This window comes from Podarcis vaucheri (genome assembly GCF_965113315.1).
Source record: "Podarcis vaucheri genome assembly, chromosome: 10".
Classification (NCBI taxonomy): domain Eukaryota; kingdom Metazoa; phylum Chordata; class Lepidosauria; order Squamata; family Lacertidae; genus Podarcis; species Podarcis vaucheri.
In genome coordinates, this window is record NC_138748.1 from 38,251,194 (window position 1) to 38,490,719 (window position 239,526).

General features: G+C 42.4%; 7 protein-coding genes and 5 long non-coding RNA genes across 26 annotated transcripts; 7 read left to right on the plus strand and 5 right to left on the minus strand.

Moving 5' to 3' along the window:
• Nucleotides 1-3,625: 3,625 nt before the first annotated feature.
• Nucleotides 3,626-9,494, minus strand: LOC309542284 (opsin-VA-like). 2 transcript variants are annotated; one of them, XM_082241033.1, is made up of 5 exons: nt 8,721-9,494; nt 7,634-7,962; nt 6,494-6,739; nt 4,709-4,814; nt 3,626-3,951 (listed from the first exon to the last, which is right to left on the minus strand). In XM_082241033.1, the coding sequence occupies exons 1-5, from the start codon at nt 9,040-9,042 to the stop codon at nt 3,935-3,937; spliced, it is 1,020 nt and encodes a 339-aa protein (XP_082097159.1). In that variant the 5' UTR covers nt 9,043-9,494; the 3' UTR covers nt 3,626-3,934. The 2 variants fall into 2 exon arrangements, with proteins under 2 accessions (XP_082097159.1, XP_082097158.1); XM_082241032.1 differs by lacking the exon at nt 3,626-3,951 and having other exon boundaries at nt 4,016-4,814.
• A 699-nt stretch (nt 9,495-10,193) lies between these two features.
• On the plus strand, nt 10,194-30,942 carry PLEKHG7 (pleckstrin homology and RhoGEF domain containing G7). Its single transcript, XM_082240979.1, has 20 exons — nt 10,194-10,316; nt 10,506-10,556; nt 10,934-11,337; nt 12,201-12,264; nt 12,863-13,553; nt 14,997-15,022; nt 17,399-17,535; nt 17,671-17,711; nt 19,000-19,101; nt 20,003-20,152; nt 22,009-22,104; nt 22,527-22,622; nt 23,989-24,102; nt 24,884-25,055; nt 25,706-25,821; nt 26,540-26,633; nt 27,993-28,072; nt 29,025-29,184; nt 30,164-30,261; nt 30,511-30,942. Exons 5-20 carry the CDS (start codon nt 12,897-12,899, stop codon nt 30,616-30,618), a joined length of 2,247 nt encoding a protein of 748 aa, XP_082097105.1. The 5' UTR covers nt 10,194-10,316; nt 10,506-10,556; nt 10,934-11,337; nt 12,201-12,264; nt 12,863-12,896; the 3' UTR covers nt 30,619-30,942.
• A 736-nt stretch (nt 30,943-31,678) lies between these two features.
• Nucleotides 31,679-86,257, minus strand: EEA1 (early endosome antigen 1). Of its 2 annotated transcripts, XM_082240936.1 has the most exons (30): nt 86,087-86,257; nt 74,535-74,627; nt 74,084-74,206; nt 69,334-69,461; nt 68,421-68,475; nt 68,242-68,307; nt 66,958-66,997; nt 66,037-66,150; nt 65,827-65,948; nt 64,893-65,048; nt 61,414-61,530; nt 60,353-60,691; nt 56,331-56,480; nt 55,130-55,249; nt 54,121-54,324; nt 51,992-52,192; nt 50,663-50,776; nt 49,764-49,919; nt 48,551-48,690; nt 46,588-46,918; nt 44,824-44,925; nt 44,202-44,396; nt 43,761-43,943; nt 41,982-42,167; nt 41,536-41,667; nt 40,420-40,605; nt 39,103-39,341; nt 37,604-37,724; nt 37,213-37,311; nt 31,679-36,147 (listed from the first exon to the last, which is right to left on the minus strand). In XM_082240936.1, the coding sequence occupies exons 1-30, from the start codon at nt 86,108-86,110 to the stop codon at nt 36,025-36,027; spliced, it is 4,359 nt and encodes a 1,452-aa protein (XP_082097062.1). In that variant the 5' UTR covers nt 86,111-86,257; the 3' UTR covers nt 31,679-36,024. The 2 variants fall into 2 exon arrangements, with proteins under 2 accessions (XP_082097062.1, XP_082097063.1); XM_082240937.1 differs by lacking the exon at nt 74,084-74,206.
• On the plus strand, nt 48,877-53,157 carry LOC309542314. The gene is made up of 3 exons (XR_014224191.1): nt 48,877-48,967; nt 50,918-51,016; nt 52,667-53,157. It is a non-coding gene; the product is annotated as an uncharacterized lncRNA (long non-coding RNA).
• Nucleotides 58,521-61,412, plus strand: LOC309542304. The gene is made up of 2 exons (XR_014224169.1): nt 58,521-59,331; nt 61,223-61,412. It is a non-coding gene; the product is annotated as an uncharacterized lncRNA (long non-coding RNA).
• Nucleotides 86,258-86,395: 138 nt separating the features above from the next.
• LOC309542305 lies at nt 86,396-161,985 on the plus strand. 4 transcript variants are annotated; one of them, XR_014224172.1, is made up of 4 exons: nt 86,396-86,751; nt 89,721-89,914; nt 117,270-117,594; nt 117,639-117,716. It is a non-coding gene; the product is annotated as an uncharacterized lncRNA (long non-coding RNA). The 4 variants fall into 4 exon arrangements; XR_014224170.1 differs by lacking the exons at nt 117,270-117,594; nt 117,639-117,716 and adding an exon at nt 160,526-161,985; XR_014224171.1 differs by having other exon boundaries at nt 117,270-117,716.
• A 12,899-nt stretch (nt 161,986-174,884) lies between these two features.
• NUDT4 (nudix hydrolase 4) lies at nt 174,885-190,533 on the plus strand. 2 transcript variants are annotated; one of them, XM_082241054.1, is made up of 5 exons: nt 174,885-175,505; nt 183,424-183,534; nt 184,846-184,890; nt 186,627-186,714; nt 187,529-190,533. In XM_082241054.1, exons 1-5 carry the CDS (start codon nt 175,407-175,409, stop codon nt 187,729-187,731), a joined length of 546 nt encoding a protein of 181 aa, XP_082097180.1. In that variant the 5' UTR covers nt 174,885-175,406; the 3' UTR covers nt 187,732-190,533. The 2 variants fall into 2 exon arrangements, with proteins under 2 accessions (XP_082097180.1, XP_082097181.1); XM_082241055.1 differs by having other exon boundaries at nt 174,888-175,505; nt 186,630-186,714.
• A 5,344-nt stretch (nt 190,534-195,877) lies between these two features.
• UBE2N (ubiquitin conjugating enzyme E2 N) lies at nt 195,878-207,521 on the minus strand. Its single transcript, XM_082241059.1, has 4 exons — nt 207,363-207,521; nt 197,738-197,984; nt 197,432-197,572; nt 195,878-196,576 (listed from the first exon to the last, which is right to left on the minus strand). Exons 1-4 carry the CDS (start codon nt 207,390-207,392, stop codon nt 196,536-196,538), a joined length of 459 nt encoding a protein of 152 aa, XP_082097185.1. The 5' UTR covers nt 207,393-207,521; the 3' UTR covers nt 195,878-196,535.
• Nucleotides 207,522-211,449: 3,928 nt separating this feature from the next.
• Nucleotides 211,450-214,105, minus strand: LOC309542302. The gene is made up of 2 exons (XR_014224162.1): nt 214,017-214,105; nt 211,450-211,656 (listed from the first exon to the last, which is right to left on the minus strand). It is a non-coding gene; the product is annotated as an uncharacterized lncRNA (long non-coding RNA).
• MRPL42 (mitochondrial ribosomal protein L42) lies at nt 214,004-219,598 on the plus strand. The gene is made up of 5 exons (XM_082241058.1): nt 214,004-214,132; nt 215,495-215,558; nt 216,535-216,619; nt 217,408-217,571; nt 219,435-219,598. Exons 1-5 carry the CDS (start codon nt 214,024-214,026, stop codon nt 219,478-219,480), a joined length of 468 nt encoding a protein of 155 aa, XP_082097184.1. The 5' UTR covers nt 214,004-214,023; the 3' UTR covers nt 219,481-219,598.
• A 131-nt stretch (nt 219,599-219,729) lies between these two features.
• On the minus strand, nt 219,730-235,885 carry LOC309542306. Of its 6 annotated transcripts, none has more exons than XR_014224174.1 (5): nt 235,102-235,885; nt 227,014-227,074; nt 223,075-223,638; nt 222,388-222,559; nt 219,730-222,352 (listed from the first exon to the last, which is right to left on the minus strand). It is a non-coding gene; the product is annotated as an uncharacterized lncRNA (long non-coding RNA). The 6 variants fall into 6 exon arrangements; XR_014224175.1 differs by having other exon boundaries at nt 223,075-223,643; XR_014224176.1 differs by having other exon boundaries at nt 234,925-235,885.
• Nucleotides 235,886-236,092: 207 nt separating this feature from the next.
• On the plus strand, nt 236,093-239,198 carry SOCS2 (suppressor of cytokine signaling 2). Of its 4 annotated transcripts, none has more exons than XM_082241053.1 (3): nt 236,093-236,196; nt 236,897-237,152; nt 238,733-239,198. In XM_082241053.1, exons 2-3 carry the CDS (start codon nt 237,026-237,028, stop codon nt 239,188-239,190), a joined length of 585 nt encoding a protein of 194 aa, XP_082097179.1. In that variant the 5' UTR covers nt 236,093-236,196; nt 236,897-237,025; the 3' UTR covers nt 239,191-239,198. The 4 variants fall into 4 exon arrangements, 3 of the variants coding, with proteins under 3 accessions (XP_082097179.1, XP_082097177.1, XP_082097178.1); XM_082241051.1 differs by lacking the exon at nt 236,093-236,196 and adding an exon at nt 236,389-236,514; XM_082241052.1 differs by lacking the exon at nt 236,093-236,196 and having other exon boundaries at nt 236,542-237,152.
• The last annotated feature ends 328 nt before the right edge of the window (nt 239,199-239,526 follow it).

The following is a 239,526-nucleotide window of genomic DNA, read 5'->3' on the forward strand; positions in this document are numbered from 1 at the left end:
CAAGGAGTCAAATACAGCAAGGAAGGGAACGTGTTGGTGTAGCAAAGAGCCAAAGGGAAATGCTGACCTTATATCCCTTCCCTGCTCTTGCCACCAGGTGCAGCGAGTTACCAATCAGCCTCACCTGTGCGGCCACGCCTTGCCTCTTCAGAACAAACTTAGGAAGGCCCCAGTCCTGCAAAGTCCTATTGGTCACAGGGCCTGGCTCCTGCACGCACACCTGACACAACCTCTGTTTGCCGAGTCACACTTGACTCAAATTTTAGTTTTGGTTTTTGGCAGAATTTAGGCCACAACTTTATTGATTACAGAAGGTGAGTGGATGCATATGCTCTGGTTCAACTAGCTCCATGCACCCTTGCAGACAGCGTTGACCCAGGGCACCAGCATAGGTCAGCCAAGGGTGAACCCCTGGGAAGGCGAATAGCTGGGAATAGACTATGTTCACCACCCAGATGCCCCCGTAGACTCAGGCACGGGCACAACCGCCTCTCAGGGTTTGACCAAACCAGTTGAGTCCCTGGATTCCTTTAATGGAATACCCTTCACATAGGGATGGCGAGACCATTCTCCCATCCCTATCACCTGAACCAGTGCCTATCCGCAACCTTACAAGCTGTGACGATTTGCTACGTGGCAGGCAAAACCCAAATGGCAGCAGCCAATCAGCCAAGTGGGGAAAATTCCTGCTGTACCCCTGTCCCAACAACAGAGGACACACAACAGCATAGCAAGGTCAAGTGCACAAGCCCTAAAAGTAGGGAGAGGTGGGCGGGTGTTCCAAATGCATGAGCCAAAAGAGGAAGCTCTCAGCACATGCATGGGTATATATAGGTCCCTCGATCCATTTGGACTGCGCCCCATTGGCCAGATTGAACCCAACATCAAGGGACCTACCAATTGGATGTTGTGGCTGTTCAATCTCACCCACCCACAATACAGGAGTTCGGTCTCCAGGTCTCATCTAACACGTGCCCTCTTTTAGGGAGGACACAATTTGTCATGTTAATAACTCTATCCCAGGTGAGGACCTGGGTTGGAAAGGAAGCTTGGCCTATCCTTTTCCACCAGCCTGCAATCTTCCCTTCAATACTCCAAGTAACCAAAATCCTACCATTTATTTTCTAGATACAGTGGTGCCTCGGGTTAAGTACTTAATTCGTTCCGGAGGTCCGTTCTTAACCTGAAACTGTTCTATACTGAAGCACCACTTTAGCTAATGGGGCCTCCTGCTGCTGCCACGCCGCCAGAGCACGATTTCTGTTCTCATCCTGAAGCAAAGTTCTTAACCCAAGGTACTATTTCTGGGTTAGCGGAGTCTGTAACCTTAAGCGTATGTAACTTGAAGCATATGTAACCCGAGGTACCACTGTAAACCTGTTCTGCTCTGTCTGATAGCACTCACCATTTTTTTGTCAAGGTGGAAGGATTGGAAATCTTCATGAAGCTTCATATTTGAAACCCTGTTGCACATGATCTTTGACATTTTGCTTTAAAAAGCAATACCGTTCCCAGATTAGGAAATACAAATCTTCTCCCAGATTTCTGTTTAAGTTGAAAACTCTCAGCTGTAAAGGGCAGGGGGATGCTGAAGAGCAACAATGTTTTGAATGATGGCAGTGTTTTTGAATTTCCGCTTTCTCCCATTGCCACTTAAATAATTTGGTAATTCAGCATTATTATTTTTATTTGCTAGCATGCCAAACTGGATGATGCTTAAAAAAATCAGGTATGCTCATCTGTGCAGGAAGACTGCTTCTGGGTCTGTGGTGAGTCAGACCACCACCTACCAAACAAACAAACAAGGACATAAGCATGCAATACGGATACTCTTTACTTCAGCTCAGATAAGGCTGCTGAACCATTTTCTTTGCTTCTCAGTTCGTGTCTGCAACAGTTCAGATCCAATCTGGTATTCAGCTGTGATGGCTGGTGCTCATTAGGTATGTCAGAAAGTCAAGAGACCAACAGCAGGTGGTGCCAGAACCAATGACAGGTACAGCCAACTAATCTTGCTTTGTCCCCATCCTCTTCCCTTCTGAATTCTACAAAGGCAACAGAGATTCTGAGGAGGAGGATGCGGACAAAACAAGCTCTAGTCAAAGACCCCTCTATTTTTCTCTGGTCCTTTAGTCATAATTTCCCCATCAATTTTATCTGGCATTTAAGATCTTCACGCCATTTAGGTCTTGTGTTTTTTTACAATCATTCGGGTTTGTTTACGGTTTGTTTTCTTATCCATTTTCTTATTATGTCAACTGTGCTCTTAGAATTTTTATTAACAGACAAAATAACAACAGCTACAATAAGTAAAGAAAACATTTAAAATTCTGGTCTCCTGTTGTCACTGACATTTATGACATCTGCGCACTCTCAGCTGAAGATTTTGGAGAGCTGGCTAGGCCTTTGCTTTTTCCAGAACCTTCCTGGGAGTTTTGTTTTGTTTTTGCCTATCATCCAGTTGCCTAATCGTCACCCCCTTCCCCCCCCCCCGGCCCGGCTTCATGCTTCCTGCATTTCTCAGTAATCAGAGCCAAGAATATAATCTAATGCTCGGCTCAGACTTGTGCCATTTTAATGTCAGGTGAATTTAATGTCAGATGTATGCATGGAATACGATGGCTAGGGCCCAAAGCTGTTTAGCATAAAATAAAATCGCGTTTGTGACTGCAAAGCTCCTGCCACATGAATGGAAGGCTCTTCTGTACCTTTGCAGGTGGGTCAGTATCAGCTATTTCTCTGCTCCAATCTCTTGTCCCTGGTGCCACACGAAAAGTTGCTGTGGAGAATCTCCTCATCATCTGGAGCCCATTTTGGGCAAGCAGAGAGAGGCAACTGTCAACATATATTCTGTGTGTTCCTCCCTCTTACACAGTAGGTTTTGGATCCAATACTCTGCGGTTAATTGTTTTTTTTTATAAAATGTTGCTGCCTGGTTCTGTTCATACACTGAGCTTCAACCAGTTGCAGGAACATTTTTTATAACATCTTTGTCGGCTGCATTAAAGAACAGATTATCAGACTCCACAGCTGATGTTTAACTTAGGGATCACGTCCTACTTGCATAAGCAAACCAATTATACAAGCTCACTGGGCAGAGAAGCTTTCCTGTCAAGTATCTCCTGTGGACGGATACAAAATAATGTGAAAGCAACAGATTAGAGATATTGGGAACACTCTCTAAATTTAAGCTCTTTCCCCGGATATATCTTTATGCCAGATCAGCCCAGTTCAATTTACCTTTCAGTGTCCTGTTCCAACTTGCAGAAATCGCAGAAGAGTAAAGAACGTCAGTATATTTTTTATAAAATGTAAATGTAGAAAAGGAAGCTCTGGTTACAGCTTTTAATAGCATACAGCCATTCACCTCTTCTGCTCCAAAGAAGGACTGATACAGATAGTATGTGCAAGGGGTTGCATTTTTATGAAAGCTGACCAAACCTTTCAAGTTGCTCTGACTTTTGGGCCAGGAATCAGACCCGAATATTAAATTGCCAGATGGAAGCTCTTGATTTAACTACACATCCATGCATGGTTTAAAGAGGGTTGCAGAAGCATCAAAACTTCCTTTGGGGGGGGGGAATCCTTAATGGGAACGATGCAAAATAATTGCCCAGGGGTTGGTCTTGGCATGCTCAGTTGCTCTGGAGTGCTAACCAACTGCTTGGGGGGCAGGAACAGGAAAGAGGTGGAGAGTTTCATGAAGTGGGTAGAATTCTGAGCAGAACATACCATGCTGCAACATTTTGTTGTAGGTGCCATTTGGTGCCAAATATTGCATGTTTCATAGCTGATGGTTTCATAATTTAGTAATAATGTGTATCGAGACCAACCTTCCAGTATCAAACTTGGCACAAGGCTAGTCTGCACGAGATAATGCCATGAAGACCATCACTTTTATAGGTTTGACTCTCCTCCCATCTGTTGCTTTCCTTCAAACATCATGGAATACTACCGGGGGGGGGGGGGGGGGAACATGACCATATTTTTTAAAAGCAGCACAAAGGGGCAATGACAGAAAGCAAACCACAATCACTGGGGCATTTATTCAGGTTTCCGTTCTCCAGTTGTCTACAATATGCCTGCCACAAGTGCACAAGATGAATGGGACATTTGCTCCAGTTGCCAGCTCACTTAGGAGTTGTCAGCTGTTGGTTTCCAGCTGCCTTCTGGATGCTAGACAATAGCGGTTGGTTGCCCTGCATACCTTCACATTGCCTAACTACTATAACATGCTTTCTGCTTCCTGAACCTGACAGTAAAGGTGGCTGGATGGAGGGGGAGAGCACACTTGGAACAGGAGAACAAAACTGAGTGGCAGAAAACTTTGGATGAAAGGTTCGTAGGCAAGGATAGTTCCTTTGCATAATCATTTAATCAACAATGGAGGAAAAGTTCATTGTTCACAATTTAGATACCCAGCCCTTTTCTCATGTGTATCAAGTAAACTCATTGTTGTTATATATATATATATATACAGAGAATATTTGGTGTAAGCAAGACTTTTCTGACATTAGCAAGTGAAAACTGTGTGAAGCCATTCATCATAAGGAGCCCTATGGACATTTATTATCTTCGGGCATGGATCATTTACTAACAAGACACTGAAGAGGAGCTTCATTATGTTTCCTGGAGAAAAAGTGCACAAAATGTTGTAAAATGCAGCCAACAGAACTACATCAGACTGGAGTCACTTGGTTGGTCTTACAAGGAGTTTTGGATTCAGCTGGAGCTGCGGATGTCGAAATCTCTTCATCTGGTTTTGCCAGAACAACTTGGCCACAGGTTATAAATTCAACTGCACACTCACGAAACTGCAAAAAGAAAACAGAGGAAAATCAATATGCTTGTGCTTTTGTGCTGTCACAGTGAGACAGCATTCCTTTTGGGTAGAACCCTAAATTAGATTATATTCCGCTAACTGGAAACAGTGTACATGTCATCCTGTGGTCTTTCAGCAAGGTCTTCCTATCCATTTTTTGTTCACCACAGTACAATGCATATGGGCTTCTTTCAGAATTATTGAAAGGCCCTTTCTATTTGGGCTGACCAGGGTTAATTGTTTGACTCTGGGTGGAGTTCAAACAACTTCCCCTCATGCAATGGAACTTCTCTTTCTGCTCAACTCGTGTACCCCCCATAACCTTCCCAAATCTACCTTGGGGGTTCCCCCACCCCAGAGCAGGGAATGCAGGAGGGAGGAGAAGGAGAAGTTCTATTGCGTGAGCGGAAGTCACTCTGCTCATGCAATGACTTCACTGGAGTCATCCCAGAGTCAACCCAGCAGTGGCAATGCCAACCATCTGGGGCAGGGGTCTGCAACCCGCGGCTCCGGAGCCGCATGTGGCTCTTTTACACCTTTGCCACGGCTCCGGGGTGGATACTAGCGAGGGGAGGAGGCGCATTGTGCGCCCCGACACTCCCCACTGTGGCGGGCGCTGTACTGGCTGTGACGTCGCATGGGGGCGGTGCGTGTGTTAGTCACGCACCATCCCAACGTCACGTTCCCACCCGCCCGCCCGTTACATTGTAAGGGGCATGTACGCTGGTCACTGCATTGAAAGGGGGCAAGTACGCTGGTCACTGTTTTGAAGGGGAGTGAAGAATACACACACAAAAAAAGGTAACTTGTTAACTTAACGTTTATTTCTATGAGGAGGAGTAATTCTGAGGGGTCAAACAAAGAAATACGGTAATAAAAAAGTGAGAAAAAGGTTATTTTTATAATGACCAGTTTTGCGGCTCCCAGGTTTTTTTTTCCTTTGGAAACGGGTCCAAGTGGCTTTTTTTGTCTTAAAGGTTGCAGACTCCTGATCTGGGGAAATGGTCCAGCCATGGGGGAAACAACACACACACATGAGTCCTGTCAATGTTTGTAAAAAGCAAAAAAAAAGGAGGAAAAGGTTCTGACCACCCTTTGTCTCCTCAGCCTGGTCCTCGGACCCTTGTCGGCACAAAAGAGTCCACGAGAATATCCTTGCAGAGTTTTATTCTTAAAAGTCTTTGTACAAAACACGACTGAATAACTATACACACCAGCACTAACCAACCAACCAACCCAAACACCAGCCTCAGCACAAACTAACATTTCTCACTTTATATATACAACTTTGTGCAGGCTGCTGAGTCATGCTGACCCAGCTTTATTCGCATTAAAGAAACAGCGGCCATTTTGGCCGTGACAAGTCCTGCTACTGGATTCAGAAATCCTGATGCGTGAGCAGACCCAAAAGAGGATTCTGCATGTGAAAGTGTACAAAGTGCCTTTTGCCCAGTCAGTATGCTTGTGTACATGTACTGTATATAAGGTCTCGCCTAGATAAATAATTTCAAAAATCCTGTTGAGGGACAGGTAGGGGAGAATAGGGTTGCCCAAACAAAGGTTCTACAACAATTAGTAGATTTGAAGTTGGAAGCCTGCAATTGAATCTACAAAATGAAATTCACTAGAAAAGTAACTAGCCCACAAAATATACAAAAGACAGTGCAATACCTGTTTGTTCAAGAAAATGTAGATGATTGGGTTGTATACTGGGCTTGTTTTGGAGAGATATGTTGGGATGGTTGCAGCCAGAGGGGAAATATTCAGGGCTGGGTCAATAACCACAGTAAGAGCAAAGACTGTGTACGGCAGCCAGCAGATCAAAAAAGCCACCACCATCACAAGCACCATAATTACGGCTCGAAACTCTTCTTCCGGATTACCTTTTCCTCCCATTTCTTCAACTTTCTTATTTAGCTGTTAAATCAAATCAATAGCATTAGCCATTCAATAGAGGCATTTATTCAGCTAAGTTTGGACTCATGCAAATCCTATGTCTACATTAAAGCCTGCATGTTGTACATCTACAAGGTGCATGAATGAAAGCTAATATCTTCCAAATCACCATTGCTCTTACTGCAGTCTGGGCTTCTCTTCTGTTAACCTACATGTATGTCCTTGAATTTTTTGTGTTTTGTTCTTATTACGATTTCATCATTGAGCTTTTAAATGCTGCTGTTATTTTGATTCCGTGCTGTAAATTACTTGGAGCAACCCTAGAAAGCAGAAAAGTTTGAAATAAACACCAGCAGCACATACTAAGCTACTAGGCTTCAGAATTGGCTTTAGTATAAAAGGACATGATCTTCACATCATTTAACACTTGCTTTGAGTGACAGTTTCTAGACAGGGTACCATTTTGAAGCCCCAGACTTGTGTATCTTTTTAAAAAAGAGTTATACTCTTGAGTTGTATATGTGCATGCACATGATTTTGATTTTTAACATCAAATGCAAAGATAATGTGGCCATAATTGCCTAAACTGCTTTGGTCAAGTCACTCTATAGTGTCTTCAGATGGGAACTCAAACATAAAAGGAATTTTCTGGTATTTAAAAAATCTGGCCATTGCTTATATAGCTGTATGCAAGTTTTTTAAAGTCTGCATTGTTTTACATGATGACACTGACATTGACCTGATACAAATATGAAAAGAGCCAGGAATCCTATGGGCTTTCATTTAGGCTGCAAACTTGTGCATGCATTAACACCAAGAACAAATTGGCTTGGTGACAATAAAGTATGGAGGTGGCATTGGTCAGCAAACGGGGACAGAGGTGGAATGGGGTGGAGGAAACAGTTGACTACTTACCCCATGCAGTGACCTAATGACATTGCCATATGAAAACCCAATGATCAGGACAGGGATAAAGAAGCAGGACAAGAAGTATACAATCAGAAAGCTATAGTTGTTCCAAGATCTATCTTCCCAGCCAATGGAGCATGATGTCTGGACTCCTTCGGGTCCATAAGAACTCCAGCCAAAGAGTGGGACCACAGCCCAGAAGAGACAGAAAACCCAGATGAAACCAAGGAGCTGGTATCCTCTCTTCTTGCTCATCTGGAGAGTTCCCAGAGGCTGGCAGACCACATTGTATCTTTCGTAAGCTAAAATGGTCAGGGACCAAAGAGAAACAATTCCTGGAAGATAATAAGAAAGGCAAAAAAATGCTAGGAATCATCAAACCACTATATTCCACATTTCAGTACTGTTACTCATACAGTATTTCATAGGAAATTCCAAAAAAATGCAAAATCAATGGGATGTACTTTTGCAACCCTATGCACACATATCCGGGAGTAAATCCCACGGGAGTCAATGAGACATACTTCCGAGTAGAAAAGTATAGGATAGCACAATATAGTATAGGATAGCACAATAAGTGAGCTTAAAATTTCGGCTGTGCTACCCAATCCTATCTATGTTTACTCAAATGTCTGTCATACTTATTTCAGTGGGACTTACTCTGAAAAAGGTCTGTGTGCTTATACACACTTTGAGCAGTGGTTTAGAAATAACAACAAAATTAGTCATTTGAATTCCAAGCTAGGATTGGGCCAGGATGTTCCAGAATTTTTTTAAAAACTTACCTTTATTTTTTTTTTAACTACAAAGCACCTTCGTGACCTTCTTTCATTTAGCATAATAAAACCCAAAGATCTCACATCAGTTGTCATTCAAGAGGGAACTAAATGTTTGGCTGTTTATTCTAGTTTTGTAGTTTTGATATTGTTGTCGACTTGTCTGTTTAAAGGTATTTTAACTGTAAATTGTACTGTTATTTATCTGTGCAACCCCCCTTAAGGGGTTTTTCCATGCAAGGCAGGATATAAATGTATTTTAATTATAATAGCAATAAGCAGAAGCAACAACGACAATATCTAGCTATTTTGCTTACCAAAATAATTGACAGCAAATCCCTGGAAAGTGCAGAAGCTCTTTCCCAGGAAGAAATATCCACGGTAGTTTGTAGCTATAACAATGGTGGTTCCACAGAGGGACATCATAAGATCTGAAAAGGAGACGTTAAGAATGAATATGTTGATGGGGTTACGGAGCTGAGGATTCTTCAGCGTTACAGCAATAACCAAAAAATTATTAAATATTGAAAATAAAGCATTAATAAACATCAGGAAAGCCAAGACTCCATATCCAGCTCTTGGGAAAATGGTAGGATGCACGGTAATCTCCACAGTTGCAAGAGAACTATCATTCCCCATGGTGGCTAGACACACAGAGAACTACATGTTTTATTATAACACCTAATGCAAACTATGACTCATTTTCTAAATGGATTGGGAATCCTCTAATCGCATACACGCAATTTGTTTTTTAAAAAACATTTGATGAAGTTAAAGCCTAGGATGAAAGCAACAGCTGTCTTTTTTTCTTTCTACCGCCGTGAAAGAGTGGTGAAGAGTAACAAAGAAGAGTAACAAACAATTAAGTATTGTAATAAGATTACGCACAGAACAATAGCCGTCTCCAGTTGACAAAATACACCACAGTTTAGTTTAGAGGCAACCTTCCTTACACTAATTTTCAAAATGCAATAGAGTATTACTAACAAAGGAAGTGTGGGCAGAGACATCTTCACTGGTGGCTTTTGACCCCCGGGTGTGGCATGGGGGGCAGCAAAGGGGATCACCAGATACAGGACCAATTTGTTCTGGTTTTCAAACATACTGTGGATTTTTAAACAATGCTGTGGTACAATTACTTAGCATCTAACTGAACTCAACCCTGTGGAATACGTTGGGCTGGAAGACTCTGTTTTGACAACCCACCAGCTTTGTAATGTTATGCTTGGCAGCAAAAAACGGATAACACTGCTTCTCAACATGTTGTTGTTGTTGTTGTTGTTGTTGCAGGGGAGAGCTGAATTACCGGTCACATTAAAAAGAAAAATAGCTTCCTGCCAATCTCCACAAGTGTAAAATGTATGTATTTTAAGATAGTAAAGAATAAACCCTGTATTCGGGGTGTAGCTAATACACTAGCTTTCCAGCAGGTGGGTCAGTGTTGCTTGCTCTGAAAGACAGGGGTGAGGTGGGAGAGTGGTTGGTGCAGTGCAAGTGTACCAGCAGGGCAGGGCCAACAGACCCATGAGGCAGTGTGAGCAAGCTGCCTCAGGTGGCAGAAGCCCAAGAGACAGCGCACACACCCTGTGTGTGCCCCACCCCGCCGCCACCTGCCACCACCACCAGAGAAGCAATACCAGCATCAGCACAAGCTTCTAGCAAGGTCTCGTGAGATTTCACTAAAACCTCACAAGATCTCGTGGGATTTCAGCAAGATCTCGCCGGAACCCACCATCGTCACTGCTTTGCCAGCACTTGCAATGCAACCCACGTAAAGGAGGGTTTCAGTGGTGGGGCAGTGTGGTGGCAGAATGGCAAGTTCTTGTTCACCTCAGTGGGTAAAACAGGATGTTGTGCCCCCGTGACAGGGGCACCAGATCAGTTCCTTCACAAGTTCCTTGAGTTCACTGAGAGTTAGTAATTTGTATATATTTTATTTCTATATTTATATTCTGATATAGAATTATATAAAATTCATTTTAGGAAAAGTTCAGAGGGACTCCAACATCTATTATTAAAAATATATATATATTTTAAACCCCACAATTTATACTTGGTGTTTTACTGGAAATGTCAACAACAATCAAACCTTTCTGCTCCAGGTACCTGCCAAGGATGTTTTAAAGCTCAGGGCCAGTCCAGACACATCTGAAGTAGGTATAACATTTATACAGTATTTATAGAAGCCAGTCACTAAGCAAACAAGCCAGGGGGTTCTGCAGTGGGCAGGCCGCCTTCATAAATTTAACTAGGCTGAGGAGTTACACCATGCACCATACTACACCCAAGTCAAATTCCTGATTTCAAGTGGCTGCGTCTTAAGAGTAGAGGTAGAAGATCCAGAATTAAATGTATGTATCCTATTTTTACGATACCATTAATATATAGGGACTGTCATTTTAAATATTTACATTTTCATTTGACAAGTTGTTAGATTGTTTTGTGAATGGTTCTTCCTGTCATGATTTTGACATGTTGTTCATGAAAAGTTATTCAGTTTGCCAACTATAAATATTTTTATTAATTGCAGATTTCACTAATGAAGGACCAAAGTAGTTGAAAATGCATTGGACAAAAAAAAAACCTGTTCTGTTTTTCCTACCCTGTGCTTTTTGCTCCTTGTTGCAGTTGTTTAGAGCTTCCCCCTTTTTTGTTGGCATAAGGAGTTGTAGCATACCGACCATTTTATTGGGGACAATCCCAATTTTTTTATACCTATCTCTGGTAAATCACCAGCCCTATTTTGTCCATATTTTGTTTGGTGCTGTTTTGCCATGTTACATTTTGCAGTTGTTCAGGTTTCACTGGGCCACATAAATCGAAGCTGAGGTGAGATTTGAAATTACTGGCTCCCTGGTAATCCTCATTGCCACCACAGAATTGGTCTTCAACTGGTGAGTCCGGAACCTCTATGGGCTCATGAACTGATCTCTGGTAGGTCACAACAGCAGCACTACCACCATACACGTATATGCTAGAAAGAGGGAGAGATTGGGAGCGGGAGATCCCCCAAAGCATTTGTGAGTGGAAGGTTGAAAAACATTGCTACACTATGTCATATCTAGTAGTGTATATATAACAGCTACCATAATGGCCTAGGTGATCTAGCTAAAAAATATACTATTGTCACAACCACCAAACATTCTACCAGTATTATGTCAACATCTATGCTATTATCAGCAGGGGCGGGAATATTTTGTGCATTCACATGATATTGAAGGGAGATTTTGATAAGAAGTTTAAGGGGGGATTTTTAAAAGGGCTTCATTATTAAGGGCACAGGAAGGTTCTTTGTGTGAAGGGACAGCAAAGGGAACATCACAAAGGAAAGGTCGAGCTGTACGCTTATTCACAAAGGACAGGCACAGGGGCTGACAAATCTCCCCTGTTGACATGTTTCTTGATCCTCTTTCATCCATTGTTCTCCCCTGAGTGAAGCGAATGTGTCAAAATGTTGAACTCAGAAGCTGGGGGTGGGGGGTGGAATTAAGAATTGGGAAGAAAAGGAGAATTCAACAAACATGCCCAAAGAGCAAAGAAAATCAGTTATGCGTTGCGGCAGATCATGTTACCTTCTGTAAACTCGCTTGCTGCCACTTCCCTTTGCACTGTTGAGATAAAGAAATCCTTGGAAACATACAAAGAGGAAAAACAAGTTCCCTATTCCTGCATTCAGAAAGGAGGCTGGGAAAGTGAAAAGAGGAATTTCCACCCTTCAGTCTAAAACGGCAGAAAAACTACCCGTGGCTTTAGCCATTGTGTTAAACAACTTCCCTGTTACACATTTTCTCGTGCAGGATCATGTTTACCCCCAAGGAAGCTGGCTGTATCAGTGATCCCTGTGCACCTGCTGTTGAAACAGTAAGTACTGAGCTGGAGCGTTATCAGATTCATGTGTTATGGTATCGTGCTTCTGTTTATAGAATACTGCTAATTAACTCCCCTTGGGTGCTTTTCAGTTTTGTGTTATAACCTTTCAAAATCCTGTGAAATCAAGCTACTTTAAAATGATGGGCAGCACAACTTTAGCCTGATTTACTCTCGTAAATAAGCCCCATGCTGTCCAGTGGTGCATCCGATTGCCCCTAACATTTCACCAACATGAACAGGTCTGTGCTGATTAAGCATCAAAGTCAGGGATTGGCCAGTATAAATTTATAATTGAATCCACGGCCACAGAACAAAGTGCCTTGGTTGATTTCTGCTTCTTCATGGAAAGCTTTTGGAGCCTCTCCTTCTGACAGCAGAACCCATTCCAATCTATTATGCTGCCCCCTAAAACCTGGCATCAAAAACACCCTTCCTCCAGTGAATCACAATCGGAAAGGGTGTTGGTATGCAAGTCTTTCATTGTCAAAGGGGGTTCCTTGGATTGTAGCAGCACAAGGGTGTTTTTAAATATAAAATGCTGGCTTTGAGAATGAAATCCTTCCTTTCATCTCTGTTCTAATGGCTGTAGATCTTTCTGCTGTGACTAAAGGATTCCTAAAAAAATGGAGTGCAAATCTTTTGAAGTGGATGAAGCAGTCTACTTGGAGGATCAATGTCATATTCTTGAGGTGACCGAACCACAAGAAGACAATTTGGATTTGGCAGGAAAGAGTGACTTGGGAAATATTGTCTTTTCATCCTGCGAAACCCCAGCCCCATCCAGCCCTGAGATCAAATTGTACCCTACTAATATCACCAAGAGGAAGGCCTTTAGTGACAGCCCAAATCTACTCCAAGTTCCACCTGTGGAGGATGGAGATGGTGACTTCACACCTTACCAATTTAACAGGCATGCTCCAGGAAGGATTTCTACTTCTCCGACTCTTAGGAGGCTAAGAAACAGTACCCCATCACTCTCTCAGGTCTTCTCGCTACAAGGGGAGAGTGCAAGGGGGCACAACCAGGTGCCACAAACTGAATCAACTCTTCTTGCTTATCAGAGGTGTACTCTGCATTCTCAGCAATGCTCTTTGACCTCCAACTCTGGCATGCACACTGATTCACTGACACTGAAAGAAAACTCCACATTGGCTGACACGCTATCAGTTCCACCACATCCTAAAGATGATTTTGTTGATGATAACACATTGCAGAACACGAGGGAGATCAGCCCTTCTTCCCTAACTAAGGGGAAACAGAATTCTCAGGAATGTCTTCAGGTAAGTAATGCATTTCCTCGTTCCTTGGTTTGGTATGTTTTGCTGATTGCTCAGACGGAACTAAAGTCTGGTACTATAAATCAAGCCATTGCTGCTCTTAGGGTTGTAATCAACTAACTTTTGCTCAGAGCAGGCCCATAGAAATTTCATAGCCATGACTAAATTAGGTCCATTAATTCCAATGTGCCGACCTTGAGTAAAACTTGGTTGGCTACAGCCATTAGATTTAAGGAGAATGTGACAGTCTAATCAATATTTAGCTAGGCCAGTTTACATGTGATGCCTCTCTTTGAGAGCAGGATTAAACATGCACATAATAGATAAACATCTGCACATTAGGGGGCTATAAAGTGAGGCATATTTTGTTTGCTTTTACCTTGGGTTACATACGCTTCAGGTTACGGACTCCGCTAACCCAGAAATAGTACCTCGGGTTAAGAACTTTGCTTCAGGATGAGAACAGAAATCATGCTCCAGCGGCGTGGTGGCAGCAGGAGGCCCCATTAGCTAAAGTGGTGCTTCAGGTTAAGAACAGTTTCAGGTTAAGAACGGACCTCCAGAACAACGTAAGTACTTAACCTGAGGTACCACTGTACTTTTTAAACTAAACTCAGTAGGGGGTATGGTAATGAAACCTGTCTCCTGCCCTATTTCCTTTTTTCTCTGCTTTCCACTGAAGCCTTTTCTCCCCAGACTGCCTCCAATACCTGAAGTTAGCAGGGGAATTATTCCAAAGAGCAGACTGTGTGCAAGTAAGGAGGTGGAGCGGGGAGGTGATGCCCATGTCAGAGGTGGTTTTAGGGTAGCGGTTTGGCTGCATCGGGCAACGACACCACAGGGAGTGCTGCAGCAATGTTGTGGAAAGGAGAGTGAGAGGTGGGTTGTGTGTGCCGAATATTAGCATCACATAGGGCGCCACTGAAATTTGGGAGCTCAAAATCTACCACTGTCCATGCCTGACCCACCGCCATATTCTGTCTGGTCTGAAAACAAAGCTCCCCCTGCCTCACTTTATAGCCAAACCAGCACACATCTAGTTGCCCATTCCTTATTTGTATCATTGAATATTTTTTTCAGAAATGCAGTAGCAGCCGCAATGAGAGTTTCCCTTCAAAAGTAAATAGGAGCTTAAGGAGGAGGGAAAGGAGGAAACTTTCTTTGGGATCGAAGGGGAACGAGAAGGGTTAAACTCGCCTTCCCCAAAGTTCCAGTCCTAACTAAAATGAGATGCACTTATCACCACTATTATGCAGGTTCGTTTTTTTGCTTAGGGGTTGGGAACAGGTGAGTTTTGATTCTGTTCTGAAACAATTGTTTCACTAAAATGATTAAGAATTAAATTTCACTTTGTAATTCCTTTCTTCAGCAAGAACATGCAAGGTTAAAAGTGCCATTCTCGTGCCTTTTATAAAGACTAACATAGAATGCTTTATTCTTTTTCAGGAATTACATTTGCATAAACCTAACAGGTACGTATTTCTTTTAAAAGAAAATGGCAAAAAAGAAGCACTCCCTCGTTCGTTTTTATACTTTTGTTGACTCTTAATGAGCGATTAAAAGTAAAGAGTGACATATTTACTGTAGCTAGCAAGATCTGTTCTATATAAATTTAGGGGACTGGCACTGTAACTTTCTGCCACTTGCACACCTTAATGAGAGTTGCTTTGTAGGCTAAAAATTGACTCTCAGGCATGCCCCAGCTATTGTTTATTGAGAAGTCTCATAAACATCTCTTTTATTGTTGTGTTATTGTTGTGTTATTTGTTATTAATTTTTGTAGCTTTTCTAAATACATAAAGGTCACAGCCCAGAACACTGAAATCAATGGGTACGAGGCACGTGCCTGGTTGACATCAAGACCACATTAATACTACCTGTGGGCCACAAATCAAATCTGATCCATCCAGCAATCAACAGAATGCATTGTTTCTAGCAAATCTTGGAGGGGATAGCTCAGTTGGTTAGAGTGTGGTGCTGATAATGCCAAGGTTGTGGGTTTGATCCCTGTATGGGACAGCTTCATATTCTTTCATTGCGGGGGTTGGACTAGATGATCCTCAGGATCCTTTCTATGTTTCTCTGTCACTTAGGTTCCACAGTTTTAGAATTTATGATACTCTGTATGTGACCTGAACACACCATAGAACAGAGGGTGTGAGATTTCACTTTGCCGTTAAGGTTGACTGACCACAGCACATATTTGCCTTTTTCCAAACCCGAAACATTATTGACCGTTCACAAATCTACAATGCTAATACACCATTACAACAAAAATAATTCAGAAAAATCAGAGCTGTCTCATGGAAAGTCAACCAAACAGCATCTTCTTGTTCAATATTATTTTTGCGGTCTTACGCTTATTTCAGTTTCATTACAAATTTTTGAACATTCATCCATCTGTAAATCTAAGGAACACAACTCGCAAGAAAAGTCAGCAGAATAATCTTGTCATATTAGATTTTGGGGACGACTTAGTTTGCAAAACTGACAACAGGACTATCAAGGCCACAAGGCCACCCTATAGCCCCACTGTGGCCTGACATGATTCAGGTCAATTCTGGACCTGACTTGACTTGCTGTGCTTAGCAAAGCCAAACCACAAAATCCACTGACAATTGCACAAACACAAACAGAATGTTCTTAGGTCACAAATGTCATTTAAAATTGGACTTTAGCTGTGATATGTGCAATGTATCTTGCTAGCTACCTGCCATGCCAACACTACAAGGCTATCTTAGGGAAGGACAGCAGGTTCACTTGTATAAATTCTTGACTACCTTGTGTGAATGTCTTTATCTTTAAAAAAAAATCTATATGAAAATTAATATTCAGATATTACTTAAATCTTAGACATTTTTGCAGTAAGCAGTAAGTAAATGTAATAAATAATTAAATGTGCATATGGGTACATTTTTAAGCTGTATCATAAAATTTGTAGAATTGTAAAATCTGAAGGATAATTTGGATAAACTTTGGTCGCTACTTAAAAATGTGAACCAAACAAAATCCTCTCCCTTCCCTACCTAATGGTCATGTATTTGAATGTCATTTCTATTAAAAGGGTATAATGAATCTTCATTCCGTCATCTCACAGCTCTTTGGGATGGTGCACATGAAATGGCTGCTGTGTGGAAACCATTCTTAAGTTAGCACTACAGCATCCATTGCCTTACCATGCCAATTAGGCTGTTTTCTTCATGCCATAGTATTTTACTTTTTAAGTCTGTGATGGCAAAGCAACTGCCAAAGCCACTTCTTGGAGATTGTAACATTAAAGATCATGCACTATTTTCGCATGGAGACATTTTCAATCAACCAGCTTCTTCACACACACACACAAGTTGAAATGGCACACCCAGGCGACACAATTCTCCAGTTCGCTTCAGCAGCTCCATTGAGTTTAATTCTCTATAATATAAATTGGTGGTTTTAATATTCAGTTGTTTATCAATACTGGGGGGTCTTTAAATGGAAGATAAAGTAAAGCTTCATGAGTTTCAGGGTTTTTTTGACCATGACTGACTCTCCTCAAACCTGAGTATCATTTCTTAGGAGGACCAAAGGCGTACGTAAGGGTTGGCGAAACCAGCAGAGGTGCAGGCCCAGGGGGAGCGCAAAAAACACCTATCAGACTATGGGATGTATGACGTATGTGTGAGGGGTGACATGACACCACTGTTGCGGTGAGATGAAACACAGGAGAAGCTTCCTGTCCTTCTTGCACCACAGTAAAGTGGGTTTTTTGGAGGGGAGCATTGATACGGCTCCTTGCCAAGAGCACAAGGAACCCTAGGTGTGCCTCTGAGTATTAGTAGCAGCACACAATGTTTGTGTTTGCCTTGCAGTCTATACAACTCAGCTGAACGAAGGCACAGCTCAGTGGTGGTGAGCTTGCCTGGATTCGAGATGTTCCCAGGAGACCTGCTGATATCAGACAGTGCAGCAGAATTCCTTTACCATTCAGCATCGCTGCACAGCTCAGGTGAATACAGATGCCAATGGAAGAGATGGCCCTGTTTTTTATTCCCACCCCCCTCTCCCCATGAAGTCAAATTTACCATGAAATACCTACTTTATCATTTCTATAGCTAACAATGTCCTTGTTTCTGTTCATTAGAATCCAAAAAGCCCTGGTGGCCATTTGCTAAAAAAGGAACTGTGAGTATTTTGCAAATCCCTCTTTCTCTCCCTGCCCCAGTATTTCTATATATATGGGTTTGTCTCCACCAGCAGTAACCAGAGCACATCTTTATTGCAGGACAGGTTTGGGAATGTTGTTTTGAATAAAATGTAAAGAGAGCAGATTTTAAAAAGTTGCAGACATGCATCCAAACACACTTCAGGTGTTGCTGGGACATGCAGATATTTATAAAAAAAGGAACAGGGAAACATCTCTAAGTGATTGTGAAAGAGAGTGAGAGAGAAAGGTAACTGCTTACCTTTTCAACCTTTGGGAATGCAGCAGCTCCTGGAATCAGATGCAGAGGCCTTGAGTTTTGTGCAACATTACAGCTGAGCCAGCACCTCAGCAGCCACCTGTTTTTAAGCAAATTTAGGCTATATGGACACAGAAGCCTTCGTTCCAACTTTTCCACTCTGGCACTTTTAATAGAAAGAGATTGGTGCACCACTATGTTTATGGAGGATGAAGAGGACATGCCCAGTGTAATTAAGGTTCCAGATCTGTAATTCTGCTGAATACAATAAATTAAGGAAATATATCTACCTAACAATGAGGGACACGGGTGGCACTGTGGTCTAAACCACAGAGCCTAGGTCTTGCCGATCAGAAGGTCGGCGGTTCGAATCCCCGCAGCGGGGTGAGCTCTTGTTGCTCAGTCCCTGTTCCTGCCAACCTAGCAGTTCGAAAGCATGTCAAAGTGCAAGTAGATAAATAGCTACCGCTCCAGCGGGAAGGTAAATGGTGTTTCCATGCGCTGCTCTGGTTCGCCAGAAGTGGCTTAGTCATGCTGGCCACATGAACCAGAAGCTGTCTGAGGACAAACGCCAGCTCCCTCGGCCTATAGAGCGAGATGAGCGCGCAATCCCAGAGTCGTCTGCAACTGGACCTAACAGTCAGGGGTACGTTTACCTTTTATCTACCTAACAATAGATATATTGGGGAAATATATCTACCTAACAAATATTGGTATGATCATCTTTCACAACAGTGGTGTGCATATAGTCAATACTGACTAAGCCATTATTTTAAAATAGACTAATCATTTATGGATCTATATTCTGTAGCAGTTAGTAATCACATTACAATAAATTCAAAATTTGGTGCATTTTCAAAATTCAGTTTGGAGAAAGCTGTCCGCTTGCATATATCACAATTTGAGGAAGAATCTGCAACATCCTCTATGTGCAACATCTTCCCCATGGCTATGGATTTCACAGATTTACTGCTGCGTTTTTTTTCTTTTGTTTTTTTGTCTTTGAACAGGGTAAAGACAAACACAAACAAATATCAGATCTGGAAAACTGTCTGTCCACAGTAACCCTCAACATACCAGATTGTAGTGATTATGAATTTCAAAGTGTTAAGGTACAAAAATGCTTCATATACCATAATGATACAATTTGTGTGTTGGTCCTCATTTTTATTCTTCTGTTCTTCTGTTTGGTTTTCCTTAACTCTGCAATCCTATACCCACTTATTTATATATGACCATAGACAGATGCATGCGTGCGCGCGCACACACACACACACACACAGTGCTTCCAGACTGTCATTATTTTGAAGGAGGATTTCAAGTGCATACCAAAACTTTAGGTTTGTGCAACTGAAGTAGATAAAGGCACTCTGGGTTCTTTCACACTTCCACATGTGCTGTGCCTAGAAAGCACAGGTCTTAACAGTTTTACGCTTGACCCACTCCTTTCCAAGGGAAAACCCACTCTTTAGTGTTCAATTGAAACAAACGGCAATCTGGGGGAAACCCAACTTGACATTTGCTCTGACTTGGCATTAAAGAACAGTTTTCCCCAGGGGAAAGCAGCAGGAGAAGCGGAAACACAGATAAGCCCTTTGTCACCTTTGTGACAGCACCACAAATCCACTTTAATAAAAACTCTTCCTTCTTACAGTTAGGAAAGAGACATAACTGAAAAATGTGGGGTGGGTGAATGGGAACGTGTATAAACACTCCATAAACAAATTGGCATAAATGCTCAGTAAACTGGTCATCTGGAAGTAAATATACACGTATGCATGAATGTATGAACTTCTCAGGAGACACGGATTATACTTCTTTTCGGTGAAAATTGTCGAGTGCTTCTAAGTATACTTTAAGAGTCTTTTACAGTGTAACACTGAAGCAGAAGCAGAAACCAATGGCAACCCAAACAAGGGTATTTAGCACCAACAACAGCTTCAGTGATTGAACGGAAGGGCTGTTTGTATGGAAATGTGCATAAATATTTGTGTTTGTGCTCTCAACTGATAGGGTAAAACTTGGCAGGAAATCATGACTATGCATCAGCTTGAGCCAAAAGCCAGCGGGGATCAGTTAGATACTAAGAAGGAAGAAGCCTTGTGGGAGCTTTTCACAACGGAATGCACGTACCTTCTGGATCACCTCCAGGTTCTCAAAACGGTAGGTTTGGATTTTGCAACCCTTTCCTTCCCATTGTGGGGTGTTCGCTATGTCACTTGCTATCAATCTAAATGGGAAGTACCTTCGCACAGCCGTTTGTTCCTGCAGGAGGCAGCCTTTTGCAATTAGCTCATAGCAGTACTTATACATGGATCTGTTAGGATATTTCCGTTCCACCTTAAAAGGGAGCAGGCTTTGTGAATCACAGAGTCTGCGCATTTCCTGTTCACAGGATGTTTATGTTTCCTATTGCTTTCGTTTTCTCTCTGTGTCTGGAGACACTGATGCAGGCAGTCATGTTTTTCTTTGTTCTGACCAACGCTGAATAAACTTGTAAATAATGCTCTCCTGAGTGCGACTTCTGCTGTGAATTATCTGCTGATAGAGTGTGCATGAGCTCTGGAATGTGGCAAGCTATTTCTGGAAACGCGTGTCGCTAATCGCTGATACTGTATCTACGGGAGATCGATGGATCGTCCAGCAGCCAGCTTGGGGGCCATGATGGACTTTGTCTCCCTGGCAGTATCCCAACAGGATCTCTGTCTTGCAGCTCACTGGAGCATATTCTGACAAGCGTTAAAAACAGGCTACAGATTAGAAAGTGCATTGAGCCGTCCAGCTACAGAGCCATCACTTGTTAGAAAATTGGGTCACAGACTTCGAAGGGCATCTAACCTCCAACTGATGCAGGAGATTCACTGCTCCAACTTTCCCAATAGGTGACCATCCAACTTCTGCTTTTAAAAAAAATCTAACAAAAGAGAGCCCACTATTCTCTGAGGCTGCCTGTTCTACTGCTGAATATCTGATGCCTTCAGGAAGTTCTTTCTAATCCCTTTTTCTTGTAAATTGATCCCCATTAATTTGGCTTCTAGCCTTTGGATCCCAGCAGAAATCAGGCATGGCTCTGTTTTTCCGCTGCCCAGTCTGCAGCTTCACACTTTTGGCTTGCACACACAACTCTGGAATTTGTCTTTCTAACTACCAGTATGTTGAGGGAGGGGGCCCCACCCATTTTCTGTCTGGCACAGAGCCACTTCCTTTGTTACCTTAATGGCCCATACTCAGAAGGTCATTACCTCGCCAGGGAGCTAACCTGGCTATTCCAGGAACTGAATCTGTGCTGGATCCAGGAATTAGAAGGGGGCTCTGGCATACAACCTCTGACCCATCTACCCCAAAATTCATAACAGCATTTAAATTCCTGAGCTATGTATCATCACTTGTTTTGAATTATAATTAGAACCAGGTTATTTTCACCATATCAGCAGTTGGGTCTTTCAAAGAGAATGTTTTCAGAGACCAGCAAAGTATTCCATGGAAAGTCCTGTTATGATGAAGATGCCTCATCCTCAAGAATATTATATGTCACTTGAATAGCTTGGCTATACCTGTTTACTAGATGTAAGGCTCACTTAGTTCAGTGAGACTTATTCCTTGGTTAATGTATAAGGATTGCAGCCTAAATGCTTTAGAATCTAAGCCATCAGGATAGCTTGATTCAAATTAATTGAGTGGCCATTTTACTGAAACAAGTAAATTGCTCTTTTCAGCTTGTCAGCAATACAGAATCTGCAATGTTTCCTAGAATGTGACTGCTTATGTGTTTAGCGCATGCACGAAGGGTCTGTGGGGAAAGATTTCAAGTTTCAGGGCAAGGGGGAATGAATGTTTGTTGAGTGCTAGAGGCAGGTGTATAGCAGCAAGACAACAAATGAAGCCCATTTGTTATGTTTACTAGAGCTATAATGAACTTGGGTAAGGAATGTTTTCCGGAAAAGGAAATCTGTAGCAACCCTGGGGTTCAGGGATTTGGAGAAGAAATAACTAACTAGGCATTGATGTGTTTTCTGAAGATATTTATGGATACATTAAGGTACCTGCAATGCAAGGAGTTTCTCTCGGATGTGGACTCTGGATTACTGTTTGCCAACCTAGAGGAGTTAAATCAGGTGAGAAAACACTCTAATTTGTAGATTGACACTAAACAACATGTATCAGCACTGTGGCTTTTCATTCTATGGCTTTAATACAATAGTTAAATCAAAACTATATTAACAAGCTCAAAGCAGTGTGGGTCCTTCTATTTAAATACTCCCTTTGGGGAAATTAGACATATAAGACCTGTGGAATTACATCTTCTAGTCCATTTGTCTTAAAGCAACGATGGCTCACTTATAGTCTATGTAGCAAATGTTGCATTCAAATACACAACAAATCATCCCTGGGTATTTGTTTGGAGTAGTGAAGCTGAATGTGCTCACTATGCTTTACATTTTTCTTCCACTGAATTATAAAAGCTCAGAGCTCATTTAGTGCCTTGCAGTCGAATTTTTCATCCAAAGGACATCTTAAATAAGATTCTCTTACTTAGGTGAGCCTCAGTTTTGTGACCAGTTTCTTCAGTGTTATAAAGGATCACCTTGTCCAGCCTATGCCTTCCATAGATTTCATCCCTGTGCTCACAAAGGTAAGAGTAACAACGTGTTAAGCTTAGCTGATGCATCAGTAAATGGTTAAAGAGCAGGTAGAAGAGACTAGGTGTGAATGGACAGTTTTCACTGTCGAGAAATGAAACAGGGATCTGTATCGGAACTGCTGTTTTTTAACTTGTTCAGAAATGACCTAGAGTTTACACCCTGACCCTGATCCATCCACAGTTAAGTTGTGTGTGTGTGTGTGTGTGTGTGTGTGTGTGTACACATGCTTAAGGTTGTAGCCCCCATGAAACTACAATTCCAACTGCAATTGAGTTTGACTGACAGAGGGAAGCAAGGGCAAGAGGGAAGGAAACCATTATTTCTTGGCCTAACTTTGTTTTTAAAGTATTTTCCTCTTCTCTCTGTACCTAGGGTATATAAACACCCACTTAGATAACCACTTCATAACTCCAATGAAGTAGGCTCTGGCCCATGAGAGCATAAATCACAGTACATTTCTTACAGTGCAGCCCCATGCAAGTTTAGTTGTGCTCATGGTGCATTCTTGCTCGTGTCTACTCAGAGTAAATCCCATTGACTTCAGTGAGGCTTATTCTCAGGTAAGTGAGCACAGGAGTGCAGCTTTACAGCCGGGTAAATGGGTATAACGTTACAGCTTTAACATTTAAGATGCCAGCATGAATTTGTTGGCTGCATGACTACCCCTCTGGAATTCATCTTATTCTTGATTATGCGGAGGGGTTGATGAGTTTTAAGAGTCAGTACCACTAAGCAAAGACCCGAGAATGACCTGAATCAGCCAGCAAGAATATGGAGTTAAAATTCTCCAAAAGTCCATGTCTTTTTGTAAACAAAAAATACAGTTCAGCGAAAGGTATTTTAAAATTCATTTATTTCAGTGGGGATTTTCTGTAGTATAGTGCTATGTATATTTAGGCAAAAGTGAATCCCAGTGACATCAGTGGAACTTATAAAGGTAAATGTGGCTTGGGCTACTATCTTAAGCACACACTGGAAAAAAAGGCTTAACTGTGGATGGATCATGCACTAGGAGTGGTGATCCATCCTTACTATGAAGTAACAAGGAATTATTTGCCATCTCAGATATCTCTGATCACAGAGGGTTGTGGACAAGTACCAAAAAAAATTATGTGCAATAAATGTATAGGCTCCTTCTGGAGGAAAGGCAAGGTATAAATCTAATAAATGAATATTTGGTCCTCACAATGCCAAGAGGGATATGCAACATTAGTCATACTGCAAGTGGACTCATTAAAATCATAGAAGTATAGAGTTGTAGAGTTGTAAGGGATCCCAAGGGCTTGCAATGAGCTTGAGTCTATTCTAACTTAGTTTTTGATATTGCCCTCAATGACTTACATTTTTGTCTTGCAGTATTTCCAAGGGAACCTGTGTCAGAGTCACCAGATGTACTGCCTGAATTATACCTCTGCTATCTTTTACTTGGAAAAACTGAAGAAAAGAGAAGATTTTGGGATCTATTTGAAAGTAAAGCAATTGTTTTGCTGTTATCCTTGTCCAACATTTAGTTGTGATATTACAGCAGCAGTTTTTTCAAAGTCAATTGCTATCATAGTTCACTGATATGATTAAGGGTGAACTAAAGTATATATTTAATGAACTAATAATAAACATCAATACCCATCCTTGTTCATCAGAAATCACCATCTCTACTATCCCCCCTCCACTTCATGTGGCTTATACAGCAAGAAATGTGTCATTCTAAAGTAAAATATGCTATTGGAGGGACTTATTGGGGATGATTTTCTTATGTCAGCCTGAACTGGGGACACCTGAGAGTGTCTGTAGGGAAGGAATGGATTTTTCTGGTATTTGGAGCCTATGTTGTTTAGGGTTTTAAGCATTAGTGCAAGCTCTTTGAATTGGGCCTAGAAATATGTGGAAATCTAGTTTCTGTGGTAAAGTGGGTGTGCTCTGCAACCTTTTCCACCACCACCGTGAGGCCTGTACACACAAAAGACTTATCTGCATGATATTTCCCTTCCTTTTTTTTTTTATTTAGGTGGATGATTCATCCCAATTATTACCACATTAAGTGTGAGGTATGAGAGAAGGGGGTGCATTTATTCCTCTGCTATTGGGAACTGGGTTGCCATTCTGAAAGCAATGAAAATGTAGGGTTCTCATGAAATTTATTTTACTTAAGAAATGTGTGTCACACTGCTGGTTGGCAGTATGAAGCATTATTCTGCTTACTGTCAAGAGTGCACTTGTTAATCCTTATACAAAATTTATCTGTATTTGATAGTGGTGTGAACAGAACGAGCGGTGCAAACGTCTCCATCTCGCAGAACTGCTGGTTGCCCCTTTGCACAAACTGACCCGCTATCCCCTTCTCCTGAAGAATATATGGAAAAATACAGAGGCAGCCGAGAAATCTGTCATTGGTACAATTAAAGAAAAGGTGGAAAAATCTATAAGTGAGTTGGAGAAGGTCTGAAACTGCATTCTTGGTTCAGAAGTTGTTCCGAGTTGTTTTCGCAGAGCCAATCCTACCAATAGGCAGAGTGGTGTGGCTGCCTCAGGCAGCAGGTTTTATGTGGCATTGTATGTGCTTGTATTTTTATACCAGGGATGGGGAGAATTGCTTGTGGGATTTCATGCCTCAGGTGCCAAAACAACTTGGCTGATGTTGTGTGCTTTGCACTTGACTTGGGTTTTGGTGGGGAGGGCCTGAGTACCATTTGCTCCTCAGCCTCATCCAACAAAAATACCTTGGGCCAACCTTTATTGCTCAGCATTTAGGCATGCATGAAGACTGTATGGCAAAAACTATTCCCCTAGGAACTGAAACATGAAAATACCTTCACTAGCTACAAACAAAAGTAATATTATGTAAACCATCACATTCCAAAGAACACTATAAGCCTGATAACTCATATTTGGTATGAAACATGAACATTGATGCTCATACTCTTAACATCCACAGGGATGACAACATTGACTAGACTATATCAATACAGAAGGCGCTCAGCTCTCCATATAGAGAATGCTAAGGCCCATATTAATGAAGGACAGAGATTTCATTTTCATTAAGCCAACCTTGCTGCTCCGTGGTGTATCTTTTCAGGAGATTTGGAAGGGAAAGTGAAATGGCTAGATAACTTCCAGAAATTTAAACAGCTACAGGAAATTATAGTTTGGCCTTCACTTTGGGATCAAGAAAAAAGATTTTTTGTTCCTGAGGTAAGCAATTTTTATTCATCCGTCTTAAAAATATGCCCTTAGCAGGGTCTTCTTAAATCTGCACAAAACTGTTAAAAATAACATGGACAAATATTAATGGCTTAACATCAGAATATGTAACTAGCTCTAGAATTTTCTAAATACGCTCTGGAGAGGTGCCTGCACATAGACCACGCAGATCTTAGACCAGCTCCCATACAAGTGAGCACTGAAAAAGTAATAAGCAAATATAGAGGGAGGAAGAAGAGGGAGAGCTCTTCATGATGAGAAAATAGAGTGAATAATTTGGAGGACAATAAAATAATATGGGGGCTGAAGGTGGGAATGTAAATAGATTTATTTGGAAATGATTCCTGAGGAAATCAATGGGGAGGAAGCAAAAATAGAAGGGGAAAAGAAAAGAGGTACGGTAGTTCTTTGTAATGACACAGCATTTATAAATGGAGGCAGAAGGCAAGGAATTAATTTGACATTGGCCATGCCCATTTTGACATGCAGCCCTCAAAGGGGTGGGCATGAGCCAAGGTGCCCAGACTGAAAAAGGTTAGTCACTGCTCCTGTATAGGATTGGCTGTCAAGGTGGTATTTGTCTAACACATGTAGCCAGTCATCCAATTAAATAGTCCATTATATTATTTCTGTTACTCAGAATTTTAATTGCACTGTTACCACTTTTTATTCAAAAGTTCCACAATTATCTCTCTTTCTCCATCACCAGTGTCTCAAGAACGTATTAAGAGAAAACCCAAATGACAACATCTTGTCACCAACAAAGAGATTTCTTGTTCATGAGGGGAGATTAACCCTAGCAGGTAAAGAGTGCTTTGTGTATCATAGTTATGTTACACAGTGAACAGAAATATATACCTAACTCAAACTAATCTGCAAACCTAAAGAGAGGATATGAATAAAAGTTGGACAAGTGCTGTATTAAGGTGTTATGAACCTCCATGTTCAACATGGGAGCATAGAGTGGGGTGCATCACCTAACCTTCCCCTGGTGTCATGTCTACACCTGACATTTGCTCATACAATATGAACATCTGTAGAGAGGGGGCTTCCCTGCATAGAGCTATACATGCAAAGGCATGCCCAGAATATGGAACCTCAGTCATTCAGTGTTCCAGATTCTGATGAAGGCTTTGCCTATACAACTATATGAGCAAAGGCCCCTTGCTACAGAGGTTTGTGCTCTATGTACAGACATCACAGAAGAGGTGTGTGCTGTTAGTGGGGTTACTCAGTTCAACACCACTCCTTGCTTCCATGTTGTTGAATGTGAGTGCTCATGACACTAAAATAAGGCTGCAGTCCAACAAGGTCAAAGAATAAAAATATATTCAGAAGGAATAAAATCAGTGTGAGTGATGTCTCAGTACCACTCTTCTAGAGGGGGGAAAACAAGATGTGTAAAAGTAGGTCTTTTAAATAAATGTGCTTTTCCAAAAGAGAAATATGTTAAACTTCAGTGTTTTCTGTTCATAATTAGCAGTCAAATTTGAACTAGATTGCTAAGAGTGAAGCATACAAAAGATTATTTTTTTAATCTGCTGTCTGCTTTTGAAATGAACTGGCAGGCGGTGATATACTTAAGACAGATAAAAATGTAACAGCTGATAGGCTATGGAATGTTACAAATAATTTGACAATATATATCCCTGGTTATATTTGCTCTATAATCTGTTTGATAATCTTTTACTCGTGGGAGATTCAGTCATTTCCCTAGCTCTGCTAAAAACTATTAAAATATTATGTGAGTTATGCAAGCAATAGTGATCCGCCATTCTTCCAGACTACTTTGGCTGCTCGTGTATTGCAAATGTTAAACAACCCAAACAACAAAGCTGAATATTTATCACATCCAGACTTTTTAATACTAAGCAGGTGGTATATGGGGCAGCTGTTGGCTTCCTACTTCCTTTAAAATTAATCCCTGGAGCTTGAGCCACAAAACTTGAAAGTTCAGTTCTATTCATTAAAACAAACTTCCTAGAATTCTGGAACTAGAAAAACTATGCTTGAATCTCCTAGCAAGTAATTTTCCAAATTCTTTCAGTCAAAATAAATCCAAAAGCAAAATGTAGTGATGAATTTAAGGCAGAAAATGTGAAGTTTTGTTACAAAAAAAAATAAAATAAGAACCAGTGTTTACTTTTGCGTTTATTCCTCAGAACATATGAGACTTGTTGATGTCTACCTATTTCTGTTTGATGATTTGCTGTTGATTACAAAGCCTAACCGGCACAAAAAGGTAAGAAGAAAGGAAAAGAAAGATCAGCTACAGCTGTTGTGTTCATGCACATTTTGATCTGTAGGTGCAGTAAACATTTACGTAATATTTTAAAATCATTAAAGTAAAAATGTTGAGGGAAGAGTTGTGAATTGCTGACATATCAAAGAAATGAAGAACAGACCCCGACAATTATATGATACTTAGGGGCAGTGTCTCACAGTGGGCACATTTTGGTAACCCCTTGGGGGTACAGGTCCATATTTTGATTTCATGCAAGTAGTCACTTTGCAATATGCACTTATATTTTAAGGAAGCTGCAGTCCCAAGCCTGGCTCCTTTTAACCCACCACCTCCTATTACCTTGTTGAGTTAGATGTAAAAAGCAGACATCTGAAAGTAAAGGTAAAGGGACCCCTGACCATTAGGTCCACTCGTGACTGACTCTGGGGTTATGGCACTCATCTTGCTTTACTGTCCGAGGGCCAGCATGACCAAGCTGCTTCTGGCGAACCAGAGCAACGCACGGAAACGCCATTTACCTTCCCGATGGAGTGGTACCTATTTATCTACTTGCACTTTGAGGTGCTTTTGAACTGCTAGGTGGGCAGGACATCTGGAAGCTGATGTTCTTTAAATGTACGGTGTTGATGTGACTAAGGTTTCATGTGCTTTCAGATACATTGAGGCACCATAGTTTCTTTGTATTTTAAAGAACTGCAGCATAGCAGTCCAACTGAATGCCTGCTTGTTACATTTAACAAAAATTATTAGAGCTTGAAATGTGTTTATGATACAAAGCTAGTGCCATGGAACAGAAAAATAAGCATTTTAATCTTGTGGCAATTTTGACTTAAGTTCCAAGAGCTGCCATTCACAAATTTAAGTCAAGTACTGCATGTCAGAAATGCCACAACTACAATCCAGAATATAGAATGCTTAGGTAACGTATTGGCTTTCCTTTCTGTTTCAGAAATCTGTAGTTTCTGACCTGAGTTTAACACCTGTTGGCCCCTTTTTCACTCCCGAATTGCAATCTTTGCTTGAAAGTGGTGGCTATTGCACTGTGCTTGACCAGCCTATCCCATTAGACAGAATGGTAGTAAGAAATATTGAGTCCTTCCACATAACAGGTATGTTAAATACGTTTTACATATGGCTTCGTTACATTCTTCAAATATTGAGTAGATGCACGGCATATATGTAGGGACAGCTATTTTCTGTGCCCATCTTAAATAGCTCTTTCTTAAAATATTTGGAACACAATACAAATAAGCCAGTTGCTACCCCTCAAGCAAAATATATTCATTTCAGTCATCCCACCTCAATTTTTCTTCAGTCTCTGGGATGTATATAGGTCCAACAGCTTAGAATGGTAGTGAAGAGAATTTACATGGTAAATCAGAGACGGTGTGCTGAAGGAAATCAATTTTGATCAGACAGACCTGCCTCACTTCAGGATTAAAGATGTACCACCACTGTCTGTGCTAAACCAACCAATGTTCAAAAGAAATTTAATTTTTTTGGAACACTTCTCATTTTGCCCACTATTCTAAATTGATCAGCTGAACTATCTTCACTCCTTTTCCTCTCCATGGATTCAGACTTGCTCCTGTTTCTGTATAAAATTAGAATCCAAGTGAAGACCTAGCTTTTGCATTTCCCATCAATGTGGTTTTATGAGACCCCTTGTGATCACTGGTTTAATATCCATCTAAATCATGTCCTTACTTCTGAGTCTTTATGATATGTAACTATGTCAAATTGTCAAAAAAAAAAAAAAGGGACAGAAGTGCCAGCTTTGCAGGTGGCAGCTCATTATATAATTGTTGTTGTTTGGAAAATAGTTACACCACATAAGATGTTGTTTTATTTTCCCTAAAGCCAGAAGATTGCAGCTCACTCTCAATCCCTTATCCCTGGTTACTTGTATATCCAAGCTTAAGTATCATTGATATTTCGTGCAGTCTAAAAGTCAATCAATGGATGTATACAAGTTCCATTGAAGTAGTTCATGTGCCCTGTTTCAAAGGTGACAGATATTTGCTTCTTATAGAGGTCTGAAGTGAAAGCTGTGGAAGATGTCTTACCATGTGTCAATTGTTTTCTTAGTTTTTGGACTACGAAATGCTTTTCTAATACAGCATAGAAATCGGTTTCAGCAGTGCATAGCAGCCTTTTTACTACAAGCACAGACTGAGTCTCTCAAAGTAAGTATTTTATTTTACAAACATTAAAAAAAATAAACACAAGCAATTCACCTAAGATAATGCTAACACCTTTCCTCAAATGATTTGAGCTAGTTTATTTGTCTGTCCTGGGTACTGTCCCTACCCCACTAGAGTGAGATACCCCTTTCAAAAAGATGAATAGATGCTATTGACTAGTTAGCTATATGGAAAGTATGTATCCCTAAGTTACTTTTGTTATTAAATTAAAACTTCTTTTTCACCTTACAGAAAACATGGATGTCACAGATGGAAACAGCAATATCAAATTGCACAAAGAGAGAAAATAAACCTAAAACTTCATTTTTTAGTTTACCTGCTGAATCATCTCAAATTTAGTTGTGGTTCGTTGGGAACCACTAGGCAATGTAACAGATTTACTTTAAAAAAAAAAAAAACAAGGCATGCAAAATGTCTGTGAACATTTTTTGGAGCCTGGAAAGGTGAAACTCTGGAAACAATCTTGCTAGAACAGAATTCAGAGAAGGAAAGGAGCAACTTGGATGGTCATTATTCAAACTGCAGTGCTATACTTATGGCCTTTGGTTCCTCACAGGGTGGCTTGTTTTGATTTGGCATACCATGATAAAAACTAGAAAATATATGTGATATGATATGGGGAAGAGAAAGGAAACTAGTGCCATTAAACCAACATCTTTAAAACTGCCTTTACAAGTTCTTCTGCAGTCAAACTGGGGTACCAGTAATCATGAGACGTGCTTAAATCAGAGTATTTTGTTTTTTGATCAAATACTACCGGGTTATGAAAGAAAGAAAATCTGCACAATTTTTTCCTACCTCAGAAACCACCAAAATGTCAAACAAAGTAACAGTCTAACACTGATCTTCACAAAAACACCTCTCACATTAGATTATAGAATCACACAACTCATTTTTAAGCAGTGTGGTCACCTTGAGATTACCTTCCCCACCTCATCAGTGCTTTGAAGAAATTTCATCAACATTATGCTACAAAGAGAGATACCTGCACAACTTGGAATGGGGTTAAACTAAGAACTGAGAAATTGTAATTTCTGGCTGTAGCGTTCCAGAAAAAAATTACCCCAACCCCCAATTAAAGCCGCGGGGTAAAATCAGTTCATACTGACTATACAACACCAAACGGGGTTGCACATACTTTTGAGGTATACACTTTTTTGTAAAATTCTGGTTAAGAACCACACGGCTTCAGTAGTTATTAGTTCAAAGAACTGTAGAATGAAGCAGAATGGCACCAATCAGAAGAGCCATTTTTATCACCTTTACCACAATTATGTTCATGATGTAACACCAAAAGGATACTACTCAACTTTGCCTAACCACTATCTGAATTTGCAAATGAATAAAAGTGGCTACAGCGACACCAAAAGCACAGCAAATTAAGTCACTGCAAATGGTCTATTAGAAATGTCTAATTTTATTTCAGCCCAATAACAGATTAGAATACAAAAGTAACATTTCCACTCACGTTATTTCATACAGAATTAGCTGATGTAGGGTGTCACTCCTCAGCTTTCATTACTTTCCAAATGCAGAGTTTAGGGATTACAGTGCGTACTGAACTAAACTCTTTCACAATGTAAGGCACAACTACATGACCACAAGTCATAAACACACCCACTGAGAGGAGGACTTGAGAGAATCCAACTGATAAAAATGGTCATGCAAGACTATCTACAGATAATGTGAGTTTAAGGGTCCAGTTGAAAAAGAAGTGCAGTGTTGTGTAGGTAAGGCTACCTTAAAACATCTGTAAATATAAGGTAAGCACAGAATTTTTCCAATTCTAATTTATACAATTATACATAAAAATCAGTAAATATTATGCACAATATTCACATCTGCGACCATAATAAACCAATCATTAAAAAGAGGCCAACAGGACAGTACACTTTGTGGCAAACATCCATTATAAGCTTACTAGCATTTGTCAACTTCTTGTCTAGACTGTTGCAAACAAGAGGCTAATTTAATGGCATGTTCATGTTTAAACCAGTATCCAGTTTGCCAATATTACATACAGGTGACAAAGTCCAACAGACTTATGACCAGGACAGCTTGAATTGATTGTTTCATTCCTGTCCAACAGCTACAAGTTTGTAGAACTAAACTACATAGGTCAAAAGAGCACAAGTGAGCCTAGAATAATTGGAAACTACATTAGCATACATACCCAAATATTACATTTTTGGTGAGACAAAACACTTGGAAAATTTGGCAGTTACCACAAATCATACCTAACATTATAGTGAAGGAATCCTATCAAAATGCACTAAAGTTGAATTTCATATCAAGAGGTAGTTTAAATGAAATCTTACATAGTGGCATCAAGTGTCAGAATGAAAGGGGGGGTTATGTGTTTATTTTAAAGGGGTTTTTTAATAATAATTTTATTACAAAAGTGACAAATCCTATACAAGCAGCATTTTGGACAGATTTCTATTATAAAAGGTTTCAGTGTTTGCTAACCCAACATGACATTCTTTCTCATCCCTTTGGTGACGAGAGTTGGGATTTAACCACATGGTAGAATGTACATTGTATACGCACCAACACTAGGAAATCTGGATCTGCCACACCAGTCTGTTTATATATCAACAATGAACAATGTATTTAGATACTTTAAAACTCAAACCAGTAGTAAAACTTTTCCATATTGGGGTGTAAGGAGGGAACGATGACTAAGAAAGAAGTCTTCACTGAATTTAGTGGCTCTTTAATTGGCACACAAGAGAAAACAGATTAGTTTCCTACCATCAGATATGTTCTACTGAATTGGGTGAAAACCTTTCCATTTGCCTGCTGTACAATGACTGCATAGAATATTGCATCACTCCATTAACCAAGACAGAATAGTCAATGCTGACCAATTGCAGCATTGTAAAATTGTAACTATTTTATAAATGCATACTACTCTTAAGTAGTATACTGGTTTTAAGATTTCTAGCAGTTCAAAACAGAATGTGAACACAAACATGTCTGCTCTTAGGTATAGGGATTTTTGTATGCACTTATTGCTATGGCCTGGAAAACAGACCATCCATGTAAATTCCAGAGAAACTCAATACTAAGAAAACAAAAGCATGAACATGAACTATGGAAACCAGTCAACTAATACTACAAATGTGCAAAATTGCTATGTCCACATTTTTCGATTCTTAAGTCAAACAATGCTTGTTAAAACCATGTAAATTCCTTTGCTATATATACACGTGTCCTCTAGAGCACTTAAGAATTAAGGATGCAATATTCCTAACAAAAATGAAGTTACTAGGAATTTCAATGAACACTCGTCTGAGAATACATAGCTTTGTGGACCAATTACTACAACAATTCTTGCAAAACAGCTGTTTCATTTCTTGCATATTATGTTGGTTACACGAGAAAGAAAGTGCATAGTGCAAGTGACAATGCTATTATCTTCCCCTTCCTGAGGTTCTTAGGGGGCGTTTCCACTGAAGTAGCTCAAATTTCTGAACTACGGATCCAACCTTATGCTCTTTCTCTGAACAAAATGGATTTTCCCTTGCCTCCATGTATACGCTTGCAACTTCTAGGGCTGCGATGTGTTGTCAATTAACAAATCAAACCATTTCAATATATTTTCATCTGTTTGAATGAGGGAGCAGATGGTTTTCAGATATTCTTTTGAATGCAAGTACTTACAAAAACTATGACTGGCAAAGGCCTCTCCCCATTCTGTTGCACAGAACAAAGGACGGCTTTTCTAAGATGGTGCCTGCTGCAACACATGCGAGCATCATCTAAAACCAAAATACTCTTTTCCTTCAAAACTTTAATTTATTCATAAGCATGTTTAATTGAATAAAACTGGTGTGATTAATCAACTAAGATTTATTTAATCAAGTAAAATCCCTAATAATTCCCAATTACCTTAGTAGATGCTCCGGATATTACTTTACCGTTTAGTCCTAAAAAAAACACACCAAGTAAATGGGGGAAATGTCTACACATGTAGCCGCTGAATGATTAGATGTAAATTTTTCATATGGAGCATGCATATCCAACTCAAAAAAAAATTAATGTTTCATACATCCTATTTGTACTTGTTCATCTGGACATTTTTGAACAGATAATGCAGCTTTATACTAAATCAGGCCACTGGATCAAATGTTGTCTGCTCCCGTTGTCAGCAGCCTCTCAAAAGTTCCAGGCAAAAAAATGGTATTTGCTGGACCTGGAAAGTATGAAACATTTTTTATCTTGAGGCATAAGGGATTGAACTTGGGACCTTCTGAGTGCAAAGGTCATGCTAGCCATGACTCCTCTACAAATATATTTGTGTTAAGCTGTTTGCTTCTCCATTTCTTCCTAGTGCTGTACTTCCATTTCTCAGCCTACAACATTCTTCCTTGCTGGCATCACTTCCTTCATAGCATTTTAAATAGACCACATATCCAAAAGGTGTTAATTTTAAATGTCATGCTGTATTTTAGTCACTCTAAATTTTACAAAGTACATTATTTTGTGTGATTACAATGTGCATAGAAGTATGTATATTATCCTCGCCTCTCAAATCAAAAGAGAAGAAAAGATGGGGCTGAAAGATGACATTTCCTGCCTAAGTCCAATCTTTAAAAGATTGGATTTTAAAAGGGCAATTTCAGTACCTTCTCATTTGGACGAAACATGACACCGTTGTACTATAAAACCTACGACTGAGATGTACCTCATTAAAGCAAGAGAAAGGCTCTTGGTGGTGGAATCTCAGTTACTTTAAAGCCATTAGCAGAACCTGGAATTTCACTTCCATTTGGCAGGGAGGTATGGCAAATCTCTAGCAAGAACTAAGAAACTGGAGACAAAAATTTACACTGAGAAAGATAGAATTCCAAGGTGACTACTTTCTTTCGTAATGTTGTATTTTTTAATTCCCACACTTCACAGTATTTTTTCCTGGGAACTTCCATGCAGTGTTTCCTGTGAAGGGAATTGAACAACAACAAAGATTTTATAATAATAATAATAAAATTAACTAAGCAGAAGACCTCTGAAAAGGTATGCAGCAAAAACATGGCCCAACCTCAAAAAGTTTCAGAGTAAGACCTTGCATATTAAGGATGATGTAGTCCACTTAAGTACCTTTGATATGACGAACAGTATTCTTAGAGATGTCAAGCATACATTACACACTTGACACTTGCTTTCATTTTCAGTGAAGTATATAGTGACGCTGTAGTGAAACATCCTGAAAAGTTTAAAACCTTCAAGACAGTTTCCCACTATCTAGGCATTCACTGTAAGTGGAATCCCCAGAGTGTGAGAAAATAAAAGAAATAAGCAAAAAAGCTGCTTGTTTGGGCCTGCTACGTATCTTTCACACTTCAATGAAGCTATTAAACTGTAACCATCCCGTTAGAGCAGCAGCATTTGATACACAAAATCCCTGCAAATGTGTTTACTTTAAAATGTGTTACTTTTAAACAAGGAAATTAGGATTAAAAAAATACATTGTTACTCCTCTGTTTAAACTTTATTTACAAGTTACTGGGGACTTATAAACTAGACACAGAAGCTCTTGTAGGATCAAAACCAAACAAGCCATAGATAATTTCAGCCTCACAAGAAGTACAATTGTTTGACTTTTTTATATGTATATTTTCAACAATACTATAATTTTGCCCATTGTTACAATCATCACCCAAACCAAAGAGTAGTCTGAGTGTTGTACGAAGTGCATAACAGAAACTTTATTCTAGCATAACATTTAAGAGCTGTGAGTAATTATCCTTGCAAGTCGTTGAAACAAGTATCACAGACACGAACGGGTTTCTTAGAAGAAGGAGTTAAGGCATTCTTAGCTGAGCACTCGGCACAGAAGATATTTCCACACTGTCTGCAGTGATGCTGTGAAACAGGAAAAACAAAACAATTATATACAGGGAAAGATATAATTGCCAAGCCACGGCTTGGTCTTCATGAACATGCTCTCCACTCCTATGTGCTCCAAACCAACTTGTTATTGTGAACCTCACTTTCACACTGCTCTCCTCATAATCCTGTAACTGTTTGCACCTGCAAGTATCCGTTCAAATGACAAGGGAGGAAGATGCCCATTGCCAGGCTGAGCAGACTGAATCAAGTTGTACAAAAATATACAAGGCCTGAACACAGCTTGTACTGACAAGTCTCTCACTGCATTGCTTACAAAAGAAAGAATGAGGCTTATACAAATATTTCCCTTATATAAATCTGCCAGACATCACCAAAAAGTTCATTTTAAACAATCACCTTTTAAAAATGCTTCCTTAACACACATTGGCTGTGATGGCACATCATGCTAAACCATGGTACCATATTTTTTGATGTATAAGACTAGGTTTTTTTCCTTTAAAATAATGTCAAAAATTAGGGGGCATCTTATACACAGTGTCTCCCCCCATTTTCTTAAATCTGAGTTCCCAAAAATAGGGGGCGTCATACATGGAGGCATCTTATAGATGGAAAAACACGATATATCACAGTGATCCTTGAACCCAATGTGCTCCCACCTTCCCCTCTCCTCCACAGGGGGCAGTTTCAAAATTTTGCTTCCACTTTTTTGTTAACTGTAGCTTCCTGTGTTTTCAGAATGATGAACGTGATCCACAGCCAACTTCAACAAGTCAGCTTCAAAGGCCAGAGACTGGTGTTTGTTTCTTTGAAATTAACCAGTTAATATTAAATCACTTTGTTGCACCAAACAATACAAATACTGTAGTTAAAAGAAAGCAGCAACTTCTCAACCTCTCTTCCTGACTGCATGGAAAATGGAGATTGGTATGTGAACCTGTGGTTTGTTCCAGCTCATTCACAGTACGCTAAACCATATATTTTTTTGGAAATACAGCCACTGCTTCACTGCTGCTTTCACAAAAAGAATTCTCTACACACACACACACTTCTCCAGAAGATATTCCCAGACATACATACCTTTCTTACTGTTACGGAAAAACCTTTCCCACAGGCCATGCAATTCTGAACCTCATTATCTTCAGCCCATTTCCGATTCAGGGCTTGTGAATGTTTGATCTATAAAATGTAAGAGCAGAGATTTTTATGAACATTAAATCGAAAACCCAAATCACGTCAAAGCTATTTCATGGAAATTCAACAGCAAGTGTTCTACACACCCACACACAGTACTCCCAACCCAGAATTGTTACATATAATTTTACACATAACCACATCATTCTTACCACATTTGGTTCCTCTCCTCTATCCATCTACTTGACTCACCTGAACAACTTAGCAAAGAGCACTGTTTACTTTAATAAATTTAAAGGTAGCGCAGAGTCTGTCTTTAGGCACCAAAATGAAATACCTGCAGTGACTGGTTCTCTCTGCCTAGCTCTTGCATGGCTGCAGTAGTGTCATCCAGTTTTCTTCGTGCATCCATCAATTTGCTCTGAAGTTTTTCAATTTCTCCTTCACTTTTAAGGCACCTAAGGAAGAAATCACAATGCTATTACAATGCTGTAAACTGAGGAAAAATAAAACCATCATTCATCATCAACCTTTTATTCGACCGTCAGTCAGAAAAAAGTACAATTGTCAATACACAGTTAAAACATCCAAGAAGATTTTAGAGCTTAGCCAACACTAAAATGGGCTAAACAGATAGCCCCATATCAATACAGTCAATTATAGTCTTGCGGCGCTTAAAAGCTAAAAAAAGAAATTTGGCCACCAAGGAAGGTGTAGCTCTAGCGACATTATTCAGCAAGTGTAAAACCTGGTTTTCTCCAGGTAAGGAGCTAAATTGACATAGAAGTGGGTCTATAAAATTTTGTCTAAGCTCTGCATAAGAAGGGCAAGTCAAGAGAATGTGTTCAGTGGACTCAACCACACCCATGGCACAATGACAGGTTCTCTGGGCGTATGGTACTCCCCTGTACCTTCCCCACAATATCGCAGAGTCAAGGACATTTAATCTAGCCGCTGTAAAAAGTCTGCGGTATTCCACATAGTGGATTTCTGCAAGGTAGGGGGCTGGTATGGTCCGATAGATCTGGTCCCCTAGGAACATCCCTGGTTTTACCTGGGCTATGTCCTCTTGTCTAGCAATGTCACTCAGTCTCCGGGAGATCACAGCTCTAGCTTGATCGTACGTCATAGACTCAAAGTAAAGATGAGACAATCCGCAGGATTGAACCTCGTTAGTGACCTCCCTTTCCCATGATGATTGGAAATCGTCCCTCAATATCAAGGGGGCAATACCCACTGGTTTAAAACAAAGCTTGAGCCAGAGCCAGAGCTTCGTCTTCAAGGCCACATACCGTAGAGCTTGCCAGCCAACCTCTAATCTCATAACTGCACCCGCTACCGAGGGGGGAAATTGATCCTTTTGGTTTCCTTTATATTAGTGAGAAAACTATTCCACTCCAACACTTTCTGAGTTGAAGCTACATTTCAAACTGTGTGAATCCCTATTCCAACATGGTTTCAACCATACTAGTAAGGTAACCTCCCTTGTTGTAGAAACAAATAAGGCCATTAAAAAGTCTACATTGAACAAGAACTGAGTTGGCTTCCTGTGTCAAGTGGCTAGTTATGTTCCAGGAGTAAGTCACCAAATGCAGTACATGCACAGGGCAGTCTAAATTTCACATAAAAGGGGGGGGGGTCAGTGTTAGAATTTTTAGCTTCTCTGTCAATTTGGGTGATTTATTCTGACTGCATAAGCTTATTTATTTCCATTATAATTTGTTTTTAGCACAAAATTACACAATAGGAAGTTTTCCTCATTCTATTATAAAAAACAGAAGTCACCACATACACACACCAAAACCATATTATTCTGCCTCTAATTCACTGACTTACCTTTCCAGCAGCACTCTCCTCTCATCTTGGTTATTTTGCACTGTGGCTTCCAGAACTGCAATCTCTCCACGTAAATCATCTGTTTGTTTTTCTAATTCACTAACTCTTCTTTGGCTGCTTTGCCACTCTTTCTTCACCGTACCCAGATTTTCATTTAAAGCTGTGATCTGCATGTTGAGTTTACCCTCAGCCTCCTCATGATTTTTATATTGCTCATCTTTTTCCTTTTTCTCAGCTTGCTAAGTCAATAAAAACATTTTTAAAATGTAAGTATTTTCCTTATTCCAACAACAACAACAACAAAAGGTCTGTTCAGATGATATTTTACCCCTGGGATTGTAGCCAAAGAGGGAGCCACCCCATTCTGCATATCTAACTCTTCTTGCTATGGAAAAAATAATGAGATCCTGGCTAGGATCCCAAACTAGGTATAGGTAAAGGTAAAGGGACCCCTGGCCGTTAGATCCAGTCGTGGCCGACTCTGGGGTTGCGGCGCTCATCTCGCTTTATTGGCCGAGGGAGCCGGCGTACAGCTTCCGGGTCATATGGCCAGCATGACTAAGCCGCTTCTGGCGAACCAGAGCAGCGCATGGAAATGCCGTTTACCTTCCCGCCGGAGTGGTACCTATTTATCTACTTGCACTTTGACATGCTTTCGAACTGCTAGGTGGGCAGGAGCAGGGACCGAGCAACGGGAGCTCACCCCGTCACGGGGATTCGAACCACCAACGTTCTGATCAGCAAGTCCTAGGCTCTGGTTTAACCCACAGCGCCACCCGCGTCCCTATAGGATCCCAAATTGCTTCCCTTCATAAAAGTGACTCGAATCCAATGGCAGAAGATGGGAGTAAGTAATTTCCACCTCAGCCTTCTACAACACTGTCCCTCCAACCACCAGAGCAGATTTTTGAAATAAACAGGGGAAGCCAGTGAGAAAGGAGAAAGGAGAAATCAGTGAAAAAAACTTTCTCTTCATTCCACCAGCAATGGTATCTCATGAGTGGAGTTCTGCTCATGGGAAATTAGGATAGAAGCCTGTGTGTTTTGTCTTACTTAATATGGAATTCTCCCTGATACATAGTAAGTTAAATTGAGCAGGTTAAATATCTTGAATTAAAAGATTCTGATAATAGATAAGAGACCATCTTGGCTGTGAGTCCTGAAAGACCTCCCTCTACCTTGCTGGACTTTTCCACCTGACCTGGGAGGGCGGCACCCTGAATGACTCCAGCTACAAAAGCTGAAACTGCTGAACGGATGCTTAAACATATTTAAGCATGGATACATATTAAGTACTCTCATAATAGATATACCAACCAGTTTTGCCTCAATCTCAGCACATTTCTTCTTCATTTCTTCTTCTCTCTTTTTCAACTGATCTTTGATAACTTCTTGGTTCTTTTTCTCCTGCTCAAGAGCCGAATTAATGTTATCAACTTTTCCCTGCAATTCCAGTTTCTGCTTGATCAGTAGTTGTTTGGCATCCTTTAAATTTGTTATCTCCTGTTAAAAACATACAGTATTTACAATGACAAAAATAATACTTGGGTGAGAGCTAATCTGAAATCATACTATTTCCCATGAAAAAGTATAATTCTCAGCACAGAACAAGACAAAAATTCAAGTGAGTTATTTTCTATATTTTAACAGGTTAAGTTTAAAAACCAGATGAATGTGTCTTTTTGCCTCATTCCTAACCATTTGTCGAACTGCTTACAATATTTTGGGGAGCTCAATTTCACATCTCAAGGGGTCTTGGGGGGGGGGGAAGGTTAGGAGACGTTCTGCTGGCAGGCAGGTAGGAGAAGCTGAGTGAATGAATGAATGAATGAATGAATGAATCGATTTATTTCGGTCACTGACCAGAGTGCAACATATGCAGCGTCAGAGAGCATACAAACATAAATGGACACAGTCAGCAATTGACTGGGGTGGGGGAGGAATACATCTTATGTTACAAACGCTTTCCAAAAAAACATGCTTAAACTGGCTGTTTTCATTTGAAGAAAAAGCAGCCAGGGGCCCAGAGCAAGGACATGCTTCTGATTAGGCCCCATCATAATTTAATGCTGGAAATCCATTCTCCCCACCCACCACCTCAGCCCATTGCTATCTGATCCCAAAGAAGATATAGCTGCTTTTTTCTCCAAGGTATAAATGTTGGCAGTTTAATCTGTAATTTGGACCTGAAAAAAGGCACCTGTAGGAAGGATTAAACTCGGGAGGTAAAGTAAAAAGTAGCACTCACAGCTTTAAGAAGGGAACATGAATTAAAAACCAACACAAGGTCTACAGATACGGAAGGGTAAATGAAGTTGGCCAGAAAGGTGAGAAAGTTCACCAGAGTAAGCAGGCAGGGAACTTTTGAGTGGAATGATAATACGCTGAACAAAAGAAGAGACCCAGCATAAATGGAGTAGCATCTCAACATACTTTTTCCAATTCCTGTTTGCAGGTTCTGGCTTCTTCTCTTAGTTTGGAATTTTCTTTTTCCAGTTTGGTGCTTATGTTCTGAAGCTCAGTTGTTTTAGATCTTTCGTTAGCCAGATCCATTTCTTTTCCAGCCTTGAAGCAGAGGAAATGGACAGGTATTTTTAAGAGACCACTTTTAATTGATTTAGAGAGCAATGATCATTTTCTGGCGGTAAAGAGCTGCCTCTTTAAAATTCTGTTCTAATGTATTTCTACTCTACATACATATTCTAACAGTATCGATTTTGACATGGCAGAAAAACATCACCTTCTAACCAAATGATGACAAATTAGTCTAGCAGTGAAAACATGCACGTTTCCTCATAAATAAGCTTCAATGAAACTTAACAATTGCATATAGAACCATAGCCACATGGCATATCACCATTAAATAAAAAATAAATTACCTTGTCTTTCTGTATTTCCTGTAGCAGTTTATTCTGCTCTTTCAGTTGTTGTTCTTTATTGGACACATCCTGCTCTAATGTAGATCTTGCAGTCTTAAGTTCTTTGATCAACTGATTATGATTACTAATTTGATTTCTGTTTGAAACCAATTCTTCTTGGGCCAAAGCAAGCTTCTCCTCTGTGGACTGAATTTGTGAAAAACACAGCTGAAGTTGCAGCCAGTCAGTCACAGTAGCAGCTATGATTATGCATTAATGTGAAGAAACAGGAGTTGATTTTAATAGTAAAAAAAACCTGTTAGCAATATGCAACAAAGTCCTTTCCAATTCAGCTCCGAATACAAACATGAAGAAATAATATTAATAAATGCTGATACAAAATTTAGAGTGCAAATAAAAGGATTATTTTGCACTGATGCCATCGTCCCACTTCCCCTGACACACGTCATCTGAGTCTTCGAGGGCCCTCACTTCTGATTTGGGTCTCTGCACAAGCTGCCATACAAACCACGCAAACAGCTGCAGTCGTAGCTACTCTCCTATAGCCATTTCAAAATCTCTAGACATTGGACGGAAGTTGGGCCATTCCATCTCCCTAGTGCCAGATAAGTTGTGATGTGTTTGTTCCTTAGTTCTAATAAGCACAGCTGAACAGCAGATTGTGCCATAAACTATCTATTATTTTATTCATTCAATTTTGCAGAGGAAACTTCAGGTATGTGTTTTCCTGTACACCTTCTCCCAGACAATGAAAGAAGTAGTAGCTAAAATAATGTGAGGATGAAGAGAAAGGAAATCATTTGGGTGGGAGTGGGGAGTGAATGGAGGATGCCAAACGATATTAGCGGGGGTGGGGGAGAAGAACCTGAGGTCGTCTTCTTCCCTTTGCCCCAACTTCTAATAGATCCCTAGATCACATAATATTAATGTATCATAAAGGGCCTGAAGCACTTTTGCCCCCAACTCCATGCCTCTTGCATCTGCTGCCGGGAGACATAAACTATGACTGACAGAAGCCATAGATCAGGTGAAGGACTCCAACATTGTAAGTCAGTCTTATAATTTGAATAGATTGAAATCCGCTTTGAGAACTTCAGTTAGAAGATTAGGTATATATATTTCTAATAAATAAATGTGGCCAACACTGCACCTGCATTGAAATGAGCATTTACTGCTTTAATGATCAAAGCGGGCTAACTCTCAATGAATGCAAAACAAAAGCCATATATGTCCAGCATAATACCAAAAAACTTTAAATATGTAATATTGTTAGAGGATGATACTTCTGCTGCTGTTGGTTATAATTATTTCCATTAGTTGTGTTCAGGATTACATATACGGTGGCTAGAGGACTTAAGTATAAAGCAAGTTTAATTTAAAAATGTCTTAAATCCTGCTATAGCTTTAGTTATAAGGAAAATGAAAAAAACACAAATCAGAAGTATTTCTCCCAAATATTCCAGCAGAGGGTGCCATTATCATAGTTCAGACAACTCTGTATTTATAGTTTTTTTACCCTCAAAGTTAGCACTATAACAGGCACTTTATCAAGGTCTTTCTTGTTTCCTTACAAATGCTTTGCAGTGTATACACCTTAGACACTAACATTTTTTTTCCAAAAAAGAGAAATTGGAAGAGAGAACAGGAGCATTCCACACTGCAGTATTTTGCTGCCGATTCCACTTGTATCCTCTAATTGCCAATTTAAAAGGCACAGGAACAATACACTGCACACAGTGGGAAAAGATGCCCTATAGCCTTAAAAGTGATGTAATGTACCTGAAGATCTTGTCGTGTAGCCAAGAGCTCAGATTCTTTGCCATAAAAATCCAACTGAAGTTTTTCCATGTTCTCTTGGGTCTTTTTATGTGTCTTCTGTAGCTCTGCTATCTTTTCCCTCTCCGCCGTAAGCTCTTGTGCTGACAATGTTATCTGCTGCTGCAGTTTATTCTCCAGTTCTGCCTAACACACACACACACGAGAAGAGTTTTCTTTATACATAATAAAAGAGTAACATGGAAACATACAAGTATGAACATTTTCTACTTGCGTTATTGCTAATATCTTCGCTGTTCAGTTTACAGAGTACTTTACAATACTTGTCCCGATGAAATAAATACCTATGGTTTATTTAATTTTGTGAAATTTATTCAGAAGACAGCAATGTTCAGATCAATCCAAACTGGTAGCAAACCCTCTTTGTATGCTGTGGGCTCTTACCTTTTCTAAGAGAGCTGATTTCAATTCAGCTTGCTGTGTTTCATTTTGCTTTTTCTTCTGGTCAAAAGATTCCTTCAGTTCTTTCACCTTCAACTGCAACTGCTGTTCGTTCTTCTCTTTTTCTTTCAGGACACTTTGAATCTGCAGGACTTGCGCACGTGCTGAATCAAGCTCTGTTGCCAGCTGCTTGGAGATCTACATAGAGAAGAAAAGCAGAACAGTACTGTGTATTATCTTTACCATATGTAGTATTATTTTCGTGCTGCTGCTTTTAACATTATGTCTTGGAGGGGACACTGCTATGTCATTATCCATCATCTGAGCGAAACTGAGCATTTTTTTAAAACCCACTTTATGAATTGGGTTGTAGAAATAGAATATTGCAACATTCCTAGGTCCGTGCTCATACTTTTCTGAGTTAACACATGAACATGAACATGAACACAACAGCTATTTAATCTTGGAGCGACCGTCCACAGTTTTATTAAGTGAAATCTGTTTTGGGTATAGTCTTGTGGAAAGTTAGAATCTGTCTTTCTCTTTCTGGGTGTAATTCTAGCAAAAACTATTTGATAAAGCAATTGCTGATTTCACATGCTTGTGGTCAAAAAGTCAACATTACCCCTTCTTGCTTTTCCAGGGAGTTTTTCAGTTCATTCTGCTCTTTAGCTATAGATTCCGACTGAAGCTGGAGTTGATGTCTAGCTTCTTGACAAGATTTCTCCTGTGTGAAAAGGAACGACTGGTGAGCTCATAAAATTTCCAAAATATAGACCTTTCTCTTTTTTGGGGAAAAAAATTTGGGAAGTTTCAGCAACGAATTCTAACAGCTTTTAAAATCCCATTCAGTAGAAAACAGTGAACAGTTTCAAAGAAACTGAGTATAATAAATAAATAGTGAAGACAGATAGATAGATGATAGATGATAGATACATAGAGATACTGTGTAGATCAGAACCTGGCACCACAAGGTTGGTTATGAAAGTAACAAAGGGAATAATCTACAGCACTAATAATGAGAACTTTTCTCTTTTCACAATGGACCATTTTCATTAAACACTGTTCATCATAAAGGTCAGTAACAAAACCAGTTATGTTAAAAGCCAAAGCTGCCATCTTGTATCTACTCATGTGTTTGCCCCATTAAACTCAATGGAAGTTACTTGTGAGTAGAAATGTACAGACTTGTACTGTAAGCCTTTTCATACTTTTACATTTAACTGATGAGTGAAAATTAAGTTTTTGGAAACAAACTTTAACAAACTTTAAAAATAACTTTAAAAATAAGAACTCAACTAATTTCAAGGATTCTTTTATTGTTAAAACCAAAGCACTGAATCATATAATTTTTAGGGTAAAAAAACATCCTAATACAGCACCTCTGCATAGATTTGAAATCTTTGCAGCATTAAATAAAAGTTTTGTGTATAACTGGTATAAAATAAGGAAAAATATTTAATTTACATATATTAAATGTTTTAGAATGCATCACACTAAGAGAATATATATTGTCATCATAAAAAAAGAAAATGAAATTCTGAGGGAAAAGCTTCTATATGCTTTCAAAAACAGAAATTTCATCAAATGTATATTAGTATTGTACTCTAATGCTGGCCTACATAGAAATCAGATAAGAGAGGAAATACATGGATAATATCATCTTTCAAAATAGATGTGGTTTTATTTTTTAAGGCATGGGTCATACTGCCCTACACCAGGTGATATCATATTGTTTATAATTTCTTCTAGCTGATATTACTTTCCCCCCTCAAAACCAGCAATTTCAGTCGTCATATTCATAACAACAATTTTCCTGCCGCTCATCTCCAACAGGATACTAGGGTCACTTGCCTTTCTAAAAGGCCTCAAAACGCCCACAAAAGAGTGACAATTGTTACTGTAGTATCTGTTTATATGTAATACAACATAAGGAATTCTATATCATGTTCAGGAAAACATATGGGCATCTTTTTAAAGTTATGAAAGTGTTCCTTAATTAACTGGGTTCTCCCCATTGCCAAAAACACACACACAGATATTTCATGCACTTTTAGTTGCATTTCTTCCACAAACCACATCAAACAAACCTGTTTCATTACCTCTCCCAATTCTTTCCAATTCCATTCAAAAATTAATCACAGCAGATGGACATCTAATTCAGCCAGTGCCCAAAAGAACCACACACGTGCAGGCCAAGATAATACACTTAATTAGTGAAAAGCTCAATTTAGTATACTTGAGAGTATTAATTTCCCATTGTCGGTTTCACCAGTCCTGGCATACTGCCCTAAAATCTCACAGCAAGTAGCAAAGCACAGCTAGTATTCATAGATGCACAAATCAGTCGCACAGGAAATCTCTATTTGTTTAAAAATTCATGACTCACTATTTCTGCCACTGCTGCCTTTCCTTTCTGTTTCTCTTTTTCCAATTCATCTTTTGCTTCTTTCAAAGATTCAGTGCTTTTCGACAGTTTGTCTTTGATAACTTCAAGTTCCTTTAATAGAGTATCTTTTTCCAACTTCATCTTCTGCAAATCCTCTGTCACCGCTTGCAGCCTTCCATCCAGTTCCTTGTGACGTCTGTCTGAATCTTGATGTAATTTCTCAATATCCAATTTCAGTCTTCCATTTTCTTCTTCTTGCTTCAATATCTGCTTGTTCGCTTCTTCCAGGCTATCACATTTCTTTTGTAGATCTAATTTGGTACTAGATATTCTGTAGAGAAGGGGGGAGGATAAAACTCAAAAATAGTTCAATACTAAACTGCAGCATAAGCCAACATTCACACATAAAATATAACAAGTGGGTCACATGTGTTATCCCCTTAAATAACTAATGTTTTAAGCTTTCTTTTCATCTCCTGATAGCTAAATGATATGCTGGCAGCACCAATAAACTATATATTGTGAGTTGAAATGCAAATTCTAGAATGAAGAGCCATTTAGATTCAACTCTTTTCCATTTAGAAATACGTAAACTCTTCCATAACACTGCCCCCGTATTTTGTGGAACAGTCGTCCTGATGAGATATTATCGAGGCTCGCTATCTGAACTTTTCATAAACAATTCAAGACATTTTTGTTTCAATAAGCTTTTCCAGTTGGATTAAAAAAAAAAATCTCCCTTATGTGCCCATTTTTTATTGTCTTTAAGGTGAAGTTGCTTTTTGAACTGCTTTTAAAACTATTTTTAGCTGTTTTGTGGTATATTGAGAAACATGTAAAAGGAAATTCATAAATAGATAAGTAATAAAATGCAGGTCTGCTTGGTCAGTTGTGTGAATTTCAACTAATCTTATTTGTATTCTTGTTGCTTATTCAAAATAATTTATTCATAAAACTTGGTACAAATAGTGAAAGCAGTTTATCACTGACATATCAATAGATCTGAATGGTCTGATGAAGACAAACCAATAACAAATCCCTGCACTGCACTTGTGGAGAGGACAGCTCAGGAGCAGAGCATGTGTTTTGCACATATACTGAATTTTTCGCTCCATAGGGCGCACCGGACCATAGGGTGAACCTAGTTTTTTTGGGGGGAAATAAAGAAAAAAAATATTATTTCCCCCCCCCCCCCAGCCCCAAAGAGCTTGCAGATAGCTGCCTGAAGCCCGGGGAGCGCAGCACCAACTCAGAGCACTCCGAAGGCTTGCGGATAGCTTCCTGAAGCCTGGAGAGTGAAAGGGGTTGGTGTGCACCAACCCCTCTTGCTCTCCAGGCTTCAGCGAAAGCCTGCATTCGCCCCATAGGACGCACACACATTTCCCCTTCATTTTTGGAGGGGGGAAAGTGCGTCCTATAGAGCGAAAAATACGGTAAATGCCTAGGATCAATTCATGGCATCTTATAAAATGATTTTTGGTAGAAGCGCTGACAAAGACATGTCTGAGGCCTTGGAGAGTCTCTGCCAATCAGAATAGGCAAAACGGAACTCGGTAGGCCAATGGTATGGTTCACTGGACCATCACTGACCATCACTGGAAGGACATGTGCTACTGTGATGAGTCTAAGTAACCGTGGCATAAGGAAAACAATGGCTCAAGTATGAAAATCAGAGACACCATAATGCATCTTGATCAGATGAGCAAAGCATAGAGTTAGGTGTACAGGCAGCTGGCAGCAGAAGGAGGGAGAAATATTCCCTCCTAAAATGAAGGGCATGTAAGTTAAGGGAGCAAAAATGTGTGCCATTTCTAGCTTTCTGCAGTTAAATTTCCAACCCTGCTATAATCCCAAGGTGGGGGTGAGGGAAGAGAAGAAGCATTCTGCAACAAAAATGCTTGGGGTACCCATAACACTTCAATCCAGAGTTGGAACATAGCATGTTTTAAGATATTTAGCATACATTTCTCTTTCTCTGTCTAGTTGTTTGGTCAGTTCTGCAGCCTTCAGACTTAAGTCTGTGCATTGTTGCCTTTGCTCCTGTAGCTCCTGATTTGCCTTTTCCTTACTTCCCATGACTTCAAGAATGTCAGATTCAAGTTTCTGAAATGGAAGATTTCAGAAGGTTAACAATTTTCACAAAATAAACTGCCACAATTTTAAGAAGTTTTTTTAAAAATAAAATGAATTCCCATTCTTCTAAGTAAGCAGAGGGCAAGACTTGTTATCTTGTATAGAATATATATATGATAGTTTAACAGCATGGTTTCTTTTCTTTAATTCCCCCAGTAACGGATAGAAACAAATTCAAAACCTTTCCCCACATTTATGAAGAAGACCACAAATATTCAAAGAAATGGCCACTTTTGAGATTACTTGGGTAAGATCCTTACATACAATCCAAATATTTATCCTTAAGCAACATATCCTGCTTAAACCTGAACTTGACTTTGATCAACACCTCAGTCTCACCCACTAAAACACACTGCAGAGCAGGATATCATCTCTGCTATGTGATGTTTAGGAATCAAATATGCCTCACCCACACTGACAGTCCAGCTGTGGAACTCAATGAATAATAATAATAATAATAATAATAATAATAATAATAATAATAATGAAGTTACACCCAAAATGCTACTTCTGAAAAATATTCCCCCTCCCCCTTCTGTCCATTTGCTCTGAAAAGAGATCGTGTTTTTATTTTGACAGATGTTGTTCCACACACCCATATTTCAGCGAAGCTTACACAAATTTTGTGATTAAATATGAACTGGCAATTGCTATTAAAAGTGCTGTTTTTAAAACTTCGCTTTCAAAGAGGCAGTCAAACGTCAAATAACCTCCAAACACTATTTCTTTACTGTTGTAAAGGCAAGTACATTACTGAAGCAGTGCTTCTCACTGGCTTCTGTGCCATAGCATTTTTAGGAAACCTTCATTTTCCCCCCACATCCCTTACAATTTGGAGACCTTTTCTTTTCTTTTTCTCCTTCCTTTTCTTTTTCTTTGTTCTACATTTGGTGGCCACTGAATCAGGTGAACAAAAAGTTGATCCTACCTTCAGAGCAATTCTCCACTGATACCATCCTCACTTTGCCAATGTTGATAATGCACGTATCATATATGCAGTATATGAACAAATAATAATAATAATAAGGTTCCTAGATGCTAACCTTATGCTGACCTTCCAGTTCTTCATTTTTCTGCTCTAAATGAAGATGCTTTTCTTTGTACTCTTTAAGATTGGCTTCCAGCTGAGTACAGAATTCTTGTTTGTCATGCAGCTTAGCAGTAACCTGATCCAACTGTGTACTGACCTTATTTAGCTCCTTTTAATAAACATTGAAAAGGGTAATTTTTAGAGAATCCCCGTAACTGTCACACATGTTTAACAGCAAAAAAAAATTACTTTGCAGCTGAAAGGCCTTAGCTAATTCATTTTTAAAGTATTAATTATTATTATTAAAATTTCCATACTGCCCTTCATCCAAAAATCACAGAGCAGTTTACAATATAAAAACACAAAAATGCATACAAAAAGAATACCCCTCCTTCAAGTTTAAGAGGCCATAAATTGTTTCATTATGCCAATATGCATCAAGGAAAATTCATTCCCAGCTGAAAAATATGGGCTAGGACCCAAAGAACTGCTTAATTTTCTTCATGAGCCACCCAGAGAACTCCATTATGGGATAGATATATAAATACAACAAATAAATAAAAAAGAAGTATTAATTTCTGAATTTTACACCCACCAACTCATTCATTAGCTGATTGACATTCCCACAGTGGCTTCAGACAATCCTAAAAAGTTGTGTGAAACGAGTCAAATCTGACCCATTTTCTTCCACTACAGTTCATTCACAATTGTAGTAAGTCATGTATGCATCTCCCTTCATACTTCATTAAAAAAAATAGCTTAACAATATTGTTTTAACAATTTCAACCATAGAGGTCATCACAGAGTTATATTATTATATATAAGATTTCCCCAAGTGATCTGGTTTTAAGCATATCAGATTATCATTGTTATTCATGAAGGCATTTTACATGACCTTGTTGTTTCTCTCACCTGCTGTTTATCTTGTAATGCATTCTGGGCAGTGTCCAAGTGATTCTGGAGATCTGCTCTTTGAGCAGCTTTTGCTGCTTCTGCTGATAGAAGCAATTCAGTCTTTGCTTTTACCTGACAGAGAATTAAGCAAGTGCTTCAGTGTCAATCACTATATTACAACAACTGCAGTTTCTTTAAACTACTTTTATTTTCCTGAGGTAAGCAGTTTACTAAGTATTCTGATACCAATTAAATCAATTATTCTTCCAAAAGACGCCACTGAAACAGAATTCATCACAGCAATTCAACTGTTCATCAATTCAGGGAAAAGCCACAATTCATCAGTTCAATTCCAAAAATGGGTTGCCAGTTGTGAGTATTTTTGAAGAGCTTTCCAAACGTACCTTAGTTTTTCTGAGTCTTAAACTGACTTTTACCATAGAAATGATTTACAATTTCATATATTCTTTTCTAAGCCTATTTTCAATTCAAAACAGAGCTAAACCAACATTCCTCCACTATAGCATTTTTACAGTTCCAGGGGCTGGTGCAAAAAAGAAGCCCATAGAACTAACCAAACTCTAGGGAGCTTCTAACCCACAAAGCTAATAACATAAAGCAAAGTCTTTTATTACTCTGGTTCTATGTTTTCTAACCCTCTTTAGCATATAGCAAGACAATAAAGAGACAATAATAATACTTCCTCCAACCTGCCTTGATGTTCAAATGCAAATGTAATTTGCAGGTAAATTACATGGTTCAGCAATATCGCCAGATTCAAGTCAACTACGCTTGCTGTTCATGCAAATCTTTGCTTCGTTAACTATAGCAGAACTGATAGCCCCAAGCTAGCTCCTGTCATCCATAAACGTGAAAATATTTGCTTTGAGAGATCTTTTAAACGAAAAGAGCTTCCAAAACAAACGTTGCAGCAAGGTGCAAACCCAAAGGTGGGCAGTGGCAATGCACAGGTGAGGAAAGAGGAAAAGGTAGGAACAGCTGGATGAGCAAATCAGAGCTCAAAAGCTATTTGAATTAAATTCTGATTAGCACTAAGGTCACATCCATGCCATATATTTAAAGCACATAGCATCTCTCAAAGAATCGTGCCAACTGTAGTTTAACTGATGAAGAGCAAACAACTGCAGCATGCAAGTTACACAGTTACAAACTTTAAAAAAAATAAATAGTGATGTTTGCATGGATACTGGTTTAATTTCAGGGAATTATAGAAGCAAATTTCTGAAGGTGATCAAGATAGATTGCTGTCACCAGGCTTACTGAAATTAAACTAGTATCCCTGCCCCTCATATATTTTGATTCGCACGCAGCATAAAATTAAATTACCTGCAAATCAAGTTGTATTACTTTTTCTTTGCTTTCACTTAGCTGAGTATTCAGTTCACTTATAGTTGCCTCTAAGGAGAGAACGCGGTCTTGAGAGGCTCTTAGGTGCGCTTTCTGCTCCTGCACTTGCTCATGCAAATTCTCTAGGGCCTGTTTATGACTTTCTGACTGGTTTTTCAGTTTTTCCGTCAGCTGAGTAACCTATAAAGAAAACAAAAGGATAATCAGAACAGGGAAACTTACAAAAATATATTGTCTACTCTATAATATGAAGACCAACACTGACCGTTGGCCTTTCTTTTATAATTTTAGTAGGATAAGCACTACTATAGACTTCACACGTTTACCCTGCTATTACTAGAATCAAATGCAAATTAAAGTTGTGCTGCAAAACCAACTTATAAAATTTAAGCATCAAAAGGGTAAGGGGAAAGGAAGTTGACTCAGAAGGGTCTATCTGATTATAGCCCTCCTAGTAAGCTCTTTTTGAGCTCTTGGTGGAAGCTCAACTTTCAGTTGATTCCTACAAAGAAAGTCATTTTATATACACACCATACATTGGCTCTTCTCCCTAAAGGTCTGCCACACTTTGGCTCTCCATGGAGTTCTTGAGTTAACAAGAATATGAAACTGGTCGACTGCTACAGCAAGAATAATCTTCCTTCTCCCTCTCAGTGCTCCCTGACAAAATATTTGTGGATTATGGACTACCATCCACTGTTTGCGCTGCTGAGGGTTTCAAGCCTTTGCCTACAGAGACACCTGAAGCTCCTGATGGCATATATCAATTGCCACCTTTCTACACGTACCGTGGGGATCTGTACTAAAGAAGGTGTTGGCATCTCTTCCTGTTTTGCACTATGCCTTCAGGGATGTGAACCAAGGTGGGTGATATAATGGTATTGTTAAATGGTGTCATTTAGCTTTCACCAGACTTTGACTGATGCCTTCCATGCATAACTAATCTGGGGGCATCTTCAGGAAGCACAATCAGGGCAGTGTTATTGCATGAATGCTATAAGGAGTGGCCTTCAGTGTTGCTAGGTTCTCTCTTATTTCTACTGACATTATTTTGCTTTCTACTTTGCTGCTACGGGAGCACAGGACTCTGACAACGTTATGCTAATTTGGCTAGGGTATACTGGTGTAGCAGTATGGGAACAGAGTGTATCCACAAACAACATACTCAAGTATTTATCTTATATATACACTAGAGGGGTAAAGCAACATCTAACTCTGAATCAGATTATCACATCCAATGGGAAAATAATATGTTTAAACTACAAAATATCAGCAAGATGGGTATAGGCACTCTATAGTATGGGTAGGGCTAATAACATATCATTGTATGTACTGAACAATTTTTCAGATATTCAAGAGTATTAAAATAACAAATTTACAAGGAAAAAAAAAGGGTCTGATCTTTTAAATACCTAAACAGTATTCTTTCTATTTACCGTATTTTTCGCCCTATAGGACGCACTTTTTCCCCTCCAAAAATGAAGGGGAAATCTGTGTGCGTCCTATGGGGCGAATGCAGGCTTTCGCTGAAGCTTGGAGAGCGAGAGGGGTCGGTGCACACCGACCCCTTTCGCTCTCCAGGCTTCAGGAAGCTATCAGCAAGCCTGGGGAGCCTGCGGGAGTTCCCGCAGGGCTCCCTAGGCTGTGGATAGCAGCCTGCTGCACGGAGCGTGGGGAGCGCTGAAGCAGAGCGCCCCGCGCTTCAGGCAGACATCGGGCAGCCCCACAAGCTCGGGGGACAGCGGGGAGGCGCAGCGCCGCCATCCCGCTGTTCCTCGACCTGGTTTGGAGGCTGGCGCTGGGGAGAAGCGCGCTTCTCCCCAACGCCAGCCCCACAAGCTCGGGGGACAGCAGGGAGGCGCAGCGCCGCCATCCCACTGTTCCCCAACCTGGTTTGGATTCCCCGACCTGGTTTGGGGGGGGAATAAAGGGGGGGGAATTCCTTTATTTCCCCCAAAAAAACCTAGGTGCGTCCTATGGGCCGGTGCATCCTATAGGACGAAAAATATGGTATTTTTACTATTTCAGTCATGACACACTTTGTGAATCGAACAGAAAACCAACAGCTCTTTTTAAACGAACCCAGAATTCTACCTTAGAAATCTTACCTGTTCTTGCAAAGTGTGGTTCTTTTCTTGTAGCTGGTTAAGAACAGCGGTTTCTCCTTCACCGGCTTGAATTTTGGCATACAAATCCTCCCTTTCCTTTTCCAACAGGGTGATATTCTCCTTACTCTTTTGCAACAGGGCTTCAAGATTTTGGATTTTTTGATCCTTATCCCCAATCTGACGTAGAACTTGCTCCAAATCATTCTTGCAGGTGGCAGGAGAATAAAAGAGTTCAATTAAGTATAACACATTTCTATCTATTTATTTTCTGTATTTTGATATTGCCTTTTAACCATAATGGCTCCTGGCACAGTTTACAGTAAGAACATATTAAAATGATTAAAGTCTAAAAAAAAAATGTAACAGGCAACAAACCTAACCAGGGAGCAACAATAGAAGGACAATCAAAACAGTTTCAAAATGAGCAAAACACAAAACAGAATTTACTGAATCTAATACCTGACCACCACCACCACCCCAAAAAGGGACAAGTTTTCAGTCCCTGCGCTCAAAAACTGTCAAAGCTACAAAGAGGTGAAGTTCAAAAAAGCAGCCCTTCCCTGAAAACGTCTGCTAGCTAAGGACAACCAGATGTCCACAACTGATGACACCTCGAACAGGGCCTCACGGGAAGATCTGCTACTCCCTGAGATACACAGGACCCACGTCATTTATGGATTTAAAAGTTAAGACCCAGAGCTTGGATTGGGCCAAAAAATCTAGCAGCCAATGAAGATAACTTCAGCACAGATTTTATATGGTTGACATACCATTATACCATGAGCAGATCAACATCAAAACTCTGAACCAGTTGAGGTTTTCAGTCCATCAGCTGTAATGCTTTTTTAAACTGGGGTGTCATTAATCCAATGTAAAAGTCACTGAAGCAGGAATAAATGACAGGAGTCAAATCCTTGTTTTTGTGTAGTGGGCTCACCTGGTGCATATTGCCACCTCTTGTACCTACTGCCCACGTGATCTTTTTTTCTAGTAGCATGAGCTCTCTTACCTGGGCTTCTCGCAGCTTTGCTGTCGTGCTTTGCTGAAGATTCTGTTGCTCCTGGTGCTGCTGTTTCATTTTATCTAACTGATGCTGCAATTCAGTTGCATTTGCTGCTTTCTCCTTTAGCTTAGAAAAATAGTCACAGACTGTTGACTGAAAACTGATAAGCACAATTCAGTAGTTTAATAGCTTTTATCATTTTGTCTAATACTGAAGCAGTTTACAATAGATACCTTTTAAATTAGTTTAGAAGACATGTATTAGGTTTGTACTAGACAAAATGAAGTATCAGTATTTCGCCAGGGAATAATTTTTCTATACCAACAGGTGCCAAAGTACAATAAAAGTGTGTAACTTGTCATGGTGCTTTACATCTGGAAAGTTGCATGTGAAAAAAAGAGAATGGCTTCTGTTTCATTAATAAGAATTTTGACATAATTAGAATTTTGCATGCTGTGCCTTAGATAACAGTAACAATAATCTTCATAGGTTTAGTTAAAGCCAGATAGCGACCACTGCCTTAACCCCAGGATAAATCTTGAGGGGGAAGTAAATAATAAAGACCTCTTGTTTAATCAAGGCGGACCAATACTTTGATCCATTAAAAATATATCACCTTACCTACTTTGTATGTCTTCAGATTGGAGTGAGAGGAGAGGGAACAGAATAAGGGATTTTAGAAGGCACAGTTCTTTAGCTAAGACTGAAACCATTCGGATCCCCACCCCCACCCCAGTGTAGCTACAACTGAAGCACACAGGATATCCCAAAGAAGTACTGGAAGGGGAGCGGAGGGAAGAGACTGTTGGCAGCATGCAGGATGGGCTACTGATCTCAGTTCAAGAGAATGTTGAGCCACAGCTTGTTCCACAAATTCCAGAGAGAGATCATCTCACAGAGTCCTGTGAAGACGATCAGTGCCTGTTCACCCTCTTTGCAGTGGCCAGTTCAATTCTGACTTCCCGTCCTCCTTTATTTTAGTACTGATTAATAATTTGTGTTCTTACTATTTTTTTGCAAACTGTAAGTGGTCAAGAGACTTCAGAGTCTTCTCTGGATCAATTTGTCAAAGCAACTTGCACATTTATAGAGTACTGGCTTCTACTTTATTAAAGTTCCAACAATATGATAAAGGATATTCCAGATACCTACTATGGAACCTAATTTAAAAGCTAAGCAAGAATTGCATGTTGCTTATAATTCCTACCTGCTCCTCAGCCCGTGAATGTTTTAGCTGAAGGTCAGCCACCTGCTGTTCCTTGTCCATCAGCTTTTCACTTGACAGTTGTCTCTGCTCTTTTAGCCGGCCATGTGCTTCCCCAAGCTGATGCTCTGTCTCCAGAAGTTTATTGTGCAACTGGAGGGAGAAACTGGTCTCATTATTCTCAAAGAAAATGTTTGGCAGACACTTGGCACTTTATCTTTTAATCTGCTATACTTGCACGCAAACTCTATCAACACATCATGCAGTGGGTAACATGTATATGGTTCACATCACTGGATTGGGAACTGCACTTAAAAAGGCACTGCTTTGGCAATATTTGTTAGGTGGGAAGGACTCAAATAATTTCCTTTCAAGGATACCTCACCTAAAGGATGGGGTCAGTTCCATGGCATGTTTTTATTTACTTGTTCATTTTGTATATTCTGCATATATAAGCAGCAATTGATTAGATTTTGATAACTGTTTTATCTGTGCTGGGTTAAAGTACACAAAGTAAAGGTGGGTAACACCTATGGACTACTTCTCAAACTTTATCTAAAAAAGAGAAAGGGAATCAGAAAAAATGGGAACCAACATACCACAAAGAGCTTGGAAATGGATTGGGCACAGAATGAACAAAGTATAATAGCAATTAATTTAAAATAAAATCACTATAACTTTGTATTGGTGGTATTTTACACCTTGCAAATAATTTTATATTTGTATTGAACACTAGGCATATTGCCCACGTATCTTTGGCGAGTGTTGTAAAACTAAGAATTTCTGGAATCATGTCTTGGATAACATCAAATAATTAACTGTATATGAGATTCTAAAGAACCCACTGAATATAAACTTACATTAATTAGAGGACTGTGTTGTTAAGGTAGACAGTGAAATGGTCACTATTCTGTTAGCAGCAGTTGGAATGTCAATTTCAACTTAAGGATACCCTCCTTTGTCAGAGTGGATTTTTTGGGATTTGAGACTTAACTTACAAGCTCCAACTTTACTTATTGTGTCAAAGCAAGAGAAAATAATTTATACAAAAATAAGTTAGTTGAAATATGGATAACCTTCCTATTTTGGAATGAAAAAGTAGGGGATCATAAGGCCATATTCGATCTTTGCCTTGGTTTTGCGAATTCACCTTTTTCATGCATTTTCTTTTTCTGTAATAAATATTTGTAATGATAATAAATGGCAAATATTTTAAAGAGACACATACGAAGGCTATGTTTTTATTCAGACGTACAGTTTGTATGTGCACATATGAACTGCGTAAGTACATTGCAGGAGGTTGGACTAGATGACCCTTGGCGTCCCTTGCAAGCGTACAATTCTGTGATTCTATAAAAGGGATGTCTACAATAAAGAAGCACATACCATACGACAAGGGAAGCCAACATAGTGCCCTTCAAATGTTGTTGGACTGCAACCCCGATTATCTCTGCCCATTGACCCTGCTGGCTGTGGCTGATGGAAGATGAGAGTCCAATAACATCTGGAGGGCACCACAGTGGCTACCCCTGCTTTCAAACTCTTTCAAGTTTGAGGCAAGTTCAAAATCCCGGGGACCAAACATCCTTTCTATCTCTCTTCCATTAGAAACAGCTGGAAGAGCACACTTGTCAGTGATTAGGCCTTGCCAACCACACACAATCTATCATGTGCTAAGCATTCTCAGATTAAAGAATCAAGGCTTGCAAAATCTAACCTTATTTGAGATTGTCTGATTCTTTTAATTAAATGCCATTTTATCAGGACTATGTTCCTATGAACAGGGGCCACACATTACACCTGTGCTTTAGAACGTATACTGGCTATCATACATCTTTAAACAGCCTTGTATTTAAGCACTAGACGGCAGCCGTGAACAATGAAAATCTGCCTGCAGGCAATTGAATTGGCTGGCAGATATGGGATAGTGTGTTCTATCCATCCCCTGAGCCCAGCATTGAAACAAAAGGGATGTCCAAGGAGGAATGTCTCCTCCTCCAGGCCCAACAGAGGCCTCTGCCCCTCTTCTGTCTTTCCCCAGCAAGCTAGATGTTTTTGTGGGATTATTTACAGGGTCGTCTTTTAACATGCTGGCTTTATGGACGAATTTTCTGGGAGCAATAAATGAGCTAAGAATTATAAAGCACTTTACAAAGAAGGGTTAAACATAAGAAATATATTTACAGCCTTACAGATTTGTCCCAAGAACATCCTCTCCCATCACACTGCTTCCTCTCCCATCACACTTCTGAAATTGACCTGCAGTATCACCTTGACTATATTGTCAACAGTTTGATAAACAACTAGAAAGAGGTCTTCGCAGAGGACATTCCCTTTGGAACCTTCCTGAAACACTGTGAAGCCTTTATATTTAGTTCCGCCTTTTGAAATCAGAATTACAAAAGGTACTGGGGATTCCAGACTGGTATGATATTATTTTTTAAGTATGTTGGAATGTTTTGTGGTCTACAGGGATAATATTAAGATTCTCCATTATGAAACCTCAAGTCTGGGTGGAATGCATCTCTTTGTGATGCTATCACAGAAGAATTTCAGTGAGCTACACTTCTTTTTCTTGAAATTTATTATTCAGTCCAGTATTTCGCCTACAGAAAATCATCTTATTCAAATCCTATTAATTTACAGCACACTCTGTGATGATGAAATGAATTTCCAGCTGAACTCATCAGTTAAAGATGCTGTTGCTTTTACTCTTGGTTGCTACAGAGACAACTGCAAGTTCTCCAATCTAAATTCCAAACAGGATGTCAGAATCTTCAGTTCTGGCACATCACCAAAGAACATTATCAACCAATAGACTTCAATCATGCCACAAGAGGTATGTTGCACTAAAAACAGGCACAGCATGAGCACAGGTCTACTACAGGCAATTGGTTAGAAAACCAAAACAGATTCTTATTGAAAACAGCAAACAAGCTTTTCTCCCTGGTGGGTTAGAGGTTGTTTTTTCCTCCCTAAGAAGAACTCGCACACCACCAAAAAGGTACAGATTTGTATAAAATGCCTATATGCTACTTTATATTTATGGATGCAAATTTGGAGCCAGCTACTCTAGACAGAAATGCAATAGACCTGGTTTGGGCATGGAAACTGCCTTGGTTGCAGGGAGTGTCTGATCCTGTTAATTCTCCTTGATCTCTCAGCAACTTTCGATATCCATGACCATAGTTTCATCCTGGAGTGGCACTGCTTTGTGCTATTTCCAGTCCTATCTGAGAGCCAGAGAGCAGTGACTGGGGACTGGCCCCATAGAGCCTTCAATGTGGGCTTCCACAAGAGTTTGTTTATCCCCCATGCTGTTCAACATCTATATGAAACTACCAACTGGAATCATCCAGACATTATGAGAGTATTGTCATCAATATACTGATGACACACAGCTCTATTTCTTCTCACATCTGCAAATAAGCAGTGGATATGCTGGATCGGAGTCTACTGAGGAAATGTAGGGTCCTTACAGAGTGTGGCATTTTGGCTGAAGTGACCCAAACCGTTCACTACACTTAAAAATTAACTGCTGTTAAACTTTGAACAGTATTTGCCTGGCAAAGCAGCAGCAGTGCAGGCCATCTTCAAGGCTACCTTGCCCGGACATTCTGACGTGGGCAAAATGTGGTGCAGGAGTGTTGCTGACCATTCTGCTGCAATGGCAAAGCAGAAGTGGTGCTCCTGGAGTCCTAAACGGAAACGGGTGGGTAGGTGAGTGGCCAGGTGAGAACATTCAAGTCTGCTCCCTCCCCTCTTCCCATAGCACTGTCTAAGGCAAAAGTCTCAGTATGGCTAACAGGAAGGCTTGTCCTGCTCTTACACCACAGAACAAGCAGCCCCCACAACTTGCTTCCACTATAAGCCCCCCTTTCCTCCAATGTGGGTTACCTCAGCTGTGAATTTATGCTTTATTTTGTAATCCACATATGAAAATCAATATATATATATATATATATATATATATATATATATATATATATATAAATTTTCTTCTGTGTGAAAAACATTCATCTTACCTGATTTAGTTCATTTTGAAGTTGTAGGCCATGCTGTTCTTTTTCTTCCCTTTGTTGTTGTAGCTGTTTGAACTCGGCCTTGAGGTGCTGGTACTTGGTCTCAGCTTCTGACAACTCTTCCTTAAGTTTCTGACTTGCTTCTCTCCTTTCACCCAATTCTTTCTGTAACCTCTGTAATGAGTCCTCAGATGCAGACAGCCTTGCCTGAAGTTGTTGACAGTCCAAGTCCTTTTGATTAAGGGTTGCTTGCAGATTTTTTTTGCCGAGCAATTCTTCATTTAGACTTTCTTCTAATTGAGTATAACCCAACTCTCTTTTTTTCAACTTTTCTGCCAGACTCTACAGTATTAGATTAATTTAAAATTAAAGTATAGGTTACTCCATTATGCTGTGAAGTTATTCTTAAGAAGCATTGACTGGTATCATGGTACCGTTCTTTTACGAGGAGATAAAAAACAATGTATGTAACAAGTAAGAGGGCCAACTAATTCAGTCTAAAACACATGCATCTCACAGCTGATTAATACTCACGTGAAGCTGCTGCTGCAAAAAGGGCCACATCCACATCACAGATGAACATTTTATATGGTTGTGGCGGCCCAATAAAGGTCTGCCACCAAGGCACAAATTACAGTAGCTGCACACACAGCTCCCACATGAGCAAACAGTTTTTCACTATCTCTATACCTGTCTGTAAACATCACAGCAATGCCATGTATTTCCAAATCTTGGGAGTATGGGAAAGCTGACATGGGTATGAACTCTTAATTTCTATCTTTTATCTCTCCCCAAAATCAAATGCATTCCCCTTTAAATACCAAGGGACAGTATCATGGTCTCTGTTTTCTTGTTGTGTTCTTTTAATAACAGAAAAAAAGAAAAAAAGTCAAGGGGCACCTGTACCACTGAATTATTTTACTTCTGCCAGCTTCATCAACTGAGTTCTACACCTCTGAAATTCCAAGGATGCAACGTTGAGAATTTCAGCCAACCACTTAAAAATGCTAGGTTTGGTGTCAATTGACATTCTCAAATAAAGTTAATAGCTCTAGGATTCTTACCTGGTTTTTCTGTGTTAATTCATTAACAGAAGTTTGAAGCTTCTGAAGGTCCCGTACATATACTGCAACCTCCTGTGGTCCTTTGGCAAGTTCAGCTCTTAACTGATTTATGGTAGTCTTAAAAAGAAGAAGAAAAAGAAAAAGGTAGAAGAACAATTCACATATTTGGTTCAGTGTGTGTGTGTGTTCCATGAGGGTATTCTAGTGAAACTGAGTTTTTATTAGTTTAGATCACCACCAAGAAACTGAGCATATTTAATTATATCTAGAATCTCTGGAAGAGGATGCTTTGCTCCTGTAGCACTTCTTTCAATTTCTTCAGGATAAGAAGGAAACTTTTCTCCCCGTTTTATTGGGGTTACCATAAACAACTTTTCAAAAAGGAGACGCAGTGTGCATTTTTTTTCACAATTATCTGATATAGATGGATACAGGGCAATATGATGGTATAAAGCTCAAAAGGTTTTACTAACTGATTACTAAATCAGCGTTGAACTTTTACGTATGAAATGCAGGTCCCTTACTCTTTTACCACAATAAGTTATTATTTTTAAAAATGAAAGTTAAAAATATTGAGTGTCCCGGGGGTGGGGTGGGGAAACATGTTTACTATCAACACGAGATAGAGAATTTGGTGACAGAGCTCAGATCCCTGAAAGGTGTGTGTGCATGTATGAACCTATTTTGCACGTGTGTGCACTCACATGTACTAAGGCTACGAAACAGCTACCAGGATGTAGCTTGCAATGAAACTACTGGCTTTCCATAACATAAAAGTATAAGCATTCGCTACAGACAGGGTTACTTTTGGACAACTGGTCCCTTTCCATGGTCCTTTTTTGTGGTTTTATGAAGAAAGTACATCTACAGACTGAAGGTGTTTAGACTGGTTGTGATAGATGGAATTGGTTTGTCTACATTTTAACACAAGCTTTGCGAGTGGTCAGGTACCCCACCTTGTCTTTGGACAAGCAGTAGTGATTGTAGAGTGCTTCCTAGCTACTACGCTTTTCGCATAAGCTCTAGCCCTTTTATTTCTATAACTATTTCTATAACTTAACACCCCATTCTTCAACCCAATGAGGTTCCCAATAAATTCAAATAAAGCTACACTTCCTGGCCATGAGAGACCTTGCCACGCTAATCCAAGCTGTCATAATGTATAGGATTAGCTGCTATAATGTGATTTATTATGCCATTTTTGTATTTTCCAGCTGTGTGTTTTATGCTCCACTCGTAGGCTGAACTCAGCAGGATACAGCAACTGTACTGCTGTTCTGCTCTCCCCCTTCAGACATAATTAGGAGTATAGGACTCCTGTTCCACTGATGTTATATCAAATGAGGTTCTATGTCAAATTTCCAAGTCACTTTTTAAAACTTAGGAGGACATGTTTATTTTATTTAAGTAAAAAAGGTGAGTTAAGCAGGGGTGGTTATGAGGTACCGAAGGGGGAAAACTATGCCACATCCCCCAACGCTTCGACAGATGTGACATAATAACCACAGCCTTTAGTTTTTCTTCCTCTGTAATCACACTCTGTGGCATTGTTCATCTACTTACCCAAACATTTTGCTGAATTGTTAAAATATTTGCAAAAGGTTTACTGAAATGTCTTTGATTTGCACACATACACAGTAAGTTCCCACATGATGTAACAAGATATTGAAATGATCTTTAGATAGGTTGGGATTTTTGTTTTTTGTTTTTTTTTTAAAGTATTACCTCAAGTTCCAAGACCTCCATGAGAAAGCAGCAAAAAAAAATAAAACAGATGGGTGAATGGTGAAAGAACGCAGTGATAAATGCTAGTACCACGTTAAACACAAATTTCATGAATTTCATGGATGTACTTTTAGCAGAGCTAGGCTGCAATTCTGGGGTTAAATACCATGAATTCAATGGGGCTTACTTCTGAGCAGAAACACAGAAAGCTGCACTATCGGGCTGCAACACCTATGCACACTTACCATTGGACATATTAGGACATACTTCCAAGTAAACATATATAAGATTAAGTTGCAAGTATTTAGATAACTCTTTGTGGGCAGCACCTTTTTAATTCAGGGACCCAGTCCCACTACAGTTTACATTCTTTGAGTAAAGAGTATTTGTTTTGCTTTCTCATACTGGCTTATGCCCATTATATATCAACAGCTGTCCTCTTTGGGTAAGGAACCTGTTACCCTCCAGATACTGTTGGCAGCCTGACCAATGCTAAGAGACAATGAGAGTTTGAGTCCAACAGCATCTGACAAGCCACAGGTTTCCCACCCATACTCTCTATCAGTGGTTCCCAACTGGTGGTCTGCAGACCCCAGGGGTCCACATAACCCACCCAGGGGGTCTGTGACACCATTCACATAACTAAAACTACCATAAGAGATATTAAAATTTTCAAAAGTAGGGGGTGCATGGCTTAGCTTCTGAAAAACAGGGGGGGCAATACTTCGCTAATTGGGAACCATTGCTCTATATAATCAAGCCATAAAAGCATTTTTAGTATCTAGAATCCAAGAGGAAGATGAGCACAGATGACTAAAAAGAACATGTCACAAACACTGAATAATAATATGATCAATGCAAAACTAACAATCTAGACAGACAACTTGTTTATAGATTTTCATATAGCTGATCACCACAATCTTAAGCACTTTTTTTGGTTAAAAAATGAGGTGCTAGTACTCATATACAGTGGTACCTCGGGTTACATATGCTTCAGGTTACACACTCCACTAAGCCAGAAATAGTGCTTCAGGTTAAGAACTTTGCTTCAGGATAAGAACAGAAATCGGGCTCCGGCGGTGTGGCAGCAGCAGGAGGCCCCATTAGCTAAAGATGTTCTTCAGGTTAAGAACAGTTTCAGGTTAAGAACGGACCTCCGTAACAAATTAAGTACTTAACCCGAGGTACCAGTGGTCCGTACTTAACCTGAAACTGTTCTTAACCTGAAGCACCACTTTAGCTAATGGGCCTCCTGCTGCTGCCACGCCGCTGGAGTCTGATTTCTGTTCTTATCCTGAAGCAAAGTTCTTAACCTGAAGCACTATTTCTGGCTTAGTGGAGTGTGTAACCTGAAGCATATGTAACCCAAGGTACCACTGTACTTATTAAAGTGCCATGGGTGCCAGCAGAAAATGGCTCCAAGGGGAGGGAGAAAGAAGGGGGGGAGAGAGAGAGAGAGAGAGAGAGAGAGAGAGAGAGATGCTAGTACGCTGTACCAGTGGGTACTGTCACAAAAAAGCCCTGCCTAGAGATATCACCATATAATAATGAGAATAAAAATGATATTGTGAAATGGGAATTGACTTGGAAGTAGCAATGCACACAGGCTTCCAAAGATGATATGAATTGATAATGATAACAGATTCTACTAAAGGTTTTTTTTAAAAAAAATTACAGTAAAGAAAGAACTCAAGAAAGAGTCCTAGATTAATATTTATTTTTACATGAGAAATATTTTTTGCTAGATACTCTACCTCTGAGGTTGAACATTCTGCTCGCAAATGATTGCACTCATCTTTCAGTTTCTCAGATTCTTTCTCACGCTCCAAAGTCATCTTGTCCATCAGCATTTGAACTTGAACTAATTCCTTCTTTAAAACAGCAACATCTTCCACCCCGGGCCTCTGAAGCTTTAGAAAAATGAAAGAATGGAAAATACATCTTATGGAAATCAGACTGGCAGCATATTTTCAATATGGTTTGCCAGAAATTTGCTGACTTGACACCTGCGATCGGGGATATTAACAGCACACAAAAAATATTCTATACTGCACTGGCCAGATTTAGATCTGCTTAAAACCAACATGGTGGCTGCATCATGTGCAATATTTCTGTATTTGAACAGTTCTAGAACAGCAAATCCAGCCTTCATTTCTTAGGTCCAGACAGTTGGTTTTAACTTCATGGGATGTCTTTACACTCAACTCCTGTTGCTACAGTACTGTGCAACTACATCTACTGGAGCTGCTCAGAGAAATTCAAAGTCATATGAAGGTTAGAACTTGCAACAGCTGTGGGTTATAACTTGTATCTAGTTACTTTTTGTACTCAGGAATAGTTTCCTGGGTAGAAAATGCACTGTGCAGTTGATTAATTGTGCATACGTACATAAATTTGAATGTGGCAAAAAAGCCATGATAAATTTAGTAAACAGGGGAAAAAATAAGTACAAAATTCTTACTTCCTAACAACAATTTCTCTTTCCCTCTTTCATTAGTTTTTTTTAGTTTAGGGCAAGACAACAGATTCTTACATCAGGGCCTTGTTTTGTAACATTAAAAATCACTGTCAAAGATGAACAATAACAGCTTGTTTAAAAAATGCAGTTAAAATGATCAATAGCTGGAACCGTCCCCTTCCAATTTGGACAAAGCACAAGTAAAACATGATCACATGATAATAAGTTACCAGCTCTGTTTTCAAATCTTCGCATACACCTCTCTCTTTTTGTAGCTCTTGTGTCAAACTGGCCACTTTCTGTTCTGCAGCTTGTCGAAGGCTTGTTTCTTCATCATATTTGGCTTTAAGATCTCGTTAAGAGAAAGGTCACACAAAAGGTCATTCATTTAATTTAAACTGAAACAAGCATCGTGTTGCATAACAATTATGGACACTTACCCACAATTTCAGTGGCCAACTGTGCTGCTTTCTGTTCAAATAAGTCTTTCATCTGCTTAATATTAAAGTTTTCTACATGACTCTCTTCTAGCTGCTGTTCTAATGATTCTAATTCTAAAAAGAAAGCATGTTTATTGAATATCTCAGAAGTAGAATAATGTTTTACAGACACCTATACTGATAAAAATAACATTTTTTCACATTAAATAGAATCTTGTCATGTGAATAAAAAATGATGCTTAACATAATCAAATCCTAAAGAAATCAGTACATTTTCTAGGAACCCCAGTTATATTGCAAAACAACTATGCAGACATGCTGCATTTTACAGGCATATTTCACATTTACTCGCAGCAATCTTGAGCACTATTATTTAAATTTATTTTCCCACATTACTCACTTAGATTATAAGGATTTCCTGCTTATTTTAACATAAATGCTAAAGTGGAGGACTACAAGTAATTTCCAGAGCAAATAGATCATCAAATTAATCAAATTAACTGTGTGTTAATTGTGGTTTCCCAATTATTTAACATGGTAGCAATTGTGGTTTATTAAATCATTAACTATAACAAGCTGCAGCAAAAAGGAATTGTTCTAAAAGGGAAGAAGCTACAGGAACATGTACACTTTTACAAGAAAATTAATCTCCTTTCCTCTAATTAAAACATAGAACCAGCATGACTTTCTAGAGGTACAGAAATGGCTCTAGACAAAAGCAGAGAACAAAATTTTAGAATATTTGTCAGCTGCACTTCAAACTGAAATATTTGCACTACAGCTGATTGAGTTACCTTCTTGAAGCAGACATTATCGGGGGGGGGGGAATGCTTCAAGAGATATGTGAATCATGCAATAACATTTTCTTTACAATCACATTTCTTTAACCACCACAAAACTGTGTTTTAAAAAGTATGTTACCTGTAGATGCAGCAGTTTCCAGTCCATCAGGTTTAGACTCCTTAAAATGAAAAAAAGAAAATTTTCAGAGGTATTTAAAAATATTGCCATTTAGATGCACACACACTTAAGTTGCAAAAGTTAAGAACTGATTAAATTCAGCACATTTCATTGATCAAATTCAACAGTTACCTCAAGAGAAACGAATGCCAAGTTGTTGTGACTAAGAATAATCCTGCACTTGAGTAAGTTACCAAGACAAATTATTTAGCACATACAAGTGCTTCTATGAGTCCACATACTACACTAAGGGCACAATAAATAATGCTATGCTTTTATGCTATCTCCATTCACTTTGACAGGACTCCACGGAAATGAATAAAGATTGTAAAGTAGTTGCATTTGTTGGGTTACTATGCATTCATTCTGCTACAATCAAAGGACAGAGCTGCAGAATGAAGCCCCCACGGTCTTATCCCACCTGGCACTCAAACTGCCAGAGAGAGAGGCAAAGCGACCAGAGAAATGAAGACAGATGCAGATAGGATCAGTAGGCGATATCAAATACTCATACTCAAGAGTAGGCTGATTGAAATCAATAAACGTAAGTAACTAAGTCCACTGATTTCTATGGTCCTAATGCCAAGTATGACATAGCTGGATATCACCCAGTAAAACTAGGGGGGGCTATTAATTTTGATCAGTACATGCATATCTGGTTTTCACATGTTTTAAGAGAGCATTTTTTAAAAAAAAGCACACTTTAAGCAATTCTTCCTTAACTGGCACTGCATTAAAGAGGGGTAGAAGGAGAAGACCAGCAGAGAAAAGACAATAGAAAAGAAAAGGGTGGTAGGAGGAAAAGGAAGCCATGGGGAGGAAAGAGAACAAGATGGGAGGGGAAGGGACAGAAGTCTTAAGAGAGGGAGGAAAAATAGGTCCAGAATATGAATATGAAAGCTCTGTAGCTGGTCATACTGTTGACACTACTAGTTCAGGGGTGGGGAACCAGTGAACTTACAGATGCTGCTGGACTTTTAACTCCCCATCAGGGGCATTTAAGTTCAACAGTGTCCGGAGTGCCACAGGTTCCCCACTATTGATATCGGTTAAATAAATCTATTGAATAAATCTATTAAATGACACACACACACATGCAATATTCTTAAACTACTTCAGTAAATGAGTTATGGAACTAACTGAATCAGGCCACGTGCCTTACAAAAAAGGTTTTAATCTTCCATTTCAAGGATGATAACAAACTGCTTGTGGTAAACCTGCTTCAAGTATTTTTAAAGCAATTACTTGCTGCCTCTGCCCTTGAACTTTCTCTAATTCTTTCTTCAGCTCTTCAGAGTACCATCGCTCCTCCTGAGCAAAGGGAAGTTAAAAGCATTTTATGAGCTTATAGGTTTGGCAATCTTCTAATGCACTTTTTAATTTTAAACAAAGAACTGCATTCACAAGTAATGCACACTTCCAACCTTAAGTGAAGCTTGCAAGTCTTGAACTTCTTGCCGTAGTAGTGTTACATCATCTCTGAAAACATCCCATGTTAAAGAGGAAACAAATAATGTTTGAACTTGTGTTAAAATAAATTTTTGCATATAAATTAAATAACATTTATTTCTCTGAGAAATATTCAAACAAACTACTTTCAGTTAGTCTTCTAAATTCCAGATACAAGTTAAGCATATATCCATTAGCTCCCCCTCATATTAACAATCATATTTAGAAATGCTACACTTATTAACATAAGTACCTTAAGATGCAGTCCAAACTTAAACATTGGCTTTAGCTGGACTTACTTCCTAGTTAAATAAACTTAGTACTGCAATCCAGTTTTGAAATGCATATGCAGTCATTTCTCTACATGAAGCATTAGGAAAACATCTTTTAAGGAAAAAAATGTATATTAAGAAAAAAAACATCTTTTAAGAAAAAAAAGGGGAACCAGAACAGTCAATAATTACTACAACAATGATATATTACAGAGAGAAAAGCATCTTTGCGACTGCAGCAACTTATTTTATTTATGTGTTACTTTCCAGAAAAGTCTTGAAGCAACAACAATAAACATAATAAAAATAAATCAATATTAAAAATTGTACACTAAAAGTTCATTCACAGAAAAATCGTAAGAAGTGACGAACAATTCAAAGGCCTAGCAAGTTTTTACAAACGGTACACAAGAAAATCCCATTGTACCTTGTCTGCTACAATGAATAGCATGCAAGATGTTGAAGATTCTATCACTGGTAGCCTTCATCCTTTCATTTAACTGAACCATTTATCTACTGCAGATTAACATGCTTCAATATATTATTCAATGCTCAGATTACTACATGCTTAACATGCCGTTATGATAAGTTATTACTGCTTAGTATTGCTTAGTACCTGTTTGGAGACATGTTAGTTTCTCTTCCTTGGCTTGTATCAATACCAGATTCATGAACTGCTTCATAGTGCTTAAAAAGTTCTTCAGCTGATCCATGAGACTTCATACAAAGAGGACAAATAAATCCCTGTAACATAAAGGGGAGGATTAATAGTATTCCCTTTTTTATACTACTTTTAATTCATCATTCTATCTAAATAGAGAATATTCTGTAACGAAACAAGAAAACTGCATTTCAACAATACAGTTCTCAAACCACTCATAAATATGTGTCAAACGAAAACTATAAATTGAGATGGATGTGTCTGCAATAGTTGCTGTAGTAAACAATAATTGTAATTTTGAATATGATAAGCAAATAATTGCTAATTCAATGCCAGACATGCCATACTTATCCACTTTGACTTTTGGAACACTTTTAACTTACATTTTAAACCTATATCACTTCTGTCATTGGGTTTGTCTACACTTCGTCTTAACACATGTATGATACTGATCCATAGGATTTTTCTGCAGAATTCAGATTCCAGACTCCAATTCAGACACTGTGCCAAAACACAGCTAAGGAAACTTACCTCTAGGCCGCATTTGTATGTAATGCTGAACTATATGAGCATTCACCTTCCCTTCCACATTGCCAGGAGGAACACCTCTGGAACATTTAGTTTCCATTTTATAGATGCTTGGCTTATCCTTACATATTAAGCAGAGACAGTGATTTAAACTGCTTAGCTAAATAAGCCAGCTTCATAACTCCTGGATTGAAGCAGAGGCAGGTTTAGGGAAGCACAACGGGTTCAGTCACACTGAGAGCGAGGCCTTGGAGTCGCCACATGGGGTGCAGCAACTATTATGCAGAATGGAAGGCAAGATGTGTGGGGTGCCAAATTTTGGAGTTGCACGGGACACTGCTAAAGTATGAGACCCGAAGATCCACAAATGACTTTTAAACCATGACCTCTAATGCATACATTAGTAAGATGAACATGTTTATTTTAAATCACGATTATGGTTCATACATAATGCTACACCAGCAATCTGCAGAAACTAAATGCTGCAAAAGTTCTTGTCCTGGCAGCACGGATGGAAGAGATGGAAGAGGGACCATTGTCCAAAGTATAAGGCAGCTCCCTATTGGCAACTGCCACACATGACTCTCTTTGCAAGCTTCATGCTTTTCCCCCCACTTCTAAACAGGAAACACAATGTTGGAAACTTATGAAATAGGCCAATGAGCACAGACTGCTGACTCAATCTTTGAAACATGCCAATGAGTGGATTTCCCATTCTCCTTGATGAAATGTTCCCTCTGAATACTGGGGTTTCTAATTCACATGTAGAGCATTACAGTGGTACCTCGGGTTAAGAACTTAATTTGTTCCAGAGGTCTGTACTTAATCTGAAACTGTTCTTAACCTGAAGCACCACTTTAGCTAATGGGGCCTCCTGCTGCCACTGCCGGAGCACGATTTCTGTTCTCATCCTGAAGCAAAGTTCTTAACCCAAGGTAATATTTCTGGGTTCATGGAGTCTGTAACCTGAAGCATATGTAACCCAAGGTACCACTGTACAATGCTACAGAAGAGAGCAAGAAGCACCTACATTGAATTCTGCCAGCACACCAAAGCTGCTAGATTGAATAGATCATATCAGCACAACCCAACAAGGTAAGTCTACTGTAAATACACATTTGGTATAAAATGTCATTAGACTAATAATGAGGAAGGAGCTCAACAATTCCCTTTAACCTATTAAATTCTTATTACTACCTGCACCACCGTTAACTGCCAACCTCCTTTATGCTGGACATTAAGAATAGGTAGGTAGTATCCTTCCTATGACTTCCACTTTAAAACAAATTGTATATTCACTGTAGAGCTTACCTTACTCTTTATAATTGTTTTATATGTAATTTTAAAAATTGTTTCTATATATATGCAATGTTTATGTAATATATTGTAAATGTATCATAAATAACTTCAAGATGCCTCCGAGAAAACAATTAACAAAGGAAATAAATAATAGCTGTTGGGTGCGAACTATTATAACATTGTTGAAAACAGACATGTTGAAAAACATGTTTTTAAAAGTATTTACAGAAAAAAATTGCATCATGATCAAAAAGCTGTTAAAGATGCTTGTATACGTGGCATTCTTCATCACTAAGAGCTGCTTCTAACAGTACATTTTCCTTATATGCATGTAGAATCAGGAAGTATGGGGACCTAAAATGCAGATATAGCATTCAAATGGAAGCGTGCTCCATTTTATTTGCAAACCGATCACTCAACGTTCAACCAGGCAACCATTAGCAACTAAAATGCACAGCTAAGGCTGCCGTGTTTTATACACTTAGGGCTGGATCAAACGCTCCAGCTCTCTCACGCAAAAGACCAGGATTTAACATAATAGTAAACACATTTAACATAAAAATAATGCACCATAATCTACTTAAACTATAGGAAGACTATAAATTTAAAAAATTGTACACATTTTAATACTGTCAACTAGCAATTTTATTCATGTGCTAAAATTCAAGAGATCACGTCGTAGTTGCTATGGTGATCCCACAAGTGATAGGCAACGATTATGTTGTTATCTAGGGCAGAGTTAACTAAACTTTTATGTTAAATATTTTTTGCAAACAATATTTAATATTTAAAAACACTATATTTAGTTAGGATTTACATGGCAACATTTGGTCAAAAAGAGATGGCAACAAAAAGAAATCTCACTCGGGAGGTAAAAATGGCACTCCCAACAAGCGGTCAAACTTAGCAGAAGGAGAATGAGCACAAACTACAACATGTTTTCATAAAGGGCTATCAGCTCATAGCACACAGGCTTGGTTTACAGCACAATCCTACGCACGTCCACCCATAACTAATTCCAAATGTGTCCAATAAAGCCTACTCCCTATTAAGTGTGTTTAAGATTGCAACCTTAGACATTTATAGGATGAATCCATCAGCCCCAAACAAAGCAAAAGGATGGTACAGTGTTTTTAATGCTTTCTTCCAAACATTTCAGCAAAGGCATGCCTTAAAAAAGGAGAAGCTAAAATGGACTCACATGTAAGATTTAGCACTTTGATCAAGCCACTCACATTTACTGTTGTTGGCATCCATCTGTCTCAATAGACAGTGGAGTGAACCTCCAGGGGTGAAGTCAAACTGTTGCGTTAGCAGCACTAAAGTGACCTCCCCTGAGCGCAAGCCTGGGCAGTGTGTATGGAGGTCCTGGGCTGCCCAGACAACAAGACCCGCCCACCCAGCTTCACTGATGTGGTCCAAAGGAAAGCAGAGCAATACATTTGGCACCAGCTGGGTGTACAAGGACTCTTAGGATTTGTGTTGGGTTTACTCCTTAGCCTTTTCTTCTCCTGAAGATATTCTGCAAGGCAGCAAAGGTTTAGGATCAGAGTTCTCCTTCTCCTAGATGGACTACCTTCCCAGGTTAACAAGTCCCATCTGCTCCGCACTTTCTTCTACAACACCTGAAGACTGCCTTCTTGACCATTGGCCCCACTATTAGTCTTGTCTGCTCAATCCGCCAAAGCCTGTCTTTTCATGCAAGGGAAGTCCTTAACTCAATGAGAGTTTAAGACCCATCAGCTATCCTCACCTGGTTTAGCTGGCCTGTCAAAGCCTTTTCCCAAAGTGTGGCTGCTGTCACATGCTGACAGCTTCTAGGAGCCACAGGTGAGGACCAAAGGTGGACAAACTACGCCATTTACTGTGCATCTTTAAAAAAAAAAAAATCTGCATACTAGTATGAATGAAGCTACAGGAGAGAAGGTAAACTTCCTACATATCTGCCAATGCTAGTATGTAGAGTTACACTGCAACATTCTAATTGTTGATTGTACGTTTTTAAAACGCACAGTGAGAAAGCTACTCAAGCTCATTCCCAGATTCTCCTGACAGTGCCTGAGTGCAATTGTTTTACTATTGATTGGTGTTTTATTAAAAAGACGAAAAAAATCACAGCCCTTTACCATAAGAGGTAACATTTTCTAAGAGAGGTTTCACTACATACACTACAAAAAATTTAAAAAAACAATCCTGACTTTTCTTCAAGTAGTCATGCCTTCCTAGTATGCCTATGAACTCTCAATAGAAAACCGCAAACAAAACTACAGCTGCCTATGTATGAGCCATGTTGAAGGTGGTGAATTCTTCACCACTCCAGTCTTCTACAGGTTTGAAATGCTCTGGCAAAAATCTCCATCTTGGTCACAGACCAAGCTGCCCAATATAGCTCTATATCCAGAAACCTAGAAGCAGAACTTCTAGTGAACAAGTCTGTCAACCCTCAAACACTTAAATGGGAAAATGATTTTATATACTGTTCTGTCAGTTCACAATGAAATATGCAGGAGAAAATTCAAGTAATGTACAAGTTGTTCAAATAACTACATGAGGAACAAAAACATGCGAAGCTGTTTTCAATATGTAAATGCCAATCTTTGATACCACAGCCATTTCACAAAAGGCAGCTGCAAATCAGAAAGAAGGAACCACAAGCCACCCTCAGGACATACAATATCTGGCACTGGCCTTCTGTTATGGATATAACACCACCACCACTAAAAAACCCAACAACCACCAATACACCTTGTATCTTCCTAGAGTAGGAAGTATCCAGAAAAGCTGAAGGGGCCCACACCAGAGCAACCAGGAAGGAAAAGCACTTATTTTCCCAAGCATCCCAGAACCAAGCTCCTGAAGCCAAATAAACAAGACCCACAGTGGCAGTAGGCAGTTCACGAAGCTCCAATCTTCTTGTTTCTATCCCAACGTGCTCTTGGTAATGTTCAGACAGATCAGTGGCAGTAACACACATTTTCATGCACATTGGACAGATGAAGCCCTGTGAAACAGTTGCTTTTAGGCATGTATATATTTTAAAACATTGGAAGCAAACTGAATGTCAAAAAAGGCAGCACAATGCTCAAATATGCAGCAATGCATAATGCAGCAAATATATAGAAAATATGAGATTCACCAAATGGGGACCCAAACACAACGCAAAACAACATTTTATACAATATTGCAAGATATTCAATGCAACTAAACACTGAACATTGAAATAGGTAGGGGGAGTAAGCTTCCTAGGCATTTTCCCCAAAGAGTTCAGATCCAAGCTTTAGAACAAATCTAAGTTCAATCTAAGGTACTGTATTATTATAATACAGTACCTCTGAAGAGCTCTCATTGTTGACATCCACCACATTTCCTGGGACTGCAGATGAATCGGAGTCAGAACTCTGAGATCCAACTCTGCCCGGAGTCTGAAAACAAAAAGGCAGATGTAATATATTATATTTCCCTACTGTATTGCAATAAATAAATAGATATTAAATCAGTCACACTTTATAAAATCTTTCGCAACAGATGCACATGTGAATTGTTTAAATTCTCTGTTCTAGAGTAACAGGAAATTACACTAGTGCCTCCAACTATATTCAAATGTACAAACTGAGCAGGAGTGTTAGAGCTATAGCAACGAGCATACAGGTTTGCACTATCACAAAATAAGAACCTTTATCTTATTAGTAGAATGTGTAATAAAAACTATCAATCGTCCAATAATTCTCTAGGTTCCATGGATGTTTAAAGACACATGTATGTTCCCGTGGCTTCATGCATTTCCCATAAGCAACTCAGTGAAGTACTGTAGAACAAGCTATGTTTTTAAAGCATAGATCTCGCCTTACTTACTTATTTCTTAACACAGGCATTTTGTGCATATGCTAGACACTTAATATGTTCAGTGGCATTTAAAAAAAAAACTTTTGCGGAACAGCTGAACATTTTTAAGGCCTAGTGAATGCATGGATCTTCCACCTGTCCTTCTCTGGACTGAAGCTACCATGGCAGATATATTTTTTCAAATATGGTAGCCATTCTACATTTTAACAGACACAGTAGTGCCATATTGTAAAGAAAATCTGATCGACACCAATGTACACAGTACTTATTTGATCTTTTTAAAGAAATCACATATAGAAAACTTTTCACTTGTAAATGAAGGGAAAGTATAGTAATCTTCATCACCATCATCATCAACAAGAGGGCAACTGGGCCATCTCAGAGTTGGGACAATTAACCTTTTCGGCCCAAGGACCACATTCAAGATTCAGCATGTGCACAACAGTGGTCACGGCCAAAGTGGTTGTGCCTATGCAGAGATGCATGGGGCCTTCTACCTACCCTTTGGAACTCCCTCCCATTATATATCAGACATGTGCTCTCTTTATTTGATTTCAGTGCTTACTAAAGATATTCCACTTTCATCAATCCTTCTATATGGGGTTATTTATTCCATTTGATAGTTGCACAGAGTTTGAATTGCTTTTATATATTGCTGTTGTTTTAATCATAATGTTTTATATATGCAACTGTTTCACAAGTTTTTATTATATTGTAAATTGTCTTATAACCGGACGCGGGTGGCGCTGTGGGTAAAAGCCTCAGCGCCTAGGGCTTGCCGATCGAAAGGTCGGCGGTTCGAATCCCCGCGGCGGGGTGCGCTCCCGTTGTTCGGTCCCAGCGCCTGCCAACCTAGCAGTTCGAAAGCACCCTCGGGTGCAAGTAGATAAATAGGGACCGCTTACTAGCGGGAAGGTAAACGGCGTTTCCGTGTGCGGCTCTGGCTCGCCAGAGCAGCGATGTCACGCTGGCCACGTGACCCGGAAGTGTCTCCGGACAGCGCTGGCCCCCGGCCTCTTGAGTGAGATGGGCGCACAACCCCAGAGTCTGTCAAGACTGGCCCGTACGGGCAGGGGTACCTTTACCTTTACCTTTACCTAAATTGTCTTATAGGAAGCAATTTTTAAATGAAATACCTAGTAATAGATGATGATAATAATAATAATAATAATAATAATAATAATAATAATAATAATAATATGCACACTCACCACATATCACACAGATGCATAGTGCGCACACACAGGCACACTTCACTCACACATACACATACACTTCTCTCACACATACATGCAAGCAACCCTGCTGTCAGGGAACTGACATCAGAGGGAAAGGAGGTGATAGGGCTCCCAGAGACGGGGAGAGACTCAACAGCCAAAGCAGGGACCAGCAGGGGGAGCGCGGGGTCTCTGGAGGAGGATCTCAGTAATACTGAGAGAGACGCAGCAACGCAGGCAGGAAGCAGGGGAGAGAAAGGGGTGAGAGACACGTCCAGCGAAAATAGTGGGGAGGTGTCAGAAGCAACTGCAGGGAGACCCATGCTTCGTCGGAAGCTGTCACGTCGTGAGTCCAGGAGACGTGTTTCCGTTAAGGAACTTCTTTGTTGGAGGCGTTTCCGCAAACAGCCACTGTCGGACTCTAATAGTGACTAGAGCAGACATGTCTGAGGAGCTCTGTTACACACAGAGGTTTGTGGGGCCGCACAAACTCTGAAGGGGCACCATTTTAAGCACAAGCAGCTAATCATCCCCTGATAGCAGTCCGACAGTCTCTGTACGCTGCCTGTGCAGGAGAAAGCATCATGAGCGACCCAGCCGGAGCCGGAGTAGCAGGGGGAGGAGCTGATCCAAGCTGGGAAGAAAGATGCCGAGCATTGGAGGTCCAACTGGCGCTGCAGACGGCGAGGCTCGAGGAGAGGAGGGCTCAAGATGCAGACAAGAAGGGGAGAACCACTCAGTTCCCCAGAAAGGTACCAGGATTGGTGCAGAAGTTTGGGGGGGACCCCAAGGATTACCATGCCTTTAGGACTGAAATGCAATATGCCCTGAATGTCCAGTTTGATGAGTTCCCTGATGAGGAATCTCGAGTTGCTTTTGTAATTGGGCATCTTGAGAAGGGCGCGCGAGACTGGGTTCGACCCCTGATGGCAACGCACAACGATATCCTAAAGGACACTATGAAATTCTTTCGTGCAATGGATATCATGTTTTCCAGCGACATTGAGGAAGGGGCGGTGCGCAGACAGTTAATGGCTTGCAAGCAGGGAAGCAGATCTGTCCGTGAGTACTGGACTGAATTTACCATGCTGATTCACAGATTGGGGTGGGATTTATCGGCAGCACCCATTCAGATGCTATTTGAAGAAGGTCTTTCTTCAGCTGTGAAAGACGAGCTGGCCAGGAGCCCCAGGGCGGTGTCTATGGATCAGCTGACCAAATCTGCGCTGACCATTGGAGCGCGCCAGGAGGCAAGAGCCTTGGAGAGGCGGGAAGGGAGAGGGGAACGTTGGAAGGAGTTACGCATTCCAGACATTCCTGAGCCAGCTTTCCCGCCGGCAGAGCCGATGGAAATCGGAACAGCCCGCGCGCGCGCAGTTTCAAAGCCCAGTGAGGGGGCGAAGAAGGAGGGAAAGGGAGCCCGGAAATGCTATCTCTGCCAACAGCCAGGCCACTTTGCCAGAGTCTGCCCCCAGAGGAAGGAATGGCAAGGAATGGTGGGAGCTGTTGAGGGGGAAGAGCAGGGAGAAACGGAGCAGGTAAAAGCCAACGCCTGGTTGCCATCAGGGCACTGCAGCCAGGTCAAAGAGCAGTGAAAGTGCCCCTTCCCCAAGTGCCAGTGCCAGAAGCTCCTCGACCTGCTCTAGTGATTGAAGTGTCGCTAGAGCTGCAAAATGGACACCCCCTAAAAATAAAGGCACTGTTGGACTCAGGCAGCTCCTGCAATTTTATGAGCAAGGAGTTTGCTGCTGAACACCAGATACAGACTATCCCTTTAAGCAACCCCCTGCAGGTGACCACGATCGATGGCAGGGAACTGTTGGGAGGAGGAGTCAGCTTGCAGACCATCCCAATGATAATGAGGGTGGCAAGGCACACAGAACTGATAGCGTTTAATGTGGCCACCTTGGGAGGTGCTCCCATTATTTTGGGAATGAGCTGGCTAGCCCTACATGATCCGCTGGTGGGCTGGCATCAAAGAGTGGTTTCCTTCGGTTCCGCACATTGCTTAGAACACTGCAGGGGGGAAAAGGGGTCAGCAGGGGCCCAAGCCACCCTGGCAGGGACTGAAGTAATGGAGAAGGGGAAGGTGCCACCACAGTATGCTGATCTCAGCGACGTGTTCAGCGAGAAGGAAGCTGACCAACTACCTCCGCATAGACCCTTTGATTGCCAGATCAATTTACTCCCCGGAGCACAGCTTCCTGTAGGCAAGTTGTATGCCATGTCAGACAGGGAAATGCAGGAGTTGCGAGCGTTCATTGACAAGAACCTGAAGAGAGGCTTCATCAGAGAGTCCAAGGCAGCGGGGGGTAGCCCAGTGTTTTTTGTGGACAAAAAACACACGGACAAGCCGAGGCTGGTATGTGACTTTCGGGCCTTAAATGCAGTGACCGAGCCGGCGGCTTTTCCTATGCCCAGGATTGATGATATTTTGACCAGGGTGCGGAAGGGAAAGATTTTTACAAAGCTGGACCTAAGGGGGGCGTACAACCTGATACGTATAAGGAAAGGGGATGAATGGAAGACCACCATGTTCACCCCTTTGGGGGCATTTGAATACTTAGTTATGCCTTACAAACAGGCTCCGCGTGTTTTCAAGCTTTCATGAACCACGTACTGGGGCCTTTGCTCTACAAGAATTGCGTGGCCTTCTTAGATGACGTGTTGGTGTATTCGGAGAATGAGGAGCAACATGTGAGAGACGTCAGAGAAGTGTTGAGCAGGCTGCAAGCCAACAGACTGTGGGTGAAACTGGAGAAGTGTCAGTTTCATACCAAGGAGGTGGAATTCCTGGGGTACCGCTTGTCAGATAAGGGGTTGGCCATGGACCCCGGCAAGGTTCAAGCGGTGCTGGAATGGAAAACACCCAAGACCAAGAAGGATGTGCAGAGGTTCCTAGGGTTTGGAAACTTTTATCGTAAGTTCATCCGAAACTTCGCCCACCTGACGGCGCCCATCACGGACTGTCTCAGCAGCAAAAAGAAGTTTGTTTGGACGGGGGAGGCGGAGCGAGCGTTTGAGGAACTGAAAAGGGCCTTCGCCTCTGACGAACAACTTCTACATGTGGATTTACAAAAAAAGCTGAGGGTCGAAACAGACGCGTCGGACAGAGCCATAGGGGCGGTGCTTCTTCTGCAGCCGGGGAAGGAGGGGTCAGAGTGGCGACCGTGTGCCTTCTTTTCGCGAAAGCTGAACAAGTCTGAGAGGAACTACACGGTGTACGACCGGGAACTTCTTGCAATTTATGAGGCCTTCCGGAGATGGAGGCACCTACTAATTGGTGCACAACAGAAGGTGCAAGTGTGCACGGACCATAAGAATCTAGAGTATTGGAGAACTGCGCGAGTGCTCAACCAACGGCAGTTGAGATGGGCCCAGGAGTTCTCCAAATTTAACTTTGAGATTTGTTACGTACCAGGCCCGGAGAACGTTAGGGCGGACGCTCTCTCACGCAAACCTGAATATTTGGAGGGAGAGGGTGCACCCGAAGAGACCCATGTCATTCCCGAGGACCGCTGGGTGTGTGGGGCGGCATTGGTGGGGCAAAGGGAACTGGTAGAGGGAACGGGGCAGGATGAATACGCCCAGGACAAACTCAGGAGTCTTAGGAGGGAGGGAGACAAACCCGGGGGTTTTGAGGAGAGAAATGGGGCGTTGTACTACAAGGGAGCGTTATACATACCTGAAGGGGAATTGAGGGAAAAGGTACTCAAGCAACTGCACGATAACCCCACAGCAGGGCATTTTGGGCAACACAAAACCATGTGGCTGGTTACCAGGGAATTCTGGTGGCCCAAGGTTAGGGAAGATGTACGGGAGTATGTGAGAGGGTGTGACCGATGCCAACGAGCCAAGGGGGAGAGGCGGGCGCCGGCAGGTTTATTAGAACCACTACCCACGCCGGAAAGACCGTGGGAGGCAGTGGCAATAGATTTCATGACTGATCTGCCCAGGTCCAAAGGGAAAACAGCCATTATGGTGGTGGTAGATCTGTTAACCAAGATGGCCCACTTTATAGCCTGCTCACATGCGGTCACAGCAGAAGAAACCGCCAAATTGTTTGTGGAAAATGTGTTTAGGTTGCATGGCGCCCCCTTGAGGGTGGTTTCGGACCGAGGGAAACAATTTACTTCCAGGTTCTGGAGGAAGCTCATGAGCTTACTGCATGTAGAGGTTAATTTCTCTACTGCCCGTCATCCAGAAACCAACGGGCAGGCGGAAAGAGCTAATGGTGTCCTCCAGCAATATTTGAGGTGTTATGTTAATGACAGAGAGAATGATTGGGTGGAGAAGCTGGCGTTGGCAGAATTTGCTTACAACAATGCAGAGAACGTGTCCACGGGGATGAGCCCTTTTTTGGCCAATCACGGGTGTCATCCCCGAGCCTTCCCAGGGGGGGAGGGGGAGAACTGGAGCGTTCCAGCAGCAGAACAGTTCGTTGAAGAAATGGAAGCGATCCATCGCCAACTCCAACTTAATTTAAACCGGGCGAAGGAGGAATATAAGAGGCAGGCAGACAAAACCAGAAGGGAAGGGGAAAGCATTAGGGTGGGAGACCAGGTGTGGCTGTCCACCCAAGGGTTACCATTTAAAGGAGGTTGTAAGAAGTTAAGACCCAAAAGACTGGGCCCATTTGAAGTCACGCAACAGGTCAACCCAGTGGCTTTCAGACTCCGGTTACCGAACCACATGAAGTTGCACCCAGTGTTCCACAGATCGTTGCTGTCACCGTATATAGGGGACAGAGAGGGGAGGGTCAATAGGGGACCAGCGATGGAGGAAAAAGAACACAGCTACCATGTAGCGGAGATTCTAGATTCCAGGTGGAAGGGAGAGCAAGTAGAGTATTTGGTAATGTGGGAAGGGGAACCGGAGTCGGAAAACACCTGGGTCAGGGCAGAGGATGTAGATGACGAGGTTCTAATTGAAACTTTTCATCAGAGATTCCCTCGTAAACCCCAGCCAGTGGCGAGGTTCCGGAGGGAATACTTCGCCACCACCGACGAAGAAGAGGAGTTGGAGGGGTTCTCTGATTCCGAGGTGGAGGAGGATTCAGCGAGTCGGAACGAAGACCGATGGAGGGAAATGTTCGAGACGTCTGAAGATGAAGAGGATTCGTTTCGGGGTTTCAGCTCCTCACCGCCCAGAGGAGAGGGAGGGGGCGGGGGGGAAGGGGGCCCTGGAGGGGAGGTGGATGTCAGGGAACTGACATCAGAGGGAAAGGAGGTGATAGGGCTCCCAGAGACGGGGAGAGACTCAACAGCCAAAGCAGGGACCAGCAGGGGGAGCGCGGGGTCTCTGGAGGAGGATCTCAGTAATACTGAGAGAGACGCAGCAACGCAGGCAGGAAGCAGGGGAGAGAAAGGGGTGAGAGACACGTCCAGCGAAAATAGTGGGGAGGTGTCAGAAGCAACTGCAGGGAGACCCATGCTTCGTCGGAAGCTGTCACGTCGTGAGTCCAGGAGACGTGTTTCCGTTAAGGAACTTCTTTGTTGGAGGCGTTTCCGCAAACAGCCACTGTCGGACTCTAATAGTGACTAGAGCAGACATGTCTGAGGAGCTCTGTTACACACAGAGGTTTGTGGGGCCGCACAAACTCTGAAGGGGCACCATTTTAAGCACAAGCAGCTAATCATCCCCTGATACCTGCATATATAGGCATATATTACTCCATCCTAGCATACCCGTCCTAGCACTGCAATGAGGCTATTTCTCTATCACAGCCCTGAACTAGGAGGAGAGGTTTAAAACTCTACAAAGCCCAGCACTGTGATGGAGTTTCAAATTGCATCAGTGCACATGGCTGAGATGAGAGTGGGCTGAGGGGGCGATTTCTCCCCATCTGTTTACCTTCAAAGGTACCTCTTCTTCCTCTGACTCGGCACCATTATGAAGAAGATCTTACTGCTCTGGAAGAGGAAGAAGTACTCATTCCTGTTTCCCGAGCACCTACCAATGGCACTGTGCCAAAGGGAGAAGAGGTGCATTTGCAGATAAGAGAAGGCACACCCAGTTCAGCAAGCAGGTGGAAGACTACTTGGCAGCACTTTGACAGGCTTCATCCAGCCCTCCCATGCATTTACTACCTCTAGCTCAGCACATCAGAGGGTACCTTTTTTGTTCTTATTTCACTTGTTATATATAAAGTTGGTCATTACCTGGGAAATCATAAGTAGATAAGGAAACAGCTAGCTGCAAACTATAACAATTTGCAGAAATTGCACCGAGCAATGAAGTACACACATTAGAAGAACAGGCTCTTAGTGATAAAAGATACCCTTAACACATCTTGAAGATCTCACCAAGTCTACGGTAAAAACATGTCTTCCTTCATCAAAAACAACTAAGCTAATTACCAGCAAACTACGCAAAAATCTTCTAAGCATTCAAAGTGGGTATCGAACATTTAGGATGCAGTTTTCACCACATGATTTTAGTGTTTCATGGCACCGGCATTATAAGACAGATATTCAGAAACTGGAGCACTCTCGTTCAATGAGCTAAGTGACTCAACTCCATTCTGAACAGCTTACAGGTAAACCCACAGAAGAGGCAAGAATCACCTTTGGTCTTCAATGAGTCAATCCACAACTGAAAAACCCCCTCTATATTATGGTAGTCTTGTTTCGATTATGTTCACTTTCAATATCTAAGTTTTTACCTACAGAAGATCCTTCCTTATCCCTTCTCCTGCTTCCATAGCATCAGAACAGAAATCAGCCCTTCTCTTTCTTACTGATTGGTGCGCTGAAATATTTCATATCAGGGTCAGGAACCTTTTTCAGTCCAAAGCTACATTCTCTCATGGTCAATCTTCTTTATAAGTTGGGTGCATACCATTAGTGCTTGGGGCAACAGATGTTACTCTTATCTTTGCATAGTAGGCTACAGTCCAGCCAAGCAAAAGCCAGAGGTTTCCATACGTACAACTTTCCAGCCAAGCAAGAGGCATTGTTACAGTTCTACGGCATTTTCCAGCATGTGTGGAGCAGGGTGTGGAGCAAAGTGAGGGAAGGATGTAGCCTGCATTTGGCCCCTTGAACCAATGCTCCCCCCCCGCCCCCAGTGTATATGAAAGTACGGAAGTATCCAAGTCAGACCAGTAATGAATCTAGCTCAATACTATCCATAGATATTTTTCCAAGCCCTGCCATCACAGATCCTTTAACTGGTGAAGTCAGGGACTGAAACGGGCGTAAGCATAGCATGAACTATGGTCACCTCAAAATATCACCATGTGATAAAGGAAATAATTAGCAAGACAGATAAGAGCAAGCATTGCCATAGCCAGGATTTTTGTTGAGGGGGGCAGGCTTTTGTTCGAGGGGTAGAAGCTCAGATTTGTATTGATTTTGATTGATTTAGGGGGGCAGCTGCTATGCCCATGACAGCAAGATAGTTTCGAATATAAGCAATGACCAAGATTAAGGGCAGAGCTATAGAAGGCAGCCACACAGTGTTCATGGACTAGCAAAAATTCAACATACAGTATGCGTTAACTTGGGTTTACAAGCCAACAGAAGAACAGGAAAGTCAAATAACTGTGCACTACCCAAGATTACTGTGGATATGAGCCTGAAAACTCTCACCACATAAATGTGAAGCAGAAATGCCACTATTCTGTACCTCCAATCCAATCCAAATAAGTTTACTGTACTAGCCATTGGCCATGGCAAATCTAAATAAAAAATACAAGCAAAAGGGGTGTTGCGCCACAAATAATGGTCTTCATTTAGATCTTTGTGACTCCCTTACAGTTTACTGCTATATTGCCCAGTCTTCTTTCTGATCTTTTTGGCTGCCAAAGCAAAAAGAGCAAATTTATGAGTCACTGAAGTATCTACATTGCTAAGAAGCCATAGGACCTTCTCTGCCAGGTGAGAAATCACCTCTATTATGTACGTTATATGTGACACATCTCAGTATTCAAGCGTATATCAAAGGTGGTGATAAAGAAGGTGATTAGCAAGAGTACAGTCGTACCTTGGTTTTCAAACAGCTTAGTTCTTGAACATTTTGGCTCCCGAATGTCGCAAACCCGGAAGTGACTTCCAGTTTGCAAACTATTTTTGGAAGCTGAATGTCTGGCAGGGCTTCTGCGGTTTCCGATTGGCTTCCTGCAGCCAATCAGAAGCCACGCTTTGGAAGTCAAACAGACTTCCGGAATGGATTCCGTTTGACTTCCAAGGTACAACTGTACTAGGAAGAGTGATGGTGCACTTACTCTGAAGTAATGGTCACAGTAGTAGTTCCGTGTTATGTATATGTAAGTTCATATCATGGGCCCATATGTGAATGTGAAACACTTCCATCTACTCAAATAAGCAAATACATAAATAAACATACAATGGTAGGAGCCTCTGCCTCCCAAAAGTACTTTAAGCACCATTTAGTTTGCACAACACAGTCATTCTGCCACTGGTTTTAAAGCTCCCCCTATAATGGAAGAGGGGGAGGAAAGCATAGAGAAGAATGTTAGGCCAGTGTTTTTCTATTCTGGGGTAAGAAGTCTCCATGCTTTCTGTTGAATATAATTTCAAAGACCAGGCCAGAGAGCATAGAGGATGCCATGGCTTCTGAAGGCATATTTTAGTCAAGGAGCTTTTAATAGTTCCCCTAGCCCTGGGAATTACTTGACCACCATGGCAGGCTAATGTCCTATGCACTCTGTGCATTAACTAACTACTGTACTTACAAGCACAGGACTCAGCAGTGTTGATTTGCTAGATTCTCCCCCTTTTCATTCCTCTCCTTTCTCACAGTCCATGTCAGTGGAAAATGGCATGTGCTTCCCCAACCAGTTGTCAGCCACTGAATACACACGGCCACTCTTTCCCCACCTGAGAACACAGCCAACCCCAGAGGGAAGTGTACAAGATCCGAAGACATGCATACAAATATGTGCAACTTCAAACAGAGAGATTTAATCTGCTGCAATATTTAATAGCACGAGCCTTGGAAGAGTCAGTGAGTAATGCCTTCCACCCTCAACAGAGACACCTCCCTGTCAGAGGGAGAAACCAGCCGTGATTAACCCCGCCAAGTGCCAGGAGGCCTTCCGCACCAGGCTACTCTGCTAAGGCAACTGGAACCAGATGGGCAGGAGGAAGGCCGAAGCCCCTTCAGAAGCTGCCTGGGCCCCACATATTGGGGGAGGGGGAGACAAATGAGACTCCATTTCCTTCGCACTCCCCATTGCTCCCCTTCTGTAGTTCACCCCTCCTTTCCTTCGCCCCTTCCCCAGTAGCCCTGAACTTCCTCGCCCCCTATCTCGCCCCCAACCCTCTGGCAGGGACCTAAAACCTAACAGCGCACCCCCAAATCCCCCCCACGGGAACAGGCGTGGGCCCTGTGCCCCCTCCTTCCCCTCCACACCCCGCCAAGCGGCAGAATCGCCCGACGCCCCTGTTGCTCCAGGCCCGGCTCAGCCAGTTGCCTGGGCCACTTTCCCCGGCCATGAATGAGCGAGGGAAGAAGAAGGGCCTAATCGCACCAGCAGCTACGGCCTGGAGAAGAGGGAAGTAAGGGAAGCGCCGCCGCCGCAGCGGTGCGGGTGGCGAGCCGGCCCCAAGGGCCAGGAAGCGGGCAGCCAGGTTTCCTGCTGCTGGGATGGGCTCGTGTCTATATGCGTGTGCGTGAGGAAGGAAAGACCCCGGTCAGGTGCCGGTTGTCTGTTCCTCGGGCAGACTCCAGGAAGTGCGGCTCCCTCCGTCCCTCCCCATGCTCCTGCTGCTCCCGCTCCAGCCCGGGCAGGCAAGCGCTGCAGCGGCGGAAGAAACGCCCTCTCGCCGCCGCCGCCGCCGCCGCCGCTCTCTTACCCTCTGCAAAATCCTCCTAAACATTGTGGCGGAGGTCACGTCCCCTCCAGGGCGGCGGCGGCGGCGGCGACAAGTCCGAGCTCACCACGGCGAGCTCCCGAGGGTCATCCCCTAATCACGGGGCCACTCCAAGTCCTGCTCGCTCGGCCCGGCCCAACTCGCTCCCGTCGCTCCCTGACAGAGGAGGAGACGGAGGCAGCGCCGCTGCCAGGACTGGGGCGGGAGCAGGAGGCGGCGCCGCGGCGGCGGCGGCGGCAGAAGGAGGTGCCACCCTCTGGGACTGAGGTGGGCGGAGGCCACGGGGCTCTTTCCTCCTCGGTGCGCCCCGTGGAGGAGCCGGGGTCTCGGGCGGGGAAGCGGGGCTGAGTTGCTCTTCGAAGGCTCTTCCGATAGGGGCGAGTAGAATTGGCGGCGCTTTCCCTCAGGCAGGGCGGGAACGGCCGCTTCCTCCTGGCCGCCGTCCTCCCCTAAAGCGACGCGCGGCGGAGAGGGGAAGTTTCTCATCCTCACGCCCCACTTCTGTTGACAGGGCTTAGGCGCCCAAGGATCGCCCGTGAGGAGGAGCGGGCCCCACGATCTGCTTCCAGGACCCAATCCAGCCACGGATAGGCATCACAACGGAAGGAAAGCGTGCTCCTAGGCATGCATAGAGTGCTCTGCTCCAGGTATGGCTCCAGCCATGTCCACACATAGGAGTTGTGGTGGCATCTCCTGAGGCCTTGATATATAGGAAAATTGAGCATATGTGAGTTTTCAGTCCAGGGCGTTCAGATATCTGAGGTAAGCCTGTAAATATCAGCCCCACACTTTCTTCTGGCCTCCTTAACTCCAGATCCCACGGCCCCACAGTCCCCATAGTTTCTGCACAGAATAAATTCTTGGATTGCATGTTCTGCGCTCTTGGCGAGAACAAACCCTCTCCATTTAGTACCAGACACGGTGAACAAGGCAAGATGCCACAAGACTATTTGTTGTTTTAATCACCAAAGCGGTCTTGAAAGCTTTACAAAGCAGTGGTTTTATGGGCCCTCTACAATTAGCAAAGAACATAAGAAGAGCCCAGCTGGATCAGACAAAAGGCCTATCTAGTCAAAAGCCCTGTTTCCCAGAGCAGCAAAACAGATCCCTTTGGAAAGCCCACAAACAGGACAGGAAGGTGTGAAGGAATGAAAGCGTTTCAACGATTGTTGATTTTGGGGGTTGTAAAATGATTGCTTTCTGCTTTAGTTAGAGGCTGTTCTTCGCTGGATGATCAAAAGATCACAAGGGGTTCTAAAGTTCCAGAGGACTGGGGCAACCCAGACAGATGAGTGGGGTATAAATATTAGTATTAGCTACCCTTGAAGTTCATCCAGAGGCTGTAGCTAGGCTGCTTGTGGGGGCAGGCTACTATGTAGCTGGCAAAATTAGAAGGGCAGAAACATTTAAAAGGTGGCAAATGGTGATGGAAGGAAGGGCCAGCAGCTGCAAATCTCAGTGCTATTTGTTATCTGGAGTTCTGGACTACAGAGATGACTATCTTCACTGTGGCTGTGAAGATGTTGTGGGCCCAGTCAGCCTTCCTCCAAAGGGAACCATCCAAATATGTTGTTGTGACTACAGCTCCCACTGGCCAGAGAAAGCAGGGGCAATGGGCAGTGATTGCCAGCACTTATGGGAGTTGTAGTTTGAATTCTCTAGGGCAAGCTGCTTGGAAAACCTGGGGAAATCCTCTTATTATAACAGCAAACCTTAACTGTCAAGTCACAGAATTGTAGTGAACAGGAAATGGATCTCCTAATTACCGTATTTTTTGCACCATAACACTCACTTTTTTCCTCCTAAAAAGTAAGGGGAAATGTCTGTGCGTGTTATGGAAGGAGTGCCTACGGGTGGCATGCCTACGGATTTTCCTCCTCTAAAAACTACATGCGTGTTATGGTCGGGTACGTGTTATAGAGCGAAAAATACGGTACTCTTGCAGCACTTTCTTTGCTCTTCCTTCCAGAGAAAGTCGATATCACTTTTGAGTCTTGTGACAAATGCATGGATGTTTACTCAAAAAGAAACCCTATTGTGTCCATGGCGATGGTTCTTCCCACTAAGACCAAATGATGTGAATGGGAGCTGCACATTCCAATGTACAGCATATAAAGGCAGCATCTGCCTTTAGATGTGCATCCAGTTAATGTATGATTTCTGATCCAATGTGTTGTACACACTTGCATCTCTTTATCTGGATCAAGGCCAGTATAACATAGGATTAAGTAAAGTTGGAAAATAAGGGAAAAGGGAAAAACACATCCTTTCAACCAGTTCTTTAGTTTTCTTTAGTTTTATTCAAACAGAGCCACCAAGCTTCATTAAGGGGGAAAGTTGTATTATAAGGAAGAAGCCACTTTTTCCTAAAAGTTTATATTTTGAATTTCCTCCACACAAAACCATGAAGAACAAACTTTGGCTCACCACCAAACAAACCATGGAAACAAACCATGGTCCCAGGATTGCACATAGGAACAGGCCAGAGTTTGGTTTATGTCCAGGCCAGTGTGGTATAGTGGTTAAGAGCGGTGGACTCATAATCTGGTGAACCTGGTTCGCTTCCCTGCTCCTCCACATGCAGCTGCTGGGTGACTTTGGGCTAGTCACACTTCTTTGAAATTTCTCAGCCCCACTCACCTCACAGAGTTTTTGTTGTGGGGGAGGAAGGGAACGGAGATTGTTAGCCGCTTTGAGACTCCTTAAGCGGAGTGAAAGGCAGGATATCAAGTCCAAAATCCTCCCCTTCTTCTTCTTCCCCATGCAGCTAATTTATTTTAAACCATGGTTGAACATTGCTTATGGACACAGATAATGTGAAATGTCTATTTGAAGCCTGCTTGTAGATTGTTTTAAAAGTTTCATATGAAAACAGAGGATAAACATAAATGAGGTATTAATTAGTTGTTTTGGTTCTTATTAAGTAGTTGGTATTAAAATTTACAAAAGCAATAATTAGACACCATGCAGTTTAATTAAGGTCAAAATCTTGGAATATTTTAGTAGATGACTCAGAGGAATTATATCCTGCCATTGTTCACAGAGAAAAAAATAACGTTTTAGGATCCAGTGCTTCACAATGAACTCACCTCATACTACATTGAATTAAGTATTCTCTTAATTCAGTTTAAATCTTCTCTAAACTGAAAAATATTTTTTTATTATTATTATTACTATGAAGTAAGAACTGTCTGCAAACATCAGACCTGAACCTCATTTCCATGAACATTATGCATGGGCCCACCTTTCCGTGGGTGTCTACTCTCAGTGTGTGAGGTACTGACATAAGAGACTCCTGCAGCTTCAAGGAAGGTGCTATATTTTAGGAATGTTGCAGATATGCCATCTAGAAAGAGCAAAACTGGGAACTGTAGCTCTGTGATGGGTCACCTAACAACTTTCAGCTCCCTTAACAAGCTACAGTTCCATGATACTTTGCAGGAAAGCTGTGGGTATAAGTGTATTAAATGTATAGTGTGGGTGTGATGTCAGTCTTCAGAAAGAAAAGAAAAACTGTCAAATCACTGGATCTGACTGGCATTCCCTTGAGAATTCTTAAGGAACTCAAATGTGAAATTGCTGACATTCTAACAAAAATATGTAATTTGTCCCTAAGATTAGCCTTCTTATGTGAGGACTGGAAACATCAGCAGTCCAAGGGGGAATCCTGAAAATTGCAGGCAAGTTAGCCTTACGTCTGTTCTTGGTGGAAAAAAGATAGCATTTCCAAGCATATAAAAGAGCAAGTCTTGAAGAAGAAAAAACCACCTAATGGCTGCGCCAGCCCTCACCCACATGACTTCTGCAAGGGTAAATCCTGTCTCATTCGCTGTTTAGAGTTTTTTGAGTGTCAACAAGCATATAGATAGAGGTGATCCAGTTGACACAGTGTACTTAGATTTTAAAAAATCTTTCAACAAAGTACCTCACAAAAGATTTCTGAGTAACTTTAGAAGTAATGGAATAAGAGGAGAAGTCCTCTTGCTGTTCAGTAACTGGTTGAGGAATAGGAAGCAGAGTATAGGAATAAATGGACAAGTCTCCTAATGTGGGATGTAGAAAGTATTTGGAGTTCAGTATTTTGACCTGTGCTTCTTAGCTTGTTTACAAATGATCTAGAGTTAGGAGTGAGCAGTGAGGTAGTTTGCTGAGCATAACCAAACGTTCAAGATGGTTAAAACTAAAAGGGATTGCAAAGGTCCAAAAGGATCTCTCCAAACTGAGTGAATAGGCAGTAAAATGGCAGGTGTAATGCAATGTAAACAAGTATAAAGTGATGCAAGTCAGCACAAAACATCTTAATTTCATATATATGCTTATGGGATCTGAACTGGCAGTGACTGACCTGGAGCAAGACCTTGGGGTCATAGTAGATAGCTCAGTGTGTGGCAGCTGTGAAATAAAGCAAACTCCATGCTAGGGATCAGTAGGAAAGGAATTGAAAATGAAACTGCAGTAAGAATTGTTATTATACAGATCTATGGTGTGACCGTGGGACACAGGTGGTGCTGTGGGTTAAACCACAGAGCCTAGGACTTGCCGATCAGAAGGTTGGTGGTTCGAATCCCCACAACGGGGTGAGCTCCCGTTGCTCGGTCCCTGCTCCTGCCAACCTAGCAGTTTGAAAGCACATCAAAGTGCAAGTAGATAAATAGGTACCGCTCCGGCGGGAAGGTAAATGGCGTTTCCGTGCGCTGCTCTGGTTCGCCAGAAGTGGCTTAGTCATGCCGGCCACATGACCCAGAAGCTGTACGTCGGCTCCCTTGGCCGATAAAGCGAGATGAGCGCTGCAACCCCAGAGTCGGCCACGACTGGACCTAATGGTCAGGTGCCCCTTTACCTTTACCTATGGTGTGACCACAGTTAGAATAATTTGTACCATTCTGGTCAACCCACCTCAAAAAGGATATTGTGGAATTGGGAAAGATTCAGAAAACGGCAACTCAAAGGATCAAGCTGAAGGAGCAACTCTACTGTTAGGAAAGGTTACAACATTTGGAACTTTTTAGTTTAGAGAAAAGGCAGGTAAGAGGAGACATGATAGAAGTGTGTAACGTTATGTATGGTGTGAAGAAAGTGGACAGAGAAAAGGTTTTGTCGTCGTCGTCATCCCCAGAACACCAGAAGTCATGGACATTCAGTGAAATGGAATATTGGAAGCTTCAGGCAACAAAAGAAAGTATTTTGTCACACAACATATAGTTAACCTGTGGAATTCACTCCAGCAAGAGGTTGTGATGGCCAACTTGGAAGACTTTAAAATTGAATGAGGCATATTCATAGAGCATAAGGCTATCCATGGCTATTTGCCCCCATAGCTGAAGCGGTCTGCCTCTGAATGGCAGTTGCTGGGTGTCAGCAAGTGGGGAGAGCCCTGTTGTGTTCAGGTTCTGCTTGTGGGTTTCCATTGGGCATCTGGTTGGCCACTGAGAGAACTAGAAGCCAGCCTGGAAGGGTCTTTGGCCTGATCCAGGAGGTCTATTCCAATGTTCTTTTTTTTCTTTCTAAGTATTAGTAATAGATTCTGCCCCCAACTTTTTGCTCCAGTGTCATATCATAATCCCTTGGACATGCTGTGCTCAAGGTTTGGCAGCAGTGCCTGTGATTGACACACATGGCAGGTTTCTGGCTGCATTGTGAAGACATCCAGTACTATATATAATTATAGATACATTGCCCTTGTCCACAAACCACTCCATCCTCTGACACCTGCATCAGCCAAGTCCCCATGTGCTTTGAAAAAAAAAATCTACTTTGGAGGTGCATTTGTCTCCCCCACTAAATCATCTATTCCATGATCTCATCTTTCCCTGTGTTTCTGTTATTTAATGTGTGTTAATCCCTGTCACTTCTATCCTTCACCTCTTCCCTATTTTTTCTTTCTATTGGGAGGTGTTCTGAAAACAGTTTCCCCACCTGTCCACCTCCATTTCTCCTTGCAGTGGAATTCAGGTTCTGTGCCTCATCCTATCTGCAGTTAGGAGTCTCTCAGTTTTATGACTTAAGACAGATGATGCCTTTTTTGTGAGTTCATAGCCTTTACATGTTTGCTTAGCACCACATTGTAATATCGGGGTTCCCAAACTGTTGACTGCAAGGTGTTCCATGGCACATCAATCGTGTTATATATTCACATTTGTTTTTAATGGTATTTTAATTGCTTCTTTTATTTCTTATAATATTTTTTTTGTATTCTATGCAATTCAAATTCTAATACAATACAGTATATAAGAAATCATATATAAGAAATGGGGGTTGGACTAGATGATCCCCCAGGGTCCCTTCCAACTGTACAATACTGTGATTCTATATATACCTAAGATTAGAACCCTAGACATTTTTTAAAAGTAAAATAAATGAAATAGCAGTTGTTTGACGTGCAGTTTCAGATCAGCTTCCATGGGAAAGGGTTTTTTAATTTTTGTATACAGGCATACCTTGTTTTAATGTGGTTCGCTTTACAGTATTGTGCTTCACAGATATTGCTCCTTATGAGGATGCAAGGTGCAGGCAGTCTGGCCGCTTCCAGGTGAAGGAAGCCCCCACCCCGCCACCCCTTTTCTGGCCATGGGAGTGGAGCTGACTAAGTTTGGGGCTGAGTTTCCCCCCTCCCACCCCTGCAACCAGTGGGGCTTAGCTTAGTAGACTACAGTGTAAGCAGAACTTGTATATTTATGTTTTTGGCTGGAAAAAGGGGGGAGGGGAAGTTGGGGGAAGTGTCAGAAGGGGCTAGGAGAGCGGGGGCGGCCATCACGCGCCTTGGAAGAGCGTTCAGAGGCACAGGTTCAGCGGCCTTGGGAGAGGCTACGGAGGTAGTTGGAGAGTCTTCCACACAGAACTCCTATTGTAGCATTAAGATTATGCAGATGGAGAGCACACACTGTTCAAAGAAAATATTAACGCAATATTTTTGAAATGGTAGGCCTGCGCTGTGAAAGAGTAGGTCACCCTGTGCTTTTCTTTTTAAAAGATACATAAGTGATTATCTCATGTAGTAGTAGTAATAATTAATAATAATAATAATAATAATAATAATAATAATAATAATAATTTGTCCTCAGTGTACATTCTGCCTTGCAGAATAACACTGGCAGCAGATCTGAAATCGGAACTACACAGTGGAAGGAGGGAGGGACTATGGGGCACACCTTTTATACAGGGAGAAGTTACTTGCCTTGGTAACACACTGAGTATGGAGAGGAAAGTCAATAGAATAATTGAAGATGAAGCCAAGGTGGATAGGAAGAGGAATCAAGGAGGGGAAAGCTTTTGAGGAGAGAGAAGTGGATCAGTTTTGGACAGGTTGAGTTTGAGATGGTAATGGGACATCCAAATGAGGGGAAAAGTGGGTATATGTATTTTTAAAACTTAAAACCATGCCAAAACTGTTTAAATAAATGTATCACAGACTATGATAGTCACACCAAAATATGAGTGGTCAAATCTCTGGGTGCTAGTTTCAGCTATCCCACGTGCTGCAAAAATATTCAAAACAGGTTTCACAGAGGCCATAGCAAAACACAGGAAGGAAAGTTGGACAGAAATGGTAATGATGGCTGCGCAATATTCCCTTGAAGTCCTCATTTGTACAGTCATAAACAAATGAAACCTGACCAGGTATCTGCTGTCAGTAGTTGATGTTGAAATGATTGGCTGCCTTAAACTGGATCTGCAGGAGGGCAGATGATCTCTCCTCAGCCACAAGAGGGTGCACACAGTCCCAAAGTAGTTTCCTTCAATAGAGTTGTTGAGCTTTTATAAGAAAACCCCATAGCTGTTGAATTTTTAATTTATTTTTTTTACAAAAATGCCAAAAAAAGAGCAGCATGTATTCCTAGCCAGAAGAGGGTGTGTGTTTCTATAAAGCACAGTCTGAAATTAAGTTTTTCATCTCTGCTCACAGACGGTTTACTTGATATAAGCCGTAGGGCAGTGTGTCCGTTCAGGAAGGTCATCCACAATGAGATGCATGATGGAGCCATTTTGCTGACACTACACAGGCCTGATCTGTGCCTAGATGAGGATTCACCCACAGACCCCATGTACATCACTCTAAGCTGAAGAATGTTGGGACGTAGACGTCCTAAAATTAATAAATAAGTAACCTACTCAAATCACAATCATTGGGCAATACACACTCTAGCTGCCTTTCGGATGCAATGGAGCATGTGAACGGAATCTTTAAAATTATAAACTGAAGTGGAGTTACAGTGCAATGCCCTTAAAATATGTACATCTCTTCTATGTGATTTCAAACCCCAGAGACACTATAGAGACATCCTAGTTTGAACTAAACTGATCCAAGCACAAAAAGGAAGGGGGAAATAGATTTCAAAAATAAAAGCAGTTATTGAAAACAGTGTGTTCAGCTTGAGTTCTCTCAGTAAATAAGAACAAAGATCACAATTATAAATTTACAGTTCTGAACTCAAAACGGGGTGGGAAAATGATTCCACTAATATATTTTCAAACTAACTCTGGCCTATTTGTAAAGGGGTATAACCCACCCAAGGGACGCGGGTGGCGCTGTGGGCTAAAGCCTCAGCGCCTAGGGCTTGCCGATCGAAAGGTCGGCGGTTCGAATCCCCGCGGCGGGGTGCGCTCCCGCTGCTCGGTCCCAGCGCCTGCCCACCTAGCAGTTCGAAAGCCCCCCCCCGGGGGCAAGTAGATAAATAGGTACCGCTTACCAGCGGGAAGGTAAACGGCGTTCCGTGTGCGGCTCTGGCTCGCCAGAGCAGCTTTGTCACGCTGGCCACGTGACCCGGAAGTGTCTTCGGACAGCGCTGGCCCCCGGCCAATAGATGTGAGATGGGCGCACAAACCCCAGAGTCTGTCAAGACTGGCCCGTTCGGGCAGGGGTACCTTTACCTTTACCTTTTATAACCCACCCAGCTCAGAACAATGTGCAATGGATGTTTAAGTCACACGTTTTCATGGCAAAATAATATCCTTCTAATCTACAAGCAGAGTTAAGTAGGGTTCAGGTTGGTGGGATCCTGAGTGCTGCCTGAGAAACACAAGAGACCCAGTAGGAGCTGGGAGCAAATTCAGCAAGATATTGTCTGCATTGGCAGATCCTTCACCTATTTACTGCAACTTCCATTTTGAATTTAAGGTGTGAGATGTCAAGAAAAGAGCTAAGAATAAATTGTAAAGAAAGAATAGGAAAATATGATGAATTATAGTGAGTCATGCAATAAAGCCCTGACAGAAATACAAACTAACCTATTTGGAAATATTGTTGAAAATTTGGAATAAATAAAACCATGAGAAATGTATGCTTTCTGCTGCAGCCTGGGGAGATGACAGACAATTGGGCAACATACATTGTTGAGGAGACAGCAGACTGTAGCGAAGCTGTCTAGACAAGTAAATTACAGAAATTTATGTAGTCTCAAGAAGTAAAAAATCATTAAATTGGGTTGGGGGATTGAATTCCTGCATATTACCCTGAATATGTACTAATCCTAATTGCTAATGGGTGTGAAAATTCTCCAGATACAAATAATGCATTGAAAGTGTGTCATAATAATTATTATGCCCAGGAATATTTAATTATTTTATTAATATTCCCCTCACAGCACTTCACTTAGAAATTCGCTGAAGTGCAGTGCAAGGCCTGGCAAATGGATAATGCTGAACTCCTGTCTCTACCATAAATATGCTTCAGGGACACGGGTGGCCCTGAGGTCTAAACTACTGAGCCTCTATGACTTGCCGATTGGAAGGTTGGCGGTTCAAATCTGTGCAACAAAGTGAGCTCCCATTGCTCTGTCCCAGCTTCTGCCAACCTAGCAATTCAAAAGCACACTAGTGCAAGTAGATAAATAGGTACTGCTATCACAGGAAGGTAAACAGTATTTCCATGCGCTCTGGCACTCGTCACAGTGGTCCGTTGCGCCAGAAGCAGTATAGTCATGCTGGCCACATGACCCGGAAAGCTCTCTGTGGACAAACGCCAGCTCCCTCAACTTGACGTGAGATGAGCACCACACCCCATAGTCGCCTTTGACTGGACTTAACCATCCAGGGGTCCTTTACCTTTCACCTTTAAATATGCTTCATGCCCATTAAGTTCCATGTGATAAAATATAATCAAGAGGATCACATTTGCCCTTCAACTTTTCCTTTCTCTTTTCAAAGTGATGCACACTTATCTGCCTTTTCCTTCATTTTAATAATCTTAAAAGGTTATGTGTGACTCACCAGTTTATGGTAATTAGAGGCATCTTTCTTTTATCAATAGATTATGAGCACATTGTATGCACTAATTAAGAAATTATGTGATGATAAAACATGAAAATTGAGCAGGTCCCAGGTCACAATGCTGTGTGAAAAGATGTGTTAGACAATAAGCTCAGCTGCTGAAGACAACATTCTGCTATTTGCCTTCATCTGATAGGACCAAGTAGAGACTCCATGATGTTGCTAGAGATATTTGCCATGGCAAACAGTATACATTTTCCTCTATGTCTGATTCTCAGAGGACTATTACTCATTCTGTATGTGCAAAGCCAGGTTTTCAATAATCTTTCCTGCAGTAATATTTACAGCCTTTTCAATGTAGCTTCACTTTCACTGTCAGGCTCAGTGTGGTGCAAATGCACAACAGGTGAAAAGAGCTAGGAGAGTTTGACACCTAAAGCTGTAAACAGAATTATATAGCGAGCCCCATGACAATCTCCATCTAGCCCCAGAATTTTCTAAACCTTTTGCCCTATCACATGCTGTTTGTTGTGCCAGAAATACATAGCATCAGCAATCAGGAAAGATCACGTCAGTGCAACAAACCCAGATCACCCGACAAAGGCATAGAGACAAGCTAAATGCCAGCATCAGGCAAGAAGGTACAGTTTACCAGGGAGTGCTAATATACATACAGTACATGATTTTATTTGTATTCCAGTTTTCCATAGTTAAAACCAGTTTGCAACATGAAAAAATACATACTGTAATTGCAAACATAACAAAAAATAAGGAACATAAATAAGGAACATAAATAAAACATCAAAAGGTAAAAACCAAATTAAACAATGTCCATGTAAACCATAAGATCTAAAATAAAGATACAAAAAAATAATAATCAAAAACAGCAACAACAACCCCTCTATGCTGCCACCGCTGCCCAAACAAAAGCCCCTAAACAATACTTCAACCCACGAGTCTGTTCAGCAGCCTCAGCTTTTGTAGCTGGAATCAATTGATGCCCCACCCTCCTAGGTCAGGTGGAAAAACGCCTGCTAAGCAGGAAGCAGGTATGTTTTAGTGTTGCAGCTCCAGCCCTCTGGACTCAGAAGCAAGCTGAAATTAGATAGGCTGTTAGCATCAGAGTTTGCAGGGCATCAGTTGAAGAAGGAGCAAAAAGGGTTTTCTTGTGTGTGTGTGTGTTTCTTTGTGGCTCATTAACTGTTTTCCCTGTGTAAAGGTCAGAGGGGGCAGGGTTTCTGTTGAGGCAGGGGATTAGCTGTGGGAGGAGCTTATCAGAGTTTGCAGGGCATCAGTTGAAGAAGGAGCAAAAAGGGTTTTCTTGTGTGTGTGTGTTTCTTTGTGGCTCATTAGCTGTTTCCCCTGTGTAAAGGTCAGAGGTTAGATCCATCTTTTAGATTTAGGGGAGCTAGTCTCAAACGTTTGTGGGGGGAGATCTAGGTGTTTTTTTGTGTGGGGGAAGTTATTTGTCCTGTCTTCAAGCTTTTTATGATGGAGGACCTCTGTAGCCAACCCCAACGACACGATCTCAAGATGGAAGGGGAGGGAACAGCTGCAGTCGCCTGCGATTCCTGCGCAATGTTTGCCATCTTGCCAAAGGTTGCAGGCAGCTTTACCTGCAGCAATTGCATGTTGATTGCTCTCTTAAAAGACAAAGTCCAGCAACTGGAGGAACGTGTAGCTACGCTCCAAAGAATTAGAGAGCTGGAGCTCTTCTTGGAAGCAACAGAGCACACCGTCTCCACCAAGGAGGAGACAGGGGACTCCCCTGAGAAGGAGTCTAGTTCACCAACACAGGAGCCAGATATATGGAGAAACGTGACTCAAAGAAGTAGGAGGCCCAGGGTTCACTCTGATTGCTTAGAAATACACAATCGCTTTGAGGTCCTCTCCCCTAGCATGGAAGACGAAGAGCAGACTCCATTTGAGGATCTCTCCCTCATTACAGTCGATCAGGTATATGAAGACGAGCAGCAAAGTCAGTCCTCAGGGAATGTGCAGGCGACCTTGGAATGGACAGCTCACGGAAGAACCCCGACCAAACCCAAGAGGAGGCGTGTAGTGGTGATAGGGGATTCCCTACTGAGGGGAACAGAAGCAGTGATCTGTGGGCCTGACAAGATGTCTCGGGAAGTGTGCTATCTCCCCGGGGCTAAGATCCAAGATGTAACTGAACGACTGCAAGGAATCATAAAACCCACTGACAAATACCCCTTCCTTTTGGTTCATGTGGGAACCAATGACACTGCAAGCAATAGCCTCCAGAAGATCAAAAGAGACTACGAGGCTCTCGGCAGGAAGTTGAAGCAACTAAATGCACAAATTGTCATCTCATCTGTCCTCCCAGTTGAACGACGTGGCCCAGGGAGAGAGGGGAAAATAGTGGAAGTGAACAGCTGGCTTCGCAAATGGTGTAAACAGGAACGGTTTGGATTCTTAGATCACGGACTGCAGTTTCTTGAAGATGGACCTCTGGCAAGTGATGGGCTGCACCTCACAACGGTTGGGAGAAATGTTTTTGCCAAAAATCTCAGAAACCTCATCAGGAGGGCTTTAAACTGACTAATGTGGGGGAGGGAGACAGTGCTCCTGAAGGTAGGAGCCTATCAATTAATGAAGATGATCATCCAAATGTCATAGACCAAATGGAGAAAACAGCACACGGACCTAGTGGTGGGAGGAAAAAATCCTTAAATAAGAGACACGGGGGAATGATTAATGGACTTCAATGTCTGTACACTAATGCGCAAAGCATGGGAAATAAACAAGATGAGCTTGAGCTCTTGGTACAGCAAACTAAATATGACATAATAGGCATCACTGAAACCTGGTGGGATAAGTCCCACGATTGGAATGTAATAATGGGGGGATACAATCTATTTCAGAGAAACAGACCAGACAAGAAAGGAGGAGGAGTGGCGTTATATGTCAGGGATGTGTATACCTGTGAAGAGATCCAAGATTTAGATCCTCAAAGCCAAAGTGAGAGCATTTGGGTCAAAATTAAGGGAGAGAAGAATAACAGAGACCTCATTGTGGGAGTTTACTATAGATCCCCAAGCCAAACGGAGGACATAGATGATGCCTTCCTGGAACAGATGGCCAAGCATGCAAAAGGAAGGGAGATAGTAGTAATGGGGGACTTCAATTACCCGGATATTTGTTGGACGTCAAACTCAGCCAAGAGCATAAGGTCAAACAGATTCCTCACTGGCCTTGCAGACAACTTCATTGTCCAGAAAGTGGGAGAAGCAACAAGAGGAACAGCCATTTTAGATCTGGTCCTAACCAATGTTGATGACCTGGTTAGTGGGGTAGAAGTGGAAGGATCATTAGGCGCGAGTGATCATGCTCTTCTGAAGTTTACTATACAGCGGAAAGGAGCAGCCAAGCATACTAGGACTCAATTTCTTGACTTTAAGAAAGCCGACTTCATAAAACTTAGGGAAGTGCTGGGTGAGATCCCATGGACAACAATACTAAAAGGAAAGGGAGTTCATGATGGCTGGGAGTTTGTTAAGAGGGAGATACTAAAAGCACAACGTCAGGCAATACCAATGAGACGGAAACATGGAAGGTGCCTAAAGAAGCCAGGGTGGCTATCTAAAGAACTTTTAACTGAATTAAGATTAAAAAAGGATGTGTACAAAAAATGGAAAAGGGGGGAAACCACCAAAGAGGAATTCAAACAAATAGCCAGCACATGTAGACACAAAGTCAGAAAAGCTAAAGCACAGAATGAACTCAGGCTTGCTAGAGAGGTTAAAAGCAACAAAAAAGGCTTTTATGGGTATGTTCGTAGCAAAAGGAAGAACAAAGAAACTGTGGGGTCACTCAGAGGAGAAGATGGTGAAATGCAAACAGGGGACACAGAAAGGGCTGAACTACTCAATGCCTTCTTTGCCTCAGTCTTCTCCGATAAAGAAAACAATGCCCGACCTGAAGAATTTGGAGCAAATGATTCAGCAAAGGAAACACAGCCCAGAATAACTAAGGAGATAGTACAACAATATTTGGCTAGTTTAGATGTATTCAAGTCTCCAGGGCCAGATGAACTGCATCCAAGAGTATTAAAAGAACTGGCAGATGTGATCTCAGAACCACTGGCAGTCATCTTTGAGAATTCCTGGAGAACAGGCGAAGTCCCGGCAGACTGGAGGAGGGCAAATGTTGTCCCTATTTTCAAAAAGGGGAAAAGAGAGGACCCAAATAATTACCGCCCAGTCAGTCTGACATCAATAGCAAGGAAGATTCTGGAGCAGATCATTAAGCAAACAGTCTGTGAGCACCTAGAAAGGAATGCTGTGATCACCAATAGTCAGCATGGATTTCTGAAAAATAAGTCATGTCAGACTAACCTGATCTCGTTTTTTGACAGAATTACAAGCCTGGTAGATGAAGGGAACGCAGTGGATGTAGCCTACCTTGATTTCAGCAAGGCATTTGACAAGGTGCCCCATGATATTCTTGTAAAGAAGCTGGTAAAATGCGGTCTTGACTATGCTACCACTCAGTGGATTTGTAACTGGCTGACTGACCGAACCCAAAGGGTGCTCATCAATGGTTCCTCTTCATCCTGGAGAAGAGTGACTAGTGGGGTGCCACAGGGTTCTGTCTTGGGCCCGGTCTTATTCAACATCTTTATCAACGACTTGGATGATGGACTCAAGGGCATCCTGATCAAATTTGCAGATGACACCAAACTGGGAGGGGTGGCTAACACCCCAGAAGACAGGATCACACTTCAAAACGACCTTGACAGATTAGAGAACTGGGCCAAAACAAACAAGATGAATTTTAACAGGGAGAAATGTAAAGTATTGCACTTGGGCAAAAAAAATGAGAGGCACAAATACAAGATGGGGGACACCTGTCTTGAGAGCAGTACATGTGAAAAGGATCTAGGAGTCTTGGTTGACCACAAACTTGACATGAGCCAACAGTGTGACGCGGCAGCCAAAAAAGCCAATGCAATTCTGGGCTGCATCAATAGGAGTATAGCATCTAGATCAAGGGAAGTAATAGTGCCACTATATTCTGCTCTGGTCAGACCTCACCTGGAGTACTGTGTCCAGTTCTGGGCACCACAATTCAAGAAGGACACTGACAAACTGGAACGTGTCCAGAGGAGGGCAACCAAAATGGTCAAAGGCCTGGAAACGATGCCTTATGAGGAACGGCTAAGGGAGCTGGGCATGTTTAGCCTGGAGAAGAGGAGGTTAAGGGGTGATATGATAGCCATGTTCAAATATATAAAAGGATGTCACATAGAGGAGGGAGAAAGGTTGTTTTCTGCTGCTCCGGAGAAGCGGACACGGAGCAATGGATCCAAACTACAAGAAAGAAGATTCCACCTAAACATTAGGAAGAACTTCCTGACAGTAAGAGCTGTTCGACAGTGGAATTTGCTGCCAAGGAGTGTGGTGGAGTCTCCTACTTTGGAGGTCTTTAAGCAGAGGCTTGACAACCATATGTCAGGAGTGCTCTGATGGTGTTTCCTGCTTGGCAGGGGGTTGGACTCGATGGCCCTTGTGGTCTCTTCCAACTCTATGATTCTATGATTCTATGATTCTATGATCTTGATGTTAAGGTGGCTACTGGAGATGTTTTGTGTTTGACTTGTCTGTGGTGGCTCGGTTCCACATTACCTTTGTGGCACGGGAGCAGTTACAGTGTCACTTTATCCCAGCCAACCATGTATTAAGGAGCCCAGGGCCACACATCCCATAGTCTGTACAGTTTATTTATGGACAAATTAAATAGCACCAGTCTCAATGCAGTTTTTTTAACCTACCCAGCATTGTGAAAAATGTTTCCAGGACTCAGTTGTACAGCTGCAAATAAAATGTTTTAAATGTGTTGTAAAGTGCATTGTACAAATGTGACACTAGATGGCGGCAGTGAGCTATGGCAAATGCAATATTTTTTTCCAAAACTTCTTTTAAAGCATTTTCACATTTTTTATATGTGTCTAGATTCCCCCCCAGATTCCTGTTTTTATACCAGTTACCAGTTCTTAAGAGGATGAGTCCTCTTATCCCATGGCTGCCAAATTTTATAAGAAGCCTTTGGTGAGGGGTGTTTTTGAATGTCATAGCAAGGGGCATTGCTAGTGGTGGAGCCCAAAACATCTGCCTATTTCCCCATTTTTAAACCTTCCCTCCACCTTACAGAGTGGCTGGGGGCAAAGCACAGTGCCAGTGAGACCCCAGACAGCCACCATCTTCTGTGCCCCAAGACTTTTAAGTACCCAGCAACACCTCCATGCACAAATATATAATTCTAGAGAATCACTTCTGTTGCTGTGCTGTTTTGTGTTCCAGGCAAAAGCAGTGTGCCTCTAACACAGGGAACCTTTTCATACCTAAAGAGTTAACAAAATGCAAACGGCATTCCAAATGCCTATATTTTAAAGTGGGTTGCTGCTTATCTCTGTGTCAGTCAAACATGCATAGTGTAAAAGTTTCATAAGGCAGCCAGCAGCAAGGTGAAAGATGAAGAGATTGCTGAATAATAGAGAAGGGCATCTTCCAGACAGCTTAGGTTCATTTGAGAACAAACACGAAATATATTATACAATCTTTTCATTCTGCCAGGAGAGCTCCAGCCTCCCTCAGAGCTTTCTGCCACTGAAAAAGCCATACAAATGAATGATACCTCAGTCAGCAGAGGGCTTTGAGGAGCCAAGATGCAAAGTTAAGCCAGTATTATTGAGGGAGACAAATGGGTATAGTGGTTAAGACTAGAACATGGGAGACCAGGGTTCAAACTCCACTTGGCTATGAAGCTCACTGGGTTGTTGGGATAAAATGGGCAGAGAACCATGTGCACCACCTTGAGTTCCTTGGAGAAGAGGTAGGAAATAACTGTGATAAATACTAAATAATAAAATATCCAGGAATTAGGAAAGAATCAAGAGTACAGCCAACCCCCCCCCCCACACACACAGCAAAACTCAACAACACTAATGTATTGCTTTGTGATCCAAGACAGTAAGGTCATGGAGCCAGTTGATCCCATAAGTGGGTGGACTGTCTGAAAGGAGGAACCCTCTCTTCTTTTTTCCTGGATTGCTTCCTGTAGCCGTATAATTTGTGGTCATAATTTTGGCAAAAATGCTAGCATATTTCAGCTAAGGATGTTGTCATAGTGAACACTACAATTTCCTGAAGAGATTGCAAAGTCTTGCCAAGAATTGTGCAACCCTCTCTTTTATGATGTTAAGCAGTATGAAGACAGGCATCGTCAAGCCCTATGGCACACTTTAGGGGGAAGCAATTAAATGCAGATTATTTAAAAGGTATCGCCTTAATCTGGCATGATTTATTGAACAGAACTGAGGGTAAACTGTGCTGCCTGAGGAGACCTACTGTGGAGAAATTCTGTATATATGTCTATGTGTTTTGAAGGAACAAATATCTTGTGACCTCTGCGACTGTCAACGTACTACAGTGGTGCCTCGCAAGACGAAATTAATCCATTCCACGAGTCTCTTCATCTAGCGGTTTTTTCGTCTTGCGAAGCAACCCTATTAGCGGCTTAGTGGATTAGCGCTATTAGTGGTTTGGCGGCTATTAAAGGCTTAGTGGCTATTAAAGGATTAGCAGATTAGCGGCTAAAAGGCTATTAGCGGCTTAGCGGCTTAGAAAAAGGGGGGGAGCGAAAAAAAATCAGAACACTTGCAAGCCCATAAGGAAAATCATCTTGCGAAGCAGCTCAAAAACAGAAAACCTTTTCGTCTAGCGGGTTTTCTGTCTTGCGAGGCATTCGTCTTGCGGGGCACCACTGTATTACTGTATATAGCAAGGCTGTTTAGCAGTAGCTGTTTGGCGGCAGGTTCGGAGAGGAGAAAGAGGGAGGATTGCTTTGAATATTTATTAGGTGGGGCTTGGATCAGGTAAATCCATTCTAATTGGTCTGCATGACAGCAGAGGCTGATTGGCTGCAGATTCCGGCCAGACAGGGAGTTATGTGGCAGCTGAGGAGATGGGGGAAAGGGATTTCATGAGGGAGGTATGAGGAACAGACCAGAGAAAAGCTGAGAGGAAAACAGGCCTGTCTATCTGTACTCAATATTTATAAAATAGACACTTGTCTAGTGAAGATCAAGAGAAGAGAAATGGTGTCTGAGTTAGTCTTAGACATTTTGCCATCCAGCTAACTAAGAACCCTGCAGCCATTTTGCCATCCCAGAATCCTTTTCAGTGTCACAGAGGACACACATAAGGGCATAGCTCTCTTGCTCCAGCACAGATGCACTCAATCCAAGAATTGTGATGTTGCAAATGGCCCACATCTCAGATCATATGTTATTTCACTGCCACTCATAATAGTACCATCCACCCCCAGCAACTGCTTCAAGTGTTTCTTCAATCAGGCTGGCCTTGGTTGTGATGATAGTATACCAGAAATCACTTAACTGCCGTTTCAAGACCTACCTTAGGATACATCTGAGGATACATGAAATGCTTGGAGATCTACACCTGATCCCAAGTTGTTCCCTTGATATGGGGGGGGGGACTCCACTTCAGTCATTTCTTCCCACTCCCTGCCATTGACTCCCTCCTTCTTGTCATTCCAGATCCCAACACCCAGACTATAGGATATAATGATGTTACCACCTAGCATTGGATAATTCCTTCTGCGTCTTTATTCCTATTTATATATAAATGACAAAGATAAGCAGAGAGGAGCTTACGGTCTAAATTTAAGCAGTGGGAGTAAGAGACGGGAGGAGAAGGGAAAAGGCAAGGCGGGCACAAAGCTAACAAGGAATATTTGCAAGCAAATGCAGTTTGCATGTCATTTTGGTTGGAGGCGCAATCCGTTGGTACTTGCTGAACTCAGTCACCCCGCGGAGCAGCAGGCTCTCCGGGCATGAAGAGTTAGAATGCAATTCGTGACTAATGAGTTGCCTACACTTCTTTGCTTAGTTCATGCACATCTGGGTGCAGTGGACTGTTAATCCAGCTCCATCAGAAACTGCAGGTTAATGTTTAAAGCACAGTGAGTACAATAAATCAATTACAGGACAGTCTTGGGTATGCTGCAGCATACGAGGAAGAAAAAGTCTTGACACTGCACTTGACACATGGTGCCAACAAGACTAAAGTCACAGCATGATAAGGTGCCAGTGGCCCAATCTACTTGGAAATAACTTACAAGAAAGGGGGGGGGTAGTAGAAGAGATGAATGAATTAGCTCTTTTCTGGGAGTTCAGTAGCTAACTGCAAGTATAACCTTCAAGGTTAATGTAGTCTAGCAAAAAGTCATTCATCAGATCCACGAGTTCAGCATGAACCCAGTAAACTGGAGCTGTTATCACAAATCCATACGAGAGGATGATGTAAATGAAACACCATCAATTGTTGTTATTGTTGTATATCAAATCCTTCTTGCCAGTTGCTGGTTCCACTCTTAGAATTGTAATCTAAAGCTTTACAATATATACGGCATTTATTCAAGTGTTATAGATGCACATAACTCTTTATAAGGTAGGATCGAAAAGCAGGTAGTTCTCTTGTTTTGAAGGATGCAATTAGATATGAATATTTATAAGTAATTTGAGATAGACTGAGTCCTAACAGCACCGTGTGGAGGGCATGACCCAGCCACAGTTAAGCACGTAATTTAATTCTCTCTCATGTAAACCAAATGGCTTTTACTCTCCCTCACCTTGGGAAGCAATTTGCGATGACTCAGCTTTAAAATGTGACTTTTGGCTATTTGGAGCATGGACATTTTAATCAAAGCTAGTCTCCAGTTCCCTTTCTGCTTTCTCAACATTGACACCAAAGATACAGCAGGGGGCAATGACCCACTTTGTCACCATAACCCCCACGGCTTCCAGCAAGCTGGGCTATTGAAAAAAGGTTCTCATTTAAAACATAGAGAAAGCATTCATGCACATGTTACCATTTTAAGTGAGCCAGGTTTTTTTAATGTAAGCCAGAGGGATTCAAATGTGGCCCTTCTGTCCTCTCTATCTGGCCCTTGGGACTGTCCGCAGGCCACACACCCTTGCCCTCTCTCCTGACGCCACAGACTCTGCTTTGCATTCCAGCTGGTGTTTTTGACTAGCTGGAATGTATCCTTGAACTCTGATAATGCCTCTTCCTTGCCTGGATGTACGAAAGAAATGGGTGTTAGAGTGTGGGTAGAAACTAGCAAATCACTACCATGTGGCCTACAGAATGTTGCCCAGCAAGGAATGCAGCCGTCAAAATGAAAAGGTTCCCTGCTCCTAGCTTTAGAGAACTACAGTTATAGCCGAAAACATGTTGAGCAGTGACACACCAACCAGATTTAGCTTTCTACATGCAATATGTGAAGAGATTCTGCTGCAAGAGGAAATGCACTCATTTTACTGTGCAGATGTTTTCAGAATAAACTCATACCTTTCTCGTTATCATAAAGAATACGATTTATGAGCCAGGCTTCCACACCACATAACAGTATTATCTCTGAGGATCAGAACACCTTCAGAGGCATTTATCACTGGAACATGTGATCCTTGGTGCCTTGTAAAGCTTTTTATAGTGAGAATTAGCATTGTACAGTACTGTACAGCTACATGCCACCCCAGTCTCCATGAGCAATGGACCATGAGGCACAGCAGAGACACTGGTGTCTTTATGATATATGTTTTATTTACACATGTTTACAACCTGAGTCTAGATGGAAGGGTTCAAAGCATTATACTCCAAGAGGGTCTCTTGCTTTTCCCATAGGTGTAGCAGGCTTGGGTCTAAGAACAGAAATCAGCCATGCTCTCTTGTTTCTTTGTTACAGTCTGTCTCTGTCCACTAAGACACAGCTGGAGGAGGGGCAACACAAACACATAGGTTGTTGCACTGAATGTCCTGATGGCTCATCTTTTGTTAAATGCAGTTCTTTTTTAGGGCTACTCTCATTTTCACCCAAGAAAATCACCATTTTATAGTTCAAATTGGGAAATATAAATACAGTAAATGGACAAAAGTACAAAGATTCACAAAATGTTTAGGGGTATGTGTCCCCCTAGAAAAAAAAAGCACTGGGTTAATGTCTCAGCCATCACCAGGTGATTACCTCATGAGGAAGTTAGCCTGTGTTGTTTCCTTCTTGAATCCCTGCTGGATCTGGGAGTTCAGTGTTTGCAGTTTAATTCTCAAACACTGATTAAATTCCAACACTTACTACATCGAGAAATGATGGGTGGCTTGCATCCACAAACTCTGGCACCCAAATCATCTTTGTTTCTCTCCCCTGCACATGTTCCAGCTTGTCAATATCCTTAAACTATGGTGCCTAGAACTGGACACAACAATCCCAGTGAGGTCTGACCAAATAAGAATAGAGTGGTACTAATACTTCCATTGATCTTGACACTATACTTCTTTTGATGCAGTCTAGAATAACGTTAGAATTTTTTTGCAGCTGCATCACACTGTATCACAATGCTTGCATGCATGAAGGTCTGAGAAGCCACCTGGGTTCCATGATATAAGAAAGATAATAAGATTTAAAAATGTAAGAAAATAAGTAAGAACTTGGGCTGGTTTTATCATTAGTGGTTATTTCACTGCCAGTTTTGATTGTGTTTTAAATGCATTTGGTTAATTTTATGGATTGCTTGGTTAGACTTGGAATTTTTTCTAATAACTGTTTTAAATTCTGGCATTTAATTTGAAATTGTGTGTTCGTTTGTTTTTTTTAAATCCTTGCTGACTTATGCATACAGTGTCATTTAACATGACCAACTCCATATGTTGCAGTGTGGCTAAAACTTAACCGCCTTCTGACGGCTCCAAGTTGAAAATCATCCTGAAATAATGCATTTGACTGTGCTACAGGATGAAGCATGCTGTAAAGACTTTCTTCCAGTTTCCCATGCCACCCACCTCATACTATTGCCTATAGGTGATAGGCTGGAACCAAGCCAACTGTGGGGTTAATGGACTATAGGAGGAATGCAGGTGAAAGCAGGGAAGTACTAGTTATTGGTTACAGATCACTAACAAATGGCTCAGAACTGAAATGGATGTAACATCAATAGAAAGGTCCCGCCAATCAAAATACAAGGCTAGGAGCTAATCAAACCTATACAGGCTGCTGAAATGGTTTAGGCTTGGTGGTTCAAATCCCCGCGACGGGGTGAGCTCCCGTGGCTCAGTCCAGCTCCTGCCAACCTAGCAGTTCGAAAGCATGTCAAAGTGCAAGTAGATAAATAGGTACCACTCCGGTGGGAAGGTAAACGGCGTCTCTGTGCGCTGCTCTGGTTTGCCAGAAGCGGCTTAGTCATGCTGGCCACATGACCCGGAAGCTGTACGCCAGCTCCCTCGGCCAATAAAGCGAGATGAGTGCCTCAACCTCAGAATCGGCCACGACTGGACCTAATGGTCAGGGGTCCCTTTACCTATTCCCCAAGAGTAGCATCTGAATCCCCTGGAAATTCCCAACAGTCTTCTGAGTACCACAGAAGGACACGAGTTAAATGGTTGGTTGTTGAAAATTGTCCCCAAAGCCTAAGGTTTATAGAAATAGTTTCTATCCTTATATAGAGAGAAAGTGCAATATCCACCATGCATCTCTACAAAGCAATATAGGATAGTCATTCCTAGAATGAAACAACAGAAAGTAGGAGTGGGTGTAAGTGAGGAGCCACTGTACATAAAAAGCATATTCAACATCCCATTCAAAGCACATGGTTTGCCACACACACGCCCTCCAGAATCCAGGACACTGTAGTTTGTTAAGGGTTCTGGGAATTGCAGCTCTGTAAGGGTGGAACTACAGTTCCCAGGATTCTTTGAGGGAAGTAACACGCTTTAAATGTGCATTGAATGTATATGGTGTGTTGAAAGCAGATGCGAAGCAGGAATTATTAGAAAAGATTCTGCCAGAAAGAAAAAGGTAGTACCACAAGCCAGCAGGGATGCTGCAGGTAGGAGGCAATCTTGCCTAAGTAGATGCAAAATTCTGTTTAAAAGAAGTTATGTGGGAAAATCAGCTTCCTGAGATTGCAGATCTAGGTTTTAGAATATCTATCAGTGTCTCGTCAAGGCAAACCTGGCAGCTGAACTCTTTCACAAGAGTTTACTGGCAAAGATTACCTACTTTACTGCCAAGTTGTGGAAACAGAATTAATGCCGGTTAATTGTTCCCCTTATCTAAGCCAAGGTTACGTCTTTCTTATGTCACCTCTCTTTCCTGTATTGTAGACCTTACTCCTTCACTATGTGTTTGCACTATTTCCCCCACTCTGTTTTAAAAAAAAAACACCAAGAAAAACAAAAGCAAGGATAACTCCTGCAGAACCTATATTTTGTCATTGTCAGAGCATTATACCAAGTGTTTAAGACAGATCTAAATGTTCAGGACACTGATTTATTCTGCTAGTAAAACTGGGAGAGTGGTGTGCGTTTCTTAATTCTTACAGCAATCGAGATTTCCGATGTGCTAAATGGGTGGCTTTGTTGTGAACTCGTAACACACTTCACTCTATAATTAGGTAACTGCATGCTAGTCTAGCATTAAATTGAAATGTAGTGCAGAGGAAGGAGGCAAAGTGCTAAATATAGCCTATTTCAAACACTTAATTGGCTGCGGGGGGGGGGGGCGGTTCTACCTGTACTACAGATATACTACTGCTGAAATTGGCTTGGCTATATAAATATATCCTAAGCAAGACATTGTAAAATCTCTCAGTATATAAAATGTGTGTTTCACTGATTATTGTTTTAGATATTGTATCTTTTCTAATGGCACTTCCAGATGACTTGTTTATTGAATATTCATCCTGATTTGTTTGCTGGGAGATTAGATGATGTTGACATTTGGGTCCTGAGGTTCTCCACTCAAAGTTTAACTCACGAGTAGGGGTTGGCAGGACTGGCCACCAGCCTAAAACCACCATGGCACTCTCTGGTTTGCTCAAAGGACTGCAGCCTCTATAAGACCAAAAAAGAAACAAAGGAAACCATATCTACAATCTGACATGGCAAAAGCACAGTAATCGCTGCCAAAGAAGGGAGAATTATTCTCTGGGTTTTTTGTTCTTTTGTCTTCTTAGCTGTAGCACGGAGAGCAAATGTAGGCTCCATACACACCATGCTTTTAAAGTACACACCCCTCCCCAAAGAATACTGGGGACTAGTTACCCCTCACAGAACTACAGTTTCCAGCACCCTTAACAAACTACAGTTCCCATGTTTCTTGGGGGGAGTGCTTTAAATGCATGATAGATATACAGCTGTAGAGATAAATCTATCTTCTCAAGGCACTGGTAAGAGGAAGGAATGAAAGAGGTAATGCCACCCTTTCCGACTTGTCTAGAAGCATAACTGACTATGTGACTACTGTACTTTCATTGCTTCCTGCCACTTGGTCTTTCACAAGTTGTGTTCAGATTCCCTTATACCAGCTCAATGACCCAGGGCACAGCAGCATATGTAACCTTCCAGATCTTCATCTCTTTCTAAGAATAAGACTCATCATGCTATGCCACTTACATAATGAGTTGGCATGGCAAAATCTCTCTCCTCACTCCCAAAAATATATATTGCATTTTTGGGAAGTGTATCTAGCTTTGTCCACGACATCTCCATAAGTGCATTAAGTGCTGCCTGTCAGCTAATACTTTGTAAGGGCAGTTAAGAGAGAGACAATGACATCAGATGTACGCCAAAGGGAAAACGTGCCAGCATTAGCTTTGGAAAAGAGGGGGGGAACTTTCCAAAGTATGCCGCTAATATTCATCAGTCTCTTATAGACTAACAAACACACACAATAGAACGGCATTTGTTGCTGGCAAGAATTCTGCTTCTGTCACTTGGTACATGGCCGAGTGCGTCCATTAGCAAATGCAAAGTTTAAACTGGATGAGAAGTTGCAAAAGATACAAACTCTTGAGTGCAAAATTGCCAGGGCCAAGAAGGGTTGGTGTGCGCCACCAATAAGTGCCATTTATTGCTTATTATAAGTCCTATTATTTTAGCGTGCTAAAGGGGAAGCTGCTCACATTGCTCAGCAATATTTATTGTGCACACAAAGCCTTAAGAAGCTATTGAGCCACACAGTGTGTTCATCTTGCAAACACAGATGACTGAAGGAATGTGCCCTTATCTTTGCATCAAGCCAGTCATCGTTTTGATGCTGTCTAAACTGAATGGCTCGTTTTTAGCAGGAAAAGATCAGTCTGGCAACTGTAGGATCAATGGTCAGCTTTGGCAGAGATTGGGAAACTGATGTGGACTTGGCCACATGCTCCAGCAAAGGATGGTTCATCATAGGCAAATGTTCATCTGCTTGGTGTAGTCTCAGCAACACACACTGAAGACAAACAATTGTCTGTCTGTCTGTCTGTCTGTTTGTCTGTTTGTTTGTTTTTGGATACTTGGAAATGGCATGACAGAGGCATCATTGCCCTTAGTATGAACATTCATCCCACAGTTCTCTGGTTTCACAGGGCTTGGAATCTGCTTAACCTGTTGACGAAAGACCAGTTGCTACACAATGAGAAATGAATTTGTATACCGCAAGAAATGATGCCTCCATGCTACCACATTAAAATCTAGCATGCCTCTCCTGTCCATGCAGACTGCTTTAGAAATATGTTTTAGGAACAAGACAAGGAGCTTTGAAAAGCAAATAGGCAATGAATTCCTTCCTTCCAAATGAGAAGCTATGCCCTGCCTATGGCTTCACGGAACAAACTCTAATGCAACTCAGAGCCTGCCTGCACATGAGCAAGGCCACAAAGCAATCATTGTAAAGAAGACTTGGCTTTTGCCCCCTCTTTCTGTTTCCGCAGATTATCTGTGCCAAAGTTTGATGACTGCATACATTTTATGGCTTGAGGTTTGGACTTCCAAAGCATGGCCCACACCTATCTAGGCTATCAGTGATTTCACCAGAGGGCAAGCTTCTCAAGCAACGCTTCAGTGTCATCATCCCATTCCTGTGTTTACAGAGTGCTGAAAGCATTTTTGTACATACAAAAGAGAGGACCAATTCTTCTATTTTTGAAGTTGGCACATAGAAGGAACAGCCCCATGGCCCCTATGTGCATTATTAGAATGAGAGGCTCTCATTCATCCACCACACGTCTGCATGGCAAACACCAGTTTGTGGCTTTAAAAATGTACCCAAGAGCCTTGGCCATTCACAGCTTTATCCATATTTTACAATGCTCACCATGCAGATATGCAGTAAACAAATTGGAATTCATCGTTCTTGAAAGTGTGAAGCCATGATTAGAAGATACATATGCTTCTGACTGGTTTTGTTAATATGCATTATGAATAAAGCACCATACGGTGTTTTCCCTGCTAATAAAGCAGACTCCTTTTATAACTAACTGGAACATTTATTGTAGATTGTATATTCCTTTATAGTGATTTCTATCTGTAATTCTATCACTTTAAAAGATGCATATACTCAATCATTCAACCATTCTAGAGAGAAAGGGGTTAATTTTCATGAAACATGTTCCATTAAACAGGTTGCACAGATTTCTCAGGCTTTTTATTAGATCATACATTCACAGTGATAGGTGAAGAAATGCACTGTTTCCACCTTGTCTCCATTCCTTCTGTTTCTACCTGCCCACCAGCAGCCAATGAGTGCCTAATAGGCACTGCCTATGCTTTGGCTAGGGCTATGCTCAACCTGACTCATTAGTGGAGCTTTGCTGGGCGGTAGGGAAGGATTTGGGGGTTTTGTTTTGCCAAAGGCAAACCACTGGAAGGGTCACTACTAAACAGGATGGTCCCTTTGGGATGTCAAGTGGTGTGGGTGTCTTTTGGACTACTTATCAGAAAGAATTGCCTAGTGTTTGTGTGCATTTAATGAGCCTAGCTCATGGGCCATTGAGTGGTGTGGGAACAGGTTTCCCTTTGCCATTTATTGCTTGCCCTTTATTATTTGTGGCTCATCCATTGAGATTAGTGGCCCCTGGAGACATACTTTTTATTGCACATTCATGATGATTTGTTCTCTTGATGTTGTTGGGGCAGTCACACACAACCCCAGTTTCAATACTGTTTGCACCTGCAAAAGTTTTGGAGCAGTCATATTGCTTCACTTCCAGTCAATGCATTGCCCATAACTTCCTGTTGAAATCCCGTAACTTTTTATACCACAAATGTTCTGGTTTATTTTTGTCCCACTTCTGTTATGCCATAGCCCATCCAGACAGCAATTATGTGATAGCACTGGAGGAGCATTGCAAAACAAACTAAAGCAGACTAAATCCACCACTATTGCACTATTATTGTGTAAACAACATGCTGCAGAATAGACCTGCAATAAAAGTCGGCCTTGAGGACTCTTGGGTGAATGAGCTACATCAGTTGACTCAGTTCTAACCCAATAAAAGTGATTAGGGTGGGGCATATCATAAGACTTTCATTGAGAGATGGGAAGTGTTAGTTAACACTTTATTGGCCTGGATCGCACATCATACTAAGCCAAACCTAGCATGAGTATATGGGCTTGCAGGCTGCCAGAGAGGAGACCCCAACCACTTTGCACCTCCCTGGTTATATTGTTGCTGTGCAATGCTGAGCTAAACCATAGTCATCTGGACATGAGCTCATGGTTTAGCTCTCGGCAGACTAACCACAAGTAGTTACCAAGATTTGTCCCATGATTTACAGATTGCGGATCATCTGAGAGAGCTAAACCACGATCTTGGGTTTGGGTGATACAGTGCATCAGCCAAACAAGCAGGGGCAACAAAGCAGCTGGGTTGTCTCCAGGGGCTGGCATGCTTATTTGGTTGCACAAAGTCATGGTTTGGCTTTACAATGCCTTCTTACCATTTCCCCATTGGGTCAGGTCCAGTAGTAAAGACTCACTCCAGGTTTTATGGCCAAGACAGGTACAATTGCCCTCATCTATTAATAGCTGTTTCCTGGTAATGGCCCATGCTGACCAGCCAGGCTGTTGCTACAGAGATCTGCCAGTTCTGAGAGCTTCCTCAAGAGAGAAATTAAAAGCTTTCCTTTTAGGCTTGTATTTGACCTTTAATAATCTTAAGAGACTCGTAGAGTACACATATTTTTACTACTGCATTTATTAAATGAATTATGTTCTTAAATATGGTTTTTGTCCTTTTTTGTGCTATGTTCTGAGAAACATTACTGAAAAGCAGATTATAAAATGTGAGATTACGAAAGCACAGCTAACAAGGAAGCATAGCTTCATACATATGAATCTAGGTCTCCATACTAGCTTTGTATGCCTATGCAGTACAATGCTATGCACGAGTCCCATTATATCAGTGAGAATTAGGATTGCAGCCGGTGTGGTACAGTGGGACCTGGCAGACAAGGCTTCAAATGCCCAGATAGCCATGAAGTTCGCTAAGTGACCTTGGGCCACTCACAGTCCATCAACCCAACCCACCTCAGAGCATTGGTGTGAAGATAAAATTGTTTACCAATCTGAGCTCCTTGGAGGAAAGGTGGGATAGAAATGTAATAATCAATAATTAACAGAATGTGTGAGTGGTCTTGAAGAAAAGGCAAAGCAGCATCATTCTCTAGATTATGGCATGAGAAACTGGTGGTTTAGTGTGGGGAGGGCAACAAGGGCAGTTGTTCCAGGCACAGAATTGTAAGGGGCACAAAGTTTCAACACCTGGTGCTGCCTCAATACAGCTGCATGCTTCTACCACTGGCTTCTCCATACAAACCAGGAAGTGACCTCTCCAGACAAAGAAACAACTTTTCTGATCTCTGTGGCTGCAATCTCCTGGGTGATGCAGACGCCATTAGGCAGTTGAATGTGCATGCATACTCCTTTCATTTCCCTCCCTCCCTTCCACCCACCCCCTCCAAACGGCCCCGCGTGCTGCCAACCTACACTATGCCACTGATGAGAAAGACTACAATGGGATAACCATTTTTTCTGCTCCTCAAACATCTATTTCTCGTCTCTGATCCTAAACATGCTCAGGAGAGACAACAGAAATGAACAAATCCAGCTTCCAGTACAGAACAGAGGAGAGTGGAGCACAACACCCACTCTGTGCTATCATCATGTGTATAGACAGGTTTACAACAAACCTGCGAGTGTGTGCTTTTGTTTTGAATGACAGGGAAAGAAGTCGCTTTATATGTCAGACAACCTTGGCTGTTTGTTATCTTGGTCTCAGTCCACATTTTAGTGAGGGACAGCATAAATCCTTCTTTTATGGTTGCATCGAACCTATTAAATGTCATGATCAGAGCTTGATAATAAATAACAGATTCTCGGATTACCCAGTTTATGGTATGATCACTCAAGAATCACTTCATGAATCACTCAAGTCACTTCATTTCCCTGTTTAGTTCTGTAGCAAGTTTCACACCAGCTCCCAAATCAACCCAAATCACAGCATATCACTTTATTGTTATTTTTTAAATACTATGCTTCTATGCAAAGAAAAACTATGCACATTTCTTTCAGGCTTTCAGCTCATTGCAGTCACACTTTCACGCCTTTTAAGCAGAAGTGCAAAGTGTGTTATTAAGACACACCTTGCCTTTTTGTACATTCAGCTTGGGCGGGGGGGTAGGGAGGCTGGAAGAACCAGGCAGGGATAAAATAAGCCCAAATGTGTAAAGTCACCAAGTAATATTTGATTGCTGTTTAGAGAGTTGAGTTTCTCTCTCTCTTGATGGGGGTTTTAGGAACACTAAACCCCAAAGCCTGCAGAAAACTCAGGAGATGAAAACCCTGCAACTATATCACTGCATTTTATTATTGCCACCAGAGTGGTGATGCCGGTGCATATCTGGGTTTGGTTTCCCTAGAATTGAGGTCACTTGAGACTGTGATGTCTTAGCGATATATCTACATGTAGGTATATACAGCCTGAGCATATAAAGGAAGAGCTGACAACATTAACACCTGAATACATACTGGCCCCTCTTTAGTAGGGATGGGGGAGAAATTTCATTCAGTTCACATTTAGTGTTGAACCTAACAAATTCACACTTTTAAAGACTATATGAGGACTTCTCTGGATTTTGTGATGTAGTTCTCTAGCCAAACAATGTTTACAAAAATGTGTATATTGGAAGAAATGGACATAAAGTGTGCATATTAAGGAAAAATGCTTGCAAAAAATGCTGTTGAATTTTCATGAGGATTTTTTTAAAAAGCAAATCTGTGCAGAAAACGTGGAGAACTGAATATTGGAGAAATGAGAAACTAAGAGTGAAATAGACAGATCCCTTCATCCCTACCCACTATGTTTCACAGCAGAGTGGAGAGCCTCTCAGTCCCATAGTGCTGGAATCTCACAGAATCTCTGTGTTACCAGCTCCAGCTGCCAAGTTAGAATAGTCTCACTTGTATTGTTCTCTTATGCTCAACAATGGCATCACTTCCAGCTCGGCTGGGTAGGGGGCAGAAGGCCTGCCCATCTTCAGCTAGTACAGGATTAGTCATTCTTGTAGTCTTCTAGGTATTGTTGGTCTTCAACTCTCATCATCCCTGACCATTGGTCAAGCTGATAGCTGGAGTCCAACAACATCTGAAGGACCACAAGTTTCCTGGACCTGAGGGCAAGATAGAGAAACTGACAAATTAATTAATCAAATAGTTTCTGTGGCACTGTAGTTCTGTACTCTTTAGATATGCAAGGAGACACTTCACAAACTTGATTAGAGCTATTCATTTAGCAGTCTCCTTCTCTAGAGCATCTCATCTTACAGATATAAAATCATAGGCAGGGAGAGGACCCCAAAGATGACATCCAGACCAATCCCCCACAAATCCCAATATAGCACTGCCAAATAAATTAGCGTTTAACATTGCATTTAGATAATATTATTCAGATAAAATGTTGGAATTCTGAGGGAAATTAAATGATTTTCAAATAAAATTGGCAACAGTTTCTCATGGAGGAGTGTGGAGGATTCACCTTTCTAGATCTGGGTTCTAGTCTTAAGTCTTTAGTGTAATCCAGGTGTCTTGTGTATTATAGCCACTAGATGTCTCCATCTGAAACTTCATGCAACATAATGGGAGACAGGTAAACAGGACTAATTCAGTATTTCTGTAGCTCACAATATGTGAGCAAACAGATAAGGGTCTGCAATATAAGGGAATGCTTTCATTCACTTAGTACAGTGGTACCTTGCAAGACGAATGCCTCGCAAGACGAAAAACACGCAAGACAAAAGAGTTTTCCGTTTTTTGAGTTGTTCCGCAAGACGAATTTCCCTATGGGCTTGCTTCGCAAGACGAAACGTCTTGCGAGTTCTTGCAAGTTTGTTTCCTTTTTCTTAAAGCCGCTAAGCCGCTAAGCCGTTAATAGCCACTAAGCCGTTAATAGCCGCTAAGCCGCTAATAGCCGTGCTTCGCAAGACGAAAAAACCGCAAGACGAAGAGACTCGTGGAACGGATTAATTTCGTCTTGCGAGGCACCACTGTAGCCTGAAAAATCATCTGCTCCTGTATACACCTGCAAGATCGCTTACAGGAAATTCCACATGCGCTGTACATTGCCTACTGAATATCACAAGGGCAATGACCTGAAAATCGACGTTTTCTGCTATTCTCTCTGAACTCTGGAATGCACTTCATTTTGCCATTTGTGAAACCATCAGTTGCTTCAGATGTCTTCAGTCTAAAGGCACCCTTTTTATTATTTATTTATTTGTTTGTTTGAATTCCCTGAATTCCCTGTTTGTTTTTATATGCTTTTACTGGTTTTATGCTGCATTTTTCTTCTACTTCTACTGTTTATTGTTTGTATGTTGTACCCTGCTTAGATTTTGCAAGTATTAAAAGGTTCATATGTGTTTCTAAATAAATGAAATAAGTCAGAGCAAGCTAAGCCTGGGCATTTCACAAGACACCCACGAAACCTTGGAGTGGAAGAGGACACATTGCAACGCAGCTAAAGGACCTTTGATTTCTTTTTCCTCTACTAGTCTATCTTGCACCACCTAACACACAAGGCTGTACAAAAAGCAAGCAAAAATGAAAGAGCATACTTCAAAATAGTATGTCTTGTTGTAAAGCCAGTAATGTAACCTAAACCTACTTTTGAAAGTTCATTGAGGCCAACTTAGAAAAGAGTTCTGAAAATAATGGGTGACTTCAGAGCATGTCACACAAGCTCTGCAGAGCTCACTCTAGTGTAAATTTACACCAGTGATCTATTTTTTACAGATTGGTCTCATGACAAGTTAGTGTGGGTTACATGATGGGCCCACGTGGCTAGGTGTCAATTTTGGCTTCTGCATCGCTGAAGGAATTCTACTCAGAAGAGCTGAATTATATAACTTGTGTAAATCAATCCCCTCCTACAGCATCCCAGAAGCTAGTACAAGCAAAGGGAACAGACTTTAAGGTCATAACCACCTTTTATTGATCCACTGAAAATACTGCGAAATTACTGGCACCCCCAGTCTTCCCCTTTTCACTGCCCAAACATACCAAACAGAATACTAAGAAAAATGAGTTCTTCTGAGCAACTCACTCGCCTAATGGTTCCAATCTAATACCCAGAAAAAACAGGGAGAGCAGTTCATTGACAAACATCCCACCAACTGCATACTCAGGCAGAGCTATATTGAGAGAAAACATTTTCTCCTGCTAATAAGGAACACAAGTAAATTAAGCTGACATCACTCCAGTCTTCCCCAACCTAGTGCCCTCTGATCTGCATGTTTTAAAGATGTTTCTAATGTTCTTATGTGTTTTTAAATGTTTTATTTTTAAAAAAATATTGTACTGAGCACCTTAGCAAAGAATGTAATCAATGTAATAAAGAAATATATTGTTGGGCTATAATTCCCATCATAACTTGGCCATGCTGGGAGTTGTGGTGAACAACCTATGGAAAGCACCAGCTTGGAGAAGGATATATTAGTCAGTTGAAATCAATGCGTTTTTAAATCTGAATTCTCCACAATGTGGTTTGCATATATGTGCAGGTATGGAGAGAGAGACAGAGAGATAATGAGGGCCATGGTATTGACTTTGTGGTGATGTAAGAAATTTATGACGTTAATTCATCATTAATCTGGATGTTAAAATTGTTCTTATTTTGATAATAATAAATTGCATTAACCCAATGAGTCTATGTTTGTATCTTGAAAATGTGAAAACTTACATTTCACAATAAAAAATAAATGCTGATGGAAATTTAACTGTTTGTTTTGCGGTATGTTGTCTCTGCTCTTACTGTAACAGGAACTATTCAGCATTTTGAATTTCCAAATAATTAAAAAGAAAACTTTAAAGATAAACCTTTTTCATCTTGGGATAAAAAGAGAAAGAGACATAATAATTTTTATCTCTGTTTTTTGTGACCTTATATGTGTGATGGACTGTAAGAGATGGTGCTATGGTTTGGGTTTTCTTATAATGTTTTCTTATATTTTATTGTTAAATAAGTAAATAAAAAGAGGAGAAAAATGAGAGATTAACCTTTTCAGGAAGTATACACTTGGTGTACTTAACTGTCCTTCCTAAAAAAAAATACAGCCATATGTATGTTGGTGTTTTGGTAATATATACATTTACTTAAACATATTTCATAACTTCAACTAACTCTTATCAAATAATAATTTAAGCACTCAATAAGAACAATAAAAGAATCCATGCTATGAGAAAAAATGTAAATACTTACATGAATAAGCTACTTCATGTAACACAGGGGTGGTGTCATGGGAGCCTGTGACCCTCCAGATGTTGTTGGAATCCAATTCCTAGCAGATGCAGCCAACATGAGCACTGAGCAAGGATGATGGGAGGTGGAATCCAGCAACATCTGGAGGACCACATGTTCCCCATCCCTGATGTAACATTTCAGTATATGCCCACTTACAGATTCACTTCTCAACCCTTTGGTATGAACATTAAAACATTGGGCTTGATGGATTATATGGATAATCTTTGATGGCCAAAGGAAAAATGTAGATCAAATGTGGATGATAATCATGATGACAATGGAGTTTAAAATTGATTTTTAGATTCAAAATACTGCATAAGTGAATTTAATTTTGACCTCCGTGACCTTGTGGTTTTAAAGCTGCTGGCACTGCAACAAAGTTGCTAGTCCCTAAAATTATATTGTTTGAGGTTTCCAAGAAGATAATGCTAGCTGTTTCCTACTTTAATGTACAAAATTGCAAAGGATGCTGTAATTTTAACAATCATGTCTGGATTACAGGATATCATAACAAGACATGGTAATTATAAATCCCTTACAGTGGAAAAGTTAAGGAAAAGGCTATTGAGTAAAGTTCCATTTTCAGCTACAACCAGCAGATTTCTTTTTGTCTTCTATTCTTAATTTTCATTTATTTTTTCTTCCTATCCTACCTTCAAATGCTGACATTAGAATAATGTGGCTCTTGGCTGGGGACAGAATGTAATGGACACCATTGAAACTTCCAAGCTAGGCACTTAGTGTCTTAGGATCTTCTATGTAAGGCTAGAATGCTATATAGCTTTTGTGTGCACACGTCACAGTTTATGTTTAAGCACTGGAGCAACTGAATTACAAGAGAAGCAGTGCCATCCCTAACATTAGGCAGAGTAGGGTACCCATCTTAAGTGGTGGATGCAGGGCAGTGATGGAAGCCCCCTCAACCATCCAGTCCCAGGTGTGTCCTTAGAGACAGAAGGTGGGTCTGCCCAGCCAACTATTTGTCTACCACCTCCCCAGTTGCCGGGGACATCCCTCTTGCAGGAGGCAAGGCAGGGACTGGTTTATGTAGCTTTCCATCTTCTGCAGAGACACCCAGCACCTGCATGGAGGGAACATCTGCCAGGTTCCAGAGGTGTCCAGAGGAGGGCAACCAAAATGGTCAAAGGCCTGGAAACGATGCCTTATGAGGGATGGCTAAGGGAACTGGGCATGTTTAGCCTGGAGAAGAGGAGGTTAAGGGGTGATATGATAGCCATGTTCAAATATATAAAAGAATGTCATATAGAGGAGGGAGAGAGGTTGTTTTCTGCTGCTCCAGAGAAGCGGACACGGAGCAATGGATCCAAACTACAAGAAAGAAGATTCCACCTAAACATTAGGAAGAACTTCCTGACAGTAAGAGCTGTTCGACAGTGGGATTTGCTGCCAAGGAGTGTGGTGGAGTCTCCTACTTTGGAGGTCTTTAAGCAGAGGCTTGACAATCATATGTCAGGAGTGCTCTGATGGTGTTTCCTGCTTGGCAGGGGGTTGGACTCGATGGCCCTTGTGGTCTCTTCCAACTCTATGATTCTATGATTCTAGGTTAGTTGGCCCCTCCCCAGCATCAAGCTTAGCATTCTCCAGACTCTTCGACTCTTCACCCTTTGACAAGTCCTTCCAACAAGTCATCTTGGGATTCATGACACAGCGGATGGGAGGGAAAACACCTGTAATCTGCAAACACAGGTCTCATAGTTTCTCCATTCACTGAGCATGGCTGACTCGGAAGCTTCAGCAAGGGCTGCTTCCAGATGATCTGTTTATTGAACAGTCATCCAGATACGTTTCCAGGGAAATTAGATAATGTAGACTATTTAATGAGCATTCATTCTTGTTTATGGGGAGGCTAGAGCTAGACAACATTGCATCAAGCAAATGTTCCCCCACATTTTCCAGTGCATTTCTCCATCGCTTTCCAATTATATCTACAAGAGCTCCCAGTCAACTATAACCGTGTAACCAGAATTTGCTGGTTTATGATTGAATCCCACCCAAAAAGCAACAGTCTAGAAGTGCCCAGGGAATTGCTGGTTGGGTATCATCTGCATGGAGGTCTCCTTGGCTAGTGTGGCTGTTGCAGTTCCCTTGGTAGCAGACTGACTCCCTGCCTGACATTTTTCAAGGTCACCAGTTGGTTTGCTGTGGGCTCAAGTTAAAAAAGAGAACACCATGCAAGGAGGCAACACTGCCATATCTCTATGACTGATTAGAGAACCGCTGCCTATTGACCTTTGGCATACTGCCTCTCAAAACAATCTAGTTATCATAGCTAAGAACAAGTGATATTATACTCCAAGATCCACATTTTCAAGGCACCTCAGTGCTGGGGTTGATTATTAGGTCCTATATCACCATTCACCAATCTTTGGAGAATTGTTGCAGCTCAGTGGCAGAGCATCTACCGGTACTTTGCATGCAGAAGAGTCCATGTTGGAATTCTCCAACATCCCCAGGAAGGGCAACAGAGGGGGTCCTCTGCCTAAAACTTTGGAGAGCCACTGTCAGCCATTGTCAGCAGTGGTAAGCTAGATGGAACCAATGGTCCGATCCAGTATGAGGCAGTTTCATATGATGTTCCCCTAACATGATGTGTTTCAGATGTTTGGACTGCAATTCCCATCAGTCCCATTCAGTACAACCATGCTGGCCGGGGCTGATAGGAAGTTGTAGTCCAAAACAGCTAGAGGGCACCAGGTCGGGAAAGACTGCCCTATGTGCTTATGAAATGCTTTAGTCTTCATTTATGTATATGTTTTTATTGTCCTTACCTTATTTTCCAAGGGATTCAGGGTGGCACATGTGGTTCTTCCTGTCCCCATTTTATCCTCACAACAACCCTGTGATGTAGCTTCTGCTGAGAGACAGTGACTGGCTCAGGCCATCCAGTGAGTCTCATGACTGAGTGGGGACTGGAACCTCCATCTCCCAGGCCTTAGTCCAACACTCTGACCAATACACCACACTTGCTCTCACTGAGAAACCTAGTACATTCGTACCTTGGAAGTCAAACGCCTTGCCAGTCTAATGTTTTGGCTCCCGAACGTTGCAAACCCAGAAGTGATTGTTCCGGTTTGTGAATGTTCTTTGGAACCCAAACATCCATCATGGCTTCCAATTGGCTGCAGGAGCTTTCGGAACGGATTCCATTCATCTTCCAAGGTACCACTGTATTATAACGTATTACATGAAACCTAACACCTCAACTGACAATTTAATTAACTTTCAATGACTTGTTCTTCAATTGTCGGTCAAGGTGATGTTTCTCTTCAAAAGTGCAATCTGGGAAATTTAAAGCCAAGAGGAGCCTGGTAGCTACTATAATAGAAAATAGATTTGTCACACCCTTATAATGCCATGCTGTGCGCACTAACTTAGAAATAAATCACACGGAATTCAATGGCACTTACTCCAAAATCAGAGAATTGTGTAAGATTGCAGACTTAATCTCACTAAGTTGGGTAGATTGTTTTAATGGTCTTATTCTATCCTATCTGAATGTTGTATAATTAAGCAAGTATTAGTAATGGGTGAAATCTGTCAAGGATCTGAAATTCCTGGGGAATTTGTGAAATCAAGCTTTACTAAAGGTTCACACCACCTTCTGCTTCCTGTTTTGCATCTGGCAGATATGCGACACATACAAAAAAAAGATGCATTGGTATTCTAGGATTTCTATTCTGGATCCTGTCCAAAATCTACAAAACAAAAGATCCTGAAATAGAAAAATAAATAAAGCTGGGAAACTCAAGTCACAAGATTCCTTCCATCCTAAAGTTTACACGTTTTCTTTTTCCCAAGCTTTGAGCTGAGTTTCAGAAGGAAACCGTGTCCATGCCAATACAGCACTATCTGCCTTCTTATATCCCTTTTATTTTAAGGCATTTAATTTGTTGTTGTTGTTCTCATCAAGAACAATATATAACCACTCAGTTATGCCAACAGTTATTTAGTTTTAAAAATCAGGTGCTGCTTAATACCTCAAGCATTAAGCCGTATACACTAGGAATACAGGAGGGCTATAGTGTAAAGTCAGTTAAAATTAATTAGGGTGGGGAAAACATACCGAAAATGCCTGCTGCTGTTTTATTTGGGGGGATTTTTTAAGTCTTTACCAAGTACCAGAAGTTCCAACAGGGAATTCTACAGAATTAGATCCACAGGACTGAAAGCACAGCTCCTGGTGGAGATGACCTGTACATATATAGTTAACCATCGGGAAGGCTATTTCTCAATGGCGTTTGCTTGCAAAACTGAATTGAACTGGTGTCTCATGCTCCACCACCGAGGGACCCTACTTGGGCTCAGAGAAATGGACTCAATGCCCTTTTCCAGCATGTGCGTCCTATTTATCCCACAACTCCACAGAAACACTTGGAATCAAGTATGAAAGCTCTGATAGCTTCACAAATTATTTTGGATAAACCCGCATGATGTGGAGTTGCCAGGGCAGTACACAGGTACGCATGACCTATACACATCTGGGTCTGGATTTATGTGTATATATATGCTTATGTCCATCTAGAAAATCCATTCTCTTGGGCACTGGGGAGTGCATGGGAATGAAATGCAATCAGTGTTTTTCACTCTTTTTGTGCATTATTTGCTGTATTTTATTTATGTGTTCTGGCTTGTTTTGTAAACTTGGGTAGTGTGCATGCAGGCTGAACGTTGACCTAACAAGAGTGGCCAGGCTAGGGAGGTGGTGCTGAGAAGCCACCCTCTTCCTGACACAGGGCTTGCCCACACTTTCACTTGTCCCACTGCTTTCCCCCAGGGAAACCAGCTCTTTACCACTGAATCAAAGCAAACGTGCCTGGATGGTATACATGTGGGGCAGAGTGGCAATGAGGTTGGAGCTGTGTGGGCAAACCACTAGTGACAATTCAACACTCCCGTCGATGCGCCTGCCTTGACCTTGCCTCTTCCAAGCCCCTGCACTGTTCAGACAGTGTCAGGAGGACAGCTTCACAGCACCACAGCACTGTGGTGGCAGGGCAAACTTTGGTAATAAGCTGCCTGGCCATTTGATGCCCTCCCTTGAGCCCTCGTGAGGCTCCGGCAGGGTCCTAGAGCCCTTCCACCTCCTTCCCAAAGCACTTACCAGGCTTTGAGAAGGAGGTGGAAGGACTCTAGGACCCTGTCAAAGCCCTCATGTCTCCTTCCCGAAGCTGGGGAAGGGCTTACCAGGCTTTGAGAAGGTGCCCTCCTTGGCTGCCCACCTGGCGCAACCGTACCACTGCCCTAAATCTGCCTCTAGCGCTGGTCTCCCCTGGATTCTAGCAACTACTGTTTGAGACTTTTCTCATATTTGTGTATCGAATGATAGTCACAACACTGCCGTCTTATTTCCAGTGCCACCAAACCTGGCTACTTTCCAGTTAATTCTTAACTGCCAACCTCATGTCCATTAATGTCTGCCTTCATCCCCGCAAGCCACCCCATGCTAGTATATTCCAGCAAAAGCTTGTTACGGGCTTAGCGATTGAGCCTGCGACTCCCTTCCAAAGAGATTTTAAAGAACTGTAACCTCCAGATAATCTTGAAAATGTAAGTTGATCATTTACAGATGTTTAACTTCACAAAAAGATTTCCACTGGCTTTATGTTCAAAGGTATTTATAGAATTTACAGCAGAGGCTGCCCAGCCTCTCTATGTGGGCAGGCAGGGTGCAGGCAGCAGCCCGAAACTGCCACATTTGCCTGCAATCACTTGCCATTCCCCAACCTCCCAGCCTCTCTCTCCTGTAGTGATAGTACAAGGAAAGCAATAAAGGATTCAGTGCATTGAACTGGATCCCACCCTCTCACAGACCCTGCTGTGGTGCAAGAGACTCCAAGGTTCCTGTGCTTATCCAGGGTTCAGGTTCCTTGCAATGAAGGTCAATGGAGACAGTGATAGGATATGTGATTTTATTTACACCTATATACAACCTGGGCCTAGGACAGAAGGGCTCACAGTATTAAGACTCCAACAGATCTTGCCTCCCACTAGATCTCTCAGGAGTCTCAGCTCTGGGTCCAGCACACACCTATAACAATACTTTTACATGAAGAGGAGCCTCATTGCTATTGCATGGACAGCATAGTATGTGTCTTCCATTTCTTTCTTCCTTCCTACATACTGTATTGGAATAACTGTTCCAGAAAACTACTTGATGGAATATGGTTCCAATAGTTATACTGGTCCCTTATTTGTTTTAACTAGCCTATATTTTACAATAATTTTTACTGTTCTGCCGTTATCTGTGCTAAATGATGGGTACTGATTGTGCTTTTATAATACTCTGCTTTGATTGGCCATGATGTCCCCAAAGCTAGCATATAAATAGTATAATAAACAAATGAACTACTTTTAAAAATGATTCTGACTGGTATTATTTTGCTACATTAAAACTTAACTGTTGTCATTATTATTACCAAAAGTTTACTATCTTTACTATCTGTTCCGATATGGGCCTGCTGTGGTAGCATTATCCTGAGCAGGGGACCCCTTCCACTACCACCAGCTCTCAGTGTATTATGCTATCTATGAAGAACTCCTGACTGTATGTTTTTGCCACTGCAGTTAACAGCAGCTTCAGGCAGTGGCAGAACTTCATGCTCCGGCACCGGGGGGGTGGAGAGCAGGCGGGGGCATGGCTGGCACACGTCCTGGGGCTGTGGTGCTCCGCCTGCGGGGGCGTGGTGCCCAGTGCGGGGGGGCAGCCATGATGGCACCACACAGGGATCATTGTGCTGGGGGCGGTGCGCTCCCCCTGCCCCCCTCTTCTTCCACCAGTGGCTTCAGGATGGGGTGACTTGCATCTGGGAATTGATGTAGGGACAAAGAATTTCTCTTTCTGTGCTGGTCCCGGGGGCTAACCGAGAGGTGAGGTCCGAGTCCAGTCTGAGGTCGATGGTGCAGTATGGAGCTATCCGTGAAAGCTGTAGCTGGGTCCAAGGCGGGGAGTCGGGTGGTGTCAGGGAACTGACCTCAGAGGGAAAGGAGGTGATAGGGCTCCCAGAGACTGGGAGAGACTCAACAGCCAAAGCAGGGACCAGCAGGGGGAGCGCGGGGTCTCTGGAGGAGGATCTCAGGGATACTGAGAGAGATGCAGCAGCGCAGGCAGGAAGCAGGGGGGAGAAAGGGGTGAGAGACACGTCCAGTGAAAATAGTGGGGAGGTGTCAGAAGCAATTGCAGGGAGACCCATGCTTCGTCGGAAGCTGTCACGTCGTGAGTCCAGGAGACGTGTTTCCGTTAAGGAACTTCTTTGTTGGAGGCGTTTCCGCAAACAGCCACTGTCGGACTCTAACAGTGACTAGAGCAGACATGTCTGAGGAGCTCTGTCACACACAGAGGTTTGTGGGGCCGCACAAACTCTGAAGGGGCACCATTTTAAGCACAAGCAGCTAATCATCCCCTAATAGCAGTCCGACAGTCTCTGTACGCTGCCTGTGCAGGAGAAAGCATCATGAGCGACCCAGCCGGAGCAGGGGGAGGAGCTGATCCAAGCTTGGAAGAAAGATGCCGAGCATTGGAGGTCCAACTGGCGCTGCAGACGGCGAGGCTCGAGGAGAGGAGGGCTCAAGATGCAGACAAGAAGGGGAGAACCACTCAGTTCCCCAGAAAGGTACCAGGATTGGTGCAGAAGTTTGGGGGGGACCCCAAGGATTACCATGCCTTTAGGACTGAAATGCAATATGCCCTGAATGTCCAGTTTGATGAGTTCCCTGATGAGGAATCTCGAGTTGCTTTTGTAATTGGGCATCTTGAGAAGGGCGCGCGAGACTGGGTTCGACCCCTGATGGCAACGCACAACGATATCCTAAAGGACACTATGAAATTTTTTCGTGCAATGGATATCATGTTTTCCAGCGACGTTGAGGAAGGGGCGGTGCGCAGACAGTTAATGGCTTGCAAGCAGGGAAGCAGATCTGTCCGTGAGTACTGGACTGAATTTACCATGCTGATTCACAGATTGGGGTGGGATTTATCGGCAGCACCCATTCAGATGCTATTTGAAGAAGGTCTTTCTTCAGCTGTGAAAGACGAGCTGGCCAGGAGCCCCAGGGCGGTGTCTATGGATCAGCTGACCAAATCTGCGCTGACCATTGGAGCGCGCCAGGAGGCAAGAGCCTTGGAGAGGCGGGAAGGGAGAGGGGAACGTTGGAAGGAGTTACGCATTCCAGACATTCCTGAGCCAGCTTTCCCGCCGGCAGAGCCGATGGAAATCGGAACAGCCCGCGCGCGCGCAGTTTCAAAGCCCAGTGAGGGGGCGAAGAAGGAGGGAAAGGGAGCCCGGAAATGCTATCTCTGCCAACAGCCAGGCCACTTTGCCAGAGTCTGCCCCCAGAGGAAGGAATGGCAAGGGATGGTGGGAACTGTTGAGGGGGAAGAGCAGGGAGAAACGGAGCAGGTAAAAGCCAACGCCTGGTTGCCATCAGGGCACTGCAGCCAGGCCAAAGAGCAGTGAAAGTGCCCCTTCCCCAAGTGCCAGTGCCAGAAGCTCCTCGACCGGCTCTAGTGATTGAAGTGTCGCTAGAGCTGCAAAATGGACACCCCCTAAAAATAAAGGCACTGTTGGACTCAGGCAGCTCCTGCAATTTTATGAGCAAGGAGTTTGCTGCTGAACACCAGATACAGACTATCCCTTTAAGCAACCCCCTGCAGGTGACCACGATCGATGGCAGGGAACTGTTGGGAGGAGGAGTCAGCTTGCAGACCATCCCAATGATAATGAGGGTGGCAAGGCACACAGAACTGATAGCGTTTAATGTGGCCACCTTGGGAGGTGCTCCCATTATTTTGGGAATGAGCTGGCTAGCCCTACATGATCCGCTGGTGGGCTGGCATCAAAGAGTGGTTTCCTTCGGTTCCGCACATTGCTTAGAACACTGCAGGGGGGAAAAGGGGTCAGCAGGGGCCCAAGCCACCCTGGCAGGGACTGAAGTAGTGGAGAAGGGGAAGGTGCCACCACAGTATGCTGATCTCAGCGACGTGTTCAGCGAGAAGGAAGCTGACCAACTACCTCCGCATAGACCCTTTGATTGCCAGATCAATTTACTCCCTGGAGCACAGCTTCCTGTAGGCAAGTTGTATGCCATGTCAGACAGGGAAATGCAGGAGTTGCGAGCGTTCATTGACAAGAACCTGAAGAGGGGCTTCATCAGAGAGTCCAAGGCAGCGGGGGGTAGCCCAGTGTTTTTTGTGGACAAAAAAAACACGGACAAGCCGAGGCTGGTATGTGACTTTCGGGCCTTAAATGCAGTGACAGAGCCGGCGGCTTTTCCTATGCCCAGGATTGATGATATTTTGACCAGGGTGCGGAAGGGAAAGATTTTTACAAAGCTGGACCTAAGGGGGGCGTACAACCTGATACGTATAAGGAAAGGGGATGAATGGAAGACCACCATGTTCACCCCTTTGGGGGCATTTGAATACTTAGTTATGCCTTTTGGATTACAAACAGGCTCCGCGTGTTTTCAAGCTTTCATGAACCACGTACTGGGGCCTTTGCTCTACAAGAATTGCGTGGCCTTCTTAGATGACGTGTTGGTGTATTCGGAGAATGAGGAGCAACATGTGAGAGACGTCAGAGAAGTGTTGAGCAGGCTGCAAGCCAACCGACTGTGGGTGAAACTGGAGAAGTGTCAGTTTCATACCAAGGAGGTGGAATTCCTGGGGTACCGCTTGTCAGACAAAGGGTTGGCCATGGACCCCGGCAAGGTTCAAGCGGTGCTGGAATGGAAAACACCCAAGACCAAGAAGGATGTGCAGAGGTTCCTAGGGTTTGGAAACTTTTATCGTAAGTTCATCCGCAACTTCGCCCACCTGACGGCGCCCATCACGGACTGTCTCAGCAGCAAAAAGAAGTTTGTTTGGACGGGGGAGGCGGAGCGAGCGTTTGAGGAACTGAAAAGGGCCTTCGCCTCTGGCGAACAACTTCTACATGTGGATTTACAAAAAAAGCTGAGGGTCGAAACAGACGCGTCGGACCGAGCCATAGGGGCGGTGCTTCTTCTGCAGCCGGGGAAGGAGGGGTCGGAGTGGCGACCGTGTGCCTTCTTTTCGCGGAAGCTGAACAAGTCTGAGAGGAACTACACGGTGTACGACCGGGAACTTCTTGCAATTTATGAGGCCTTCCGGAGATGGAGGCACCTACTAATTGGTGCACAACAGAAGGTGCAAGTGTGCACGGACCATAAGAATCTAGAGTATTGGAGAACTGCGCGAGTGCTCAACCAACGGCAGTTGAGATGGGCCCAGGAGTTCTCCAAATTTAACTTTGAGATTTGTTACGTACCAGGCCCGGAGAACGTTAGGGCGGACGCTCTCTCACGCAAACCTGAATATTGGGAGGGAGAGGGTGTACCCGAAGAGACCCATGTCATTCCCGAGGACCGCTGGGTGTGTGGGGCGGCATTGGTGGGGCAAAGGGAACTGGTAGAGGGAACGGGGCAGGATGTATACGCCCAGGACAAACTCAGGAGTCTTAGGAGGGAGGGAGACAAACCCGGGGGTTTTGAGGAGAGAAATGGGGCGTTGTACTACAAGGGAGCGTTATACATACCTGAAGGGGAATTGAGGGAAAAGGTACTCAAGCAACTGCACGATAACCCCACAGCAGGGCATTTTGGGCAACACAAAACCATGTGGCTGGTTACCAGGGAATTCTGGTGGCCCAAGGTCAGGGAAGATGTGCGTGAATATGTGAGAGGGTGTGACCGTTGCCAACGAGCCAAGGGGGAGAGGCGGGCACCGGCAGGTTTATTAGAACCACTACCCACGCCGGAAAGACCGTGGGAGGCAGTGGCAATAGATTTTATGACTGATTTGCCCAGGTCCAAAGGGAAAACAGCCATTATGGTGGTGGTAGATCTGTTAACCAAGATGGCACACTTTATAGCCTGCTCACATGCGGTCACAGCAGAAGAAACCGCCAAATTGTTTGTGGAAAATGTGTTTAGGTTGCATGGCGCCCCCTTGAGGGTGGTTTCGGACCGAGGGAAACAATTTACTTCCAGGTTCTGGAGGAAGCTCATGAGCTTACTGCATGTAGAGGTTAATTTCTCTACTGCCCGTCATCCAGAAACCAACGGGCAGGCGGAAAGAGCTAATGGTGTCCTCCAGCAATATTTGAGGTGTTATGTTAATGACAGAGAGAATGATTGGGTGGAGAAGCTGGCGTTGGCAGAATTTGCGTACAACAATGCAGAGAACGTGTCCACGGGAATGAGCCCTTTTTTGGCCAATCACGGGTGTCATCCCCGAGCCTTCCCAGGGGGGGAGGGGGAGAACTGGAGCGTTCCAGCAGCAGAACAGTTCGTTGAAGAAATGGAAGCGATCCATCGCCAACTCCAACTTAATTTAAACCGGGCGAAGGAGGAATATAAGAGGCAGGCAGACAAAACCAGAAGGGAAGGGGAAAGCCTTAGGGTGGGAGACCAGGTGTGGCTGTCCACCCAAGGGTTACCATTTAAAGGAGGTTGTAAGAAGTTAAGACCCAAAAGACTGGGCCCATTTGAAGTCACGCAACAGGTCAACCCAGTGGCTTTCAGACTCCGGTTACCGAACCACATGAAGTTGCACCCAGTGTTCCACAGATCGTTGCTGTCACCGTATATAGGGGACAGAGAGGGGAGGGTCAATAGGGGACCAGCGATGGAGGAAAAAGAACACAGCTACCATGCAGCGGAGATCCTAGATTCCAGGTGGAAAGGAGAGCAAGTAGAGTATTTGGTAATGTGGGAAGGGGAACCGGAGTCGGAAAACACCTGGGTCAGAGCAGAGGATGTAGATGACGAGGTTCTAATTGAAACTTTTCATCAGAGATTCCCTCGAAAACCCCAGCCAGTGGCGAGGTTCCGGAGGGAATACTTCGCCACCACAGACGAAGAAGAGGAGTTGGAGGGGTTCTCTGATTCCGAGGTGGAGGAGGATTCAGCGAGTCGGAACAAAGACCGATGGAGGGAGATGTTCGAGACGTCGGAAGATGAAGAGGATTCGTTTCGGGGTTTCAGCTCCTCACCGCCCAGAGGAGAGGGAGGGGGCGGGGGGGAAGGGGGCCCTGGAGGGGAGGTGGATGTCAGGGAACTGACCTCAGAGGGAAAGGAGGTGATAGGGCTCCCAGAGACTGGGAGAGACTCAACAGCCAAAGCAGGGACCAGCAGGGGGAGCGCGGGGTCTCTGGAGGAGGATCTCAGGGATACTGAGAGAGATGCAGCAGCGCAGGCAGGAAGCAGGGGGGAGAAAGGGGTGAGAGACACGTCCAGTGAAAATAGTGGGGAGGTGTCAGAAGCAATTGCAGGGAGACCCATGCTTCGTCGGAAGCTGTCACGTCGTGAGTCCAGGAGACGTGTTTCCGTTAAGGAACTTCTTTGTTGGAGGCGTTTCCGCAAACAGCCACTGTCGGACTCTAACAGTGACTAGAGCAGACATGTCTGAGGAGCTCTGTCACACACAGAGGTTTGTGGGGCCGCACAAACTCTGAAGGGGCACCATTTTAAGCACAAGCAGCTAATCATCCCCTAATAGGTGGGGTCAGGAACTCTGGCAGAAAAGCAGGACAGGGTACAGGCAGGAACAGGCTAGGAGAGGCTGGAGGGTTACCGGACCCAGAGGCAACCTCAGCTTTCCCTGACGGGGCTGAGAGTGGAGCACCTGCAGGCAAGGGGCCAGAGCAGACTCAGCTGGTGCCTGCACCTGAGGATCCAGCACAGGTGAGGACCCTTCAAGCTCAGGCCCCAGCCCCGGCTCAGCTGGTTCTGGAGGCGGGGACTCCTGTGCAGGCTGGGATTCCTCAGGTTCAACCTCTGAGTCCGAATCCCAGGCCATCACACTTTCCTTCCTTCTCTCTCTCTAACACACACACATATTGTGGTCCCAGTGCAAAACAGGGCTGCTTTTTGGCTTACTCGGTTGGGTGGCTTGTAAAACCTGACCCTAAATGAGCGAACCAATCCTTCACGAATGGCCACTCCTGCTTTTTCTTGCTTATGCAAAGGCACTGACCACCACACACACACATACACCCCGCTCTCTTGACATGCGCAAATACTTGCTGACTGTCTCCTTATGCTCAGGCATCTGCTGTCATCGCTGGCAGGTTCTGGCTCCAATGTTGTTCTTATAGGGAAAGCTATGCAGCTTTTTATTTCATGACAAATGCCAGTGCCTCTTGTATACAATAACAGCCTATTAATAATCCCCAATAGCTGTAGCAATGGAGTCAGAACGATGCCACCAGAACCAAAATGTTAACATCTGCAAAGGCAAGCCAGACCCATTTTCGCTCTATGTGCTCACACAACTGGCTCAGTCTGCAGGACTTGCACTGTCGTGTCATACTCATTTTAAACTTGCAAGAAATTGGCCGTTTGGTGTGGCAGCACCTCTGCTCTGGAACAGCCTGCCTGTTAATATCAGGCCTTCATTGTATTGCTTTTGATGCCTGCTAAAATACCCAGGCATGTAATTGAATTGCATATATTTATTTTCAAAACTCTATTTTATCTGTGTTTTTATAATTTACTTACATCTAATGCTTTTCAGGTCTGCTTTTATTACTATTTTTAAAACCAACGCTTTATATATCTTGTTTATTGGATTTCTTACCCACTGCAAAGGAGGGTTTTACCATTTGAGGTAACATTCTTCTGATGTAAATTGATCTAAGTATTTTTAATATTGCATTATTACACTATTTTATGTAAATCAGGCTTCTTCAACCTTGACCCTCCAGATGTTTTGAGACTACACTTCCCATCATCCCTGACCACTGGTCCTGCTAGCTAGGGATAATGGGAGTTGTAGGCCAAAAACATCTGGAGGACCGAGGTTGAGGAAGCCTCAGATATGTTCAGAGAAAGGTTCAGATATGTAAGTTTTTAAAATTATTACTAAGCAGCACATCAGTCTTGGGGAACTTCCAGACCTGCCTGCATCTGTGCAAGTAGAGCAGGGATCAGGACTCTGGGCGGGCAGGCAGCACCAAGCTCAAGCTCAAAAACTTTGGATTAAATTAAAGTTTATTTTAAAGGTCCCATTAAACAGAATAAAGAGGCATTCAAAGTCAGTACTGTTGGGCATAATATCAACTTATTGGAAGTTTCTGTTACCTTGCCACAGCTTCAGTTCACACCCCATCCTGATTCCAAATGAAAAGCACAAGACTCAGCTCCAAAGCTTTAGTTTCGTTCCAGCTCCAGACTCATGTTTCTTCCTACCTCATTGTGGACTCTCCCCTGAGGTTTGCTCCCCATCCTAGTAAATATCCACTGCCAAGTCAGTAGCTTTGCTGTAATCCAATCTTCATCTTCTTTTGCCCCAGGGTACCTTTTAGTCCACAGCAAAGTGAAATGAGATGGGTTTTTAGCAGAGCTTGCCCAAGACATTTAGCTGCCTGAGGCAGAAGAACAAACAGCATCCCATCTCTCCACCGAGTCAAGGTGCGTAATACCCAAGGCCACACAAGTTATTCCGAAGCAGAAAATCCCACAAAGCACCTCTCCAAACACAAAAATACAATAATAAGAAATTAAATCAGGTACAATTTGCTGTCCTTTCGTGACACTCATGTTTTGCTGCCTGAGGCAGCCGATTCACCCTCTCTAATATAACACCCAGCCCTAGTTGTTGACCTGCGCTTTGAACATGCTTGCGTTCACCAACAGGGTCAAGCGGGAAGGCTTTCTTGGAAGAATAAAGAATTAACTTAATTCATCCACTGGGAATTGCGACAACTTTATTGGCAGTTACACTTTGGAGGAGGAAAGCTACATTATGGGACCTGACATATTTTCTAGGCTACGGCAACATTACAATCAGACCCACATTTTAAGATGTGTAAACTATCTGAAATTAAAAGCTGCTATTCAAGCACATTCAGATGCTGAGAATGGTGTGTGTGTGTGAACTAATCTTCCCCACATAGTCCTTCCTATACCTTGCCCTGGAAAGGGAAGGCAGCACTATTGTTTCATTATGCAGCCAGCTTTCCTTTCTTCTTTTTCAGACCAAGAAAGGGGGAGGGGGAAAACACACAGAATTCCTCTCTTGCCTATTTACAAAACACACCACATGTTACTTTTCCAGATTTCTACGATGTTTGCACTTGCAATATATGAGATAGGGTGTTGACGCAGCCCATTGCAACCATTCCTTTGCGCACCTCCCACTCATTTCAATGTGATTTGCAGCAAACAAAAAACCCAGTGAATAATGCCCATTGCTTGCTTCATTGCAGGCATTGTCAACACAGGAAGCTGTATTGTACCAAATCAGACTATTGGTCCACCAGCACTGTTGGCTTCCCAGGGTTTTAGGAAGGAGGTTTCCCAGCCCTGCCTAGAGACAAAGCAAGTGCTCTATCGCTGAACTGAAGAGCTATGCTTGCCCTCCACACTAGAACTTTTCAGAAGTCTGAGCTACTATGTTCCAATTTATGACTATATTTTAAATAGAGGTCATTTCCAGACTGTCAATATTTTGCAGGAGGAAGTCAAGTGGATACTGAAAATGTAGATTTGTGCAATTAAAGTAGATTAAAGCACTATCTATCACGCGAGGGGGGGGGAACCTCTGAGTTTTTTTGTTAGAAAACTGCTGAGGAAATGCACTGGACAGTGTGGGATGAACAAATGGGTAATGTGAAGATGCACAAACATCCCACAAGAAAAGAGGATGAATTCTCGTTAACCTCCCCGCAAACAAATCAGAACAAATAGTCTATAAAGAACAAAGTCTAAGCTTCACGTAAGCTTTGTGCGAGGGAATCATGATGAATGTTGAATTCACAGGTCATTTGGAGGAGCCTGAAAATTCGTTTCACTATACTGTAATGGGGAAAACTGTGACCAGACAATATTCTGGCCTGCTCAGTCCAGGTCCTGTTGGTGAGAGCCCCTGCTTCCTTTCCTTGGGGATCTTAATCTAGGTGAGGTAGTAGGGATCTGGGATCTGAGCTTGGTAATGGACTGGATGAAGACCAACAAACTGCATCAATTCACATAAGATGGAGGCATTGTTCAGGTTTGGTCTGTTTCTGGCCATTTATGTGACATCCAGCCCGTCTTGGTCGCCCTTCCCCTAGAAGAGCAGGTCTGTGGGTGCTCTTAGATCCAGCTGCATCACAGGAGACACAGGTGGCCTCAGTGTTATGGAGCATCTCGTGCAGCTTAGGCTGATAATACCAACTCTATCCGGACAAAGAGAGCCCTATGACTATCCATGCTCTAGTAACTCTATGATTCTCACCTCCCAGCTGGATTTCTGCAATGTGGAGCTGCCTTTGAGGACAGACCAGCAGTTACAGCTGGCCCAAAACAGAGCAGCAAGATTGCTAATAGGGGCTGGCAGATATCAGTATATTATGCCAGTGCTTCATCATTTTTTATTTATACCCCACCCATCTGACTAGGTTTCCCCAGCCACTTTCCAACACACATAAAACATAAAAAGTCAACCATTTAAAACTTTCCAATACAAGGCTGCCTTCTGATGTCTTCTAAAAGTTGTGTAGTTTTTTTTTATCTCCTTGACATCAGATGGGAGGATGTTCCATCATCTGCACTGGCTTCCAGCCTGTTATCAGGCCCAATTCTAAGTGCTGTCACTAACCTTTATAATGAAAGCTTGAGAGCACCTCCTCCCAGGTGTACAGTGGTACCTCAGGTTAAGAACTTCATTCATTCTGGAGGTCCGTTCTTAACCTGAAACTTGAAACTAACCTGAAACTAACCTGAAACCTGAGGTACCACTTTAGCTAATGGGGCCTCCCACTGCTGCTGCTGCGCTGCTGCTGCGCGATTTCTGTTCTCACCCTGAAGCAAAGTTCTTAAGCCGAGGTACTATTTCTGGGTTAGCGGAGTCTGTAACCTGAAGCGCCTGTAACCCGAAGCGTCTATAACCCGAAGTACCACTGTACCTTAAGTTTTTTATTGGAAGCCCCATCTAATGTGGTGTGGCAAAGGGGGAGGGTCTTTCCGGTGGTGGCACATTGGTTAAGAATGTCAGAAGAGTCCTGAAGGATCAGGCCAATGGCCCATCGAGTTCAGCATTCTGTTCTCACAGTGGCCAACCAGATGCCTACGGGAAGCATGTGAGCAGGGGCAATAGCACTCTCCCCCTCTGTGATTGCAAGCAGCTGTCATTCAGAAGCATATTGCCTCTGACAATGACAGTAGAACATAGCCATTGTGACTAGTGCTAGCCATTGATAGCCTTAGCCTCCATAATTATCGAATGCTCTCCCCAGAGACGCGGGTGGCGCTGTGGGTTAAACCACTGAGCCTAGGGCTTGCTGATCAGAAGGTCGGCGGTTCGAATCCCCGCGACAGGGTGAGTTCCTGTTGCTCAGTCCCTGCTCCTGCCAACCTAGCAGTTCGAAAGCATGTCAAAGTGCAAGTAGATAAATAGGTACCGCTCCGGCGAGAAGGTAAACAGTGTTTCCATGTGCTGCTCTGGTTCGCCAGAAGCGGCTTAGTCATGCTGGCCACATGACCCAGAAGCTGTACGCCGGCTCCCTTGGCCAATAAAGCGAGATGAGCGCCGCAACTCCAGAGTTGGTCACGACCGGACCTAATGGTCAGGGGTCCCTTTACCTTTACCTCCCCAGAGATGCTTACCTGGCATCTGCATTAGTGGGGCATTTTCCTCACTCCTCCAGGCTTTTAAAATCCCATGCTTTTAGAACTATTTTGTCTCCAACTTGATGGTTTATAAGTGCCGCTTACTGCTTTTATCTCACCTTGTAACGTTGCATGCTTTTAAAATTAATTTTACACTGGTGTTGCTTTTTACACGCTGATTGTTCTTAGTAATCTTGACAGTAATTTTATTTTATGGGTTTTAAATGGTGAACCGCCTTGACCAGATTGAGCCATACAGAAATCCATCTATAAATAAAGCAAAATAAAACACAAATTATTCTTAAACCGGGTTTGAAGTGGACACCACTTCAAGTAGGAGACTGCCCTCTAACAGCCCTTCAACTACCACAGGACTGTGCTCTGCAAAGGAGGTCTCAGCGCAGAGCTAAATAGATCAATCATCTGGCTCTAGGGCTGCCAATCTTTTTTCAGCAACTCCTCTCCCTCTCTCCCCCCACCCACCATGTCTTTATCTACAGATATTAGCAGGTGATTATGCTTCTCTCCATGCTGTGAAAAGCTTAACCTGGTAACTTTTGCAAATCAAGCAGCTGTTAAGTCACAGGAGGAGGCCAGACTGACCTGGACATGATAAAGCCAAGCTTTTTCTTTCTTTCCTCTTTTTAACTTTTGCAGCCTCCTCCCTCTGAGCTATTTCAGAAGTCTACCAAGTTTTAAAAGCTATCTGCTCTTTGGTGCAGAAAGTTGCTGCAGAGCAAAGTGCTGGTTGGACAGAGGCCAGCCTCTGCGCAATGTTTCTCGCCCTTGTGTTCACAGCATGTTCTATTTCTGAATATAAAACAGAGTATAAAAGCCCCATGTAGGTTTAGAGCTGCTGATATCATCATACTCTTACACCTGTTCATCCGGCCTTTAGATCGAAGCAGTTGCAAAGCTAATGAATGACATCTAAACGGTGCTGGATAAAAAAAACCTCACACTGACTCAACTCTCCTCATAACATCACAAAAAGCCTGTGATCTGATAGATCTAATCTAAAGGGTCTGATCTAATAGGCAAAGATATGTTATTGCAGTAAGTTGTCTGAAGTGGATGCTTCCTCATGGTTCTGTGAGTTCTTATTCCATTCACAATGTCACACAGCTGCCTTCTCTGAGGGACATGCCAATTACATCATATGATCCCCAGCGTGGTGGCAGCGATCAAGCAGGAAAACGTACTGGCAGACATGCTCCCCGGCATTGGGGTGCCCGAGAAGACAGCCTGGGAAGGCTGCACACCGCCTTTCGTCAGGAAGCAGGAGGAGGACAATGACCTGGAGCAGGGCAGTCTTTAGCAGATGCAGAGGCCACGCAGCTTCCATTCTAAGCCTCTGCGGGGATCGCTCTCCTCCTGAGGTGCCTTGGGAAGGAAGCTGCATGCCCACCAGCCATATAGTTGGCGGGGCGCAGCTGGCGGGTGTGCAGGGAATGGGGAGGCTGCCAGCAAAGACGCATAGCTCCCCCACTCACTAGGGTGCCCCTGAGAGGCCGCGCCCTGGCGCAATGAACCACTAAGACCAATGGGAAAGACGGCTCTATATGGCACTTGGGGAAGCCTAGGAAGGCCTCAACACCAGCACCTGTAGCACAATACCCAAATGTAGCTGAGGAAGAAGGGAGCCCTTGCTGCTGGGGAGTTGCTTTATCACATTTCCAGCTTTCCAGGCAATGGGTGAGATGCATGCCACACTGCGCAAGAAGGGCCAACCATGGACCTGCAAAAGACCTCAAGTTTCACAAAATCAATTGCCCTCGCATCAAAGTTGATGAAGGGTGGTTTTAAATGAATCAAATCAGGGTAGGTGCTGCAGCAAGTAAAGGTTATGTCATAATAAGCATGTGCCTTTAAGGCAAAAATTAGAAAGCTACTGCATGGCCTTCCAGGTGTTGTCAGATTACAGCTCTCATCATCCCTAACCATTGGCCATGTTGGCTGGGGCTGATGGGAGTTGGAGTCCGAGAACATGTGGAAGGCCTGCTTTAAGGTGCCACAAGGTTCTTTGCTGTTTTTGCTAAAACCTAAGGCAGTTTTGTTCTGTGTCCTATCATGCTCTCAGTAACGCCAGCCTCAGGCAGAATTCTTCCTGAATTCTGCAGCTGTAGTTGGACTGTAGTTTCCATCCTTCCTGACTGGAGCTGATGAGAATTAGAGCCACACCTGGAGGGCCACAATTTCCTCATCCCTATCCTTAACCTCTAGACAGATTTTGTCCAACAAATGACACCCTTCATGCCAAAAGACACTTGGAAAGTGTGAGCCTCTGACTTGCCTCACTTCTTCAATCATCAAGGTTTTTCCAGAGGTTTCTGCAAACCTCCTGTTGATTTTACGGCATAGGAGTTAAAGAAAATGCTCCTGCGAGAGTGCTTCATTCATTGCCTAGAAATTCCAAATGCTCTCCATCAACTGTGTGCTTTTAGCAATCTTGTCATGAACCTTTAAGTTTCCATGTTTTGACCTTCAGCGCTTATCTGATATCTCTTTGATATTGTGCATAACCACACATGGCTGCTGGACAACTGTGTGCTGGTGCCATCAGCAGGAATCACATTCACAAGATGAAGATGAGCTCTGCCATTGTCGGAGGACTGAGCGTTACAGCATCTGAGAGCCTTATAATAAGGGAGATAACTAAAAAGCTTGGATATAAAATCCAAGGACACATAATATGTAAACAGACTGTGATTTGACAAAATAGACCTGCTCCTGGATGAGAGGGAAACTGAGAGGCGTACGTTCAAGCAGTGGTTTAAAACTAACTTCCCACGTGGCTTCATGCACAGTCTGGCAAGTCCAACTTTAGTAAATGGTCAGCTGTATCCACTGTTGTGGAGTTAAATGGGCTACTGCTACTAATCAGAAGCAGGTGGCAAGATAATGGTTACTACATTAACCTCTAGTTCCTGGGCTATGTCAGTGATTCATTAAAGATACCAAAGGTCCCAAAGTGGAAAGTTTTCTGTTTCCTTCCCATCCAGTTCTAGTTAAAATGAAGCTATTAATGATTACAAACCATTTGCAGTGTTTCCTAGTAAAGCGCTTTAGAAGGCTGATCAAATGATCCATAACTCTCTTGTTAAGTTGGTGTCAGGTCTCTTATCTTTGAATGGCAGATCCACACTATATATTTAAAGTATACTCCATCCACATTTAAAGCACATCCCCCAAAGAATCATGAGAACTGTAGTTGGTTAAGAGTGCTGGAAGCAGTACTTCTGTGGAGGGAAAGTACAGTTTCTAGGATTATTGGGGGGTGTCATATGCCTTGTGTGTTGAATATGCTTTAAATGTATAATGTGGAGACACACACACAAAGGGCATTTTAAAGTCAACTAATTCAGATTTTATGATGAAAATTAGCTGGTTGTGAGTGGGTCTTCCCTTTTTATTTTCCTTTTTTAAAGAAGTTGAACTATTTTCTGTTGTGTTGTGAGTAAATGCAGCAACGTTTGCTGTTAGTAACCTGAACCAGTGATGGTGGGGATAGGCAGAAAGGCAACCTATTCTTCCGCCTGATGGCTAGTTCTTGAGTGACCGTTTGTTGCCACATAGATTGTGTTCTCAGGTTCTTTCCTTCTTTCTTTCTTCCCTCCCTCCCTCTCCATCCAGACTTCTTGCGTCCTGCTGTGTTTGTGCTCAGAATGCGGCTGGTGGGGAAATTTTATTTATTCATTATTACAGTCATATTCCACCATTCCTCTCTCTCTCTCCCCCCAACTCCATTTTCTCATCACAACATCCCCATGAGGTAGATTAGGCTGAGGAATAGTGACTGGCCCAAGGTGACCCAGCGAGCTTCATGGCCTGGAGGGGATTTGAACTGGGATTCAACACTCCAATCTAACCGGAACACCACTCTGAGCTGCTGTTGTCATTAAGGCTATGTAAATTTGAGCGGCTTGAAATGCAGTAAGGTCATTTGCCCGCACTGTTTCATGTCACATTCTTGCCTTGCTGTACACACCAGAGAGGGGTTGGAGATGTCTTCACCTGAGGCCCATTACCTGATTTCTTCCCTCATGCCAGTTCACTGAAGCTGTCATCTGCGCATGTGCTATCATTTGCACATGTGCAACAGCTGTCTGAAATGTACACACCTCAGCTTAACTGCTGCTCCCATTTTCAAATTGACTGGAAGCTGGTTTGAAGGGAAGCACATTAAACAAGAGTATTTCTCAAGAAACAACAGGATGCATGTGGATTGTGGCTAACTTTATGTGTACTTGGCTTCAAACACCAGCAGTGGAAGCATGCTGGAGCTGGGGTAAGCAGCAATGTGTACACAGCCACAGTCTATTGTTGTAACCTCCTCAGAGCTGCCAGAGTGGGCAGGCTAACTCTCCAAATAAATAAAAGAAACGTAGGAAAGGTTATTTTTAAAGAAGCCCTTCCCCCAACTCCCACACCACCCTCCTTCTGCTGATCAGATCTCCTTCAGCTACGTAATCCCTGACTTTTAAATGCCTGGACTTCTCAATTTTCCCATCTAAATAAAGATACAGGCATCCTTCAACAATAACATACATTCAGAATCATTTGTGCCTTCCACTAAAATTTTACCTTATCTTTGTTTTCCTTGGGGAGGGAATTTAATTACAGTGTTACATAAAACGAGTATTTTGTTAACATTGGAAAGAGGCTATGCTCTGCATTAAGCTCCAAACAAGTCTGTGTTTACAGTACATAATTCTTTTTCCAGCTGTTCCCTTACTCATTAACAAAGTAAATTAGATATTTCTTAAACCAGCACCTTACTTTGTTGACTTCATCGAAATGCAGAACATAATGGACATGGAAAATTACTACCCCAGAAGATGTTCAGTTATGGTGACTTCTTCAAATACTGTTATTATCATTTCATTGGGAAATCAGTTATGGCTGCCACAGAACCATACTAAAAAAAACACCTAAATCTGTTCCTCCGGTGCCTCTTGTTACATAAACAGAGAAAAAGGGTGTACATTGTAAAATACACAGCCACTGTTTCACTGTTAATGTGGAAAACACTAAGCATCTTCACACTGGAACAGTCAAGTATGTGAAAACAAGTTTTGCTCCCTACATTCCAGTCAAGAGGAAGAGACAGCTGGATGAGGAAGAACCCCTTCCCCCATCCCCCAATGTTAGGGGAATGACCTTCCCCATGTTAGGAAGTGGTTCACTTGGCTTGCAAGGTAGCTAGGCACACTGCAAAGTCTAGTACTGGAGAGTCTGCAATCAGTTGCCCTCTTAATTTGCCCACAGGTGTATTGTTGTTTCTTTGTAATCAGTTTTATACTTGTAAACCACTTAGAAACCATTTTACCAATAAAGCAGCATATAAATCAATAAACATTATTTTAAAAAAATTGTCTAGACTTAGTATAGCTGGAGCTTTTTATTTTAAAAAATCTCCATGATTGTCCTTCCAAAAGAGGTTCTATTCCAGGCGCTAACCTGGTTGTGGATTTAATGCTTGCTCCATCTGCTCAGAGGCTGAAATTAGTTGGCAGATGTGCAGCCTGATCCTATGGACATTTATTCAGAAGTAGGACATAAGGTGTAGTAGTAGTAGTAGTGATAATTTTTTTTTTATACCCCAGCCACTCTGGGCAGCTTAAAGCTTGATCATAAGATTGCACCCTTTGCTTGTAAACTTCTTGGTGCTGTACAAAGTGGTCTAAGCAAAGGGTGCATGCAATGGTCATCATAATCATCATTCTTGTCCTCGTACCAAAAAAAAGGCGATCCACTCAGACTTTGTCAGATGCTTAAAGTAAATACGGTAGAGCACTGCATTCAATTTTACACAGGTACATTCAATATGTGGTTACGTGTACTCTGTACTCATTTTTTTAGGTTAGTTCACATGTTTCCTTTTAAATACACCATGTGTACAATCATTCCCACAAGCATTTATACATGTGTACAAAACCCTTGTACCTGTGAACAGCATAATGTGTGAACTACTCTACTGGAATCAATGAGTTATATGTTAGCTAAGCATGACTAAGTTTGGGTCCAACCCCATGAATGACACTGAACTCAACCTCCTGTTGGTCTTTGGCTGGTGAGTTTAGACTTAGAATACTGATATTGACTATAAATTCTTGTCTCTCTGCACAGTCTTTCATCAGGGCTGCTGTCCGAAAAACACTCTCTCCTTAGGTTTTCTTAACATGTTACATTTATATATCTTATTAACTGAGGGAGGTTGCTATGGTCGTCTTCCCCCCACCCCACCCCGAAACCAAGAGAGATGAAAAGAGCCCTGATTTATAGCTAAAAGCAACTGCTTTGGATAAATGCACATCTACATAGCTGTTGATTTAATCCCTACACTACAGCACCAAAATAGAGGCTTTATTGTTCAAGAAAATAATGAGGGAGTGGGTGACAAGACCAGTTTCTTTTCAGTTAACAAAGGTTTAAGTTTCATATGGAATTATCTCAAACTCACAGAGTAGAGCTGCATACACACCACACATGCAAAGTACATTTAAAGCACACACACCCAAGAATCCTGGGAACTGTAGCTACAGTGCCCAGCATCCTTAACAAACTACAGTTCCCAGGATTCCTGCAGGGGTGTGTGTACACTCTAAATGTGCATTAAATATATGGTGTGGATGCAGCCTACATTTCAGAATGCACACTGGCCGCTAAGCCACTGAATGGGAGGCTGCCCTAATGGGAATATCAAGCTACCCAATAAGAAGGTTAAGTGAACAAGGACTGGACTCAATGTCTGGACTCAATGACCGAGCTATCAGGTTGTTTTCATCTCTAAAGACCGTGATAAATTATGACAGTACAGCCAAGGCTATTAAACGTTTATAGCTGTGAGATGTGTTAGCGAGACCAAGATGACCTCATAAATTCTTCTGCCTCAGTGACCCTTCCAAGTCTCACCACTGGTGTCTAAGGGCATACCCATGCCGCACCGTTTATCAACACAAACTTCCTTCCTGAAATATATGCCAATCTGTCTCTTGAGATTTGCCTGCTTCAGGTGCAACTAACAGAATGATCTCAACTGAGGCAATTGTGTTGCTTGGATACATTATTCAGCAGGAACCTTTCCAAGAACTTGTCACAATGCATAGATGTGAGGAATCCCTTTTATTCATATCCTACCTACATAATTTTAGATGCTTATGTTTATAATGAAAATGCAGATTCTGTTGTAGCAAAAATGGCAGGTCTCTTAATACCCGGAAGAGATAATAACTCTTGAGATCTGTGTGGGATTAACCTGGATTAATTAAATGAAGGGCTAGTTCATTAGACGGGTTCATTAGAAACCAATCCAAGTGGCCACAGTAGGGTAATACATTTAGCAGGCTCAACTAAAATGTCACAAAATAGCAAGTTTTGACTTCTGTAAAATATGTCTCTGTCTCTCTAGGCTGAATGTTAAGCAAATGCCTATGAGGCAAGAGCATGAGTAAATTGAGCACTATATTGGAGCCCAGGGCTTTTTTTCCCCAGCCAGAACTTGCCAGAACTCAGTTCCGGCATCTCTCAGGTGGGCACAATTGCCATTCTAAGAGAACGAGAGAAGTGATCATGGTGAGTTCTGGCACCTCTTTTTCTAGAAAAGAATACTGTTGGGGGCCAAAAGCCTAGCTTCGCAACTACCCATGGCTTTTATACATTTTGAAGAGTACAGTACAGTGGTACCTCGGGTTAAGAACTTAATTCGTTCTGGAGGTCCGTTCTTAACCTGAAACTGTTCTTAACCTGAAGCACCACTTTAGCTAATGGGGCCTCCTGCTGACGCTGCGCTGCCGGAGCTCGATTTCTGTTCTCATCCTGAAGCAAAGTTCTTAACCCGAGGTACTATTTCTGGGTTAGTGGAGTCTGCAACCTGAAGCGTCTGTAACCTAAAGCATCTGTAACCCGAGGTACCACGGTACAACATTTAGCCATCCAGGAGGGGAAACCTAAAACTGAACAAAGGTTTTCTTCTGCTGCCTGAGGATGGGACATAACTTTTGGCAGTGGAGACTGCTCCGTTATGGTGAATGGGGAGCTGCTCCACCAACCTCAAGGCAACCCACGCCTGCCTACCTTCTTACTGACATCCAGTTCAGGGGGTTGCACTGGCTCTCAGCTTCCTCCCTCTTAGTCTGAGTGTCGCTGTTGTAGAACTCGGCAAAGAAGAGGATGGGGACAAAAGAAGAACTAGGTGCTGCTGTGCCTGTCATTGGCTCTGGCCTCACCTACTGGCCTCACCTCCCTACCTTCCACCCTACCAGTCCCAATGGGCACTACTGACATTTGGAGCTTACATACCCTCCAGCTTTGCTAATATAAATATTGCCAGATTTGTCTTTATGACTGTGCCCTGCCTCCCATGGGTTCCAAAGAAGTTGGGAGACAGACCTGAGCTGCTGATAAGTTTTTATGTTAACGGTGAGCAGCAACTATTATTTGCTTTCCCTAGAAGCCTTTAATGCAATTTTAAATCTGTTTTGCACCAGGCAGACATATATCACACTGAGACTGCAGACCTCCACAGATTTCCCTGTAAGTCCCACTAAACTTTGTGGGACTTTTCTGAGTAGACAAGTATAGAACTGTGCTTTAGATCTGCCTAGCTCCACCATTTTCCATTTAAAGCTTGAGTCTCCTCACACACTTATACCTTTTCTCCTGTGCCTTCTGGGCTTAGATCTGTGCTTTAAAGCTCCGTGTCAGAGTGCTTTTCCTTTTTTGCCATGCCACTTCCCCCAGAAAACCCACTGTTTAACGCTGAATACGAACAACTGGAAATTGAGATTTTCAATGGATTGCCAATTGCCTCAATTCAGCAGTAACTAGTGAGTTTTCGTGGGGAAAGCACCAGGGCAAAAAGAAAAGGAAAAAAGTGGTAGGATGCAGAGCTTTAAATCATGGGCCTCTGCCTAGGAATGTGGCACAAAAGGAAGTCTTGATGAGCCCTCAGAAACAGCAGACTTTTGGGACCCAGCATTTTGTTCAGAACCTGTAATACTGACCTGAAAGTGGCCATTTGTGAACAAAGTAACTTCAGAAGGAAACACCAACACGAAATCCCAGGAAACAAGGAATCAAAATGTTTGATTCTATTCACTTGGGCGCCAACATAATGCTCAATCATAGGGCTTACTCTCAAGTAAGTGTGAATAACAAACAATGTAACAATTCTCTGTCCAGGACTGTGGCTGTGAATGTCTACAGAATGGAAAGGTGAATCTATTTGCCTCCAGAAACTTTTCCATATGTAGCTTTATGGTATCAGGAGTTCTGATGGACACAGGAAAGGGGCACGCCTTACAATAATATAAATTACCATGTTCTTCCATTAGGTTAGTCAAAAGACCAATAAAAAGAGTGTAACAAATAAAGATTATTTTGGAACTTTTTAATGAACTCTGCAACCTCTTATAAAACCATAACATCAACTATCCAGTTATGTATGCAGAAACATTATATGTCAATATTTGTTTTTGCTATGATATTTTAAAGGTAACGCTCCAACTTGCTATGTACTTTCAACAGCGACTGATGTGCTCCTAGCATCTAATCCCCCACTAAATGGGTTGACCAGTTTTGTTTTGCTTTTTGTTTTGCTTTTCAGCCAGTGGGCAGAAAAACGCGCGGGTAAAGCCATTTCTCCCCACTAAGTCGTCATTGGTTGTTATTATCATCATAATCATAAACATATTTGTGCTGAGCTGGAATTCTGGACTCACCAAAAACTTCACTCTGTAACCCCAAAAGTCCTGCTCAGACATCTATGCACTGCTCATCCCTGAAGGAGTCTAAGGAGAAATTCCCATTAACTGAGTGACTCGCAGCTGAAAGGAAAGAACAATTCTGTTTTATAAACACATTATGAAGAGAGTCTAAAAATACCATGGGAGAGAGAATAACGAAGAGGAAATTTCTGCAGGCTTTTTGAATCTTAAGAATTTTCAGAGAGCGATGGGAGTGATATCCGGGGGGGGGGGGGACACATGTTTCGTACTTTTGTCACCCAGCCTTCCATTTTTGCATCTGTCTTGCTGAAATGAGAACAGCCCTGCTTTGACTGGATATAATGATGTTTTTTACTAAGGGCAAAGTTTAGCCAGATAGATAAGACACTTGGCCATTTGGATGAAGCAATCAAATGTACACGCCAAATGAACAGATCTATAGACTTTGAACAAAGCTCTCCTTGCTCAGACCTATCCCTCCACTCCACTGTAGCAAATGAATCAGGGCCTAGTTAGTGGCTAAAGCTTGGGGATTGAGTCATATGACCTTGCTTGTATTCCTGGCTCTGCCTTGGCAAGGTGACTTTGGCAAGAAACTTACATCAGTGTGTGTGCTTTTTTTGCTTTATAAAGTGAAGGTAGCTCCCATACCTGTTTTAATCTGTACCACGCTTTCGTAGAAATGCAAAGCATTTCAGCATGTTTATTCTGGTTTGCCTTATCTAGGGAACATCCTGTAATATTCCTGATTGATCGGTGGATCTTGATAAAGAAATACTACAATGACACGGTTTTGCCCTGCCCTGCAGTTGCATGATCTGCATAAGCAGAGGCAGGAGAAATTCAGTCTCTGCATAAAATACCAGGCTATTGCCTGGAGCTAACTAGGGCTGGGTGCCTTTGTCCACCCAGTGACCCTGTTTTGCATGCCTCCAGGTAAAAGCAGCCGCTCCTGGAAAGAGTGTCCATATGCATGCCAGCTTCTATTCAAAGATATCAGAGCAGATAGCAACAATAATGACCTTCGGGCTGCTCTGATAAAGCCAATTCCAGCCTGCCCAGGAGGTGGGGTTGCGGGCTTCACGCCCACCCCCTCGTGAGCGGGGGCTGGTTTCAGCCCCCGTGAGAACAGGGGAATCCCGGCCGGGTCTGCCCCCCCACCCAGCCGATTGGCTGGCTGGGGGGCGTGGCCTGCCCTATTTTCACCGGCTAGCCCTCACGTTTTCCCACCCTCCCTCCCTTTAGGTAGGCTTTAGGTAGGTCTTTGACTTTGCTATGGACTTCGGTCTGTCGCCGCAAGGGGCATGGTAGGAATTTTTCCCAATTGGCAACTTGTAGCCTTTTGGTTTTTCGCCTACCTCGTAGCAACTCGTCACAACTCTTCGGCATTGGTGGTAGGCATTGTTAAGAAGGGGTTAAGTGGATGTGGGGGGGAGGGACCCCATCACTTCCCCCCAGTGAGCGAAGGGTGGTCTGTTAAAGGACTCTGGGGGGCGTGGCCCTGTCCGAAGCCTATGGAGGTGTGGGCCAAAGGCACGCCCCCGAGCGGTGACCCGGGGGAGCTCCTAGTCGACGTGCCTTGGCAGGGGACTCCCCCGATATAGTGTTAACCCTTCCCCGTGTCTCCAGCAAATGGGCTGGAGCTGGATAGTCGATAGGACCATTGCCTAAGCCAATGCCTCTCATTCCTGAATTCAATAAAGTTGTGGCCTAATTCGCCCAATTAACCTTAAATTATAGTGTCTCGTGTCTTTATTTGTCCTGGTGGGGGGCAGGAACTCGCCACGCAATTGTGTCCATTGGGAAGAGAAGCAGCAGTTTGTTGCAACAAGTGGAGCGAATATTTCCCTTCCTTTTGGAATTTGGTGACAAGCATACCAAAACAAATGACAGTAATTTAAAGTGCCCAGAGGGTCCTATGGGAGAAATTGCAGGCGAAAATGGAGAGGAATGCAATGTCTACGTTCTTTATAAAGGCATTATCAGAATCCCCAATGCTCTTGGGAAAGGATTGTAGCTCAGTGAGAGACCAGACCATTGGCTTTGCATGAAGGAAATCCAAATTGCAATCTCTGGCTTCTCCACTTAAGGCTGGCAGAGATCTCTTCCTGAAATTCTGGGGAGTCACTGCCACTCAATGTAGACAATACTGGACTAGAGGGTCCCACCCAATTGTCCCACCCAATATAAGGCAGCTTCCTATGTCAAAGGGAGCCAATGTGTTTTCCAGATGATGTTGAACTAAAACTCCCATCACCCTGGCCAGCATGGCCAATGGTGAGGGATGATGGGAGTTTAAAAAAACCTTTCTTTTTATTTATGTTGATCAAAACTATATAATTCAATAACATATAATAAAACAGGAAAAACAATTAAGTGTATCACACACAAAAAGCAGAGGTACAAATTTGGGTCACTGCATTCACCATCCTTTGGAAAACTAATAATTATTGGTCTGGGAGGGTTATAACATGTCCTCTCCAACCCCCTTAACTTTTTTAGTATCAGAATATTGCCCAAGGGCATCTTGTGATATTTTCATGTTCAAAGCTGGAGAGCCTCCAATAATTCCATAGTGCCATATTTGAACATGGTTATCATCACTCACGTATAGCCTTGGCCACATAGCTAAAAATGAGTCTGTTTGTTGTTGTTTTCCTCTACTGTCCTTCAATTTATGAGTTAATTTTTCATCTATAGCTACAGACCAGATTTGGCTTGTTCCATAAATCCCTCTAAATATTTCAATTTTATTTTATTTTACAATAACCATCCTGGCATACTGGCACTTTCCTTATCATAAAAAAACCCCAACCCTGACCTTTTGGGGAAGTGGGTTTGTTGCGCAAGACCTCTCAGTCAACTCTATTTTTTCTCTCAACCTGAATTTGCCAGTATGTGAATGGATCCCACTGAAATATAGCAATAGTCTGGAAGTGCTATCCAGCTCCAAAAAAACAAAACTTCAGCCTTTCCTCATAGAAAATTTGCTCCAACCCCTTTTCTCATATTAGTTTCCCTTTTCAGCACCATTTCCACTTCTGTGGCATTTCCTTTTGAATCGTTTTAATGATTTCCTGTCGTTCAAATGCTTTCCTTTCATTAACCAGAGGCTTGCCATCTAGCTTTTTAACACCAATGGAACAGGCACATAATTGGATCCCTGTGGGAATTCAGACAGGACTAAATAATGTTTGCTTTTCACCCTCCCATTGGGAATATAGTATCAAAGGGGCAAAACAAACGGGATTTGGTTGTAGTTGAGTTACGTTGTATGGAGCCAACTCATGTTTTACTTCAGACCTTGATTCACATTTGATCAGAATAAGTTTCCCAAGTATTAGGAATTGTGGGTCCTGAAATTCCAAGAGAGCAGAAGAGACTTTTTATGTACGCAATGGCAGCTGCTCAGATGTTGTTAGCCCAGAGATGGAAAGAGATAAAGTCCCTACCAGAGAAGAATGGCAAATTAAGTTGTTGGACTATGCTGAAATGGCAAAACTGACCAGAAAGCTCAGGAACCAGGAAGACCAAAATAATAATAATAATAATAATAATAATAATAATAATAATTTTTATTTATATCCTGCCCTCCCCAGCCGAAGCCGGGCTCAGGGCGGCTAACAACACTAAAATAGTGCAACATTCTAAAAACATTATAAAAATTAATTAAAATCAAAATTGATGGCAACCATACTAAAGTTCTGTAAAGATTGCCAGAGGAGGGAGTCAGGCTGCGCCCTGACCAAAAGCCTGGTGGAACAGCTCTGTCTTGCAGGCCCTGCGGAAAGATGTCAAGTCCTGCCCTTGTCTCTTGTGACAGAGCGTTCCACCAGGTTGGAGCCACAGCCGAAAAAGCCCTGGCTCTAGTTGAGGCCAGCCTAACCTCTCTGTGGCCTGGGACCTTCAAGATGTTTTTATTTGAAGACCGTAAGTTCCTCTGTGGGGCATACCAGGAGAAGCGGTCCCGTAGGTACGAGGGTCCTAGGCCGTATAGGGCTTTGAAGGTGAAAACCAGCACCTTAAACCTGATCCTGTACTCCACCAGGAGCTAGTGCAGCTGGTATAGCACCGGATGAATGTGATCTTGCAGCGAAGACCCCGTAAGGAGTCTCGCCGTGGCATTCTGCACCCGCTGGAGTTTCTGGGTCAGTCTCAAGGGCAGCCCCACGTAGAGCGAGTTACAATAATCCAGTCTGGAGGTGACCGTCGCGTGGATCACAGTGGCTAGGTCAGGGCGAGAGAGGTAAGGAGCCAACTGCTTAGCTTGGCGGAGATGAAAAAATGCCGCCTTTGTTATAGCTGCAGAAACGAATGCAGACAGAGGTCCTCTGGCTGGGACGGGACGATATGGGATTGAGGGGGCAACTCCCATCTCTTGCGGGGGTGCAATTAGTGCCAGCACCGTCCGTTAAGAGTTTGGGTGTAATCTTCGATACCTCCCTCTCCATGGAGGCGCAGATTGCAGCTATAACAAAGGCGGCATTTTTTCATCTCTGCCAAGCTAAGCAGTTGGCTCCTTTATTAAAACTTTAATAAGGAATGGGAGAAATTTATAAATTACTTAGAAGATCGCTGTAAGTAGTTGAAAGCACTAGTAGGACTGAAATAACACTTGGAATGTAACGAGAACTATGGATATAATGGAGTTATAAAAGAACTTGGAATATTGGAATAAGATGCAGTAGAAAAGGCTTAACAATAGAACCCATGGAGGGTAAGGTGGGAAGTCCAGAGATTCAGAGGAATCTGTTGATTGTGGAAGTGTTGTGGTATGATTATAATTTTAATTTTGTAAAACAAAACAAAAAAAAATATTATTTTTTGGGGGGAGAACCAGTTCCCCAAAGGTGACCTTTTTGAGCCCTTGGCCATAGTCAATTGAAACCTAAGCTAATGGTGTCTTTTGAGGCAGGCTCAATTGTAGACCATTCACGGATGAGACTTCCCAGATATGTAATAACCTACTATAGGCTACATTTGTGTCTAAGTGACTATGTTTGTTGCGGTCAGAAGCACAACAATTACTCATCCAACTAAAAATGGAGCATTGTTTGAGTGACAGCTGCTCTCTGGCTTCCTGCAAGGATCTTCGTGTGCTGTTACTGGCACCGTGCAAGGGTGAGCATTCATCATTAACTGAAGCACATTGCTTAGATACCATGGGGTTATATGTCCTAGAACAGGGGTCTGCAACCTTTAAGACAAAAAGAGCCACTTGGACCCATTTCCGAAGAAAAAACAACAACTGGGAGCCGCAAAACCATTACGACATTTAAAACAAATATATCTCCGGAGCCACGATCTGACAGCGGGCGGGAAGGTGACGTCGGGATGGTGCGTGACTAATGCACGCACCACCCTCATGCGACATCACAGCCAGTACAGTGCCCACCACAGTGAGGAGTGTCGGGGCGCACAATGCGCCTCCTCCCCTCGCTAATATCCGCCCCAGAGCCGCAGCAAAGATGTAAAAGAGCCACATGCGGCTCCGGAGCCGCGGGTTGCAGACCCCTGTCCTAGAAATACCCCAGAAGGCAGCATGTTAATTACCTATCAGAGATACCAGCTACTAGTATAGAAAATATATATACTGTATTTTTCCGTGTATAACACGCCCCCGTATATAAGACACCCCCTATTTGGGGGGATTCAAAATTAAGAAAATGCACTATGCACTATCCATGTATAAGACAACCCCTTATTTTAAACTTCAAAAATTTAGGAAAAAATATAGTCTTATACACAGAAAAATACAGTATTTTGCACAGTTACTTGTCCTTTTCTCTCACAAAGCATAGGAGGGCTAATTAGGCTATCAAACTGTAATATTGAAAATGTGGGTTGAGTGGAAGAAGCAGTCACATGATTGCACCACCATTGCTTCTGAGGGTGCTTCTGGACTGTCACTGACGATTTATTACTATTATTAGTAGATCTGAAACATATACAGCAGAATTAATACACAATAATTAATTGTTTTGATAGAATTTCAGGGTATACAATTAATTGGTCAAAATCTGAATCAATGTCAGTGGGTAATTGTAGTTCACCTACTTTGTATACCAGCTGGTGATTTTGTTGGTGCCAGAGGTCTTAACATATCTTGGCCTTTTGGTTCCAAGAGAGACATTTCTCAAATTATTAAATTGAATTTGAATAGGTTGATAAAGGAGGTTACTTGGAAAGTCAGGCATCACTTAAATTCAATATTTGGGATAAGGTTAATACACTTAAGATGACTATTCTTCATATACATACCTGGCGCAGTTTTGAGTGATAAGAATTCTAATGGTTTGAATGGCAATTTTGCACACAGCAAACATATGTACACTTCCCTCAAGTATGTGCCAAGGCTATGCTTAAACTTGTAATTCCTGCAGAATTCATTCATGAGGAAAACCATACAAGCTTATCAGTTAATTATTGTCTGAAACATAACGCGCCTGGGCAGTTTAGGATCCATGTTGAGTTGGCAAGGTTACATGCCAAACTGCTTTACACTATTCACTGTAAACTTTCTAACCTATTGGGTGGGATTTTAAATACTTTTGGAGTCTTCAGCTCTTACAATAGATGGGGGAAATGCAAGGTTACGGAGTTAACTAAAGCCCTAACTAAAATTTAAACCATCCATACTGTATTTCTTTAGTTCATCCCACATCTCACTTTTCAATGCATTTCCTCGACAGTTTCTAAACAGCAATTAAAAAAATAAATAAATAATTGTTGCACTATCATTAAAGTGCCCCGTCACTCACTTTAATTGCACCAACCTAAATTTACAGTATACACTTGAATCCCTTCTGCAGAACAGTGACAGTCTGAAGGGCACCCTATTTCCCTTCACATTCAGAATAATTCGTTGCTTGGGTGATGTTTTTGATGCATTAAGTAACCTAGAAGCTTGGCTGACAAACACTTTTCCCCCCAGTTAATGGTTTAAACAGCCAAATAGACAGACCTCCTAGTGTGTGCTCAAAAAATACTGGTGTGAGGAGAAAACCAAATGCTCTGACTAGCTCTGGTGTACCTAATGTGAAAGAAATGTAATTAAGTTCCATCTTAATTAAGTTCACGATAACGCAGAGCTTGTAGAAAACAGGTTTTTGGGATGGATTCAATGTCGGCAGGAAGTTATCTCCCTTCTGGCAAAAACAGACATTTTTTACTATAATTTACATTTTCATTCTTTTTGTTAGCAGACTGAAATTGCCCAATTGCTAGGATGGGCCCTTAATACTGTTTCCTAATTAGATTTGATTGCACTGGTCGGGTTTATGAATAGGTGCTGTGGACCAAAAACAATCCACACTCTGTAGGTTGTATCCATCTAAGGTAGACCCACTGAAATGGATGAACCCATGCCCATCAATTCCAGTGAGCCTACTCTGAGTAGAAGTAACACTGGATTCATTCCTGTGTCACTTTTTGGAAGAAAGTAGTTTCTGCAGCCTTAGAAAGACCTGTATGATGGCTGGATCCTCTGGTCCAGGAAATGTTTCAGTCACCTCAGCAGGTACAGATGGCACAACTCCATCATTGACTGGAGTCCCTTGATCACCCTAAGAGGACTAAAAATAAGTGTCAACACTAGTTATTATATTTAACCATCAGGGAAAGCAGCCTCACCATACCAATCTTCATAGAAGCAGGCTAGTCCTATTGTGAACCATGTGGCTCAGATGGGCCAGGAGGAATGGAGGACAGTGCGCACCCACACCTCCAGCGCTTGTAGTGCACCCACCACCACCGTAGCAGCAAGCGGCTGGCTAGCTACTACTACCACCAATTCTCCTTCCTGTTTTCTCACCTGCATGCTGCTAACAAAACACCCTGGGTGCTCCATGTCCCACTCTGAGGAAGGGGTTGTTCCTCAGGGCGAGGCATCGCAGACAATGCTGCCGGAGAGTGGCTGCGTTGCTGGGTGTTTACTGCAACAGCAGGCAAATGACTATTTAAAATTAGCTTAAAACTTGGATGTTATCTGCATGCACCGTCACATCAATACACATCTAGAGGGAGTCATAATCCCCTTCTATGCTGTGTCGCTGGAGGTGCACATATGCATCCATTGGGCAATGGAGATAGCAATGCGCAAAGGAAGAAAGAAAGAAAGAAAGAAAGAAAGAAAGAAAGAAAGAAAGAAAGAAAGAAAGAAAGGCTGTTATCCTAACAATCTGGATGTCAGGGAGCTTTGGACTGCTAATCTCTCAAAATTTAAATAAAACTTCATAAAGGGTCAGAAAACACCATTTTTAATGCCTAAGCATACAGTCTTAAAACCTGTGTCTGGAGGCCAAGTATGAGATTCCGAAATAAGGAGACCATGTTAGGAACTGATGCAACTAGTTGGGCTCAAAGATTGTTTTCCAATGCTACATGACAAAGTCCTTGAGAGCCTGTTAAGCAACCTATTTGTGAAATGTCCCTGGATTATCTCAGTGCTCATAAATCTAATTTGGCCACCAAGGTTCCAAAACTGCTTTTACCCAGCAAAGGTAATTTCTATTTACCTCAGTGGAAGTCAGTCCAGGCTCATGTTTCCCAATGAAATAAGTTAAAATGAAACCAGGGAGTGTCACACTCATTAATAAACAGTTTCTGATAGTCAGGAATCAGAGGAAGAAGTTAGGAACCACCTGGCCATGGATCCAAGGTTGATACTCAGCTTGGGACCCAAGAACCCATCCATTTTGCCAGCTGAGTCCATATATTTTACTTGTTATTACCCCATCATGGTGGCTGGAAGTGTATCAATGCCTTCCAGGGATTGGCTGATCCTGCCTGTGAAAATCACTCCACTCATATTAAGCCGGGTGACCTAAAGAAATGTATGCAACAACCACAGTAAGAGTAGGTTTGATTTACCTTCTAAATGTGGCCAAAGTTCTTAAAGCTGAGGAAAATGTGCCAAAGTCTTACCAGGTCGCGGTGTGGCATAGTGGTTAGGGTGCTGGATTAGGATCTGAGAGACCAAGTTTCAAATCCCTACACAGCCGTGAAGCTCACTGTGTGTCTTCAAACCGCTTTCTCTCTCTCTGTCTAACCTAGCTGTCAGGCAGGTCTGGAGTAAGACTTCTAGAGACCCTAAGCACTTAAAAGTTAATGAAGGCTGACTCAGCAAAGCATGCCCATTTCCATACACCATGGAGAAAATGAATCAAAACTGTCCTGACACATTATTTGTGCTGCTTTCAATGCTGTGATCTCTGGGTGCCTAGAACATGGAAGAAAAAACTCTCTGTTTGTCCTCCAACAGGTACACACTAGGAACTTATTCTAAACTTTGTTCACCTTTTGATTGCAGAGGACCAAGCATGTCCACATCTAAACCCAGTGAGAAGTTAGCACAGGTCCTTTCAGTTTGAACATCTTTTTCCACCCCTGACATCAAGTATTTGAGAGTATTGAATTGTAATATGTGTATCTTAGTATTAAATGGAGTGATGTATAACTGCAGTCAGGATACTGAGCTAACTGCTGGGACAACAACAAAGAAGTATTTGGAATGCTCAGAGTATTATTATTATTATTATTATTATACATTTAAAATGCAACACTAGCACCTGTTTTAAGCCGAGCCTTAGATGTGCTGCCAATAGTCCTTGGAGAAGGTTGCTTGTTGCCTGGAGCTCACACATGAGTTATCAACTGAAGATCTCCTCAGCATTAGTAGAAGGAAATGATTAGTCAAGGTGCATTCACAGCTGTTTTAGCAGTTTGCTTAACTGCCTGAGGATGAACAACAGCCTGAATCTCCACCCACTGCTGTGACTCTCAAGTCAATCATTCCAAGCAAAGGCTCTTCAAGTGTATTGCCAAATTTCCAACACTGTGTACAGGAAACAATGCCACACACCTGGGAGGTGCAAATGGGCAGCTTCCTGGTTATGATGAGCTGGAACTGACAAGTAAATACGGAACAATGAGGAACCATTAGTGTTGTGACCTCTGCATGCAAAATGTGGAACCATTGGCCTATACTATGATTTATGTAACTGGTCAAATTTGCATCTCACCACCACCCCATTTTGTCAATGAGTTCATTGAGGTCTTCTGGCTTCACAGTGATCCTATAAGGTAAGTTCTAAGCTGAGACAAAGTGACTTACTCAAGCCCACCCGTTGAGCTTTATGGTTCAACAAGGGTCAAAAGGTGGGCATTCTGCCATCCAAGTCCAACACTCCAGCCACACTTTCTCTATAGGTAGAAATTAAATGTTAGGAGCAATGAAGGACAGAGCACTGGGAATATCTTAGAATCATAGAGCTGGAAAGGGAAATGGGAGTTCATACAGTCCAAACTCCCCTCCCTGCTCAATGCAGGATGCAACAATGGCAGATGGCTGATCCTTGCTGAAATACTTGTAGCAGAGAGCCTATTCCACCAGCTCCTCAAGGCAGACTGCCCCATTGTCTTATATAATTAGGACATGTCTTCTAATGCTTATCCGCTATCCTGCCATTTCTACCCATTGATAGTACCTAGACCTGAGCCAAGCTTTCTAAGAAGGCACTTCCTCGAAACAAGAAAGCACTGTGCATGCATCTCCAAGCGAACTCAAGGTCAACAAATTACCAGGCCTTGGCAGACAAAGTTGTCACTCGTATCCAAAAGTTCACCATGTGATAATGGAGAATATACAGATACTGCATTTATTTAAAATACATATGGGAAAATAGACACATATTCAACAAGAAAAACACTGGTCCTCTCCATGCTTTTTTTTTTTTGCAAGCCTCACCTGCCTGTTGTTCCTGAATGAGGAAGTCTGTGTTTACTTTTCATTCCACTATCTAGAACTCCATTTCTAACGCAACACTGAAAAGGAAGTGCCATGAAATTTCTGTCTGGGTGGAAAAGGTGTGTGCTTCCTCCTTCCGCTTTGCTTCTAGTAACCTATTTCTCATCTTTTCTGGTAACTGTAATATAAGATTTTTATCAGCATCAGATAAAGGAAAAGGAGAAAGGTAGAAACAGCAATGTACCTTTACAGGTGTAAATAGGTAATTGCAAGGATGTTTAGCATTGAGAACTAGATCGTCTGGGTGCTCTCATTTCCTTTCAGCAACATAGACGAAGATGTAAATCATAAACTGCCTGTGAACTTTCTGCAAGGATTTAGCAGTTCAGTGTTCAGGATCTGACCACTGTGCAAAAGACTAACGGTTTACTGAACAGACAACACTAGGTTATTGCTTTTTTAATTCCACCATAAAATTATTGAGGAGTGGTCCTAGAAAGTACAGGGAGGAAGGTCCTCATAGCTTCCAAAGACCAAAGTCAATTTGTTTGCAGCAAGCAACCAATTGAAATATGAAGCGGAATTAATAAAATTCCCTTCTAAGTTTACAGTGCAGAAAATTGGGCCACTAATTGTTCATCTTGGTGCAAGAGTTGAGCTAACTTTCCTTTAGGAAAAGCTTTAGTTGCAATGAGATCACATGTTCAAAATACGCCATCATATATCATCATTAAGAAAATATAAATTACCTACCTGCTTAATGTATCAGTTGTGATTTACTGTACTATCTAGAATGCAGCTGCATATGTACCATAGGTGTGTATGTATACGTTGGTGTGAAATGTGAATTTTGTTCATGTTGATACCATATTGTGATTCTAAAAAAAGAAAAGATATGGAACACTCTCATTGTGTCAATGCAATGTGTGATTGGCAACTTACGCAGCTCTTCATTAAAAAAAAAGGTCCCGTCCCCCCGCCTTTTTAAAAGTAGCCAGCACTAGAATGATCTGCAGCCATAGGTACCTGATGTGTTAGAACAAGACAGGGTGGGCCAGCCTGTTTTGCCACCTGAGGTGAAACAGGAAGGTGCCTTCATGCCTCTGAAGTCCCCTCACCAAAGCCTCCCTTACCTGGGTCACACAGCGGATTCTGGCGAGATCTCCTGAGATCTTACAGAGCTTTTCAGAAGATTTCTTTGAGCGCACAAGATCTCATGAGATTTCCACAAGCTGTCACAAGACAGCTTGTTGGAAGCCACCACTGTTTCTCTGCCAGCAGCAAAGGTGGTGAGGCAAACATGGTGCCTATGGGGACATTGCCTCTTGAGGTTCTGCCTCAGCCCACATCCCTGATATCTCCCAGCTCTTTCAGGAAAGTCCACAGTCATCTTTCAGTTTCTAAAAGTACAGCTCTAATCAATTTTCTTTGTCACCTTCTCCAGTTTCAGGGAGATGAGAGTGAATCTGCTAACCGCTGTCTGGGTGAGCTATTTGCTGACTGGGTTATGGGTGACATTTGCTTCCAAAGGCTTTGGGCAGGAGTTCAGCGCTTCTCTGTTGTGAACATAAGAAGCTGCTGTATGCCATTCACCCTTCTAGCTCAGGATTGCCTCTTCTGACAGGCCGCAGCTCTGCAGGGTCTCAGGCAAATATCTTTGCCAGCCCTGATACCAGAGATCCTTTTAAAACTGGCGATGCCAAGGAGTGATTCTGGAACAAAGCCATCGCTCAGTGGTAGAGCAAATGATTTGCATGTGAAAAGTTCCAAGTTCAATCCCTGGTACCTCCAGGTAGGGTTGGCAAAAATTCCCGTATGAGCTTCTGCCAGGCAGTGTCAAAAACACTAAGCCGAGTGGACCTCTGCTCAGACTTGGAACAAGGTTGTGTTGCCATGACCTTCTGCATACAAAGTATGCAAGCTGCATCCTCTCTCTGCACCAGCCCTATTGGGCTGATCATTCAAACCAAGGACTAATTTCTAAAGGCCTCTGCAGACTCTCAGGCAAGAGAGACCTGTGCCCGTCCCACAGCCTGATGGGGGTTGGAGAATGGAAGAGGTACTGATATAGAATCAACCTGCGCATGTGCAGTAAAGAGACAGGGCAAACATGTCAGCTGAGCAGAGGTTAATATTTTTCAAACATACTTCCCGCACCAGGCGCACTAGAAAATGGTTAATTAAAAAGCTGCAAACCAAGGGAACCTCGTCACCCCTTTCCCTTCCATTGCTACCTACCTTGCAATGGAGGTTCCCTCCTGTTTAATCTTCCCTTGCTAGTCTCTCTCCCCCAGATACACAGTGCTTTACATATAAAGTACACGGAATGCACAGCTGCATCTCCGGATGCAGGGAATGGGGCTGAGAGTCCTCCAAAAGGGTCAGATTTAATCTGAGGAGCCAAATTCTGCATCATGTGCAAGCCATGAAATTATTCTGTGCTGACTTTTCAGCCTGTGTTGGGAAAGACATATGGATCCAGAATTGGCCTCCACAGTTGCTTACGGACTCACTGTTAAGACGGTGTTCATGGCATGGAAGACAATCTTACTTGGCTACAAGTGATCGCCGAAGAAGAAGAAGAAGTGTCCTTGACACCTCTTCAATTTGTCCGTAAGATCATTGCCACCTAGCATTTCTATGGCAGTATGGCAGGGTTCCTGTACATTTAACAGTCGTTCAACAGAAAGGGGTTACAATGGTGTAGCTTTCCCCATCAGTACATCATCTCCATACAAGATGACAGTTCACCCCCAGGATGGAGAACCTTTGGCCTTCCAGGTCCCTCATCTCTGCTTTGGCTGCTGGTGTTCTCTGCATCATGCCGCTGTTAAAGTGGACAAGCATTCTGATGGAACATTTAAACGGCAGTGCTCCCCCCCCCTCCAGAGTCCTCAAGCCCAAAGCTGTCTAAATATGTATAGATGAACTTTTACCTCAGATGCCATGTGATAAATGGGTCCTTAATATTTCCCGTCTTAAGCAGATAACCGCAATATCTGTTAAAATGTCACTCACAAACGTTCTAGCATGCCTGGAATCCAAGACAGTGAACTATTTAGAGTTTGCATATACAGTTTATACAGTGAGTTGTATGTTTAATATAATGATCGTGCTCACTTCTCCCTATCACTCCCTCCAGTAAAGCTGTTTTATGGTACTCAGTTGTTTATATTCCAGATATGGGGATGACATATTATTCTGCAGAATTTTCAGGATATTTATTTTTCTACTTTTTAAGAGAAGACTTTATAATAAGTTTCATGGGCTTAATGTTTACAGCCCTGCCCACTTAAAGACATATTAAATTAATAAAGTCTAGGAAACCGTTGAAGCTTTTCAAGTCCTCCTCAGTTAGTGAACAAGACTCAACAGTTTTAAAAGGGCCCACCGTGCACTCTTGTGCTTTTTCTGTCTCGCCTTAGGAAGAAGAACAGAGTTGTTAACACCTGTTCTCACCCAGCAGTTCGGCATTTGAAACTGACTGCACTGTGTTAAATTTAAGCTTGACTGTCAAAACCTTCCAGCATAATCACTTGCTTAACTGGGCCCCAATTCCCAAGTACAATAACGAATCTTTCTTGCTAGCAGACTTGATCGCCGAAGAACTGGAAGTATTTGCCTTCAGACTTTGTAAATTCTAGTGCATGTTAGCTGTGCATCTGTGGCCGTGATTCTCAGATAATTCACTCAGCAGAAATCAGCAGGCTGGGATTGCAGCCCTCAAATGACAATTTCTCCCCAAATGTTTAAAATATTCATTATTTGGGGTAGGTTAGGGTATTCTGAAAATGAATATGTAATATTCAAACCTTACGTTTTTTACAGAAGGGATTTATGTATTGATGTCCAGTTTCCAAACATTAAGCCACAGAAAGAAATTATTTGGGCATCAACCTTGTACAGTTCTGTTGACCTAGCGGCTTAGTCATGCTGGCCACATGACCCGGAAGCTGTACACTGGCTCCCTCGGCCAGTAAAGCAAGATGAGCGCCACAACCCCAGAGTCGTCCGCAACTGGTCAGGGGTCCCTTTACCTGTATACTTCTTCTTAACTGTATTTCACTATTAATATTCTTCTTTTTAATTGTATTTCAGTTCAACAATTACTTTGATAAAATACATATTTTGTTATTTGCAAATGGCTTTAGATACCTATTAGGCCCATAAATTACCATATAGCACATATTCAACACAAAAAAACCATTTGTTGTTGAATAAGGACAGCTGGACATATAAAGGGCCCCATTACTTTCAGTAGCTGAGGGCCTCATCAAACCTAAATCCGGCCGTGTTGGGGATAGCAGCTATTAAAATTGGAACTTGCAAACTTCAAATCCCTCATAGTTCTCTGGGTATGCCCAGTGCTCCTGCCAGCTAGCAAAGGAAATTTTGCTCTACATGTCCTTTCTGACTCTGCCAAAGCAGGACCAAAAATGTCTGTAGCAACATTTCAAATAGGTTGGGAGTTACTTTTTTCAATAATAATAATAAGAAGAAGAAGCAGATGAGCTGCTGCATTCTCTTGAGGACCAGTGTCCTGGCAAAGAACCAATCAGAACACATTGCACTCTGTCTTACCTCTTCCTCACTTGGCACCAAGAGGGCAAAATAATACATAAAGTCAGTTTTAAAAATAGTAGGTTTCTTACACAAGGTGACCTATTTACAAATACAGATAAATATAAAATGTTCATCATCATCATTTGGCCTATTCCTTCTTGATGTAACAAAGCTATATAAGAGCACAGAACATGCTGTCTCCATTTTAGCAAAGTGACTCAAATAAGAAAGCCACAAAAGAACAACGAAGAAGCGTGCAGTTAGATCCAAACAGCCTGCAGCAAGATAACTCTGAAAAGAGATTGCAATCAGTTTTGCACGGGCTGTGGTAAATTGGAGAAGATGAAAGGAGGAAAACTGTTAAAGCAGAGATCAATGTAACTTGTGATACAAATGAAACAGGAGCCCCTGGCATCTTGAGACACAGGATATATCTTTGTCAATTGGGAACTACTAAACTGTATGTGAATCTGGACTTGTATACCCATGACATACATATTTAAATATACACCTTCACTTTTCTCTCTCTACAATGCTTAAAAGGCATGAGACAAACTGTATCACGTAAGATGTTCTCCAGTGGCGCAGTGGGTCAGTGAGTCTGACTCTTAACCAGAAGGTTGGTGGTTCAAGCCCACCCAGGGATGGCTGTGGTCAAGATTCCAACTCTATGATTCCATAAGAAGCCTAGGTCTGGGTTTCCCAAACTGGTCCACAGCCTACTAATGGCCCTTGAGCTTCATTCAGGTGGTCTGCAGCATATCTGCAGATTTGGGGTTGAAAATGGGAGGCAGCATATTCATCACATTAAATAGTTATACTGCTTTGAATTGTACTTTTATTGGCTCCTTGTGCTCCAAAATCTTCTCTGCTTTTGTGCTGTAAGCTACAAACAGAATTGCAACGGACTTTGCACACATTGGCTTCTTTGTGTGCAGACTTCCTTCTGTGTTCTGTGCACCATACCTTGGGACAATTCCCACTCCTTCTCTTCCCCCCCTTTTCTTCCCCAATGCATTTCATGAGAGAGAGAGAGAGAGAGAGAGAGAGAGAGAGAGAGAGAGAGAGAAAGAAAGAAAGAAAGAAAGAAAGAAAGAAAGAAAGAAAGAAAGAAAGAAAGAAAGAAAGAAAGGTCCATTGCTATTTTTCTAGAAAAAGAGGTGTCAGAACTCACCATAAACACCTCCCTCATTCTCTTAGAACAGCAATAGCACCCCTGAGAAGTGCTGGAACTAAGTGCCAGTGAGTTCCAGCTGAAAAAAAAGTCCTGGAAAGGTCTATAAACCAGGAACTGAGGAGGTCTACTTTTTCTATTGTTCCAGTCTGCCCTCTCCCACTTAATCCCGATTTGTTCAGCTCATTTGAACTGGTTTTCTCCCTGCCAACTCTGATAGAGAAAGACAGCCAGAGAGACAGGAAGAAAATTGCAGTTTAAAGGAGTAATAACAAGTTGTTTTCAATCTAAGCACTAAAATCACCCATATAAGTACAGTATAGAATGCAAATGTGTAGTAGTACCTTATTCATATAGATCAGTAGTAGGGAACCTCTGTTTCACAGGCCAATCTTGGCCTGCGATCGGTTCAGTTTGGTCTGTGAGGCCATTTCCCCAAGACATGGCACTGGGGAAGTTATTGATTTCAACTTCAATACAGTGGTACCTTGGGTTACGAACTTAATTCATTCCTGAGGTCCATTCTTAACCCGAAACCGTTCTTAACCTGAGGCACACTTTTGCTAATGGGGCCTCCTGCTGCCGCCGCACTGGCGGCGGGCAATTTCCATTCTCATCCTGGGGCAAAGCTCACAACCCGAGGTACTACTTCTGGGTTAGCGGAGTTTGTAACCTGAAGTGTTTGTAACCCGAAGCGTTTGTAACCTGTACTGTTTGTAAACAGTACAGTACCCACTGTACTGTTTGCACCTGCAAAAGTTTCAGAGTGGACATCCTACTTTGTTGCCAATTGGTGCATGTCCCATGACTTCCTATTGAAAGTCTGCATCTTTTCCTACCACAAATGCAAGAGTACCCCTTGTTGCGAAGCACCCCTTAAATTCAGTTTTTGCACCTGAGAAGGAAATTCTATTTTGGCCTGTACAGAACCTTGCCAAAAAAGTGAATTGCAACATTATTGATTGCTGCCTTTTTTCACTGTAAATTTTTTGCCATCATCCCTTATCATCTGTATGTTTAATGTTTACAAAAGAGCACCAGACTTCTTCTGGAAGTTATAAACCAAAATATAGTCATCTAAAATGCCACTCCTTCACGCCTTCCTTCCTTCCTTGCTTCCTTCCTTCCTTCCTTCCTTCTCTTCCCCACAATAACTAATCGAGTACAGTAGTTTCAATGATCTAAGGCTCCCACCTGAAAAGCCACACAGATAAGTTCACCTCTCTCCAACACATACCTGGACAGCAGAATGACGATGCATTTTTACAAGCCATTTCTCAAAGATTTAGGAGAAGCTTTCTGACTGGAAGCCATCTGAGTGGAAATGCTGTAGCTTTACAAACAAACAAACAAATAAGGGGGGAACCCACAAGGTAAGAATCAGGCCAAAGCAATTAAAGATGTACTGTTCAGCAAGCTTCTAGTTTATGTTCTCTTTAAAGTTCTACAGTGGATTATTTCACTAATATCTGGTTTCACTTACAGCGATACAAAACAAGCTTTAATTGCATGCACCTCAGTAGAAAAAGGAAGTGTCAACTGATCCAGAAATCCTCATTCTCACAGTAATCGGGTAACTGCCTTTGGAAATGGTACAATTTCTGCTGGCCAGGCTTCAGTTTTCACCTGAGAGGGGGAAAGGCCTTTTGCAAGCAGTCTTTTAAACAAACTTGAGTGACCTTCTGTGTATGCGGGTTTAATACTCTGTCCTTTAAGTTGTCAATTTGCTTTCCACTCAAGATATTGAGACTGCGGAGCCTTGAGACAAAATTTCCCAACCATCACTGCTGTGGCCTTTATCTCTGACCTAAGGTGCTTTCCAGATGGCATGGCTGACCCTACCATTAGGCAGAGTGAGGCAATTGCCTTAGGTAGCAGCAGGGGCAGACATGCCACCTCCCCAAAGGCAGGAATGGGGGGCATCAGGCTTTGGGAAGGAGGTGCAAGGCTCTGGCAGAATCCTAGAGCCCTCCTACCTCCTTCCCAAAGGTGGGCACGTGCTAACTAGGCTTTGGGAAGTAGGTGGGAAGGTGGCCCTTTGCCCCTTGTGGCTTGCCCCCCCCCCCGTGCTGCCCTAAATCCACCTCCGGTAGCAGAAGGAGGGTGGGGCAGCAGAGGCAGCCTCCCATCCCTAGCTATTCCCCTCTGTTGGAGATCAGAGCTGGATGTGTGCCATAGACCTCTTCTGGCCTCATTTCTGATTGAGGAGCAGCCACAGTACCACAGCTCAGTACAGTGGTACCTCTGGTTATAAACTTACGGTAATTCATTCTGGAGGTCCGTTCTTAACCTGAAACTGTTCTTAACCTGAAGCACTACTTCAGCTAATGGGGCCTCCTGCTGCCGCCGCGCTGCCGGAGCACGATTTCTGTTCTCATCCTGAAGCAAAGTTCTTAACCCGAGATACTATTTCTGGGTTAGCGGAGTCTGTAACCTGAAGCGTCTGTAACCTGAAGCATATGTAACCCGAGGTACCACTGTATTTCATGCACTTAACTTGCAGGGGGTCTGTGGTTCCATCCTTGGCATCTTCAGACAATGGAACTCAGGTAGCAAGTGAAGTGAAACACACAGTAAGGAAGCTGCCTTATAGTGGGTCAATCCATCAGTCCCTCTAACTCAGTATTGTTGACACTGACTGGCAGCAGCTCCCTAGCATTTCAGACAGGGGCCAGTCCCAGCCCTACTTGGAGATGCTGAACATTGAACTTGGGACCTTCTGCATACTAAGCAGATACTATCCCACGAAGCTATGGCTCTTCATCATTAGAGCCTGAAGCTGCAGCTGACAGGAACAGGGCACTGGGGGTGAAGTTAGCTTGTGTGGCCTCCCTCTGTGCATTCTTGGCAAACATCTGAACAGAGCTAGAAACGCATTCCAAAGTATAGCGGAGATTATTTGAACACATATCTTCTGCATTCTGGTGCCCTTGTTTTCAGAGCAGAAGGAGTGTGCTGGGGAAACCCAGTCAGATGGGTGGGGTATAAATTATTATTATTATTATTATTATTATTATTATTATTATTATTATTATTATTATTATTTCAATTTGGGGTTTAAACCACTTGTTACATTAAGTGAGTGAAATCAATTAACGTGCCAGCACCCCTGATTTTTGCATTTCAGTATATTAGTTGCTTTCATGCAATTAACTTGCTATGTGAGAACATGATGATTCTCTGTTCTTCACTCATGTTTGCTGGTCCAAGCCGGTCCCCCAAAGAAATATGCAGCTAACCACTCTTGTTTCAGCTGCAACCCTTTGAGTTCAGTGAGGTTGTCTGGTATAATTGAGATGGGAGTTTGGTCCAAATAATCTCCATTCTACTATCACGGGCTTCAACATACTCAGCATTGCAACAGGATCTGCTCAAAGGGCAGAGTGCATGGAGTGCAAATTTTGTCCCTGCCAGATAAGCAGTCGTGAAATCAAGCCACCACTTACTCAACAACTGTGAGAACAGTAGGAGAAAGCAGCTTAGGAAACATTGTCGTCTCTGTATCTTGTACTCTAGCCTTTCCTGCGATGATAACAGGGAACAGGTAATTCTCATTCTGCAAATGTGACTTTAGGGGCTCCAATTTTATTTATATGTATACAGTGGAACCTCAGTTTTCAATCGTCTTGGAAGTCGAACGCTTCAAATTTCAAATGCCAAAAACCCAGAAGTAACTGTTCTGGTTTTTGAATGATTTTCAGAAGCCGAACGTGCAACACAGCTTCCATATTGAGTTTCCCTATTGCAGTGGTGTCCAAACTTTTTCAAAGAGGGCAAGATTTGATGAAGTGAACATGCATGAAGGCTGGCCTATACATAAATCCGGCACTGTGTCAAGAAGGCGGCCGCCCCTCTGCCATCGCCATCGCTGCAGCATCAACGTCCCAAACATGTACTGTAGTATTTATTTATTTAGCCACACACCCCGGCCGACCAGATTGGTCGACCCACAGAGTGATGCAACCGGGAACTCCAGAATGGGGGGGGCTAGCCACACCCCCAGAGGGGGGAGCTCGTGACGAGCCCGCAAAAAGGAAATGGCTTTGGTGGGCAAGCGCTTGGGGGCTGCAAGAGATTGCTTTTTCAAAATTGCCAGGGGGGCCGTTTGAAACCAGCCTGGGGGCCGCAAGTAGCCCCCAGGCCGGACTTTGGACATGCCTGCCCTATTGTATTGAGGCTTCTGTATTAAGTTTTTGGTTTTCCAACATTTCAGAAAGCAAACGATCTACTGGAACGGATTTGCATCTATTGCATCTGCAGAAAACAGCAGCAGGAGACTTTTTCAGGTGGTTCACAATTTAGGGGAACCACCTGCAACATCGCGGCCCAGTACGGGCCACATGTTCTCCTGCAATGATTTTGCAAAGTTTTTTGCAGATAAAATCGCTCAGATTCGGGAAGAAGTAGACTCCACTTTAAAGCCATAAACGGCCTCCGTCCAGTATACCTGAAGGAGCGTCTCCACCCCCATCATTCTGCCCGGACACTGAGGTCCAGCGCCGAGGGCCTTCTGGCGGTTCCCTCATTGCGAGAAGCAAAGCTACAGGGAACCAGGCAGAGGGCCTTCTCGGTAGTGGCGCCCACCCTGTGGAACGCCCTTCCAGCAGATGTCAAAGCGATAAACAACTACCTGACATTCAGAAGACATCTTAAGGCAGCCCTGTTCAGGGAAGTTTTTAACATGTGATATTTTACTGTATTTTTGGTTTCTATGGAAGCCGCCCAGAGTGGCTGGGGAGGCCCAGCCAGATGGGCAGGGTATAAATAATAAATTATGATGATGATGATGATGTTCAAAAACCAAAGTTCAACTGTATTTCTCAAAGGAGATGATGTCTTTTTTCAGCCTTGAATGCACTACATGCACAAGATCTGAAGGCATTTTCACAAGTGTCATTCATAAGTGTCCACAATGCACAAAAGCAGCAAGGACTGCAGGTAAACCGAGGGGAATCCCATCCCCTGCAATTCTAAGGTGCATCATTAACTGGGAGCCTCATGTCCCTTTAACAATGTTTCATCAATTAACTATTGCAAGAGTTGTGCCATATTGCTCCACAGGGACAAAAGTAAATATAACCCATGTGTAATTGCTGCAAGAAAACCTGCACGTTCATTGTCTTAGTAGAAAACCAAATTGAACAGGGAGTAGGAGGTAGGGCAGTAACCAAAGGCACCTGAAGGCTGCAATCCTCCACTCGCAACCCTGGGACGATATTTGAGTAGACCCATGCAGGATTGAGCTAGAAACCACAATTAGATGCTAAGTGTAAGCTGGCACATACTGAGGAGCATATAATGGATTGAATGTTATTTATTTCATTGGTAATGCTGGTTACTTTTAATTATTGATCATTTATTACATCTCTATCGTGTCTTCAACCACAAAACTCAAGGTGTCACATATGGTATTCCCAGGTGGTCTCACATCCAGAAATTGAACAAAGCCAGGTTACAGCAAGTTACTTACCTCATGTTATCTTCAGGCAATATATATATACTGAATTGAGGCACCCCAGTTGTTGGGAATGGAAGTTGCTTGTGCTTGAGGCAAGGTTCGTGCTAAGGTTCTGGGAGGAGAAAGTCTTGGCACATGCTCAAGTCCCTGTGTCTCCTCAGAAGGACCATTTTATATATTTTTTTTCTTAATACATGTATATCCCACCTTCCTCTCAAGAGGCTGATGTAGCAATAGCATGTGTGGTTCTCTCCTCCTTATGTTCTCCTCACCATGACCTTATGAGGTAGGTTGTGCTGAGAGTCAGCCAGTGAGCTTTGTGGCAGAATGAGGATTTGAACCCTGGCCTGCCATGCTCTGGTCTGCTAACCACATACCGCACATTGGTTTTGCAAACGCTTTGCAAAGTGCTTCTCTGTAGCACAAAGCACCCCTTCTCCATTTCCTACCAAGGGAGTCCACCTGAGAGTGCCATTATTATATACCTTTAGGCACCAGGCCAAAACCTTTCTCTATAACCAGGCCTTTGGCCTTTAACTGAGACCTTTTAGAAGTGGGTGGGGTGTTTTTAATACAGTGGTACCTCGGGTTAAGTACTTAATTCGTTCCAGAGGTCCGTACTTAACCTGAAACTGTTCTTAACCTGAAGCACCACTTTAGCTAATGGGGCCTCCTGCTGCCGCTGCGCCGCCGGAGCCTGATTTCTGTTCTTATCCTGAAGCAAAGTTCTTAACCTGAAGCACTATTTCTGGCTTAGTGGAGTGTGTAACCTGAAGCGTATGTAACCTGAAGCGTATGTAACCCGAGGTAGCACTGTAATGTGTTTCCCTTTCCTCGTGGTTTTAATATATCTGAATGAGGTTTATTGTCTGTTTGGTTCTAAGTTGTTTTGGGAGGCCCCGGGCAAGATAAAGTGACTGAGAAATTCAATTTTAAAAAACGATCAAATAAATAAATGTGCCAGGGCTGAGGTGGTTTGGCCACAGGTTGTAAGAGTGTGGAATGAGTGCTGCTGCACACATATCCCGCTTGTGGGCTTCCTACAGGCGTCTGCTTGGCCACTGTGAGAACAGGATGCTGGACTAGATAAGCCTATGGCCTGATCCAACAAGGTTTCCGTGATGTTAATGTGGCATTTGCGCTGTTTCTCTGCCCATGACTCTACCCTGTCAGTTTTTCTGCTGGAAGGGTGTTCCAGCATTATATATGGTTTAAAGGCACCACCAGGGATGCAGTGTGTGTGTGTGTGTGTGTGTGTGTTTAAACTATTGTTGTGTATTCTAACATCAGAATAATCTACAAGCAAAACATCCAGTTCTTTGCAATGAAAACCCACCTCAGGGGAAACTGAACACCACTCAGCACAGGCAGAGTCTTGTTTTAAAGGCATATTGTCTCTGGAATGTATTCCTACAAGACCTTGCCCTGGAAAAACAACAGGTTTGAAGCAGAAAATCTTGTTCTTGCAAAGACAAATGCTTAACATGGTGATGATAGCCATGCTGTGAGGTGCTGGCACCTCATAGGGATAGAGTCTACCAATAACACTTTTTTGGGGGTGGGGGGGAATAACGCCTCAGGGTGTTTTGACAAGCAAACACAGCTCAGGGGATAGGGTTACACCCCTGTTTTCCATATCACAGTCCTATTCCAGATGGGGAGACGGACTTATTTATTTTTTAGAAATAGAAAGAGATGTGGACAGTCCTAATCATGCTACAGTACAAACATTAAACATAATTTGGTCTCGACAAAGAAGAAGGCTGAATAGTACTTTAATGTTTTCCAGGATGGAAAAAAAAGAGTGAACAAGCTTCAGCACCATCATGTTTCTACTAAATTCCCTTTCTGCAGGCTAGGATTTCTGTAGTCCATTCCTATCTTGTTAAGGCTTGTTACACCATCACTTCCGAAGCCAGAAGCAGATTCCATATCTGATCAGGTATTGGTTGTGAAAGTGGTAAGCTGCTACCTGATACATTAAATGAATTCTGTGTTTTACCATCATGGTGTAGTTTTCAGATGAAAGTGACCAGAACTGTTTCATACAATGATGCAGAATAATTACATAACAGGGAAGTTTGGTAAATTGTCTCTTATTTCTAATTTATTATATTAAAACTAACGGCTTGGAAACCCAGCCAGATGGGTGGGGTATAAATATATTATTATTATTATTATTGTTATTATTATTATTATTATTATGCTTGGGAGTAGACATAACACATTTTAATTTATGTGTCTTGCCAATGGGCTGCAGCATACACTGTTACTTAGCTTTAATGTAATGTAATTGGAAAAAATACATTTAACATGCAAAGGAAACTTATGGTAAACATAAGTGTGACAAAAAATAGACAAGCATATGTGAAACTCACAATAAGCATGCAATGGTTGTGTGAAATTGATTTGCTGATCTCTGTTACTTGATGGATTCTAAACCAGCAGAAACAGTCCTGAGAATATTAAATATACAGTAGTTCTCTTTGCAATAAACTGCTTTCATTTTCTCTCTCTCTCATTGCAACTTAACTTTGCAGGCAGGGGTCTAGTGAACTGATACTGATTCTAAACACTTGGCACAGAATTTATGGGTCCTTGAAAATGAGCTGGACTCCCAAGTGATATGTTTCAGATTGAAGTGCCACAAACCAACTGTACTTGAGAACTAAAATTGACAGCAGACTTCAGCTTCAGTTTTGACACACCAGAAGCAAACATTTTCCTATGAAAGTCCATGTTTTTAGAATTAAACTTGTTGCCTTCTATGATCTGCCACATTTTTGCTGCCATTCAACAAGTACTGCATAGGTAATCTTGTAAGAATGGCTTAAGACATGCACCTGTGGATTCAATCCTAATGACATTTAACAAGGAGTTAACTCCACGAAATTCAGTAGGACTGACTTTTGGGTAGGCAAGCTTAGGATTGCAGCCTCTGTTGACTCGTAAGGCTTAAAATGAACATTTTGTGTGTATTCTGAATTGATTATTGCTTGGAATCCAGGCCCTGGATAAATTTCAAGAATAGCATATGACAGAAATGCAAGGTCAAAGGCAGAATAGGTGCCACGGAGTTGTTACTGCATATCCAAAACATGGACTGTTTATTATACAGAAGTTGCACCACATTCTATTTTACATCACTTGGAGTATGGACAAACAGCCTGGGATCTAGTTTCTGTCACTGGAGAACATTTACATGAGCATTCATCACTGTCAGGACAGGAGATAACTGGACGCTACAACCTCATGGCAGTCATACATACATAATGAAAGTTAGGGTACCAGGATTTCAAACCAGGACAACCCAGAGACCCAGGACAACCCATATATATATATAGCCCTACAGGTTAGGGTTCCAGTACACTTGAAGAAGCAAGCTAATCTATCTGCACATTAGAACTTTTAACAAATGCAACAACTTCGCTTATCCTTAGCTCTCTCTCGCACACAAATATGTAACGAATTACTTGGCTAAGAGCCAAAAGAGCATGGTTGCTTCTTGTTTTGAAATGACAGCAAAATTAGATTTGTAGCATAAGTCTTGGCTCCAGTACAAATGTGCCTGGGAGAACCATCCATGGGGGTGGGGGAAAGAACCATAAGAGAGATGCTAACATCTGTCATGGAGCACTGAAAACAGTAGTTTTTGTCTTCAGTTTGTAAAAGTCATTGCCATTGCATACATCTGAAACACGCCCAGAAAGGGACTTTCCCAGGTTCCTAGCAGAATGCAGGGAGCTGTAATAGGAGAGACAAAAGGAACTGCTGGTTTTTAGGATCTTTCCTCCAGACAGTTATCCTTTTTATCTGCTACTTTCATCATTCCTACTTGCTCCTGCTAGCCAAAACAGACACTCTGGACAAGCCTCAGATATAGGAATGATTTCCAAAAAAAGTATTTGGCTGGTGTGGCATTATTACTTCAGTGCCAAGAAGGGTAATGTGATCATATAAGGGGAATTGCAATATAAAAAGTAAAAACAGAAAGGTAGAGGTAAACTCAGTCTTCACAGGACATTCCTGCACACACTTCAATGGGGACCTCCATTTATGACCACTGTCTGAGCAGATCATATTCTGAAAGTTTTGCTCTGATAAATTCTGTAGGGATGTGGGTCAGGATGTAAGAGTAATCAGACATCCCTTTTATTTGATTGCTATTTATCTTGTGTCACAACTCACAGAATATTCCATTTCTATTAATCACATAGGTTACCTACAATAGAGCTAGTTAATAGTGCATTAATAAACTGTAGGTATACTTATTCCATCAGTGATGCAGCAATCAAGTGAAATGCTAAACACCATGGGCTGTATCTAATGTTAGCCCTCAGAGCAGCCTATTAATATTAAAGGACATGACTTAGATCTATTAATTTCAATGGGCCAATTCTGAGTAAAACTATTTGGAGACAACCTTGTATTTCTTTAGGTGACCACGTAAGATAAGGCAAGATTTTTTTTAAAAGAAATACACCTGTAAATGTTTAATCTTCATATCTTCAGACTCTATTGGGGTGGGGGGAAAGGCAGCCTGTTGATAGTACACTCAGATAAATGTTGCTTCACTTGTAATCTTAGCTAAAACTCGCAGGGTATAGATATTTGTTTTGACTATAAAGGCTTTTGAACCCTCATGACATCATAATTCCATATTGGACTATGTGTATTACTTCAAAATATAATGGAACCATGTACAGAATTTATCAGGCACTTATTGGGAGAACCCAAGGGCTAAGTGCACTTTTGCACTCCATTGCTACTGTGTTCCATGTGAAGTTCAGGGTTGGTATATTAATGCGAGGTCTTTGGTAGGAGTCCCCATATCCTAGTTTTGCTTGACTGCAACGGTCCAGAATTTCACATTACAGTTCAGCCTTGAAATTTTCGACCATTTTGCATCGCCAGCTCAGGAACCAGTCTAGTACGCTGCGGGTGTAGCACTTATATTCAGGGGGATACTCCCAGTGCCTGTGCACCTGTTTTCTCCCCCTTGCCCTACTGACAAATGAGGCACTCGGAGTACCAAGTGGATCTAAGGAAATGAAGGCGCCACTCATATTCCTTGGAGTTTCCGTTCCTTGAGAAACTGAAGGATCCGATATGGGAGATGCGCACCATTCTCTGTAATCCTATACCTAACGAAAGAGTCCTCCTGAGAGTTGCCTGTACACAGCTCGGGCGGCTGCCATCTGGACTGAACTGGATCGAGCCTTGTCCTTGCGCACTCCCTAAACTATGAAATTCTTTTGCCAATGCTTGCGCGAGTTTAAACTAGTCATCACTACAAATATGGCATGTTGGTTGGGGGGGAGGCAACTCTCATTGAAAAGAAAGGGAGGCGCTTTTCCCGCTTCCAAATTGCAAAAGCCTCTAGTTTGGGCGTTACTGCGCGAGGGAAGTAAGGCAGCCAGCCGCCTCAGGACCAGCTACGCCCTCCTCCTTTCACGTTAGGCTGAGGGGATCGGGGCCGAGGAGGCTGCCTCGCCTTAGGGCAGCCCCCTCCCCCCCCCCAAGATCAGCCCATGGAGCCTCCTCGCTTCGCCCCGCCTCTCCCCGCCAACCCCTCCTTTGAGGCGGGCCCTGCGCCTGCGTAGTGAGCGGCGGAGGCCGGGCCGCTGCGGGCGGGTGGAGGAATGCGCGTTACAGTTAAATAGTGGGTACAGCGGCCGCAGGAGCGGCGAGTGGCGGCGCTTCAGGGGGCCGGATGAGGGCGGCTGACTGAGGCGGGCGGGGCAGCGAAGAGATAGCGCAGCGCTTCTTCCAGCTCCGGGACAGGCGCCGGCGGGAAGGCGGCGGCGGGCCAGCAGTCGGAGCGTCTCCATGGCGCGGCGTGGACTCCTCCTGGGCGGCCGCGGCACCGGCAGCGCCTCCGCTCCTCGCGGCGCTCGGTCCCCCTGAGAGGAAAAGCGCGTCGTCGTCGTCTCCTCCTCCTCCTCCTCCTCCCTCGCTCGCTCGCTCCCTCCCTCCCTTGACGACGGGACTCACTCTCGCCCCGCCGCCGCCGCCGCCCCTCGGAGCGGGCCGGAGAGCGAAGCGGGAGAGCGCCGGGGCCTCAGCCGTCGCCGCGACTGGAATAGGCGCAGTGCCGGGGACCGGAGGAGGCGGCGGCGGCATTATTATTTCTGCCTCTATGATGAAGTTCAAGCCCAACCAGACGCGGACCTACGACCGGGAGGGCTTCAAGAAGCGGGCGGCGTGCTTGTGCTTCCGCAGCGAACGGGAGGACGAGGTGAGGGCGGTTTGGGGGGGGGTGTGGGGTTGGGGGTCGGGCCGCGTCTCCCTCTCTCCGGTGCCGCGCCCAGTTTCCGCCTCCCTCGCTGCCCACCCCGCCATCCCTTCCTTCCCGCTGCCTGGGACCCCCTTTGTGTGCGGGGCTTTGCGGAGCAGGCCGGGCTTGTCGCCCTCTCGCGATCCTCGAGGCTTCCTGCCCGCTTTCCCCGTCCCCGTCTCCGGGGCTGGGCTTTGGCGCGGGATGCGTGGTCGCCAGGGGGCTAAGACCCACTTTTCTCTTTCTCTCTCTCCCCCCCCCCCCTCCGAGGCAGGCCTAGTCGGAGGGGCCGAGGAGGGGGCCGAGCCCGCTTCTGGAAGGCAAGAGAGATGGGGTGACCCAAGGTCGGCTTATTTAGGTGACTTGGTTGTGGCTGGAACGTGGGGGGGGGGGGAGAGAGAGTGAAGCTGAAACTGCCGCCGGTCTTAAAACGTGGTGTGCTTTTGTGTGTGAGAGAGGGGGGGGGGATAAAGCCGGCTGGTCTTTTAGCCCGCCAGTGGCTACTTAACAGAAATGAAAGGGTTGCACACTGTGCCTTGAGCATTGCGCATCTTTAATACATTTGACACTAGCCGGACAGATCTGGCTGCCTCCGAAAACAGCATGGCTTGAGTTCAATGACCTCTTCTGCCACAGCGGGGAGATCGAGTTGCTTTTGTGACTGTCAGTTTTTACAGACACCCCCCTCCCGCCCCCGCGCACACACAGAGCAGAGCAGACAGGTAGGCGGCACTAGTTCCTATTTATGCAACAACAATCTGCATAACCAGCTCCTGTACATGACATTTCTTTTTTTTTACTCTATCTCTTTGAGATGCGTTCAGAGTAAATAGTTAATATCTGAGTTGTTGTCTACTGTTCAGTTGCTACCCAGTTAGCTCAGACATAGTGATGTGGTTTTGAAGCAGGTTTATAATGGCTCATTAGGGGTGACCACTTGAACAAAAGAGGGGATGGTGCACACACACCATTTGAATGGCAATGCCCATCAACTTGGGGGAGGGCAGTCCCCTCAAATATTGGGGGGGGGGCTTGGCCCCTAGGAGTTGTCTGCTATGTGGGTGATATTTAATACTAGACATGCTCAGAGTAGCCCCGCTGAAATCAATGCATTTAAGTTACAAGCGGTCTACTCTGATTGTGACTGATTGGATATCTCCCAGCGTGCTTGGATGAATGAATGTGTGTTTCAAACCTGTTTGTAAGGCAAACAGCATGTATAAATCAGACATGCAGATTCACTTTTGCAACAGGCTAAATGTGCATATTTCTGCATACAGTATAATAGAATCTAGTAACACTTAATAGGCTTTGAAATGCCACACTACCTCTGGTTTCAAATATATGGATATTGGGATGGATATACATATGCATGAACACTGATTTCTACTGTAGTTGTGATAGAAGTCTGCACTGAAAAAGAAGGTTCACCCCCTTTGAAATCTACTTTTGCTACCTTCTAGCCATATTTAGTTTTTTAACAGCATTACATTTTGCTGTTTTTCTTGCACTTCAAAGTAAGATAGCAAATGTGACCATGCATTAATGTAGCAGATGGTAAGTTAAAGGCAGTCAAGATTTTTTATATTTTGGGGACATATCAAGCCATTACTAAGTCTTCTAGAGCCTCTTTAAATAATTTTTCAAATAACCTGTTGTCACTGCCTGACTGTGTTTCTTCCTTTCTGCGTTGCTGTCCATAAGGATATGTGAGAGAACTGAAAATATGAGACTAAGGATACTCTCCTGTATATACATAATTGGGGTTAGTTCCCATTTAGCTCGGTGATCTGTTTGAATAAGAATTGGGCTGCAGGTTGGTGTAGCTTTTCAGCTGCTTTTTCTCCAGTTTCTTGAAAGGGAGATTACGGTCTCATTTATCATTTTAAATTGGGCTGTTCACATAAAATGTAAGCAGCAGATTTTTAAAAGCCAAGTATTATACTGTGGACCTTTATTGGAAAATACAGAATATTATTGTTCTATCCTTTGATTATATCATTTACCAGAAAAAAAAAATTAAACATGCCCGAGAAGTACCAAGAGCTATTTGCGATTTTGAGAGGCAGTGTAGTTGTAGGGAGAAACTGTGAAGCATTCCTGACTTCATAATACAGTCTCTACAGATTTACCTTTGCCAACACTAGTACACAATGGTTCTGTCACACAACCTAGAAGCAGTTCTGCCAAAAGTAGGCTTGGCTGTATCAGCTGTTAGGAAAAAGCTTTCCATATTCTGTGATGCAATTATACAATTCCCTGGTACAGTTGGATCTTGCTTCTGGAAGTATATGCTAGATGGGAAGTATAACTGAGGCATAGCATGATTAAAGCTGAAGTGGGTGGGGACTGCTAACATAGGGCAAAAAACCCAACCAAACAAAATGCATTTCAACCAGAAATATTGTGCCCCAGGTATTTAGCAACCAGAAATATTGCCTAGGCACATGGAACTACTACTTTTAGCTATTTTGTCTAAAAAGTTATTTTTGTGTAAACTTCTGTAGAGCAGTCTAAGCTAGTACGAATAGTTTCTGTAATTGCATTGTTTGAAACTTCACATTGCTGTGCTGGACTACTAGCAATGTGATTGAATGAGTCCAAATTTAAAGCAAAAGTACTGCTTTAAGTCTGTTGGCACACCTGAATTGTTCTGCTAAATATTGCCAGTATATGCTTCCAGTAGGCTTCTTGCACAGTATTGGGGCTGTAGAGGGAGCTCCAGCTATACTAAAAAGTGAGATACTCAGCATCTTTTAATTGTTATTTTAGGTTTAGGTAACATATATTCAAAGAATGAGACAGTAACTGTATTGTGGCAACTACTTGTCCTTGATGTTTAGCAGTTCTGGATGAGTGGCTTGAGAGATCCACTGCTCAAAACTCCACAGACACATATGGACAAAAACCGTCCGTTTTTGTGTGTGAACTAGTTGACCTCTAGTGTGTATTGGGGTCCTCCAGTGGTGGAGATAAAACTTAATTTGTCAGAGTTTCAGCAATGGCAGTAGTTAATTTATGTCTTTTAGTATTATCTTGAAACAATCCTGGCATATTCCTCTTTTTGCCTTCTCAATAGGATATTGTGTTTCAGAAAATTCTGCAAAGAATTTCTGTTCAGAATCCTTGCAAGAATCTTGGGTACAGTTTTGATGTTTGCAAAGCAAGGAGTTTTACTAGTCATCATGAAAGCAGAGATTGCAGGTGCTTTGGTAATATGAAACTAAGTGTTCTGTTAAGAAAGGACAAGATTTGCAGTAATCCTGTCTTTTGCAAGTGCCTGTTACATGTTCATTTCTGTGTAACAGTTTATACTTATATACTAGCATGCCGTTATACTGTCAGTTGGTAGAGACTGTTTGTGACTTTCAATTAGCCTCTGCAGGGTCTTAATTGCTTCCAGTAATGAAGAGAGAGTTGGCATCTCGTACATTTGATACAATTCAAATAGCTTTTTTTCTTCTTGAAGTGGGGCTGTTCTGGTCTGTAAGTTCTCTTGGTGAAAGTTAGTCCTCACACAGAAGTTGTAATGACTAAAAATCTATTTCCTATATAATAAAAAATGCTTAATATAGAAAAAGGAGTACTTACAACTTAACTCTCAGCTGAAATGGGACAAAACCATGTGGTAAGCTGGCAGCCTCTGGGGTTCTTCCTTCATATTTCAAGTTACAACATAGTACTCTTTATTGTCCAGAGGGAGAATGGTGCTGAAAAGTTGCCTTTTTCATTCCTGCCTACAAACATATGATAGCCAACATTGGTAAAAGCAGTGTAAATGACCTCTCTGCACTGTCCTTGCCTTGGCTGAAAAAAATGGAACATTTTGACAGTGGATACATGGAACTCGAAATAGTTTCTTAACATTTAGCTTACAAAGGTGAGTCTGTCAGTCACACAGGCCACTTTGGTTCAAGACCAGTCAGGTGGACTCTGGCTCAAGTGAATACCTAATGACTTGCACACTGAAACGGGTGAAAAAAGGTGTTTTGTGGGGGAGTAACCCTGCAGTCAGTCAGTTGCTTTGGCATCCTTGTTATAGTTACTGAAACCTCTCCAGCAACATTTAGTAGCTGCAGAAAGAACTTCTTGTTGGTCTGTCAGCTGCCCAGCAAAGTTAAGAGGGACTGTACTGTTCATAAAAGAGACCTGAACAGCCTTAAGCTACCAATGCTATTAGCTGTCTCTTTTCTAATTTCCTTCTTTAACGTCTTCCTTCACTTTAAGACTTTTTCTTGTTAGAAGTGAGCATGATCAGTGTAGACCTGCTAAACGTCAATAAACTAAAGACATGATTTTTGCCCTGGAGTAGTCACACTTTGTTTACTTATTTTTATGGGAAGTATACATTGTGCCATCAAATCACTGTTCTTTAGAAAGGGTAGAACTGTAGCTCCAACTTCTTTCTAACAAAGGTGAGCTTTGTGTGTCAAAAGGCTTGCCTGTACATCTTCATAATTCTGCCAGCACCGTTTTATTGGTATGTTCTTAATATTTAATTTAGTCTAGAATGCCATTTTTCTCACACACCATATGTGTATAAATAAAAAAATGTGCAGTAGAACATGTGATAGTGTTTAAATACTGAGCAAGGAAATGCTCAGGCATGGCTGATGATGCTTAGAATTTGCCTGGCTGGGCAAGTTGGCTGCTGAAGAGAGAATGAAGCAAGGATTTGTTTGAACACTCCAGAACTTTGGAGGAACATATTGTGGGATCTGCTGCTGGGAGTTGCCTCCCATTTTAAAACAATCTTGACAGTTGTGCAAGAAGTAGATTATATATTTTATGTTTTTGCTCTGTTGTGAGTTGTCTTGGGGGATTTTAATAGCCAAATGTGAGATTGAAATGCCTAAATAAACTAAAAAGCACTTTAGCACCCAAACAGAAATGTGCTCTCTCTTAGCTGTGTTATGCTTGCTAGTGTGAATGGAACACACCACTTTTTATGTGCATACATCCTGCTTCCACCCTGAGGTGTGGAAAAGTGTTCTTTGATTTAATCTGCATGCAGAATTGCCATGTTCGATCAGCACTAGGAACTATCAGTTTGGAAGAACCCAGTGCTGCGGCTGCTGTTTGCTCCCAAGCAATAGCAAACAGGTTTCTTGACATTTTCATTAAGCCTTGAAAGAAATCTGGAGTTTTGATAAAAGCATTGGGCGCATCTGCCAAGGTTGTTTGTTGATGCACAAGGTAGAATACAATAGATTGGTATCTGTGAGTATGGCAAAAGAATGCAGGTGGACAGGAATAGCGCTGTTCAATGCATTAGTACACATAGCACTATTCCTACTTTATTTCCTCTGGGCATACCTTCTTGGTTGTAAGTCTAAGACTGGGGTGAGGAATTAGATCTGGATGGAGAGTCCAGATTTGACCCATCTTCTCTGGGGCATTTGGCAGGTGGGCAGGGCACTGACCTGTCAACCCCTTGAGTCATATGATGTCAGGTGAATCAAAGTTCAAACAGCAGCTCCAAAGGAAGATTTTTCTTTCAGAGCCCTGGCTTGAATTCAAGCTGGGATTGCAAGCAAATACCTTCTAGGTGGGTGGAAATACTGGCTTTTATTGTCAAACACAGGCTTATCCCATAGATTACATAAGAGAGAACAGATCTCCACACCTGACATCCGGTGACTGACAGGTGAGCAAATGGCCTCTCATGCTTTATTCAGAGGTCTGGTGGGCCGCAAGTCAGAGAATCTCCAGCACTGTTCTAAGAACCAGTGATGGCACTTCGATGAGTTGGAAAATGTCTATAATAGGTCTCAGCACTATAAATAAGTGTCACGGTGAATGCGAATAGCCTTTGTGGAAATTTGTTGTAATTGGACCATACTTTTCTGGAGGGTAATCTTCCCAACTGTATTGATTTGTAGGAAAGCAAGACTATTGAGAGACTCCCAAATTATCCTGGATCAATCATGTTTATTTCTCCTATATAAGAAAGTAAGGGAGATTATTCAGTTCTAACATCATTATGAATCTTGTATTTTTTTAAAAAAATATGAGTATATGATAGCATGGTATATTTATCTTGTAGAGTTTGATCTGTATCTAATGAATCCGGCATGTGTTCTGAAACTCTTTGGATTACATTCAGTTTATTTAATATAAATACTTCAGTTGTAAACACATGCATTTTCTTCACTAATGCTAGGGTCCGTAATTCAAAACACTGTCATGTTATGATATGTCATGGCTCTGAATCTTATGTAATGGTACAAAGCCATGTATTTAAGCTCCAGACAGGACAAACAATGACTCCTTCCTCCCTGCACTAGTAACTGGGATCTATGTTCAGGCCTGTGATCAGTGTAAATGCTGATTGAAACAATTTCACTAAGCCGAGTGTTTTGAAACAGAAGAATAATGGTGTTCATAATTGTTGGTGGTTGCTCACATGACTATGGAAAACACTTAGTTCCTTCACTGAAAGGAAATTGGTATCCTCAGTTCATAGCTAGAGCACAAAACATTCAAGATACCTAAAAACGCACACAGCTAAAAACAGTTAAATTCTATCTAAAATTCTGAAATACTGTAGTATGTAAGGCAAATGCATTTGAGTCACTGGGTTCTTCCACACTTCTACTTGTTCTGCCGCTTTCCCCCAGGAAAACAGCAATTGGGTTTTCTGCAGATTGCCTTTTGTCCGCTTTAGTGCTAAAGGGTGGGTTTTCTGGTTGAAAGCGGCAGGCCAAAGCAGAACCACCCAGACCTTTGCCTAGAAAACACAGGGCAAGTGGAAGTGTGAAAGAGCCCTTAGCTATTCCATAAAAATTAAATCCAGTTTAATATGCTTTCCGTCTTCCTTGTGGTGGCTACATTAGAAAGTACAGGAGAATGCCTCTCATATTTATTTCTTGGCTTGGCTTTCCAACCAATGTAAACTTCATAAGACTAAAGTATGGAATGTAAAGAATTAGTTGCTTTGAATTGTAAGAATCCAAGAAGCCTGTACAGATTTGTATTTGCTTTGTTGAATCACAATCTAGCTTCCTTGTGTTTAATGTTTTAATATAATAGGAAAGGTAATGGTTCTGCATCTAAACCCTTGCATTTTACTGTAGAATGTGTGGCTGAAACTGCCCTCAGCACTAGGATGGAAGCAATCCTTTGTGGGCTGCTAGTGAGGCTGGTCATGACACACTTTTTCTTTAAAAAAAGAAACCCACTGAGTTCAGTTGAAAGCACAAGAATGTGCACAAAAGTGCACATGGAAAGTATTAGGTTTCTTCAACCTGTGTGCGCATTAACACACTGGTGCATACACAGATTTTCATGTCCAGAATGGGCTTTGGACTTCCACTGTAGAGACAGAGGAATTGGGTATCTAATGCAGTCTGTATTGGCCTGAATAAGTTGTCATCTTGGTCTGGGTTTCTCCAAGAACATTATCTTGATGTTCTGAATTGGGTTCTGCTTCCATTGTTACTGTCCTTCTACTTATTAAAACATTTGCAGTCGTATCTGAAATGCTTTTAATAGACAGCTATTTTATTTTTTGGGTAACTTAATTAGGTCATATTTTATTAAAACTGACAGTCTTGCAGTAAGTTGACTGTGAACCAAATAGGGAAACATCCAGGAAAGCATACTCAAAACTTGACATATTATCTGACTTTAATATGTATATAAAAGTTTGACGTATATAAAAGGGAAGGAGTGCAGAATTCTTGAACTTTATAGCTTTGAACTTTATAGCCTGTCACCCAAGCTTGCATCTGTTAACATATATTTGATATTGTTGGCTGCCTTGAGTACCATTTGGTGGACATCTTAAACATTTTGTTAACTTCACAAAATATCAGTCTGGTTTCAGTCTCACTGAGTTTTAATTCACACAGTCATAAGAAAATCTTTTTCTTTGCAGGTTCTTTTAGTAAGTAGCAGCCGGTACCCAGATCAGTGGATTGTTCCAGGTGGAGGAATGGAACCAGAAGAGGAACCTGGTGGTGCTGCTGTCAGAGAAGTCTATGAAGAGGTAAAGAATTTAGAACTCTCAGCTTGAAATGCTGTATGGATATGCATTCTCTGAATTTTAACAGATGACTCATTTAAGCAAACTTAACTGAGAACCACATAGACAAGGGCTACTCCCCTCCTAGGAAAGGCATGTGGCAGACCTGTTATAAATGACAGTAGCCATCCGCATGGCTGTTCTCGTGTTCATGAGATGCTGGCTATAAAGATAATAGCTTACTGAAAGAATTGAATTGTTCCTAATTTAAATGAAACACTTTCCAACAGATGCCTATCAGCTGGGTCTGCCAAACACTTGAGACCACACAGGACTCTTCTGCTTTATTGCATGGTTAGAGTTGTTTTTCGGGCTACAGTTTCTTCTAATCTTGATAATTCCACAGCCATCAGACATTTGTGTGTTGGTACAGGAGAGGCAGCCCTTAAGTTGTGGAATTCCCTCCCCACAGAGGAGGGACACCTTCATTATATGTGTCTGACACCTTCCTTACATAGTTCCTGTTGTTTGCTTGAAGAGGCCCCTCTTCACTCTGGCCTTTGAGTTAGATATTTATAGGACTCACCCTATTCTTGTGCCTGTAATTTATTTTAAACTGTTCTTAAAAATGCATTTCTAAATTGCTCCTTGTAATCTTATGGCGGGTAGTGAATCAAATAAATAAACTGAAATTTCCAGGATGTGCTACTTAAGAAGCACTTATCACAGAATGAAATATTCTTTGTTTGAATGTATGGATAATCTTAGAAGTTTTAAATCTCAGCTAGGAAATAGTTTACAGTATGTGCTGAGCACCTCTAAGAGATGTTTGAGGCCCAATCCGGAAAGAGAGGAGCACTAAATCATGTGCATTCATCAAGATGCAGATATTTCTGTTCCTAATTACCAGAGTGGGGGAGTTTGCATTGGCTAAATATAGCCTCAAATCATTAATATAAAAGTTTTTAAAAAGTGGGAGCCAGAATGGAACTAGCTACATTATTTAAGTATGCTAAATTCCTACACACTTTTTGCTTTATTACTCACATGCTTCCTAACTGTAAACTCTGTAAAAGAAAGAAAAGCAGATGCTCTATTAGAAGCTTCTCAAATTTAGTTGTGTGTCTGAAAAAAAATTGATAATCAGAAAAATGTGCTCCCTGCTCCTTAGCTTTCAGGAAAACTAAAGAGACTCTTGCTAGGGCACAGATTTAATAGATCATGAAACCATTATTGGACATGCTAGTAAATTAAACATTGGTTTCAAATATTGTAATGAATCCATAAGAATGATTGCTTGTGGGGAAAATATCTGATTATCTTTATTCCTTGCAGGCTGGAGTAAAGGGAAAACTAGGCAGATTGCTGGGAATATTTGAGGTGAGCTGTTTAATAATATATATTCTGTGATGTACATGCTGTGAAATGTAGTTTGCATTTCTAATACGGAAGGGGTGGAATCTTGGAAAACAGGTATTTTAATTAAGGACTGATAATTTGAATACCTTCTACACTTCATATATAAATAAGTCAGGTTTGGGAATAGAAAAATATTGACATTCATGTACAAAATATTTATAAGTAGGGAAGATATTAAAAGGAGCTGATTCAGTAAATTGTGCTGATTGTGATGGGGACACTATCCAGTACCTGTATAATGGGTGAAAATATAGTAGAATAAGAATTGTCTCTAGGATCCCATTTTTGCTGGTCTGCAAAGTGACTGACCTAATGAATGCAACAAAGATTTGAAAGGAAATGTGATTAGGATTGGGGTGTTTGTATAGTTCTAGTTTTCAAGCAGTGAACAGAGAGAATGTTAGTTTAACTCCTGGATAGATGCTGTAATCCGCAGTTCCTAATGAAATATATGCAGATAGAAAAAGTGGAGTCCTGTTTCTAACATCACAGATGATGATGATGATGATCACTATGATTTTGTACCCCCACCTCATCTGACTGGGTTGCCCCAGCCACTGTGGATGGCTTTCAACAGAATATACAAAAACACAACAGAACATCACATATTAAAAGCTTCCTGGTGCAGGGCTGCCTTCAGATGTCTATGAAAGGTCATAGAATTATTTAACTCTTTGACATCTAATGGGAGGGTGTTCCACGGGGTGGGGCTACTGAGAAGGCCCTCTGCCTGGATCCTGGTAACTTCACTTTCCACAATGAGAGAGCTGCCAGAAGGGCTTCTTCAGAGTCCAGTCTGAATAATGGGGGCATAGATGCTTCTTCACGTATACAGGTCTGAAGCCATTTAGGACTTTAAAGGTCAATACCAACACTTCGAATTGTGCTCAAAAACGTACTGGGAGCCAATGTAGATGTTTTAGGACTGGTGTTGTGGTCCCGGTGGCTGCTCCCAGTCACCAGTCTAGCAACCACATTCTGGGTTAATTGTAGTTTCTGAGTCACCTTCAAAGGTAGAGTGTATTGCAGCAATCCAAATAGGAAATAACCAGACCATGTCTCAGTCTGGTGAGACATTGGGCAGGAAGGCAGGGTCTCAGCTGGTGTACCAGATGCAGTTGGTAGACAGGTTCCCTGGACACAGAATTGACCTGCGCCTCCGTGGACAGCTGTGAGTCCAAAATGACCCCCAGGCTGTGTACCTGGTCCTTCAGGGGCACAGTTACCCCATTCAGGACTAGGGAGTCCCCCAGAAACAGTACTTCCATCTTGTCAGGATTCAAGCTGAATCTGTTAACTGCCATCCATCCTCCAACTGTCTCCAGACCCTCACACATGCCTCAACTGGCTCCAATTTAAATGAGAGGTAAAGCTTTGCCAAGAGAACTCATAGCTGCCTCTTAGAAGACTGACATGTTTCTGTACTGCTACCAACAGTATACATTTGCTTTTCACTTGTTTTTCCATTGGCTTTTTAGAAAAACAGTTCTAATTTACATTCCCCCCCCCCATTTAAACTATTGAATTTGTATGTGTACCATTGTTTTTTTAAATGATCTTGTTGCAGTGTTTGAATTTTAGGCACCTTGAGGGCTATATTATAGTGGAAAGATAGTATATTAGTGATTCTAAGTAAATAGCTATCTAATGTTGCAAGTGTGAATTAATATGTCTGTTCTCTCTTCTTCCTACTGAAGCAGAATCAAGACCGGAAACATAGGACTTATGTTTATGTTCTTACAGTGACTGAAATCCTGGAAGACTGGGAGGATTCGGTTAATATAGGCAAGACATTTTCAACCCTGCATGTGCTAAGTGTGTAATGCAGTATCAGAACCATGCTATTTTTAGGACAGCTTTCACACAACTGGTGTTCAAGAAGCATGATGCTGCTGCAAGTTATTAAAATTAGAGGTGTACTGAAAAGGTTCAAAGGATAACTCAAGAGCAGCCAGCACCATTTTCTTTTATCACTAATTGGCCACTGCTCTAATAGCCTTAATAAAATAATTTATGGAAGTAGATAAATTTTGTGTTTGATTCCAGTTTGACACTCCATGGCAGGCTGTTTTTACAGATACTTTAAACTACTAATTGGTTGAAAGAACTTGGGATAATGAGTAATATTCAGAATGCCATATACTTCTAATGAATCAGAACAGGGTAAGATAGTAGATAAAAAGCAGGCTATTGCTTGCTGGCAAGGGAACAGATGGACAAACTAACTTTCATGTTAATTTGCACATAATTAACATAATACATTAATAAAAGTAGACACCAGCCTGTTAGTCTCACAGTGAACCATTCAGCCAACTGTGGTAATTAGAAGCCTTTATTTATAGCTCCAAATGTTCATGATCCTTATTCAGCACCTAACATCATAAGACCAACTTAGGAATTTTATGAACAGAGTTGAAGATCTTGGCTGTCTGTAGTTAATACCCTTGTTTTTCACAATTCTGCTTGCCGCTACTAAGTGGGTGGGTCTCTGGGGGATTCTTTAGAATGTTTCAGCCACATTTGCCCACTTCATTTTAAAGTTGACAGATTGTAAGGTTCAAAATGTCCACTATTTGAAACATTTATTCTTTTCATGTAGGAAGGAAAAGAGAGTGGTTTAAAGTCGAAGATGCAATCAAGGTCCTTCAGTGTCACAAGCCAGTACATGCAGAGTACTTGGAAAAATTGAAACTGGGATGTTCACCAACCAATGGAAATTCTGTGGTTTCTTCCCATCCTGATAACAACTCTCTATATGTTACTCCTGCACAGACTTCTGGGTTGCCCTCAACTGTAAGATAAAATTCAGCTACTTTTTTGTTCACCATCACAAGGGGAGATGTGTTAGTGGTCATGTGCTATGTGTATAGTCATTTAAATTGAGTGTGTGAACACTTTATGTTCAGACATATACATTCTTTCTTTCTTTTTAGCAATGTTTAATATTTCAACAAACCAAAGCCATACAGGGAATTCTAAAAGATGCCTTAAATGGTCCTCTTTGTGGCTTTTTAAAACCTGATTAAAAACAAAACAGGAGTGAATTTGTAATTTGGCATTTGAGTTTGGCTTAATTTTGTTAAATTTCCTAAAAATCAAAAAATGCTATTTTTGGGAAACCGTTTTTAATTTAGTCATCCTTATTTCCCTACTTCAGTACAAAATTTGTTGGACAAGTTAAAAGGCAGCAGAAACCAACAAAGAAGTGCCTTCTATGTAAAGAAGTGTCCTCCCCAAATATTTCACTTACAAATCCTAACCAGAGTAGTGCCAGCTTGTCTGCCTCTGCCAATCCTTCACACTGCTCTTGCTTACAATTAGCCAAACAGGCAGATTCGAGAAAAATGCTAACATGCCAACCCCTTAACCTGCTTGCTCTCCTCTTGCCAAAGTCAGCCTTGGCTTTCTTTGCTATTCCAGCAGGTGTTGATTCACTACTGGGGACCATCCCAGTTTCTTCCAGCCTGTTTCCAAAACACATGATTTGGATCACTATTGGGAAGATAACTGTCCTGAGCTTTAAGGAAAAAAAGCAGACTAAATGGGGTTCTAATCCTGTTTTAATGCTTGCAACTAAAATATGGCTATAGAGATTCTCTAAATTATATGAAGTCTAATTTCAGAAATCTCTAAAAGCATTTACTGTACGCTGAACTTTCCCTTGATCCCTCAAGTCATTACTGTGGTTGAGGTAAAGAACTACCTCTATTATGAAACTGTCTCTTCTCATTCTTTCTATGTAACATAAACCCACTGTAAATAATCCAACTGGTGTATAGTGTAAAGTGGAAAGAAAAGGTAATGTAAATACTCTGTTGCTCACACCAGTAGGTTACTACCTAGGACTTCTGTGTCTTAATAGCTATGTAACCAGCAGAAACTTTAATAGCTCACTCACTGAATCTTCACCTAGTGAGTTCCTGCTCATCACATAACAGATAAAGGCACAGGAATCCTGTCTGAGAAAAAGGTAGCAAACTTACACACTAACTTCCAATATATTGGGTAAAAATGCTGCTATAAATTAACCCACGTGCTGTTACAATTTTTAAGGAAAATATTGGTGCCATATGCTTTCCTTCTAGAAACATGTGGGAATCACACATAGTGCCATAGAAATGCATTTAAGCAAGGAACATCAGTAAGAGGTTTGGTTGTGAGTGTTGCTTCAAGAGCCATAAGTACTATTAACTGGAGATGGACTTGCAACATCTTGCTCAGGTTAGAACTTCCAGGAGTTACTGGCTTCAGAGAATTTGAGTGGAGCCGTAGATGTCATCAGTTTTGTGCTTGAAGAGCCTTACTTTCCATATTCTGATTCAGATGGTCAAAAGAACATTCATAGTAGACTGGTGGCAGACCCATCAATGTGAAACCTTGTACACTAATCGGATTAAGGAAATGACTAGTTAACAAGTATGCATTTTTCCTGATTCCTAAGTCAGCACTTCAACCCCACACTCTTATTCAGTTATCACTAACCACATGATGATGATAATATGAGAAATGTCTCTTGTTCATCACAGTGATGGAAGTAAGAGCAATTTTAATTAGTTTTTGGTTACTATAACTGCTTTCATCTCAACTTTTGCTTTTGGAACATAAAACCAAGGCAAGCGTAGAGAAGCTACATATTGGTAATGCATGAATACTTTGGTTTCTAACATTTATGTGTTATGTAAAAATGTACAGTTGTCAGTGCTAACCAAATCAAAGGTGATGGCTTATAAATACTCCAGGCTGCTGTGCCACATACAGTTTTAAATATATTGGTGTACAGATCTCTTCTGCCTATGCAACTTCAGATAAAGCCCCTTATTCATACTGACTTCTAAAGTCTGTCTTGCAACATAACACTGGAATGACAAGAGGTCCACTGTATTATTTAGCTGCCATTGTTGCATTTTCACTTATAGACAAGTGAACACAGAAACATTGTCTATTTCTGTCATTTGGAAGAATAGACCGGACAGCATGAATGTGTCAAATAACAGCTAAGACCTCTTCTGTCAAGATTAAACCATAGTCAAATAACTCCAGTAAGGGGTTCAGGGTTGACATTAAAATGCTGAGGGATTAGTATATAGTGAAGCATTCTTGTGGAACTAGGCCAGTGTTCCCCCTAAGTGACCTTTGAACCTGTAGCTGGCTTCACAAGGCAGGGAAATAAAAGTTGACTAGGACCAGATTCCACAGGGCAGTCTATGTCATCAGTATCTTAAGACATGGTTTGCAAAGTCAGAAGGTCATTACCAGAGAAGTATAGGCAGGTCTTGACTTAATACAGTGGGAGTTTGTTACAGTGAATAGTTAATTGGGAACATGCCATACCAACATTGCAAGAGTATTTATGTAGGTTATAGAGGCTATTAAAAGTAAAAATACCATCCTGAGTGCTTATTGCAGACTAACCAGGGCTACTGTCAAAATGTTGGAACAAATGCGCAACATGCTTCTGAGAAGTAAAACGTTTGAAGGAAAATTACAAGTTAAGTTGTAAACATTTTGAGCTGTGTGCATGGCTTTCTTTTAAAGATTGATGTAAGAATTTTGACTTTTTATATCTGAAATGATCCTCCAAAATAAAAAAAAATTGAAACACAATCTGCAAAGACTGTAGCTTCTTTATGTAGCAATAAAATTCAGATTTAAGTATTGGGAACAGTGGTCTCCAACTCAACATGTGTTTGAGAGTGGCTCATTCAAATCAAGTGTATTGCAAAGTCTGTAGTAGAAAACAATGTTGGAAAACTTAAAAAACATGAGTGACTTTTACCTCCTTCTGTGGCCTGGAAGTTTTTCTGTGCTTGTAGTTGAGGGCAGGGACCACATCTTAGTGGTACACAACATGCTTTGCACCCCAAGAACCCCATGGCGTTCAGTGGGATTTACTTTCAGATAAACCTATACAGAATTGCTGCCTATTGCCTGTATGCCCAAGCTACTCAAGAAGAAACGCTCTTGCTTGCCTCCCATGTCCCTGACTGTTGTTTCATTTTGTGGATGTGTCCACAAACTTGAGAATTTTGCTTACAAATACTGCTTAGTGGTTAGGCTCACTTCCTGCTTCTCACACCCATTTCTGACATCAGCTACATGCTATAAACTCACAAGTGACCTGCAGTGATGTCACGTGGAAATGCTATACTTGTTCTTGTACCCGAAGGGGCAGTTATTTCAGGCCCCCATCTCTTTGCTCCTGGTCTACTTTAACCCTACCCGCTGCACTTGCTGGGTATGAGGCTATCTCCACTAGGGGGAGAAGGGCTCGATCTTCATTGAAATGGCAAACTTCTACCTGGGGTTTGAGCAATTTAGTAACTTCTCCCCACCTCCTGCTCTCGCTTGTTCTCTGCTCTGCTTCCTCTGACATGTTAGGATGCACAACAGCATGTTGTTGTCTATCCCAAGTGCATCTGTTCAGTGATCCAGCCAGTGTGGAAGCAAAGCCTTGTATAAGTCTGGACCACACTTTACCTTGTAGCACTATGTATGGCTCACAGAGAATGCCTCTCCACTCCCTTCTCTACACTCCTGATACATTACCTCACTCTGCTAAATCTGCAGTTAGCAGATTTAAAGAATAAGGACTGCTTAGCAGCTCTGATCAAGCATGTTATCCAGTAAAGGGGGAGGGGTTGTTAACAAATATGTTTAAACCACGGCATGGATGCCCACCCCACATACTCCTCTCAAGGACATTCCCACAGCTCCCAATTAATACATTCAGCATTCCACTGAACTTTTCCCCTCCTGTGTGAAAGGAAACAATGGAGAAAAGCAAGTATCTGCAACTGCACAGCAGAAGTGTGCTTGGCCGCTTATGTGAGCCTGTAACTTTCCCTCACTAGGCAATGAGTTGAGTTACTCTACAATTTTAATCTCCCACAGGTACTGGGAGTCCACTGAGACAATAAGGTGAGTGTATATTTGTCTTTTAATTTAATTTATAAACAATTTCTACTCATGTCACTCCTAAACTTAAGACATTTGACCAGCAACGTTGCTGTTAAATGGAATAGTTTCACAATCCAGTCACAATACCAGAAAATAGAGCTTCTGTTCTTCTGGATAGGGTTGTACTAAACCTGAAGGACCAAGGGGCGATCTTGGCTCAAGCTTTGCCAGTAGAGACTGAGGTGGCCAACTTCAGTTGGTATGGCAGCTGTGACCCTATCTGAACAGCTACCCATGCTTTGGTAACCTTCAAAATTAAATGACTATTATACTTGAGCTTCAGCTTTAAAAATAATCGGGAAACTTACAGAGTTTAGAACACAGCTGTGAAAGATTGCGAAGACTGAGCAGTATGCGCATTAACCGTTGTGCAAGAGCACTAGCTCTGGGTTTATTTGCAAGTCCAAGTTTTGACTTTTAAAAAAGCTTTTACATTATGGCTTGCAACCTGGTAGGGCTAATCTGCTGCTCTCCACTTATTACTTGACTCCAACTTCCATTGGCTGTATCCTGCATAGTCAATAGGGACTCCCAAGATCTAGTAGGCTCTCCATTTTCCTGAATCTTAATGCACCAAACAAATCCTTTCTTAGAGACCTTCTGTACTCCCAACACATGAGGTGCAGCAGATGGCTATAGGGAAAGAAGTACTTTCCCATCATGCCAACTTTGGAATGCTGCCCCCCCCCAAAGCCTCAGCTGGCACCCACCCTGGTGGATTTCTGTTACAAAGCAAAGAACTTCGTGGAGTCTCAGGATTTGTTATTGTTCAGCTTAAATTTATGTACTTTTTTGAGGTAACTTTAATTTTGCACTTCTAGCTTGCATTTCTGTATTTGTACTTAGGTGCACTTGATTTTAAACTTTGCTGATGGCACAATAGAAGTATCCTAAACAAAATAGGGAAACATTTTTGGGCCACTAAAACTTCAATATGAACCAGTGTGCTTTCTGAAAAGGATAGGACTTCTTTCTTGTCACATGGAAAATTTTTCTTGCGAGGGGAGAGGTTATTTGGTAACTTGCTTTCCCCCCCCATTGTACAAATATGCTTGAAAATTTACTGTGCGAATACCAATCTTTAAAATGAGAAGCTCACTGTATAATGAATAATCACTCTTCCTTTTATTCAGTGTCATAACATTACAGTCAGAAGATGTTAAACAGAACCTATCAGGCATTTAAAAAATAATCCTGAACATAGGAGGAATGTACATTACACTCAGATATACATGATTTCTAACCGTATTAGACCTGAAGATTTTACAGTAACCATAATTTGCTGGGCATATGCTTCATTTAAAAGCATAACATCCACATTATTTTAGGCCATAATTACACTTGATATTCAATATGTTTACTCTTGTAAAACTACCCATGCAAAGCATGGATTTATTTGTCACTGGGGTCTTCCTTCTTTCAAGAACACACACAAGAACTATATTTTTATCAGCTAAAGGAAAAAGAGTTATCGTGAACATGGTTTTAATTTAAGCCAAGGCTTCATACATCAGTACACATGCCAGATAACTGGCCTGAATATTTATTAGCACCAAGATTAATATGAAACACCTGTACTGTAATTCAGTAGAGGAACCCCATCTTTCTACCTAGCCCTATCATAAAGCAAACATACGTAAATAATTCTACTTGGTTTATTAGTATCATACAGTGGGACAATTCCAACCAGCTGAGATGTACCGAACAAGATGACCTATTTATTGTTGATAGTCTTTTTAGAACTCCTTTACAGATAAAAGTTGTTAGTTCAATTAAACACAGATTCAAGTACCTTCAGTGACTCTTTAGCCACATTCCTTGACCTTTTTTTTTAAGGGATAAAAGACTAGTTCTTAATGTTTACACTTCATTAGGAGAAAGATTCAGGTGGAAAATGGAAATTCAAAACCAACCCTTGTAGTTACTTTAATTACTGCTCTCAACATTTAGAGCTACACAGGGGCTTTTTGGAAATTTTACTCCTTAACTGCAGTCCTAAAGGAATGCCTAAACTCCCAAGTTTTGGCACAAGAGCTGTTTTTCAATGCACACATGAAAAAAATATAGCATGCCTAGTTTACAAATGCATATACATCTGCTTTGCACCAACTCCCTATTTGAAACTTAGTAAGATTTCAACACAAGGTGTTTCAACACAGTTCCAAGGGCAACTGATGAGAAATCCTCAAATTTGAGTGTACACACCTCTCTAGTGCACAGCTTAGTTTCAACAGTTATTTGTACACATTTAAAGACATTTACCACATATGCAGGGCTGGAAAGGACACAGTCCAAAGTTAAGCGCCTCCCATGCCCATTTATTTCAATAGGAGAAATATAGCATGTGTTCAAAGCTACAATCCTATGTGCACTCATGCAGAATTGAATTAGTGGGATTTACAGCAAATAAAAATATTTAGGATTAAGCTGTAACCCATTGAAATTTGTATAGCTCTTGCTAAATTATGCCCTATGTTTGAACATTAAGTAACATTCCAACTGTATAGTTGCCATATGTACTTGACTTCAGCTACTGTGTACCATTTTTAACAGGTTTTATGGTATTTTTTCCATTGGTTTTATTCCAGAATGTGACATACAGAGAGCCAGAGCTTACGATGTCTGGTCTTTTTTTAAAAAAATAATAATATCATGGTAGCAGCATTTAAAAGCCATTTGCTATGCAGGTATTCAAGTTTCTTTAAAAAAACTACTACAGCTGCAAACATAAGCATTTTTTAAATATAACTTTTATTAAACTGGGTGGGACTTGTTTTTGAGTAGTCAGAGATTATACCACTATGCATGTGGTCATGTTCATTCTAGTCATTGACATATGAGAACTTAAACGCTCATCAAGTGTTAGAGAAGAATAACACAATCAGTTCTCTACTACGGCAGACAGTGGTGCTATTCATTGGTAGTTGACAAGGACTAGCTAGAAGCCCAGAAACAATCTAAAAAAGAATTTCAACTAGAAACAATTTTTGAGATGCTCTCTCTCTCTTGTTGAAGCAGATTATCAGCCTTTTATCATGCTATAATGCAGTCAACTCTGACAATACCATCACTAAAAGCATTTTTGTCTGTTGAAAATGTGATTTTAATAGATATTCTTTATCTTACATAAGAGCACAATACATACACCACATTCTATAGAAACCCCAGATGATGCTAGAATAGGTATGATGGGCAGAAAATTATGGACCTCAATACTGTTTCCCCTCACCCCCCAAACTGCAAGACAGACATTACCCATGCCAAGCTGGCATTACACTGGCCACATGGAAAGCAGAGATATCAGAAAGGTGGTCAAGGCAAAGAAGTAGGGTAAGAAAAGAAAAGAAATTTTAAGAAATACAGAAGTTAGAAGTTGGGATCAAAATATGCTCCCATGAGTTATTTACATTTTTGCGTGATATCTTAAGAAATAAGAAGTTTCCATCTTCAAATGAAGAAATGGGTCAAGAAAGTAGTAGCTTAAAGACTGCAGGTACAACCAGAGCTAAGAAGCCTAATTGTAAATACCTTAGCAACCAATTGACCTGCACTGTTAACATCTCATTTTATACAGAGGATTTATTTATTTATTTTTAAGATCCAAGTTATTTTAAAATGTATTCTGATACTGGATAATACGTAGCACAAGACAGACAAGGTACACATACACCCAAAATTACTGTTTGTTTTGCTAGCTTCCTGCTTCAGTGGTACTTAACTTTGCAAGTACAAACACATTAATGATGCATCTAACCAACTCTGATAACAATTACATTTATCAGAGGCTTTTTAAAAACAAAAGAAATATTATGAACACTAATGTGGCATGGCCTATGAATACAGGTCGAGATGGGGGGAATCCAATATTTCACTACAGCTGTTAGGTTGATGAAAATCAAAGTGTTCTAATCTGGCTTCATTAAAAAAAATGATTGTCTCAATTGAAAAGTGAACAAAAGAACACAGCAAAACAAACTGTACAAAGGCAAAGTAGAATAACAAAATATTTTACTAAAACATAAGATTTACAGAAGATTTTTCAGACAAGCCATACAAAATGGTCACAAGCTTTTTTTTTCTTTTCTTGAAGGGAGGGTTTTTACACTTGACAGCAGAATCACAATATTATTAGTGATGGATGTTTAATGTTCCCATTTTTGTTCAAACAGCCAAGCTTGTCCATCTACAGCGTCTAAGTTAGACTTGGCTAGAGGGCATATTCTAGAGTATAACTGGTTAGCTGCTTTAACCAATACAATTAGCATCACCATAAAAAAGGGAGGAAGAGCCCACACAATTAGAACAAAAATCCCTGCAGCTAACCCTGACTACTTTCATTCACAGTGCTTACACTTAACTCATGATGGGGAAAACTTATTAAAAGCAGAGATGTGCTACTGCTTTTAAACAATTTCACAAACAATCCCGATGATACTTCTAGCCTCTGCTCATGCGGAACAGGAGTGAATTAGGACAAGACACAGATTTGCTAGTATGCATTTAAATCACCAAAGAACTGATGTCTGGGTTTTATTCTGTAATGTTTTCTAAGACTGTGTCCATTAAATGCAAACAAAAAAAAAAAAAAAAAAAAGGAAGAGGTCTTGGCAGAACAGGAAAAAGTGATGCACACTGATTCAGAGCACATTTTAAATATTATTCATGGCATATAGCCTAGTCCATGCTCTGGCTGAAAAGAGAAAAGAAATATGTATTAGACAACAAAGCATCTAACTTCAGAATTCTCTACTCCCTCCCACCTTTCTTGCCCAAAACTCATTAGAATACTGGCTATTCCTGAGGGCTACATATAATAAAATGAATCAAGTGCCAAATGTTCCATAGTTTTGCACCCTCATCTTTATAGAGCTATAGAGGCATTTACAAATTCACATCAATAATGCAACACTTACAACCAACATATGGTACATTGATTGTGTGACTCTTATGCACATCAGATGCAAAGGCAGTACCTGCTTACAATAGACAACTTATCAACCAATAGGTTTCTCACTTGATAATTTCCACACATAAATCTATGTACACACTCATACAAGAAAACTGAAAAAGTCAACTAGAGGTCAGACTTGGCCATCAGCCCATGATGACGCCCGCACTCATAGACTAGAAAGTAGGCTTCCAAGACTGCACAAGTTACATGGCCAAGATGTGACCTTTGAAATGCAAATAGCAGCTCTGGAGAGGGAATTTTCCTTGGCACTGTACAGGAAGAGAAACTGTTAAACCTCCCCTGTGCCTTCTCCCTTTGCAAAGTCTCCCCATGGCAATTTCTTCACAGAACAAAAACTATGTGCACAAATCACATGCACATCATTAACAATGCATCTCTTTTGTCCCCAAGACTTAAAAGGCTGGACGTATTTTATATTTACAGTATTTGAGTTATTGTATGTATGACTTGGAGTGATTCTTACAAAGATTTATTTTTGTAAGATACTTGAGGCGTCTGCATTTGGGATCAAAAGCAGGACAAGAATTTTATACATAACTCAATTTTCTTTAGTCTAGAGTAAGGGCACACTACCTGTTTCTATGGCTTGGGCTTCATTGGTCTTCCACTGCTCAGCTACATCATTTGCTAGTGGATCATCTGGGTTGGGAGCACTTAACAAAGCCTGGATTGATAGCAGAACTGTACGGATCTGCAGAGCTGGAGACCATTTGTCTGAGGAAGCAAGTTAGAGAGTACTAAAGCAATATTTCAAATACAAAACACACACCCCTTAAAAGATAACTGAAATATGAAATAATCTTCCAACTATTTTAATAATCTGAAAAATGCATGGAAGAAAAAGATATGTCATGCTTATCATGGCTCCAAAATACTTACCTTTCAAAATATCTAAACATATTCTTCCCAATTTGTCTACGTTAGGATGATAAATTTTGGTCATGAAACGTACTTTCGGAGCTGCCATTGGATATTCTTCTGGAAGGAATAGTTCAAGTTTAAATGTCCCACCCTCAAAGGGAGAATCCTGTGGGCCTGCAATGACCACGTGAAAATAACGTGCGTTGCTTTCATCTGGCTCTGCTTTTATTCCAGGAACAGGTTCTGCCAGCAAGCGCTGGGTTTCCTGAAAGAGAGAGAAAACCAAAGTGGAACACACACACATGCTATTCCTCTAAGAGGGCAGCCATCCATGGACAAAGGAAGTATACAAGTTGTTGTCCTCCCAGTACATTTTACCAAACCCTCAGAATATTACCTTCCCATCTGGTGAATCTAACTTTTCAGACATCAATAAATCAAGAAGTCTGAAGAAGCAGGCACACTGTATTAACCCAGCACCAAGAACTGCAAACACTTCCCCTTCCTATATTCCATTATGTAAGCAAACAGGTCCAGTTATCATTTAGTAAATTTAGTTTCATATTGCTATATTTAGATGAGGTTGAAGTGCAGTATCATTCTATCGTGTTGTGATGTCTCTAGCAGCAGGAAAAATAAATAACCAGGAAAGATCACACGGCAGTTCACAACATAAAAATACAAAATGAAAACACAAAATACATAATAAAACAAAAACACAACCAATAACCCCACTTCCAAATGTTTTGCCTGGCACCGAAAGATATACAAATCATAGAACTGTGGACTTGGAAAGGACCCCAAGGCAGGGTTCAAAATTAGCAGGGGGCCAGGTGCATTTTACACCTAAAGGTTCTCCATTTGCGAGCACCTCAAAAAGGCAGAGTGCCATTTTTTGCGACTGGCTGACACTCAAGGATTACTGAAATGTATGTGCTTTGGAGCCTTGAAATATATGTTAAGAATAGACAATATGTTAAGGAGTAGAGTGCTTTGAAAACTAAAGTATGGTACCAATATTTTTATTGTAAACACCAAATTAAACATGTATTAACAATTTCTAATAAAAATGTGTCACTTATGTGAATTGTGTATTAGTTCCTGCTTATCAAAATAATAAAAAGTGTTGTCACCCCCAAGTGCCAACTAGACATTCTGTTTTGGCACCCACAGCCCAGGTCTCAGAAGCCATTTGGCTCCTAGCTTTTCTATCTTAGTTTCTAACATTACTCCAAGGGTAATCTAGCCCAACCCCCTGCAATGCAGGCAAGCGCCCCTGGGGAGGGAATTCCACCAACAGGGAGCCACCGCAGAAAACACCTGTTCTCCTGTTGCCATCCTCTTGTGGAAGAGGCACACACAAAATAGCCTCACATGATGATTGCAGGGTCTGGATCCGTTCATATGGAGAGAGGTGGTCCTGAGCTGTTTAAGGCTTTATAGATCAAAACCAACACTTTGAACTGGGCCCGGAAACTAATCAACATAATTTAGGCTATCCCTGTCCAGATAGCACAGCTGGGCCACCAGCTGAAACTGATGGAAGGCACTCCCTGCCACTGAGGCCACCTGAACCTCAAGCAAAGGATCCAGGAGTACCCTCAAGCTACATACCCAGGCCTTCAGAGGGAGTGTAACCAACCCCATCAAGAGCAGGCAACATCCCATCCATCTGGTCTAGGGAAGCACCCACTAACAGTGCCTCAGTCTTGTCTGAATTGAGCTTCAGTTTGTTGGCTGTCATCCAGTCCATTACCAAGACAACAGTCCAGGACATCCACTGCTACACCTGCAGTAAGGAGGAGTAGATCTGTGTGTCATCTGCACGTTGCTGACAACATACTCCAAAACTCCAGATAACCTTGCTCTGCAGCAATTTCATGCCACTACAAATCAGTTCACTACAAGATGCAAATATAGTAATGATAGTGTTGATAACAGTGAGATTGTGTTTGGCTGCATTACTAAACAAGTAACCTTGGATTGGTATCAAAAAATACAGAATATCTTCAGCTATTTGGTGCAGAATTGTGATCTGGGAATCTGCCAAGCACATCACTCCTGCAATGTTTAGACAACGTGGTCTGAATTCTCTTGCTTCCTCCATCTTCTGAATCAAGGGACATGAATGTCTGAAAACTACCCACACAAAAGCAAGGCACATTAATTGTGGAAAACCTGTTTCAATTCATATAAACCTTTTTCTGATGTCCACGAAGTTTAAAATGAAACATCAGTATTTCAGGCTATGAATTATGTTTCAGACAATGGTTTTGTCTAGAGAAATAAGCTTTAGCTGAAGGGGAGAGGAGGGGAAGGGAAACTCATTCACTGATGGATGGACACTGTTAAATGTCAGGCATTGACTATTACTTCTATAAAGGATCAGGCTGCACAATCTACGATAAATATGTTTACTCAAAATAAGTCTCACTATGTTCTATGGGGCTCATTCGCTAATGAGCTTAGGACTGCAGATTCAGTATAGCAGAAGTGTTCATTATTTTTAGAATACCCAGATCCATTGCTATTTCTTAAGTTACATCAACAGGATATTTGCTTCCCAGGCCTGTCTCAAAGAGTCCTCAAACAGTTCTTGTCTACTCAGAGATAAGTCCTATTGACTTCAATGGAGCTTATGCTCAGATACAGTAAGTGTGCATTAGTTTGCACCCTGAGACTAAGAAGTAAAAACTTATTTTTTGTTTTGTTACAGTGTTAACAACAAAAGCTAAGATATACTTAAGATACTGTGAGTTGCAATAACTTGTAGCTCCATATCTGACACTGAGTCTCGGACTCAAAAGAGCTGCTTTTCCTCATAGCACTTGCGCAGGCCCAGTGGATTTGTGTCTTATATCTGAACAGTGACTCTCACACAGGTCATGAACTGTTTTGGAAAGTCCCCTTGGTTTCACAAACAGTCTTCCTTGTGGCAAGGAGACTGATATTGAAGGAAAGAAGTCTATACATTGGTACCTCGGGTTAAGTACTTAATTTGTTCCGAAGCTCTGTTCTTAACCTGAAACTGTTCTTAACCTGAAGCACCACTTTAGCTAATGGGGCCTCCTGCTGCCGCCGCACCGCCAGAGCACAATTTCTGTTCTCATCCTGAAGCAAAGTTCTTAACCTGAGGTACTATTTCTGGGTTAGCGGAGTCTGTAACCTGAAGCGTATGTAATCTGAAGCGTATGTAACCTGAAGCGTATGTAACCCGAGGTACCACTTTAGTTCCCTTTGACTCATGGAACTAGTGTCACAGTTATTTGGACGCTGGCCTACGTATTTTCCCAGTTATTGTCTGAATAATGCATTTATCAGGCTAAAAATAAATATTCAATTAACTGTCATAAATACTGTATACCAAACTGTACTCAAGCCATTCATGTTCTTAAAGCAGTGAGGTTTAGTTTTAACGAAGTATTTAATATATTCCAACCCCAAGAAAAAAACATGGAGAAAATGCTTTTCTTCATGTACCTCCTAAATGCTCACAGGATCCATGCCCCTTCTTTTACTGTCTTCATTAGTGAGAGCCTTTTCTCTCTCTCCCTTCCTTCCAATCACTGATTTCAATGACTTTTTCCATAAAAGCCTTTCCTGGCTCACTTGAAGCTCTACATTTTCATCATCCCCTTCCTTCTCTCACTGGTCCGTCCTCATGTCCTCTCCTATCAGACTCAGACTGCAAGCCCTCTAGGTGCAGACTGTACAACTTGGTGTTCCACAGCACCAAGCAGTTTGTTGATGCCAACAACCAATGTTAGAGGTGTAGGAAGAACAAGAATGAAGACACTTTTCAATTTCCTGCCGGAGCATTCTCTCAGCTTTGCTCACTGCCTTTATGACATCTGATGCCTTCTTTCCACACCTCTTTGTAACTTTTAAAGGAACCAGAGCTATTATTAGATCTCAGCCAGTAGACAAAAATCATTTAAAGAGATTGAGATTACCAGACACCTGTCATACATGAGTAAAGACAGTTGCAGATCTTATTTCCTGATCATCTGTTCACTTGCTCAGTCATTAGCCCATTTTACTTCTCCTTGCCACTTCAATCTGAGTCACAAGCCCCACACCTAAATTGTTTCCTCCCAACTCATTTGAGAAAAATTACTGGAGACAGTCTTTCCCTCCCACAACACTGATACTTATATCTGAGACCTAGTCATATTTATTTTGGCATATCTGATTTACAGAATAGGTCTCAACATTTTTAGAGTTAAACAAACAAACCAAACTACCCTTCCAAATTGGCACTTCAAAAGAAAAGAAACTTTTGCTACTTTCATGCTGCATAAATAGGTTTTAAATGCAGCAAGTAGTGAGAGAACAATGTTGGGTAAACTGATGCCAGTTTAGGAGCTATTCAACTTTCTTGCTTGCTGGGCGGGATAACTGTAGGTCTGCTTTCCTATTTGCATGGGTCTGTTCTTGACACACTGGAGTAAATAAGCACAGTAACATTTAGGCTAAAAAGACCAGTGAGGCAGCATGTCTGCAGTCATCTTTCTAGATATACTCTACAAAGGCCCCAGAAATGTTGTGATAGGTAGGATATTATTATTGCAACTGAAGAACAGCGTATCCAAATCTTACATACTGTTATAAAAGTTACTTGAAGAACTCAGGAGGTATTGGAAGAACAGCAAGGTGTTTCTATGTATGGTTTTAATGCCTTCAAATAAATTATACAGTAGCAGTCCAGCTTGGATCTATTATCACTGAAATCAAATGTGTTAAAAATACTACTGATACTGAAACCCTACAAGTTCCAGGTCAGTGATCTGTGCCAGTGCTGGCAATTACTCCAATACAAACTCACTGTACTCATGGCAAAGAAGCCCAAACCTGCTTAGTACACAGTTGAGTGACGCAGCCACGGTCACAAGGCCATTCAGTCCCAGAAGATCTGGGATCAAATAAAGAGAGCAGCAGAACTTTACTAGAAACATCTGTGTGTTGTCACTACAAAGGCAGAAGAAGAAGAGTTTGGATTTGATATCCTGCTTTATAACTACCCGAAGGAGTCTCAAAGCGACTAACATTCTCCTTTCCCTTCCTCCCCCACAACAAACACTCTGTGAGGTGAGTGGGGCTGAGAGACTTCAGAGAAGTGTGACTGGACCAAGGTCACCCAGCAGCTGAATGTGGAGGAGCGGAGGCACGAACTCGGTTCACCAGATTACAAGTCTACCGCTCTTAACCACTACACCACACTGGTACCCACCACTAAACTGACTAGCTACATAACACTTGTCACTGAAATGCTAGTTTAGTGGTTTTGAACTATGTACGCACTAGTATAAGGGTAAGGGGACCTCTGACCATTAGGTCCAGTCGTGACTGACTCTGGGGTTGCGGCGCTCATCTCGCTTTACTGGCTGAGGGAGCCGGCGTACAGCTTCCGAGTCATGTGCCCAGCATGACTAAGCCGCTTCTGGCGAACCAGAGCAGCCAATGGAAATGCCGTTTACCTTCCCGCCGGAGTGGTACCTATTTATCTACTTGCACTTTGACATGCTTTCGAACTACTAGGTTGGCAGGAGCAGGGACCGAGCAACGGGAGCTCACCCCATCGTGGGGATTCGAACTGCTGACCTTCCGATTGGCAAGCTGTAGGCTCAGTGGTTTAGACCACAGCGCCACCCGCATCCCTACAAACTAGTATACAGAAGGCCAAAAGAAAAACTATTCTCAAATAGATCAATATGCTACAGTTTAGTACTAACAAGGATAACAAAAGCTTCTGCCTGGTGTGGCCTGTACAATCAGTGTTAGAAACTGGGATAGAAAAGCTAGGAGCCAAATGCTTCTGGGACCTGGGTTGTGGGCCAAAACAGAATGTCTAGTTGCCATGGGGGAAGGGGTCAGCAACACTTTTTATTTATTATTTTGATAAGCATGAACTAATGCACAATTCACATAAGTGGCACATTGTTAATATCACATTTTTAGCAGAAATTGTTAATACATGTTTAATTAAAGGTGAAGGTAAAAGGACCCCTGAAAATTAAGTCCAGCCACAAACGACTCTGGGGTTGCGGCGCTCATCTCGCTTTACAGGCCGAAGGAGCCGGCGTTTATCCGCTTCCACAGACAGTTTTTCCAGGTCATGTGGGCAGAATGACTAAGCTGCTTAGTCATGTTTCATTAGGTGCTTACAATAAAAATATTGGTACCATACTTTCAGTTTTTAAAACATTCTACTCTTTATTGTTAAATTCCTTAACATATTGTCTATTCTTAACATATACTGTACTTTGAAGCTTCAAAGCACATATATTTCAGTAATCCTCGAGTGTCAGCCAGGCATAAAAAATTGCACTCTGCCTTTTTGAGGTGCTCACAAATGGAGAACCTTTCAGAGCAATATGCGCCTGGCACCCTGCTAATTTTGAACCCTGTGTACAATTCTATATTTTTCTACTGTGTCCTACCTTTCAAACAGATAATGCACATCACAAGAACTCAACTTCACACATACCCCAATTAACCAGGGTCCACAAACTTTGGCTTGGCTTACTAGCCAGCCATTGCTTGTTGCTGCCCTCATGCCTCATTTCTGTGCCTCAGAGCAAAAGGAGGGAAGGAGAGAGAGAGAAAAGAAAGGACCTAAGTTTGTTTAGTTTACAATGGAGTTTCTGCCTTTTGTAATAATGATGATGATGATGATGAAATACCCAATCCCCCTCTCCTACATTCTCTGCAATACACAGAAGGAAAGGCACTTGCTACTAAAATAATGTGTTCGGGTGAAGGGGCTGAGTTGGTCCAGGATCCATTGGATCCTGAGTGGATCTCAGTGACAACATCAGGCATGATAGTTCTGCCCCCCACTCAATCTTCTGTGGTGGCTACAATGAACAGCAGTGCTGCATGGCCCTGCTGCTCAGCAAAGCCTGTGGGAGTTGGGATTGTGCCTCAAGTCCTTTTGAGAGAGTGCGTTTTTAAAAACTATTTTTTGACTAGAAAGCCTTTTAACAAAAATTAGTGTATATATTGAGTCATTGCTCCATGTTGGATGGGTATTTTGAATTGCAACTACTATTGACTACTTGAGATGGTTAATCAAGGGCTCCATAAATCCCCTTTTGGGGGCTTCCCATGGGGAGGGGATTCCACTGGCAGCTCTCCTTACATTCAGCTGATAGAAGGGGGAGTTTGAGGGCTAAGACTGATGCAAGATCCTGAGGGTGGGGGTTGAACTGCTCTGCCTATTTGCCACTTTCAAAATTATTTGGGGATAGCTGGGAAACTATTTGTCTCTTACTAACATTTCAGTTTCCTGTAAATTTTCCAGCCCTGTTTTGTCTCTTGGTAAAATTTCAGATTCCTGTAAATTTTCCAACATTGTTTTTGTAACAAGACTCACTTAGGTTTTGCATTTATTTTGTGATTTCATACATGAGCAACACAAGTATACAATCCGTTCAGCAATTAAGAGTTCAAGTTTGATATAAGTTTGGTTTTAGGTTAGAAATCACTTTCTAGGAAATATCAGCTTTCGGTTTCAATTTTTGATAGGCTTGAAATCAATGCCTGGTGAGATCTCCTATCAAGTGGAAAAGCTAAGGTCTTTCATGGTTAGTTGCGCAGTTTTAGTAACTTGTGTAGCTCTTTGTTTCTCCATGTAACAAGGCGTAGAACTGAATCTGAGCTGCATCCCTTTTCACACTTGAGAGTGTATCCCACTGAACTCAGTGTGACTTATTTCCAAGTCAAATGGGTATGTAGAAAAAAAATAAGGTAAATACACAATGAATTTACTCATACTATAGTGAACATTTCTCTCAGCATACTGACTGTAGAACATTACATGTTTTTCCTTCAATAAAACTGAGGTAAATCAATGCCAAGTTTCCCATTAATACCCTAAGAGGCCTGCTGGATCAGACATATAGTCCATCTAGTTCAGCATCCTGTTTCTGACAGTGGCCAGCCAGATGCCTCTGCAAAGCTCACAAGCAGAACATGTCCACAAAAGCCCTCACACTGTTGCTCATTCAACTACTTAATCCTAAACATGTTTACTCCATGTTCCACAGACCTCAGTGGGACCTAACCCCCTGCTTAAGTACAATTTAGGGTTGCAAGTTGGCTGGAGCTTTCAACAATATAAATTTAGCAGCAATTCTTTGCACAACTAAGAACCGAGTACAATGTCTCAATCATACAAATCTTTTCCACTGCAACACTTACTGGAATCCAAGGCAACTGATTGAAAACACAGCCTTGTGACCTTTTCAGAGCACTGTTAAGATCATGTAACCCATAATCTGAAAACTCAGAATTACATATCAAGGGTGTACTGCTGAAAGTGTAGCAGTGATAGTATAAACACACGAAGGGTGTTAGTTCTGGAAGCTCTTTCTTTTAAATCAGATACTTCCTGTTTTTAACTTTTAAGCTACATGTGAAAAGATAAATCGATACAATTTCATGCCCATTTTTTGTGCTCCATAATATGCCAAACATGATAGCACCCAAAAACTCAAGAGAAATATGTGCATATGTGTTTTATCTGGCAGCATGAAATCAAAACATTCTGAGCCAAATCCAGTGTTTTTCATACCTGTAGAAATGAATGGACCTAACTAACCTAGGTCTGTTCATTTTATTTATTACATTTATACCCCACCTTTCTTACAAGGTGTTCAAATGTGCACAGTTCACCCTCTCACAATTTCATCCTGACAACTACCTTGAGAGGCAGGCTAGGCGGAGAGACAGAGGCTAGCTCATGGCCACCCAGTGAGTTGGGGACCAGAACCCCCGTCTCCCAGGTCCAACATTCTAGCTACTACATACCACGTTGGCGCCAATGGGCCTACTCTGATTCAACGGATGCAACCCTCTCCCGTAAAAAAAGGGCACTGCAACAAAACAGGGCTCGCATTTGGGGAGGGGAGAGAGACCCTTGGCTAAGCCCATTCACTTCGACCGGCGCTCTTGGGAACCACCACCGTGAGCCAGCAGCGGACTCTGCTGCTGCCTGAGAGCCGACGCGAGGCTTAGGCAAAGCTGCGCCTTCCCGTCGGCTGCCATGCGGGTGTCGTGCGCCGCTTCCCACCAGCTTGCCTGGGCCACCGCCAGGTCTCGCCCGCCTAGTTCGTGCGAGCGAGAGAGAGAGCCCGCCCCGGCCGCCTCCCTTCGCCCTGCCGCGGCTCAGCAGAGGCAGGGGCGCCGGCTGCAGCGGCGGAGAGGGCGGGGACCAGCGCCGTGACTCGCGCGGCTCAGAACCCAGGCCCGGAAGGTGGCGGCGGCGGGGGGGGGGGGCGCCTTCCATCCGCCCTGCTTGCGGCGCCCATTCATTCCCGGCAGGCAGATGCTCCTCGCAAGGCGCCGCCGCCGCCCCTCAGGCGCGCACCGGCTGGTCCCTCCCGCGATGGCTGCTGCCGTTGTCGCCACCAGGCCGGCCTCGCCCCCCGCGCCCTGCAGCGGCGGGGGAAGGAAGGAGGGCGAAGTCGCCGCCTGCCTGCCTGCCCCGCTCACCGGAAGCGCCGCGCTGCCCTCAGCGCTTTCCTCGGGGCTCCGGCGGCCCCGGGCCTGGAGGTGAGGCCCGGCGAGGCCTGCGCGCAGCTTGAGGGCCGAGCGGGGCAAGGGGGTGGGGACAGGCCGGAGGAGGAAGGGGAGCGGGTACCTTGATGATCCTGCGGGGCAGCCCGGCCATCTTGTCTTATTGGGATTCAGGCTCCGCTGGGTCTCGGCTCCGCTCGGGGCTTACGCACTACCGGAAAGAGCTCAGCGCTTCACTTCCCCCTGACGTCACCGGCAGCGCCTCCCGAGGCATGCTGGGAAGTGTAGTCCCGGAGCCAGGCGGCGCGGACAGGTTTGTCCTGGCCGCACCTTCCGAATTAACATAGGTGCCTCGTGTCAGGAGCTTCTGTGGAGGGCAGAGCGCCCTTTGTCAGAGACACACGAAGCGTTAGCCATAGAAGAATGTTGATTTAAGCATTGCCGCGCCAAGAACCTGAGTTCTGTGAGAATTTTTTTTGCCTGCCTTCGCTTAGTTTATGTATTTTATCCTGCTTCTGTTACTCATGGAAAATGCATTGAGCTGAGCAAGACGCTGACTATATCGTAGATCGCCTCACACTTTCAAATCCGTCTTCGCGGCCTTAAGAACTAGAACTTTGCCTTCTTAAAGTGAAAACTAAGGTTTGCAGGATGCTAAATTTGGCAATATGGAGCAAACGCCACACGTTCTAGGCAGGGACAATGATTAGTAAGGTCCATAGACTTATGATCTCATCTGCATGTCTATGTTCTGATCGGGGCATGATTCATTTGATGCAGACTGCTGCAGTTTGCTCCAAAAGGAGGAATAAACCAAGATCTTCCCCCATGACCTAATGACCTATGTTATATGCAGTTACATGCTTCCAGCTTCCACCCAGAGCACACTACAAGCTACGGTCCTACGCATGCTTACTTGAGAACAAATTGAACTCAGAGGGACTTACACATATTGAAAAAACTATTAATGGGATCAGGCTATTTGACTTTTATTGGCAGACTGTGGGCTTTTTTGTTTTCAGATTTTCTACTGTCATGGCTTTTTAATTAGGTTATAAGGAGAATGCTGTGACATTCATTTTCAAAATATGTAAGAAGGTTACAGCATTTTATATATCCTCTCAACATCAGCTGACTACCACCTATGTAAAGCAACAGAATTATACAGAGATCATATCTACCTTCAATCAATGTATAAACAGACCTCACAATAAAACTAGTGCATCAGTTAACGCACAAAAATGGAAGATACAAAATTCTTGAATATCTCTTCTGACAGGTAGGAAAACATGGTTACATTTGTTTAGGTAAGATTTGTACTCATATATTCATAGATCTCAACAAAAAAGCTACAGTTTCTGTAGCAATCTTATTTGCATCGGGGAGAGGGGGAAAGTGCAATGTTCAAATGATTAAACTATATATCAGATTAATCAGCTCTTTCTGGATATCTCAATGTTAGTTACAAAATAATAAGGCATGCCATACTGTTTCCATTCCCTCTGAACCACAGGGACAGAGTAGGATATCGCCATGTCCTATCCAAAAGAGCTGAAAGTGTCACATTGAAACGTGCAAGAGTGGAATTTTGAAACATTTGGTTTGTATACAGAGGTAGGGTAAAAGTCAAATGACAAAGGTGAGCTGGACTTATTGGCTACTGAAAGCAAATATTTAAAGTCTGTATCATTGATACACAGACTAACACAAGATCTAGCCTTGGCAAAACCATGTGAAAAATGCTGTGATTGAGAGAAGACCAGATTGCCAATTTAGCAACTTAGCATCTTCACGCATAAACTTACATACTGATCTAAACAAAACCAACAATACAAAAGAGTTGGTACGGGTGATGCAGGACACATATTAGCAGCTGAAATAACATGCATATAGTTAGTGTGAGAGACAGCTACAAGTCCTTCATTCAGCTATACCCAAATACAAATTAAAGGAAATAAAGAACTCTATTCAGCTAGGCTGCCCAGATGAAAAAGAGGACAGAGTTCCTGCACTTATGTGCAGAAGAGGTGATTTTAGTAGCTTTAGCTTGCATGGCAACAAGTTACAACTCCTGAAATTCCCGCTTCTGAGTAACTTTGAAAGCTGCAAGCTTCCTGTTCTCTTTTCTGTCTCTTCCTTGAGGGTGTGCCAGAGGAAGAGGAGAGAGGAGGAGTGTGTGAACTGAAGGTTTGTTGCAGTTCATTCCTGTCATGTTAAACAATGGTCTGAATTCAGCCTATGCAAATTTGTATTCTGGATTTCTTACAGTAGTTGTATTCCAAAAACAGCCCAAATTCACCCTATGCATTAATTTGATATCTGAATCAAGTCTATATAAAACTTAAGCCAGGTGATGTTCAAAACAATAGTAGTAAATTAGTGAAAACACAATTTTACTACTTTCTTCAGTACCTCTGGGGAAGTATTTAAGCTCAATGGTAGAGGATCTGTTTTTGCATACACAAGGTACCAGGGGTTCAATCCCTAGATAGGCTGAAACCCTGGAGAGCCACTTAATATCCGTGCAGACAATACTAAGCTAGATTATCTAGATGAACCAATGGCTTGACTCTATATAAGGCAGTTTTCTATGTTCCACAGTAGATCAGGACCAATAATTAAGTACAAAAAATGACTAGACTTCTACTCCTTGAGTAGTTGTGTGAAGGAGGAAATTCCAGCAAGTGCTGCCTTTTCTCAACTTTGCTTGACATGCAACACCACTAGAAACCCCCACTTATACACAAGAACAGTACAGTTCTAGTAAAGGCACTGCAATCCTGTCCTCTTTTGTACCTGTGTCAAAATGAAACGTCTCTTTGTATATGCTACTGTTGGGCATCCACACAAACATAATGTTACCTCTCATTTTGCCTTTAGTACTATTTTGACCTAAACTCTGTAGCTTATGAAGGCTTTGCCATGAATTCTGAACTAAAGGTTTCTAATTGCTTTCCCCATTGTTTTCAGGTTTTTCCAAGTTTATGTAATCATAATCTAACTACTTGTAAGTGAGAAGCTGTCACAGAGAGAGAGGGAGGGAGGAAGAGAAATTCATTCCTAGAAGCAGATTCCTTTTAGATCTTCAACTGCAGTTAGCTCTGTAACTCAACTCCTTGCCCTTCAGTCACAAGCAGTGAAATTATATGCCAATCCCCTTTCCAAATTATCCTTGCTTCAACTTTGCTTCCTGCAAAGACTTTTTAAAGATACCAGAGACATTCCAACTCAAGTGCATAGCATTTGAAACTCTATTCATAGCCAAGAGCTACGCCAAAAATGAATCTGAGAAGATTTTAGGCTATTTTTTTAGAACTGTCATGTTTGCATGAGCAGTTTGTTATACCATAGCAGCAAAAAGTCAGATTTGCTGAATTAAGTCTGCTTCATATTGATTAAAGGGAAAGAGCTCTGCCTTTGATTCTATCTAATCGCATTTGCACATTTCTGCTACCATGCCTGTGTAATCCACAACACTCTTCATAAGTGACTGAGTTGAATTCACAAAAATAGTGGCGAAAGTTGTACAAGTTGCCACCTGCAGTGCTCCTCAGCCTTTATTTAACAGCTGCCTGGCATGCAGAAATTTGTTAGACAAAGCATTTATCAATGTTTCAACCCCATACTAGGAACACAGGAAGCTGCCTTAAACTGAGTCAGACTATTGGCCATCTATTGCAGACACTGGCTGGCCGCAGCTCTCCAGGGGTTCAGACAGACGTCCTTCTACCTGCAAATGCCAGGCGTTAAATGAGGCACATTTTGCATGCAAAGCAAATCTTCTCCCAAAGAGGGTAGTTGCCTTACACTGAGTTAGACCAAGCTCAGTATTGCCAACACTGACTGGTAGCAGCTGCCCAGCCCAGGCTTTCAGACAGGAATCTTTCCAAGCCCTACCTGAGGAGTTGAACCCGAGATTCCCCCACCATCACCACCACCAAGCAGATGCTTTTATGGTGAACTGTGCTCCTTCCCCAGAGCAGGGAAAGTCTCGCCTGCTAAAGTTAGGGTGAAGCAGTTGGCTGGAAGAGAAATGCCCCTGTACCAACTCTTTCTAGTTCTATGTATCAGTGTGGGTGGAAAGTTCCATGCTCCTTAAAAATAAAAACAAAAACAGAGCAAAACCAGCAAGAGTCTTGTGACAAATTAAAGACTAACGTGCTCTGTTATTTTTGCTGCAACCCACTGTCTAAAATTAAAAACATGCAGTCTTAAAAACCTCAGCTGCTTTCTAATTGGGCATCCTTCGGAGGGCCCTTGCCAGGACTACATTTCCCAACGTGCTTTGGGGCTTAGGGGAGCAGCTCCCGGACGTTGCCTCGCGAGTTCCTTTTTGCCGTAAAGGAAGAAGCGGACGGTTCCTGCGAGAGCGGCGGCCTCCGTCGCTGCTGGGTTGGCTCGTCCGGGTAAGCGGCTTCCTTCCTACCTTCAGCTTTTCTGACTTCGCCTCCTGGCCGCCTCGCCCTGGAAAGTGGGGGAGGCAGCCGGGGAGCAAGGAGAGCTTTACCTGCCGGTTTGGCGCTTGGGAATCCTCTCCTTGCTCCGCCGGGGAAATCAGCGCCTTCGCGCCGAAAGCGAAAAGCCCCTTTCCTAATCCTTTCCTGCCGTTGGGGCGCGATGAGGAGGCGAAGGGAAGCAAAAGCGCTTCCCCACGTGCAGAATGCCCCGGTCGGGTCATTAGGCGCGCGTGTTCACTTCTGCCTCCTCCTAGCAGCGATTTCACAGCGAGAGCAAAGCGCCCGTGGCTGAGCTGTTGTCAAGGATGCCGCCGCACCCTGCCTTAAAATAGATCCGAGAAATTCTAGCGTTGGACATTAGCGTTCTGACAACCGGCCGAATCATCCGGGTTCGTTTCTCCAGTGCGGCAAATACTTATTGGCTGGCTTGGATGGTTAGTTGCCGCTCTGGATCTGCATCTGAAAGTGCACACACGCGTGTACAGAAGCGAGCCTGAGGCAAATCAAGGCAGACATAGGATACATACTGTTCTTGCTCGCCGCTAGGGGTGTAACCAGTGGAATTCAGTGTAAAGAACGTTGCCCGCATTCCCTATATGTGGCGTTGACAGCCTTGCACACGAATCCATGAAGGTTACTCGCTGCAACAAAAGTTTAGTGGCTCTTTGTTTAAAGTCTTTTTTGAAGGTCAATAAACACGAAACAGCGTTGGTTGCTCTTGGGACCCCGTGGTAGTAGAGGTCCTCTCCAGGGCCACTTCCTGCCTCTCTCTGAATAAAGGGCCCCTTCTTCAGAGGGAGACTTGGGCCCACACTACATAGAAACCTGCTGCAGCATTGCTAGCCCCTTCCTTACAGCTGCAAATGCTGTTTAAACAGTATTTGGCTGTAGTTGCAAAAGTGGTGCTGCTGCTGCTTCATATCTGGTGGGAGGCTCTTGATAGTAGGGGGTCGCAGTGGTGGCAGGCAGCAGCCACAGACAGTCCTGCAAGAAGCAGATGGGAGTGGAATCTGCCACCTGAGCCAAACCTGTCCATCATAGATGATACCATCTTGCTGCTGAAGAAGGGTCTGGGAAGGATATCTTGCTGAACCTGAGTGAGCAGCATTCTGTCAACCAGCTGCTAATTGGGGCCAAGTTGTTCAAGAGTGTGGTGGCAGCCAGCTCTAAACAGCCCTGCAAGCTAGGTGTTTTTTATTTTTTTGGGGGGGGGGGTGTGCATCATCCTGTTCTGGTCTCCTTTTGGTTCCAAGCTAGATCGGGTTTATTTGTGGAAGGAGGTATCTGGAACCCTTTGATTATTGTACTGCTGTTTGCTGTTTTTATGTTGTATTTTTAATTGTCTTAAGGCTGCAATCCTGTACCCTCTTACCTAGGAATCAGTTTTGTTGGAATCAGTGAGATTAACTTCTGAAGAGATGTACAGACTTGCAGAAAAGCAGGATAAAAAGTATTTAAAAATAAATTATATGAGGAAAGAACTGTTCTCACATGGCTCAGGCAGTTCACGATAACATTGTTTGGTAATGCTGCGTCTGAGCCATGGGGCACTCGCATTGTCTTGTGGGGCTCAAAGCTGAGGTAAACCTCCTGAGTGGAATTCGTGGTTTATGTTCATTAATTCCAGTGGGTCTGCTCTGAGTTGCACTTGGTTGACTACTACACCACTGCCTCCAGAGTCTGTACAATTGGTATAATGAAATTTTAGGGAAGGGGTGGGAAGCTTTTTTTCAGGCAATCCATTGGTTGTCTCATGAAAGTGGTTGGTGGACTCTAGGACACAAAATGGGTGGAGCAGAGAAATTAAGGTGACTCTTACCTTTGTAACAATTAACATTCCAGCCATATCTCAGAGTTTTCTTCATACGCCACAGATACAGAGGAAACTGCCTTATACTGAGTTAGACTCATTGATCCATCTAACTCAGTGTGGACTAGAGTGGCAGTGGCATTCCAGAATTTCAGAGAGGGGTCTGAACACACCTCTCCATACACACAAGCAGTCAAGGATGCGTTTTAGCCAACCAAAAACACCGGGTGTGTGTGTGTGAAGCAATAGTCATCGCTGGGGGAGAGTTCTGGGGGCCAGGAAGAGAGTCCTGCCAAGCCACATTGTTCTCCTGGGCCTGAGGTTCCCCACACCTGTCATAGGGAAATAGCAAGGCGGAGATGGAGAAGACTTTGCATAGTGAAAAATTGAACAGTGAAAGCCTGGAAGAGCTATTGAAATGTGTACAAGGTGACTTGCAAATTGTGGATCTAATACATTTTGACTAATCTCCTGACAAAAAAACTGATTCCCAAACAGTGACGGACTGAACTGCGCAGATGACAGCTGTTTTGTCTGCTAGTATGGCCATAGCATCACGAAGGGCTGTGTTGTCGAGGACTGCATGGGCGCGTTTGGCAGCTTTCACCAAGCAAGTTCTGTCTCCTAGTAAGTTGGATTCTCTTTTAACTCTAATGGAGTGGGATCTTGCTTTGCACACACAGAAGGTGGCTGCTGCTGCTGCTGCCATCACCATGGAGCTAAGCAGCTTGTAGTTCTAGATGGGAAAAGAGAGTTTGTGTCTCCACTCAAGAGCAGCATGACTGAGCCAGCTTTGCTGCAGCAAAGGCAGTTCAGCAGCACTCGGGTAGTACAAGAAGAGAAGCTTCTTTCTTTTCCCATTCAAGCCTTGTTGCCTGAGTCTGTGTCCAGGGAGCCTGGAGAAATGTGCTGCTGGCTGACAGACATGCAAGAAGGAAGACTATATGCCCAATCGCTCTGTTGGAGGGGAGGAGCAATAACCAGGAAAACCTGCAATGGCATAGTACATGCCGGGGGATGGAAAAGTAGAGCCCTCCCCTTTATTCCTGCCCATCTCTCCCAGAGTATTTGGCATAGAGCTGCCTTCATCAACCTGCTGCCCTCCAGCTGCATAGCTGTACACTGCTGGTGCTGATGGGAGTCGTAGTTCAGCAGTGTCAGGAGGGCACCAGGTTAGGGAATACTGTCATAGAGTTTGGACCGTGTGCTGCTGCAGAATGGCATACACACCCAGCTTCCCAAAGGGTGTGTGTGTGTGTGTTTGCCCAGCCTTACCTAATTTGGGTGGGTTCCGTCTTTTCTCCTCTCTCTCTCTCCCTTTTTTAATGGCGGCTGCTTCTAAAGTGACACCGGTTGGAGAATAGAGGCAGAGGAAGTGGCAAAGCAGCACTGGACTTACTTTTCTTATCTGCAGCGTATCGAGTGGCAACTCTGCCATGTGGCACCTGAAGCTGGGGAAGGGTCTCCCTTGCATTGAACAGTCTGCAGGAGGGGCAGGGGGAGGGAAGAATACTTGGCTATCAACCAAGAAGGGTAAGGCAGAGCTGTGTAGTTCTTCTGTTATACCATATGCCTCTATCTATAGGGTTATGTGGTGTCATACTGCTTTTTTTCAAAGCAGTCTGACACCTGTAAATATTGTGCAGTGCCAGTGAGGGACATCGCTTGGGGAGAGGCTTTGAAAAGTGAGATAACTTAACACAGGCATCCCCAGACTTGGCCCTCCAGATTTTTGGGACTACAACTCCCATCTTCCCTAGCTAAGAGAACCCGTGGTCAAGGATGATGGGAATTGTAGTCCCAAAACATCTGGAGGGCTGAGTTTGGGGGTGCCTAACTTAACATGTCTTCACATTGATTTATGTTCCAATCCCTAGTTTAGTACTGTGAGTTGTTACAATGACCACTTTATGCTCAGCAGTGTTCAAAGGAAACCCGCATTGTGCTGTTCTCTGTCTCCGGTGTTTTACTTGGCTCTTATATTTTCAGATGCATCTGTATTTTGTGCTTGTCCCAAATCTACATATTCAGCTCTTCCTGATGACTATAACTGGTATGTATTAAGCCATTCAGATTTAACTCAAAAGTTCATTTCACAAGTGTGTGACAAGACACCAGGATGTCAGTTGCTATATTAGAAGTAGCAAAATTGCCAGTCCACTCTTACTGCTGGAATAATTTATGAATTTTAGAATATCTGTTTTCATTTCTCATTAAAAGAAAACATATTATTTTAGTGGAGTTGGGCTTTTGTAGAGCTATGAAGACTTGCTGAAAATGTATTAGACTCTGGAGAGATGCTGCTGGCCAGATTCTAGAAGACTGAGGTATAAGGTATATTGGTATAAGGCAGCTTCCTGTGCACTGTTCCTATGCACTTCTTTCATAGCAATCACTTTTCTCTTGCATCAGGCTGAACATCTCGTTAGGACATCAGCTTAGTTGGGCTTGCTGTCAAGGAACTTGGCTTCAACAGCCCTAGTTTGGGTATTTAGTATTGTTCTACCCACAGATTTTTTGAATATAAATGAAGGTCTCTACGCTCTTTGTCTAATAAGATCACTAATTTGGATGTTTATGAGTGTGGTCAGTAGCTCCATAAAAATGCTGCTGTAAGAGAAAAACTGATATTGAAGTCAGAAATTTCATTAGGATTGTTTGGACAACACGTACCGTCAGTGCATATTCTGGTTGCAAAGAACTGAGGAGGAAACCCAAACAGTGCTTACTCACTGTGGAAAGACTGATGCCAAAGTGCATGCCAAAGGTTACATACTTCAAAGGACTATACTACAGGAAAACAAGTGCTCTGACTTTCTGGACAGCTAAACAGCATTTTTGGTCTATTAGAACAACTTTAAATCATATAAATAAATTTAGATCAATTTAAATATTGTATAAAAATCTTTTCTTGAGGTCTCGCCTCTATTCTGGATTTTTAAAATTATTATTTCATTTAATTATGCAAACATTTTAGTTAAAACAAGAAGGAAAAAGCCTTGTCCAATGTCATCTCTTTCCTTTTTTAGCAAAGTGGAACTTGCTGTGACATCGGATGGAAAAACTATTGTTTGCTATCACCCTTCAGTGGACATTCCATATGAGCACACAAGAGTATGTGAATCTGCAAAAAATTATATTCCTGATTTTATCAGAACATAACTCATCTTTGGGTACCCTTCCAGTTTTCTTCTTGGTGGTTATCCTTTACCATGAATGTGATTTAAAAGTAGGCTTGTGCTCAAAACTTAAGCTTGGCACACTTAACATAGCTTAAATTTTCAGCTTGATCACCAAGAAGTTCAGATCTGTGGCAATATATACAAGGTCAGCAGAACACCCTAGTCTTCAGCCCTTTTCAAGACTGCATGCATCACTTCACCTTGCTGTTATTTCCCAAAGTGAGCCAGATATCTAGATTATGTTCATCTTTAAATTCTGTTCCCTTAAGCGGAGCACTATTTCAGTAGCTGTTCCCCCAGAGCCAACAGAAAAGAGGCTGCAGTCTACATTTCATGGATAATTAGAAGCCAGAAATGCACAAGTAGTAGTGAGAATGAGCTCTTCCAAGTAGTTTAGTTCCAGCAGAAGTTGCTTGGATCAAAAGAGGGGGAGGTTATTCCCATATAAGGTTCAGAACAGTGGCAGGCAAAAGAGCTAGAGAAAAATAGGACTGATAAATTTGTTTGGAGTGAAGAGTATTCGCTTTCGTTCTACAGCATAATGGCCAGGATTCAGCATGCTGTAATCTTTGGGTGGGGTGGGGTGGGGTTTTAAACGATGTATACAGCAAAATGGCAAATTACATTCCGCCTAAAACTAGCAACACCTGCACATTTCATAACTGTTCTTTGGGGGGGTGGTTTTTTAGTTTGTTAATTGGGGCAGTTTTCTTTTGACAGCCCATTCCACAACTAGATCCACTGGATTATAGAGAAGAAACACATGATCAAATGCTGAAATCTAGATTGGATGGAAAGAACTTCAAGAACCAGCAAGGTCCTATGATTGAGGAACTTAGTAAAATGTTTTACACAACAAAGCACCGCTGGTACCCTGTGGGACAGTAAGTATTTCCAAGGTTGTTAATTGTGTGGGAGGGTGACGAGTACTGCAGAACCTGGACTGGGTTGGATCCAGACTTTGCCTTCTGCAGATGGAAAGGCCCCTTATCCACAGAAGGGTTTTCCTGCTAGCAGACGGGAGGAAAGCAACTTTTGTTGATTCCCTCCTCCCCCAGCAGCCTCCAGTTCATTCTTCCATGTTTTCAGAGGTTCCCTCAATCCTCCAGAATAGTTGGGGCAAAGCTATTTTTGGTAAGATACCAGGATTTTCATTTGCTCTGATTTTAGCTCCTGCCTAAATGGCTAAACTGATATTAAAGTACCTTAAGAGAGAAATATATATCCAGATACATATGAGAAGACTTGAGCATATCCCAGTACCTAAATGGGCTAGAAAACACGGTGCTTGAATTTATGGAATGGTTTGTTATGTTGAGAATTACTGATAACAATTTAACACATCTGGTCCTACCAATAAGATTTTTATTTTATTTTTTGTATAAACAAACAATGTAATTCATGCAGGCATGAATACTGATCCAGTTTTATGTTTGGCAGTCATCTATAGCCCTACCAACAAGAAAACAAACTTGCTTTTTTAAAAAAAAAATGCAGGAATTCCTTTATTTTGTATTTTTTAACATACCTTTATTTATACTTATTCAAAGATATAGAAAAGTTCGTACCCATTCGAAGTATCACAATGAACAGTAGAGGGTGAAAACAAGGCTTTCCTCTAAGATAACATGTCTATAAAAGTCTACAGCATAAAAGTTTACAACATAAAATATAAGATTACAAGCATTAACATAGCTGGAGCAGAGCTTCTTAGCTGCAAGACCAAATTTGGCTACCAGATGAGTAATTTGTAGATATTTATCAGCTAAGAGTTCAACTGTCACTTCCTGGAGGGGATCAGCCTGGGAACTGGTTAAGAATAGACGAGAAAACATTTCCACTGGACATTGTATATAAGGAGCAAATCGATAGATATCCTTGACCTCATTACATCCACAAATGTATTTCTGTTCCATATGGGGTATTCCAAAGTATCCCCCTCCCCTAAGTATATTGAGGACATCTGCTGGAACCTTAGTTTGACAAAGGCCCCAATAGTTTTTTCCACAACTATTCAGGCTCTCAGGGTAATGGGGCCTTGAGTAAGGTAAGGTAAGGGACCCCTGACCATTAGGTCCAGCCGTGGCCGACTCTGGGGTTGCGGCGCTCATCCCGCTTTATTGGCCGAGGGAGCCGGCGTCCAGCTTCTGGGTCATGTGGCCAGCATGACTAAGCCGCTTCTGGCGAACCAGAGCAGTGCACGGAAACGCCGTTTCCCAAATAGACTCATCCAAAACCTTGGAGAGCTGCCGCCAATCATTGTGGATGTTACTGAGCTGGATGGACCAGGTAGTAAACGGATTTCTTATTTTCCTGTGCTACACACATCCCCTAGAATTGTGTGTAGCAGTCTCTGGCCATATAGTCCTGCAGTTTAGCCACCGTGGATGTAGTTTAGCATAGAAGCAGAAGTCTTGATCAAGCTCTTTTCTAGCACAGCTAGCAAGAGAGACACAATCTGATGCTGTGCTGAGTATAGGATTGGATATAGGACTCCTAGGGAACTTTCATCCTTTGTGTGCTGCTGGAAGTTGGATTTGCCCAAGAACCAAAACAAAGTTTTTGCACTACAGAAGACTTGATTTTTATTTTGTATTGGGCAGACAAATACATACAAGGTATAATAACTGTAATGTCAAAACACAGTGTCAACATGACAGTCACTGGTCTCTTAAAATGGAGTATTCAAATGACTGAATGTATGACAAAATACATTTTAATGTGTTTCTTCTCTTTTTTTCTTCAAGGTACCACACTAGACGCAAGAAAACCAATACCCCTAAAGACAGATGAACACCATGTTTGTCACCTTGTCGTTGCTGTCGGGGCAAGCGACTACTTAAGTGGATGAGATTGCTTTGAAAGTGTATATATATGTTAGGTTGTCATTAAAGTACTTTTCTAACTCAAACTTGCTTTGTGCCTTCGCCCGTTCCTGTGTGCTGGTTTGCTGGGCCTAATTTCAGAGCACAAGGACTGAACTAACAGTTCCTACTAGGGCAGACCTTGGAAAACAAGGCCAATGCTGCAGCTGAAATGAGTGTTAAACGGGGTTGAAATCCAAGGCAACTTTCTGATGAGACTTGTGATGAGCAGAGGAGCCCAGAGATCAAGAAGGAAATGCATAGCCAACAGAACTGGATGCCTCAGACTTCTAGGAGACTGACACTAAATAAGTGAAACCTGATGACCACAAAGACTTACGTGAAGAAACATTAAGCCTCCAGCGCCAGTCATGATGGCAAGTAATGCCTGTGTGGAACATTCATGCTATGCCTACTACTGGAATTAACCAGCTCTAGTAAAGCTGTGTTCCAGAAATAATTTACTGAATGTTATTGATTAGCAGTTTTCCCAGCTAAACAATGTGGATTGAAGAATTTGGCCTACATCCAGTGCTGTAGCTCTGCTCACGCAACAGAATTTACTCTCTTCCAGCTCCCCACATGCACAGAAATCAGCTCTGAAGGAGCAGATTTGGGGGCTGGGGAGGAAACGGCTCGTGTTTTGCGAGCAGAACTTCACTCACACAGCAATAAGATTGCAACCCTTGAGGCAGTTTTATCTCTTAAGTCTTTGGGCTCCCAGTTTGGCTTACAAAAATAACTAGTTATAAAAAACCAGTGTGGAACTTCAGCTCTTTGCTTACTGATTTAAATATTTTATTAGTCAAAAAACTATCATTTACTAAGTGGGATAGAGAGAAAAGCAGAAGATTGTTCTTGCTCATTGTGTAATAGAATACAAAATGAAAAAGGGATTGAGGGGAAAAAGCAATTTCAAGTTTCAATTCTTAGTTATCTAATCTCAGCAGTACTTGACTGGACAGTTAAGTCCAGTCGCAAACGACTCTGGGGTTGCGGCGCACATCTCGCTTTACAGGCTGAGGGAGCTGACGTTTGTCCGCAGACAGTTTTTCCGGGCCATGTGACCAGCGTGACAAAGCCGCTTCTGGTAAAACCAGAGCAGCGCACGGAAACGCCATTTACCTTCCCGCCGGAGTGGTACCTATTTATCTACTTGCACTTTGATGTGCTTTCGAACTGGTAGCTTGGCAGGAGCTGGGACCGAACAATGGGAGCTCACCCCGTCGCGGGGATTCAAACCGGCAACCTTCCGATCAGCAAGCCCAAGCCTCTGTGGTTTATACCACAGTGCCACTCGCGTCCCAGTCTTTAATAATGGGAAAGTAATTAGCATGTTTTGCAAGATTTTTGTTCATATGTTGTAGGCACGGAATGCCCAGATTCCCTGCATAACTGGAACGTTGCATAATAACATGAATGATTTGGCTTGGAACATCTTACAAGACTTAAAGGTAAAGGTAAAGGGAACCCTGACCATTAGGTCCAGTCGCAGACGACTCTGGGGTTGCAGCTTTCATCTTGCTTTATTGGCCGAGGGAGCCGGTGTACATTTTCTGGGCCATGTGGCCAGCATGACTAAGCCACTTCTGGCGAACCAGAGCAGGGCACGGAAGCGCCATTTACCTTCCCGCTAGAGCGGTACCTATTTATTTCTTGAACTTTGACATACTTTTGAACTGCTAGGTTGGCAGGAGCTGGGACAGAGCAACGGGAGCTCACCCTGTCGTGGGAATTCGAACTGCCGACCTTCTGATTGGCAAGCCCTAGGCTCTGGTTTAACCCACAGTGCCACCCAAGTCCCTAGACTTAAGTTTCCCCAAAGCATCAACTTGGCTTAATGTTGGGGAAATTAAATGGAGCTCTCAGATGCTCTTGTACCATTTCTGCTTACACTTGTAGCCATCTTCTTCAAAGTAGGGCAACAGCAACTCCAAATGGATGGTGGGCACATATCCGCTCCTCTGATGGTACAGATTATGTCCCAGAGAGCCTCTTCACAGAAAGGTGTTGAAGACATGATCTAGAAAAATATCTCAATCCATTTCGGTGGGATCTGTCTAGGGCAGCTGGAAACATTACAAGTATTTGGGGGGTGGGAAACGTAAGAGAATTTATACCATTAATCTGCACTGTCAAAGAGTCAGCTCTCACTGATTAAAACCAGCATGCCATCTGCTGCCCAGGTGCCTATGGAGATGGGAAGAATTGAAGCAACATTTGCTCCAAGCAGCGACTTTGGGTGGCTTGGAGAGGAAAGGCGTGTCCTCGGAAAGTATTAATCTTGGAAGCAGAAAACCAAGTGCATAAATGCATGCAAAGCTTGAGTTCCCCAAGTATGTGAAAGGTAGACTAAGACTAAACTGTACCTCATCACTTCAATTAAAGTGGCATGAGGGAATTGGTGACTCAGATCTGAAAAGTAAAGGAAAGATATATGGTTCCATGCCATCAATAGTAAGGTTAACCGATCACAGTAAGTAAAATATATAAAAAGATAAAACGTACAGAAAGCAGCTACTAAAATAGCAACATTAAACCAGAGGAAATGGTTTTGTACACTTTTGGAAGAAAAAAAGAATCAAGTTACCCAGAGCACTAAAATTACGAAAGACAAAATACGTTATTTCAGTTAAGTGTTTGGAAAGGAAAGGAATATTAAAATGGGAGCAGATCAATGTCATGATAGTGGCATTTTCTTTTTGGTTTTACAAATGAATCTATTCTGTAACCACTCCTGATTATAGATGTTACCATTACACATTGCAGTCTCAACCAGCAGAGGGCACTGCTAGACAAGACTTTACTTGGCAAGTCCTAGGCTCTGTGGTTTAACCCACAGCTTTACTTACCTATAATTTAACTACATACAGTGGTACCTTGGTTCTCAAACTTAATCCATTCCGGAACTCCGTTCCAAAACCAAAGCGTTCCAAAACCAAGACACACTTTCCCACAGAAAGTAATGCAAAATGGATTAATCCGTTCCAGACTTTTAAAAACAACCCCTACAACAGCAATTTAACATGAATTTTACTTTCTAATGAGACCATTGATCCATAAAATGAAGGCAATAATCAATATAAAAGGTAAAGGGACCCTGACCATTAGGTCCAGTCGTGACCAACTCTGGGGTTGCGGCGCTCATCTCGCTTTACTGGCCGAGGGAGCCGGCGCACAGCTTCCGGGTCATGTGGCCAGCATGACTAAGCCGCTTCTGGCGAACCAGAGCAGCGCACGGAAACGCCGTTTACCTTCCCACTGGAGCGGTACCTATTTATCTACTTGCACTTTGACGTGCTTTCGAACTGCTAGGTTGACAGGAGCAGGAACCGAGCAACGGGAGCTCACCCCGTCGTGGGAATTCGAATCGCCGACCTTCTGATTGGTTTAACCCACAGCGCTGTGGGTTAAACCCGCTGTGGTTTAACCCACAGCGCCACCTTAATAATCAATATACTGTACTATAAAATAAAAAAGACAATATTGTAGATGATAAAAAAAAAATAAAAAAAATTCTTACCTGCACTGATGATAGTCATTGTTTGGGTGGGGGGCTTTTATCCATTTCTGCAGTCACACAATCAGTAGCTGAACTGGGTTCCACATTCCCCAAAACGAAGGCACTAGGCAGAGTCCCCCAAAAGTCCCCAAAATGAAGGAGCAAGGCAGAGACAAAGGCAAAAGACAGACTCCCAAAAACAAAGGAACAAGGCAGAATCCCAAAATTTTCCATTCAACCCCTCCCACTGAGTGGGTAGGCTTACCTGGCAAGGTGCCACACACCTTGCTACCAGCTGGGAGTGGGGTGAGGGCCGGGAAAGGGCCGGTGCTTTGTTTTCTTACCTGGAGTTCATTGCTGGACTTCGCTGCTGGTTAGGTAAGTGTTCCTCATGGGGGTTTGGGGTTGTGGTGCAGCCTGCTAGGCCTCCCATGGCGGGCGCCTTTTCCCCCAGGCAGTGAAGTCCAAATCAGGGCACGTTCAGCTTCCAAAAAAAGTTTGATAACCGGAGCACCTATTTCCAGTTTTGCAGTGTTCGGGTTCCAAGTTGTTCGTGAACCAAGCTGTTCGAGAACCGAAGTACCACTGTACTAGAATGGGGGGCGGGGGTAGAGAGAGAAGTAAAATGAAGACTTGAAGACATTATCAACAATTTGAGGAAAATTTGAAACGTGAGTGGGTACACCAGGAAAGTTAAGCAGTTTGTAAAGGAACTATAATACTGGATCGTTTTACACTTTTCTGAATAATTTGGCACAAGGGTACCTAAGTGCAACTATGTGTTTGTCTTGGTTCTCTGAAAGGAAGGGGAAGAACTGAATAGCTCCTCTCTCTTTGTTTGCAAGTCAAGAGTGGCAGGAGGTGATGTAAAGATAAAAATAGGGCACATGTTAATACTCTTATTATTTACAGAAGTTCAGTTTAACAAGCAAGATGAATCAAAAGACATTTACAAGCTGCTTTAAAATAGCTTTGAAGTGGCCAAGAACATACGTGTAATGCTATACATGTTAACTTGACAATAAGCCCAATTGTATTACATTAGATTTGCTCCTGAGTAGACACATAGGATTGTGCTGTCAATGAGCTAGACCTCTCTTTTCCAGAGTGCATCAAAGTGACACCAGATTCTGCAGTGACAGGGTGTCATTTGCCACTTGTGTACATTACTCATAAATCCTGAGAAGCTGTGTATGGCTACAAATACAAAATGGGCAGCTAGAAACATAAGGAGCTAAAGGAAACCAAAAGAAGCTGAAAGCCACTGCTATGCTAATAAGCCGCCACAAGGTAGTCCCTTACAGCCATGCAAATGGAAATAATGGTCTTGCCATTGTTATTTGCTATAGAGCACCAGCAACGTACTTTTTTATTAAACTACCTTGGGATGAACTTGTGGTATTTATGTGCATTTTCCATCTAGAAAAAGCATTATTCGGTGAGTTGAGAGTGCTTGCTTATGAAAAAATGTGAACCCTGAGAGTTGGTGAAAGTGTTTCTAACTGGTACACAACCAGACTTGAACATTTCAATCCAGCAATATGTTTATTTACTGACAGCAGGAAATATTTCAGCCCACGGCAGAAAGACAGATTTTGTGGCTGTTCTTATTTCAGTTATGAACAGAAGAGGGCTCCAAGCTCTGCACTAATTGGATACGGAAAGTGCATGAGTGTTGAGGTGCTTCAGTCAACAGTACCAAACATCTCCATGAGTGTACTGGCTACAGCAGAGGCGGGCAGATCATTATGGTCTGCCCCAGGAACATCAGACTATTGCTCCCTGCACACACAGCAAAACACTTTGTTAGGGTTTGCAAGAGCCCCTGCTCTCTGGCTACTGCAGATAGAAGCAGGCCTACCGCCCCTATGATTTGCATATGTACTCAGTTATGCTGATATTTCCAGTTAATGTGAGGCTTTATGTGTACAGTATTCTCAATCCCTTAGCTTACTACAGTAGTGTTTTCATTCTTCACTTCAAACAAATCTTAACTTTTCAATACGTGGAAGAAGCCTTTCTGGCACCGATAATTGCTCACTTCCCCCCAAAGCTGTAAGAATCAAATGAAATGCAATGGCAGCAGTTAAATGCGCTTAAAACACCCAATCATTTAGACACTACAAAAAGGGGGTGAGTGGAAGATTTTTTAAAACAAACTGACAAAAGGAGTGCAAACCTCTTCCCAATCAACTGCAACTTACCTCGCCCATATCTATCTATCTATCTATCTATCTATCTATCTATCTATCTATCTATCTAATCTCCTCAAATGAGCTGTGCCTGTATTCTCCAGCAGTGGGAAAGGAGCTTGGGGAGTGACTGAGCAAGATGATGGTTGGAGAAGAAAGAGTTAAGCATCTCTCTTGAATCTCTTGGTGGTATTCAACTAACTTTTATCTTTTCAGTGGTGGTGCAGTGGTTAGAGAGTCGGACTAGGACCTGGGAGACCAGAGTTCAATTCCCTGCTTGGCCATGAAGCTCACTATGTGACCTTGGGCCAGTCACCATCTCTCAGCCTAAGGTACCTCACAGGGTTGTTGTGAGGATTAAATGAGGGGCATGAGAACTATGTAAGCCACTTTGAGCCCCATGGAGGAAAAGGTGGGATATAAATGCACCAAATAAATAAATAACATTAATTGGCTTAATTAAGGCAGGTTCATTAATTTCAGTGGGTATACTGTTGAGTAGAACTTAATAGAATACCACCCTCTGGTTCCAGGCTTTCTCTGCTGCTTTTCATTATACAAAAACCACAGAGAGAGGCCACTGCATATATCTGCAGTATAACAGCTTGAACCATTTCACTGCCTTGTTCATATATTTGGGAACACTGCTTGCTCATTCGCTGTTGCTTCCACAAATAAGCTAACGATAGAATACCTAAAACAAAGTTATATTTTAGATAGTAGTTTGCTACTGAACCACAAAGTTAGCACTTATGTAACCTCTGTGCATGGACTAAGTTTGGATTTTATATTTGAAGTTTTAATGTGCAGTAATGAACAGCAATCCATCGCACACACAAAAAGCAGAAATGCAGTCTCACTGGTATAGGTCTTTCAAAAGTTTAGGGATACTTAAATGTTATTTGCATTGTGTTACACTAGCATGGGAAAATGTTGGGGGTGGGTGCTATGTAATTAATTGTATATGCGTTGAAAGCATCCGTGAATAAAAATTGTATTTCTTTTCTGAAGAACACAAGACCACAAACCAATTCCGGGTACACGCTTTGCATTCTCATTGTCCCAGGGTCCCATGGTTTTGCTTGCTTTTTGTGTGGGACAGGGCTAAAAGGCTGAAATTCAATGCATACTTATTTGGGAATAAGTTCCACCGACTCAGTGGGTCATCTGAGTAAATATGATAAAATGACACAATCACCGATGGTAGTTCCTTAGTTTTCTACAAATTCAGTTGTCCTTACCAAAATGTTGGTTTCACTCTCTCATTTTAGTTAGGTTAAATGAATTAGATAGCAACAAGCAGTCCTTCTTCATTCACCAGATTGCAGCCAGGAGTACAAGGGCCTCAACAGGTTTCCCTCACAATTTTATTATCTTAATTGCATCTAAAATGCTTTGCAGCCATCAGCAAGCTTAAACCTGATATTCCTGTTTCCCCATCTAGAGGCTAGATTGTTTGTTTATTGTTAAGTGGGTGGAGCAGGTGTAATAAACCTTAATCTGTTGTACATTATAATTAGCAGGTGCAGAAATGAAGCGAAAATACCACTGTCTTTTCAATTGGTTCTACAGAAGCACACTATTAGGCAGGTAACAAAATTTAATGCACATATAAATTGTTCCTGGGTAATGGACTGCATTAAGGCTAATAAACTCAATAAATTAAAACAGAAGATAGAATTTCAATGCTTTTGCTTTATTGAAAGCTTCACCTTTTGAAGAGTATGGCATAAATTCCATAAGGAACCAAACTAGTAATTTCTCTCACCTGCCTCCAACAATTCCTTGTAGGTTTCCACTTCTTCATATTCTTCAACCATGTCCCAGCTCTGAGCAAAATAAAAAGGTGTGGATTCAAATTCTTGCCTAGCAGGTGTCTGGGATTACCCCAAAATGGTTGTTAAGGAAGAGAAGCAACTCCTCCAACTGGACCATCACCTTTAAAGACTGAGTAAGATACTGTCACCCCCCAGTCTGTACTTCTGTTGTAAAGTGAAAATTGTCATTAGCCATGGTTCTCAATAGACACCATGCTTTAGCCCTTGGCAACTCTATACCAGAATTGTATAAAATGGAGTTAAGAAGATACCTGCTGGACTTCAGGTTCAACTCAGGTTATCAACTAAATCTAGTTAATATATTTTATCATCATTATAATCAAGAGCAACATTCCTGCAGCAACACTGCGTGGTTACATCAAGGAATTGCAATATAATTATTCTGATGTTATAGCATGGCTATATAACTTCAGCGTAAGCTAAGCCACATGCTGTCTCACAAACTAATTGTACCTTTGCATGGGCATGTTCACACCCAAGAACAATGTATATGGGGGGGGGCAGGGCGGGGAACTGAGCTACAAAGAGCCCAAGGAAATAAAGGTGACTGAAAAATCAACGCAGCCAAGTATTCCTGAAGTTTATTCTTGCCAGGCATTCCCGATGTTCTAATTGGAGAAGGGCCCATCCAGTGGCAGGGCTAGAAAACAGGTCTTCCTATGCTAAGTCTGAGCTGAAAGCAGGAAGGAGAGAAATACTATGTTGAAATCTAAGTGCTAGTTTTTCTCTTCCAAGACCAAAGAAAGCAGCATGGGGAAGGCAGGCAGGGATACTTCCTCCCACCCCACCATAATAGTTGACACTGGCACACAGAGCTAGACTTGCATGGGTGCCATTATGTAAAACCTGTTGGGATCCGAGTCTCAAAGTCTGTGTTGGCTCAAATGGAGGAAGGAGTGGCAGGCAGCACACTTCCTGAATTCTCAGAATTACTCATTTTCTGCCTGAATTCTCAGAATTGCTGATTTCTTTAAAAACACACAAAAAAACAAGTTTTCGTCAAACCATCAGATATACAGAATAACCTTAAGCCAATATGTACTAAAGCAAATACGAACATAAAATTTCCCCACCCCATAATATCCCATTTTTAGGCAAACATAAGATTTCAATGGCCAGTTCAAGACTGGAAATAATTCCAGATATAAACAAATGCAGCCATAGTCTGGGAACCCCATCTTTCATCCGTGTGATAGATAGGCATAGAGTTAGTTAGTTGCTTTCTGTTTCACAACAAACTTGTGCGTTAAATTTGTAGTTACAAATAAAGCATTCTTTTAAGGTGGGGAAACAGATTGAGAATTGCTTACTGAAGAGTATCCAGAGAGTTCAAAATACAGCAGGGAAATAAATACTGCAAGCACATTGGAAACGGCAATGTTGCAGGATAATTTTTTGTTAGGACCACAGCAGGGGAGGAACGGGTTAGACTCACACCCTGCAACTGCTATGCCTACGATGATCCCAATTATCAGCCCTTCTATTTGCATTTTTTACAATTTGCATGTTAATGCAAAGATGTATTTTTAAATATTGCATCTAGTCTGGCCTTCAGAATAAGGCAAATTCATGTGTTCAATTTAATCGGCATACTTTTTTTCAGGAAAAACAGTAAAGTTGTCATGTTATTTGTCACATTCTGCTATGCCACTTTGGTTACAAAAAAAAAATATTGCTTAAGTGAGAAAATATGTGAAGAGCCTCAGCAATACTGCAGTAGAAAAGGGTCTCAAGTACAAGCATGCATATTCTCTTTTCAGTAAGGAGTCGGAAAAAGTTTGCATTTGTGCAGTGCTTTTTTCAGGGGGTACGCAGGGATATGCATGCCCCTAAATATTTTGCGAATCTAAGTTTGACCTCACTGAGGGGCAGTATTTCAATATGAGTAGGAAAATGAGAGTACCCCTTAACATTTTTATTTTTATTTTAGAAAAAAAGGCACTGCATTTATGTGTTGCTTTGTATTCTCCCTCTCAAGGATCTCAACTCTGGTCCCCTGTAGTCCAAATTCAACACACTGTTAATTATGTAACATTGTCTTCCATTTGTCAGAAAACATATTACACCTTCCCATAGCTTACTGAATGTAACCCTGTTCTCCGAATCTTCATTTTTGCAATGAACAGGGCAAATTTCAATTTGGGGCACAAGAGGAAACGTGTTTTAAGCTTTTACTCTCATCCAGTCTGTAACTCACTGCTAGAAGGCGTTTACCAGTTTGACAGTACAATCCTAACCAAATTTATTCAGAAGAAAGCCTGAGTTCAATGTGGCCCCCTCAGGCACACCCAGTGGCGTAGCGTGGGGGGTGCAGGGGGGGCCGACCGCACCGGGCGCAACATCTGGGGGTTAGGGTTAGGGGGCGCAAATCCACGGGTTAGGGGGCGCAAATTACTTGCCTTGCCCCGGGTGCTGACAACCCACGCTACGCCACTGGGCACACCTCTTGGTACTCACCAAGGCCTCCTGACCCTAACAAATATTTAGACTGAGGGGGTTTTTTTGCTTAGGGGGTTGGGAAATCACCTATTTTGTTTTGGGTCTGTGTATATTTGTTTCGGGTACATATGTGTTTGGCTTACGGGTTTGTTTTCTTTTTATTGGCGTACAGTATGTGTGTGATTCTGAGCATTACTGTTTTTTCTTCCTCTGCCAGATGGGTATTTTGCCGTGTCTGTCTACAGTTTATTGGATTTCCAAATGTACCCCAGGGCCCCCCCAAAATTGAGACCCCCTGCCCTAGCAAGTGTGGTTAAATTTGCAGCCAGGCTTCCATCAAATCACTCACCAGGGCCCTTGCTGCACTGGCCACACCCTTCAGAAGGTGTGGAGAGGGAGGGAATCAAACCAGTCTCTCTGTAGGTTAGAAAAAGCTTGTTATCTTATCTATGTTAATAAACTGGAGCCAAGAACTCGGGTTAAAAACAAGACTGGGAGAATGGAAGGTGGAGCTTGATTCACTTTCAGTCTACAATCCTTGCAGTCACTGAGAAATGTCAGAACTGAAAGTTGTTTTCTAATCTGGAAGGGTCTAGGGCAAGGTGGATAAAAAGCAATGATTTTTTTATAAAAAAATCTATTATTTTTTAAAATTTATTATTCGAAAAATGAAACCTTCATCTGGTTGTAAATATTAAGATTATACCAGCAAGAATGAGTCTTTCTGAAAAAAAAAAAAAAGATTTAAATCAAGTCTTACTGACTAGTGATTTAAATTGATTTGATTTAAATCAAATCCACCCTGGTCTAGGATCAATAAAGAAATAGAAACAAACAAGGAGGTTGGGCAAATAATCAGGTTGCACACTTTTTTCCCCTTTGGTATGGATTCCAACTTCAGGTTCCCTATTTAAATGATACCACTTTTTTTCTTTTTAAGATCGCTTGTATTTCCAAACAAAAGGCAAAGGTTACATTTCAGCTGGCTGATGAAAAACCTTTGATATAGTTTAATGTATTTAACTGGTTGAGCCAATGCATTCAGAAGTCAGCATCATTGAGATCAATAGAGCTTATTCCCAGGTAAGTATGCACAGTATGGCAGTTATGCCCCCCAAAATTCATATTTAAGATACCAAATGATTTCTTATTGAAACACTGCCATCACTTCCTTCATTTTTGTACCAAATTTCTTCCAGAAAATTAGACTACATCTTACTAGCAAAAAAAATCTTCATTTCCCCACATAAGTATACAGCTAGATCAAGCCAAAGGCCCATCTTAGTCCAGCATCGTTGTCCTCAAAGGGGCCACGAAGATGCTTGTATAAAGCCCCTAAGCAGGACCTGAGTACAGCAGCAGCAGCAGTTTTCCCTATTTGATTGCCATAGTGTTCAGAGGTTTACAGCCTCTGACAGTGGAGGTAGAACATAGCCCTCTTTTCTAGTAGTCACTGACAGCCTTATCCTCCATGAATTTGTCTAATTCTCTTTTAAAGCCATCCATGTTAGTGTCCATCACTATATCTTGTGGGAGTGAATCCCATCAACTACATGCTGTGTTGATTTTATCTGTCCTGAATTTTCCAGTATCCAGATTCAATTTGGAAGTGAGGATAGCAGGGGAAAAGAAGGGGGATAACTCAAAAAGTTTTGAAAAAATACTGTGACATATTAAAATACTAGCCCAAGACACAAGTATTGAAAGCACTGGCACATAATCCTACTAAATATGAAAACATCAACAACTGGACCCACCAGCTGCTATTACTCCAGAGGAAGGCTTTCTGTTCTCTGCATTTCAGTACTACAGTTGCTGCAGAGGGGAAAAGTAGATTTTGTTCTCAATTAAATACAGTACTGCAAGATCCCATAAAGTAGTGGTTAGGGTACTGGAATATTTACTGCTCTAGAACCAAATCCCCAATCGGTCTTGAAGTTCCCCGGCTGTCCTTGGGCCAGTCACAATCTCTCCCTGCCAAACCTACCTTATGCATGGTAGGCCAAAAAAGTGAGAACCTTGGGAGACTCTCTGAGTTCCCTGGAGGCTGAACATAATAAAAGAATAGGTAATTAATTAATCTACTTGCCAAAGTACAAGAACTCTAATGAGTCTTTTTTCTGTAATTAAATCTGAGGGAGAGTAACTTCCTCTGTATTTTTATATTATTGCCTGCCCCATAACCCTTTGGAAATCCTTTTTTAGTGACCCCATATTTCTCTTTTCAGCAGGAAGCTGAAAAGGTTTCTTGAAAATTCAAACAAAGGATCATGAGAAAGCAATTTAGCGGCAGAGAAAGTCTAAAGATTCTGTTTATATCTAAAAAAAAATTAACAAACAAAAACTGCATGAAGTCACATACCACAAATACTTAATAAAGATGTATTTGTCTCGGAATACATTGCAGAATTTTTTCAGGATGAATCAGATGAGCTTAAGGGAATTTTTTCAAGTCTAAAACTAGGCCATATTAAATGAAACTGTCTTCCACAACAGATTTGTTCCCAACTGTGCTCTGAATTTTTAAAAACACCCACGGACCTGTTCTGCTGACACTGATTCTAGTACGTACAAGACAAACCAAAAATGTAGGCAGTGCCTTAGGAATATTTACAGAGTTGTTGTCCTCCAGAAGGGAAACTAAAGTTTCTGAACTAGAATTATTAAGTTATCCAATGTCAATAAATTATAGCTTAACTATATGGTATATCCATCTCATAATTGTATACTTAAGTAGCAACAAGTTTTAACATGTGCATATATCTCAGAAGGTGTTTACTACACATAATTTGATAATCATGCTTAGTCCTATGCAATTTACTCAGAGGTAAGCTCAGAGTTCACAAGGTAAGCTCATTAAATAAGTTCATGGTTCACAAGGAACTAGGCACAAGATTGGAGCCCAAATATGAAGACAACAAAGAAGTAAATAGGAATCCAGTGCATTGAAAATGTACTTTTAACCAGCAAGTGCTAGAAATAATGTACTCATGGGACAAAGTGCTCTAAACAGATATGCTTGCAAATTACTTTTCTCAACTCAGTCAAAAGCAAGAGATTTTAATATAGCATTAGAATTAGAAACATGGAAATCTACAATGCCGTTTTCTACTTTGCCACCATAGCCGTCTTGAACTGGACAAATAGCCAGTTACATATTACTCTCTACATGATGTGTTCAGGAAATGAATTAACACCTACAAATCCTTATAAACCAGATCCTGAGCATGTTTACTTAGACACAAGTTCTAGTGGGAATTGCTTCCTGGAAAGTAAGCCAAGAACCGTGGCCTTAGCTAGAAGCAAACCCCAATTATTTGAAGTAAACGTAGGGGGATCAAAGTCCTCCCTATTCATAACAATTGCTTACAACAGACAGATACAACGTAGTTTGAAGCACACATAAATATTTTACTTATTTATCTAGGAAACCTGCCTTTTCTACATAACAATTCAAAAAGGAGAACAAAAATGAAAACAGGATACAATCTAAAAATAACAAATCTATCTGAAGAAAATAATAAGTGGGAATGGAATACAACAACCAAGAAAACCGATCAGGTATTTAAACCATAAAATTTATTTATAAACCATAAAATGCCTATCAAACTGAACAAGCCCATTTAAAGGAGTCACAGTCCTAAAATCTGGTAAATGGTCTTTCTTGAGGCCACTGGCTCAAACAACCTGAGAGCCATTCCTGAGAAAGTCCTTTCTATGACAGCCACTAACTGTGATAGGCAATAGCACTCTAAGGAGGCAAGTACACATGAAAAAAGACACTCTTCCTCAAGTACCCTCTTCCCAGATCACTAAGAGTCATAAACACTTTTAATTAGGGAATAAACCTCTCAAAGACAGTGGGACTTACTTCTAAGTAAACATGGAAAGTACTGAATTGCGAAGTTAAGAACCAGCCCCTTGCATAGGAACCAAATGCAGATCAGAGGGGCTCACACAGAATTGGCATTATATGGCCCTAAATCCCAAAATTAGCCTAGGTGCTGCATTTTTAAAAGGTATGAGCCCACTTCTTTCATTATTTTCTCAGCTTTAGTAAAAAACATGAAGAGATTTTATTTTTGTATCTCCATGTAACAAATTGTCTAGAAGCAGATGGGTTTTATGTTGATGGAATAAAATGTTTCCATTGTTATGCTGTTTTACTCCCTCCATGGGGCTTCTTTATTTGTAATTGTTTAATTTAAATTGCACAGAAAGGGTAGGGTTTATGCTTTCTAAGTAAAATAAAAGTCAAATGTAATTCAAGGCCAGCATTACATTGGCTTTACCCTCCTGCCAGCCTGAGGAGGGAAAGATGTAAAGCATGATGAACACCCTGGATTTTCTATTAAAAATAAAAATACAGTGGAACCAAATGCTTAATGTATGATGTAGCCCTAAGTCTGAACCCTGTATTTACAACCATTCAGAGCTGCAGTTTAAGGCTGCAATTCTACACACACTTAACTTGGGAGAGAGTATCTTTCATCTTTTATGTTGGTAACTGCCCTAAGATCTACAGACACAGTGCTATATAAAAATTTAATAAATAATAAATAGTAATAATCTCACTAGGACCAAATTCCACATAAACATGACTGGGTCTTGCTTGGGATAACATGCCACACATTCATAAATGTGATATCTCTATCACAATAACTTTTTGTGTTGCTTTCCTGCCGCCACAAAAGTTAAAGAAAAAGCTTTAAGCACACCATTGTTTTATTTTCAGTGCCTAAGGCATTATCTTACTATAGATTGATTGATTGATTGATTGATTGATTGATTATTCAGTGGCTAATAGTAATTTATAGAGTAGAACTCTCATTAACAATATTTCACTGCATTCAGTACCAACTAGTAAAACAGGTTCCTAGTCTTTTACAGGTTCTAAACCACCACAAGCAGCTGCCAAAAGGTTTTTCTTAATACACATCCTTAAAGGAAACAGTGATGGTGTGTTTATAGGAACCTGTTTTCACTGTTCATGCATATGATGCAGTATCAAGCCCAATGCCAATTACATGGCTAAATTCTCCAACAAGACAGAAACAAATTGCCTTCATTCTGTGGGCTTTACTAAACTTGGTGAGGTGGTGGAATAATGTTTGGTTATTCACAGTGCCCCCCTTATGGGCAATTTCATTTTGTTCACTAGGAAGAATGGATCAGTTGTTTCCTTTGCCACTTTGCAATCTAAATCCTATGTTTATTTGGAATGAAGCTCCACTGTGTTCAACAGGATTTATTTACAAGTGAATGTACAGGAACAAATCATTAGAAATGATTATAGATTTTCCCCAGTACAAACTCATTGGCACACCATGCCCATTCCTTCTGGGGGAAAGAAGCAGATCTAAAACGGCTAGCTTACCACATTTTGAAGGAATGCACATTACCTATTCGACCATTAACAACAGCGATTTCGTTGCCTCTTAAACCGGCACCTCTGGGCCACTGCACACTTTCAAACGAAAAGCCCCAACCGATCACCGTGTCACAATCGCACACACGTACTGTACTCGGCGAAGGCAGTGTACACGCAACGAGAAGCTGCGCGGCCAATGGTGGCTTACCAGAGTACGTACACGCGTCTGCCACGTACACACAGAACAGATTCGCGCGCCATCGACACGCAGGTTCGTCATAGCTCCCCGCGATGAAGGAACGGTCACATATCTCCAGCTAGCCCAACCAGTTTCGTACAACACATTTCACAGAATCGTCAGTTGAAAGGGACTCCCAAAGTCATCTAGTCCAACCCTCTGCAATACAGCCGTCCCCGGGTGGTCTCGAACCACCCACCTTCTGGTTAACAGCCAGATGCACTAACCCCTTGGGCCACTGGCACGTTTCTCCGGTCAGTTCTCTTTCAATAGCTACAGACATCTCTCTGACAACAACAACAAAAGCTGCAGCATCGACTCTCTTCCACTGGCAACCAGTCAGTCGGAAGAAATGGCTGCTTCCTAGCGATTGCAAACCCCCCCCCCCCATTTTCAGGGGCGGGCGGGCGGGCGGGCAGACGAGGCTGTTATTCAGGGCGACAGGGCGCTTCTGTTTTGTTTTTGCAACCGCACCACTTCCCTCCCTCCCACTCCTATTGTGAGGAGAGCGCGAGAGAAAGGAGCGGCGGCCGCGGCTGCTGCAAGACGAGCCCCATTGAAAGCCGAGGCGCAGGAGCCGGGCTGTCACGTGACGGCGGTTCCTGGAAAGTTCTTGGAAAGCGGCCTTTGCATTTTTACCATTCGAGGAAGGGAGGGAGGGAGCAAAGGAAGGCGGCGCAGGAGACGGGCAAGGAGGAGGCGGCGGAGCGGAGCACCAACTTCGCTCCCGACGACGCGCCTCCTTGTTTTGAAGTTTGCAAGCTGCTGTCGAGCTGAGAAGCCATGCAAGGACCCCCGCCCCCCCCCCGTTGAAAGCTGCCGGCCCCAATTCCTTCAGAGCAAATAAATAATATGCAGCGAGTCCGGGAAGGGGGGAGGGGTGTTTGAAGCGTTTCCCCACGTGCATTCTGTCCTCTTCGTTATGCCTGCCTCTCCCCCCCCCCTCACCCCTACCCGGCGGCGGGGTTGGTAGCGCGCGCGCGCGCGCCAGCGAGAAAATCCCTTCAGCCCGCCGGGAATTGTTTGCTGGGCGTCACGGCGTCACATGCAGATTTCCTGCCCTTGGTAGTAGCAGCCTTTTGCAGAGAAGGATAACCTGCGCTCGCCTGCCTGCCCCCGCTGCGAGAGAGCCAGGCTTGCGGGGGGGGGGGGGGCTGGAGAGAGACAGAGCCGCCGCCGCTGCTGCTGCCGCTGCTGCCCGATCCGTCTCCGCCCAGCCAGCGCCGCGCTTCTCCCTCTTGCAACAAAAGCGAGGCTGAGCGCCTGCGTTGGCCTCCCGGCTTCCAAAAGCAAAGGCGAGCTGCTGCAAGCGCCTTCGGCCAGTGCGAGGAGGGGGCAGCGGGGCGGCCGGGCGGGGAATCCATGCGGCGCTTGCAGGCGGAGGTAAGAGTTTTCCGGAGTGCGCGCGGCCCCCCCCCCCGGGGCCGCCCACCTCGTGTTTCCTCGACAGCAGCCCGCGCGCCTGGCTGCCTGGAAAGCGAGGAGAAGGCGCTGCACCTTGAGGCCAGCCAGAGGGAGCCCGATCGCGCTGTCCCGGGTCTGGCCCAGGTGGAAACCGGCGAGGGGCCCTTCCCCACCTTCTCTAGCGCTTGCCCGAAGGCGGGAGAGCCGCCTCCCCTGCGAGGAAACCGGGGCGAAGCGGGAAGGACCTCTTGCGCTCGCTCTCCTTGCAGCGGATGCTCTGCAAGGCGCCCCAGCCTAGCGGGATTCCGCAGGAGCGCTCCTAAGCTCCAAAGCGGCCACCGGCTCTTTTTCTCTCCCGCAGGGTTGCAGGTTGCTGGCGGCCGGGATCCGGATGGGCTGGGGCAGCCGCCGGGGCCTCGGGGCCGGGGCACGCCGCTCCTAGCTCGCTCGCTCGCTCGCCCTCCCCCTCTCCCAAATCTCGAGCCCCCAAATGACCCTGCGCACGGACGAATCCTCGGATGGCCCCGACAGGACTGGGCCCCAGTGGGAGGCTGCCGGAGCAGCAGCAGTGGCGGCGGAGCGCCTGGAGTTTGCCATGCGGGAATTGAGGCTCGCAGGTAAGTCCGATTGGGAGCAATCGTGGCCTTGGCGGGGTGAAGGTCGCTCCGGGGTTGCCCCGGAAAAGGCTGGGGGTTTCTGCTTTTGCTGCGCTCCCCGAACAATGGCCAGATACAAAGAGGGGACTTGGGCGGCTGTGGGGACCGGAGGGGCTCCTCGCCTCCTTCCCAGCCAGTGCCTTCGGGGCTGTAGCGTGGGAAGGGCTGGGAGGAAAAGCGGACATGGATCGGGTACCCGAGGGGACGAGCGCGACATCTGCGCGCGTTCTGTAGGATCGGGAAATGGGACGCGCAACTTCGGGGGCCGCGCGTCGGGGGAGGAAGAGCAAGAGCTTTGGCTCGAGATGCGAGTCAAAAATACCCCGCAAGCCTGAATGCTTCCCCCTCCTCCCCCCTTTGCCATTGAGGAGGCTCCCTCGAAAGCTGCGTCGCTGTTTTCGTTCCGATCAATCGCGACCTAAAATAACGAGCGGAGCAAGGTAAAAAACCACCCATCTTGTATAGCGATCTCAGGGCGAGGCTTTGCAAAGGAGAAGAAAACGAAAAATCCACACTCTCCCTTTCTAAGCGTTAAAGAAACTTATATAGTGGTGTGCCACAACTTCGTTGTGTCTTGGCTTTCACGTTTCGGATTGGGAGGCGTGAATACGTGTGGATTACAGTGGTACCTCGGGTTACAGACGTGTATTATGCGGGGTGTTGTGTATTAGGATTGCTTCAAGGATAACGGTGCCTCTCAAAGGCTGTCTTTTAACTTGTTGGGTAGCCTTCTCTGTGAATCGAGAGTCGCTGGAGACTTTCTGGGGAAACAGAACTGTGTCTTGAGCAGAAAACAGTTTAATTTGTTCAGTGTAGTTATGGAGCAGAATCTCTCACATGGACAGAATATTCGCTTAAAGTCTTTCAGCTTATTATGTCCTACATTTCTTCCAGGAAAGGCTTTTCAAGAGGGCAGTGATTAGAATTTTACTGCCTTGTCATGGGAATTTGTGCGAACAAAGAAAACAGTTTTCCTACAAAAGCTAGACAGCAAAATATTCTCTTTAGTTTTAAAAAAAGATTGAAGATGTGGGAAGTTATTACCTGAAAGGGATGGTTTCCCCATCCCTGATTTGTTTTGCCCAAGTAAAGAAGAATCTTTGGCTGTAAGTATGCCTGCATCTGTAAAGATTATATTGTGCTTTGCTGTTGTGCTCTCTGCATATAGTTTCAGGCACCAGAACTTTGTTGGGGTACTTTGGGGTTAAAGTTACTGTTAATCAAATAAGACACATTGCAGGATAGCATGAGCTTAAGTACTTCTGTCACTTGTTATAGCACTTGAGCAGACCAATTCTGTGCACACTGCTGACTCAAGTAAGCCCCTCAGTGTTGAATGGGACTTATTCTCAAGTAGAGACATGCAGGACTGCAGAGGAAAATTGTTCTTGTCCTTGAGACAGACCCCTTTCACTAAGAGTGAGAGACAGTGAGTTGTTCAAGGCCACCCAGTAAGTGTTTGGTTCAGCAGTGACTGGAAAGGGGTGGGGGTCCTTCTAGTGGAATCTACTTGAGTAACTTTGTTTTCCTCCTCTTATCAGGATGGTACTGGGGTAACTTGAATGTTGTCGAAGCCAAGGAGAGATTACAAGATACATCTGAAGGGACTTTCTTGGTCAGAGACAGCTCGCACTCTGAGTACCTGCTTACTATTTCAGTAAAAACGTCAGTCGGACCTACCAACCTACGCATAGAATTTCAAGATGGCAAATTCCGACTGGATTCCATTATCTGTGTTCGGTCAAGGCTCCGGCAGTTTGACAGTGTGGTCCGCCTGATTGAATATTACGTTCTTATGTGCAAGGACAGAAGAACTGCGTCTGAAATGCCTTCCAATGGAACAGTCCACCTGTATTTGAATAAACCTCTCTGTCATTCAACTTCATCTCTACAGCACTGCTGTAGGGTAGCTATAAACAGATACACTAATGAGATCCAGGAACTTCCTTTGCCAACAAGACTGAAGGAATTCTTGAAAGAATATCAATATCGGATATAAATATATCATCTACTCTGCCTCGCTTTTTTAAAAAAGATATGAATACAGTTTTATGAAATCAAAAGCCCTGTGCAGTCAGCTGCAAAAAAATGTATTGTGTAAGGTCATTCTGAAAATAGCCAAGGTAATCTTTATGTGTGGAAGTGGCATGGGTTGATGTAGCTTGAACTCAGGACTCCACAGTCAAACTTTGCAGCAGAGTAATCTCTGCTGTTTCTCCTGATTGGCTAGTCTCTTAAACCTCATTGAGAAAAGTGCCTGTGTTGCAATGAGGTTGAGATGCAAGCAGAGGAACGGTTTGTCATTCTTCCACATCCATGCCTTCCTTTGGCTCTT

Bases quoted from the DNA above. Each gene is read 5' to 3' on its own strand.
- UBE2N (XM_082241059.1), bottom strand. From the start codon at position 207,392: ATGGCCGGGCTGCCCCGCAGGATCATCAAG. The intron at 197,573-197,737 runs GTAAGTATTTTG...TTGCTTCCTCAG, and splicing joins ATGTTTAGATATTTTGAAAG to ACAAATGGTCTCCAGCTCTG. The intron at 196,577-197,431 runs GTAGTGTGCCCT...TTCTCTTTTCAG, and splicing joins AGCCCAAGCCATAGAAACAG to CCAGAGCATGGACTAGGCTA.
- EEA1 (XM_082240936.1), bottom strand. From the start codon at position 86,110: ATGTTTAGGAGGATTTTGCAGAGG. The intron at 69,462-74,083 runs GTGGGTCTTGTT...TTTATGTTACAG, and splicing joins GTGAACTGCCTACTGCCACT to GGATTTATTTGTCCTCTTTG. The intron at 39,342-40,419 runs GTTGGTATATCT...TTATTGACTTAG, and splicing joins CTGAGATTGAGGCAAAACTG to CAAGCTGAGAAAAAGGAAAA.
- LOC309542284 (XM_082241032.1), bottom strand. From the start codon at position 9,042: ATGGGGAATGATAGTTCTCTTGCAACTGTGGAGATTACCGTGCATCCT. The intron at 6,740-7,633 runs GTAAGTAGTCAA...TTGATTTAACAG, and splicing joins TCATTAGGTCACTGCATGGG to CTAAATAAGAAAGTTGAAGA. The intron at 4,815-6,493 runs GTATTGCACTGT...TTCTTTTTGCAG, and splicing joins ACATTTTCTTGAACAAACAG to TTTCGTGAGTGTGCAGTTGA.
- MRPL42 (XM_082241058.1), top strand. From the start codon at position 214,024: ATGACAGCTGTTTTGTCTGCTAGTATGGCCATAGCATCACGAAGGGCT. The intron at 214,133-215,494 runs GTAAGTTGGATT...TTATATTTTCAG, and splicing joins CAAGCAAGTTCTGTCTCCTA to ATGCATCTGTATTTTGTGCT. The intron at 217,572-219,434 runs GTAAGTATTTCC...TTTTTCTTCAAG, and splicing joins CGCTGGTACCCTGTGGGACA to GTACCACACTAGACGCAAGA.
- SOCS2 (XM_082241053.1), top strand. From the start codon at position 237,026: ATGACCCTGCGCACGGACGAATCCTCGGATGGCCCCGACAGGACTGGG. The intron at 237,153-238,732 runs GTAAGTCCGATT...TCCTCTTATCAG, and splicing joins GCGGGAATTGAGGCTCGCAG to GATGGTACTGGGGTAACTTG.
- NUDT4 (XM_082241054.1), top strand. From the start codon at position 175,407: ATGATGAAGTTCAAGCCCAACCAGACGCGGACCTACGACCGGGAGGGC. The intron at 175,506-183,423 runs GTGAGGGCGGTT...TTTTCTTTGCAG, and splicing joins GCAGCGAACGGGAGGACGAG to GTTCTTTTAGTAAGTAGCAG. The intron at 184,891-186,626 runs GTGAGCTGTTTA...TTCCTACTGAAG, and splicing joins GATTGCTGGGAATATTTGAG to CAGAATCAAGACCGGAAACA.
- PLEKHG7 (XM_082240979.1), top strand. From the start codon at position 12,897: ATGGAGTGCAAATCTTTTGAAGTGGATGAAGCAGTCTACTTGGAGGAT. The intron at 13,554-14,996 runs GTAAGTAATGCA...ATTCTTTTTCAG, and splicing joins ATTCTCAGGAATGTCTTCAG to GAATTACATTTGCATAAACC. The intron at 24,103-24,883 runs GTAAAGCAATTG...TGTATTTGATAG, and splicing joins ATTTTGGGATCTATTTGAAA to TGGTGTGAACAGAACGAGCG.